Below are 209,649 nucleotides of genomic sequence, written 5' to 3' on the forward strand. Positions count from 1 at the left end.
TTTATGATAACGGAAGATTATTTTTGAATCTTTATAAGATAATTGGGCAAAATGATCATGAAAAATGTATTTATGGTTAATTAGCTTAATCTCCCACTGAAGATAGAAGAGAAACATAGCCTTTAATTTAAGCTAATTTATTCTATGTATAAAAAACTCTTATGATTTTTTTTTTTTACAAATCCATATGTCTGAATTATTGGCACCCCTGCATTTAGTACGTATGTGCAACCCTTTGCCAACATAACTGCCCTGTACAGTGTGTATATTTTGAGTCAGTGCAAAACTTTTTTGATTTCCAAACTTTAGTTTTCCAGCACAAAATTAAATGTTACAGAAACATTTTTATATGTCAGTAAACAAAGCAGCATATTATGTAAGAGAAAACTTTTCAGACAAAAAACATAATGAACGCTGCCTTCATTCGTGTTATTCAAAATAAATGGATGATTTTTCCAGGGGTATAGAAGTACAGTTCATACAGTATTTAATAAAACAACAACATGAAAAAAACCCTTCCAGTTTAAGCCACGCCTACTTTAGATTTAAATCTGAATATAGATACTGATATGGATATTTGAAGCACTAAACAGATACACACTGAAAAAATAATATAGTACACTTCATGTAATTTCAAGTCCGTCTACTTGACTGGTAAATGTTGCACAAATAAAACAATAAATCAAACCTATATTGTTCCTTTCTTTTATGTAAACTTTACAAATTTGGTTACTTACTTATTTGCTTCATGCTAAGCTTAAATACAAATAAAACATAATTAAAATATGTGTCCAGTTTGTGCAGTTTTCTAAAGGGAATTGGTTAGTAGGCTTTACTGAGCATCTTGGAGAATCTGCCACAGTTCTTCTGGAGACTTTAACTGTCACACCTGCTTCTGTCACTAAAACCTGACAACCTTTATTATTGTTTTTTGTCTGAAACGTTGTGTATTATGTAATATATTGCTTTCTTTACTGATATACACACATTTTCCTGTAAAGTTTATTTTTTTTGTTGGAAAAGTAATATTTGTAAATCTAAAATGTTTTTGTGCTGACTCAATAATGCAGAAGTCATAAAATAAACGTCTGTAACACAATTTGTATATAAAAAAAATTGGGTACCTAAGATTTTTGCACAGTAATGTATTATATACACATTGGGTTTTAGCCACATATTTACATGAATTAATTTAGTAGAGAACTTCAAGCATTTAAGTAATTCTAATAATTCTTTGGTGTAAAAATCACACTCTGTTTTTTCATGATTACTGAACCTCTGAATCACTTTTTTCAGAGCCCATGCAGAGAGTGGTGTTACACAACACGTAGCACTGCACAAGCAACGAAAGGGTGACATTAATATTTTTGTAATAGAGCAGGATTTTAAAGCTTTTAATTGAAGTCAGGAAAATAAGCATTTTGACATCATAGTTGTGCTAAGAGGGGTCATGAAATGTGGAAATGATGGCCCAAATTTGTGAACACAATGTGTGTGAAAATGCCACTGAACCAGCAGGAAATACAGATGGATTAAAAAGAGAGTGCAACAAATGAAGTCCATTTGTGGTCGACTATAAAAAAGTGAATGATGTGTTTTTTGTGCTGTGTGTGTGTGTGTGTGTGTATAAAGTACATATATATATATATACAAAAAAAAAACAAAAAAAAAACAGAGACCTGGGCTTAAATGCTTTTTAGAATTTTACTGAGCAGAGATCAGAGATTTTATATGCCTGAGGTAAAGGACTGAAGATGAAGAAGAAGCTTTTGGCAATGAGAAATTATAATGACAATTTCAACAAAAAATTATTATGATAATATGCATTTTGTTGCCAGCTAGTAATAGTTTGTTTTAATCATTACACTATTTACTAACTCTTATTTGCCAATCAGTGGAATTGTATTTATTGACATATTTCGAACTTTGTATTTGCTGAGTCAAATGTGAAGTACAAAAGTCAAAAGAAAAGTACAAATGTGGGAAGGTCAGAGACACAAACTTTGAAAAAAACACGTAAGCAAATTTGCCATTTCACTTTAAGGACAGAAGTGTAAGGAGCTGTAACCAGTATGATAATGGAAGATTAGTTTTTAATCTTTATGATAACGGAAGATTATTTTTGAATCTTTATAAGATAATTGGGCAAAATGTTCATGAAAAATGTATTTATGGTTAATTAGCTTAATCTCCCACTGAAGATAGAAGAGAAACATAGCCTTTAATTTAAGCTAATTTATTCTATGTATAAAAAACTCTTATGATTTTTTTTTTTTACAAATCCATATGTCTGAATTATTGGCACCCCTGCATTTAGTACGTATGTGAAACCCTTTGCCAACATAACTGCCCTGTACAGTGTGTATATTTTGAGTCAGTGCAAAAATTTTTTAGATTTCCAAACTTTAGTTTTCCAGCACAAAATTAAATGTTACAGAAACATTTTTATATGTCAGTAAACAAAGCAGCATATTATGTAAGAGAAAACTTTTCAGACAAAAAACATAATGAAGGCTGCCTTCATTCGTGTTATTCAAAATAAATGGATGATTTTTCCAGGGGTATAGAAGTACAGTTCATACAGTATTTAATAAAACAACAACATGAAAAAAACCCTTCCAGTTTAAGCCATGCCTACTTTAGATTTAAATCTGAATATAGATACTGATATGGATATTTGAAGCACTAAACAGATACACACTGAAAAAATAATATAGTACACTTCATGTAATTTCAAGTCCGTCTACTTGACTGGTAAATGTTGCACAAATAAAACAATAAATCAAACCTATATTGTTCCTTTCTTTTATGTAAACTTTACAAATTTGGTTATTTACTTATTTGCTTCATGCTAAGCTTAAATACAAATAAAACATAATTAAAATATGTGTCCAGTTTGTGCAGTTTTCTAAAGGGAATTGGTTAGTAGGCTTTACTGAGCATCTTGGAGAATCTGCCACAGTTCTTCTGGAGACTTTAACTGTCACACCTGCTTCTGTCACTAAAACCTGACAACCTTTATTATTGTTTTTTGTCTGAAACGTTGTGTATTATGTAATATATTGCTTTCTTTACTGATATACAAACATTTTCCTGTAAAGTTTATTTTTTTTGTTGGAAAAGTAATATTTGTAAATCTAAAATGTTTTTGTGCTGACTCAATAATGCAGAAGTCATAAAATAAACGTCTGTAACACAATTTGTATTTAAAAAAAATTGGGTACCTAAGATTTTTGCACAGTAATGTATTATATACACATTGGGTTTTAGCCACATATTTACATGAATTAATTCAGTAGAGAACTTCAAGCATTTAAGTAATTCTAATAATTCTTTGGTGTAAAAATCACACTCCGTTTTTTCATGATTACGGAACCTCTGAATCACTTTTTTCAGAGCCCATGCAGAGAGTGGTGTTACACAACACGTAGCACTGCACAAGCAACGAAAGGGTGACATTAATATTTTTGTAATAGAGCAGGATTTTAAAGCTTTTAATTGAAGTCAGGAAAATAAGCATTTTGACATCATAGTTGTGCTAAGAGGGGTCATGAAATGTGGAAATGATGGCCCAAATTTGTGAACACAATGTGTGTGAAAATGCCACTGAACCAGCAGGAAATACAGATGGATTAAAAAGAGAGTGCAACAAATGAAGTCCATTTGTGGTCGACTATAAAAAAGTGAATGATGTGTTTTTTGTGCTGTGTGTGTGTGTGTGTGTGTGTATAAAGTACATATATATATATATACAAAAAAAAAAAAAAAAAACCAGAGACCTGGGCTTAAATGCTGTTTAGAATTTTACTGAGCAGAGATCAGAGATTTTATATGCCTGAGGTAAAGGACTGAAGATGAAGAAGAAGCTTTTGGCAATGAGAAATTATAATGACAATTTCAACAAAAAATTATTATGATAATATGCATTTTGTTGCCAGCTAGTAATAGTTTGTTTTAATCATTACACTGTTTGCTAACTCTTATTTGCCAATCAGTGGGGTGTGTATTTATTGACATATTTTGAGCTTTGTATTTGCTGAGTCAAATGTGAAGTACAAAAGCCAAAAGAAAAGTACAAATGTGGGAAGGTCAGAGACACAAACTTTGAAAAAAACACGTAAGCAAATTTGCCATTTCACTTTAAGGACAGAAGTGTAAGGAGCTGTAACCAGTATGATAATGGAAGGTTAGTTTTTAATCTTTATGATAACGGAAGATTATTTTTGAATCTTTATAAGATAATTGGGCAAAATGTTCATGAAAAATGTATTTATGGTTAATTAGCTTAATCTCCCACTGAAGATAGAAGAGAAACATAGCCTTTAATTTAAGCTAATTTATTCTATGTATAAAAAACTCTTATGATTTTTTTTTTTTACAAATCCATATGTCTGAATTATTGGCACCCCTGCATTTAGTACGTATGTGCAACCCTTTGCCAACATAACTGCCCTGTACAGTGTGTATATTTTGAGTCAGTGCAAAAACTTTTTTGATTTCCAAACTTTAGTTTTCCAGCACAAAATTAAATGTTACAGAAACATTTTTATATGTCAGTAAACAAAGCAGCATATTATGTAAGAGAAAACTTTTCAGACAAAAAACATAATGAAGGCTGCCTTCATTCGTGTTATTCAAAATAAATGGATGGTTTTTCCAGGGGTATAGAAGTACAGTTCATACAGTATTTAATAAAACAACAACATGAAAAAAACCCTTCCAGTTTAAGCCACGCCTACTTTAGATTTAAATCTGAATATAGATACCGATATGGATATTTGAAACACTAAACAGATACACACTGAAAAAATAATATAGTACACTTCATGTAATTTCAAGTCTGTCTACTTGACTGGTAAATGTTGCACAAATAAAACAATAAATCAAACCTATATTGTTCCTTTCTTTTATGTAAACTTTACAAATTTGGTTATTTACTTATTTGCTTCATGCTAAGCTTAAATACAAATAAAACATAATTAAAATATGTGTCCAGTTTGTGCAGTTTTCTAAAGGGAATTGGTTAGTAGGCTTTACTGAGCATCTTGGAGAATCTGCCACAGTTCTTCTGGAGACTTTAACTGTCACACCTGCTTCTGTCACTAAAACCTGACAACCTTTATTATTGTTTTTTTGTCTGAAAAGTGGCGTATTATGTAATATATTGCTTTCTTTACTGATATACACACATTTTCCTGTAAAGTTTATTTTTTTTGTTGGAAAAGTAATATTTGGAAATCTAAAATGTTTTTGTGCTGACTCAATAATGCAGAAGTCATAAAATAAACGTCTGTAACACAATTTGTATTTAAAAAAAATTGGGTACCTAAGATTTTTGCACAGTAATGTATTATATACACATTGGGTTTTAGCCACATATTTACATGAATTAATTCAGTAGAGAACTTCAAGCATTTAAGTAATTCTAATAATTCTTTGGTGTAAAAATCACACTCTGTTTTTTCATGATTATGGAACCTCTGAATCGCTTTTTTCAGAGCCCATGCAGAGAGTGGTGTTACACAACACGTAGCACTGCACAAGCAACGAAAGGGTGACATTAATATTTTTGTAATAGAGCAGGATTTTAAAGCTTTTAATTGAAGTCAGGAAAATAAGCATTTTGACATCATAGTTGTGCTAAGAGGGGTCATGAAATGTGGAAATGATGGCCCAAATTTGTGAACACAATGTGTGTGAAAATGCCACTGAACCAGCAGGAAATACAGATGGATTAAAAAGAGAGTGCAACAAATGAAGTCCATTTGTGGTCGACTATAAAAAAGTGAATGATGTGTTTTTTGTGCTGTGTGTGTGTGTGTGTGTATAAAGTACATATATATATATATATATATATATATATATATATATATATATATATATTTATACATAGACAAATAAAACAAAACAAAAAAAAAAAAAAACCAGAGACCTGGGCTTAAATGCTGTTTAGAATTTTACTGAGCAGAGATCAGAGATTTTATATGCCTGAGGTAAAGGACTGAAGATGAAGAAGAAGCTTTTGGCAATGAGAAATTATAATGACAATTTCAACAAAAAATTATTATGATAATATGCATTTTGTTGCCAGCTAGTAATAGTTTGTTTTAATCATTACACTATTTACTAACTCCTATTTGCCAATCAGTGGGGTGTGTATTTATTGACATATTTCGAACTTTGTATTTGCTGAGTCAAATGTGAAGTACAAAAGTCAAAAGAAAAGTACAAATGTGGGAAGGTCAGAGACACAAACTTTGAAAAAAACACGTAAGCAAATTTGCCATTTCACTTTAAGGACAGAAGTGTAAGGAGCTGTAACCAGTATGATAATGGAAGATTATTTTTGAATCTTTATAAGATAATTGGGCAAAATGTTCATGAAAAATGTATTTATGGTTAATTAGCTTAATCTCACACTGAAGATAGAAGAGAAACATAGCCTTTAATTTAAGCTAATTTATTCTAAGTATAAAAAACTCTTATGATTTTTTTTTTTTACAAATCCATATGTCCGAATTATTGGCACCCCTGCATCTAGTACGTATGTGCAACCCTTTGCCAACATAACTGCCCTGTACAGTGTGTATATTTTGAGTCAGTGCAAAAATTTTTTAGATTTCCAAACTTTAGTTTTCCAGCACAAAATTAAATGTTACAGAAACATTTTTATATATCAGTAAAGAAAGTAGCATATTATGTAAGAGAAAACTTTTCAGACAAAAAACAGAATGAAGGCTGCTGGGTTTTGCTGCAAAAATAAGAAGCAAGTGCTACAGCCAAAGTCTCCAGAAAAACTGTGGCTGCTTCTGCAAGATGCTCAGTAACACTTACAGCTCATTTCCTTGTAAAACTGCACAAATTATACCTGAGATGACTATTTTTTTTTTAAGCAAAGGGTCGGCACACCAAATATTGACTTTGTTTCATTTATTACTGTTTACTGCTCTTTATAGTATTTTTAATGTAGAAACATTTAATTTCATTATATTTGAAGGCACATCACTGCTTTTCATATATATATATATATATATATATATATATACACTATATTACCAAAAGTATTCGGTCACCTGCCTTGACTCACATATGAACTTAAGTGCCATCCCATTCCTAACCCATAGGGTTCAATATGATGTCGGTCCACCTTTTGCAGCTATTACAGCTTCAACTCTTCTGGGAAGGCTGTCCACAAGGTTGAGGAGTGTGTTTATAGGAATTTTTGACCATTCTTCCAAAAGCGCATTGGTGAGGTCACACACTGATGTTGGTCGAGAAGGCCTGGCTCTCAGTCTCCGCTCTAATTCATCCCAAAGGTGTTCTATCGGGTTCAGGTCAGGACTCTGTGCAGGCCAGTCACGTTCATCCACACCAGACTCTGTCATCCATGTCTTTATGGACCTTACTTTGTGCACTGGTGCGCAGTCATGTTGGAAGAGGAAGGAGCCCGCTCCAAACTGTTCCCACAAGGTTGGGAGCATGGAATTGTCCAAAATGTTTTGGTATCCTGAAGCATTCAAAGTTCCTTTCACTGGAACTAAGGGGCCAAGCCCAACTCCTGAAAAACAACCCCACACCATAATTCCTCCTCCACCAAATTTCACACTCGGCACAATGCAGTCCGAAATGTACCGTTCTCCTGGCAACCTCCAAACCCAGACTCGTCCATCAGATTGCCAGATGGAAAAGCGTGATTCATCACTCCAGAGAACGCATCTCCACTGCTCTAGAGTCCAGTGGCGGCGTGCTTTACACCACTGCATCCGACGCTTTGCATTGCACTTGGTGATGTGTGGCTTGGATGCAGCTGCTCGGCCATGGAAAACCATTCCATGAAGCTCTCTGCGTACTGTACTTGGGCTAATCTGAAGGTCACATGAAGTTTGGAGCTCTGTAGCAATTGACTGTGAAGAAAGTCGACGACCTCTTTGCACTATGCGCTTCAGCATCCGCTGACCCCTCTCCGTCAGTTTACGTGGCCTACCACTTCGTGGCCGAGTTGCTGTTGTTCCCAAACTCTTCCCTTTTGTTATGATAAAGCTGACAGTTGACTGTGGAATATTTAGGAGCGAGGAAATTTCATGACTGGATTTGTTGCACAGGTGGCATCCTATGACAGTTCCACGCTGGAATTCACTGAGCTCCTGAGAGCGGCCCATTCTTTCACAAATGTTTGTAAAAACAGTCTGCATGCCTAAGTGCTTGATTTTATACACCTGTGGCCAGGCCAAGTGATTAGGACACCTGATTCTGATCATTTGGATGGGTGACCCAATACTTTTGGTAATATAGTGTATATATAGTCTTCAAGTCTCCAAATCCACAAGCAGACCCACTTCAATCCCAACAAACAATATGGAAGGTATTCCTGTGAGAAGCCTGCAACTTTGGAACCAGTTAATGATTATTTTACAGTTCACTGACTTACCATTCAAATGGTGAGTGGTGTATTTATTTTAACGTGACACGTGGGACTTTCTTTAAACTTGAACTTTTGGAACCTGTGATTCCAAAGACCATCCTACCTGTGGCTTATTATATATAAAGCAGATACAGTGAATGTATTTGCAAGAAGGATGAGAATATACTTGTTGATTGTGCTGGGGTCTGTTTTCCCAGATTCCTTCAGTAAAGGTAGTATTATTAATTATATTAAATGACAGTCATTTAATACTGCAAAATACAGAAGTGATTTATTTTGTATATTGCACATTGTTTAGTGCTCTAATGCTTTTACTTTGTGAAGCGGATGGATTAAACTGAGTGTACTTATTTTAACATGATAATTTATCAATTATTATGCAATTACAAATAGATTGTGCAAATATTCCGCATTGTTGGGCTTTCTGCAGGCCAAGAGCTGAAGGTGGATGTGGACTTCCGTGGAGATGATGTTCTGCAGATTTACTCCCCAGATGCCCAGCACTGTCAGCTCGCCTGCACACAGCACCATTCCTGTTTATTCTTCACATTTATCCGAGCTGATTGGAGCAAAGACAACAGGTTAGACAGTAGACATAGTGAAAACTATAGACATTTCAGAGATATTGCTTTAAGTTGTTCTATCTTCAATTTATTCTCTACTGTTTAGGTAGGATTCTGACTTTTGTGTACTATCTACATGACTCTACTTGTTGGATCTAGATTCATGCCACTAGTATTGTTGATTCTGTAGTGTTCTTTGGAAGTGTCTGTTTGTCTATGCTAATTAGTTGTCTCAGGTATCAGTTTCCCTTAAGGTATGAATTACTAAGGGCTTACTAAGATATACTGAAGGCTATCCGAGTGTCTGTAGGGGTCAGAAGCAAATTCTGCAATGGTTAGAAGGTTAAATTTAGTTAGAAAGTGTTTAGTAGTGCTTGTTACCTCTTCTTGTTCAATTAGTGTCACCAGTTCCCTCTCAACTCTACTTAAACTCACTGACCTCACACCTGACTGGGCTGGGGACATGTGCATCATACTCTCTGTATCTGTCTGCATCTCTGTCATCACATCTCACAGACCCAGAAGCTCTTATCCACAAACCAGAGGCTGAACTACCAGTAACCATCTACCTTCCACTGTTGTCTCAATCTCTAACAGCGGTGGTAGGTGGGCTCTGAAACTGCCAGTCTGCTGTAAAGCTGATTTCATCTCAGCTTTAGCTTCCCATTACTCTCTTCACTTTATGACACTAACTGAGACCTGGATCTCTCCACAGAACTCGGGTACACTGGCTGCTCTATCCTCTGCTTATGCTTATGCTTTCTCTCACACTCCACGAGAACCTAGCAGGGGTGGTGGTACAGGTTTGCTGTTGTCTCCGAGATGGTGCTTCACACCCCTCTCCCTGTCTCACCTCAAAATCTCATCCGTCGAATTCCATGCATTTACCTCTCCTATCAACCTTCTCATCACTGTCACCTATGAGACTTACTTGAAGAAATGGACATGCTTCTCAGGCTTTTCCCTACTGACAGCACCCCTCTTACTGTCCTTGGAGACTTCGACCTCCCTTCTTGACAAGCTTCTGTCCTCTTGCCTTCTTCCTCTTCTACATTCCTTCACCCTAACATTCAACAGCTGCCCTCCCACACACAAGGGAGGAAATGTCCTGGATCTGGTCTTCAGTCACCCCTCTCCATCTACAGACATCAATGCTACCTCACTCCACATCTCCGATCATCAGTTGGTATCCTTCACCATCACCCTCCCTATCCTGCCTAAAATCAGCTATCAATATTTCTCTCCCACTTGCCGAAACCTCCACTCTATCTCCCCACAAGGCTCAGTACTTGGTCCTCTTCTGTTCTCCCTCTATACTCAATCTCTTGGTGAGGTCATATCCTCACATGGGTTTTCATACTACTGCTATTCAGATGACATTCAACTCATCCTCTCCTTCCCTCCCTCCCTCCCTCCCTCCCTCCCTCAGACAGTCATGTTTCTGCTCAGATCTCAGCAGGAATTATGAAAATCTTACAACAACAATTTTGTAAAAGTCTGGCACCTTGTATTACTTTTGAAAAAAAAAGTAAACAATTTTTGAAAATAAAATTGATTTACTAAAATGTCATGTGACAGGAAATTATTTTACAATAATCATGGTTGTGTGTCAAGGTCAGTAATTAAAATCATTTGAAAATGTGACACAAAATATTTGTTCATCATAAGAAACAATGACTTTCTTACACCATGCTAATATTTCAGGAAAACAAGTCAACAAACAAAAGTTATTTAAATTGTAATGTAAAATGTTTTTTTTCTATTTCTTTAAATAATAGTACCATATCATCGTGCCAAACTATTTGTTTTAGTAACACTTATTTATGGTCCAATCGAAGTAACACAGAAAAAACCTCTCTAAATGGTCAGATGTTCTTTAAAGATGAGATGGATTCTGTCTTTATATTTAACTTCTAATATTTCAGAAAAACTTGTATAGTTGACTTTAACGTTGATGATATTGGCAGAAGGGACTCGTTTTAAGGTGACCATCTGTGAGCAAGCTGTTTTGTAGCATATATAAGCCAAGAAGTTTATGCTGTATGGTGTTAATGTGTATGGTGTTAATTCTGCATTCATCAGACAATGCAGTAAGTCAACAACACATTAAAACTGCTTACTTTTAAAGGAAATTCTACTGCTACCTGAAGCACACAGCCACCGGATTCCCGTCTCAGGTTGCAGACCTGAAGGGTGTGACCTCAGGCTTCAAACTCAAGCATCAGGACTACAAAACACGTGAGTCCAACATTTTTTTTTTGTCAAAACGTTAAGGTTAAACAATTCTTTAGTTTGTGACTACAACTCCTGGTGTACTATTATAAGACACTAAACTGTTTTGTTTTTGTATTACAGATGTTTTGTGATGCTAAATGTCATATGTGCCTGTACTATAAAGAATTAAAAAATTGCTTTATTTTTCATCTCCTCAGATGCCTGTCTGTCATCTACATATCAAGATGTAGATTTCACAGGATCAGACTATCTCCAGCTGACCTTAAATACTTCTGATGACTGCCAGAAGCAATGCACCCGTGATCCAGACTGCAAATTTTTTTCATTCACAACAGAGACCTTCCCAGATGCAGAAACAAGGTAAAAAGCATCGTTTTAAAATTACTAGACCATATTAACGATATTCAGAAAAACAAGTCCAAACAATATGTCAATATTTATGTGTGGAATGTTATTTACTTTATTTACCTTTATTTATCTTTATTTACCTTAAACCTGAATTTCAGGGTAGAATTTTGTTGTTACAGCAAATAGTCAGATATTGGCACTGGATTTAATATAGCTTGTGTCCTGAGTGATAGTGGCCTGAGATAGTAATGTTATTTTGTTAATAAGAAAGGTAGAGAACAATTTCAGACATATTTAGGCAAAGAAGGGCATTCACTGGTCAAAATATAATAACCTGTTTAAAGAAAAAAAATGACAAGGAGCCACTCAGGCACTGCAAAGAGTCAGCTCTTATTGGTGAATTGAATCAACTTATCTGACTTACTGAAAAGATACAGAATTAGCATCACTGGGCTACTGAGTGAACATCACACAAGAAATTTTGATTTAAGTTCCATGTCAGAATCACAAGTACCTGAAACATGCCAGTACAATCTGTGTGCTTATCTCACAATTTCACTATTAACTCTTTAAAATATGTGCTTAACTGAACACTGAATATGACAAACTGTGTGTATCCTAGTGCATTTTTACAAGTTAAAGTTGCTGATCTCTGTGCAGGAAAAAATGCTTTCTAAAATTCGGCTGGAACGTTCCAATACCATCAGTCCTCATAAAAACACCTGGTCTTGTGTCAGGTTTTTCAGATTCATTGTATAATTCTAAAGAAGGTAAGCCGTTCCTCTCATGACATGTGTTGGTATATAATTCTATAAATGCTATCATTAATATCAGAATTGTAATTTAGTTTTTTCACTTTCTTTTTTTTTCATTACATTCCATCATAGAATGTAAGGAGGAGATCTTTGCCAACACACACTACAGAGGAAATGACTTTGAGAATGTTCCTGCTGCCTCACCTCAACACTGTCAGTTCCTGTGTAGCAGACATCCCCACTGCACCCATTTCACATACACAACTTCAAAATATTCTACTGAGCCCGAGTAAGTGCTACTTCTCCAAAAGTGCTAAATCCAAAAATAACTGCATCCAAACAGGCCAAAATTCTCCATGTCAGATTTTATTTATTTTAACAGTAATTTAAAATATTAATTCGAAGCAAAAATGAACAATGGAAAAACTATGTACTTGTACATCTCCAAACATATTAATTTACATTTTAATCTAATTTAACTCTTGCTGTCAATAGGGCTTTGGTCATGACAATCTTATGAAAACACAATCTCTGCTATGGCATCCAAGGGTGACTCAGTTTTAGAAATGAACTGAGTTGTTAAGGGAGTAGTAGAATGTTTCTACGAAACAGGGCTGAGAATCATATTATCCTATCAATGTTAATGGCAAGGTCTGTGAATTTGTACGCTAATGATTTGGGACCAGTAATGCTTAGGAAAGTTTTAGGAAACTGGTTTTCATCCATAGTTTATGTCCTAAATACATTACATAATGGCTGGTTGAAATGCACGTTCGAAGGTGGATAAGCCCCAAGCCTGCAGAGTTGAACTTATGGATGAGTGCCCCGGCCCTACCTCAGTAAAATGTTTCAGTATGCTGGAGTAAGCAAAGACTCATATAAAATAAGGTGTCTTCTCTGCCTCCCTAGAAGTCATGGACTCCATCTCATTTGAAAAAGCATGTTGAGATAAATTGCACTAACTTTATGAGGCTATATTTAAATAGGTTAGCCTGTTTTCTTTGTTAATGCGAAGTTGGACTAGCATCATTTCCAGTAACTAATATAATATAATATAATATAATATATAGCTAATATAATATTGGCTAGGCAGCAAGGCAAATGCAAGCTAATCATAAATATTGGCTGTTTTCATGATATTTAACTTCTAATTAATTCATGAGCAAGCTACATAGTGTTAGTAATGCCTATGACTAGCAAACACCTTGAGATTGATCTTTGTCTTCAAGAAAAAAGGCATCATTGCTTTAAAACGAAATTCATCTTTTCAACAGTTTTAGATAAGTAATAAAAGTTACTTTTCACATTAAAATATGGCATTATCTTATTTTCCTAAGTTTACTTCTTATATTTTTAATACATTAGTGTAAATTGCACTTTCACTTGCGTACATTTTTGGCTGGATGCTTCTACTTTTATCTAAGTAAAATTTTGTCATGCTATCTATACTTTCATTTAAATATAATTTGTCAGTTTTTTTTTCACCCCTTGTGTCTTTGTTCTGAAAGACAGACTGAAATGCACCACAAAAGAGTGAAAGTCTATGCTTAAATGCCCTGAATATATTAAAACTGATTTTCTCCACAGCATCAATATGCATTGCTTCCTGAAGCATACGCAGAATATAAACCAGCTCGTGTCAGTTACAGAAGAAGAACTTTTTTCTGGATTTCCAACACGAAATTGCAAGCCCTCAAATGGTTTGATTTTTTTTCTACTTGAGCATGCTAAGAGCCTACAGTCTGACTGATCATGCTTTGCCTGGTGTCCACTTAATTCTCATTTTTCTTCCAAAGTTTGGGCAACAACACGCTATGAAGGCCTCGATTTCTTGGGCCATGATTACCGTGATTTTAAAACGGACACATCTGAGATCTGTCGAGAAATGTGCACAAAAGACCCAGATTGCCATTTTTACACTTATGCCCTACCAACTTACCATGATGAGGGCATCAGGTAACTATATAATATAATCTATATTGTAGTCCTTTAAAGTAAGCTCAGTTGAAAACATTAACTTGACAAAGTAGCACAAGATAAAATTAAAATTTTTTATTTAAAAAACCTACTCATTTTAGAACAATGACATATTTATCTATTTGTGAGAGGACATCATGCAAGAAATTTTGATTGAAGTTCCAGGTTGGAATCACAAGTAACTGAAATTCTCAATTCTGTGTGATTATCTCACAATTTCAGTATTAACTCCTCAATATATGCACTTAATTTAACACTGAATATGGCCCACTGTGTGCATTTTTACAAGTTAAAGTTGCTGATCTCTGTGCAGGAAAAAATGCTTTCTAAAATTCCGCTGGACTGTTCCAATACCATCAGTCCTCAAAAAAACACCTGGTCTTGTGTCAGGTTTTTCAGCTTCATTGCAAAAGACTAATGGATTTAAAGAAAGTAAGCAATTTCTCTCATGATATGTGTTGGTGTATAATTCTATAAATGTTATAATTAATATAATAATTTTAACAAACATAATCATTTTTCACTTTCTTTTTCATTACATTCCATCATAGAATGTAAGGAGGAGATCTTTGCCAACATACACTACAGAGGAAATGACTTTGAGAATGTTCCTGCTGCCTCACCTGAACACTGTCAGTTCCTGTGTAGCACACATCCCCGCTGCACCCATTTCACATACACAACTTTCAGTTATTCCAGTGATCCGAAGTAAGTGCTACTTAGAAAAAGGAGTCTAATAAACACATCTGTAAGACTTTTTGGGTAAAATCAAAAATAACTGCATCCAAACAGTTCAAATTTGTCCTTGTCAAATTTTATGGTACAATAATTTAAAATATGTAATTGAAGAAAAATGAACAATGGAAATACTGCCTGTCTTCTACACCTCCAAGTACAGTATATTAATTTACATTTTAATCTACTTTAAGTCTCCCTTTGTTGTCATCAGTTGGTCTTTGGTCATGACGATCTTGTGAAAACACAATCTCTTAGATGCTATGGCATCCAAGGGTGATTGTATTTGTAGAAATTAACTGAGGATTTAAGGGAGCAGTGGAATGTTTCTGCACTACAGCGATAGATACAATTTGAAGATGGATAAGCCATAAGCCTGCAGTGTTGAACTTTAGGATGAGCACCCCAGATCTACCTCAGTAAAATATTTCAATATGCTGGAGTAAGCAAAGACCCATCTAAAATAAGGTGTCTTCTTTGCCTCCCTGGAAGGCATTGACTCCATCTTGAGATAAATTGCTAACTGGCTTAAGTCCTTGCTAATGCCAGGTTAGACTAGCATCGATTGCAGTAAACAACAAATTGGCTAGGCAGCAAGTCAGATTTTAGCTACTTAAAATTATTGGCTATTTACATGATATATATTCTCCAATTAATTAATTAGCAAACTACGTAGTGTTAGTCATGCATATGATGATTAAAAATCATCTTCCAACAACTTTAGATAAGTAATAGAGGTTACTTTTCAAATAAAAACATGACTAACTTATTTTGCTCAATTAAAATTTACTTTTTATATTTTTAATACTTGAGTGTATTTAAAAGTAGTTACTATTCTTAATTTCACTTGAGTACATTTTTGGCTGGATACTTCCACTTTTAACTAAGATTTGTCATGCTATCTATACTTTCACTTAAGTATAATTTCTTAGTATTTTTTCACCCCGGTGTATTTGCTCTGAAGGACAGACTGAAATGCATCACAAAAGAGTGAAAGTCAATATTCAAATGCCCTGAATATTTTAAAACTGATTTTTTTCCCCTACAGCATCAATATGCATTGCTTCCTGAAGCATACGCAGAATGTAAACCAGCTCGTGCCATTTACAGAAGGAGAACTTTTTTCTGGATTTCCAACACGAAATTGCAAGCCCTCAAATGGTTCGTTTTCTACTTGAGCATGCTAAGAGCCTACAGTTTAACCTATCATGCTTTGCGTGGTCTTTGCTTAATTTATTTATGTTTTTCTCCCCAAGTTTGGGCAACAACACGCTATGAAGGCCTTCATTTCTTGGGCCATGATTACCGTGATTTTAAAACGGACACATCTGAGATTTGTCAAGAAATGTGTACAAAAGATCCAGATTGCCATTTTTACACTTATGCCCTACCAACTTACCATGATGAGAGTATCAGGTAAATATATAATATAATCTGTATTGTAGTGCTGTAAAATAAGATCAGTCAAAAACAATAACTTGACAAAGTAGCACAGAATCAAATTAAAAATCTATTTATGAGTGGACATCATGCAAGAAATTTTTATTTAAGTTCAAGGTCAGTATTGAGAATAACTCCACTCTTTGTACTTAAATTCCACTCTTTGTACTTATCTCACAATTTCAGTATTAACCTACTGTGTGTATCCTAGTGTATTTTTACAAGTTAAAGTTGCTGATCTCTGTGCAGGAAAAGATGCTTTCTAAAATTCCGCTGGAACGTTCCAATACCATCAGTCCTCAAAAAAACATCTGGTCTTGTGTCAGGTTTTTCAGATTCATTGTATAAGACTAAAGAAGGTAAGCCGTTCTTCTCACTGTATATGTTGGTATATAATTGTATAAATGTTCAAATTACTATCATAAGTTTAATAAACATAATTGTTTTTCACGTTCTTTTCTTTACATCCATCATAGAATGTAAGGAGGAGATCTTTGCCAACATACACTACAGAGGAAATGACTTTGAGAATGTTCCTGCTGCCTCACCTCAACACTGTCAGTTCCTGTGTAGCAGACATCCCCACTGCACCCATTTCACATACACAACTTCAAAATATTCTACTAAGCCTGAGTAAGTGCTACTTAGAAAAAGGAGTCTAATAAACACATCTGTAAGACATTTTGAATAAATCCAATGTTAACTGGCTAGGTTAAAAAAACTACCTGTCCTCTACACCTTCAAACATATTATTTTACACGTTAATCTTCTTTAAGTCTTACTTTGGGGCCATCAGTAGGGCTTTGGTTATGACAATCTTATGAAAACACAATCTTGTAAATGCTATGGAATCCAAGGGCAATTCACTTTTAGAAATTAACTGAGGTGTTAAAGTGTAACATCTAGCACAGATGTTTCTCCTCCAGATCACCAGAGGGCACCCTCCTTATAATAGGGTTATCCTACTCATTTCCTGTTGGGTTCCATGAAAAGTAAATGGACTCTCAGACACACTGCGAAGACTTACAGTTTGCCCGCCATTCCTGTGAGCTGTGACCTGTGCTTGTTAGATTGCTATCTTGTGTATGACCTTGCCTCATTTTGTTTTTGTCTTTACCTAATCCTTTGGGCCTCTTCAGCTTACTGATTTTTTTGGTATTTTGACCACTTGTTTTCTGACTTTTTGGATTGTGGTTTGAAAAAAAAAAAGATTTCTAATGAAATGTGCCATCATTTGCCAGCACACCATCACAAGTTGTGAGGGATATTGATAAAATTCACCAGGTGGTCACCCCGCTAACTGGAAGGGCATTAACCTGGGCTACTGCAACCTTTGACCCCATGATGACTCTGGGGTGGCTGGTAATTTTATGGATGAGACCATGGCTCAGATGCTTAACATCTTTCTTGTCCCTCTCACAGGCACCTTGATAAAGCTGTTGATGGCATTCCAACTCCTTCTCCGAATGCACACTGGCATATTACATATTGAAACACTCTTGTTTATGGTCACCAAATCACCCCTTAACCCCATTGTTCTAGGCTTCCCCTGGCTGTTTACCCATGATCCACAAATCTCCTGGAAACAAAGTGAGTTCAATGCCTGGAATGAAATGTGCTTTAACAACTGTCATTCTGCATGCATAGAAAGCCCAGAAATCTAGAATGAGGTGAAAATCACAGAACCCTACACTGATCTAGCAGAAGTGTTTAGTTTATGGAACTATACCATAGACCTTCTTGTAGGTAAAATGCCCCCTAGGGGACAAGCTTATCCACTATCTCTTCCAGAAACTAAGGCTATGGAAGGAATGCATCACCGAAGTCCTGGCTCAAGACTACATTCATCCCTCTACCCTACCCGCCACTGCCGGGTTCTTTGTGGAGAAAAAATATGGCATACTCAGACCTTGTATTGATTACTAGGGATTGAATGCCTTCACAGTGAAATACTGCTATCCTCTAACACTAGTTCCTTCCACTATTGAACTGGTGAGAGGAGCAAAGTTTTTCACTAAACTTGACCTGCGAAGTGCATATAATTTGATCTGCATCAGAGAGAGTGACAAGTGGAAGATGCCGTTCATCAATAACGCATGTCACTATGAATAGCTGGTGATGCCATATGGTCTTGTAAATGCTCCATCTGTGTTCCAGGCATTCATTAATGAAGTACTCCAAGACTTCCTGAATTCCCGTGTTGTAATTCACATTGACAATACCTTCATCTACTCCAAGTCGGAAAAGGAATGTGTTCTACAGGTATGAGCTGTCCTGAAAATACTCCTTGAAAACCATCTGTATGTTAAGCTGAAGAAGTGTGAATTTCATGAAACTTCAGTCAAGTTCCTAGGGAACCTCTTGGATGAGAAGAGGGTGGAGATAGATCAAATGAAGGTAGAAGCAGTCATGTCTTGGCTGCAGCCCAAAACGGAAAAGGACCTGCAATGCTTCCTCGGCTTTTCCAAACTTGTACTGGTGTTTCATCTGAGGATTCAGCACAGTGACTGCCCCCTTGACTTCCCTTCTCAAATGGAAACCCAAGAGCCTGAGGTGGAACCCTGATGTTGAACATGCATTCCAATCCCTGAAACAAAGATTCACAACCACTCCCATACTCCGCTACCCTGAGAAACCCTGAGAAACCACATGGATTCTCAGACACATCGCAAAGCCCTACAGTTTGCCTGCCATTCTTGTGAGCCGTGTTGGTTGGACAGCTGTCTTGTGTATGACCTTGCCTATCTCTCTTTTTGTTTTGTCTCTGCTTAAATCTTTGGACCTGTTTGCCTTTCTGATTTTTGGTATTTTGACCCTGCCTTGTTCTCTGACTACGTTTTTGAATTGTGGTTTGGATTTGTTTGCAAAAAATGGATTTTCTGGTATTGACCCTGCTCAGTTTGACTCTGCCCTGTCTCTTGGCTCTTTTTACCAGAGGCTGAAAAATTGAATTTCCCACATGTTTTGAGGGGGTGCCCATGTTGATCATTGAATTTCTTTGTGATGTCACACTCCACAGTAGTGCGACAGTAATGGCTCATATGAAAGTAGACATGCAGGGCTTTAAGAATTTGCAGTTTTTAAATTGCAATTTAATAATTGTGAGTAGTTGAATATTCCTACACTACAGTGGTGAGAATCATATTATCCCATCAATGTTACTAGCAAGGTCTGTGAATTTATACACTAATGATTTGGGACCAGTAATGCTTACTAAAGTTTTAGGAAACTGTTTTTCATCCATAGCTTGTCCTAAATGCATTATATAAGGGCTGGTTGGATCAGTGAAAAGAAAGAATGTAGTGGGATCCAAGTGGGGTATTTGGGAGAGTGGAAGAGGTGATGAGAGTTCAGTTTAGTATCCATCAGTTTCAGTTCAGCATCCAGTTGAGTTATTCAATTATGAAAAAACGATTGTGCTAGTTCATCATCTGCGATTACCTTCTCATGCTACACAATGTAGTTACTGGTACAACTATCCATGCGTGTTCGAAGATGGATAATATTTGAAGTCGCATAAGCCACAAGGCTGCAGTGTTGAACTTGAGGATGAACAACCTGGCCCTACCTTAGGAACATGTTTCAATATGCTAGAGTAAGCAAAGACGCATACATAATGAGGCACAGACTCCATCTAATTAGAAATAGCATGTTGAGATAAATTTCACTAATTTGTTAATGTTAACTGTTAATGTCATTTTTAACTAAGATTTTGTCATAGTATCTACTATGATATACTTTATATAGTATACTTTTTTTTAAGTGTAATTTCTGAGCATTCTTTTCAGCACTGGTGTCTTTGTTCTGAAAGACAGACTGAAATGCACCACAAAAGAGTGACAGTCTCTGTTCAAATGCTGTGAATATTTTAAAACTGATTTTCTCCACAGGATCAATATGCATTGCTTCCTGAAGCATACGCAGAATATAAATCAGCTCGTGTCAGTTACAGAAGAAGAACTTTTTTCTGGATTTCCAACACGAAATTGCAAGCCCTCAAATGGTTTGATTTTTTTTCTACTTGAGCATGCTAAGACGCTACAGATTGACTGATCATGCTTTGCCTGGTCTTCTCTTTAATTTATTGTTTTTTGTCTCCAAGTTTGGGCAACAACACGCTATGAAGGCCTCCACTTCTTGGGCCATGATTACCGTGATTTTAAAACGGACACATCCGAGATCTGTCGAGAAATGTGCACAAAAGACCCAGATTGCCAATTTTACAGTTATGTCCTACCCTCTTACCGTGATGAGGGCATCAGGTAACTATATAATATAATCTCTATTGTAGTGCTGTAAAATAAACTCAGTTGAAAACATTAACTTGATAAAGTAGCACAAGATAAAATTAAAAATCTTTATTTAAAAAACCTACTCATTTTAGAACAATGACATATTTATCTATTTGTGAGAAGACATCATGCAAGAAATTTTGATTTAAATTCAAGGTTGGAATCACAAGTAACTGAAATTCTCAATTCTGTGTGATTATCTCACAATTTCAGTATTAACTCCTCAATATATGCACTTAATTTAACACTGAATATGGCCCACTGTGTGCATTTTTACAAGTTAAAGTTGCTGATCTCTGTGCAGGAAAAAATGCTTTCTAAAATTCCGCTGGAATGTTCCAATACCATCAGTCCTCAAAAAAACACCTGGTCTTGTGTCAGGTTTTCCAGATTCATTGCAAAAGACTAATGGATTTAAAGAAAGTAAGCAATTTCTCTCATGATATGTGTTGATGTATAATTCTATAATTAATTATAATAAGCATAATCATTTTTGACTTTCTTTTTTTTACATTCCGTCATAGAATGTAAGGAGGAGATCTTTGCCAACATACACTACAGAGGAAATGACTTTGAGAATGTTCCTGCTGCCTCACCTGAACACTGTCAGTTCCTGTGTAGCAGACATCCCCACTGCACCCATTTCACATACACAACTTCAAAATATTCTACTAAGCCTGAGTAAGTGCTACTTAGAAAAAGGAGTCTAATAAACACATCTGTAAGACTTTTTGAATAAATCCAAAAATAACTGCATCTAAACAGGCCATATTTGTCCTTGTCAAATATTATGGAAGAGTAATTTAAAATATGTAATTGAAGCAAAAATGAACAATGGAAAAATTACCTGTCTTCTACACCTCCAAGCATATTAATTTACATTTTAATCTACTTCACGTCTTCCTTTAGTGCTGTCAGTAGGGCTTTGGTCATGACAATCTTATGAAAACACAATCTCTTAAATTCTATTGCTTCTGAGGGTGATTCATTTTTTAGAAATCAGAGTTGTTAAGCGAGTATTGGAATATTTCTACACTACAGTGGTGAGAATCATATTATCCTATCAATGTTAATGGCAAGGTCTGTGAATTTATACACTAATGATTTGGGACCAGTAATGCTTAGGAAAGTTTTAGGAAACTGGTTTTCATCCATAGTTTATGTCCTAAATACATTACATAAAGCCTGGTTGGATCAGTGAAAAGAAAGATTGTAAAGTATAGTGGGATCCAAGGATAGCATTTAAATAATAGCAATAAAGTGTCTGTTAGTGGGATAAGATCTGAACCAGGCAAGAGTCTGTAACACCAATGGCTGAAATTTAGGAAATGAATGATTTACAAATGCAACACATTGTAGTTAATGCTATAGCTATCCACATGTGTTCCAAGGTGGATAAGCCCCAAGCCTACAGTGTTGAACCTGAGGATGAGTGCCCCGGCCCTACCTCAGTAAAATGTTTCAATCTGCTGGAGTAAGCAAAGACTCGTATAAAATAAGGTGTCTTCTTTGCCTCCTTAGTAGGCATGGATACCATATAATGTGAAAAAATCATGTTCGTATAAATGTCACTAATTTGATAATGTTAACTGGCTATGTTTAACTACTTTAGTCTATTTTCCCTGCTATGGCCAGATTGGACTAATATCAGCTCCAGTAACTAACTTAATTTAGCTAGGCAACAAGTCAAATTCTAACTAATCATAATTATTGGCTATTTCCATGATATTTATCTTCTGAATAATTCATTTGCAAATTACATAGTGTTAGTCATGTATATGACTAGCAAGCTTAGAGAGATTGAATGATGTTTGCAGGCAAAATGGCACAGATGCTTTAAAATGAAAATAATCTTACACTTTTAGATGAGTAATAAAAGTTACTTTTCACATGAAAGAAAGGCTAACATTTTTCTCAGCTAAAATTTACTCTTTATATTTGAACACTTGAGTGCACTTAAATGTAGCTACTATTTTACTTTCATCTGAGTAATTTTTTTGGATGGATACTTCCACTTTTAACTAAGATTTTGTCATGCTATCTATACTTTCACTTAAGTATAATTTCTTAGTATTTTTTCACCCCGGTGTATTTGCTCTGAAGGACAGACTGAAATGCATCACAAAAGAGTGAAAGTCAATATTCAAATGCCGTGAATATTTTAAAACTGATTTTTTTTCCCTACAGGATCAATATGCATTGCTTCCTGAAGCATACGCAGAATGTAAACCAGCTCGTGCCAGTTACAGAAGAAGAACTTTTTTCTGGATTTCCAACACGAAATTGCAAGCCCTCAAATGGTTTGATTTTTTTTTTTTCTACTTGAGCATGCTAAGAGCCTACAGTTTAACCCCTACTCATATTTTGGCTGGTCTTTGCTTAATTTATTCTTTTTTCTTCCCAAGTTTGGGCAACAACACGCTATGAAGGCCTCGACTTCTTGGGCTATGATTACCGTGATTTTAAAACGGACACATCTGAGATTTGTCGAGAAATGTGTACAAAAGATCCAGATTGCCAATTTTACACTTATGCCCTACCAACTTACCATGATGAGAGTAACAGGTAAATATATAATATAATCTTTATTGTAGTGCTGAAAAAATAAACTCAGTTGAAAACAATAACTTGATAAAGTAGCACAAGATAAAAATTTTTTAAAATCTTAAAATAACCAACTCATTTTAGAGCAATGACATATTTATCTATTTGTGAGAGGACATCATGCAAGAAATTTTAATTTAAGTTCAATGTCAGAATCACAAGTAACTGAAACATGCCACTAGACTCATGCCACTAGTGTGATTATCTCACAATTTCAGTATTAACTCCTCAATATATGCACCTAATTTACCACTGAATATGGCCCACTGTGTGCATTTTTACAAGTTAAAGTTGCTGATCTCTGTGCAGGAAAAGATGCTTTCTAAAATTCCGCTGGAACGTTCCAATACCATCAGTCCTCATAAAAACACCTGGTCTTGTGTCAGGTTTTCCAGATTCATTGTATAAGACTAAAGAAGAAGGTAAGCAGTTTTTCTCATGGTATATGTTGGTATATAATTCTATAAATATTATAATTAATATCAGAATTGTAATTTAACGTAATCATATTCACTTTCTTTTCATTACATTCCATCATAGAATGTAAGGAGGAGATCTTTGCCAACACACACTACAGAGGAAATGACTTTGAGAATGTTCCTGCTGCCTCACCTCAACACTGTCAGTTCCTGTGTAGCAGACATCCCCACTGCACCCATTTCACATACACAACTTTCAGTTATTCCAGTGATCCGAAGTAAGTGCTACTTAGAAAAAGGAGTCTAATAAACACTTTTTGTAAGACTTTTTGAATAAATCCGAAAATAACTGCATCTAAACAGGCCACATTTGCCCTTGTCAAATATTATGGAAAAGTAATTTAAAATATGAACAATGGAAAAACTACCTATCCTCCAAGCTCCAAGCATATTCATTTACATTTTAATCTACTTTAAGTCTTCCTTTTGTGCTGTCTATACCAATCGCTTTCTAAAACACAATCTCCTAAATCCTATGGCTTCTGAAAGAGAATCATCTTTAGAAATGAACTGAGTTGAGCGAATATTGGAATATTTCTACACTACAGTGGTGAGAATCATATCATCCCATCAATGTTAATGGCAAGGTCTGTGAATTTATACACTAATGATTTGGGACCAGTAATGCGTAGGAAAGTTTTAGGAAACTGGTTTTCATCCATAGTTTATTTCCTAAATGCATTACATAAGGGCTGGTTTCTCTGTATTTTATTTATTTATTTATTTAGTTTTACCCCTAGTGACATTGCTCTGAAAGACAGACTGAAATGCATCACAAAAGAATGAAAGTCAATGTTCCAATGCCTTGAATAATTTAAAACTGTTTTTCCCCTCAGGATCAATATGCATTGCTTCCTGAAGTATACTCAAGACGTAAGCCAGCTAGTGCCAGCTAGAGAAGAAGAACTTTTTTCTGGATTTCCAACACGACATTGCAAGCCCTCAAATGGTTTGTTTTCTACTTGAGCATGCTAAGACCCTACAGTTTAACCTATCATGCTTTGCCTGGACTCCTCTTAAATGTCTTAATTGTTTTTCTCCCAAAGTTTGGGCAACAACACCCTACCAGGGCCTCCACTTCTTGGGCTATGATTACCGTGATTTTAAAACGGACACGTCTGAGATCTGCAAAGAAATGTGCACAAAAGACCCAGATTGCCATTTTTACACTTATGTCCTACCAACTTACCATGATGAGAGTATCAGGTAAATATATAATATAATCTGGATTGTAGTGCTGTAAAATAAGCTCACTTGAACACAGTAACTTGATAAAGAAGCACAAACTAAACTTAAAAATATTTCATAACAGTGACATACTTATCTATTTGTGAGTGTGTTTGGCTGTTTTTACAAAGGCATTTAAGTCCATGTTTTTTGTTATTGCAGACATGGATGTTACCTGAAGCAAGTCATGACTCTACCCAGACCTGAAAAGGTGGTGTACAGGCTTGGTGTGCTATCTGGCTTCTCACTGAGGAACTGTAAAACTGGTGGAGATTAATCTGCAGCGCACCGTAGTTTGTTGGTTTAATTGTTGCAAAAAAACTTTCATTTTGACAAGAAATTACACATAATGAAAGGCACTCAGCAATATTTTGTTCCATTTTACAAGTTACAGTACTTACAAGTAATGTTTTTAGACATTTCACCAGTTAAAGAATGGTTTTGTTTATTTCAATTCTCTTGAGTCTGGGCCACGTTGTAAAATAGGACTATGGATTAAAATATGTTGGTCAAAAAAGTTTTTTTCTAGGCTCAGACATTACACACTATGGGCCTGCCTGTGTCTCCAAATCTACTACTTTGGCAACTTTGGTCGTGGGAGAACAAGAGGCTGTGGTCTCTTTGGTTGAAATTATCCTCTCTGTAGGATCAAAAGCCCAGAGAGTGGAGCTGGACCAAACACCAACATTTGGTTCTGGAGTGATACGTTGGTCTATAAAAATTAAGGAACTGTTAATTATAACATAAGTAGAAGCCATACCAGACTTTGTCCTGCTGGTTTCTTACTGTTGTTTGGAACATTCAATCTTGGCTAATAAAAACATTTCACAGCACATTATTATACCCATAAATTGCTGAGTGCTGATTTGTAATTGTCATTTTATGTACTGTAATTGTGATTGTGATTGTGATGTACATCACAACTGTACGTGTAATTGTGATTTTTGGTTTGTTTGTTTGTTTCAGAAAGATAATACCTGATGTGTAAGATGAGAGAAATTAAAACAAAGAGAAAATAAAAACTGTGTATGGAATAAGTGCACTGACTGTGCACCGTATAACAGTGTAACCTGCTAGGATCAAATAAAGGCTGTTGAATCTAATGCCATTCTGCATTTAGTGAGGAACATCTTTTCAGCTGAATATAAATCTGTTACATTCAATCTGATCACTATTAAAATGATGATTATCTGTAATGCTTAACAGTGAACACAAAAATAAATCTTTTAAAGTTCATGTGTTGTAATCAGTTGTGAACCATTTTAAAGGTATTGTGTTTTTTAGATGATTTTTGTATTATATACGGTACAATTTAATGACCTAGAGATTTTAAATCAATATAGTGTTGAGGGGAAAAGTGAAATCACATTTCATACTTCATTACTTTGAAATCCTGCTTGATTTTTTATTATCAGCTCCAAACCACTAGAGGGAGGGATAAGTAAGCCATGTCATTAGGGAAATAGCAAAGAACTACAACTCCCATTAGCCCCAGCAAATCACACGTCTCCCCTGAGCACTGATACCTGTTTTGTGTTTCCCCTTAGTGCCCTATATAAAGTCAGAGTTTTCACCCCTTAGTGGCTTTGTGTCTGTAGTTTTGTTAGAATGTTGCTTTGTGTTCATGCCCTGCTGTGGTTTTGTTCCCAGTTCTTGCGTTGCTAGTTTCTTCGTTCTTGTCTTGACTTTGTTTTGTGCTTATTTTGTTTAATAAGGAAAAGCTGCATTTGCATGTTCCTCTGTTATCTGACGCTAAGCAGCTATACGGCTGTGAATCAATTTTAATCAAACCATCCTCTCACAATTACATTTATTCTAAATATTCTTTAGGTTTACCAATCATATTGCCTCATGTGTCTCTGAGAGAAAATATCATTAGTAAAAATATCATTAGTAAAAATAAATAGTTCTTGAAAGAATGATTTTAGTAAAGGAATGGTAAGTATTTTGTGTATGCTATTCTATTGTTTTTGCACCGTAATTCTGCAGACTGTGTATGCCTTAAAGTATTGTCCTAAGACAAAATTCAAAATCTGTCAGTTTTGTCAAAACTAAGCATTTTGGGGTTTGCAGTGTCATTTTATTTAATGGCTTTAAAAAATCTGCCCTTTAAGCCATAATGTAATCTATGTCATTTTTACCTCAGTAAAGCAGATAAATGAGCAAAATATGAAATACATCATAATACAAAATTATCAACTGTTTCCATCTGCCTTCAAACTGAATCTCAGCTTTATAATTCCTAATCAGACACACACAATCTCCTGAGGTTCAGGATGTCAATCAGTGATTTCCAGATCAGTTGGGAGATCCACTCTCAATGCCCTAATTTAGCAATAATAATTCATACAGAAAATTAAAGGAGAAATGACAAACTGATGGACTTGATTGGAATAGAGGATGAAGAGGAGCCCAAGTACGTAGTGAGAGCTACACAATTGTTTGCCATTTTGTCCTTTTCAATGGACACATCCTCCCGCATCAACACCCAGAACTAGTGGTGTGTGCAGGACTGCTTTTTTATGCCTTATTGTCTAATGAACTTAGTTGGTTCTGTTTCCCAAAATATAAACACATTAGTAATTTAAACCGCAGCAAACCTGACCAGAATAAAGCATTTACTGAAATTAATAAATAAAAGAACAAATGAACATGGTAAATAGGGATGTAGCCTCGTATGAATACATTAGGATAATGTTTTGAGGAATATAGTGTAGGGTTCATATTAAATTGCGCAAACAAAAAGAAAAAAAAAAACCCTTCCATTTTAGGCCATGTCCACTTCACCTCAGCTCTGTATATGAAAACAGGAAGCAGTGTTGCATGCAATCATGATCAATGTCTGCATTGCCATGATGACTTAAATAAACCAGTATATAATAACTAATGTTGTGTTTGTGTTTACTGAAACAACCTGACTGTATGTACACATTCCTCTCCCAGTCAGGTTACCCTTTTCAGTTGTGGTTATGCACATTTTTATTCTAAATCTTGAACTTTTGAACTCAGTGTCATGATTGAATTTATTGAAACAAATTGCTTGTATGTACACATACATGATTCTTCTCTTGTTCAGGTTACGCATTTGAGTTGTGGTTATGCATGTTTCAATTTTCAAAGCTTGAACTATTGAAACACACACACACACACACACACGTATAATGTATATGTATATATAAATTGAGCAGAGATCAGAGATATGGATTTTATATGCCTGAGGTAAAGGACTGAAGGTGAAAAAGATGCTTTTGGCAATGAGAAATTATGATGACAATTACAAAAAAAATCATTATAATTGTTTTTTAATTTTAAATTCAAAGGAAATTATGTGCATTTTGTTTCTAACTAGTGTTTGTTTTAATTATTATTACACAGTTGAGTAGCTCCTATTTTCCAATCAGTGGGTGGTGTATGTATTTGCACAATTTGAGCTTTGTATTGCTGTGTCTGATACAAGATACAAACGTGAAAGTAAATTTGCCACCTCACTTTAGGGACAGAAGAGTAAGGAGCTGCACTGAAAAATGTTGGAGTGAAATTTCCTTAGGAAAAATCTGGTAACGGTTTTCACACAAGAAATCTTAGTAAATATAATGAAACATGTTTTAAATAAATATTGACAACAACCTATCCATAATGCTCAAAATTAAATCATCTGTGAGTATTTATGCAAATCAAGTTCAAAAATCACACACCCACTTTAGTATGAAATCGGTTCAAATAAACATTACTTCTTTTTTTTTCTAGTTTTGTGAGCACTTGCAAAATCATATTAAATTTAACCCAGTAAAGTAAGTAAAATATATACTTTGTATTTTAGCTACATATTTACATGAATTGATTTAGTTGTTGTTCCTCTTTCAGCTGCTCCTGTTAGGGGTCACCACCACAGATCTTTGGTCAGCGTATTTGATTTGGCACAGTTTTTATGTCGGATGCACTTCCTGACCAGTTTTATCTGGGCTTGTGACCGGCACTGAGAGCACACTGTTGCATGCGTTCCCCTGGCCGGGAATCCAGCGCGGACAGTGGTGAGAGTGCTGTGGCCTGACCACTAGTCCTTCAGGGACCCTACATGAATTGATTTAGCACAGAACTTAAAGTATTTAAGTAATTCTAATAATTTGCTTTTTGTGTAAAAAAAAAATCACAGATTTGTTTTTGTCATATTTACTGAAACACTGAATCTTTTTTTTTCAGTGTGTTTTGAGTAACCAGGGATGCTAACATTATTTTTGAATTATCTGTATAGAATGAGTAAAAAAAAGAGTTCATGCAAAATGTCTTTATGGTTAATTAGCTTAATCTCAAACTGAAAATAGAAGAGAAACATAACCTTTAATTAATGTAAATTTATTCCAAGTATAAAAAAAACCCTTATCAAAAATATATACATATTTTTTACAAATCCGACCCCTTGCCAACATAAGAGCACGGAAGCTTCTGCTTTAATGCTCGATGAGATTGGAGAATAAAGAGTAAGGAATCGGAGACCACTCCTTAACATCGAACCTCTCCAGACCTTCCAGGGTCATAGGTCCTCTTTAGTGGAAGTTTCATCTCACCTCACATGTTTGCGATGGTTCTATGGTCATTGAAGAATTTGTGGATTTGTAGGTTTTGGATCATTGTCCTGCTGGAAGATCCAACCACAACTTAGTTCTACCTTCTTGGCAGAGGCAGCCAGATTTTTAATTTCCTGGTACTTCATGGAGTCCACGCTTTGTATCTTAACAAGTTTCTCAGAGCTTTAGGTTCTATTCCACTGAAGCATCTTTTTTATGCCAAAACCCACCTTGAGTGTCAAAAAACTCTATTTTTGTTTCATCTGACCATAGATTTTGGGGTCTTCAAGTCTCCAGATCTACAAGCAGACCCACGTTCCATGCACTCTAACTATTTGGACGGTGTGCCTGAAGGAAGTCTGCAACTTTGATCGTAGTTGGTTTAATTATTATTATATAGTTCACTGACTTCTGTTACCTAACAGTGAGTAGCATATTTATTTTTACATAGGTACTTTGAACTTTGTATACCTTCAATTCCGGACACTGTCTTAACCGTGGCTCATTATGTGTAAAGCAGATGCAGTGAATGTATTTCAAGAGAAGATGAGAGTGTATTTGTTGATTGTGCTGGTGTCTGTTTTCCCAGGTTCTTTCAGTAAAGGTAGGGTTATTAGTAAAGGGTTATTAATTATATTAAAATTAGTCATTTAATACTACAAAATACAGAAGTGATTTATCTTGTATATTGCACATTGTTTAGTGCTCTAATGCTTTTACTTTGTGGAGCTGATGGATTAAACTGGGTTTACTTATTTTAACTATGTATGAATTATTATGCAATTACAAATAGATTGTGCAAATATTCCGCATTGTTGGGCTTTCTGCAGGCCAAGAGCTGAAGGTGGATGTGGACTTCCGTGGAGATGATGTTCTGCAGATTTACTCCCCAGATGCCCAGCACTGTCAGCTCGCCTGCACACAGCACCATTCCTGTTTATTCTTCACATTTATCCAAGCTGATTGGAGCAAAGACAACAGGTTAGACTATTTAATTTGTCTATTTATAGTTTTTATACTGTCGTTACAAGCAAAGCTCCCATTTATCTTGGAAAATATATAAAGTTTACTGACCTTTCTACCATGAAAAATGGAAAAAAGCTGGAGTGAAAACTGATGGTGCATACTTCAGGGAAAATTTGTGTCCATAACTATTTCAAAAGAGTAAAAAAAAAATAGTATAATCAAAATAATAAATTTGTGATTGAAATGGCAATGAAAATGTTGTAAATCATCTGCCACATTGTATTAGAGCTCTCTACATGAAAATATATTTTAAAATCTATTTTAAAATCTCAGTATTATTTCAATAACTATTTTCTGCTGAATTGATTTATTAAAATGTCATCATCATGTAACTGGGTCCTTCTTATTGGTGTTACTGATTAACTAATTTAAACATAACCATTATTTTGAACACAACCATCCACTGAGAACAATGAGTAGGGCTGTATGCTGTACTTCACTTATATTTAACTATTATTTGACTTTAAATATTTGACTTTTAAATCAGCAGGTGGAAGTAACATAATCCATTAAAAATATCCTGCATGGTGTTAATGTGGATTCCAAATTTAAACAGACAGTGCAGTAATTGCCTCATATTTATAGGTAAATGTACTTGATGAGTGTCAAAAGTGAATACTTACCTTTAAAGGAAATTCTACTGCTACCTGAAGCACACAGCCTCCGGACTTCCATCTCAGGTTCTAGACTTGAAGGGTGTGACCTCAGGCTTCTCGCTCAGCTCAGAGTATAAAAAAGGCAAGTTCCAACATGTTTCTTAAAATTTTTCTCAACATTATTTTGGTTTGTGAGTCCTTGTGTGCTATTAAAGCCAGACAGCCAACTGTTTTGTATTTGTATTCCAGATGTTTTGTATTGTAAACCAGAGCTAATAAAGCCCCTATGCTACATGTAAAATGTCATATGTGCCTTTAATACTTATAATTTAAAAATCAATTAATTTTTTAATCTCCTCAGATGCCTGTCTGCCATCTATATATCAGGATGTAGATTTCACAGGATCAGACTATCTCCAGTTGACCTTAAATACTTCTGATGACTGCCAGAAGCAATGCACCAGTGATCCAGACTGCAAGTTTTTTTCATTCACAACAGAGACCTTTCCAGATGCAAAGACAAGGTAAAAGGAAGCACTGTTTTAAAATCACTTGCACTTGCAATTTAAGTGCAAAAGATACCTCTAAATTAAGTGGGGAACATTATCTAAACTTGAATTTCAATATGGAATTTTGTTGTTACAGCAAATAGTCCAATTTTGTCACTGGATTTCATACTGCTTGTGACTTGAGCAGTAATGGCCTGAGATAATAATATTATTTTGTTAATTATAAGAGAAAAATTTTGTGGAACAATTTCAGTCATACTTAGGCAGTGGAAAAAATTGCTGGTCAAAATACTGCAAACTATTTAGAGAAAAAAAAGGGGAGCAGAAAGAGTCAGCTCTTATTACTGAGCCGACTCACTGAAATGAGTTGGACTTCCCATCAATAAGCTACTGAGTGGATATTGTGCAAAAAACTTTGATGAAGGTCAAGGCCAAAATCGCAAGTACTCTTCATTACATGCACGTAACTCTGAATACTGCACACTGTGTGTGTCCTGGTGCATTTTTACTAGTTAAAGTTGCTGTTGTCTGTGCAGGAAACAATGCTTTTTAAAGTACAGTTGGACTGTTCCAATACCACCAGAAATCCATCACACACCTGGTTTTACAACAGGCTTTTCAGATTCATTGTATGCTAAGGCTGAGGGAACTGAAAAAGGTAAATGATATCGCTCATGGTATGTGTTGGTATATAATTCTTAATTGTTGAAATTAATATCAGAATTTTAGTAATCATTATCCTTTCTCCAGAATGTAATGAGGAGTTCCTTGCCAACACAGACTACCTGGGAAATGACTTTGAGGACATCCGTGCTGCTTCACCTCAACACTGTCATTTTCTGTGTAGCACGCATCCCCGCTGCACCCATTTTTCATATACAACTTCAAAACATACTACAAGTAATACCTGGTAAGTGCCAAAACTAACTGCATCCAAATAGGCTAAATTTGTCCTTGTCAAATTTTATGGAACAGTTAATGGTACAGATATTAAACTGAAGCTTAAATTAAGGTGAAAAGAAAATTACTACTAACTGGTTTGGAGTTAATGCATGAACCTGGTTCCCCCTCATCTCTGGCTCTTTTCCTCTTTTCTCCCCATTTTTTTAAATATATATTTAAACATGCCCCTGACCATCACTGATCACTCAGTCAACCTGTCCTCTACACCTCAGAGAATATGAATTTACATATGGATCTACATGTATGCTAATCTCACTTTGGTGCAGTCAAGAGGGCCTTGGTCATCTTATAAAAACACACTGGATACTATGGAACCCAAAGATGATTCATTTTCAGAGATTAAATAAGGAGTTAAGGAAGGAGTCAAATGTTTTCAAACTAAAGGGATGGGTTTTTTATTCCATCAAATTCCATCAATGTTAATGATAAGGTCAATGGATTTATAAACTGACTTTGGACGAAATTTTTTTTTATGTTTATATATTTTGTTATGTTTTAGGAAACTGGTTTCATATGTATATATGTTGAATGTATTGTGTTGTGACTGAAAATTCCTAATATATGTAAATGTATATGATGAATAAAAATGATTCTGATTCTGAAAAGAAAATCTATATTTAGATATCCTAAATATTTTAAAACTGATTTTCCCTACAGGTACAATATGCGTTGCTACCTGAAGTATAAGCAAGATGTAACCCAGCTGGTGCCTGCTAGAGTACAAGATATTTATTCTGGATTTCCAGCACGAAACTGCAAGCTGTCAAATGGTTTGACTTTTTTCTACTTGAGCATGCTAAAGTTGTACAGTTTCATTTATTTTGCTTTGTGTCTTTTCTTACTTTATCCTTTTTTCTCCCCTAGTTTGGGCAACAACACGCTATGAAAGTTTTGACTTCTTTGGCTATGATAACCGTTATGTTCTAACGAACACATCAGAAACCTGTAGAGAAATGTGCACAGCAGACCCATACTGCCAATTTTACACTTATGTCCTATCATCTTTCCATGATAAGAGCATCAGGTAAATATATAATATATGTATTGTAGTGCGTATAAAAAAAGCTCAGTTGAAAACAATAACCTGATTAGGTAGCACAAGATAAAATTGAGAATATTAATATAACCCTATTAATTTCCCTACTAACTTAGGAAAATAACTGATTTATCTATTTGTGAATGTGTTGGTCTGTTTGTACACATGCACTTTAAGTATTTTCATTATTCCAGGCATAGATGCTACATGAAGCAGGTCATGATTTTGCCCAGTCCTAAAAAGGTGGTGTATATGCATGGTGTGGTATCTGGCTTCTCTCTGAGGAACTGTATTACTGGTGAAGATGAATCTACTGCCCACCTTGGTTTGTTGGTTTAAGTGGTACAAAAATGGGCAAAATGATTCATACTAATTTTCTTATATTTTGACAGGAAATTACACAAAACGGAAGTAACTCAGCTGCAAGTTAAATTACAAATAAGTAATGGTTTTAGATATTTGACCACTTGAAAAAATGGATGTATCAACTTTAGATGTAGTGATAGCTCAAAAATTAATGTTTTGTGCAGGTTAACAGAAGAGTGTGGGTTCAGATCTTAGGAATGCCAGGGAGCTGTTTTGCTCAACTATATGGCTGAAATGTATTAAGATGTCAATACCTAAATTAACTATTCCTAAATATGTTTTTTTCTCCTTTACAATATAATTAATGACCAATTCTGGCTGTAGTCCCTTTGCCATTGCACCACACCACTATAGAGACTTCCACACTGCTACAGAGATTTCCATGCCACATTCAGTCCATGAAGGGCTTGTGAATTTGCTAATGAGTAACATAAGGTGTATTAAACAAGGTAAAACATAGTCGAGTCCAGCCATTATGGGGGTGACCAGGGAAGTTTTCTTGGGCCTGGGTCAGGTTGGGGCCCCAGAAGATACAGTGGATATAAAAAGTCTACACACCCCTGTTAAAATGCCAGGTTTCTGGTGATGTAAAAAATGAGACCAAGATAAATCATTTCAGAACTTTTTCCACCTTTAATGTGACCTATAATCTGTACAACTCATCTGAAAAACAAACTGAAATCTTTTAGGTTGGGCGAGTAAAAATAAAAAAACAAAATAATAATATTAATAATAATATTTATAATAATAATAATATTTAATAATATTATTAAACCTATTTCTAGACATTTGTAGTAAATTCATTTTGGAAAACTGACTTCAAATCCCTAAGGATAAGAGGGTCCCTCTAATGGGTTCTAAAGTAAGGCACATGCAAAGAAATGCTGTAGAGCAAAGATGCCTTCAAAAATAATGAAACTAAATGTTTCTACATTTAAAAAATAATATAAAGAGCAGTAAACAGTTATAAATGAAACAAAGTCAATATTTGGTGTGACAATCCTTCGCTTTTAAAAAAAAATAGTAGTCTCAGGTCCAATGTGTGCAGTTTTATAAGGAAATGAGCTGTAAGTGTTACTGAGCATCTTGCAGAAGCAGCCACAGTTCTTCTGGAGACTTTGACTGTCACACTTGCTTCTTATTTTTGCAGCAAAACCCAGCAGCCTTCATAATGTTTATTCTGTCTGAAAAGTGTCTCTTATGTAATATGCTGCTTTCTTCACTGACATACAAACATTTTTCTGTAACATTTAATTTTGTACTGGAAAACTAATGTTTGGAAATCTAAAACGTTTTTGTACTGAATCAATAATGTAGAAGTCATAAAATAAAAATCTATAACAAAGTTTGTACTAAAAAAAATAGGGTGTCTAAGACTTTTGCACAGTACTGTATTTCTTGCAGTTGCAGCATAACACTGGATTTTAAAATAGAAATAAATAAATAAATAAATAAACAAACTCTAAAATACGAACACAGTAAACTAAGTACCACTCTCTGCATACTCAGTAGTAGCCTAAGTAACATTTTATTTTTCTCAGTCTGCATTATTCACCTGCTTATTAAGATGCTTTATATCAACACCACTTAATGCACATAAAACCCATCAATGCATCATTTAGCCATAGTTGTGAGGTGTTTTGTGCATCCACTAATGAGTATTTTGTATATGCAGCATAAATATGTGTAATATATTAGCCATTACAATTTTATAACCTTGTGAACAAAACCTAGCCAAAGCATGTCATTTTTTCCTCCCTCAGCACTTTTGAGGTCAGCTTCTTGTTTGATGCTGAACACTCCCCCTTATATGATGCCACATGAATTAAATCATGTTATTTCTAATCAGTGGTTCCACTGCAAGGACTAAGAATCAAAAGTTTTGGCTTTCACTTTTCAGGCAAGACAATAAACATTGCGAAGTTTAACTATCTCAATTTACTTGATGTCCCAATATGCCTGAATTCACCCTATTTATTTATTTGTTTGTTTTTTACTTATTTGCTTGCTTACTCACTCTCTCACTCACTCACTTTAGAAAGTTTAAATTCATTTAATGAAAAAGTCAAAGACATTTACACAAAATACATGAACTATATACATATTTTGGAATGGGGTACATGTATGTTTTTTTTTAAATTTGATTCCATTTTTTTTATTTGTTTCTTTCTTTCTTTCTTTTTGAAGGAACTGCAGACTGTGGAAAGTCTGGTGATGTGAAGTCTAGGATTTTTGGAGGTTCTGATGCCTCAACAGGTGACTGGCCCTGGCAGGTTAGCCTGCAAAGGGGAAAAAAACACATCTGTGGTGGTTCCATCATTGCCAATAGATGGATTCTGACTGCAGCACACTGTCTATCTCAGTAAGTACTCAGACATTCCTCATTCAACATTCCACACAAAATATACAGTTATTTTACAGATGCCAAATACAAAATGCAAATCTGAAACCACCAAATTCAAAACACTGAATCATAACTATAAACCTGAGAGTCCAACACGTCACCTGATTATTAAAATGTCACCTCACAGAAATGACTGAATGTAATTTACTGTACTATTGGATCTTAAATACTGTATATGACTGTTATAAGCACCTGTGTGTTCAGTTAGGTATAGTCTTTATTTGACTTAGATGCAGCTAAAACTTTGTTTTAACTGATATTGGAAAATTAGACCCTTATTTCAATAATAATAATAATAATAATAATAATAATAATAATAATAATAATAATAATAATAATAATAATAATAACTGTTATGAATTCATTACTATACTACATACAAACATTACATGAATGTACATAAATTGTAATAATTACTATGATTGAATTTTTAAACAATAAAATGTAGGCCATACACACAGTTTTCTGTTCGGGCTGGACTAACTAAGCTATCAGAAGGTGGTACAGAGTATGGTCTGGAAAACTTCATTATACATCCTAACTACAATAAAAACAGTGCACAAAATGATGTTGCCCTGATAAAAATCAAGAAACCAATCACATTCAATAGTAAGTGTATTTAATATATTATCTATAATATAATAATATATTTTAGAAGCATTAAATCATCATTTGGTGTATGATTATGATAATCATTCTAAGATATAGTAATATAAATAATCCTGATTTACCTGCAATTATCAGATATTGTAGGGCCAGTCTGTCTGATGAAAGCAGGAAAGGAAGCCACATTTCTTGGAAAAAAATGCACAGTGACTGGATGGGGAAGGCTTAGTTCAGGTAGCGAACAACTGAAAGCAGTGTACACTTGAGTACAGTGTACTTATGAATCTGCATGGCTCTGTCCTTACTGTCCTGTATGTTGCAGACTCATACCCAGATATACTGCAGAAAGCCCAGGTTCCTCTCATGAGTCCAGAGGTGTGCGCAAAAATGCTGTCCGAAGATGTGACGCCTTATAAAGTTTTTCCCTCTAATTTGTGTGCAGGGTATCCTGAGGGTGTCATAGACACCTGTGAAGTAAGTTCTGTCTTTGGTACACATTATATTTGTGACTTGTTTTTGGGCCTGTATAAAAAGAACTAAATTCTTATCTTGCTTTTGGTTACATTTCTGCATTTGGTAGTCACTTTTTGTCCAAAATACAGTTAAGCTGAGCAGTTGATAGATAAGAGCCTTTCCTTATGACCTTCTTATCAGTAGCCCTCAATCACTGCTGGCCGTATTAATTTAATTTTATAACCTTTTATTGTCTGGATTATTGTCAGGGCTTTAAATGTATAGACTCAAAACCTTGGACTTTTTAATAATTTATCTGCAGTCAACCTACTACCTTGTTTTTGTAGGAGGAAAACTCTGGAGCTCTGAGGTGGCAATGTTACCTACTGCCACCAACCTTGATTTTTTTATTTTATTACAATTTTGCAGTATGGAACCCAAATGCATTAATGTTACAGTTTGTGCAGTAAATTCAAAGCTAAATGTTGCAGATAACCAGTAAATTACCCATAGCTTATTGGACCAATGTCTACTTGAACAAGCTAATGCTAACCAGCAACTATTAGCAACTGCTTAATAGCTTGTTACACCGTTATTAGATTTTATTCACTACTGTGGATAATAGCAATATTTTTCCAACAAATATATTATATTTCCTTGTTGTAACAAAACAGCATGTGGGGGAAAAATAGGAGGTTCAAGTCTTTTTACAGCCACAGTATTTTGTGGTAAGCATAACTGCTGCTTGGCTGTATTCTCTGACTGGCAGGGGGATTCTGGAGGTCCACTGGTGTGTGAAGATGAGAACACCTGGTATCTAACAGGAATAACCAGCTGGGGAGTGAGCTGTGCAAGGCCAAACAAACCTGGAGTGTACACCCGTGTTTCCTACTATATACCCTGGATTAGGAATGTGATAGCAAATGGTAAGGGATGGCTTAATCCAGAAACAATTATATAACAATATATAACCATATCCCTATGCCAGAGGTGCCAACAGTTTAGCCTTATTCTTTATGATTTGTGACTCCTTGCTACGGTGATAAGGGATATACCTGATAAGGATACTTTTCTGCTTTTTCAGCTAAAGTAGTGGTCATATTGTACCTATGGAAAAGCAAATACACTAAAGGGAAAAGGATGTGAGACATGAAAAATGTGAATTTGCTTCTGGTAGTGGTTACTTTCTTTTCACACTGACGTTATCTAGGTGAACTTTGAGCTTTGAAATCACAATCCTTTAGAGCCAATTATTAGTCCTGTGGGTGGGACTGTAGCCACTTTGCCTGGTAACAAATGTATTATTTATTTTGCAAGAGCACAAATGAATGAGACTTCAATGCAAGATAAATTATGATGCATCCAATATGGTTTGATGTTCATTCAGCTTAGGCACTGGGAAGCTCATATAACTGGAAGGTCCTAAACAATTGGAAAATATGGTCCCTTGATGAAGAGGCAGGTCATCCATCTTCACCACGGAACAACAGACTGCTGTCTGGCAAATAGATGCATCGTTACATTTCTAGCCTGACCTTCATCAGAATAAAAATCTGACATGGACACCTTTGACATTGTTGAACTCTGTTATTTTTGAATTATCTGAGATAATAATAATAAAAAAAACCAAGAGGCGAAGGGTAACTCTCAACATGATACTACCATCATCATGCTTCATTGTGGGGATTGTGTTCTGATATATAATCCCAAGTAAATTCAATGCAGCTATTGCATTATATTTTTGATATATACATATATATATACATATATACATATATAGATAGATAGATAGATAGATAGATAATAAAACTCCCTGAACTATTGGTTTATTTGTATTTTGTTAGTTTTTGAATTTAACTTTTGTGTAAACACTGGTGTTTCTACATATAGTTAAAGTTGGTTAGCAACCTTTTCTTCTTTCTTTAAATTATCTGGACAACTCATCTCTATAAACTTTTTTCCCTATGAAATTTACATCTTTCATTTTGGATATGAGAAGAATTGTGAACCTCTGAGGAAGTAGCAAAGGGTAACCTTTCTTGGAAACAGAGTTCTCTGTGTTTGTAGGAGTTTTTCTGACATATGACTGTGAAATAATTCGAATCCTATCCTTTCTTCTATCACACATCCAGACCTGACAGCTCTGCTTGTGAAAGATTTGTGTTAGAGATGTTTCTTAATTCACTATACACTGTAATGCTGCTGTACATGTGGATGACCACATGTGACATGTGAACTGTTAGAATCTTCATTGTTGTGCAGAATCATAGAGGACATAAACGGCTTATTTCACTACCATTATGTGCATCTTAATACGATTAGGTAAAATTTCCTTTTGTTAAGATTTAATATTTATTAGTATATAAGTATGACCTATTGGATATTTAAATATGTTCAGATGCACCAGTCTTTGATTGCTAGATGCTGCGTGGCATCCTTGTGTGTTCTTCTCTGTGATTCACTGCCATGCCATTACTCCATCTGAAGTCTCCAGCCTGCACCCCTCCCCGTGGGAAAGCTGGCCTTGTGTGACCACAGTGGCCCAAGCCAAAAGAGTGTCAAGCCAGAGGATACTCTCATACACACACTCTAACACACACTCATACACCACTCACACGAGAGAGAGTCTAAAATTATGCCACATAAACGCACAGGCACACACTCTCCTGCCCACATCCAGCATGCCACTTGTCCAGCCCTGTGTAATGCCTTGTGGATCCACGCTTCAGCCCTTACAGACACAGAGTCCCGCCACAGCTGAGAACAAACACACACGCACAGACACACACACTGACATCCCGTATACAGTATGTGCAAACATGGTCCTTTTGAAATATAAACTCTTAAAGAAACCATAGTCAAACAAACAATAACCCCAAAACCAAATACATGTATCCTTTCATGCATTCAAAAGGATCACACTTTTTTAGTTGCTTGTTTTGAGGGAATACCATGTAATGACATTGCTTGTTATACAGGACATTTATACATTTAAGGAAAAAATGGCCCACATTATAATGTGTTTGAATAAGTGAGAGAGCACACACAGCTGCCCCACTGCATTTGGTGTTTTAATAAAACTTCTTGTGTGTGGAGGCAAGAAGAAGAAAGAGATAAGGGGATAGAAAAGGAAGAGAGTTTTCACTGTTCCAGGAGATACACTGTTTTGTTAAAGGATCCGGTGGGATTTTACAAACATGTATGAAACAGTATGTGGACACCTGACTAATCACACCTATATGTGTTTGTTGAACATCTCATTCCAGATTTAGTGCACCCTTTGCTGTTATAGTAACCTCCATTCTTCGGGGAAGGCTTACCACTATATTTTTTGGGGACTGTGGGGATTTGTCCATTCAGTCACAACATCATTAACGAGGTCAGGCACTGATGTCAGGTGAGGAGGCCTGGGGTGCAGTCGCCGTTCCAGTTCATCCCAAAGATGTTCAGTGAGGTTGAGGTCGGGGCTCTGTGCAGGCCATTCAAGTTCTTCCACACCAGTCTTGGCAGACCATGTCCTCACTTTATGCACACTAGCATTGTCATACTGGAACATATTTGGGCCCCTTAGTTCCGTTGAAGGGAAATTGTAATGCTATAGCATACAAAGACATTCTAGACAATTATGTGCTTCCAACTTTGTGGCAAAAGTTTGGCGAAGGCAAACATATGGGTGCGATGGTCAGGTGTCCATGAACTTTTGCCCATATATCATATTAACAGTTTCCACTTGCCTTCGAATTGAATCACTGTTTTATATTTCCTGATCAGATGCACTGAAAAAATTATGCTGTATGATACTGTTTTTCATAAGTTTGAAGCAGCCAGGACAAGCCACTGATTAGGTTAAGATGAATCAGTAAATACCAAACATCATTTCCTATTACCATGTAAACACCTCTAACTTAGTGCAACCCCAATATTTATACCCCACTACCTCAGTCAAATTAACTCACATTTTAAAGCCGCTGTCACCATATAACATAAAGAATGTCCATACATCTGCTTAAACTGTATTAGATAATTGCAATAAGGTCATTTACACCACAATGCTGTTAAATTCTCAAATCTGATTAGTCAGAAAGTGTTTTTTCTATAATTTTCTATAATAGTACACTCTGTTTTATTCCTTATGTAATATACACCATTTCTTACAGACAAAAAAAAGACTTACAGTAGAACACATTTCTATACTCATATACTGTAATGCCAGACCATTTACTGACCAGTCGCTCACATAAATGCATGTGGGGTTAAAAGCACACTCAGCAGTGATGCTGAAGTAACTCGTGCAATCAGGTAAGCTGCAGTGGAGCAGAAGGCCTTTCTGAAATAAATTATCATCTGCACTACAGTGACCAGCAGCCTGATGACTAAAGCACTCCCCCTACTGCACTCAGCATGTACATACACCATATCTGAACAAATAAGAGGCACTAGGGTACATACAGATGAGTGAGGCAGCCTTCTGCTATTACTCACCAAAGTTTCAGAACTTATTAACAGGGGTAGAAAATATTTGAGTAATTGTACTTAACTATATTTAAGTTTTTTTGGCATATTTTTACTTTACTTGAATATTATTGAGTTTGAGATATCATACTAACAAGAATCTCACTCGACTGTGTACGGACAGAGAGATGGATGGACCAATAGCAAAAATTGTACATAATCAGTAAATGGGCCTTGAGTTCCTGAATATGAATGTGTAAGTAGCATATCTATATGACAAACAGGGAGAAAGCTACTGAAGAAAAACTACTTCAGATATTTGGCCTTGCTGTGACCTTGATCCTGGGTGTGTAGTTCATCTGCTAGTTACATTGATAATTCCATATAAATCCTACAATATTCAACTTGTAGTTAGTTATGTGTTGAAATATTGTGCTGAGAATCTCTGACGTAATTCCTCCAACACTTAGTGGCATAGGCATAAAGGTAGAGAGACCTCACTGGTCATGTGATTGTGTTGTTTCATGGAGAGCTTGTCTCCATTACCAAAATGGGAATTGGCTGTATGTGAAACTCTTTGGTCTGCATTTCTGCTGTCTTGCATTTCTGTCAGCAGAATGCTATAAAGTTGTGCAGCATCTGGCTGCACCAACCATTGTGAAAAGGGAAACAAAATTTCTTTTCACAGACAGTAAAGTAAATTGTGACACAAACTGTGTTGTAGTAGTCTCACACTTGCCTGGTTACTGTTGTCAGTTTGTGTTGCCTGAATGAAAGTGTTGTCTGACTGACAATGACAGTGACTTTCAATGATATCTGAAACTTGAAAGGTAACCAAGCCATAACAACTAAGTACACATGTAGATTTGATTCTCTAGCTGTTATCAGTGTTAAAGTAACATTAATAACAACAGTCTGTCGCATGGGTGTCACACTGTTTTGAAACATTCACGTCATGACTAATAGCCTAATCTTTACCAGTGTACTCACTAGATAGACCTTAGTCTTTGTATTCATTAATGAATGTATCATTGTACCAATGGCTCAATGTGAATTTATACAGTGAAATTACCATTTAACACTAATATACTTATTGGAAATAAGTAACTACATTCCATTCCAGGGCTCCACTGACCATCAAACAAGGATCACTGAGAGCATTAGACATCCATCTTAGAAGGATTGAAATAGCAGTTTTGTCACATCATTTATCCAACCATGACCTGACCAACGAGGGTGACCACAAGTCCATGTAATACTTAACATATTGAATTTTGTTTTTTATTTTCTAAGTTCTAAAATTGAACATGAACATGTTTTTCTGTTTTCTTTTAACACTAAAATGGAATGACAGGAAAGCTGTTTTCTGATATTCATTTTCTAACTTGTCCTCTCTTTGGTTAGATTCATCCTGATCTGTACGGTTTATTCTGTCATCACTGTGCTCTGTTACGTATATGTAAAAAAACTGTATCACCATGGACATCTTTTCTCAGAGTGCTTTGATAGTGAGAACAAGTCACCGTGAAGACATGAATTAATCTAATCTATTTTATTTCTTGATCAATTATTTGCAATTTCTGTGTCATTACTGTGTCTATAGTTATAGTTATACTATATATAGTGAAGTCATACTACATATAACAAACTTAATGTGTCAGAGATGTAATAATATCTGAATAATAATTAATAAATTGCAGTGAATAATATCTGCGTAATGTTGTTGTAACTGAGATTCATTGTTTTTCTTGGCTATGATGCATATAATGTAAATAGTGCCTCATAAAACTGTACAGCAATGTTTCTGGTAGCGCTCTTAGTGGTGGGTCATGGAATTGTCAGCTGAGTGGATTACCCTCTTACTGGTTCTCTTAGTGGTGAATAGTAAAATTAGTGACTCAACCATTGTGGCACACTGTGCTGTTCTGTTTCACTGCTGACCAGCTGAGTGGATTATCCTCAGATAAAGTTCCTAGTGGTGAGTCATAACATTCTCCAGGAAAAGTCCACCCACTATTCACAGTTTGGCTCCAGAAAGAAAAAGAGAAGTAATAGTGATAATACAGGACCCATGTTTGTATGGGCAATGTCTGAGCCCTCTAGAAGCTAGAGACAGGCATCAGGTCTGTTTCCATTGTCTCAGTGTTGATCATCTCAGAGAGGAAGATGTTGGAAAGCACAGAATGCTCAGGAATGCCAATGCTGTCTCAGCAAGCTCACCAGGAAGGCTGCTAGCTGTGCTACATATGTTGAAAGGAAATTGAATGTTTGTTATGAACATATTGTGAGTAAGAGTCCTGGGATGAGCACAGGAAAGTCTTTATGATTACAGCAGCAGTTCTTAAGAGGTTCACAAGTTCACAGTATATATATTTGTACCATAAAAACCCACATTACTGTCACATTAAGAGTGTATCACATGAACAACCCAGCATAGTGAAACACAATCGTTTATTCCTCAAAGACTTTATAATGTGGGCTATTTTTTCCTCCAACAATTAATGCATGATGCTGGTTTTGACAGTGAGTCCTGTATAACAAACAGTACCGCTACATGGTGTTCCCTCAAGAAGAGCAATTAAAGTGTTTGTCTGAACATCAAAGAGCAACACATTAGAGTGATTTGAAACGATCCTTTTGAATACATGAAAGGATGCATGTTTTTGGTTTTGGGGTTATTGTTTGTTTGACTATGGTTTTTTTTTTTGGAGTTTATATTTCAAAAGGAGCATGCCTGCACATATAAGATGTCAGTGTGTGTGCATGTGCGTGTGTGTTTGTTCTCAGCTGTGGTGGGACTCTGTGTCTGTAAGGGCTGAAGCGTGGATCCACAAGGCAGCACGGGGCTGGATAAGTGGCATGCTGGATGTGGGCAGGAGAGTGTGTGCTTGTGTGTTTATGTTGCAGTATGTTTAGACTCCCTCTTGTGTGTGTGTGTATGTGTGTGTGTATGAGAATCTCCTCTGGCTTGACATTCTTTTGGCAGCAGCAGATTCAGGGCTGCCACCGCAGCTTCCAGCTTGGGCCACCGCAGTCACACAAGGCCAGCTTTCCCACGGGGAGGGGTGCAGGCCGGAGACTTCAGATGGAGTAATGGCATGGCAGTGAATCACAGAGAAGAACACACAAGGATGCCACGCAGCATCTAGCAATCAAAGATTGTTGCATGAGAACATATTTAAATATCCAATAGGTCATACTTATATACTAATAAATATTAAATCTTAACAAAAGGGAATTTTACCCAATGGTTTTAAGATGCACATAATGGTAGTGAAATAAGCCGTTTATGTCCTCTAAATATCTGTACAACAACGAAGATTCTAACAGTTCACATGTCACATGTGGTCATCCACATGTACAGCAGCATTACAGTGTATAGTGAATTAAGAAACATCTCTAACACAAATCTTTCACAAGCAGAGCTGTCAGGTCTGGATGTGTGATAGAAGAAAGGATAGGATTCAAATTAACTCACATGTCCTTTCATTCAGAGAAACATTTGCCTTCTGGATTTAATATAATATGTTTATTTTGAACATATGCTATGGAGAAAATGCATGTTAGAATCATATACAGATCATATACAGCCACAGACAGGAATTTCTGCAGCTCTCTCCTCAATGTCATGCAAATGGATCATTGTAAGTTGCCCTTCCGTAAAGCCAAAATCAGGCTTTCCTTCCTTTCCTCCTACAAGATCTCTGGTGTTTTCTCTTGTAGCCTCGCTACTTTCTCTGAGATTCACAATTCTTCTCATATCCAAAATGAAAGATGGAAATTTCATAGGGAAAAAACTTTCATTGAGATGGTTGTCCACCCTTTTGAAGTCACACATATATGCAGAAACACCAGTGTTTACACCGAGTTAAACACACCCTTATCTTACTCAGTATAACTCAAACAGGAACACAAAGTAAATACAATTAAACCAATAGTTCAGGGGTTTTTGATTATCAAAAAACATATTAATTTCAAAAACAATTCAGTGCAATAGTTGAAAAATGGAGCTGCAGTGAGTTATTGCTTTTGACTTCGAGTAAAAGAAAAAGTATTAACTCAGAATTTACCCCCTTGAACGTCTCCACACTTAGTTTTACAAACTGGAACTGAAATTGACTTAATTGGGATTATATATCAGAACACAATCCCGACAGTGAAGCATGGTGGTGGTAGTATCGTGTTGAGCGTTACCCTTGGCCTCATGGTAGATGGCATGAGTTGGTAAGACAATTGTGTAGGCACAAGGCAGAATAATGTTAACTGCATCACCAAATACTGAATTCTCAAAGTTTTTTTACTGTCTCAAATAATCCAAAAATAACAGAGTTCAACAATGTTAAAGATGTCCTTGTCAGATTTTTATTCTGATGAAGGTCTGGCAATGAATTTACAATGCATCTATCTCTGCAGGAATGCCAGACAACAGTCTGTTGTTCTGTGGTGAAGATGGATGACCTGCCTCCTCATCAAGGGACCATATTTTCCAATTGTTTAGGACCTTCCAGTTATATGAAAAAAGTAGCATTTTCTATAAATATTATATCTAAATACAAATATAGCTTTATTTTAAACTAATTTGCTCAAATTAGAGTTATATTTTAAATGTACTTTTACATTTTAAATGCTTTCCATTATGAAAAGGCATGACTTACTCCCTCTTATCACTCCCTCTTATTCACTTGTTCACACCTGACACAAATAACCTATTATGAGAGAAATAACCTACAGTGTTACATAACCTGTTCTGTTTAGATTGAAATAAGGGTCTAATTTTCCAATATCAGTTAAAACAAAGTTTCAGCTGCATCTAAGTCAAATAAAGACTATACCTAACTGAGCACACAGGTGCTTATAACAGTCATATACAGTATTTAAGATCCAGGAGTAGAGTACAGTCATGAAGTTCAGTCATTTCTGGGAGGTGACATTTTAATAATCAGGTGACGTGTGGAATCTCAGGTTTATAGTTATGATTCAGTTTTCTAAATTTGGAGGTGTCAGATTTGTATTTTGTATTTGGCAACTGTAAAATAACTGTATAGTTTGTGTGGAAAGTAGAATCAGGAGTACTTACTGAGATAGACAGTCTGGATCCACCTGTTGGCAATGATGGAACCAGCACTAATTCTCTCAAATTGGAGTTACATTTAAAATGCCCTTTTATCACAATGTACTTTTTATCACCCCTTAATCACTCCCTCTTATTCACTTATTCCCCTTTGTAGGCTAACCTGCCAGGGCCTCAACAGGTCACTTGTTGAGGCATCAGAACCCCTGAACATCCTAGCCTTCACAGAGTTTCCACAGTCTGCAGTTCCTTGACAAAAAAATAAAAACAAACAAACAAACAAACAAACATACATGTACAGCCATTCCAAAATACTTACATAGTTCAAGTACTTACATGTACTTTCTTTACATGTCTCTAATGGATTTAAACCTTAACAAGTAAGTCAATCAATCAATCAGGGGGGCATGATGGCTTAGTGGTTAGCACTGTTGCCTCGCACCTGATGGGTTGGGGTTTAAATCCCTCCTCCGCCCTGTGTGCATGGAGTTCTCCCTGTGCTTCGGGAGTGTCCTCCGGGTACTCCAATTTCCTCCCCTAGTCTGAAGACATGTATTGTAGGCTGATTGGCATTTCCAAATTGTCCGTAGCATGTGAATGGGTGTGTGAGTGTGTGTGATTGTGCCCTGTGATGGGTTGGCACCCCATCCAGGGTGTTACCTGGTAGGCTCCAGGCTCCCCTGCGACCCTGTGTAGTATCGAAAATTAATTGAAATAAATAAATAAATAAATGAATGAATAGGGTGAGTTCCAGCGTAGTGGAACATCAAGTAAACTGGGACAGTTAAACTTAGCAGCATTAATTGTTTGGCCTGAAAAGTGAATGTCAAAATGTATGTTAGTCCTTTCAGTCGAACTAATTGATAGAAATAACAGGATATAATTCATGTGACATCATATAATTGGGCATGCTCAGCATCAAACAAGAAGCTGACCTCAAAAATGCGGGAGGAAAAATGACATGCTTTTCCTAGATTTTTTTTCATCAGCTTATAAAATCGTCATGGCTAATATATTACACATGTTTATGATGCATATGTACAAAATAAGCAAGATGTTAGTTCAAATAATGAACAGCTGTTTATAATTTAATAGGTTTTTCGAGATGCATGTGTGACATTTAACTCAGATTCTTCTCCTCCAGACCGTCAGAGGGCACCCTCCCCTGAAGTCCGATTCAATTCCTCTGTTGTACTTCCAGGTGAAATGCTATAAAAAGCGTGTGGACGTGAAGTTCCTCACGACGTCTTACAGTTTGTCTGCCAAATCTAGTGAGTTCTGAGCCGTATAGTCTTGGATCGATTCTCTGTGCTCTGTTGCTGTTGTTGTTTGTGTTTTTATTATTATTATTATTATTATTATTATTATTACTATTATTATTATTATTTTAACCCTGCCCTGACACATGACTCTCTTTTTTGGATTCTGTCTTTGATATATTCATTGTTACTGGTCATTTTTCTGGTAAAGTTTCTCCGGCCGTTTTGACTTTTTTGGCACAGTAAACCTCATGCACATGGATCCTTACTCTGTCTCTGATCCTTCTGTTACAGCACAGCTCAGCAAGAATGGCTGCACAAACCACTTCACAACTAGAGTTAAATGATGCATTGATGGGTTTTATGTGCATTCAGTGGTGTTTATATAAAGCATCTTAATAGGGGAGTAACACAATGCCACTTCACTGAAAAAAAGTGATTCAGCAAAAATAAGTCTGAATTTTACGCAAAGTTAATGATTACAATTACTGTTCGGTAAGTTCTGTACTAAATTTGGTCATGTAAGGAGTACTGTTTGTTGATAAAAACCCATAGATACACATTTTACTACACTTACTGGGGTAAAGTTACAATTATTTCAATACAATTAATAAGTGCTCACAAAACAAGAAAAGTAATGTTTACTTGAACTGATTGGATCCTTGTGCATGATAACCAGAAGATGACCATGAGGTTGCTGCAGTGCTGCACACGAATTAATATGTTTTTTCTATTTCCTTCACATATGTTTAGTAACAAATGTAAAATTAATATAGTCATATAATATTGTAGCAGTGCTGTACTAATGGTGGGGTTGTGGCTTTTGAACTTAATTTGCATATGGATCTGATGAACCTTAAACTGATTTAATATTTAATTTAAACTGATTTACTATACTGCACGATGTTGTCCACCTAGTTCCAGCACTGAGGTACAGACTGTTTTGAGATCTGTCTCCTCTTTGATGGTTGTGTCTTGCCAACAATTCTCTCCTGGACACATGGGCCATCGCCACTTTGAGGTTGACTACTATGACCAGTCTAGAACCTTTTAACCCTCCAACTTGCTCCCAGATATTGCTGGTACTTTGAGAGAGACTACTAGTTCTCTTTTTGGCCTTTTGCTCTGGGCATCATGCATCATCATTCCTGTCCACCAACAATATAGTGTACAGCCTTCCTAGGCTGTCTGTCACACTTGGATCATCTCTGACTCCCAACTTGAGCCTAGATCCACTAGGCCATTATGATGCATTCTGTGTGTTCCAATATCTGCATCTCTGGACTAGGGATGTAAACTAACACAAAAATGATTCACATTGAACAGGTAATGCATTCTACAATATGAATACAGTGTTGAATACAAATACAGATCTGAAGAAAGCTCCAGAATATGTGTGTGCATTGAAATCCAGTAGGATGAAAACAAAAAGTATTTTGTGAGAGTGCAAGGTTTTTACTTTAATGGGGAGGTCAGAGAGTGGCAGAACTGCATGGGAAGGGTTGCCAGATTTCAGCATTAATTCACTGATCTCCAATAACCTCTTTATCCTGGTCACAGCAAAGCGTATCTTTTTTTTCTGACTGTGTATGACTACGTTTATAGAAAGCTTTCTGTAATCATTATTGATAAAGTTAGTAATGTGTCATTAGTAGCTTGGGCTCAAGTACTTGGCACTTTTATACTTTGTCTTTGTGCATGCATAAAGTTTGATGTATAATTTTGAGAGACAGCAAAGACTCATCCAAATTACAGTGTAGAGACTCTTGAGCAATAAGCAGAGGATGTGATATGCGATGCAGCACTGACCAGATGACTCGTGGTGTCAGCCAACCGCCACCACGTTTCACTTCCTCCCTCTACCATTCCCATCATCCTCTCTGAGAGGGCTTGGGAAAGCATAAAGTGGCACATTGATTATATTGCACCCCGAAGGATGGTTTCTGGTGTGCAAGTAATCCAACCCAAAGCCACATCAAGCTCGGAGTAATGCTTAATGCCAGAAACACATTGAACTAATGCTGACATACGCAGTAACTCAACTCCTTCTCCAGCATTTGCTGACTACAAGCTGACTGATGTCATGTAGTTCATTTACATGAACTATTACTTTGCTGCCACCTAATGGTTGGGAATTGGTTGACATGCTTACCCAGAGAAAAAATAATGTAACACACTGATTTGAAAAGGCACTTATGTCTTTATGAAATCTCCTCAAGCAATTTCATGTTAAATGGATAACATAGATGAGAATCTGAGTAAAGATATTTAAATGACTGAGGAAACAAATAAGCAAACGAACAGAGAAATACATCAGTAGAGATGATGGGATTTGTGTTTATATTGTTTTGTGTTTATATTGAGAAAAGCACATTTTTTCACCAGTCCCTTCTCACCAGTCATCCAGAAATCCAGAATATGATACTAAATAATGGAGTTAAAACTTGTCTTTTCATTTAAATAATAACTATAATTGCTTTTTAATGTGGCTGTATCACTATTTGCATTGTTCGATTGCTACTATTTGGGTTCTTTAATTTTTAGGTAACAACACAGGGAGTGTTAAGAGGATACATTCTTAACATTTTGTAATGGCTATAACCAAAATGGATATTACTCGTGATATCATAGCTCTCTTGTCCTAACAAGGTATGAGTTGCATATTTGTGAAAAGTCCACTAAATTAGATGAATCAGAAGGCCCCGATCTCTGTTCCCCAAGTGTGCGCTGACTTGCTGACCCTGATCAGTGGGGCTGGAGACCTCAGAGCAACGAAGGGTCTGAAGGAAACCTGATGATGACCAGCTGATGAAGAGGAGGCGGAAGATGAAGAGGAATTAGAGGAAGGAGAGGAGGAGTTATGAGAACGGGGTGGGACAGAATGCAGAGGTGAGGGAACAGTTGACCTATCTGGGGAAGGCTGTGCCAGTCTATGAGGGTGTGATGAAACAGAGGACATCCTATGCACTGGAGATAATGCAGGGCTCAGTAGTGCCCCCTGGTTTCCCAGCGGTGCTACACACAGGGTTGGCGAGGGGTACGCCAGGAGAGTCGCAGCAGCATGAGGGGCCATGTCTCGGCGGTTGGTAGGAGGAAAGGGGGAAGAGGAGGCTGGGCTAGAGGAGGCACTGAGATGAGGGAAGGAGCCCCAAGGCCAAGGAGGAAAGGCCAGGGTGGCTGGGCTCTGATGCAGAGGGTCAAGCTCACTGGCACATTGACTCAGGTGGGACACCAAGCGGGCACCAATAGGATCTGGAGAATCTGCACCCTCCAGAGAGCTGAGGTACCTCACCACCTCGCCAACACACTCACGAAATCCCAACGTTCTGTAGTCTACTGCCAGTGCACGAGCATCAAAATAACCTTCAAGGTAAAATCATCACATTTCAGTACACAGGTATGATAACACGACTATTTTTTTAGCAAAAAATTAAGAAAATACAGAAAAATATGCTTAATCCACTCACCTTTTGAACCCATGGCATGCAACAGTTTGAGATGATCCACTGTCATTTGAAGAATTTCAGCCTTCTCAAGTTTAGACGAACCCTAACAAGGAAAAGTGAATTAAATCTATTTCCATGCTTTTTACTTTCATGCATTGACTTAAAAATTAAAGGTGCATGCTATAATGTTTAAACATGTTTATCTATAATTAATCATACACATATAATTATCAAATGATTACATAACCCCCCCACCCCCAATTTTCAAGTCGAGTCAAGTCAAGTGGCTTTATTGTCATTTCAACCATATACAGCTAGTACAGTACACAGTGAAATGAAACAACGCTCCTCCAGGACCATGGTGCTGCATAAAACAACACAGAACTACAAGAGACTACACATTACTACATCAAATGCACATGCAAACGTGTGCAAACAGCACAAGACAGTACAATAACTACTAAAACAGGACAATAGGCACAGCAAGAGACAGTGCAGCACGACCAGTACATTCTAGTATGAAAGTGTCAGATATAACAGGCAGTGCAAAAGAATAACAATATAATAAATTTCTGTGAATGTAAACATAACAACTATGACATAGTATTCAGCAGATAAGCTTATACTATATGTATATACAATTTTCCCCCCAGTTTGGTGACTTGCCAATTCCCTTACATCAGTCAGCTCTTCTCTATAGTACAACAGCTACTCAATGGGAAAGGTGAAGGCTAACGTGCTTCCTCTGAAACCATCTTTTCCAGCTGCTGCTCATGCTGCATCACAGCGCAGTGTAACACACTCAGATGAAAGAGCTACCCTCTTCCACATACAAATAGATGAGATGCTGTGTCACCATGATTGACAGGGGAGAGAGCGTATGCTGCCCCACCCACCCAGACAGCACAGCCAGTTTTGCTCCTTTGGCTCCCGGCCACAGACGGTTGTGGCACCACTGGGATTCAAACCTGCGATTTCCTAACAATAGGGTGAATGTTTTTCTGTTGTGGCACTCAGGAGCCATTTTTTTGCTTTTCTGACCCAGAAATGAACTCTGCCTCTGTTCTTAAAAAGTCAGCTAATAAGACATAGATAGTTTTAACAGATATGGTGGGGTCAGTTTGGCTAAGGGGGAAGGTTTGCTAATGGTTTTGTTGCAATAGCAATTCACTTAGCAATCACTTAGGCTGTAAAAAATACAAACTCTTGATATATCCAGCATTATTAACGTTTTAGAGTACTACTTATCAAACTCATGAGTGTGTTGCATTAATGACTCTCATACCTGTTTCTCAAAGGCACTGGGCACGAGTCTCCTCAGCTCTGACAGACTATGGTTGATCCTGTCTCTGCGCCGCTTCTCAATTATCTACAGACAGTGTTTGGATAGAAAAATTAAAAAAATAATGCAACATTCTGCATGTCCTAGATATATCATCATTGATGTCTGATAAATGAGAAAAGGAATAAATGAGAAAAGGAGAGGAAGACTAATAAACTCACCCCTCTTCTCTTCTTGCGGGCTAGGATCTGTGAAGTACTGCCGGGAGACATGGACCCAGTGACAGAGCTGAGACAGCAATACACAGAGAAAAGAAAGCAAGAGAGAGACAGAGAGAGCAAAAGAAAGACAGATTAAAGGCTTTGATGTCATTGCATATTGTTGTCATTATTGTGCTTAATACAATGCAGAAACATAGTTGCACATCATCAAACTCAATCTAATTTAATTCAAAGAACAGCGAGACACGGGAGCGCCTGGCTGATATGCTACGCTTCTTGCATCTAAAAAAAAAACATAATTTTTTTTTGAAGCCATGATGATTACATATCTGTAGGGCACGAGAGAATGGTGGGATTTGCATGCACTTTGTCTTCTTCAATCCTCTGAAGGATCTCTCAGTGTGGATCTGGTTTGCTTCGGCCTGCTAACCCTCTTCCAGAATCATTACACTATTTGTTTGCTTGTGTATTCCTGATGACATAAACATATTTACGCTCATCTAAAGACCATAATTGATCAGAGACACGCTCATTATGTTATGACGTTTGATCTCTAAACTAAAACATAATGTGATGCCAAGGCAGATATTTATGACTTCAGACACACATTTCTTACAGAGCACTAAACGTTTCCATGACTGTACATAATTTGCACATGTCGCTTTAAAGCCTTAAAACATGTACTTATGAAACTTCTTTATGGTGCATTTCAAAGGAAAAATTGAGAACAATTCTTAAATCTGCTTCTGATTTGTCTGAAAAGCTGTGACAGATATAAAAAAAAAAAAATCAAAAGATGACATGACAGTGAAAGAATGAAGCCAGTTAAGGATCAGGGGAGAATGGAAGTCTGTTAATGTTCAAATGTTGCTGGAATTAGGGCCCATAAATGTATATTTATAAGAAAATTTAACCAACTTAAGTTTCTTAAGATCTTCTTTCACACTGTTTACTCTTTTTGACTATTTGACCTGTGATCTTGACCTTCATAACTATCTATAGTCTCCAAAGTGCACTCAGAGTTAACACTGACCTTTGACCGTCAGGGTGTCATTTAGAAACTGAATCTGGATTCTTGTTTATTTGTTTGTTTAATCTGTGTGAATGTTCATTCAATTGCCTGTTTGTAAATTAATTTCCAATAACGGCACATTCCAGAGTGTTTTATTCCTCTTTTACCACAGTAATTTACCAACGATTACACAATACAGAATACGGATGGTCCGTGAAACTAGTTAGTTCCTATTATCATGTTCATGATAACTTCTAAAATCAGTTATTTCTTCAATGGCCTCTCTTTTCTTTCTCCCTGAAAGTCAATAAGAAAAAAAATGCAGTGTGGCAGAAAACCTAAAGGAACAGCTTTACCTCTGACTGTTACATAGAGGAGCCTCCTTCCGTAAATGTTAAATAAACCTTTAGAAAAAATAAATAAAATAATACTTTTAAAAAAGGCTTTTATTGAGAGACTTATTGAAATATGCGAGTGGCCAGCGTACAAGTCCCTTTGAAATAGTTGTTACTAAAGAAACTATTCAAACATGCGCGTTAATATAAACCTGGGATTCGTCTTGAAACTGGCTGTACTGTCAGCGCTGCTGTTATAGGAAATTAATCAACACCTTCTGACCAATCAGAACTGAGAATTCAACAGCACTGCGGTATGAAACCATGTAACTGCTTTTCACTCAATATGATAGTTACAGTCTTCTAGTTCTAAGCCCTCTTTGTGTATTTAACAATGCTGTATAAATCTCTACATGTTTTGTTAGCATAATCTTTTATTACATTAAAAATAATGTGATATTTAATCTGGAGATCCCCAGCAATTCCTGTAGTAATCCAGGAGAGTCAGCAACATTTGCTTTCAAATTCAGAACAATGTCACCATGCAATGTGATTACATGATTGTACAATGACAGTTTAGAAAGCAAATTAAATTACATAATATAATCAACAGCAATTTTTTCCAAGAGATTAATGCACAGTGTTATACAATGCTGGCTGTACACAGGCTGATCAGACTGGAAGAGTACTCAATACAGTGTCTTTCTGGAGAGAACCGGATTCACTAAACATTCCCAGTTAGGCCTAATCGATGCCACGATGGGGAATAACAATTATCTAAGTGAAGTCAGGCTTTAGCCACGCACGGTTTTGTGTCTGAGGCAAATACACATGAGCGCCATATCATCCACTTCGGAAATAAAGACTGCATTTAAATAAAAATAATATTGTACTGGTAGGCTAAAATATAAGATAAAACTTCAAACAAGTTATTAACAGTAATATGTTTAAAAAGTCAGAATCCTATTATTGTTATTATTATTATTATTATTATTATTATTATTATTATTATTATTATAGCATGATACAACACGCTTTTGTGATCTGCTACGGTGAGCAAGCAGAAGCATTTTACAAAAACTCAATGCAAGATGTGTCATTTATTTAATTGGTTATAAAGTAAACCCAAACTTGGCTCGCTCTTTAAGGTGTTCAATATGAAGAAACTGTCTTTGGTAGATTAAAGACTAAATTTAAACTTACTCTACAATGATGAACTGTTGCTAATTCCTTGTTCTGATATAGCTTGACAGTTCCAATTGCTGGCCAAAAAAAAAAAAACACCAGGTACCATTTAAACTCAGATTTCTAAATTCCCAGTTAGTTCTTACTGGAGTTTCTCTAATATATAACTCCAGTTTTCAGGAACCACCACAGTAAATCCAGTCCAGTCCAGTCTATGACAACTATATTTAGGAGAGAAAAAAAATTCGAACTATGTCTTGCATGCATGCATATTCCACCTGAGATAAGTGTGCCTGCTCAGTCCCCTCTACTGGGCAGTGCCCTCTGCAGGACTGAGGAGGAAAGGTGAAGCTCCAGGTGTGTACTTTATATGTGTAAGTTTAGTCCTCACCAGTAACTGTCCTCCTGCCCAACGTCGATCAGCTCATCTGCATCTGAATCTGGAGAGCTGTAATCGTGAGGTCTTTTCATGGCTTAGCAGCTCTTCTCTTCGGACCAGGTGAATTGGTGTAGGGATGAAGAACCAGAACAGCACTTGATCCTTTGGAGGAAAATCTTTAGCAGATCTTCTACCCTCCACAAATAACTGAAAGTAAATCAGACAGCCCGGGGTAGCAGCACGCCTCTCTCTCTCTCTCTCTCTCTCTCTCTCTCTCTGTCTTTCTTTCCCCTCTGTCCTTTTCCCTCTCACCACAATAAAACGTCTATGTTTGGGGACTCTTTATTAGTGTTCTCTTGCTATTTCAGCTTGGTCCTCGTTTGTCTTCTTCTTCAATAGACCCCTATGCTCTGGCACTTGCCAAGTCACATTCCCTTGATCCCTTTTGTACAGAGGCACCAGTCTCTCTCTCTCTCTCTCTCTCTCTCTCTCTCTCTCCAGAGGCAAAGTCAGGCAATTTGGCAGAATTGCCAGTTTGGCTCTTCTTCTCTTTTACCCTCCTCACGCTCTCACCCTCCTTCCCAGCCCTGTTCAGCCCTCCCCCCTCTCTGTTTCCCTGTCTCTGTCATTTTTCCTCCTTTTAATTAGCCTCCTCTGTCTTCCGCCTCATCTTCTGTTTCTCACTCTCAGGCCGTCTCTCTCTCACACACAGTCTTTTTAATTAGTTGCACTGCTTCTCTCTCAAAGGATAATAATACAGTTGTGGGAACAGTGACTTCTAACTGGAGTTTCTCTCTCTCACACACACACACAGTGAGTGTGTGAAAACAGTGTCCTCCCATGCCCTGCCAACAGTTTACTTGGAATTTCAGCGTCCTATGAGGTTCCATTAGTGCAGAAACATTTTGATCATGTTGCCCAATACTTTGTTGGTATGGTTGCGTAAAGTATAGATTGAAAAGCAGCCGCTGTCCTCCTTGGCATTCAGTTGATTCTTAGTGCTGTGTTGTATGCACTATAATTTTACTATGCCATTATACCTAGTGTCTGATTTGCTGACTAAATAAAACAAATCTCTATGAACAACTCCTTAATTGATCATAAATGGCATTCTGCCTGCTCAGTGATTTCACAAGCTGGAGATCTGGGTGCAAAAAAAAAAAAGTTAGGTAATAGCGAAGTTGTAGTATGAAAGTCTTGATTTTTATACCACAGCACTGTTGAATTCTTGATACTGACTTGCCAGAAGGTATTGGTTAATTTTCTATAACAGCAGCTCTGACAATAGTGTCAACTGTAATTCAAAGGATTCACAGGATTATATTAATAAACTCATTCCAATACATTATTGTTTCTATAGTAACAATGGGGGGTCTTGTAGATGTTCCACATAAATAGATTTATAAAATGTGTGTCTGCACTATAGTCAGAAATAAAGCTGTTATTTTTAAATAACAGCTGTAATAAAGAAATAAAGCTGTAAGTTTTCCGACATGGGAAAGATGGGTCCAATGCAAGGTGGCCCAAATGCAACAAACTATATATAAGCATTTAAATTTGGGTCTAAAGGTGGTGCAAAATATAAGTTCTAGTCCATATCAGATGTAATGTATGGTATCCACAAGGCTGACTCATGGTTTTGTTGTGGAGCCAGATTCAGATGAGTTAAAGATAACTTGGATCATCCCTCATTTGGTATCTGGGTATGTATTTGAAAGTCTTTGGTATACATCGAGCACATTCACTATGTCAATAGGATGGTATTGATGGAATTAAATCATTCTTCATTCACTTACAGCATTAGAGTGACAGTAAACAAAGACTGCTCTTGTGCTCACACCACATTTCATTCACACTTGCTGCCATATGGGCTTTGGCTCCTCATCTCTTGTCAGTAGTGGGGATTAAAACCTCTGGCAAATTTCATATGAGATGTCAATACAATTCATATAATTAGCAATTGATATTATTTATATATAGGCTCACAATAATTGTGAAATAACAGAAAGCTAGCAGTGTAAGGCAAAGGAATTTTGCCTGAACAGTAATTAAAAAAAAAACAACTTATGATAGAAATTGCAATACTGCTTTTTTTTGTTTGTTTGTTTTTTTGTTTTTTTTTAACAGAGATCACCAAGGTCACTGATTGGATCCTGAGCTCAGGTTGCTTTCTGTGTGGAGTTTATGTGCATGTTCTTTCCATGTCCATGTGGGTTTCCTCCCAAAAACATACTGGTAGGTGGATTGGTGATGCTAAGTTGCCCCTAGGTGTGAATGTATGTGCACACGGTTCCCTACAATGCCTTCCAGAATGTATTCGGTCCTCACACCCAGTGCTCCCAGGCTCAGCCCCGGATCCACGGATCCACCCTGACCAGGATAACGATGAATGAATGAGTTATACAGAATGAGCACATACACTGAATTAAAAGCAACATTCTGTACATTACTACTCTCATGCATCTGTACAGGCGTCTTTGTATGAGGGTACTTGCAAGTGCGTGCCATTAGGAGTGTGTGGGACGACTCTACTCTCCTCCACGGTCATTAGCTGTGTAAAAGCTGATGCTCCCTGAGACTCCAGCAGCCTCTTTAGTGCTGTCAGAAGGAGATGGTGGATGTCATTAGCAATAAAGCGGAAACACAGAGTTTGACCGTCGCCAGAGGCTTATGGTGTGGTATATGAGTCAAGATGAATGTAAAGAGATCCCCCTTTTTCCTTCATCCCCCAGACTCCATCTCCTTTCATTACCAATCCTTATTTTGCTCAAGTCTGGATCTTATTTCTAGCCCTCTGTCTGAAAACAAGAAGAAAGCAGCAGAGAGATCTATGAAGTCAGGCCTTCACAATGTCTCTGCTGTTATTTTTATCACCACTCCACTTCAAAAGAGTGATTTTCTTCTTTTCATTCTGAGTATTTTTCCTTCACAATGTTTCCTTGGCCTCTTTTGCCTTTGACTCTCGTTCCTCCTCCTTTTCCTTCTGACCTTCATCTTTTTGAGGTGTGCTATGGCATACTTCCTCCTCTGATGAGTAGGGAAAAGCAGCCTGGGAAATGCAAAAGCAAAAGGACAGAACAGATTAAAGCCAATAATAATTTATAAATATCAGTTGTCAAAGGAAAATAGAGGACAAGAGAACAAACAGAGTGCTGGCACTGAGTGGGGGGGAATTTCTGGTGCATTTTCTTGGCCACTTCAGTGCTTTCGGTGTGCCCTTGTTTTTTAACCACAACAAGGGAACTTCTGCAGTTGACATTAACAAGCTCATATTTTCATGACTTTCTCACACACAATAAAGCATACACACATGCACAAAAGCAAATCACATTATGTCCTAAAACACCCCCCACCCCCAACACACACACACACACACACACACACACACACACACGCACACACACATCTAATACATTTCTATTCCTCTCCAAGAGCAAATATTACCCTGACTGGTAATTTAGTTGAATCTGATTTTTGATTCAAACACCTGCCACCAGAACCTGAGTTAGTTTTATATTATATATAGAATTATACAACATGACAGGGCATTCTCTTATAGAAAAAAAATCAATAATGGAGTGGTATGATGTTGCCTGACTAAAAGCAAGTTAATGTTTGTTATCACTTAACTTAAAGTTACAGCTTTACTTCTGACTGTCACAAAGTACTGACACTGGAGACTCCTTCCATAAATCCTAAATACACTTTTAAACAAAACTTCACCATTATAAAAATAACAAGTTTTTAAATCTGTTTCTGTGGAGCGTTCACAACAGAAATCCCTGTGTGAGAGCTGCTGTTATTGAAATTTAATCAACATGTTCTGACCAGAAATCGGCACTGATAATTCAACAGTGCTGTTCAGTATCAGACTGAAACCCACTTGATCAATCTAATGCCTATTGGATTTAGATTAAGAAATGTTGCATGAAAAAAATGCAAAATAGATAAAAGACTAAACGTGTGCTGGAATCAATAAAATAAGAAAAGAGATAAGATGAATAATACACAGAGGCTATGAATGAAATGGAGGAGTAATAAAATTGTTTGATCTTTTGAGATTTTAGGAAATAATAATAATTTTATTTTTGTATTTATTTATATTGACTCTTTAGATCACTTTTAAATCAAACTTTTATCATTTTGGGAATTCCATAACTGTAACACCCCATCCAACAAGCAGACCGCATGTTAATTTATGTCCTTGTAGTAGAATTATAGACATTGTATATCCCTTCAGTATTAGGAACTATAGAGTAAATATAAAGCCAATGCTGTAATAAATGACGTCATTTATTTTACATTCTGCAAATGAAATTTTGTTCTTTGCCACACCATATCTACAACCCTGGACATGCCACTGCCTCGGTTCTTTACTTAATGTGGAAATAACTGTGCATACATCTATTTTATACGCTGTAAAGAATTTCTCTAATTTCTACACCAGGTCAAACCAGTATGATACCTCATATGTGTCTTACAGTTTCATATATCATATATTTTCAAAGGCACAAAGGAAGCTTTGTGAGCAGCATTGTCTCTGTTGGGTTTTTGGTGTTGACTTCTTTTATTTTTTAAACCAGCATTCCAGTTATAAGTCAAACTTATTTTTGGACCTCTGTATGCACATGTTCTAATAGATTTCACTTTTTATTCTTAACTGTTATTACTTTTTTAATTACAATTATTAATCAAAAATAAATAAATAAGAAAGTAACTAAAAATCAAGTTATTAAAACCATCTCATAGAATAAGATGAAATTACGTGATTACTTTAATAAACACTTTTAAAATCAGATTTTGTTTTTTTGCTTGGATTTTTTTTTTTTTGACTCTTTCAAATTTATTTAATATGTAACAAATGGGTTAAATGAAAGAGTTAAAACAACAGTAAAACTGCAAAAACTGCAGCAGTGGTTTTTACAGTAATATATCGTATATAGTACTGTTGAAATGAAGTCTTGCACAAAACACAAGACACAAAAAAGTACAGTACATCTTTATACAAGTCTGTATTTCATTTGACACAAAACGTGTGAGCGCATGATGAGGAGAGACTGCACTGGAATTCCACAGGATCTTATCTCTTCTGTTCTGCCGCTGTTAGTGTTAGTCCTCTAAAGTGCTCCTCTGTCACGTCTTGCCACTCTTCAGGATTTGAGCTTGTGCGTGTGTGCATGTGCGTGTGCGTGTGTTTATTTATGGGCGAGCGTTCCCAGTGTGCATGATGTGTGTCCTGCTTATTTTCCTTCTCATCACATGTTCCTTATATTATGAGTGACAGTGGTATCTGTTATGTATCAAAAGATTTCCTTTCACGACATCAAATGTTTGGCATTATTGATCAGAGAGACAGTGAGCATCTTGGACGGCGCTCACAGCGTGTGAGAGTGTGAGAGAAGTCTGGCTCAGAGAGAGAAAGTCAGCTCTGCTGTTTACCCACCGAGCCACGCTCGCCTCATCCAGACTCCCGAATGATAAATAAGGAGGGAAAAGCCAATGAGAAGAAGCAGAAAGGGCCTTTTGTGGCCCCAGGCGAGGTCTCTTTCAAGCACCGTTCCCACAGTACAGAGCCCTGATCGAAGGCCTGACTGCGGTAACTCTCGCTGGTGCCGCGACACAGACAGGCTGCTCAGGCCTCACCAAGCCACAAGCACTCATTGTCTGTCGCCACAGAAACCAGTGTCTTCATGTCAGACATGTTTTCTGTTTGTTTTCTTTTTTATGTCTTTAATGTGGCCAGGGGAATGTTTCCTCCCCTTTGTCCCCCAATTCCATGCACATTTCTTTCCCTTTTTGCCTTCTCCCCCGAAACGCTGTCGTCCTCTCTCTGTCTTTTTTCCTCTGGAAGATTGTCATTTGTAAAGCTCTTTCGTAGCAGACAGGCCCTATCTTTGTCGCGGTGCTGTGGTCTCCCTCCCTCTCTCTTTTTTTTTTTATCTCAGTTTATGAGGTTTTGGCAAAGATAGTGCTTTTCGCATGGCTTTGAAAAAAGAAACATGCAAACTAAAACAACAAAACCCATCCTTAAAGACTTGTGTCGTTCCCACACTAAGCCAATTTTCGTCTCAAGATTAAACAAGCTCCAACAACAGAAGGGAAGGAAAGGGAGAAAGTGGAAAAAGGGATCTGGTTATGATTCAAGTCTCATAAACCAAGAGAGGATGCCCCACAGACATCCAATGAGAAAAACAAATCCGAAGAAGAGAGAACCGGTTTCTATTTTTAAGACCCGAAAGAATGTCTGTGCCATGACTCACAGGATTGGCAGTTCTACGGTAATCAGTTAATTCTGACTGAAGCTCCTGACCACATCACACACGACTTCATCTTTTATGATTTGGAGAAGAAGAGCATAAAATTCAAGAGCAAAGAGCAAAAATGAATAATGCATTTTGTCTCATTTTGTCCCTCTGGCCAATGTAATGGCACACTTTTGGCATGACGACTCTAAATGTTACACAATATTTACAATTACTAGGCTATATTTTGTTTGCAAGAGATGTTATCTGGGTTATCTTTTTGAGTTATAGATGGTGATGGTTGCTTGAAGTTCCAAATGTTTTCAGGCATTTCTTGGTTTCTTGGTCTTTCAGCAACTCGATATGTGAAATGACAGATCTTATATATACATATACATATGCACATATTTACTCCAGGCTGTAATGGGATATAACATATATTGTAAGTTACATTTCCAATTCAGCTGCAGGCTTAATAATTGGATTCTTAGAACAGCTAATGCAGCTAAATAGCCAAAAATAGCAAATGAATAATAATATTTATGTACAATACTTGTATAGTACATAGTAAGGAATAATCCATGACGGGATATGCTGCTTTAGGAAAATAATCAATGATGGGATGGTGTGATGTGGCCCGACGTGAAGCAGAGTTACTATTACCATACTGAATTTGACTGTTTTCCTATAACAGCACATCTCAAAGTGTTTTTATTCCTCTTATACCACAGCTATTTGACAATGATTAAAAGGTTTTTTAATTAATTCGTTCCTATATATATATATATATTTTTTTTTTTAAATCTGTTTATTATTAGATTTTTCAGGTCATCCACCATACAAGTCTCTGTGAATTGGTGTCTGTGAATTGTTACTACAGAAACAAAAACATATTAGAACTAATGAATTAATATAAACCTGTGACTTGAATTACAGCCGGCGTTACTATCACTCAGCTTTAGTCACTGGGACACCAGTCCATTGCAGTGGCAGAGCTGAAGTTATAGAAAATTAATCAGCACCCTTTGACACTCTGAATTGAGAATTCCACAGCTCAGGCTGATCATGCCGTACATACATTGCTCAGTACATTTGAGTTTGGCATAATTTTATTCTTGAACTACTTCAATAACCATGGCATGTGAGCTCTTCCAAGTTCAAAACATATCAGTGACATATTATCTAAGACAGATTGTTCTAACACTTCCTTCTGGGGGCGGTAGAAATAAGCTTCAATGCTTTATAAAAAAAGGTGTCAGAGCATTTTAAAGAGAGGTTAATCTTCAAGCTCCCAGAACAGGATTATGCAGGGTGTGCAGGAGGAGTGGAAGTGACGAGCTGAGGATCTGATGACGGAAGGTTCTGCTGCTTGATCTGTTATTTGATACAAGGCAAAATTTGTTGTCATCTTGGTATGTGATTGTGACTTGCAATAGAAAAACAAAGAGGCCCGGTGATATGAGATAAAGCTCGTGGAGGTAGATACTGGGCATGGCTGCGTGGTGTAAACTCAGACAGAGAGGTGAGAGGCAATCTCAGGCTTGTTTCACTGTTTTGGCGAGTCTTTCAGAGCTGTCACTCTGTGGTCAGAGTGTATTATAGTGAGGGTTGCAGGCCTCCAGCTCCAGCTGCCACGGTGCTAAGTTTGAACTTAATTACATCCAGTCAGCCCTGTCATTACAGCCAAGCATAGAGCACCGGCAGCCGGAGCGTAGGTAGCAGCAGCAGGAAGCCAAACAGCAGTGTACCACAGTCACACGCTCACTCACTCAGCCACTAAAAGCTCACACTATTTGGCACGGACACAGCCCTGTCCAAACCACATACAAAAAAACACAACAACGCATGCACGCAGTCCTAAACACAATCTCATCCTTTTAGCACTGGAGCACGTCTTGTATACATCAGAGGACATACACAGGTTATTTACTGTCTCTGCTGGATGCTGGAAATGATCCTGTGTAACTGACAGTGACAGTGAGATGTGGATGACCATCTGATAAAAGCAGACTACTCTTACAGAAAAATCATATACATTTCACGTGATCAAGTTTGCCACAAGTGATTACGTGAGTAATATGTGATCAACTGTGAAAAATCCTTGCAAGTGCACTTCAACATGTTATGCCCTGAATATGTGAATATGATGTCATATGTGAAAATGTGAACGTGATCGCATGTTACGAAAAATACAAACAAGCATTACAAACTAAATTAATCATGTAAAAAATAATATGAAAAATAATAAACACATGCACTACATGTGAAAATAAATGAATCATGAGTAAAGAAATATATGTGTAAATAGATTAATCACATGTAAAAATTATATATGCATTAAAAAAGACAAATCACTTGTGAAAAATAAGAACACAAGCAGTACATGTGAAAAATGTATGAAATGTATGAAAATAAATGAATCGATAAATGTGAAAAAAATGGCCATGTGAATTTAAAAAGCACGTGTAAATTTCACATGTGAATCATGCAATTATTCAGTCACTCATATTCGTCTGACTTTTCTGTACTACTCCAGCAACTACTCCATCAATTCTAGACAGCAAAGCATGATCACAGCTCATCCAGACTTGTGCAATTAATTATTGTTCTTTCCTTCTATATACAGAATGTATGTGATAATTAAAAAGTTTTCTTATTTTCCTCAGAAAGGCATGAATTGTAAAGAAAAAGAAAGACCCAAAAGGCACAATTGCATTAAGTGGTAATTACAGTGAGAGGAGATTTCCCCTTCGTGCCCACGACCACAGAGGACAGCGGCGTCTTCAGGCCAAAGAGGGGCGTCTGTCCTATTAAACCCAAAGAGATGGGATCATATCATGTAACCCTCCCCCGTAATCATTGTTCAATCTTCTAAACTCTTTGCTGTGGATTTTGTAGACGCACGCATGCACGCACACATGCACACACGCATACACAGATGCACACAACAAAGACAGTCGAGTGAGCCTCTGAGCCTCTCGAATCTTATGATCAATGAGAGCCGGTTTGTGCTGGTGCCACAAAACAAATTCCAGAGATTCTGGGCTAATTCAAAAAGTTTCACGGCACATTCTTAAACCCATAAGGGGCAGGGTGCTGGAAATCAAGGCCACCATTCCGTAGCAATCACTTCCTATTGTCTTCCTCTTTAATCAGTGTTTCTCGGTGGCTTTAAATATGTCTGTGGTGTGTGTGTGTGTGTGTGTGTGTGTGTGTGCGCATCTGGGAAAACACAGCTCTTCTCCATGCACTGGCACATCAGAACACCACACAGGCTGTTTGTCTATACGCAGGAGAGCAACTATCACAGAAAACAGCAGTCACTTGTCTTAAATGGCCAGAATGTTATAGGAAAATAATCTGGATTAATCAATACCCGGCCGGTGTGATGTGTGCTGACATAAAGCAGTTACATTTACCACACCAAAGTCCTCTTATAACACAGCAATTACTCTTTTAAATTTATTAAGGAATGACACATCATGCTTTTTAACCGTTTATAGTTACATTTTATTGTTCTGGAACATACACGATACAAGTTAGTTCCTGTTATCACTAACATTCCAGAAGCTATAAACTGTTGTTCCCTCACCAGCCTCTCTTTTGTACTCTCGTGAAAATAATATAACAAAAACACTGCTTGACGTGTTAGAGAGAAAATGGAAAGAGCAAAGCCCTCTGTACTGAAGACTTTCCCATGGAGGAAAGCTCACTGGCCTTCACAAAGCCCTAACACTGGAGACTCCTTCCATAAATGTTCAATAATCCTTTCCTTACAGAAAACTTCACCAGATAGATATATATAGATAGATTTATCATTTTTGTGTCTATTTCCCAACTGTTCACTACCACTGCTTCTTTTTCTCTGCATTCTTCTATCATGGTATTTTGTAAATTCAGAAATATTTAGTTTGTGATGCCTTGACCAAAGACAACTTCTTCAATAATAAATATGTTATAATCCATTTTTTATTCTGCTAAAACTCTATTATATTAATATTATATTCTGAGTGTCTTCAGAAAATCTTCCTTCTTCATGTTACACGCTTTAATATGCAAATGATCATGATGGTTCAATCAATATGCAAATTAATTTATGACATCATCTGGCTACTTCTAGCTATTTTTCGAGCATGCAATAGCTAGGTATAAACTAACTACTCTCAGCTTACGGTTTAGTACCCACTCTACACCCTGACTTATGGAACTTATATTCAAGTGGTCAAGCTCTCTCAATCCTCCCACAGGAATGCAGAGGAGCGGTTGTGTGAGAATAGGGAATACCTTGAGAAAACCTGATGTGTCAAACATGAAATTCAAAGCTTTTCTTTTATTCCCACTGGGTTATTGTGTGACCATGAGCCACATCAGAGTCAGGCTTTGACATGTGCAGCCCTGACTTTACAGACTAGGGGACACCGCTCTGGTTTATTCTGGTTTACATACAGAGATTATGAGCATGAATAAGCTTTATGAGGTGTCATAAATTACATTTTCAAAAGAGGTTGTAGGGCAGCCTCTGTCCGCCTGCCTGCTCTGTGGTTTTGAAAGGCCACCATGAAGCCTTTTGTGCTCTGTGGCTTCACCATGGGAAAATTCTTTAAACAAATGTCACCCTGCGACCCCTCCGTGTAAAAACACTTCTAAGAGCTGTGGATTGTACTGCACGGGCGTGCTGCGGTCCGCAGGAACGTTGTGTTTTCTTTATCTCAGTCCACATGTTAAGAAAAAGCTATTTTCAGTCTGGAAGGAAGCAAACAAACGTTTGTTTCATACAAACAATCTTCTCAGAGCAGACAAGGTGGAGTGAGTGAGTGGATCGACACTGTGGCTGGACCGCAGTGTGGGTAAGTAAAGAATAGAACCATTTTGTGTTTACACACAAAAAATATTTATCTTTCTTTTGAACACAATTCAACGGATACTTCATGACACTGTCATTTGAATATTTGCATCTCCGTTGAATAGGATACAGAACTTTATAGGACCAGTGTTTCAGGGATTTTGCACCCCCTTCTGGTGATACACTGCAGTGTTGTAGGTAATAATAATAATAATAATAATAATAATAATGTAAATACAAAAGATTGAGAATTCAATCAAGCATTATAAAGTCAAATCAAACTGAAAACCAAAATAATCATTAATGCTACAAGATATTTTAAAGACTACAAACTTTTGCAAACACTTTTCCAAAACAGTCCCAAACAGTCAGTTTGATAATCACTGTGACAATAGCAAGTTGACATAACAATTTATAGACCTAGGGCTAGGTCAATATGTATACACACTCACTGTCCACTGTATTAGGAACACCTGTACGCCTCACATCCATTCAGTTATCTAATCAGCCGATTATGTGGCAGCAGCACAATGCAAAAAAAAATCACGAAGATACAGGTCAAGAGTTTCAGTTAATGTCCACATGAAATATAAGAATGAAGAAAAAAGTGTGATCTCTGTGAGTTTGATGTTGGATGTTGGTACCAGAATGGCTGATTTGTGTATTTCATAAACTAAGGCTGTCATGGGCACAGACTCATCGAAACTGGACTATGAAAAAAAATCACCTGGTCTCTTTCCAGTCTTCAGCTGTTCAGTCTGGGTGAGCATGTGTCCATGATAGCCTCAGATTCCTGTACTTGGCTGACAGAATGGAACCCGATGTGGTCTTCTGCTGTTGTAGCTCATCCAATGCTTTTTTTTTTTTTTTAGGTTTTTTTGCACCCTTCTGTGTAAACTCTAGAAACTGTTGTGTGTTAAAATCCCAGGAGATCAGCAGTTTCTGAAATACTCAAACCAGCCCATCTGGTACCAACATCCATGCCATGATCAAAGTCACAGAGATTACACTATTTCTTCATTCTGTTTCTGTTTCTTCTATGTTTGATGTGAACATTAACTGAAGCTCTTGGCCTGTATCTGCATGGCTTTTGCATTGCTCTACTGCCACATGATTGACTGATTGGATAACTAGATAAGATATAGGAGTGTATACATATATATATATATATATATATATATATATATATATATATATATATATATATATATATATATATATATATATATATATTAAGAAAAAAAATCATGTTTCTTTCTTCATTTTAAGAGAGGCAGAGAAATGACATTAGGTCTGACGTGTAATATTTTACATCAACATAAATATTTTATCATTAGCAGAAAGAGAATCTGCACAAAGGGACTTTTGAGAAACATGAACAATCTCTGATCCCGCCCCAAACAACATTCCGCCTTTTCATTGGCCTACGCGTATGTCGTCATTTCTCCCGTGAGGCTGCTTAGATACCGGAAGTGGCTAGATTTTAGCAATGAAAACAGCATCGGAACTTTTTGGGAATAAATAGCCAACCCGCTGGAATTATAGAGACTCTGGTTTGTGGAGGTAAGTAGTTTACAAAATCCGTGTTCCAGGTCAACCAGTTAGATTTTTTGTCAGTGGAAACAATAGAATAAACATCTTGCTAGCTAGCGTGCTAGCATGCATAGCGTAGAGTCCTTGTTTAAAAAGAAAGGTGTGAATTAGCTGGGGAACTGCTACATAGCTACCAAGCTAATAGAGTTATCCCAGTGTCTGGCTAGGGTTACGTTTAATATGGTCTTAGAAACGATTACATGTGGTGTAACGAATTATTATATACTTTAGAGTTGCTGGAAGAAAGCCTAATGCCGTCTAAAGATAAAAGGGTCTTCTTTATGCGACACTAATGTAAAATGAGCAGAAATTTGTAGTAAAGCTGGGTGAGGAGGAATACACTGTCCACAGTCCTCCTAATAAATAATCAGAAATTAATCAGAAATATTGAATAATGCCCGTGGGAATAGAAAAGAAATCTATTTTAATAGTCATAATTGTTATTTACCTATATTACGTCAATATACACTCATTTTCCAAGTTATTAAGAACCACAATCATATATTCATTCATCTTCAGTAACTGCTTCTTCTTGGTCAGGGTCTTGGTGAATCCAGAGCCTGTCCCAGGAACACTGGGCGTGATGTGGGAATACACCCTGAATGGAATGCCAATTCAACGCAGGGCACCACGCACACACATTCGTTCACACCTACGGGCAGTTTAGAGTCACCAGTCCACCTATTGGCATGTTTTTGGGAGGTAGGTAGAAACTAGCGGAAAACCAACATGGCAACAGGGAGAACGTGCGAAACTGCACACAGACAGTAACCGGAGCTCAGAATCGAACTGGGAACCCTGTAGCTGCACCACCGTTCTGCCCCTATCATATACCTGCACAAGTGTGTCACTCTTCTCTACCTCAATGGACTACCACCATAGGACTACCACTGACAGAAATCCAGATGTAGGTTTAGCCAGAAACCACATGGCAATGAAAAACTCCCTGAGGCAACATGAGGAAGAAGCCTGTAGAGGAACCAGACTCAAAAGGGAACCGATCCTCTTCTGAGTGTCGCCCAATAGTGGGATTGTAAATCAACAGTCAACTCAAATAGTGCTTATTTGGATGGTGGAGCATTCTCTGAGGGGCACTGACATGACAGTGGCACATTTACACTTACAGATGCTCTGCCAAATAAGAGAGCAATTTACAGAAGTGATTTGTAGTTTCAATATTAAAAAAAAAAAAAAAAAAAAAAAAAAACATCCTCACGCTTGTGCAAATAGGCCATGGTCTAAGAAATCCAGTGAGCTAAATGTGAGTGTTACAGGTATGAAATTTTTTTTAGATTGTTTAATGGCATGTTAACTTGTCTTTCACTGATAAGGGTACATTGCAAGCCAAGCTGTTTTGCTTGGATTTATAAATTCTCACTGCTGTCTATAAAGTGCATCTGTATGGTAGGTGTACCTGATAAAATGGCAAATGAGAGTTACAGTGTATGTGTAATCAACTCAGTGTACCTATACTGTAATTCTGGGGTGGTGTCAGTAAATCTGCTTCATTTTGGGCCACATCACACTACCTCATCTGCAGAACTTGCCCCTGTATTTCTTTTTATTTTCCTAGTCTTCTTGGTTCACGTTTCTCTTTTTTGACTATGCCTGTGACATTTTCCATGTGTCATGGCTTTTCACACTACTTGTTTCCCTCTGTTTGGCACAGAAACACAGCTCCAGCCTGTATGTACAGGGACAAAATGGAGGTTCCCTCTTATCACTCCAAGCTTTTATTTGAGCTGAACGAACAGCGTAAGAGGGACTTCTTCTGCGACTGCAGCATCATCGTGGAGGGCCGCGTGTTCAAGGCGCACAGAAACATCCTCTTTGCGAGCAGCGGCTATTTCCGAGCTCTGCTGGTGCATTATTTGCAGGATAGTGGCCACAGGCATAGCACAGCTTCTCTGGACATTGTCACAGCAGATGCCTTTTCACTCATTCTGGACTTTCTGTACTCCGGTCGTCTAGACCTGCGCACTGATAATGTGATTGAGATCATGTCCGCTGCCAGCTACTTGCAGATGACGGACGTAGTGAACTTTTGCAAAGGCTACATCAAATCATCATTGGAGATCTGTAACAGGGAGAAGGAGAGCCAGAGAGAAATGGGCAAAGAGAGAGAAGGACCTGCTGACAGTGGTACGTCAGCTTCAGTCTCCAGTGTTCCTGCAGCGTCCACTTCCCAACCGGACAGGGGAACCCCACAGAGTATGGAAATGCCCAATTCCGTTGAGGCGTCCTCTGATATTCCCTCCACACCAGCTGCTACCAGTAGCAAAGACTCAGAGAGTGAGAACTCGCAGGGAGGGTTCTCCAACCAGCCTCCCACCAATGCGGCTGTTAAGAGCAACCCAGCGCAAGACGTAATCAACCCATCATCTTCAGGGATGCTTGTTGTGCCAGTGCACACCAAGATTAAATTTGACCCTGATGAGGAAGGTGAATGTTCACTTGAAGCTAAGGACATGGACCTGTATGAAAACCCAAGCAATGGTGAAGACAGAACTCTCAGCTCAAGTCCTGCACCTAGCAGTGAGCCAACATCCCTGCCTCCGTACCCCAACTATCAGATGAAGCAGTATGTAGATGTACTGCTACGTGGAGGTGCCAACTCCCACCGCGAGGAGCTCATGCCTCATTTTGGCCACAGTTTGGGAAGCAGTAATATGATGGGTCGAGTAGATGAAGGACTAGGTCCTGGAGGCTCCTGCAGTATGGAGATCCAAAGCGACTGGTATGTGGAGGATGCAGGTGAGAAATTGGCTTTTGCTTTTGCTTGTTTCTTTTGTTCCTCTCTCTCTTTATTTTTTTAATTTCTATTTATTTTTGTTTGGAAACCTTGTTTAACACAAAGGCTTAATCATAAAATTACAGTTTTCTACTCAGGGAGGCTGCATAAGTGTCCGTTCTGCCCATACACAACCAAACAGAAGGGCATTCTGAAGAGGCACATCCGTTGTCACACAGGGGAGAGGCCATACCCGTGTGAGATCTGTGGAAAGCGTTTCACTCGACAGGAGCATCTACGCACACACGCTGTCACCGTAAGTCCATGAGCTTTGTCAAGAGCTGTGTTCAGACAGGCAGATCAAAATTAATTTTTCTGGCATATTCAATATGAGTGGTTTTCCCACAGTCTGAAAACATTTCTAGTCATGTGATTTCAGGACCTGCCGTTTTTTTTTTTTTTTGTTTTTTTTTAAAAACACATCCCACAGCCTGTTTTTGTATCATGCTCTTGTTATTGTTGAGGGGCTTGTGTATTTTGGTGAACCTCAGGGCTATGTCATGAGGGATTTAATGTTCCCTCAAGGGCCACCCTTGGTGAATAGATCTAAGGGCAGTGTAGGGTAAACCCTGGTGATCGAGTCCTGAGATTCACCAAAATACACAAACCAGGATTAGGGTGGTGCCCGCAGACGAGCATTTGGTGACCGGGCTGCCCAAGTAACCCAGTCAGGCTCAGCCCAAATTGGTAACGTAGCGCCATCTAGTGGGCTCACTACTTATAAAATGAAGGGTGGGGGTCAGGTGCCATACCTATCAGGCAACAGGCATGTGATGGAGACTCTGAGAAGGACTAGTCCATTGCAATGGAAACTGGCTTTTGGAATGTGGCCCTGAGGCAGACGCAGGACTCACTGGAGAGATTATATGTCACAGTTGGCTTGGGAATGTCTGAGGCTCCCCCAGGAGGAGCTGGAATCTATGGCTGGGGTTAGAGAAGTCTGGAGGGACTTTCTCAGCCTGTTGCCACCACAACGCCAACTAGGAAAAGCAAAGTAAAAATGAATTGATGAATACACAGTACTGTGCAAAAGTCTTAGGCACCCTTTTTTTTTTTTAGTACAAACTTTGTTATAGATTTTTATTTTATGACTTCTACATTATTGATTCAGTACAAAAAAATTTAGATTTACAAACATTAGTTTTCCAGAACAAAATTAAATGTTACAGAAAAATGTTTGTTTGTCAGTAAAGAAAGCAGCATATTACATAAGAGACACTTTTCAGACTAAAAAACAGAATGAAGGCTGCTGGGTTTTGCTGCAAAAATAAGAAGCAAGTGTGACAGTCAAAGTCTCCAGAAGAACTGTGGCTGCTTCTGCAAGATGCTCAGTAACACTTACAGCTCATTTCCTTATAAAACTGCACACATTGGACCTGAGACTACTATTTTTTTTTAAAGCTAAGGATCGTCACAACAGATATTGACTTTGTTTCATTTATAACTGTTTACTGCTCTTTATAGTATTTTTTTAATGTAGAAACATTTAGTTTCATTATTTTTGAAGGCATCTTTACTCTACAGCATTTCTTTGCATGTGCCTAAGACTTTTGCACAGTGTGTGTGTGTGTATATATATGTGTGTGTGTGTGTGTGTGTGTGTATGTATATATATATGTATATATATATATGTATATATATATATATATATATATATATATATATATATATATATATATATATAATATAACATAGCTACATGCTCAGTGAAAACTTTTGTTTTGTGAAAGTCAATAAGGAGTATATCTGTCAGCATAAAAAACTAATTACCTTGACCTTAATCTTGTGTATGTGTGCCCTTGTTCTGACAGGTCCATCGTGCGACCTGGCCCATCGTGTGTAAGGGCTGCAGGCGTGTCTTCTCTGGAGCCGTGTCTCAGGGTCTGAAGCGCTTTGGCCTCTGTGATAGTTGTACTTGTGTCACTACAACTAACGAGGACTCTCCTTCCATGAACTTGAGCAGCCAGTCTGTGAGTGTGGAACAGGGCACGACGGACTCGGATTGGCCTGTCTTCATGGTGGACGGGGATGAGGAGCCCAGTGCTGGCGCTGGGGAAGTGGACGATAAGAAGGACCTCCAGAGGCAGCTTGCAGAGGGGGGAAGTCTTTTATAGGCATCGAGAAACATACTGGTGTTTCTAATGGCTTCTCCCTCATTCACCTTATTAAAAGTTTAGTAAACAGACCAAGCTGTCAAAGCTTGAAGGACAGATGTTAGGGAGAACCTTCTGATATACACTACAGCAAGATGGAGACTAAATATATAGACAGATCTTGATATTCATTGTTCTGGGAAAAATAATCTTGTTTGGCCTGATGCCAATTAGTATGAGTACTTAATGTAAGTACTGAACTGTAATCATGTTTACGGGTATGCAGTCTTTAAGAACCAAATTTCCACAGCTCTGCTGGAATCGATTGACTGAATTTCGTATTAAAATGGTTAATACAATTTAGTAATTATGAAATGACAACTTTGCTTTGAAGGTACAGCAATCAGTATTTGGATTTTGATAATGCCAATAACAGGTCATCCTAAAGCTGCACATATCTAGTGAGTGTCAAGATGGAAAATTTGAGCAGGTGTAAAAGAATTACCATACACATCAATCCTAAGAGAATTTGAATTACTGTAACACTAGACAAGTTATTACAGTGCTATAGCTATTATATACATGTAGGTTATCTTCTAGACTGAAATATTGTCTGTCTAGAGATGTGCTGCATCAAAGTCATTTCATATAGATTCGTGGTTCTCAAAGCTTGGTCTGGGGGCCCCAGGGGTCCTTAAAGCATAGCTAGGGGGTCCACAACTTTATTTTATTACAGTGGTGTACAGTCCACTGTGGTCAAAGTTACTGTGCCTATAAATAATGTTGAATGAATTCTAATGACAACTGTAATAAAAATGGGTTCTATGGGTGGAAAGGTGAGAAATTAAAAAAGACTCAATAAATAGTCAAAACATTACTGTACACATTTTCACAATGGGACAGATTTTTTTTTTTTTTGTAAAATAAATCTGTACTGAGGTGATTTTTTTTTTAAACAGTTAAAGGTATCCTTGACTGTAAAATGTTTTGAGAACCTATCATATAGAGCGTAACAAACTCAAAACAAATGGAAATGTGGTATTTGGAAATTAGGACTAAATCACGAGAGGCTAATGTTCATTATATTTCTAATTTAAATTGTTTATCTCGCTTATAGGGCTGAAATAATCATGAAAATTTTGCTCAATTTTTAATCACAATTATTTATCATAATTATTTAGACAATTTAAGTATAAAATTTTGCACTTTATCATTTTAAATAAACAGAAAACAGGCTTTTTTGTGTTGCTTTAAATCTTTCTGTCGTTTGTATAAATCTTTGAATAAACATAACATATATCTTTTCAGTTTTTTCATTTAAATACAGCTAAATTCAAATTTAACAAGTCACCATAGTATGTAATCATGGCTGTCACAGATCTGCCCTACTTTGTCTAGTGATCTTCAGTTTTGCGCGTGTAGTGGAATGAAATCGACGTGTTTGAGAGGAAGATTGCAAAATTGTCTGAATGTGGTATGATTGTCTGACAGTTAAAGCACATACACCACAGTCTTACTCGATTACAATATAATTAATTGTGCAGCCCTATTCTACTGAATGTTTCTACAGTGTAAATCGTGATACTTTTAAAAGTATTTCAAGAGTTTTGTGCAGCATTTACAGCAGCCTTGAATGACATTGTGAAAGTTTCTGTAAAATTGGGATCTGAACTGTTACTGCTTCAATCATAAAACCCACAAGTCTCACTGAAAAGAGAACTGGTATTTATGGGTCAGTGCAGTTATAGTGGGGAAGTGATGTATGACCAAAGTGCAACTTTTTTCTAACTTTAATTTTTATTTTATTATATGTAACTTTTACTGTATGCTCAACTTTTGCTGTATGCCATGAAAGGCTGCAGTCTTACTATAAAATAACATGTATTCAAAATAAATACTGACCTGTAATACTGAGCTTTAATGTATTCATGTGTATTCAGATAGCTTAATGCGGTGTACATATGGGACACACATATTCTGTTCATTTCAGCAAATATAATTTTTATGTCAATCATTTTTATGTCAAATCTTTACTTTTAAATGAATTATGCTGTATATACTAGTATTTGCTTTAGATCAATCAGCATAAAGACATTTGCTTGTTAAATCTATAACACTGACTTTAGTTTGCTGTTCTGAAAATGCATCACTCCTTACTCTTACCTGAGAAGATTATTGCTAACAAAAGATGAACATGTAGGTGTGCATTTCTTTCCCCATTTTGTAGCTCGAACACATGGAGATAAAAATGGCGTAATTCTGCATTCTGACTTCCCACTTCCAAGTTAAGTCGAATGCGATATAAGGATAAAGCAGTAAGGATAAAGCATTTAGCTCCTGTTACATAATCCTTTTTCAAAATCTAAGAATCTAAGAAAACATGGATTGAGCCATTCAAAAAATGTGTTAAGCCATCTCCTAATGTTCTGCCTCCCATGATCTTCAGGAAATTCAAACAATGCCACTTCTTTATGAACATGTGGCTTGAGGAATATTCTAAATATTTTATAGGGATGAAAAGTGTTCAATCAACAGGGCTGAATGAATGTTGTGGTACAAATCTAAAATGTACATTTTTAATAATGGGTAACATGGAAATGAATTCTTCAAGGAGTATATATTAAATCGATTCACACAATAATGCAAAAATAAGAATTTTGAAGTATTTTAATAATTATATTTGAAGATAAATTGTAGTTATATTGTGCTGGGACAGGCAAAAATGCTGTTTTCTAAGCACTGTAGATAGGTTTTATTAATGTTAGTCTGTTAATGTTTACCTGAAACATGCACAAAGGTTGCTGTGAAAGCCACTTTACATACATATTTGTAGCTGTAATATCAGGTGGACACAAATGACACCCCAATCATTGAATCACCCTATTAGCAGAGCTCAGGACCTAACCAGAGAGTGGTTAAAATACAGCCTTATATTGCAGCTTGCAGTTTTACTGCTTTAGGCAGAGTGTCTGTCACACAGTAGGCAACTGCAGTAATGCCGTTTTTATAGTGGGTAGCTGATACAAAATTAGAATTTCTCTCTCATTTTTGAGGAAGCATATCAACATTTATCAAAATGATAACTGATAAGAGTTGATAATGATAAGAGTTGCTGTCTGTGTGGAGTTTCACATGTTCTTCCAGTGTCTGGGGTTCATCTGAGGTCTCCGCTTTCCTCCCACCTCGCAAAACCATGCCAGGCGAATTGGTTAAATTGGCTAAACTGCTAAGTGTGAATGTGTGTGTCCATGGTGCCCTTCAATGGACTCGTGTCTTTTTCTTTATTCCTATTTTTGGTCTGGATGGCATAATACTGAGAGGCCGTAGTCACTGTAACAGCTGATTTTTATACAGCAGTGGTCCAGGAATCTGTGATGTTTTTATTTTGCTACAGAGATAGAAATCGCAATACACCATTATCAAAATTATTATAAATATTATTGCATTATTATAGCCACTTGAATGAAATGAGTTAATTTGGACCTGGTGTGTTCTATCAGGGGATAGTACAGGGAAGAAAAAAAAAGATCTATGACTCTTTTATGGCTAAATAGCCAGTATTTTATTGTACACAATTGAATAATGTCTGATATTTGAATATTTCATAAAAATAAATGTGCTGGGCTCAGTGGATTTTGATTTTGTTGTCAAGGGGTCCCTGACTGCAAAGTGTAAATCTGATGTCTTTTCTATATTTTCCCAGTAAAATATATCACAATTACATAAATATATTAAAATTATATATACAAGCAGAAGTCATAAAGGGATTCCCATCCTCCCAATTCACTAAAATGTCACTAAAATTAAAATTGAATTTTAATAAATGTATAATCAACGTACGTCAGTGAAATAACAAAAATCATCCTAATTCATTGCCTGTTTGCCGAATGCGTAAAAGCGGCGCAGTAATGACGCACCAAACGCTCCTAGAAAATCATGTGATGAACGCGGAAAGACAGTCATATGACTGATTCACAACCCACAGAGAAAGTGCAAAACCTATCAAGCTTATACTAAAATCATGTGATTGAGGATGTTTATTGTTCTTAGAGGGTGTTTTCATACGGATGTTCACTTGCACATGCTGCTGAATTTCCTGTTCCATCGAATAATCACAGGTTGCAGTACAATCGCTCTGCTCCTCACCTGGTGCTGAATCGGGTTAAACGATGCGCTTAAGGCTGCTGTTGTGCGCAGTGTGCTGCGGGCTGGTCAGTGCAGAGCGCTACAAGCCTGACTGGAAGAGCCTGGACGCCAGACCTCTGCCCAAGTGGTACGACGAGGCTAAGTTCGGGCTGTTCGTCCACTGGGGGGTGTTTTCGGTGCCGGCTTTCGGCAGTGAGTGGTTCTGGTGGAACTGGCAGGGTGCGCTGGAGCCCGCATACATCGCTTTCATGCTGAAGAATTATCCTCCGGGATTCACATACGCCGAGTTCGCACCGCAGTTTAACGCGCAGTTCTTCCAGCCTGACGCCTGGGCGGAAGTGTTCGAGGCTTCCGGAGCCAAGTGAGTAATCCATGAGTCTCAGGTAGACGTGCTTTCATATAAAAGATCATTAGAGTTCCATGTTTTCCATCGCCTCTCAGAAACTAAAGGTACAAGACTGGACCACTCACCATCAAGGTGCTGTCTTATAGCTTTAGTGTTCATGCTGCACCACAGAAGAATCAATAGTTTTTGTATTGAACTTATTTTCCCCCCAAAAATTGACACTGGTCTAATAAAATATGCCTATATTTGCATCCTTAATAAAACAAAAAAAAGTTTAGTCTTTTCATGTTGTTAGAATTAAAATATTTATTTCAAGAAAAATAATTTTGTTGGAATATCATGTATTTATTATTTAATCAAGAAAATGTCAGGCACTGTGGTTTATATATACACACCCCTGGGCGAAAAAAAAAAAATGGATCAAGCCCAAAATAGCAAAATATTAAGCTTTTAATGGTCTTAACAACAAATCATTGGTCATAAAATTGGCAAGAACTAAACAAATAGATAAAGGAAGTTAGTATGGGAGCTTTTCCCTTTTGAGTTCTTTAATTGTTTAAGCCTTGTGCCCCTTGATGATTTGCATCAGGTGTGGCAGATAACCAAATAATGAGAAAAATTAAGGAGAAAAAAAAAATCCCAGAAGATATTTTTGGAAAATTTTGTACACCGAGACATGTGTTAGTTTGAATTTTTCATCAAACGTTTGAATCCTTATCATGATTTTTACCTTTGCGTACAAGAAGAGTATATAAGGGAATTTCCCTGTTTCTAGCTTTTCCCCAAACAGTTCACTGCAGCAAAAGGAAACCAGCAAATGGTGGCGCAGGAGCTCTCAGGAGTTCATGTGTTTAATTCTTGCTAATTTTCTGACCAATTATTCGTTGTTAAGACCATTAAAAGCTTAATGTTTTGCCATTTTGGGCTTGATCCATTTTTTTTGCCCAGGAGTGTATGAGTGCCATTTTCCAGTATGATCTTTAAAGTAAATCCAACATCCAACTACAGAGTGTCCCAAAAGCCTCCATACACAGGGGACTACGTATGCCAGCACCACGTCAGCTGTGCCTTCGTCAGTGGATGTTCATGGACGTTCACTTCTCAGTTCTCGGGTTGGACACTTCCAGTCTTTTTGAATTTGTTAATAAGTTTGGCAGCAGTGCTTCCTGTTAAAGTCCATCACAACCTTGCGACAGCTTCCCGATCCAGCCATGAGAATGATTTGAATACGTTCTTCTTTTGTTAAAGGCATTCTTCAAGGCTATCTGAAAAAAAATATGTAATATAAACTAAGTATGAAAAATTTTGGAATTTCCCCTATGTTTAATCAGCATCGGTTGGCACCTTTCCCATTTCAAACCAGGAGCAGGAAGCATTTGAAATAAGCTTCCAACAACACTGAACTCAGAACAACGAGATGTCTGTTAGTCTTATGGCATTTGGCAGACTTACAATTATCTCATTTATACAACTGAGCAGTTGAGGGTTAAGGGCCCAGCAGTGGCAGCTTGATGGTGCTGGGATTCGAACTCTCAACCTACCAATCAGAAGTCTAACATCTTAACCACTGAGCTGCCACTTCCCTACTCTTACCACTTCCCTAGTCTTATGTGTGCAGAATTAACTCATCATGTCTTGCTTATGTTACACAAGAAGTTGGAGATATAGTTGAGTATTAGGAATGATAGGGCAACTATAAAGCCAAAGCATTAATACCAGTATGTGGCCTTTAATGTTTGCACCACAGAACAAGTCCAGTATACAGTGTAATCACACTCTGGCTCTAACACACCCAATTCCACTAGGGAACACCCACTGATGTGTTGGTTCAGGTGTATTAGAGCAATGAAAAACGGCTAAATATGCAAGCAAGTTTTTCAGGACCAGTTCAGGTTACTATAGTAACCCTGTCCTAGCAGTTTTGTTTCTGAATTTGTGTCATGGCACACAGGTACGTTGTTTTCACTACGAAACACCATGAAGGTTTCACTAACTGGGGATCGCCAACTTCATGGAACTGGAACTCCGTTGATAACGGGCCTCACAGGGACCTTGTTGGAGAGCTGGGGACTGCCATTCGGAATAGGTGTGTACAGTCTCCTATCTTTGTGCTTTCTTGTGTATGTATACACAAATTTATACCATGGTGCTGTTGAATTCTCAACTCTGACTGGCCAGTGGATCAGCAGTTCTTAAAATAGTTGCAACTGCAAAGTTTAAATGAATGTGATTTTTCTAATGTTATCAGTTCTGAGTAACAACTCAATCACAGGGACTTGTGTGACGGAGACTCTACAGAAACAGATTAAAAATGTGTGCAGTTGTTGATGTGGTAATTTTTTTTTTTTTTACTTTTTTTTTTTATTTTTTAGAGAAGCTGTGTAACAGTCAAAGGTAAAGCTGTAACTTTTAGTTTTCTGACACAGGAAAGTCTTCAGGACAGAGGACTTTGCAGTTTGTGATTTCTTTGTAACATGACAATCTGCATTGTCACTTCAGTATGCTGTTATTGCAAAATAGTCAACATCAGGGTGGTAACAGTAATTCTTCTTCATCTTAGGGCACATCAGTCCACCCCAAAATTGATTCATTTCCTATAACCACATGCCCTGTCATGTTTAATTCCTTACATATTGGGTATACTGACATACTGAATATTTCCTGTAGGTCTCTGCACTATGGCTTGTACCACTCCTTGTATGAATGGTTCAATCCCCTGTATCTAAAAGACAAGGCGTCAGGCTTTAAGACCCAGGAATTTGTTTATAGAAAAACCTTGCCAGAGCTCATGGATCTTGTCAAAAGGTAAGCTGGAGCAGTCACGCACTCTCGTCACATGTCTTTCAAAAGGGTGTCATGTAATTAAACACACCTTTAACAGATAAGATATACGATTATGCATGCTTTTGTTGCATGTTCTTCACTTATGCTAGTTATTGGCCATGTCATGTCATTTTAGCCTTTGTACCAGCCAGTGTTTATTAGCTGATGACACCTCTTGTATTTTCAGGTACAAGCCAGACCTGATATGGTCAGACGGGGATTGGGAAGCTCCTGATACTTACTGGAACTCCACTGAATTTTTAGCCTGGCTTTACAACGACAGTCCAGTGAAGGTGGGAAGTGTAGCCTGTGTAGGATATACAGTAATTTGGACATGATAATCTGTATAACTATCTTACATTTTAATTTGATTTAAACTGGATCTTTATGTTGTAACTCTGTCTCTGCAGGATGTAATTGTGGTGAATGACAGATGGGGGAACGGAACATACTGTAAACATGGCGGTTACTACAACTGTGCTGATAAGTACACTCCATCCACAATGCCCAAGCACAAATGGGAGAAATGTAATTCAATAGACAGAATCTCCTGGGGTTATCGTAGGAACATGAAGCTCAGTGATTTGATGGATGTGCCCACCATTATAAAGGTGAAATATGTTGCCATTTAATAATAAATGGATTAAATGTAATAATCTAAACATAAATGGATTAAGAATGTGTTGGGTTTTTTTTCTAACAAAGAAAACATAATCAGTAAAATGTTACATTTCTGTAAGGAGACATTTACGGAAGGAGCGCTTTGTATTTCTGCTTTCTTGGTAACATCACAAGCTGTGATTTTTCTGCCTTATTAATTTCAAGAGCAAGAAAACAAAGAGAGACTGGTGAGGGAACGTTTGTTTATAGCTGTTGTAACGAAACCGATAACAGGAGCTAACTTGCCTCGTGGACATTCCACAACATTAAATGTAACTATAAGCTAAATAAAAAAAAAAAGTATGACTTGTCATTCACTGATAATTAAAAAAGTGTTATCATTGCAAAATGCTGTGGTATAAAAGCAATAAAACACTTCAGAACATGCTGTTAGAGGAAAATAATCTACCTCAGGGTCTGGCCACGTTACATCAGCCTGTCATTGACTCTTTTGACATAACAGCATGCCACTGAGTGTTTCATTCCTTATTAAAGGCTGTGTGGTAGCGCATTTTCTCATCGCACTTTTCTCCACTACAGGATCTCGTCTTCACTGTGGCCTATGGAGGAAACTACCTGCTGAATATCGGACCTACGTCAGATGGCATGATCCCGACCATTTTTGAGGAGCATCTCCGAGGTGTTGGCGCCTGGTTGAAGGTTAATGGTGAGGCCATCTACGCCACCACACCGTGGAGAGTCCCGACCGAGAATGCTACTGTGCCAGTCTGGTGAGGATTTTTTATTGATTATATTTTATAATTTTCTAGTGAATATGTTTGTTTATTTTTTATTATTATTCTGAATACTCTTGCTTGCACACTTTACTTTTTGGATTGTTGCTGTAATCATACACACTCTCCTACATGGTTGCTGGACCAAAATGAACAGAAAATCTTGCATAAAAACACACTAGGTCACAGCAAGAGCAAAACAAACATGGAGGTCGCACTATGTGCTAATTGCGAGAAAGTGTGTGTAATATAATCCCAAGTGGACTTATTTAACAGTAGGGAATATTCTCTTTGCTAAGTCACTCATTAAAGGCTTGTACTTGAAGAGCATGCAGAGGCACACTACATGTATTATATAAAGCCACAGATACATATATTAGAGACCTAGATAATGACAGTATGTACGTCTAAAGCCACCACCCACTTCAGTGCATCGTTTTTAGAGAACTTTTTCTTTAGGAAAAGTGACGATCAAATTTATTTTCTTCAGAGAACATCAGAATTATTTTTGTTCAAAATGAAATTAATCATCTGAATCTATAATATAATTTATATTAAACGTAATAGATGAGATGTAACCATAAGATTGAGTTGTTTTATATAACGAGTAGCCTTATTTGCTTAACTCAAGTACATGACAAGCTAACACAATTGGCTAGCTACCTTAATGATTTTTTGAGTAATGCTACATTATGTCAGTTTCTCTTGCAAATCCTAAAGCAATGTGATAAAATTTTACTTGGATACTTGCCCAAGACTTGTCCCGGTACTAAACCTGGGTATGCTTACCGGAAAATGCCCCATTGTTCAGCATTATCAACACCTACATTGTCTGAGAACTTGTTTACATTACATTCATACATGCTCTAATATCACATGCTATTCTTCACCATTCTGATAAATGGTGAAACGTTATCATTTCTGTAGTAACAACTTGCCCAGGACTAGTATGGCGGATGGTCCTCCTAATCTAAGGCTAATAATAAAGGGATTAAAAACATATTATTTAACAAAGAAAAACATATAGTCGTTGATATGGTGAAGTTTTCAGAGTGCTTTCTGGTTTCTCTCTCTTTTTTTTTTTTTTTTTTTTTTTTTTTTATTGACTCCAAACAAGAAAAAAAGGGTAGTGATGGAACAACTGTTTATAGCTGCCATAATATAAATGATAACAGGAAGTAGCTTCACTGATGTTCCACAACATTATAACTTGTTAAAAAGTATGACATGCTGTTCATTACATAATATACATGAATAAAAAATTGTAATGGATGCCAAGTTGCTGCCGTATAAGAGGAATAAAACACTTTTTGCTTCTCTTCAGGTTGGTTATTGTAACTCCACTTCACATCAGACCACATCACACCACTCTGACATTGATTATTTTTCTACAACAGCATGCTGTCTTGGTTTATTCCCTGCATAATGTATCTCTCAATAACCCAAAAGATGACTCAGTCAGAAAACAGTTGTCTGCAATGTGTTTTGCATCTCTCAAATCAAGAAAACATGCTTTAGGATTATATGAGGATCTTTTTGTTGGTTTTATTGCAGTATTTCTAAATACAAGTGTGCTGTTTCCCCATTCACAGGTACACTTCCAAAGGCTCTACTGTGTATGCCATCTTTCACACCAAACCGACGCAGTACTCCTTCGTGCTCTCCTCTCCTGTAACCTCAGACACCACCGTAGTACGTATTACTGAAGACTTTGCAAAGTTTTTTTTTTTTTTTTAAACAATATTGTTTAATATGACTACATGACATGGCTACATACTGGCTAAAGTGATTCACACATATTTCTGCTTAATATTATATTTTTCAATTATTTATTAGTTATTTATCCAATTTAGTTACAGATGTCTATTTTGCCAACAGAAAAAAGGCTTTTCATTCACATTCTGTAAAAGAAGCCTATATTTCTTTAAATATATCAATTAGAAAATCAAAGTCAGGCTGCTCTGTATGCACATAATGTTAGCCTTTACAAGATACAGGAAATAAAAGTGACCTGGCTATAAATATATAAATAAATAAATAAGCCAAGACTGTATGCAGTTATAAGTTCAGCCTAACTTGTCTAGTCATCTTTAGTGAAGCCTTATAAAATAGATTTGGGCTGCATTCTTGATGTGTTTTGGAGCATTGTCAGAGGTCAGACATTGGTAGTATAGGAGTAGAGAACTGTAAAGTTAGTGAGTAGAGTCAGTGAAAATCAATAACCGGAACTTAACTTTAAAAATTTATACAATCCTAACCAAAATGTGAGAAATGATCGATTTCACAGATTGTTTTATTCCTGGGTCTCCCTTCAGTCATCAAACACCCACACTACAAGATTTTCCCAGGAAAAAAAAAAACACCATACACTTTCAAATTAAGCTCACAAATCATGTACATACATTTACATGCACTTCATACAAAGCAACATACAACTGAACTGAGCAAATTTGCCTCAAGTTTGTAGCATTTACATAAAAAAGTAAAGGATCTGCTGCAGTCCAAAGATCCAGTGGGATTTTCAGAATTTCTCATGAACATAAGTGCTTTAGATTAAAAATCGTGGTGGAAAGTCTTCAGGTAGCATTTTCACACCACATTCCACCTACAGGATGTGGAGTCATATATGTTAAACATGCTTAATAGTTACGATTTTAAATTTGGTAGATTGTAGGTGATACGATTGGATTTTAAACACCCCACACCACAGGATAATATGGATGGGATGATGATCATTTAAGACCAGCCTAAAATCACTTTTCTAGATCACTGCTAGAGGAAAATCAGCATCAAAATCTCCTGAATTATTCTATGTTCTGGTTCAGGCATACTCCTCAGTAATTTATTAAGGAAGCTGGAAATCATAATGAAACTACAATTAATTATGCAGTGCTAGTTTATAATATATAAACGTACAATCCAGACAAATTGGGATAAGTGTTATGTTGCTTAATTTGTTTAGGTGACTCTGCTGGGAAGCACTGAGCCTTTAAAGTGGGCTCCTCTGCATTCATCAGGACTGATCATGCTGCTGCCTGAGCTGCCATTCAGTACTGCTGGGGCATGGGCCATCAAACTGACTGGAGTGGCTTAAGCTGTGTAATGTGGTTCATAGGAGACAAGTTTCTAGGTGATTTTTACACAAATGTGGCTCTTGCCTTATTGTTTTGCCTTAACTTTTTTATTGATCATTAAAGATTTTTCAATGTTTTTATTAGATTTCATGCACTGTACACAAATCACTGAATTACAATTTGTGCTGAATAAATAATTTCTTTTCAATTGTAAAACTGACTGCATTTTATGTATCTACTGTATATGTATAGAATTGTTCACTGCCTTATTATAATCACCTATGCTTTTTTTTTCTTCCAAAATATTAAGAAATCAACCACACAGTCCGAAATATCTCAACTGTCAAAAATCCAAAAATGAATAGTTTACATTTACATTACATTAAACATTACCTAAACATTTCATTTTCATGCTTTTTGAAAAGATAATAAGCAAGTGAGACTGGATGAGATTAGACGCTTTCATCCTCATCCCTTCTTTGTTCATCCTCTTCTGTTTCATTTCCCCCTTTTCCCATCCCCCGTATTCCCCAGGGGGCGGTCTGAAAGGCTAGCTCGAGTTCTGCTTCTGCCTGTGTGCCGTTGCGTATACTGCAGTGCAGAGCTGAGCCGCAGAGTGTGTTAGAGTGTGTGTGTGTGTGTGTGTGTGTGTGTACACGAATGCGTGTTTATGTGTGTCAGCTGGCCAGACGGGAAATGCGCCTGCCTCAGCGGCTGCTACTCCACACTGTAAGAGCAGAGAGCAGGGACGAAGCAGGGAGCGAGGAAACGAGTGGTAGAGTATGGCCCTCGCCAAATAAAGCCATGGGGGCCTGGGGTGGGATGGCCCTTACTACACTATAAATACGCTGGGCTTCTGCCGATTCGGGTTTGGTGCCTGGAGCTGTGTAGCAGCAAGTGCACCGGCCCAGCTCAGGAGAATCTCATCCACACTCAGGCCTTCAGCCATGCCACGAGTGGACGCCGACCTCAAACTGGACTTTAAAGATGTCCTGTTGAGACCAAAGAGGAGCAGCCTAAAGAGCAGGTCTGAGGTAAGATCAGTAGGCTGTGTGAGAAGTATATCTGTCAAAGTGGAATTTACAGCTTGGGAGAATGGGAGTGCTGTCCTTGCTGAGGTCAAACTAACTTGGCAAGACTTTATTTAGGCCCATATTTAGTTTTCTCTAGGAGCCTGCTTTTGATCAGGGCTGATCTGTAGCTGGTCGATGCGTGTCTACTGAGTGTTTTCATCTACTTCAGTATGTTGTGTTGATGCAACCTGAATCCGGCCCAGATACATAACCCCGAGGGAGAGGTGACTTACGGTGACAACTGATCACGCTAAGGTAGAGCAACACGAGCCGAGCTATGTGCTGAAAATGTTTAAAAATAGGCCTGTGTTCTTAATGCCTCTGAAAATAGATTCCACTCTGGTGCAGCTACTCTTCAACACTGTCTGCTTTAAGTGAATGTGTGAGCAATACCCACAATGCAGTGCGCTGTAACGCACTATATGAGTCCAAATGCCATTGCTTTCCTGGAAGTCTCCTGGCCAGGCAATCGAGATAGTCTTACATGGCAACGATCTTCTAAATATATCTTTCCACTCAATATGTTTCCTCTGCGTTTGCGTAATAACACACAAAAGGTATAACTTTTATGCAATAGCATCTGATTTACAGTCTATTAAGTCTTACTGATGTGTCCATAAATTCCAAAAACTCCAGTTTCTCCACTTTAGACACCATTTGGGATCATGCTGCTGTTTGAGAGTATAAAAAGATGAAGGTTTAGTAACTTAAAAGAGGCAATACTGCAAATTCTGATTCAGATCCAGATTCTGCCTCTTAATCCGTGAGTCCACCTCAGCCATTGATCTTGTGCGTTAGAGAAGCTTTGCATTCCCTGCAGAATGACGTCACAAGCCGGCAGATCATCTTATAGCTTTCCTGATTTGATTGTCTAATGGCAGGCATTCCAAGACATCGATTATTTATGGGGCTATTTATATATAAGAGAGCTGCAGTTGAGGCTTTGTACCTTGCAAGGACTGCAGCACAGAAACCTGTCTCTTTTTTAACGGCAGCCTATTTTTCATTACATTACATTATTTTTCATTAAATTGCATACATTTAGTAGTTATTAGTGCCCAGGTAACCAAGTAACCTGGTTAACCTGGTTTAGCATTATTTAGTGTTAAACTGTATTTTCCTAGACTGGTGAGAAGCATGCAGAAAGCAGAAAAGAGGATATAAAATCATTCCAACCATATTACAACTACTAGCAAAACCTATACAATTGAGAAATGAATAATTACGAGTACAATGTTACATTCAGAAATTATTTGCAATACATTTGTTTGTCACTAGAAGAAAACTAGACGAAAGGTTCATATCTGAAATAATGTGATTTTGATACAGTGCTCAGCTCACTATAATGCCACACAGCATTCATCTGAAAATCAACTGATCACCATTTGCACATTCAGTTTGACTTAAAGATTGGTGATTAGTAGGCCTACATATCAGATGTCCCACTTTTTTTTTTTATTCTTCTGTTTCAATCAAGTTTATATGGAAAGTTATACCATTGGTGCTACTTGAAAGGGAACAGCTGCAATACAGAGTATGAGATGAGTAGACCTGAAAGCAATAGAGAGAGAGAGAGTGTGCGTGTGTGTGTGTATGTGCGTGCATGGCTATAACTAGCTATAAGGAAACTGAGGTCTGGAAAGTCTCTGTAATTTTTTTTTTTTTTTTTGAAATTCAACAAGATGCTACATTTTTGCAATGCACATATTACAGGCTAAGAGCTGACATAGCTATCATATAAATGTTGAGTTATGTGAGAACATGCAATATAAATGAAAGTGTTTCTGAAGATAAGTGGAGGTTTGTAAAATGCAAACCTAATAAAAAAAAAAAGTAAAAAAGTATTATATACACTAGTACTAATGTAGCTAGCCAATCAGTTTGCCAGTTGCAGGCCCTTTAGCTGATCAGGTTTGGCTATAAGCCCCTTAGTTGGCTATAAATAAACACTAAATGCTGGTTCAATTTTAAGTTTTATTGTGTAAAATTACTCAATAACAAAATTACTTAATAACACACAAAATTCATTATTAATTATTGTATTGACAGCATAGATCAGGTTTGGCTATAAGCCCCTTAGTTGGCTATAAATAAACACTAAATGCTGGTTCAATTTTAAGTTTTATTGTGTAAAATTACTCAATAACAAAATTACTTAATAACACACAAAATTCATTATTAATTATTGTATTGACAGCATAGTATCATGTAACATAATTCAGAAATCCACAGCTAACCTGCGCTGTCTTGTAAACTGAAATATTTAACTCATTAAACTAAAACAATCTGGAGTTAGAGCAATTTATGGAAGTTTGGAAGGATAGCATAATGGAGAGTAGAAATGAGCAGTTGTACACATTCAGCATTCATATATAGTGATAGTGATAGTGAAGTGACTTGTGGCCAAGTATGGTGACCCATACTAGGAATTTGTGCTCTGCATTTAACCCATCCAAGTGCACACACACAGTAGTGAACACACACACACCGTGAACACACACCCGGAGCAGTGGGCAACCTTTTTTGCTGCAGCGCCCGGGGAGCAGTTGGGGGTTCGGTGCCTTGCTCAAGGGTCTCACCTCAGTCGTGGTATTGAGGGTGGGAGAGAGAGCGCTAGTCATTCACTCCCCCCACCTACAATCCCTGCCAGACCTGAGACTTCGAACCCACAACCTTCAGGTTCACCTTCGGGTTGCGAGTCCGAGTCTCTAACCATTAGGCCACGACTGCCCCCAATATTCAATATTCAATATTCAATATGAAACATTTCTGCAATGTGGACCTCACTAAAAATTAGATCCTGGATATGGTGTGTGAGTGTAAGATATAAAAAGAGAAAGCAAGATGCATCAAGTTACAAGGCACAGACTAGTTCAGTCAGCTCAACTGCTCCTGTAAATGATTCAGCACAAACTGCATTCAAATGACTGGCAAAACAGTGCGACTATTTCCATTTAAAACCAGTCAAAAGGAACAAAAGACTTTCTAAATTTCACATTTAGGACATTTTCCTAAAACATCATGTTTTACATACAATGCATTCTACATTTCCACAGGCAGTTTCAGATACACGTAAAGAATTTACTGAAATGACACAAGAGCTCATTCCAAAGCTCAGCACTAAAGTGAACACATAATATTAATATTAGTCTATTAATCCATTATGCAGTATGGGATGGAGGGAGTGAGATGATTCTTGGGGTTATAGAAAATAACTACGTTTATTACACTACACATTTTTGACGTCTAACATCTCTGACAAAAGGAAGACGCTGTACCTTTCTTTTTAAACACGTATCAAATGTTACTGTTCTGACATAATGAAAATGGTACTTAAAATGCAAAGAAATTACTAAGGGAACATGGCTTCCAATAAAATATGTTTATATTAGGGCTGCATAATATATCGAAATTATTGAAATATTGCAAATGTAAATAGCGCGATATATGTATCGCAAAAGTTTGCAATAATGATTTTAATACTTCAAAAAGTTACAAAAAGTCAAAGTTTTAGGGTGATAGCAGAGAATGCTTTCTTTTTCTCTAAAGAACATGAAATATGTATTTTGGCTATGTCATTTTCCATTTTTAAATATATAAATATACTTTAAATTGATTTTACACACTTATAGCATTATCGTACCACATATCGCATATTACATTATTTAACAAGTTATTGCATATCGCATTTTTCTTGAATATCGTGCAGCCCTAGTTTGTATTTAGTATATGGAGTCATTCTTTTGACAATAGACAGTAGTTTATATTCAATAAAGTATAAGAGAATTTCTTTTATTTCTAGGTTGTGGTTTTAAAGTAAAGTAGCTTATGCATGCTGAAGAGGTCAATAGAAGTCACCAGATGATGTCATAGAATAGTCTTTTACTAACACATTTTCATATGCAAATTATATCGATTAAAAAAATATGCAAATGAATCTATGACATCATCTGTGAAGATGTATATCAGTGTTTATAAAGGTGAGTGTGATAGATTACGTGTTGCTCGGTCGTTGTTATAGTATATTAAGCAACGTTAAGCTTTTTTCACATGAAACACTTTTCAGAATGCCTCAATGTGTTCAGCTGCATCCTTCTCCATCAGAGTAGAAATAGGCCTACACATTAGTGATGTGTCATTCAGGGACATTCAGGTCTTTTAGGTGAATGCTGATGTTCTTTTTATAGCTGTAGACAATGCCATCACTTTTGCACAGTAAATGAATCATAATGCTTCCAATGGAAACTTTTTTTTTGACATCTGAGCTGTCCGTTAGTCTGAATGGTGAGACCTGTGCATGACTCTCAGTTGTGTGTATGAAACAACAGGTTCTGTAGTATGTTTTTACTCTTTTGACTGAAAGTGTGTATATATATATATTTTATATATATATATAAAGAAAAACTTTCTTTAGAAGGATTTTACCTAGTTATCTGTACTACAGAGGCCTGATCTGAATGGTGATTACATATACTGTGACAATAATCCAGAAATGGAAAAAAAAAACTAAATCCCTAAAATAATGGACAAATAAACCAACATCTAAAATAAAGGAAATGTCTAAGGAAATACCAGATATTTGGCCAACCTACTCAGACTTACTTTAAAGTTAATAAGTTATTAGTGTGTGTGTGTGTGTGTGTGTGTGTGTATCCTAATATAGTTGCCCTTGTTTCTCTACTACGCAGGTGGACCTGCAGAGGACTTTCACATTCCGCAACTCAAAGCAAACATACAATGGCATCCCGATCATCGCTGCTAACATGGACACCACAGGTACTTTTGAGATGGCCCAGGTAATGAGCAAGGTGAGCATCTTCTTTGCTACAGACAATACCGTAAGTGTTGAAACATTGCCACAATACCTGCAGTCTGTTGCAGCACTTGTTACATTTGAGTGCTAAGTTTGTATACCCTTAGGAATAAAATCAGTAAGTAAAATCAAATTTTAGCACAAAAAACAAAAATAGTTAAATAGTGTATTGTAAAATATTGACAGTTCCACTTCTGAATGTGATTGTCTAATACCTTGTACATTCTTCCTGATATGTCTGTCAGTTTTTTCCCAATTCTTCGTAATGTAGTATCTGTTAGAACTCTGCCAGGCATGGTGAGAGAGCCAAGTATATTCTAGCCAAGTATATTGAAGCATGTGTTCAGATGACACTCCAATGGATTTGATCTAAAATGGGTCATAAGGTTTCGCACACTGTCATTAAAGCAAAAAGGGAACATACCAAATACTTAGAAACTCTGAAATTCATGTAAATATTTTCATTAGTGCTCCATATATTCATATCTGTATTCAGATTTCAACCCAATGTGGGTGTGGCCTAAACCAGAAGGACTTATTTATTTTCTTTCTTTCTTTATATACATATATAAAACCTGCCACATAAAACCCAACAGAGGTAGAAATGGCTGTGTGAGTTCTGGCTCTGACAGTTCCTCAACCTCAGTTATATAACTCCAGCTCATAATTTGTCTCAACTAGAGACGTGTGTTTTTTGTTTTTTTTTAGCCCCCTCATGCAGTTATTATTTTTGCTTGTAAACAAACAAATAAACAAAAAAAAAACAAATAATGTGCATTTTATTCAAATCTGTATTTGTATATATTCAGAACACATTATCTTTTCATTCTGAATAATGTATTTACATTCAGTTGCATGCCTACTGTGCGCACAGCTTTGTTTCTGAACTTTTCTTCTATTTTTTTTTCTCAGCATACACTCTTCACCACCATCCACAAGCATTACACTCTGGAAGAATGGAAGACATTTGCATCCAATCACCCAGAGTGCCTAGAGGTAACATTACAAAATAGCATGTGCCAAGTGACAGTGTGACTTTTGCAATCTTTAGTCACAGCCAGGAAATGCATTATAAGAGGAAAACACAGCAGTGCTGTTTTAGTGATTGTAGTGATTCAAGCACAGTAGGAATGGTTCTGTCTTCTGGATTGCCTCATGATGACTGAATATGCAACATCTTTTCTCTCATCCTCAGCATGTGGCTGCGAGCTCAGGCAGTGGGCAGGCAGATCTGGAGAAACTGTGCAGCATTCTGGAAGCCATTCCACTCATTAAGTACATCTGCCTGGATGTGGCCAATGGATATTCCGAGCACTTTGTGGAGTTCGTCAAAACAGTCCGGGGGAAGTTCCCTAACCACACTATTCTTGTAAGAGAGCCAAGTCAATGCTTTCCCAAGCATAAAATAGCAATCACCTGTTGCTCTGTTTTAAAAAGCCCATGATTCACATCTTTCTGGTCCCAACAGGCTGGAAATGTGGTGACGGGAGAGATGGTGGAGGAGCTCATTCTGTCTGGAGCCGACATCATCAAAGTGGGCATCGGACCGGGTGCGTGCCATGTCTCATTTTCCTTTTTTTAAACTAAAGACAACAACCAATATATCTGTTTAGCTGGTCCTACACAAGACTACATTGTAAATAGAGATGTAATCACTAGGTGAAAAAAGATCTGCATAAATACCTCACAAAATCATTGTGAATGCTTAAAGTGTAGTGAGTTTAGCAGAACTGAACTAAAACACTGTGTATGCAGGTTCTGTATGCACCACCCGCATCAAGACTGGAGTGGGCTACCCTCAGTTAAGTGCTGTTATTGAGTGTGCAGACTCTGCTCATGGACTGAAAGGGCACATCATCTCTGTGAGCACAATTACACTTTTCATGCAGACAATGGATAGCTTTTAATATAAAAGTCACACTTACCTTATTTTATCATAAGAGGGCAGCATCTAGCTTTCTGTGCTTCATGAAGAGAAACATTCCATTTGATAAGAAGTTAAAGGAAACTCCACCCTGAACAACTTATAAAGCTCTATCAATAATATTTGTTGATTTGAAAAATATAAGTTGATTTATTTAGTTTAAACTTTTTCATCAACATGTTGGTCTCTTTTCACTTTGGTTAACATTACCCACAATGCTGTGTGACTATCACTGATAGTGGTGCCAATGGGATTTAGCCCTTGCTTCATCTCTACCTAAAGAGAGTGATTCAGCAGCGCTTTAGTCCTTTAGTCCAACCCTGTGGTTGCTGTATCCACTAATGCTACACTGGGTTTCTCATTAATATGTCAGTGAACGTTGTTGGAAATTGGTGAGTGGGAAAAGAAGCTCTTGCTCCTTTGTTTTTTGGAGTTAACTGTGAGTTTCAGTGGTAATACTGTTACCACTGAAAGTTTTTCACTTATTAAATGGCATTGTAACTGCGCTAGCAATTTGCTCATGTGATGTCAGAGGCACACAACTGCAAACTTCTTGTGGGAATAACACAAATACAGCATCATCCAACAAATTAGCACCAGAATCAGGAAGCATGTCACAAATATTTTAGGATAAAAATATTTAATGTGATTCAGGGTGGATTTTTTCTTTAAGAACAGAGGATTGGAGTCCTAACTGTAAAATATTAAACATAACAATAGGCATTGTTGTTTTTGTTAATATAGTTGATATTAATTAATTAAGGCTTAAATTATTAAGGCTTTTAGAAAGAACTTTATATTTCAAATTACAATAAGCCTATTTTTATTTCTAGTTTCTGGAAGTAGTATATCAAGTTGTTCTTCCCTCTCCAGGATGGAGGCTGCAGTTGCCCAGGAGATGTTGCCAAGGCCTTTGGTAAATTTTGCTCTCCGGTCATTTTCATAATAAAACATACCGTCATAGGAGAGACTGTTCTGATTTCCTGTCTCCTTGGTGATCTTGTAGGCGCAGGGGCAGATTTCGTCATGCTAGGAGGAATGCTAGCAGGGCATGACCAATGTGCCGGTGAAGTCATCGAAAAGGATGGAAAGAAGTTTAAGCTGTTCTATGGCATGAGCTCAGATACAGCCATGAAGAAATATGTTGGTGGTGTGGCAGAATACAGGTGAAGACACATGTAGACTCTGGAAGTAGACACTGAATTTAACTGAATTTATTTTTTGAGAGATTTTTTGTACTTTTCTGGCCACAAGCTTCAGCTAATGATAGTTGCGATATTTTTTGCACATGTACTGCTTTTTTATGGGAAAACAAACAATGACACAATGAGTTTTTGGAGCAAGATATAACTACTAGATTGGAAAAGGTTCACAGCATCAGATCTTAGAGTTATTAGAGTTTTGTTTGAAATAGGTAGAAGTGAGTGAACATAGCTGGTCGGTTGTAAATACTAATCAAGCTGCCCTTTCCCGTGTAAGTTGGTGTTTCTTGGGGATGTTTAATGATGAAGAATACCAGATTGTCTAACCGCAGCCAGAAGTTTGGCTCACAAGACTAGGCGATGTATAACCGGTGATTGTCAGTGTCAATGTGCATGTCTGAAACCACACTCTAACTACTACATAGTGCACTATTTTGGGAATTCTACCACTTTGTAAGCATGTGATATCCAGGGCATTTATGAAATCCCACAATGTACTGTCAGAGGATAGTATCCAAACTATAGAGGATAAAGAATAACCTGAATGAACTTTTGTCACAATTATTTGTCAAATTTTGACATTATTTTGTCATATTGTCTTGGGAAATATAAAGTTGTATCAGACATTTTTTTTTTTAATAAAAATGTGTTAAAGTTATAAACATTATTTACATGTTACTGAATATATTTGAGAAATGTTTACACCAAATTATTGCTTATTTCTTAGTTCTATCTGCATTCATCTTGGAAGCCAGACTAGTAGTATTCGCTAGAGAGTCTGGGCTGTTTCAGAACCACCTACTGTACTTTCATGGAAAGAAGCAGTTTGAGTTACATGACAAATGAGCAACCACAGACATTGTTCTCTAGCCTGTTCACAAATACATGAGATTCTCATTAAAAAAGTTTAGTATTTTTTTTTTTAACTTAAAAAAAAAAGTAAAGTTTTTTCAGTCCAGTGACTATCTTTCTTCAAAAAGCTCAATGCGCTCACAGTGTTCAAAAGTTGTTTTCCTGCTGGAAATCAGCAAATGGAAGTGAGTATACACAGAAATTTGGAAAGCCAACTAGATTGCAGCTTTAGAGATTCTGAAGCTTGTGGCCAGAAAAGTACAATAAGTGCAATAAGTATTAGATGCACTGTAGCCTAAAGATGGAGCGTCTGAGGCTGAGACTATATCTACTTTGACCTTATTGAAGGCCAGAACATTATGGCTAACATGGAACCTTGCAAATCCATGGTCTCAATTTGTAGGGAATATTTTTTGACACAACTAATGATTTTAATCATTTATGCATTTAATTACCCATTTACAATTGAGCTGAGTATTTGAGGGTCGAAATAATTGGATGAAGGCCAGGGTTAAGGGCCCAAGAGTGGCAGCTTGTCAGTTGCCGAGATTTGAAATCACAAACTTTTGACCAGTAGGCCAGCCGCTTGAACACTCATGCACACTGCAGGTATAGGTCTCAGTTTTACTTTTCATTGAAGCTGTACCGCATCCTTTATTAATGTCCTGATCCTGATTTTTGTCTCTGTAGGGCGTCTGAGGGCCGGACCGTGCAAGTGCCGTATAAAGGTGACGTGGAGGACACCATCAGAGACATCTTGGGCGGGCTGCGCTCCACCTGCACATACGTAGGAGCAGCCAAACTCAAAGAGCTGAGCCGCAGGACCACGTTCATCAGAGTTACACAGCAGTCGAGCCAAATGTTCACCTAAAGCCATGAAGTACATTCAGACACTCACAAACGAAACAAATGTAGCACTCAGAGCAGTAGAGCAAAGCACTCTGAGACATATTTATACATGCAAAAGTACCTCATTGGGTCAGATTCATGCGTGTACCTTGGGTACAAGTGGTTGCTGACTTCATACATGTGTATTTCATACAGTCACACAAACTCGAAACAATGCCAGAGATTTTTTTTATTTCGCTCAGGAGCCATGCTGTAGTGCTTGTGAAAACAGCTCATTTACAGCACAAGCATGATTCAGCCTGTTGTTAATATAAGCCTTTAAGCTCTCCAAATATAGAGGGTGCAATGATGATGAGGTTCCAAGTATGAAGGAGGTTGAATAGGGCCTCAACAAATTAGCATTTGGGAAAAGAGATTTGTGAATTTATTCAATAAAACTATGCAACTATGTTACCACTGAAAGGATTTGAGCCAGCATGAGGCGTAAGATGAATAAATAAAAGGACAACACGTTCTCCTCATACAGTAACAATACTATGTTGCCCATGTGAAAGATTGTTTGCAAATGTGCTAATATTGGTGTATGGTGTAACGTTGACTTGATTGGAACAGAGACTTGTGCACAGCATACTGTACTATTTCTGTTAGCCTGCCTGCTTCTTGAATGTACACTGGTTTTTGGCAGGATGTAGCTTCAGACCAGAGGAATGTGAAAGGCCTCGGTGCCTAACGTCCTGTTCATTTAGTGTCACACTGTAACTCAGAGTAATAAAGGGATCTAAATGAACTATTTGAGTACATCTGGACTCTTTTGTGAGATCTGAGGTTTCTCCTAATAGAACAAAAATTAAGTCTTCAAATTATAATCTGACCACCATTTCACAGACGAGCTGCTAAACGTTTTAGCACACGCAAAATGTCTTATTCCCAATAAGTCACTTTGTTCAGTCATTCAGAACAGAAATTATGATGAGGGCATTGTAATTGCTGCTGAAAGATTTAATAAATGTGGTCAAGATGGAGACAGTTGTCGTTGTTGGAGAAGGATGCCGGAGAAGCAGGGAGCTAGCGAACACACACAGTCAAGCACATTAATGTTAGCTATTAGACTATACTTACTTATACTTACTTGAGTAAATACATAAAGAAAAAAATTTACATTTACCCAGTTTCATTCTGATTTGTTTTTTCCACCACATTTTTTCCCTGGCTGTTCTCATAGGGCGCTCCGCACAACGCCATTGAGTAAAGTTGGCTCGGTGTTTGATAATCAACAGAAATTCAGCAATAAATATCAGCTTGTTAAAATTATTTTAAAATGTACACTCTAGAAAGAAAAATCACAAAACCTCTACATTCTGTCGAGTAATTCCCAGACAATAATTTTCAGTGTTGACAGCATTAGAAGATGATAATGTAATATGTAAAGATATTATATGTTTCACCCTATGTTAAAAGCATAAATTATGAAAAGAAAGACATTTCAAAAACTTTTTTAAAAATGTAACATTTCTACATTATAAAGAAGAGTTTTAGGCCTAATAAAGGTAGCATTTTTACAAATGCTAAAATATTTATAAAATAAAATAAAAATATTTATTCATTAAACAGTTTCTGTACTTTGAAACACTTTAAGAGACTCATCACAATTGCATACCTCAGTCTTAATTCAGCCTACTGCATCTCTCAGCGTCATCACAATATCCAACAACGTTAAAGCTACGGTCATTTTTTTTTTTCTTAAAAATGAAATAAATAAATGAATAAATAAATAAATGATTGTTGAGTCAGATGTTCCTGAGCTTCTGGGGGTCACTCTGACAATCCTGTAATAGAAATTCACAGACAACACAGGTGGCAGTTGGAATTATCTATAAATGTGTACTATATGTGATGCACCAGCTCAAATAGATTAAACATTAACATTTTTTATAACCCCAATTTTAGGCATGAAAAAAGTCAGATAACTTGGTGACAGACAGGAGCCACATCCAATCAAGGGAGTGAGAGAGTAAACAAATGGGAGTGAGACAGTGAAAGAGTATTGTACTACACTATAAGAGAAAAAAGAAGTGAGTACTGATGGAGGTTTAACTTTTTTCTTAGTAAACAGGTAAAGCATTTATTAGTTTTCTAATTTGGTGGGAAACTAGTGAATGATATTCAGGTGATTTATTCTTGTTGTGGAGTTTGTATCAGAGCTTTTGTGTTTCAAACTCAGTTATACTGGGTGAAAAGTGAGTGATTCGAATCCCCTGCTTGCTTAATCCATGTCATTTTAACCTCTGGTGAGAAATGTAGCTACTGCGCTAACACTGTCTGCTTCATATAAACTTTACTGACAGACTGGAGAACAAATACTCAGGTTAGAGGGCGTGCTGCACCTAACAGCCTGAGATGTGCAACAGCATTAGCTAGCTAGCTACAGGTATGTGAGGAGTTCATTCAGTATAATATGGGCTGTTTATGATAGCACAGAATGAGCTGCTTGATCATTGATTGCTTTTATAGTTCATAACACTTCTGTATTAGTAAGCAATCACGAGTCATGTCCCAAAATGCATACCACTCTACTAAATTGTATGTCACTACACCATTGGTGTCTTTACTCTTTAGGTATACTACTTAGTGCACATTATGAGGTTTGGGCCATGCCGTGAATTCTATCTGAATGTGTATTAACTTTGCTCTAACAGCCATGAGATTAATTTGCAAGGTGGAGAAGAGCACAGTATAATCAAGTTTCAAAAAGTAGCTCACGATCAAGCATTTTTCCACCAGAGCGGGCAAGATTCCCAAATCTTGTAGTTTTAACACATCAGATTTTTATACCACAATAAAAATGTAATTAATCGCCAATAATTATATGATCCAGAACTACTGCTGCCATTTATTTCCCTCTTAAATGGTTTGAGTTTCACTGGTTAGCGTTCAGCGATGTGATGAGGTATGCAGGTGCTGAGCAAGTCTGTGCTAATTGCGTTAGACCTGCTCTGCACGCAGTGGTGTGGGTTTCAGTGTCTGATTAGATCTGATTATATCTTTCGCTGACACTTATTTAAATGAATGAGCCAGCTACTAATGCAAGTTGATACTCAAGACAGCCACCTCATCTCACACCCACACTCCATTACCGCCTCCGTCAGGAACTGCCAAAATAGTGCCATGGCTTCCTCTGCACTAACACTGTGGTTTTTCCCAATAGAGGGCATGAAAATTCACTTATTTCCAGAATTTGCTTGGTGCGATTGCCTAGCAACAGGTGCCTGATCTTGAAGAACCAAGAAAGGGCTAGAAATCAATGGCAGCAATTATTTTTGATCATGTGCCATAGACACTTGAAGCAAGAAGTTGGGTGTTCATATAAGGCTGTTTGAATTAGGGATGCATCGATAGTGATACTGGTTTCTGGTATCAGTCTGATACCATGCTCATTTACTCGTACTCTTACTTGTAAAAAAAAAAAAAAAAAAAAAAAAAAAAAAAAAAAAGGCTCCTATACCAACATCCAATACAACATGATACTCTGTGACGTAAGCCTAGTGTACTCATTAAAGGACAACCTGAAATGACAGCGATCTGGACGTATTTCACAATTAATGATGGAAATCAAGGCAAAGTAGACTCTGCTATGTGAAAATGTCAAGAGGAGCTACTATAGCGTCTGCCTATAATACAAGAAACCTGATCAAACATGGCGTTTAAACAGTATTTTTATTGGAGGGTGCAAGTAATACGCAAAGTGAGCATGCAGAGAAATTGTCGCATATGAGAGCACTTCAATTCTGCGAGCACTGTGCACTAAGTCATATGCTCTTCCGTTCCCCTCACTCTGTATCGGTACTGGAATTTACAATTACAGTACGAAAAATTGTACTCAATCTGGAAAAAAATAGTATCAATGCATCCCTAGTTTCTACATTATATTTCACACAAGTTCATGTGCAGTTTACAGCATGTTTTACAGCATGAAGTGGAGTGCCGGTACCAGCCCGAAGTGAATTATCTTCCTAGAAAAACATGGTTTGGAGTGTATTATTCCACTTATACCACAGAGATTTGCCAAAAGTTACAATATTTAACTTTTTAATTTATTTATGAATGATGTCTCATATTTTTAATGGTTTATAGGTAGATTTAATGTTGTGGAACATCCACAAGATAAGTTAGTTTCTGTAATCACTTGTTATAGCAACTCTACACAGTCATTCCCTCACCAGCATCTCCTTCTCTCTCTCTCTCTCTCTCTCTCTCTCTCTCAGAAAAAAAATTTACAGAGAAACTAGAAAGCATAAAATCCTCAATCCTGAAGATTTTCCAGTGCTGGGAAACTTTGCAAAGCACTGTGACTATTACAAAACACTAATACATCTGAGGCTCCTTCCATAAATGTAGAATAAATGTCTCCTAACAAAAAAACTTCACCACAACTGATTATACATTTTTCTTTGTTAACAATAAGTTTTTTTTTTTTAAATCAGTTTATTATTAGTCTTATATTATATGGAGCATCCGCCATACAAGTCCCTGTGAATTGTTACTTTAGAAATAATAAAGTATTAGAACGAACACATTAAGATAAGCCTATTGTTCATGTTACAGCCAGAACACAAAACTGCAATTATACAAAACTAACGTACACCTTCTGACCAGATTTGAGAATTCGCACTGTGGTATAAGCAGTGTGTAATTAAACACAATGAACATGACAGTGCTCATACACAAACTCCAAAAAAAATCCACAATTTGCTATTGGCACTGTAATTTTATTAGTACGTGTATACTGAAACAATAAACTTGTACTGGTATACAGACGATTTGTTTTTTTGTTTGGTTTTTTTTTTTTTGTATTTGTATTTTTTTTTTCTTAACAAATTTGTTCACAACCTGAATCAAATATTGTTTTGTTATTCTGAATAATGAAATTCTAACTAGAAAACTGGCAAGCACCATCAAAGAAAGGGACCATAAAATCCAAGAAAACGGACGTGAGTGTATCCTACAAATAGACACACCACAATTAGAAAATAGAATTTCAATTCTTGATTTTTTTTATATTAGTTTCCATTAAAAAAAAAAAAAAGCTAGTGCAAGTACAATATTTTACACAATGTACAGAGTATGCACGCATATGGAAACAAACAAAAAAGAAGAAATAAAAATAATCTCCTTTCACAAAATAAGTTTCTACTCAGGCCTTTATGCTTTTATATATATATACAATTTCTTCTTGTACTAAGTAAGGTGCAAAACATTCCTCCTTCTCCCAGGACTGCTTCTTGCTACTGGCCTGACTTCTCTGCTTCAATACCAAGAACACTGAGTCTTGGGATTGGATGTGACATTCAACGGTTTTCATTTAACAGTCTTATATACAATTAGACCAGTAACTCCAAAGCTCTGAAACCATATCATCTTGTATAATTCTGTCCACCTACAACCCTAAAGGGGGGGTCCTTTTGAGTGGTTCTGCCATCATGATCCTTTCCATCGAATGGAAATAAAAGGAAAAAAAGAAACTAGACACAGCCTTTATTTCCCTTCCAGTGGAAGACAAGAAATCTCCTTATGATCTGTAACACCAAGCAGCCTATAGTTACACTGCTACTGTTACGGAGATCACGCTTTCCTGTTTAAGGACCAGCCACTTCCTGTGTCCGACTATACTCATCTCTAATGCAAAACCAGACTAATAAAATCAAGCAAAATGGGGATACCATGAAAGCATGACAGAAGAAATATTCAGCTAATCGCTCAATAATGAGTAAATGGTGTCCTTTTGCTAGCATAAGCATGTGGATTTTTTGGAGCTTTCTGAGTTGTTTCCTCTAAAAGTCTGAGCTATCATCTGTACATCCTCCAGTCATCAATTTTCTTTTATTATATATAAAGTTTTCTTACTGACTTCTGTCAAATACAGATTTACAGAGATGTCTCATTGAACAATCATTGGCAACATATTCAGTGGTTCATTTTCATTTCTTGAAAGTGGAGTAAAACAAACTGTGAAGCATAAATACATGCACCAGCTGAGAGGATACATGACGATGACATTGGGTGTGTGAGAACAGCTTTATACACAAGTTGGATGTTGCGGCCGTTCGGAGGCTGCAATCGTCTGAGTCCTTGGTTTCAGTTCTCATTAGTGGAAACCAAGGCTGAGATGGACCTGAAATTGACAAGTAGTCAATTTTAGTGTTCCAAAAAAAGTGTTTCAGAAGTCTGCAAGGTGTTTCTTGTTTCCTCCGTGGTCTGGCCAGACATGAGACAGCTGTGAAAGAGAACACAGAACAGAGCGGCCCCTCTCTCTGAGTGCATTTGTCAGTTTACCAGCTCAGCATGATTAAGTGTAACAAAGACCGGGCATCGCACTGCAACAAGACATGTGCCTCCAGTCACACAGAGTGCACAGCGTTTACTATCCAGCATTGACACGGCTGAATCATAGAGAAATAACAAGTGATAATAAACAATCTACCCATATTACGAAACACACACACACTTTACAGGATGAGATTAGAATGATATCTCAGCCTGAGATTATTAATCCAGAGGTTTTGGACATCTACATGACGTCAAACAACAGTCAGGTTGAACAGAGGACTCCTGGTTGGTTTTGATTCAGTTCAAACATAAAAAAAGGTGTCAAACTTGATTTTGCGATGAATCAAAAAAAAAAAAAAAAACATGCTTTTTTTTTTTTTTTAAAAGAAAGTTTCAAATGCTAAGATTTGCACCAATATTGTTTTCTTGTCATTTGTGCCAGTAAAACAAGTAAAACAAGGACATAGTGGTGCTCCTCAAGCAAGCTGACAGTCATACTCAAAATTCTCAAATAAAACTTTTCACTAAACACGCATCTCACGTCCTCAACCACAAGATCAGAGTGCTACACAGAAGACCCAAGCAGAATTCCAGGTCCTAATACATGCGTTCGACAAACACGGTCAAGAAAGCAAATAAAACCTATGTGTTTTACATAAGTAAGCTTTTTCAGGTTGCTAGAGGACCACGCAAACTTAAAACAGACTCTCTGGCCTCAACATCTCAACTCGTTGGACCCAGGAACGAGTGGAGAGCGAGACGGCCTCGCACCAAGAGAAACGCAACCATCACAGCAGGTAGGATTTCTTACTCTCACACTCTCACTCTGCTTCACTCCCTGACGCTCTCTATTGAATGAATGTTACACCGTCGAAAACACTTGGCACTGTGATGGCACCAAGTCTTTCTCAGGTTACAAAGTGCTGAAACAGTATTATAAAATCTACTCTAAAAATGACAAAAAAAAATGTGCATTTTTTAGATTTTCTCCTAATTTTTTTGTTTGTTTGTTTGTTTTTCTTATTTTTATTTTTTTTACATTTTTTGTTTTTTATTTTTTACAAAAGTGGTCCCTATGTTTAATGAGGTTTTGGATGCGTTTCTCAGTCTGGATCACTCGAAGAGGTGAGGATCGGGGTTTGTGATGCCACAGACAATGAGAAGCAACACTTCCAAATACACACACACACACACACACACACACACACAATATATATAATCTATAGTCTTTGATACAGACAGCTAAGGCAGATACACAGACAGAAACTCAGGAAGTCCTCACACAGACAAGGACCTGTGAGAGAAACCTATTCGAAGGGCCAATGAAATGACTGCTTCTGGTATTTCAGCAGTTTAACATACACACACATATATGCACACACACAGTACGCTATACCCAGTACACACTTCACCTACACATTACATAGGTCTGCTTCAACGTACGCTCATTCAGACACACTTCTCATCCCTGAGTAAGCCTGAGGAAAAGTTTGTGATGTTAAACAAACACACACATCGCATAAATCAAGCCAAACTGCAAAGCCACTCCTAGGCCAAAGACGGTCAAACATACTGAGAAATAAGAAATAAAAGGATATGTGTTAGGTGCAAAAAGACAGTGAATGGGTTAACATGGCTAAAAAATGAAAATGAAGTGTAAACCATTTGCAACAGTACATGGTAACATGGTAACAATTACATAATGCTACATCTATTCTGCATTTATGTTTAACTGCATGATGTTTAAAGAAAATGACGGTTTTGATTTTCATGCACTGATCTTATGAGACATTAGCTGGAAAGCATACGCTATACTTAAACTTTGAATGGGAACGTTCACATTTGTATTCAAAGAATTTCTTCGTACGTATTGGATATGAGCATAGTGTCATTTTATTTACAAATGCTCTTTATTGTTCACGTATCAGAATCTAATAGGAATCAACAGTGATCCTTCACTGCCAAGTCGAATACTAAAAGGTTCTTTTATCAGTAAATTATGTTCTAATAAGCAGGGATCAGAGTGCTTATGAGGCAGTACATAGTAACTTTTGAAAAGATGAGATTGCAGAAAAGAAATGCTACATATTGCACATTTATCAAAGAAACAGGAAAAAAAAACCTAGAAGAGTTGCACTTGTTTGAAAATTATAACATTATAGGAGAGTACATGAAGAATTGTTTCATTTTAGTTGTACCATTTACAAGCAGTACACTCCTGGGGCCTCATTTGTCAACATTAAATTTTTTTTTTTTTTTACACATCAAACTTAACTTGTATACACAATAAAATTGGGATTCATTAAATATGTATTCACAGGTCATACCTACAAGTAATATTTATCAACTGTTCGTAGACAGTGTGCATGTGCATGTTACTGCAATTTAAATACAGACACACCCACAATTAACTACATACGGTATTTAGGATTCACTTCAAAGGATACCTGAACAAAGGACTTTGACTCATGTTAGTGATATTGGGAAATATCATGCAAACAAAAGACGTTTTTAGTTTTGATAAGTAAAATGGGGAGGTATTAAGCTGTACTGTTTAATACTTTTGTGTGTCTCTGTCATTTCTGATGTCTGATGTTGAACATCAACAAATGCACAACAAATGCTGTATGGAATCCCTTTGGGATTAATGGGATTAATAAGATGGTGCTTTAAAGGTGCATTATGTACAATTAGTCAATTTTTTTTCAGGATTAGCACTCTAATGGTTAAGTAGGTGGGTTAGACATTTGTATGATTTTTTTTTTTAACTCTCTGAGCATAATCCCCCCCAACAGATCACAAAGCTCTGCCACCAGGATCTACGGTGGCCTGTAGAGTGTTTATAATGACTAACGGAGGCCCATCCAAACACAAACAAACATTCTGGACTAGAAATCAGTTTTACAAATGGATTTTTCAGCCACGTAATACTTTAGTCCTGAAATTATGGCTTAAACCATTATTTTTTTAATCATGTTCTACATATTTTGCAGGTTGTTTGTACAAGTAAGAAATTGAAAAAGTCGACGAATACACCTTTAACTGCGACAAGAATGCAGTCCAGCTGCTACCATCAGGAGAACCACTGACCATGGACGTCCTGTTTCACAGCTGTCTGCTGTGCATCTGTCGTGAAGGGGAACTGGATGGGTTGGGCCAAGAGAAATTATGACCTCCATCTACACTCCTACTCAATGATGGTTGGGAACTATCTTTCTGAAATGTGTCTGTGGTTTTGCACTTAGACTTGTACAGGCTTTGCTGATAACTGGTAGCAAAAATTTATTAGTAATTATTAGCTTGCAGCTAAAAAAAATCAGTCCAGGCCCTAAAAACAAGCTGTTTCCAAATGTCAAGACCTGCAACATCCTCCAACACAACAAGATAAGTTACATTCAAGCAAGATAACACACCAAATCTGTCCAACTAAGTGTAAAACACAAAAGTGTATTTAACAGTAATAACATTTTTAGCAAATTATTAGCAGTCCAGATCTGTAATTAAACAAACAAGCGGACTTGAGGAAATGCATGTGACTCGCAACTTTTTTTTTTTTGACCTGGGTGCTTTACTTACTCATTACCCAAGCTGTGCGTAAGTATACACACAAATCTAAGCAAAATGTAGGCTGAAAAATTCAAAGTTACTTAAACAGAATTTATGCACAAATCTACGCTAAATGTGGGCCCAGGTTTGCGAGGCGTGTCTAACATCACAGCACAATCACAACACAACCCTCACACAGAGAACACATGCAAAAAGTTTCCGTTACTATGATCTTTTCTGTTCTGCTGGTGATAGCAACCTTCTTAGCCAATAAAGAAGTGGGGAGTGACAGGATGGGTCATTTATAGAGCATGCATTATTGTAAAAACACGTTTTTGAGCCATCCATGTCTTCTGCATTCACTCTTAAAACGCACAGACAGATTTAGATATTACACCCAGACAAAGGGAAGAGAAACAAATACTGATGGGGTTCTATGGCTCTAAATGAAAGTGAAAGAATAAGAGAGAGAGAGAGAGAGAGAGAGAGAGAGAGAGTGAGAGAGAGAGAGTGCGAGCAGGCAGTTGCACATAAAGGCCAAGCTGTAAAAAGGTAGCTGGCGGTAAACCGGTGCGAGGCGTACTGGCTTTGCATGGGTACCTGAACACGCTCTGGAGGTCGCTAGCACAAAAAGGAGCTGGGTTAGAAAGACACATATATCACTGCATATATGTTTCCATTTCTCCCTGAAGAAGATACTGCGGGCTGGCTGTGCAATTCATGACAACTCAAAGCCAGACTATTAGGCTAAATAGTTGACTGACGACTGAGTTCCTGTGGTAAATGTTAGGTTTTCTATTTGGTTTGAATACTGCAGACTCAAGTTATTGCTATATGTCATTATTTGGAATGCTTCTGATGTATACCTGTAGCAAAACTATGCAACCAGAAGGAGAGATGCTGCTAAATGGAGCACACTAAAGTGCTGAAAGAATCGAGGTTAAACGCAGGCAATGCCAATACACACAAATGGTTAAAGAAAACGAAAAAAAAAGCAACTCTGCATTTTGGCCCAAACATAACGTCATAAAGTCACGCCTGGTTATGTGAAGCCGTTTCATTTGCGGTCTTAAAACACCCTACTGTTTACATGAACACGTGAAAACACAGACACACGTCACACATACACACTCTTCAAAGGGGGTGCTAAAATGTAAATAAAAAAATGCACGGTTGTGATGTTGATCTGAGAAACCCTGTTTTATTATAAAAAAATAAAGCATTTTTAAATATGGGGTGTGTTCACCCACCCACCACCATCCAACAGGCCATCTGATCACACATCCATCTCTTTAACTATTCACCCATCTGTCTATGCATCCATCCATCTCACTCAAACACCTGAACAAAGCCAACAATCAGAGAGTTCAACAAGTATGCAGGCTTCAGGCTGTGTGGCTCCTTCCTCCCCTCATTGTATGCATGTTAAAGTGTGTATCAGAACATCTTCTTAAGGGTCTGAAAAGGGTGCCTGTGGGTTAAATAAGTGAAGGCATGAAGGGAAGCCACAGCGGACCAGTAAGCCAAGTGAACTTGTCAAGTAACTGCTACATTTCAGTAAATTGAGCTTTCAGCCCTCGCAGGTGAGAACTGGCTGAAAACTAAATCATAAAGGTCGTGTTACTACCTCTCCAGATGTGCAAACTGCAAAATTCTCTTTAAGTTGAACTTTAAACAGAAACACTGGACGAATACCTAAATATATATAATATATGTCGTGTGTGTGTATATATATATATATATATATATATATATATATATATATATATATATATATATATATATATATATGTATATATATGTATATATATATATATATATATATACACACATACAGAACAGTCATACAAATATATGACACAGACAGTCACACACACAGTATGCACACATACCCACACACACACTATGTGCTTGCACTAAGGCAAGATACAGTATATGCAGTTCTATACATGTTAATGTACAAAAAGACATATAACACATTAATATAAGTGAAAAGTGAATGTGTGTTTGTGTGTGTGCACACTAATGCATACAAATCCATACATGCATACACTTCCACAAACATATGTATAGGACACCCTTGAACCCCAACGAAGATTTCTGCATCCAGAGTCACTCACATGCGCTTTCTCTCTCCTCATGGCATAATTTGGACAATCTCATGACTTCTGAAACCTTTCTGAAATCACACTCAAGCATCTCACTTTTAATCACTAAAATGGCAGTTGTTTCACCAGCTCTGCCTACGCTACAATTAAAAGAGCGGCTGTTGCTGTCTAGGCCTTTAGCTTGCCGTTTACTGAGGAGGCAGAGCTGTAAAGACCTAAACAGAAAAGTGCTTCCTGGGAACAAATGTTATCTCCTGTATCTCTGCTTACTGTTCCACCTCATGTCACCTCTCACATTCATTCTTTCTTTTCACAGATCAAGGTCCCCGGATCGGGGTGAACTGACTTTTCCACAGAGCGCTACATTCCACCATCACTCACATACAACATACTGTACAGTACTGTGTTCATTTTGAGACGTATAATAATAATAATAACAATAATAATAACAATAATAATAATAATAATAATAATAATAATAATAATAATAATAATAAATTTATTAAACTATCTATCAGCTGGTGAGTGTGACAGGTGCGTTAAGTGCTTTGATCACCTGTCCCTCCCTTCTCAGGCGACTTTCTTTCACTTTCTCTCAAATAATAAGCTCTTATTAAAATAAAAATATTAAGCAAATGTCTTTTTTGCTCAACATATAGCTCAAAAGTCAACCATCCTCAAACGTATACATAAACAAAAACCCATTCGGTGTCTACATGACTGAAAGTGACCCCTGATTGCAATGTATACACATTCATCGCAAATTTAAAAAAAAAAGACAGAAAAAAAAAGCAAAACTACAAAACAAAACAAACAACAAAAAAAGGTTCAATAGGTGAGTATATAAAAGCAAACTCCTCTATCTCTGGGTCTATTAGTATAGTTTTCTCATTCCTAAGGAGCAACTGGCACTGCTTGATGACATTTCTTGATCTCTCTCTCTCAATTGGCATGTACCTTAGCATTTTGTTGCTCTTCTTTTCCTCAGAAAAGATAATACAATCTGTGATGAACCACCAGGACTTAAACCCTCAATATTTGTGATGGAGATTGTCTGTCGTCTATGTCTAAACATCAGATGAGACTGCTTGAGCAGGATGGCTGACACTATGTAAACTCCTGCAGCCAGTGGAGGAGTGATTTCCGTCCTGCCTCCCTGAGCAATGTCATCCATGCCGACCTTCTTTTTTAAGCTCACACATGGATGGAGCTGGGACTAATGCACCACAAGCATCTAGTGCTGCTTCAGTAGGCATCATTTAAAGTCACCCAAAACTTGCTTTGAAGAACCCTCGTCAAAATATCCAGATTCTGTGAATATGCAAATTGGAGATACTATAACCATACAGATATCCATCCACTTCCCCTGGTAAACAAGTGTGGCATGGGCTTCATTTGCATATTAGAACATGATTGGCTCTTATATTTCATGATCCAAGCAAACTAGCCTGCCACCTCAGGTTTACCCTTGTTTTCAAAAAAGGCAGCAAAACCACCAGTCTGTGTACTGAAACTGTTTTTTAAATTATTAAATTTTTTAAAGTTTAGGGTGACTTTAAATCACCTTATATGTCATAATAGGACGTAAAGATGTAAGGCTGAGAATATCAGATATTTTGCACCCCTCTGGGCTCAGAAGTCCTACATAAACCCACCTTCAACAACTTCACTGTCCCAAATTTACCCAACCAAAATAAATTGCACTAATCGGTTGTATATATTCAATGCACCTATTCAAATATTATCACTACTCATAAGGTGATACGTATATGTTGAGTTAATTTAGCCTACAGTACAGTAATCTGGATAGAAAAATTTAGAGAAATCAATTTTGAAATGATATAAAAAGCAATATTCTGGAAAAAAGAACATTGTGAGGGTCATTTTTTCATTCAATTCAAAAACGACAAACAAGTCCAAAATGGCTTTCATTTGCCAATATTCGATCTGCCTTCAATGCTGATTTTAACCTCCTGAGGGATGAATGAAGGCCTGGGAAGAGTTGAAGGTGGTTCCTCTTCAGGCTTCTCGACTTTGCGACCTTCTGGGGCCGACCATCTCCGCTTTCGGCCTGTAGGTTTAGTGATAGATTCCGACTCTGAGGATACTGGAATTCTATAGGCTCCTTTCTCCCCAAAACCTAGTTCTCCGTTTTCTTTGCTTGCCTGGGAGCTCATTCCTCCCTGCCTGCCACATTGTGCCAGTCCATTCTCCTGCTCCATGTGCCGTGCTGCCCTGCGTGTCCCTCCTAAAGGTGCTTTAAAAGGTGGTTTAAGAGGTGGCCCAAGACTGGTAGCATCTGAAATCTGCCCCTGACTCTTTTTCAAAGAGCCATTTTTCAGGTTCTTGAGAGTGAGGGAAATGCAGACATCGCCCACAGCTAGCCTGGCACAAGGAAGTTCCAGCAGCTGAGTGGTCCGGTCTGGACAGCAAGACGACCAGCCCTGACCAAACACAAAGAAAGGGTACTCCACCAGCACCTCCACATTCACCTGAGAGAGAGGAAAATAGAACACAGAAACCACAGATGTCGTTTACACAGTGCAACATGTCATGAATTAATTGATTTGGTAGATTGTGTTCAGCCTCATTGTTGAGCCGGCAGACTTTCTGTTTGAGTGGGAGACCAGAATCATAATTCACAGACAAATGAAACAGATTTTTCTCACAGCCCCCTCACTGCAGAACAGAAGGGAGATGAACTAAGGGATGACTCAATTCTGCCTTAGGATCCCACACAAACAGCACAAAACAAGGGACCATGCGGAAACAGGCAGCAGAATGACTGTGGCTAAATAACTAACACAGCAAACATGTAGAACAATTCATTCCTGGGTAACAAGAACAAACAGTTAGGTCCAGAAGTATTTGGACAATGATGGAGTTTTTGTGATTTTGCCTTAATACACCACCACAATGGATTTGAAATAAAACAATCAAGATGTGATCAAAGTGTAGACTTTCAGTTTTATTTTAAGAGGTTCCACAAAAATATGGCATTTACCATTTAGGAATTACAGCCATAGAGTATAGCCTTATACACCTCAGAATTCATCTTGGTACTTCTGTCAGCAGTCACATCATCAATAAACACCAGTGAGCCCGTTCCATTGGCAGCCATACATGCCCATGCCATAACACTTCCTCCACCATGTTTGGCACATGATATGGTGTACTTTGGATCATGAGCTGTTCCTTTCTTTCGCCATACTTTTCTCTTCCCATCATTCTGGTACAAATTAATCTTGGTTTCACCAGTCCAAAGAATCTTATTCCAGAACATGGGAGGCTTTTTTGGATGTTTTCTGGCAAAGTCTAATCTGGCTTTCCTGTTCTTGAATGTTACCAGTAGTTTGCACCTTGTTGTAAACCCTCTGTATTTACATTCATGAAGGCATCTCTTGATTGTAGATTTTGACAATGATACACCTACCTTCTCCAGAGTATTCTTGACTTCTGTTGATGTTGTGAAGGGGTTTTTCTTCACCAAGGAAAGGATTCTGAGATCCACCATTTTAGTTGTCTTCCGTGGTCTTATAGGCCTTTCTATGTTATTGAGCTCACCAGTGCTTTCTTTCTTTTTAAGAATGTACCCAATTGTTGATTTGGCCACACCTAAAGTTTTTGCTATCTCTCTTATAGATTTATGTTGTTTTTTCAGCCTAATGATGGCCTCCTTCACTTGCATTGAGATCTCCTTGGACTTCATATTGGTAGCTCCAGTTGAACAGCTGCCAAATGCCAACTCAATACCTGATATCAACTCCAGACCTTTTATCTGCTTCATTTGTCTTGAAGTAACGAGGGAATGGACTTCTTGTCAGTCAATTGTCCAAATACCTTTGAGCTTGAAAATGAAAGTACTTTGCTTAAAATGGCTAAATGGTAAATGCCATATTTTTTGTTTGTTTGTGGACACCTCACCATCACACCCAGATGTACTTGTTGAAGTGAAGTGAAGTGACTTGTGGCCAAGTATGGTGACCCATACTTGGAATTTGTGCTCTGCATTTAACCCATCCAAGTGCGTACACACAGTAGTGAACACACACCCGGAGCAGTGGGCAGCCTTTTTTGCTGCGGCGCCCGGGGAGCAGTTGGGGGTTCGGTGCCTTGCTCAAGGGTCTCACCGCAGTCGTGGTATTGAGGGTGGAGGAGAGTGCTGGTCATTCACTCCCCCCACCTACAATCCCTGTTGGACCTGAGACCTTTGGGTTGCAAGTCCAACTCTCTATCCATTAGGCCATGACTGCCCCCCACAGGTTTCTGTGGAACCTCTTAAAATAAATCTGAAAGTCTACACTTCGATCACATCTTGATTATTTTATTTCAAATCCACTGTGGTGGTGTATAAAGGCAAAATCACAAAAACGCTGTCATTGTCCTCCGGACCTCCGGACCTCACTGTATAAATTAGTTGCAGAAAATGTTCAAATCTTCAACACATGATAATTACAATGAGCACCAAGTTGACCAAATTTTGAACGTGAAAATATAGTAATCATAGGACTCAATGGAAAAAGATGGCAACAAGCATTTTTTTATTTTAAATGTGGAAAAGATCAAACTAAAGTCCTTAAGTTCTTACAAAGTCCAATATACAAGCTGTCTGCAATGCAAGGTAAAACAGTCATCCAGGTTTACAAATAGAGCAAGCCTACCTGTGAACGATGCTCTCCCACCGCAAACTGGATAATAGCAGAGTTAGGTGTATGGCTGCTGTCAATGCGCTCCACAGTACTAGAGTCAATCTTCAATTCACTGCTGATTTCTGCACTCTGAATGAAGTCCTCTGTCTTTAGGTCCTCCACACGCTTCAGCTCCCCATCAGCTAGTTGAATGATGGAACCCTTGGTGAAGTAGGGTGGTAAAGAGGGTGTGGAAGGTATAGGTGGAGTAGCTGGCAGGCTAGCAGAGGCTGGCAGGATAGGCAAGTGCAGTTGGGCCTGAACCACAGCACCTGTCGGGTGGGGGTAGGAGGCTGGTGTCTCAAAGGACTCGCCTTTGGGGGCTGCTGAGGTCACAAATGCATGGGGCAGTGCTGCAGCGAAAGTTGGTGTTGTAGATGTGGCAGTAGCTTCTGCTCCACTTACAGGGATAATAACAGGCTGAGTTCCTGGGATGAGCAGGTGTGGAGGCAGGCTGGTGTGGTAACTGAGAGACTGTGGCTGCCCTGCACCTGCAATGTATCCAATAATGGGCTGATGAGCGGGGTAGAAGTTGGTGGACGTGAGGCCAAGAGACAGTGGCTCGGCTGCACCATGTGTGGTATGGATAACTGCGTGGGGTGATAGTGTGGTAACTGCTGCCTTTAAACCATCCACAGGTAAAGGGGGAGGTGGAAAGGGAACAGAGGTGCTGGAGGGAGTGCGGGAAACTGGCTTGCCTGAGCAGATGCCTCCTTTTTCAGCCGGGGCCAGAGGGGGAGGCAGCTTGTCTAGATTTCCTCCTGGATCAACACTGCTGGAGTTGTGACTGTTGGGAACTAGAATTAACGAGTTCCTCAAATTGGTGTTTTCCTGTGCATACTCCGGTGGAAGTGTCATGTGCCGGGTCTCGTAGTGGTCTCGCTGGTGGATGTGGTGATGCTGGGTGGATAAAGACCCTTTGGCTATGCTGCTGACCTTGGATTCTGAGGGCTGGTTGAAGCGACGGCCCCTTTCCGGCTCACCGTTTAGCATCTCTCTAGGTCTGCCATCTTCCTTTTTGGGCATGGGTCCATCTGAGTACTGAAGCAGGAGCTGAGAGGGCCCACTAAGTGCGAGTGTTTGTTGTAGGTGAAGGGGAAGATGGCTTTGGGGTGAGGATGCAGTACAAGGCACTACACTGAGTTGGGAGCTGGAAATTTGGACATACTGGGTGGAATGGGTTTGAGGTATGCTGTCTGAAGTGGAAATTACTGGATCGGGTTTGGATGCTGGAGAATTGGTAGTGCCAGAGTAGGCTTCAGTGTGTCGCTGGGAGGACGTGGTGATGGTGGCTGCAGGGGGCACAAGGGGAGAAATATAGCTAGCATAGGGTGCTGCATGTGAGGGGTTGATAAAGTGCAGGTTAGGTGGCATCGGTGAGTACTGTATAGTGCCCGCCTGTTGAGAAAGTGGTGAAGTATACACAGCGGGGATGGAAGATGTTGCAGTTAGCGCACGAGTGGACGCGACAGTGGACACTGTTGGTTTGAACTGAGGACCTTCAGCTTCTGCTGAGCTGCTGGTGTGCTGCTTGTTGCTCTCATGCCCGCTGGCCATGCTGGCAAGCCAAGCAAGGTTCCCTCCACGCTGGCTCTCACTGGCAGGCGCCATTACCATGGGCCTATCCTCTGAGGGAAGAGTACTTGCTGGAATTTCACGTTTCTTTGGGGGCAAACACTCATTGCTTCGTTCTTGGTTGGACTTCATGATGACAGTATCTGCTGTACCTCTTTTTAAGGTGGTTTCTCCCTGTTATATCTTTCTTTAACTCTCTATCCCTCTGCACTCCTCTCTTATTCTCTGCTTGTGCCACCTGCTGATTGGCTGGTGCTGTGGGGGTAGTGGGGGTGGAGAGAAGACCGGGAGCTTTTTCCTGTGCTTAAGGCTGGATGGACGCTGATCTCAATTGAAAACAACACAACACATGCCTGCTGTGAGAGAGTACTTGCCACAATTCATGCGGAATCATTTCTCTCTGAAAGCAAGCCTCCAAGACTGCAGCAGAAACCTGCAGAACATATAGAAAGACATATGTACACACTTTAGGTACTCATAGGATAAAAAGGTCTCCATAATTTTAGAAAGCCTAATAAATAACCAAAGTAAGGAAATCCCATAATGGTATTTCCTAATTTCCACTGTATGGTTTAGCAATGTAATTAAACAGATATTGTGTTTTGATTCAGTTGCAAAGGGATGGGAAAGATATCGCTACCATATACATACACTCTTACTCTACATGTCAGAGAGCATCCCCTGCAGGGACAGTTGGAGCACTCAAGTGTCAGTATCATAACTCGCCCCTCCAACTGTCTATCTCTCTCAACAACCATACACAGTCATACACATATGCAGTACAAATATGCAGTACTGAATCCTATCCATAATTCATAAATGCTAATGAAAACAAACTGGTTCACAATGACCTTCACAAGGTGAACACAGTAAGCTGTGTTGCTAATTTGATGGCAGAACAGCCTGCTCATGTTAGTTCCCATCCAATGAACTATAGAACATGCAGATCAACCACATAATCAGACTTTGATCTTTTAGAGGTATTGCTCGTTTAGAATTCCTCCCTGTGCTTCATTGATTGCTCCCACTCCGGTTCTATTCGCTTTGTCCAGCACTAGTTGGAGAGCTGTTCTGCATTTCAAACAGGGAATGATGATTTAAGAAGTGTCACAGTGCAACTAGAGACTCTGAGCACTGTCTGAGACTGAATCATTGTATGCATGCAATCCCAGACCTATCCTATACACACCTTCTTCCAGCAGACACAGCTGCATCAAAAAAAATGTACACTGTAAAATATTGTGTTTGTTAACCAAGAATGGCTGGTTTTTTACCCACAACAGATATTCATCTCATCTAATTTTCTAACTGATAAAAAAATCACCCAAAGTCAAATTCGGCATTGTGAACCCCTAATGGTTTGTGGTGGCACTGAAAGGGGTTCATAAATCTGTTATAAAAATGTCAGTGTTACATAAAAAAAAAAAATCGAAAAATAAAAAATAGAAAGCACCTTCACAAACTGAAAAGTAAGCAACAAGTTTTGCCATTTATTGTAAAAGTTTCAATTAATGTTAATGAATTTTTATACAGAAAAACTGAAATGTTGAAATTCTGTCAATAAGAGAATTCAAGGCTAATACAAGCATATACAGTGAGGGCAAAAAACAGTCAGACACAATTGTTTTTGTTATTTAATATACTTCTAGTGCATACACTATGTGGCCAAAAATATCTGAACACCCATATGAGGGTCTGCCCCAAACTGTTGCCACAAAGGTGGAAGCACACAATTGTCTGGAATGACTTTGCATTCTGTAGCAATATGATTTCCCTTCAATGGAAATGACTCAAATGTGTTCCAGCATGACAATGCCCTTGTGCACAAAGTGAGGTCTGTAAAGACATGGTTTGCCAAGGTTGGTGTGGAAGAACTTGAGTAGGCTGCACAGAAGACTGATCTCAACCCTGCTGAACACCTTTGGGATGAACTGGAATGCCAAAGTTTAAAAATGCTGGAAAAAAGATCATTGTGCAAATTGCACCTGTTGTCATTATAAAATGATGTTGCCATTGGCTGGGAAGATTTCACAAAACAAGTAGCAATCATGGCGAAGGTGAAGGAGCTTCAGTTCTCTGGGACCACGTTATAAAACAACACGCGTGGAAACAGCTTAATAGCTATAGCAAAGATCTTAAACATCCCTGTTAGTACCATTGGTTTGATAATATGCAGGTGGATAGTTCATGAAACCACAACTAATCGTCCCTAGATAGGTGTGCCATGCATGGTTTCACAACATGCTCTCAGACTAATGATAAGGAAGGTAAGAGAAAAACCAGCAGTCACTCAAAAATAGTTGCAGAATGATAAGCAATGAACTGCACCACAATCATCTCCGTTTGTACAACCTGCATAAAACTCCTCGGCTAAAAAGAACCACAGAGACACGTTTAAAAGCATTTAGACAAATGAGAACTCTTTCGGAAAAACATACTCCAGTGAGAGGAAACAAAAATAAAAAAAATTTAAAATTCAGCTCTTCATGTTTGGAGACGTCCTGATTTTAATTCCATTGGGAGGATTTTGAAATTTTAAGTCCATCAGAGGGACCTACATAAGCTAGGGGAATTGAAGATGATTTGTCAAGAGGAATGGGCTACAATAGAACCACAATGCTGCAACAAGCAAGTTGTTACTTACTGTACATGTCTCAAAGCTGTAATTGCCAACATCAGCAATAGCAATTCCAAAAAGAAAAAGTAAAAATTCAATTCAATTCAATTTTATTTATTTAAAAAGCATTGCATTGGTGTAGTAGGCAACAGTAATCTCTCTACAACGCTTAATAGCAGAAATATGTTTAAAATAAAGTTTTTAAAATAAAAAGAATTACTAAATTTTTTAGATGAAGATTGTGAGAGAAACTCTGCAAAACTGAAAAACTTGACACATACCAAGCTGGCATATACACATGAGTAGGCACCTTGCTGCATTTAGGGTCACTTGCATAATAAAACCAAAACACTGTTAAAGTATGATTTTTTCCCCCTTTTATTTTTCCTTGCTGTCCAGATTACTCTTTCTTCAGGCTATTTTCATCAGTGATATTTATAGCAGACAAGGGCATTCAAGCATGCTAATGAATAATTTGCCATCATTGAGATGGTGCAACTCTTTTATATTACAGTATTCCTTTGTTGGTAGAGTAGCATTATTGCAATGGCAAATGTAATCATTTGAACTGGGATTAGGAATGTAAAATACAGTCGTTATTCAGGAGCTAGCAATTAAGAACTACTTCTGGAAAGTATGAAAAAAATAACGATTTAAATGTACTGCTCTGCCAAATCCCTTTAGGTTGTGTATCACATAATCACATGAGTAGTTCTTCATTTTAAACCCTGTGACCCACTCCACTGTGTGGTACTGAGTCTCCCACACATCAGATTTAGCTCTCGGATAGATGCTAATTAGCTGATGAGTTCATCAGCACATCACGTGTGTTAGAGCAGGGAAAACACTACTACACAACTGTTCTGTGGTGTGCAATGTGCACCCATGAGAGAAGAGCTGAGAACCATTCCTTTACACCAGCAAATACTTTCCTTGTGACTTCAGTGAAAGATAATAATAACACTAAAAAAGGAATGAGAAGGAGTAAAGGCGAGAAGAAGACAGATTTGGAAAGAAAGGGAAAGGGAAGCACATTCTGGCAAAGAAAAAAAGAAAGTTATTTTTGCAACCAATTAATCTTTAGTTCATCACAGTTCTTTAACATTCTTTAAACCAAATTTTGATTACCAACATTGGTGGAATGAGTTATGGCAGTGTCACATGGGTAGTAAAAACATCCTAAGTAACTACTGCAAAGCTCAAAGGCCTTCAAACATACCCGGTAAATAAAAGAGACAGAGATCTGCAGTTTCTCTGTCCTCCCCACCTGGATTTTCCTGGTTCTCCAATCACTGCTTTATTAGCATGTTAGCATATGCACCAGTGTTCCCTATATTTTGGTCATATTTTGAATTAATGCTATATGGTAAAACTATATGCCTGAGAGATGCATAAAAGTATCTATTTCCAAATGTGTGGCTGTTAGAACTCACCATCAGTTGACATCCTAATCAAAAAGACATCTGTCTGCTTCAAAGTGAGTCACTTCATCTGCTGTTGGTTAGTTATACTGTATGAGCTGAGTTTGAGTTTGAGTTTAAGTTAGCTGGAATGCTAAAAATGGGTTCACTTGAAATGGGTTTTAATGTAAAGCCAGGGTTATGAGAATTGTTCAGCTAAGACTTTACAAAGTCGATCAAGTAAGCTACCTAGGCCAGTTCAAGCAGATAGCATTTGGCTTCACTTTATTTTACCATCACCTGTTTTAAGCCCTTGCTACTTCATGAAACAATAATGCTTTACATTGAGGTACACTTAACTGACATTAATTAACATGACTACATCATGAACTTCAAAATTAATACACCACAACATGTGCATTACCTGCATTTTTAATAATAAAACAAATATGCCAAATAATCAACTCCTACATAAAACAATGTTCATACCATCAACGGCACCTCAATGAACCTGACTGTGGTTGTTAACTGGTAACATTCCAAAGTGAGGCCAAAAAGCAATTTTAATATTAATAATATTGAATATGAGATGACGCTTAAGAAAATTATCAATGTTTAGGAACATGCTGTAGTTTAATTCACTTCTTTAGTTTTAGACTTATTTTGAGCCATGGATGAATACACATTAGCCAACACAGGTATATTTCATTATGATGTTGTAATACATCATCGTTTCTATAGTAACAGCTCATTCATAGGGATTTGTATGGCAGACGTTCCACATAATCTAAGGCTAATAATAAACAGATTAAAAAAAACACTGTGTTGTGGTTTAACAAAGAAAAATATATAATTGTTGATGTGGTGACACATTTCTGTTAGGAGACAATTATTTAACATTTATGGAAGGAGTCTCATGTGTCAGTACTTTGTAACAGTCAGTAAGTTTCCAGACACGGGAGAGTCTGCAGGACAGAGGAGTTTGCACTTTCCAGTTTCTCAGTAACATGAGAAACTGCATTTATTTGTCTCATTAACTTCAAGAGAGAGAATACAGGAGAGGTTAGTAAGGCAATGACTGTTTATAACTGTTATATCATAAGTGATATAACTCGTCCTGTGGACATTCCATAACATTACATGTAGCAGTTAATAAACAGTTAAAAAGCATGAGGTGTCATCCATTTATAAATTAAAAATCAGTTTTAATTGTTTTTAAAATTGTTGGCAAATCACTGTGGTATTTGCAGAATAACACACTGTGGGCTGTGCTGTTATATGAAAATAATCAACTTCAGGTTGGTAACAGTAGCTCCAATTTGCGTTAGGCTATATCACACCACCCTAGCATGGATTATTTTAGTATAACAGCATGGTCTGTTGTGTTATTCCTTACTTGTTACTTTATTAACATAACTGATGGTTTATTAACGCTGATGTTCACAGTTTGTTAATGTTAGCTAACGTGGTAAATAATGTTACTTAAGGGAATCTTAATGTAAGGTGCTACCCATGACAACTTTCTTGATTCCCCAAAATACTGCCTTGTGGCAGCAAATTTACTCAATCTTTGTAGTCTTCATTTTTCAGAAATTTGACCTACATAGTAACAGTAACCGAGTGTGGGTGGAACTTGGGCTTGGTAAATCACATTCTGAATGAAGACATTTCTGTGAATTGTAATAGGAAGAGATGAAATTTTGTTTGATTCAAGTCTAGAGCACTGTGTAGCACAGCAGCTCAAAAACAGCCCTACGAAAAAACTGACAGTCGAAGCTGAAGTGCTCAAATTCTCCCCTGGACCACTTTTTCTTTTGGATCGCAGACACAAGGGGAGCAACTGGACTGTTTTTATGGGAAGTCTGATGCTGTCAGTCTGGCAGTAAGGATTACTAAAGCAGCTACTTATAACTAGAATCGCAAATGTGGTTCGGTGCAATCCCTAAGCCAAACGGCATGCCGAGGAAAGCCTAATCTTCCACTGTGGCAGCCTCCCTGCTTTATCCCTCTGGAATACAAGAGAGAGAACAGAATCACGGCTCAGTCTGCTCTCCTACTATAGAGACAGCACAGCGTGCACACTGCACCCGAGCTGGGAGGGAGGGAGAGGAGTGGAGCAGCCTCTACTGACCTACATTAGAAGGAACACTACTCAGCACACACAGATTAACACAAAGACACACACACACACACACACACACACACGGAGTGAAAGACGAGTAGTAAAGAGGTTTGTATTGTGCAAGCACATACTTGTTAAGCACACACACACACACACACACAAACACACACATACAGCTACTGTAAAAGAAGAACACAGTGAGAGAGACGACCGTCAGTTGGATCTTGCTCAGCACACAGGCTCCACAGAGCATAGTGAGTATCAGATGACTTGAAATCTAAACTTATTGTCCTCGACCAGGGCTATGAGTTACAACTCAAGGTCCCTGAGCTACAGAGAGCAGCAAAGTGGAATCAGTGCCATTTATCACACATTTACTCACAACCAGCATATATAACCATACATACACCTTGTCACAAAATATATACTACTGTCATTAGGGAAGAGAAAACAAATGATTCTTAGAAGCACTGATATGCTTTAAATATTGCATGAAAGATTGGGTTTTTCATTAAAAAACATTTTATGAAATCACCTATGGAAGTCAGCAATCAAGAATAAGCATCAAGAACTATTATCTAATCACATCTAAGCCTGCAACAGAGCCCGAGTGAATTGTGAGGTGACGAGGTATCCCACCCTAACAGCCATGAAGAACTCATCATTCATTCCTCTTCAGTAACTTCTTTATCCTGGTCAGGGTGCTGTGGATGTGGAGCCTATCCACAGCCTACACCATGGAAGGGATCCCAGTCCATCCTAAGTCACCATGCTGACACACATTTACAAATGTGTCCAATCCAGCTACCAGCATGTGCACTGTATGACCAAAAGTATATGACCAAAAGTATGTGGACACCTGACCATCACATATGTGGGTGTTCCCCAAAACTGTTGCACAAAGCTGAAAGCACACAGTTGTCTTTGTTGTCTTGATGTTTTTGTATGCTGTAGCTTTAAGATTTCCCTTCACTGGAATTAAGGGCCTTAGCCCAAACCTGTTCCAGGATGACAATGTCCATATGCACAAAGCGAGCTCCATAAAGTCATGGTTCGCCAAGGCTGATGTGGATCAACTCAAGTGACCTCAACCCCACTGAACACCTTTGGGATGAACTGGAACGCCAACTGCACCCTAGGCCGTCTCGCCTGACATCAGTGCCTGACCTCACTAATGCTCTTGTGGCTGAATGGGCAGAAATTCCCACAACCACTTTCAAAATCTTGTGAATGTTGTTCACATCCTGTTGACCAAATGGTGTATTTGGGAGTTAGGAGGAAGGTGGTAAACCCAAAGGAAACCCACACAGACACAGGGAGAAAATGTGAAACTCCACACAGACTGTAACCCAAGCTTTAACCCGGGAACCCAGGAAGGATGCAAAGCTACCCGCTTCACCAACATACCACACCCCAGTGCAATAAATTCATATTACCCAGTCAAAACACATTACCAATGCTTCACAGACCTCTACAATGCTACAGGACATATACCACTAAGGCTGTGAATGAGTAATCAAATACTCTGTCAAACCAGTACCTGTTTAGACTGTCTGATGGTACATAATGTCAATTATGAAAAGTCACATCTGGCAATATTTTGGGAGCAAAACACTGTTGTAGTGTGCAGGTTATGCAGCATTAAAAGTGCTACAGTTCAACCAGGTCAATGCTGACTCATTTAAGATTGAAAGATCCTGCACGATTGTTTCATGCATAGTCAGAGCAACAAGGTCAAGGCAAATGTCAACAACTGTACTCGCTTGCCCAGCTTAAAAATGAGATTCTAACTGATTAGAAAACATAGCCAAAATTTCCACTAGGGAAACTCTGCATAATTCAACTGAAGCAAAGTGATAAAATATAAGGTTTATACACCATTTCTTTCAGTTAAACCAGCACGCTTGACGGCTGCTGCACAAACCCTACTTTCATATGGCACATGGCCAATGTCCATGGCAGTAACCTAAACAAACTACCACAACTAACCACAACACTGGTGGAAAGTTTGGAAAAGAAGCTAACAGAGCTTTTCATGTTTTGTGACATCTCAATGCCTCTCCACTTGGACTAATATCCATCTCAGAGTAGGTAGTGTGAACATTTACAGGTCAACATGGAAACCTGCCAGCTAGAGATGTCTCAGCTGTAACCTGCCCTCTACTGGATATTGCTACAAATCCTTGAAATGTATAAATGGTATGCAGGCAGGTATTTGAACAATGTTGCTCACATAGCAGCTGTGTGTGCATATACACACGCAGTTATGCATACCGTAACACAGGGCTAAGGCTACGGGACAACAATTCAGCGAAACACTCATTTTGTTGAATAAATAAAAAGCTGTGTTTACCATATTTGTGTATTATGAGCAAAATCTACACTGGAAAAAAGGCTGTGTTGACATTCATTAAAGCATTTATCTGTATATTTAATATTTCAATTAATTATTTCTCTGTATTTCATTACAGTTGCTTCATGACGGCGCAGCGGGTAGCATTGCCGCTTTACAGCCCCTGGTTCAATCCTGAGCTCGAGTTACTGTCTGTGCAGAGTTTCATATGTTATCCTCATGTCCATGTGGATTTCCTCTGGGTTCTCTGGTTTCTTCCCATCTCCCAAAAACATGCCAGATTGGCTATGATAAACTGCTCATAGTGTGTGAATTTGTCTGTGCATTGTGCCCTGCAGTGGACTGGCGTCCCATCCAGGGTGCATTCCCACCTCACGCCCCGTACTCCAGAGGTAGGCTACACCATGACCCATGAACGTTACAGAATCCAACTCAAGGAAAGTTTAATTGCAACTGAATTTTTGAAATTTTGGGGTTTTTTTGGTAGTTTTTCCCCCTCATCACTTACACTAATTAGTTAGAATGCATATCCACATATCCTGCATGCTAATGACATATTGTACATAGACATTTGGCTAATTGCTTTCCTAATGCATAATCCCTTTGAGCGACACGCTGCAGTGCTGCACTGCTGCTACTAAAACAAGGCTCTACCCCTTTAAGAGGTGGGCACACACTTGGCGCACAAACGTGGTTCTCCCTGGCTTCCCAGTCATTCTGAGCCTAGGCGCCAGGTCCTCACAAAATCCACCACCGAAAGCAGGCAAGGGGAACGACCTGAACAGAAAGGGAGCACTCTTTAGAGACGTCGGGGTTTCAGAGCGGCTGCATGACTTGCACTTTCGCGTCTGTGCTGGGAAGGAAAGTCCCGGGGCTAGTTAAGAAAAGACAGCTACTCTTAAAGGAAGAGAGCGCAGGAGGAGAACTGTGGATAAATGCACACTTTGTGCTGTAGTGAGCAACAGGAGACAGTGAGCATACACCATGAGCATGAACATGGAAGAGCTAGAAAACAGGTCAAGTCTTACCTTAGGACTCCTGTTCCACCTTTCTCAAAATGTCTATAAAGGCAAACAATTCTTTCTGTAACTCTTCTGCCCTAGGCTGCCTACTTCTTCCCTCGTTCTCCTCTCCCCGTGTGTGTGTGTTCAGTTCTACAGACGGGCTATGCTCAGCCATCCAGGCCCTGAGTGTCACACACAGGCAGCCCTGAGCAGGCTCCCTGCTGCCCGCCTGCATGTAGCACACCAGTGTGTGTTATGCAAGGGCCTAACTCCCCTCTCTCTCTCTCTCTCTCTCTCTCTCTCTCTCTCTTTCTGTCTCCTTCTCTCTCTCTCACACACACACACACACACACACACAAACACATATACTCACGCTCTCTAACTCACTCACTCAATCAGCTCCTCCCATGCCTCGCCTCACTGCCCTCCACCGACTCCATCAGGTATTCATTCAAAAAAAAAAAAAAAAAAAACACGCCAGCTGGCACCAAGCCCAGACTCCACTCACGAGAAGCAGGAAGGAGGAGAGAGGGAGGAGAAATCACAGATAGACAATTTAAGGCTGAGAAAGTAAAGGATATTGGTGATACAGACAGGGATGAGAACAAGAGAATGATAATAGGAGATATTCAAGCACAAACACATGCCTAGGAGAAAATGTACCTCTATCTCAGTGCAGTCAATTCACCAGAAGGCAAGGTGTGGCAAGGTCAGCTAATATATAAATCACCCAAATGTTCATCTCTACCTCTGCAGCAGCCACTCAGTTGTATTTTAAGCTAATCTTACAGGCAGTTGAATCGTTACTGGTTTCCTTATGAATCAATTCACCCAGTGGCCACTTCATCTGGCAAACCTGATATATAGGTCACCTTGTGTATGTAAAATTACATTCTGTAGCCAGTTAATTTGTCATCTCCCTCTCTACCCCGTCCATTAATGGAATGAGATCACAGCACTAGCATCAGATATCTTTTGTACACTTTTCTGAATGCATCACCCAGCCATCGTCCTATGGTGGTCCCTTTACACTGATGATCGAGGTAGAGGGCTACAAACAGTAACTGTATACCTACAAACTACCCATATATATCACACTGTAACTGCTAAAAGGGCCAATGAGAGTATCACACCAAGCTGAGATGCCTGGATGAAGTGAAAGAATGAATCTTGAATCACAACTGCAATAAACATCAGTAGGAGACAAATGTCTTGACAGTAAAGCCATTAGCAGCACTAAGAGCCCTGACGCATGTCTAATTACAGTAGCAACCAGAACTCCCACAGTTATGGAACATGGCAAAATAGCTAAAGGCTACCTGTTGAAATTAAAGCATAAACTGATCAACGGGCAGTGGTAAGAAAAAAATTCTAAACAGGCTTTTCATTGGTACAGACTGATGCCAACATACTTCTCAATGTACACGGCCACACACAGTTCTTTATGCTGGCTGTCTTTTACTGCCTGGCAAAGGTTTACTCTTCGAAAAAAGAAGTACTAAACTCCACCTTTTTTTGTCACTGTGATTGTTCCCTCAAGGGTACATCTTTTGTATCTTTAGTGAGTATCTTTTACATGGTAATGTGAATGCAGTGTACCTTTAAAAATGTTTTAAAGTACATAATTGGGCCTTAAGGACCACTCTTGTACTTTAATTAGCTTTTAGAATAACTACATGACCCTTCCACTTAAAACATAGGCACTAAAGGTATAAAAGGTGTACACCTGAAGATACCACTCTAGTGACAAGGAAATACAACATGTAAGACAACTGTAAGACAGTGCTGTTTCCCACAACATGGAAGAAATGCTGTTGTCAGTTCCACAGCCTACAATCTATAGCTTAGTCAGCGACCCTCATTAGCGACGCACTCATAATTAACACATGTTCCACGCTCCAGCACCAGTGTGTACTATAGATATACACAGTAGAGACAAGTGTCACTGACAGAGTGTGCACTACTGAAACCTCCACTCCAGCAACAAACACTCCCCAGAGCTAAGTGCTCTCCAAAGGTCTTTCTCTTTAAAAGAGCAGTTTGTAATTTGTGGATCCCTCTGCTGCCTGTTAGGTGAATTGCAATGACAGTGAAAAATATTCACAAGCCATATCCTTCTGTCTAACGACCCCACCCCTCAGAGCTACGCCTTGTGGATTACTTTTTAGAGAAAAGGGGCAGGGCTAAGAAGCTCTGTTCAGCTAGGGCGGAGCTAATATCCAGGCTGGAAAAGTTAAAACAGCCACTTGAAACAGAGGAGGTAGCTCTCTAAGACAACAAACAAACAAACAGCTTAAGCAATGTACAATAAATAGCTAACAATCATAGCTATTTTTTATTGTTTTTTTATGCTTTTTGAAAAAGAATCATTTTCAAACCGACTCCAACACATATTTTTATTGTGTGCCCTGAAATCTCCAGCTCAGACTGAATGAACCTGAACAAGACTCAGTGGACTCACTGACTCAACTTACTCCTGAAGAAGAGAGGAGTGAATCTCCACCATGGCTGAAAGATTCGCTGATTCAAACATCAAATTATAAAGAAGCAAGTCTTGGTCGAAAGCTTTGCTGATTGAAAGGGTGTGAATCGAGTTCACCACACATGCAATTGCAAATACTTACAATAACAATTTAATTGTATCCCAATTCAAATTACATGGATTTTCAGGGATTTTTAAAAACAATTTATTTTAAAGCACAGAAAGAGATAATGTGGCATCCAAGCAGCTCTACAGAATGACATCAACTATCTATGTCTCTAATATGTATATGTATGGTGTGAACAGAAGCATCATCCTTTTATATATACAGTACACACAATGTAAGACAGAAGTGTATTGAGTTTCCAGACACCGTACAGTAGTGCCCTAGCTCTAGTGTATACTTCCAGAACAGTGAAAGAATCATAGAGCGAGCTTCTTCTCCATCAGCGAGCCCAGGACCAGCCTGTTATTATAAAGCTAATAAAAGCATCAATGCTTACATTAGTGTAATTATAGTTTCATGTGACGGAGCAGCCCAAAGAAGGTTTGCATGATGAAACCAGGCATGCATCAGTCAGAGAAATCCCCCAAGCACTTTTCACTTCTGCATGGGAAGTCTGTGAGGCTCTGTGTATGTGTGTGTGTGTAGGGAATGAAACGTACGGAGGAGGAGCATGTTCCGTTTACACAAGTGCGACAAAACGACAAAAACAAGCAGCAAGGGAAAGCTCGTCTGTTGCCATGGCAGCCAATTAGCCATGGTCGCTTTTTCTGGACCTTTAGGATAATTTATTTAGTTTCCATGTGTTTGGATTGAAAAGAGAGATGAAGGGAGATGAAAGAAGAGGACAAACGAAGCAAGAAAAATGAAAGCTGAGTGTTGAAAGTAACAAGGCTAAAAGAATGACAGGAACATCAGAAATCAATGAGGATTACAATCTCTTTCTCTCAACCACCAACAGCACAATAATCAGACACAATCCTTTAAATCACTCTCCCAAGAATTGTGGGTAACAATTTAACAAGACAACAATCTTGAGCCCTAACTATTAGAAGTAGATTTTGTTTGTCAGAAAAGCTGGAATCTTTCCACCCATACAAGATCTCAGAGTAGCTCTGACTCCCTCAGTACACAGCTCCAATCTCCCAGACCACCTGCTGAAGCTCTTCAGGCTTCCCACACACACACACACACACACACACACACACACACACACACTCTTCAGAAGTGCTGCCTACAACACTTTAGCTGTATGTTTTTCCCCTCACACTCACTTTTTTTCTGCTTAACTTCTCTTCTCTCTCTCCATATCTCCTTCTCCACTTCCTATTCCTTCCAAACCCATGCCCTTATATAATATACTGCGGAACTGTGCATTAAAACAGGTGGTGATTTTTACAGAGTCTACAGAAATTAAAGCTTAGATAGTGGACCTACACTCAATCATAATTTCCTTTCAAATACAAAGTTAGAACAATAAGAATTCATCACTGTCCAATTACATACAAACTCCACTATGACTGTCAGAAAAAAATTTACTGCTAGAACATTAGAATTTCACTTTTTGGTTAAATCACCCTTGTGTTGCTTTGGGAATAAACACTACATCAGATATAGTATATTTTTCTCCACATATTTTTAATTTGGACTCACCAGTGCTCATTCATGCAATCATCCATTCATATATCAGCAGTGCAATGCATAAAATCATGCAGATACAGATCAAGATATTCAGTTAATGTTCAAGTCAAACATCATAATAGGCAAAAAAATGTGATCTGAGTGACTTTGACCGTGGCATGGTTGTTGGTGCCAGGTGGGCTGGTTTGAGTATTTCAGAAACTGCTGATCTCCTGGGATTCTCACGGACAACAGTCTCTATAGTTAACACATAATGGTGCAAAAAGCAAAAAAACATCCAGTAAGCAACAAGGAAAACACCTTGTTGTTGAAAGAGGTCAGAGGAGAATGGCCAGACTGATTCGAGCCGACAGAAAGGCTACGGTAACTCAAATAACCACTCTTTACACCCATGGTGTGCAGAAAAGCATCTCAGAACGCACAACATGCTAAAACTTGAGGCGTATAGGCTCTGACAGCAGACCACATTGGGTTCCACTTCTGTCAGCCAAATCTTTTTTTACTGTACCATCTGATGTAAGCATACAGTATAAACCCTCCAGTAAATGAGTGCAAATAAAAACCTTGGATAAAAGTCAATTAAATGTGCATGACTTCACGGAAATGCATGCATGAAAAGTCATAGTGGAATTATGTGTAATTATGCGCAATTATGTTTCACTGATGTTTATTTAGTGTGTAATCACTCCACGCTGCATATACACTGCAATGGCCAGTTCAGTCACCTGACCGCAACCCAGCATGTTTTTCACTTACTGAAAACAAAAACTGAAGACAGAAAGACCCACAAACAAGCAGCACAAACTGAAGGCAGCTGCAGTAAAGGCCTGGCAAAGCATCTCAAGGGAGGAAACTCATCATTAGGTGATGTTCATGGACTTCAGACAGTCACTGACTGCAAAGGATTTGCATCCAAGTGTTAAAAATAATCCTTATATTGTTAGTTTGTCTAATTATTTTTGAGCCTGTGAAAATGAAGATACTATGTAAAAAATGGGTGTAATTCCTAAATGGTTAATGCAATATTTTTGTTAAACCCCTTGAATTTAAGCTGTAAGTCTACACTTCAATCACATCTTAATTCCTTCATTTCAAATCCATTGTGGTGGCGTACACAGACAAAATTACGAAAATTGTGTCACTGTACAAATACATATGGATCCGACTGTATCTGTCGCCCCATTCAAATACATAGGAGTCTGGTGTTGGAAGAGTTTCATATATAGGTTCAAAGACATGCCCATGTTCCTGTCTATAATATGTAAGGAACGGTCACTCAGAGGTGCTCTCAATTCCATAAAAGGACTCAAAGACACGCCCATGTTCCTATCTATATTATAAAGGACATGATACACCCACTCAGAGCTGCTCTCAATTCCATATATGGATTCAAAGACACGCCCATGTTCATATCTATAGTATAAAGGGCATAACAGGGCCACTGTGAGATGCTCTCAACTCCATACATGGATTCAAAAACACACCCTTGTTCCCTTCTATGGTATGAAAGTACAGACTCATTGAGATTAAAAGCATTTAAATAAATATTTGTAATTTGACAGCCTTAGATTGTACATGCATTGTACATCCATGGAGATAACATACACATATATAAATCATTGCCCACACTGGATCCCTTTAAACCCTATCACTATCATACAATAGTAAGCACACAACACCCACACACTTCTACTATCATCATACATGCTACTCAGTTATCAAATCCATAACATTAGGCATGATGGGAAATGAGGGTGGCTCCCCCTCTATGCATCATACGTGTGGCTCTGATAGAAGCAGAATGGCTCATTAGTTGTGTGAGCAGACAAACCGGCATGCACCTAACAGTGGCCCAGCAGTACACAGAATGCCTGAAGGCTTTAATGCCCACAGTAATGACCACACACTGAGGCATGCTGGGAGATGAATGGCTGCAGATTAACTTTATGCATGTTATAATGTGCTGCCCTGGGAAACAGCACATTATGACATGAGGGAGAGTGCCTGAGCACTTCATTGCTTTATTATAAGAAAGGTTGTGTGAGACTTTATTGCATTTCTGTGTGGGTGAGAAAAAGTGTGTGTGTGTGTGAGATGTACATTCTTGAGTAATGCGTGTGTGCTCTGCCTCTCCCAGCTGAATACTGTGAGGGAAGGAGTGAGAGCTGAAGCAACCCCAACCTAACAGCACCTCAGAGCTGTCACACTTTCTTCATCTCTCTCTCTCTCTCTCTCTCTCACTCTCTCTCTCTCTCTCTCTCTCTCTCCACACACACACACACTCGCTTGGTTCCTCTCTCTCTCTGGCTCTCTCTAAGCCAAGTCTGAGGGTGTAACTATAAATGAGTATGAGGGAGGTCCCTGATTTCAGCCAACTCATAAACACATGCATGTGTGTTTGTCTTACTATCCTTGTGAAAATCTTCCATTAACATAATTATTAATGTAACTAATTAATGCTATGCATACACCTAATAATCCTAAATAAAAACTGCAGTTTTTAAAAAAATATACGTTTTACTTGTGGGAACCAGCTAAATGTCTCCACAAGGTCAAAACTGTCAAATAATGTCCATCCTTGTGAGGACATTTGGTCCTAACCAAGATATAAAAACATGTCCACATACACACAAATGGGTGGGGAATTAAAAGTGACAAAAACCACTCTGCACTTTGTACAGCTACATGGTGCATATCTGTCCCTGTGTAACAGGAGCAGCTACATGGTGAGCTTATTCTACCCCATAGTTTTGTAAACTTCTCATTAATAGCGCTATGATGCCACTTATAGATAGCATTCGCAATGTGGATGACCCATACCTTCTTCACTATTGCTTCCCCTAACAGGTTTACCTACACCTCCTCCACTCATGCTCTTCAAAAAGCATCACCTACACCTTCTTTAATCCTGCTCCACCAAACGGAGTAACCCATACCTTCTTCTGCCATATAGCACGGCCCATAGATTCTTGACCCTGGCTTCCTCAAACATTGTAGCCCACTCCACTCCTGCTTCCTCCATCATCACCAGAGCACAAAGGGACAGAACCACCAGAGCGCTGGCACTGAATGCAGAAGTCAGAGAAATGGCTGGTTTAACCCTATATTCACACTAGCGAGGGACAAGTTGCTTGTGTTGCTTTTAGTTTGTTTCTTGTGGGTTTATAGTGACGGCTACTGCTTGTTTAGGTCAGATAAGAAACGGTAGTGACCAAAATGTATAGTCTACCACCTACTTTTGTTTAAAATGTATTCAAGTTTGATTTACACGCTACATGCAAGGTTTCGTAATAGCTTCGCTAGCAGATTAGCAAAGCAAGCTAACTGTATTATCCACTCACCAGAGTCACCAAAGTCTGCTACTTCATTCAAAACGATATTTTTCTTTGTAATGTCTCTATAGACATTAAACGAGAAGACAAGATAAACCATGGTTATAAGTTTTTATTCCAGTTTTGCACATGGAAACAAAAAGGAAATGGGAACTAACTGCAGGTAGGAACTAAATTTGTGAAATGTCGGACCACGTGTTTGATAGGACTGGTCTGAGGGATCATTTGGACTTGTCACTGTACCACATCACATCTAATTTGCATAAAATTAAGAAAAACATCAACTTAAATATCACTTTTCACATGAAATTGTTGCTGTTGATGAAATTGCAGATCCGTGTTAAATGTGCACAAAATTTATGGTTGGCTGTGCTTTGTTGCTTGCTAGTATGAATGTAAGGTAAGAAAGCATATACATAAACATCCGCTCAGAAACATATTGAGCAATATTCTACGCTGCTGCACAGCATGGAATATTGCTCAAACCTAGATACCTGCTGCGGGGTTCTTAATGTTTACAAAAGTGCAGGACCAAAATGTAGCATAGCTTTGTGAGCACTCGCTCACCTCATTGTGGGTGGATGGGTGAACACGCAACTGCACTCCATGTGGCCTTGCTTGCCTCCATTGTGGCTCTCCTGGGCTGTAGCAGGCCAGACAAAGCAGCGGGCAGACTGCGGGAACTGCTTCAAGGACACTGCTGCGCTCCACAATAGCCCACTTTGAAATCCCACAAGGCTGACTAATGCATACACTGCCTGCTCAATCAAATACACTATATATTTTCTAGAAATATTCTCTAGATTTTTTTTTAATATTCCACCGTTCACAATCCTACTGACGCAAATCATTTGCAGACACATTTAGTTGGATTTGCAAATCTATCAGAAAACCTCTTTTGTTGTAGTATCATTTCAGTACGAAACCATTTCAAGACAAATGATTGTACAGACAAAGTAACAAAATAACCTCAGTGTATTGTAAAGACTTAAAATAAGGCATCTTCACAAACCACCATGATATGACAAGATAAACTAATGGTGAGAACTATTTGGTATCTTGGGAGCCTTTTATGTGATCACTCATTCGTGGCAAATCAAACATTTAGATAACACTGAGCTAATAAACACTGGAGAATAGCAGGCCACCCTTTCCAACCCCCCACCAGCCATCTTCTCTATAAACAGGATGAAATCTGATAGCATGAGAACCATACGACCTGGCGCACAAAGAAAGAAAGACAGAGAGAGACCGAAGGGTGAAAGATGACTGCTCTGGACTGGGTCATGCTCAAAGCTGCAGCTCACAGGCTGTGCTTTAGGTTGATCTAAGTGCTAGAGTAATAAATAAGAAGTCTTTGTTCTTGTACATGACAAATCACTCATATGTTTTGGTTGAATGATTAGTTAGCCAATAAGACATTATGCAATATAAGACCTCATTCATGCAATGATCCAGTCAGCCAATCATGTGGCAGCAGTGCAATGCATACAATCATGCAGATACAGATGAAGAGCTTCAGTTAATGTTCACTTCAAACAGAATGTGATCTCAGTGATGCTGACCGTGGCATGGGTTGCTGTTGCCATATGGGCTGGTTTGAATATTTAAAGAAAAAACTGCTGATCTCCTGGGATTTTCACACGCAACAGTCTTGAGAGTTTACAAGAATGGTGTGAAAAACAAAAAAAATCCAGTGAGCCGCAGTTCTGTGGCGGAAATGCCTTATCACTGACAGAAGCAAGAGCCACCAAGAATGGTCAGACTGGGTCGAGCAGACAGGAAGTCTATAGTAACACAAATAACCACTCTTTACAATCATGGTGAGCAGAAAAGCATATCAGAATGCACAACATGTTAAACCTTGATGTGGACGTGCTCCAACAGCAGAAGACCACATCAGATTTGACATGTCTCGATTGTGGATGCAGTATTTTCTGTTTATGTGGGATCGTGTTTCTGATGATGGCAATTGATGGTGAAGTACATCATTCTTTGTGAAGTTTTGATCTACTTTATGTTCTACTAGTTAGTATGCTCCTTAAACTAACTTCTCTCAACAAACATTTCAGGATCAACTTTACACCCTGACTTACGATCAAACTTATGTTCCTGTGGTGCAGCTAACCCCTGGGATTTCTCACAACTTCTAGTCCTCAGCTCAAAATTTTAACTGCTGAACCACCTTGTCATACTACTGTTAAGTTATTTGTTGACTGTATACAGCTGATGACATCCTTCATCCAAAGTCATTTTGTCAATTCTCTTGTCAGGACAGTCTGATATGTAATGTCATCACAGAAAGAAGCAAACCTTAGGTAGAATTTAATCAGCATGAGCCATGTTTGTACCTAAGAGATAAAGTTTTGAGTTTACATCAGAGCTAGTACAAGGTACAAGAGTAAGTGGAAAACCTGGTTTATTTTATATATAAAAAGGTATTTATTATTCTCTCTGTAAAATGTTTCCTAACCTTGTCACAGGTAAATACTGTATGTTCCACTGAATTCACTTGTAAGGTGTGAAACGAAAGTGAGGTACACTACTACATTACAAGTCGTACCCCTCTCTTTTCTTTTCTCTTTCTTGTACCATTTCTTAAATGTTTGCCATACCAATCTGGATCAATTTTGCAGGTTAATTTTACTTCCTTTCTCTCAATTCTCAAAGGTACTGCAAGACCTGAAAGCCCAGGAGAAAAGCCCATACTCAATAATGAATGTACAGGTTTTGTGCAGGTTACATTAGTAAGTAATGTGAGAAATGGAGTGTGTGTGTGTGTGTGTGTGTGTTTCTTTCTCAGCAGGTCGCGGCTGTCCCTCTGACAGCCCTGCTACACCTACTGAAGGTCACCGTGTCACCTTCCACAAGGCAGGCATGCGACTCCTCACCCGCAGCGAATGTTTGCAGGGATAATATAGCGCTTAATGGGTTTTCTAAGAACAAGGGTATGAAATTATAAGCGCATAAGCACTTACAATGGCAGTGAAAAATCTGATATTTCACAGGAATAGTACTACTGAACCATTGAAAATGTTGGAGAGCTTGCACACATGGCCCAAGGATATAGCATGCAGTAAATGGAAATGTTGTCTCTCTGCTGTATTCTCTGTATTTGTATTAAAATGGGCATTCCCCATTCCAAAAATTTTGTAGCCTGTTACTAGACACAATATAAGTAAAGGTAAATTCTCTTAAGAAAATATATATGTAACAGATTTAGGTACTTCATTTATGTTAATGAATCTGAGATTTACAAGCACACACCCACTATACAAGGAATAAAACATAACGGGTATTGCTGTTAAAGGAAAATAATCGACAACAAGATGGTGTGATAGTGGTCGTTACTACCGTGATGCTCTGAAGCCCTGAAGTGTTTACTCCTCTTATACCCAAGTAATTTGTCAGTGATTATACTCTGTTTATAGTTACATTTAATAATCCGTAACAAGTCACTTATGTTATAACTGCTATGAACAGTCGTCCCCTCAGCCTCATTTTTTTTTATCTTAGCTTGTGAGATGTTCTGTCCTGAAGACTTTCCCATAGTGGAAAACTTACTGTCTGTTACAAAGCACTGACACTGGAGACTCCTTCCACAAATATTAAATAAACATCTCCTTATACAGAAAGCTTCACTACATCAATGATCATGCATGTTCTTTGTTAAAAAACAGCTTTGCCAAATCTGTTTTTTATTATTACATTTAGATTATGTGGAGCGTCTGCCAATAAATGTCCCTGTGCAAGTTGTTACCATAGAAACAACAATGTATTAGGAAGACTGCATTAATATAAACCTGTGATTTGCCTCGCATCTGGCACTACTGTCAGCGACAACACCATCTAACCAAACAGATATGAAAATACAACAGTGCTGTGATATAAATACTCACTCACTCAATTTCAGTAACCACTATATCCTGGTCCAGAGCTTATCCTGGGAACACTGGGCATGAGGGGGGAATATACTCTGAATGGGATGCCAGTGCATCATAGGGAACCATACATACACACAAACACACACACACACACACACACACACACTTTCCCCACACATATTCACACCTAGGTGCAATTTGTCTTAGCCAAGCCACCTACTGGCATGTTTTGTGGAGGTAGGAGGAAACTGGAGAACCTGGAGGAACCCCACACAGACAGTAACGTGAGCTCAGGATCGAATGAGGGACTCGGTATAAATCTAATAATTGAAAAGCAATGAAAGGAAAGCAATGAAGGAAGAAAGATGATATGTATGCACTTTTAATTAACATAAACATACTTGCTCCATTAGCATAATACCCAAATGCATAATATGCTTAATAAGGGGCTGAAAAGTTTTTTAGCAGATTTTTAGCAGTTTTTTGTGTCTTCCTATGGCTAAGGTATAAAATATTAGTAAAGTCTCCTCACTGTAATCTCACCACAGCTAAGAGTCTCACCGCTTCATGTCTAACAGCAACCTGGAAAACATTAAGTCACTTTCCATTAACTGACTAATATTTTTTCAGTATGGCCAGATGGGAGGTGGATCAAGGTGCAATGCCACATCACTCGGACAGCTAGAGGTCTGCCACAGACTTCAGAGGAAATTCCGATTCACTGATGTGCTCTGGGTGGTCCGTTCAGAGCAGGAAGCGCAGATCTCAAGCTGAAAACCACAGGACAGTTCAGAGTTCCTGCCTTTCTGAACACGAGGAAAATCAGCATATTAACCTCATATCTAAAATCAACCACTTTTAAGACAAAATTCTTGTTCTGATGTCATTTTCGATCAAAATTCAGTGACACTCGCCTGTCTCTAATTTTCTTCTCAGTATTAGAATAAGGGTAAATAGTATCATGTCGTGTCTCACCTGCTTCTACTTCCCCAAACCTCCAGCTATCATCATCTGGCTCTAGTACAACCAATCAAATCCGAATGGATAAACTTAGCTGTACATCATTTCTCATCCACATGTTCATTTTCATTCAGAAGTACTCCAACTTATTACTGTTTTCAGCCTTGTAACGGTTCACAAATAACGTTCATGCAATGTTCAAAAAAACAGCTGCAATATTGGAGGGGAAAACATGTTGATCCAATCCTGTAACAAATGGAAAGATTGGAATTGTGTTTGGAAAGGAATTTTTTTGGAACTGTAAATGTTTACACATAAAGACACTTGGGGTTTTTTTTTGTTAGGAATGATTTTTAAAATTATATTTATACTTTATTTACTATGTGTTTTTCCTTATTATTATTATTAGTATTATTATTTAAAAATGTAAAACGTTCTCAGAACAACTGACAGATTTATTTAGAAGCAAATAAACATTCTGCTAACCTAAAGTTGTTAGTTAGGTTGTCACAGTACGGGTAGAAAAAAGTAATGACTTCCAGTTTATGTTGTCGTTAAAGGTGTCAGAATAAAGCCAGTTACTGAATAATGCTACAATATTATCAGGATTATATGCAAGAATTATTTTAAGAAATCTTAGAATAAAGCTTGATAACTCAATTAATAAAAGACAGATGAGCTAATATGTGTGGTAGCCTGGGAAAACCCTTTGCATGGTGAAATTCTGACATTTTCTATTATATTTAGCTCCAAACAGAAAAATGTTTCTCCTTGGACATTTTGACAGCCAACATCTGATTACAACCTGAGTTGATTAGGCTTATGTTAATTTCGCTAGGGAATGTTAATATCCAACTTGATGAAAGCCTGACATTCAGTGTGTGTGAGGAAATCACACATAGCTAGCAAGGCTTTGGACATCTTTAGGCAGACGTACCCCACCTGAACATGTCGTTCTGATGAAATATATTTATGGTTTCTTAAAGAAGAGGTATCAAAGTATGTAATAGGCAGAAAACCCTCTCTCTCTCTTTCTCTCTCTCTGTAAGAGAGTAGCATGCTACACATACTACTCCTGAGATGCCAGTGATCCTGACCCCTTCTGCTCTCCGGACCTGGCTGATCCATCCTGATGTCCTACTTCTGGTTGGATTTCTCATCAATTGAAATCCACTCGCTGCTGCTGAGGACGGCCCCACACGGACAACCTAAAGTTACCACTTAGAAATCATCAAGATGGCTTTGGACTTCAGTTGATATGAACAGTTTTTCTACAATGGCTTATGACTACAATTGCTTTGATAGTTTTAGGACTGCAATTCCCATGAACATCTTTGCACTCAAGTCTCCATCAGTGAACAGTTGATAACTTCAACAAAATAGACTTCATTTGTAAACTATTATGAACTTTCATGGTTACACAATTGTACTTTTTGACCATGTAGTATACAGTTTAGAAGGGAACTGTTTATAATTCACTATCCGGTGTCACCCAGATGAGGATGGGCTCCCTTTTGAGTCTGGGTCCTTTGAAGGTTCCTTCCTCATATTGTCTCAGGGAGCTTTTCCTTGCCACTATTGCCTCTGGCTTGTTCATTAGGAATAAATTCATAAATTTAAAATTTATAACCTGAATCTATATATTTCTGTAAGGCTGCTTTCTGACAATGTCCATTGATAAAAGCGCTATACAAATAAAATTAAATTGAATTGAAAAACCCATATTCTGGCCAAAACCCAGCCATTCTGTTTTCGAGAATTCAGCCACAGCAACATCCGATGAGTGTTTCCAGACTACAACACACTCATGCTCAAAGATTCAACACTGACATCATCACATGTGTGCTTTCTCTGAAGTCACCCTAGACAGTGGTCCAGAACCTATTGCTAACAAACACTTCCCATGAACAGAAGCGACGTGCAATGAAAAGTGTTCATGGCGGCGGTGTAACCCCAGGGAGATCTGGAACTCTGAGCTCTTATTCCAGGAGAACACAAGAACACCAATGACTGGCCTGGGGATACAAAACAGGTGTCTGTTTTACTGCCTGAGAAAGTATGATGTGTAAATGTGTGTGACTAAAGGTTCCCAAGTTAAAGAGAAGACAGCGGCACAACAGCATTCTCTCTCTCCAGCGCTTCACTCAGAGCCATGAGCGTCCGTATCACTTTAAGTGGAGAAAGAGAAAGAGTGAGCCACAATGGAATGCCACTGCTCCGCTTGCCAAGAACACTTTTCCCATGCATCGGAGAGCCAAGACTTCCCTCGGCTAGCCAAGAATAGCACCGCTGTCCTAACACACTCACTGAGGCCTACACATGCACACACATCCCTCATGTCTGGAGTAACAGTGCTCTTAAAGGCCCACCGGGTGCTTTCCATAAACTATAAATGAGATCTCGAACTTAAAAGGGCAGGTGGACAGAGCAGAAAAAGACACAGCACTCCAAAAGAGTTGTGAGTTATGAGTTAATAGATGGCTTGCTGAAAGTTAAAATAAGCACAGTGCACGTCAAAGTCCTAGTCATAAATTTCCCCATGATTCGTTCCGAGTTGCCAAATAGAGATCGTGGTAAACACATTTTTATTGCATGATGTACTGTTATGGTACTACAGGAGATTAGAGATTACAAATGCAGAGGAGGGAAGTATCAAAGTACAATTTCTTTGTTACTGTACTTAATTCTCATTTTTGCATATCTGTACTCGGGTTTTTCTTTCACCTAATACAAGGGTGAACAAATCATAAAGTTAATCACTTGCCCAATTGGGCAAAGAAAAGTTCCACCTGTGCTACCCAGTCCTGTTTTTTATATTGCCCAATGAAATTCATTGCCCAATGCAGAAACCCAATCAACAAGGATAAAAAGTGGTAGCTAAGATAACTAGCTAAGTAGCTTAACAGTAAGTGCATTAATACAAACTAAGAGTAGAGAAGTATTATCCTCTTCTAACAAAGTTTTTAATGTAAAGTGTTTTGCAAACTCGACACAAAGTCAGATCACTGAGCCGTAATGCTCTGTCCTCGCATCGTACATAAATGTTATTAACCGAATCTGGCTATTTTGCTTGGTTTCATCGATATTTCCACATACCACATGTTGCTAATTCTAAAAAGACAGTCTGTCATCTGTGCACACTAATTAATACAACTAGTAAAAATCGTTCTACTGTCAACCAGATCGCACCTTGGCTGATGTGTGTAGTGCAGCAGGCGGTGGGATTCTGAAGGTTTGTATTGTCAGAGTTCTTGTGATATTAGGAATACAGCTGTTATTAGTTAGCCTTTGGCAATGTTTTCCCATGTTCCCAGTTTCTTTGGTGAAAAAGGCATTAATTTACCGTCAGTAATTAAAATGAGTCTGTGATCTGAGGCAGACATCTCCCTCTTTTGGGATTCTTGAGATTCTAATTTATTTACTTTCCAACTTTATATAAAAGTTCATCACATGTTTCTACTTTAATTTGAGTGTAGAATTTGAAGTTGTACTTCAGAGGAGTAGTTGCACTTTTACCTGAGTAAAGATTTTTACCACTTCCGTACAAACGCTAATTCTACTTGTGGTTTGAAATCTAATTTGGAACATGCACTGCACCGACGAGGGACACAACAGATGACCAAATGCAACAATAAACAAGAAAATGAAACATTTAAAAAATAAAAAAATCATCTGGCTGTCCCGCCCAGTGTAGGAAATAAGAAAAAAAAACACTGAGTTTCATACCTCAGAGAAAACCTCTAGAGAGCAAGAAGAGAAGCTACAGCAGTGTGATTAATTGCTATGCTTCACCACACACCTTCAGAGGCCAGTGCCCTTTCACTGAAGAAGAGACTGTACTTAAGCCCCTCTGGCAGAGTGGAGCTCTACAAAACCAGAGAGAGAGAGAGAGAGAGAGAGAGAGAGAGAGAGAGAGAGAGAGAGAGAGAGAGAAAGACAAACTGAGAGACAGAGAGAGAATCACTGAAATCATCTACACATATGTTTGTACACCTCCTGATCATCAAAAGTGTCAGACTACACACATCCAGTCTGCACAACATTACACAACATTTCTGCCATTTCCACTGGCCAAAGTGCATCTTGACAATACACACACACACACACACACACACAGCAGGGGGCAGCCTTGGCATTCACTCACCCCGACCAATCAACACCCAGCCGGAGGAGAGGAGGAAACGCTACAACTACACATAATTAATCACACAGCTCGCAAAGATTAATGACCAAGACACAGAATTTGCCAAACACACTAAACGATAATATTCAGTAATAACCATCTCAGCATGTCTATTTCTCCTCATAAAGTTAAACCATCTCAGCTACTCAAGCTTATAAAATAATAAATCTCACCATGCTATCAGAATAACCTGATGAGTGATCCAATGGATAACATGTCACCATTACAGGCAGCTGCTTTAACAATATGATATTATTACCGCAATAATTTATATCACAATACACTTTTCTGAAAGAATCGTGAACATCATTTCTGTACTTCTACAACATTTTCATTACCACCCCGTTGTGCAATTTCATCAGTCTTTTACGATAATCACTTGTCACATCGTATGAACTGATCCAAATAAAAACTTGGCTGGATTCTACAACAGGCTGTGCAATAACATGTTCTCTATGTCACTAAATATGATGAAGATCCTCTAATGATAGACGTTCGGTTAAAGAAAATGACTACATTCTGCATAAGTTGACAATCTTAATTTTTTTTTTTTGTAATATTGCTGAATAAAAAACATTACACACATTGTGGTACATATTTTAGGTATTCCAAGTTCATCCTTAGTTAAACTACATAGCATGATACATATTTTGTGCCGTTTCTGTTGTATGGTTAGTTATGGTTAGAGCTCTAGATTTAAAAAAAGAAAAAGAAAAAGAAAAGAAAAAAAAACAGAAGAAGGAAAATTCCAAGTTATAAATTAAATGTTGGTATATCCTGCAAAACATAAGACAATATAATCAAACAAAACAAGCTTCAGCATGGCCATTTGCAATAAAGGTATCTGATAATTCCTTTATTTATATAATTATTATGTAAGATATGAGAACATTAAGCCTACTAATAGACATGTTTATTAATTTCAAGTTTAATATTCATTTCAGTTTCAGAAACAAATACTTGGAATAAGCAAAGTTATCTGCCAACAGAATAAAACAATTTCTAGCTTTAAATAAGTATAAAATATCTAGAAATAAGCTTAGCATTTATATTTATATCTTATATATATATATATATATATATATATATATATATATATATATATATATATGTATATATACATATATATATATATATATTTATATCTCTAATTTTCTCTAATAAAGAGAAATATTTGTTGTATTTGCCCATATTCATGATATTTTACTTGTTAACATATCTTTTTTTTTTTTTTTGCAGTGTTAGTTTACCTTTTCCTATTGCTGTATTTCTGACTAATGAATGAACGGGTTTTGCAAGTATATTTTCAGCCCTACACATTTCTCATCCACTGTTTTCCTTTTTGGTTTGTTTAATTTTGTGCAATGTGAAACCGAACCAAAAACAGCAACCAAACCAAAAGTATGAATTTCAATAAATGGACAAAAAGTAATGGACTAAATATCTTCCTGGTATAAATTACATTTTTTATCTTAAGAGTATGCATGTTTTTGAGACTAATACTTTTGCACTAGCCCCTTCATTTCATTTTCACTAGCTTATGTAAAAAGAAATGAATGAAATTAATGTGTACAGAGAGAATAACTGTTTTGTGCATATATACTGTACGTCTCTCACAAATGAACACATTACAGGAAAACAGGCTATTGATAGTGGACTTGCCTGGAGCGTTTAACAACCACACTGTGTTATGTTTGGTGTGTGTGTGTGTGTATGTGTGTCAGAGTGTGTGCTCAGTCTGTTTTCCTCTACACACTACGCATGAATCATAAAAGGCACATTTTTCCTCGCCACAGGAAGAGAGCGGCTGGATTTTCCTGGAGGTGTTTTGCAAAAGTGCAGCTCTGTACTCATGAGTGCGTAGCGTTGTTTGGTAAACACTCGCTCTGTTGCCAGGCAGACCTGCACCTCGGCTGCACCAATCACAGCTCAGGATGATAGGCCAACAAGGTTAGTGCTCTAACGAGCACACTCTTTACACTAACTCAGAGACGGAGTGCCATGCTGCCATGGTGTGCTCGTTAAACCCCAATCACGCCGCGCCTCACCGTAATTGGAGCAGATGCATACATAATAAACAGGAACGCACTTTATTAGCAGAACTGCACTTAGCAGGTCAGATTACTCATTAAACTGTGTGATGTGTGTTCAAATATTTTAACGTACAATCGTTTGAGTTATGGGGAAAACAGAGACACCGGGAAGGATTACAGATCTCAAAGACCAACAGGCCAAAGATTTGTGTGTGGGCAAGTTTTTATATCTTGGTGGGGACAAAATGTACCCACAGGTTTATGAATATCTAACAGTTTTTACCTTGTGGGGACATTTGGCTGGTCCCCATGAGGAAATCTGCAGTTTTTATTTGAAAAACTAAGCATCAAAAGTTTCCTTTTTGGTTACTGAGGTTAATGTAAAGGTTAGATTTAAGTGTCACATATAATCTGCATTAATAATTATTAATTAGGAGATGGTCCTCTAAAGGATAGTAATACAAGATCGTGTAAGAGTGTGTGTGTGTGTGTGTGTGTGTGTGTGTGTGTGTGTTGTAAATCCCAGCACACCTCATTCAGTTTCAGCTCCTGTGTTCTCCCTCCAGTGTGTCAGCGTGTGAAATGGCCCATGGGGGTTCTTACAATCCCAGCACAGCACGTGTTCTCAGGCTTTCGAGCTCGGTCTGCAAACACACACACACACACACACACACACACACACATTATACTTAATTTGTGTGACAAATCCGCTTATTTGAATTTCTATAAATATAAATGACCTCACACACAAACATATGATCAACTTGAGCTGAGATAAAATAGGCTTCACTACAAGGGCATTCCAGGACACACAGATACACACCAGTGATTTTGGCTCACACACTCACACACACTCAGAAATGATCTGTAACACTTAAAAGTTAAATGTAGGTGCTTATAAGTTTGCATTTACATTTACATATATCTGTTGCTATTAGTCAGCTTCTATCAACTCCATCAGTCTTTACAACACAACCACCATTTTGTGTGTGTTTGTGTTGTGCAGGTACATGTTTAAAAGTTGTAGCAGGGTTGCTGTGATTTTTAACCAATGTCATTGCTGGGTTGAGAAACAGTTCACCAACCAAAAATATCCAGCCAACCGCAGTGCTGTGGTCGGAAATGCACACTGATGGCTGATGAACACAAACTGTGCATGGAAATATTTAGTTCTAGTCTCTAATTGCACACATAGACTGCCAGTTAAAAATCTTTGAACATGTGGAGTGTTTTACTACAGGTTTTATTACAGTTTATCCATCATTGGCATCATTGATTTATCCATGAAAAATTAAACCACCAAATCTTTGTAGTTATGTAGGACTAGTTTAGTGTCCACTCTAAAGACAATGTCACAAAGCAGCTTTACAGAAAGCCTAATGTAGATTTAAATCCCTAATGAACAAGTGGCAAGGAAAAGCTCCCTGAGACGACAACTTTCCATTTGCTCTGGCTTGAGAGTTTAACATTGTGACAGTTCATGTTTAAGTTAAGTAATAATTTGTCATTTCAAAGCTTCACAATCAGTAATTCTGCAACACTGTATTCAAAGCTTAAGAGCATTACCGCCATTAAATTCAATTAAAAAAAAAAAAAAGCAATCATTAGTAGGCTCAATTATGCCGCTTTGAGAAGATGGAAAGTAATTACATTGATTTCAATTATTTAAAAAGTTCACTTTTTAAAATTCAGGATGTTAATTATTGTTTTTATTTTATTTTATTTATAAAATACAGTTCAGATGAAATATATAGATTTTTCTTAACTACAGTAATACTCTCAATGGCTATAATCTCCTGCATGCAGAGCACATTTCATACGAGTCATCACCACGCTGTCGCATACCTTCGAGCCCGAAGGCACTTTGGTAATTGTCAGTTTGAATATAGACATGTCATGCAGTCATGTTAAGCCTTGCAGGAAGTGGGAAAATAATAGCAGTCTTACAGTTGGCTAGAAAAATATATTACAGAAGTACTTTTCAACTCCTGAACTTTTCTTGTATATATTCTTGGATAAGCACTTGGATAAAGTTTTTTTTTTTCCTGATATGCTAACAGGCCACTACATGCATTCGCAGGAGTTCCCGTGCTTTCTGCTCATTCTCCTCTTGTGTGGAGGTCTCATGGCAGCTTGCTTGCTGCTCCCTCAGCTGTGGTCCAGTGTCTGACAGATGGCCCATGCAGAAAAATGCCTAACTCTTGGTTACTGTTTTTTTTTTTTTTTCCAAGCATTCAGCAACTCACCAAGCCGCAGTAACATACCTCAGAAATGTCTACTGTACCCCAAGAGTCTGGCTCTGCTTCTCATTCCCCACAGTCTACCACAGTCCGGGTGCACACGTTTACAATTCAGAGTGACAGGTTTTTACATTAACAGTCTCGAGACTGGAGTAACATCTTATACGGCAGAGATTTGGCTCAAATATATGAGCAGACCTGGGGCTTGGGGTGTAATTGAAAATGGAAGTGACATTGAAAAATACTGGATATAAAGTGAGAGCATTTTCCACTCATCCACTCCGCTTTTTATCTCAAGTGCTTTATCGGAGAAATGAAATGGAATGGAGCAGGACCACACCACATCGCCACATCACTCAAATCCAAATCGCTCCGATGAAATCAACTGTGAAGAAAACAAGATACTGAAAAAACTCCACACAAGCATATACACGCTTCAACTAGAACCCAGACAAGGTGAATGAGGCAGAAAAACACACACACACACACACACACACACATTTCTGAATAGAGGCTTTCAATCTTCCTCTTAAGCAGAGTAAATAAGTAAGCACACCTGCATGTGTGGGTGACAAACTAAGTGCAGACCTGACGTCTGTCTACTGTACGTACTAGATCCATCACATTCCTTTCATAATTGTATGGGAATTATAATTACTTTCAAAGATTCAGTAGTCAAATGTGTTTGAATAATAATTAGCCTATGATTCTAGACTGTAACAGACAGCAAATATATGCAGTGCCACTACAATATGTGTTTATATATCTATTTTTTTCTAATGAAAAGACAATCACAGAGGCAGTTTTGCCTTTTTATTTATTTCAGGCACTCCAATGCCCAGTTTGATCTCGCTATTCACTATATACGCTCACTACATAGGGTATAACATATGGCTGTTGTAAATACTATGCAATGCACTAAAAGCACAATAACACTTGAGATTCAGGCATAGAAAAGAGTTACTCAAAAAAATTCATTCATTCATTTTCAGTAACCTCTTCATCCTGACGAGGGTTGCAGTGAATACGGAGCACAGCTCAGGATCAGGAGTGGTGAGGTGACAACACTATCCTAGGAATATCCTATTAACACTATCTTACAAAAATATTCTTTTTTTTTTTTAAATGTGTACGATAATATATGGTACCTGGACCCCACATTGTGAAAACTCTCTCTCTCTGTTTCTCTACTACACACACAAAACTCCGACTGCTGTGCTACAGGCCTCACTACATACATTAATGTGCAGTCACACTTATTGTATCTTTTCCACATATTGCCTGAAATGCAACAAGAGCTCTTTATTTTAAATACATTAGAAAGCCCAGAAGGGATTGTGTACTCGTCACACGAAGCAGCACTCCTTTTTAGCTCAAATTAGTCACTACTAGGAAATTGCTTCAAAAGAATTTGAAAAGGGTGTAATGCGCACTAGTCAGTGAAAGAATATCACTGCGCGAAAATAGATTCACTTCCTTAATGCTTACCTGCAACAAGAAAAGTAAGTGCACTGATATCACCAACACACTTCTTATTTCACAAATCAGTTCATGGTAATAGAGAGTTAATGTACATGATGTGTTATAGCTGTCAGAATGAATTTCACTGTTTAAATATTATTTAAACATATTTAAATGATTACATTTAGAATTTCATGTTCTACTTATAGTAGGTAATATCTGACTAATCTATTGAAATATACAGGTATTTCCTGCATTTATTTTTGGCTAAATAACATTTGTGCTGCTTGAAATAGGAAAAGGACTCTCAATAAATATCATTAACAGCATACTTTATTTTCACATGGTTTTCAATTATTTAGCTATTTTCTTACTGTAAATATGTTTGGTACAGAAGTGATGTTACATGTGAGCAGTTCATTTCTCACTACTGGAGTCTTTCCTCTTATGTGGCTGAATCTCAAATGAAGTTATACTGGGCATTTAGTGTACTATGTAAATATTATAATGATATATTGTTTACTCTTCCACTGTGGCCATGGGAGAGATATAGGGGAAAAAAAGAAGGATAAAGGAGGCTGACTGGGGCAGCAATGACTAACAGGCTAAGGAGCGTGACGGTCTCACAGCTGAGCACTCCTAATCAGCTTATAATTTGATATTAAACATTCTTCCATTTCTCTTCGTCACTCCATGTTGGCCTGCTGCCCTCTACGCTGGCCCAGATACAGCTCCTCTCACGCTCTCTTTCAGTCTCTCTCTCTCTCTCTCTCTCTTTTTGTGCGTGTTTGTGAGTGATTGTCCAAGACAGAGCAAGGGTCGACATCCAAAACCACATACTACTAAACTAAATACTATACCCATTGGCGACAAACTGCTTTGACATGTTATTCAGTACATTACTTTGTGGTTTTGGTCATAGTCAGCGATAGAGATAGGTGCTCTTCCAGGAATCACTCTGAGAGAATCATTCATTTCCAGCATTTCATTTTCAGCAGCCTGACCAAAATCATGACCATAATTTTTGGTGAGGCAGGCCAAGAAACTAATAGCCTCAAACAAAACTAAGTCACGAGGCTATCATGCTTGACTTATGCTATAGGCTACTATCTAGTGAATTTTTAGAATAACTCAATAATAGGCAGTTGAGAGTTGACAACACACTATCATTCAGCTTACAGTTTAGTTTAGTCTTAAGCAGAGGTAATATCATTAACCATGGTTTACAGGTTTCAGCAAAATTTTCAGCCCAACTACATTTCAAAAACCACACGAAATACCTGAAACTAGCCCAAAGGTTTGGGCACTGGAAAAACGGAGACATGTTTTTTCGTTTTCTCAGCCTCTCCATGTGAAACAAGTATTTCACACGTATTTCTGATTGCACCAACATTATCCACTCCATAATCCCCCTTTCCCTCTCCCAATCTCTGCAATATACTGCATCTTACAATAGAAATACTTCTGTACATCACAGACACAATGTATGTACTTTGCCATTCTGAGGAACTTTATTATATTTAATTCAGATAATTTACTATAAAACAAGATCTTGGTGTTATTATTTATAAACTAGCTCAATTTGGCTCCCTTGTCATTAACTGCCCTGATCACTCCTCCTCCACTTAAAATATTCACAGAGTGAGCATGGGGCAGAGTGATTCCTGCTCCATGGATCTCTATTAGCACTTGTTGCAGGTCTCATTTTGACTAGGTGCAATAATAACTCTATGAAAGCTAAGTGAGGCAGTGAGCATGCTGCCCCACGACTGTGCAACATCTAGAAACATGAGCAAATCAATGGGAAATTGGCTTATATCTGTCAAATAATATATATTTTTTAAAAAATCACTGGTCATTCCAAAGAGGTAATTAGCATTTAAGCAGAATTTAAAATATATGGAGTTGTGAAAGAGGACTTTATGAAGATTAGTATTTGTTGAAAAGACAAAATAAAGATTAAAGCTGCCACCGTTCTTTTCTGCAATCAAAAAGCTCAAGCAGAAATCCGTACTGCTCCACCACAACCCATCCCAGTTCTAGCCAAGTAGAAAAGAGAAGAACTTAGAGATTTCTAATGAGAAAATAAAATAAGTAAATATGTTTTTTCCCTTAAATATATGTAATTAAGTAACAGCACAGGTATTCAGCTTCAATAACACTCATGTAAAGTATAAATATCTCAAAATAATATGTAAGTTATAGCATAGCAACAAAGTACAATTAAGCCTGGGTATACTAGGAAAACATAATTGGATCTGCTGTTAAAGGCTTTATGAGGAACAGATCGATTGTCTTTTCGTCATTAACTGGATAGCTAAAAATTGCTGGCTGAAAGATACAGTTGATGAATGAGTGAGTGTTAGGAATTGCAATGACACTGATGTGCTTAATTCGGAGTATTAAAGGAAGCAGCCATGTCACCATATAGAAATGCTAAGGAAATACCTGATTAAGCCAGCTGGTACGACGGATTTTCTCCACAACAACCAACAGTGTGCAGTTATAAAAATGTTTCTAGTAGAAAAACACTGGAACAGGTTATCATTTATCTTCATATCAGTAATGGCTACTTTACTTCTCTCTTTTAAACACGAAATGTTTTCGTGTGTGTGTGTGTGTGTGTGTGTGTGTGTGGTCCTGCATTCATGTCCAGTATACATCTTCCCATCTCTCTCCAGTTACACACACACCCACACCCATACACACGTTTTGCTATATTTGTGAGGACTTCCATTGACACATTTATTACTGTAGTTAATTAACGCCTGAACACCTAACTCTAACCTTAACTTCAGTCCCCAACAGGAAACCTTTAGGCTCTTTTAGTATTACAGATAAAAGCTGCATTTAAAAAAACATTACTTATTTTGTGAGGACAGTGTGATTGCAAGGACATCTGGCACTACCCTTTAATTCTGATGACATTAATTCCTTTGCGTTTAGCCCTCACAAAGAGCTAAATACATGCCCAAACACACACACACACACACACACACACACACTTACTTCCCACTCAAGGTCAGACTGTAAGTGTGTCGGTGAGGGAGTGGTTAGAGATGACATCATTACTATAACAGCTCTGAAGACAAGATCAATAGACGAGTCGTTCTGGGCTGAGGTGTGAGCTCATTTTCTCAGCCAAGACCTGATGACTACAACCTTCCAGTGTGTGTCAGACAGCAAGGGAAAATCCATTATACAGCACACACAAGCAAATCCAACTAGCAGGCTGCTATCTGAGATGTGAATCCACCATGATTTTAATAATGACAAATGACTGTACACAACCATTCACGAGCTAAAAGGTGCTCCCCAGCTTCTCAGCAGCATTAACCCTCCTTTACTCCCTCTCACACAACCCACTGGCAAAAGAATAAGGCTTTATTTATGTTTAGATCAAGCTTCAATGGTACAGTGCCCTCCGCTGGATATGTGGTATTTATAATTGCTTATGTCCTACATGCTGTTCCTATTACAACAAATAAATCACAGCAAGGTCAAACTCATAACTGGCAATCTCAAATCTCAGTTAGCATTCAACCCCACTTCTCTGTTCCTCAGCGATGTTAAGGTGAAACAACACTTACAGTAGAGAAAATCACACATGTACATTCCCTGTCTATAGGCTAAATGAGTATAGAAAGTGCTTCCATCTGCTAAGACCAGGTGAATTGAAGAAGCTTTATTCAGCCCTGCACTGTGCTGTGCTCTCCTCTCCTCTCCCCTCCTCTCCCCTCATTGTCTCTGTGGCATCAGTCTGATGCAGAGATAGTCACGTCTCCGGCCTGTGCTAACGTAACAATCAGGACAAAAGCGGCAGTAAACAGATAGCACCGTGTCTCTCAAGTTACGACGCTGTACTGGAACAACCTCTAAGTCTGGGTTGACCAACACCATTGTCCAGCAATCATACAAAGCCATTCAGATCATAGGTGTACATTACGGTCAGCCATTGTTGTAACACGCTTCAATCAAGCAGGTCGAGGATCAGTTTTCTGGACCCTACTTAAAGCTGTTAAGGCAGGTTTGCTAAAATTCTGAGCTTAAACTTTGGGAGGTGGAGCCAAAGGTGGCTTTTCCAAGATGTATCCAAGATGGCTGCCCTAGTACATTACTGCATTCTGCTCCACTCTCATATTTTGCTCAACTTTATCAACTGCAGCCACACTGTAGCCTAAACTACATCAGAAAGTTATTTATATAGATATTTATATATAGATAGACATCCATTACCTATATTCCCATTCCAGACACCAAATATGGCACGGCTATTCAACATTTGGGTTCAGTAGAAAAACTGTGTAAATTTGACTTTTTTTGCTGTACTGCTGCTTTAAGTCAGTGAGAACAGGCACATACATGTAGACAGAACAGAAACCGATAAAGGTGAAGAAGTCAGTGTATGCAAACAGGAAAGCAGGCACAGAGAGAGAGAGAGAGAGAGAGAGATAGGAGTCCAAGAGTCTGCCAAACATTGTCAATCAGCTGTCAAACTGTGCACATGCTTCTTACATACTGCAGTCAGTTTATAGCCAGGCAGGAGGCGCTGTTCTGTAACCCACACTGGCATCCTAAAAAACAAGTAAATCCAGAATGCATTACTCTAGCTCATGCAGTGAGTGTAATTCTGATCTCAGATGAGTTTGTTAGGCCTCTCTGAGCATCAACACAGACTAAACAGTGCTTCCAGATCCATACACTTTTATAGTAGGTTTGTATCACTCCAAACAAATGCACTACTGGCAAACAATAAATTACAGACAAAAATCAGTCATCTATATTACTACACAGCAACACATATGTATACTGTAATCCATTATTAAACACACACTGATCCGAGATATGGACTGGCTGAACAGAGCCTGAGAAAGTAACCAAAGTGATATGAAGGAAGGAAGGAAGGAAGGAAGGAAGGAAAAAAGGAAGTAATAGTGATAGTAATAGTGAAGTGACTTGTGGCCAAGTATGGTGACCCATACTAGGGGTTTGTGCTCTGCATTTAACCCATCCAAGTGCACACACACAGTAGTGAACACAAACACACACACCGTGAACACACACCCGGAGCAGCGGGCAGCCTTTTTTTTTTTTTTTGCTGCAGCGCCCGGGGAGCAGTTGGGGGTTCGGTGCCTTGCTCAAGGGTCTCACCTCAGTCGTGGTATTGAGGGTGGGAGAGAGCGCTGGTTATTCACTCCCCCCACCTACAATCCCTGCCGGACCCGAGACTCGAACCCACAACCTTCAAGTTCACCTTCGGGTTGCAAGTCCGAGTCTCTAACCATTAGACTGCCCCCTATAATGAAGCAGTGGTGGACTTTCCATAGGTATAGGTGGGGTGGAGCCCTATCAATATACATATATATCAATATATTAACTGATACTATACCATATATTCAACAAGTGTTGTTCTTCACAGAGTCCTCAGTCACAACCTCATACATTTTAAATTCTGTTGAAATACTAATTATCTCTTTTGAGTGAACAGTCATGTTGCCATCATGGGGCAGCGTGCTCACTGCCCCATTTAGCTCCATAGAGTTCTTATTGCACGTAACAGTCAAAAATGGGAACTGCAACAAATGCCAGCAGAAGCCCACTGGGGCAGGAATCAAACTGCCCTGTGCTGTTGCTCTCATTTTGTTTATGAGTGGGGGAGGGGCAGCTGACATGACACTCAGCAATATTACCTCTTCTGTGTTTGTCTTGCACACTGTGAAAATGGTTTCTTCACTGCATTTCTTTTTAAACACAGCTGAACACAAGTTATCAAAATGAACACTCTAGTCCATAGTTTTCAGTCTTTTCCCTGAATAGAAAGAATGAAATTAGTGAGTTTAATCTACACTGTTATCTAGCTGGGATGTTAATATTTTTTTTGGAGCGCAATCATCAGCAAATAGAAGCAATCAAAGTTGCACCAGTTGCTTATAAAGTCTGATTTCAATAAAGCTATGATCGAAACATTTGCACATCTGAAAGATCAATGAGATAAATTTCTTTACGAACAAGACAAATTAGCCAGCGAGGTTGTACTATTATGCCAGTTTGATTAACTAAGGGAATTGTATTGTTTGACTTTTTGTAAGGCTATTCGTCTGTGCCAGGGCACTAACTTTTATACCAGATTACATCTTTCTGTTGTCTCCTTTGGTTTACAAAGTTAGTTTGCTCACTTTCATTCACGTCTTGTCAACTCTGAACTGCCTCTTATGGGATTATTCTAAAAATTCACTAGATAGTGGCCTATAGCATAAGTCAAGTGTGATAGACTAGACTATCGACTTAATTTTGGTTAAGCAAAGAAAGAAAAAAGATTAAAAGCCATCTGATATAAAGTTTAGACAGCTAAATATTGAATATTAAGTAATTCCACATGTGCACTGAGTAGCAGGACAGCCAGTGAACAAAGCCAGTGCTACAGTGTTAGCTCACTGCTGGGACACTAAGTTGCCTGGTAACTCAGTCACATAAAGATCTGGTTGCATGGTTACAGAGCACAAGCTCGCTTTGCTGTGGTCTGTTGCAAGCAGACACAAACATGATTAAGAAGTCAAAGCCAAAACAAGCTACTTACCTCACTGCACAAACACACATGCTACACAAATATGCTGAGGCGGTTACAATAAGTGCTACGAGGTTGCACACCTCAATGAATGCCTTTATGCTTCAAAGACAGTGTAATCAAAAAACAATTACTGTAATTGTTGGTAAGGCGTTAGTAATGGAAAACTACAGACACATATATTAGATACCTAGCCAGCTGCTTGACTATCATATTGGTAGTGTGTACAATCTAGAAATGATCAAAATATTTATCATAAATATTTAGAAAAAGTATATTCCTAAAAAATGTAGATATAATAGAAATACATATGTTTTTCTTTTAATTACATTTTTGTGAAAATAATTTTATGTGTAAGTATAAATGTAAAAAGTTTATTTCATTGCTTTTATTGCTACACGAAGGTAATGTTAGCTTCCGCATGTATTGTCTTGCAAAAAGTGAAAAAAAAAATTTATTACCATTAAACTTCACACAGAAATAATAGACTTAAATGAATAGATTTGCAAAAAAAAATAAATCAACAACATTTCCTTCAAAACCTTAATTTTTCCTCAGTATTATTCAGAGGATAAATAGCTATGTTAGCTTTCCATGTTATTAGCTGGGTACGTTAGCTTGTCAGATTATTCATTTGAGAGCATTTAGTTTCCTTCCATTAAGGCAGGTTCAGGAAAAACAACAACAACAACAAAAGCCCACAAAGTCTGGCATTTTTCCTAGTTTTCTGTACTTTTCTATATTTTACTCAAAAGATTATTAGCTAGCTTGCTAAGTTAGCCAAATTTCTGTGCAGACATTAGCTAGCCGTTACCTTACCCGACTATTCGTTTGACAACGTGTTATGCCCTTCCATTAAAATAGGTTTTCTATAAAATGCCTTTCAAATAAAAAGGGGAACGGTTAGGGCAGGTGATAACACTGCAGTAGAAAAAACACCAGTGAAAATCAAGGACTTAACAAAGTAGCTCAGTATATCAATCTAATTTACACAGTGTTCTTAGTTTTCTTTTCTCTATATACTATATACTCTATATTAATAAATGCTTGGTGAAAAAAAAGGTTTTTACAAAGTTTTTAGATTGCTAGCTTACAGATTATTAGCTAGCTAGCTAAGCTAGCCAATTTAGCCAATTTTTTCTGCAAATATGCTAGTTATTTTAGCTTTCTAGATTAGATGATTCATTTAAGCAAGTAAAGATATAGTTATACCAGGGGAAAAAGTTGTAAACAGGCTTAATTTACAAGTATATTAGAAACTACAGGTTACAGTATGGACTCAGATGGTACAACTGTTTTCAACTGGAAAAATACATTATATCAGAAACAAGCAATGTTTGCTGCAGAAAAAAAATCACCTTTGATTCTGCTATGTATCTTAAAGAAAAAAGACTGAAAATGAATGTGATTCTATGGGGAAAGCATACTTCTAGGGAATATGCGCTGCTGTCTGTGATACAGGTCTCTGTGTATATCCATGGGGAAAACCCAGCACACACAACACAAAATGGAAAAAGATCTTTGATAGGCTGACATCTCACTCTGAGCCAGACACTAAGAAATGACATTTGTTACAAATTGTATTGGGGGCGTCCCGTGGCCCAGCGCTGTTAACAGAACAGACGCTGAGGCATAAAACACAGCTTTCATTAGAGTGCATGGATGCCTGACAAAGTCGCACTCATTATTTGAGACATTTCCTTGGTAACGATGTAATCTCATGCTTTATTACGCCCGTCTGCAAAACTTTCTTTCTGTCGTTAACCAAAACCGAGTGTGAGTGTGAAACTACATAAATGTGACATATCAGAGATCAGACACCCTGAATCCACCCTGAATGATGTGTATATCATTATTTATAATCAGTGTGATCTATGGATTTACTTTATAATAAAACTGATCTGAGCTGGTTTAAACCTCCTTCACTGATAAGTTGGTCTGTGGAATTTAGCCCTCATTCATCTCTAACTATAGAGAGTGATGCGGCAGGGCTTTAGCCTTTTAGACTGTCCAACTCTCTCAGCTCCTCATCTGTACATTCTGCTCAAACAGATTAGCTTCCAAAGCTTCAACTTTCACACTCATACTGCCATAGTACTCGCCATCTCATAGATCGAGTCTTTGCTGTAACGCAGAGTAACTGCACTGTATAGCCGTGGTGCATTCTGGGCTAACAGTGAAGCGTAAGCTGTAACTGTGACTATGTACAGGTGGTGAATATTTGAAAAGCGGCTTTATTGCCTGTCTGTACTTCAAAACACATTTTTTTAGAGAACGTTCCTGTATTTATAGCTGCTTCTGGGTTTGGGGGCGTTGACAGTAAAAGGTCGCCGCCCACTGTTATGCAATAGATTCAGCCTGTAGAGGGAGCCGGAGTTACGATTTGACTCTTAAAATGTTTATTAACACTAGGCCTTTTTTTTAACTGAACTAATGACTTGTATTAACTTAATACAGGAATAATCTTTTATATGAATATCTTTGCAGTTCTAAAAATTACATTTAGACTTTAAGAGACTTTAAGAGTTAAGTGTAGTTTACTGAGTTAGTCATACAGTGAGCGAATATTTATAACCTCCATGGCTGAGGTCTCCATAACATTTGCATAAGAGCCGTGTGCTCACACCCCACTCATTTACATACACAGGACAATTCACACAAAGCCTATCTGTGTGTGTGTGTGTGTGTGTGTGTGTGTGTGTGACATTAACAGCGTACATGCATGAATGTCTGGTGAGTGTCACCACGCTCCCTCCCTTGTTATCAAAGCAGCAAAGCGGTGTGTGTGTGTGCGTGTGTGTGTGTGCGTGCGTGCACGCGTGCGTGCGTGTGTGTAGAAGCTGTTAAGCAGGATTGTGTGTACTCTAGCAAAGCGAGGCTTGCCGTATGTGTGTGATGAGTCACAGCCTGACACAGCAGGAGGATTAATTACACTCCCTGAGTCTGTGTGTGTCTGTGTGAGCGTTTGTGTGCGTGAATGTCTGTGTGTGTGTGTGTGTAGCATGCAAGTCTGAGCATGTGCACGCATACATTAGTGTTATCCTGAGTATCGGCGGCCATGTTTAAGTAAAAGAGTTCAGTTCCACAGGATTACGGCATGCATCGGATACAGCTCATTGCTCTTGCCCCAGGACACTCACGTCATCAAATACAACTCGACACAACATCAGCACAGTTCACACAGACTGGCTACACAGGGGAAGGCAGCTAATGCATGCTCAAAAATTCACTAGAAGTCGCCAGACGATGTCAAACTAATTTGTATATTCATTGAACTGAATATATTCATGATCATTTGCATATCAGAATGTATAAAGAGGGAAGATTTTCTGAAGACATTCAGAATGGAACAGAATAGATTATGATAGATTATATCATATGTATTTCTTACAGAAAGAAATACTATTTATGGTTTACAAAATACAAAAAAACCTACAAACATTTCTATCAAGAAATGAAAATCTAGCCAAGTAAAATGATTAAACAATAGAGCAAGAGAGTAAAGAAGAGAGTTTAAAATGAAGACTAAAAGTGAGTATTTAAGACCAATAATGGTGATTAGTGTTTGTTTGCTGGGAACAACGGTGATCAGTGATTGGTCACAGAGACCAATCGTGATCAGTGATTGGTCACAGAGACCAATGGTGATCAGTGATTGGTCATAGAGGACAGTGGTGATCAGTGATTGGTCATTTGAAACAATGGTGATCAGTGATTGGTTGTTGGGAACAATGGTGATCTGAAACTAGTTGTTGGGAACATCAGCTTGTGCAAGAGCAACTCAGTCAGACTTTACACACAGGTGGTAAACTAAACCTGCTCTCTCAACTCGTGATGTGAGCTTAAGCATCAGATTGAGTGCAGGACAGTCGCTAGGTGCTTTTTTTTTTTTTAATAAAGTCAACAGATCTAGCAAAAAAGATGCTTAGTCAGCAACACTGAGCAGGACTGCACAAAATTTTCCCTGGGCTCTCTCACTGTGCAATCCCCAAACCTCAGCTGACCATTATCATGACTCAGGCTGAAAAATGGTATATCAGCAGCTTATTTGTATAACACTCAAGTCATAATCCCTACTCACTTTTTAATTTCGGCTGTGTATGATAAAGGCTGAGTCCAGCATGGCCAAAAATAGCAACACTATAAACACAACACTTTAACACAGTCATATCCTATCAAATTCTACAGATATCAGGATATTTAGAAATATTCAATTGTAATGGCTAGCAGCTTTTCTGTTTCACAGTGACATTTTCAAAATTTGCTGTAGTTATTATTAATATCAACTGTTAGTCTAAAGTGATCTCATTTTTAAATAAAGGTTTTTGCCACAGCCAGCCCTGGAGTCCAAGACAGCATAACTGGCTTTCTGAGTGGAAAAGTTGGAATTACGGCCTCCCGTGTCAATCAGAGCAGCACTAACCAATCGTGGGCTCAGGTATGTGGAAGAGGGTAGATAGCACTTTCCTCTGAGTGTATTCAGTTGTGCTGTGATGTAGCATGAAGAGCAGTTTGAAAAGATGTGGTGGCTTCACTTGTCTTGTAGGAAGCACGTGCTAGCATTCACCACTGCCAACTGTTGTGTGACAGGTGAGAACTAGCTAGTGGGTGGGAACTGGCAAATGACCAGATTGGGAGAAACTGTGCAAATAAATAAATAAACAAATACATAAATAAATACATAAATATGGTCTGGAAATTAGCTCCAAATGCAAAGCTTTTCAGCTCTGTCTTTTTTTCTTAAAAAGCAAATTATTAAGTACACATTATGCATTGGAGAAGTGGAAGCTTGTTAATGTTTAATTGCTGTTGCAATTTCCTTTACAGGCAGCAGAGGGCTCTAAAGATGACAGCTCCATGTTGCATGATATTTCTCGGACACCCTGTATAATACATAAAACGCACAAAACTGAGATTTTAGCTTGGTCTTTACTTCACTAAACTCTGTCAGAAGCCAGTTTAAGTAACAAGGTCACTGAGCATCAGCGGGCATTTATATGACCCAGTGCTTCCGCTCAAAACTATCTGTAATCTAATCAGTCATGACCAGCTTTCCAAACCTTGAGCTCTTCCTCACAGTAGCCTGTCTGCACTAAAATCGTCTGCTTTATAGCCACCAGTGGGCCTTTTCATATATATCTTCTGTAGCAGTTTTACAAGATTGGTGTGAGGCTTAAGAGGAAAAACTTTTAAACAGGAGGTATCAAATGATCCAGTCCAAAGCCGTGAGTCATACACACCTGTGCCTCATGCACATTTTCCCCTACATTCCACACACACACACACACACATACACACACACACACACACCCTTTACATACACTCCTATTCTGTAACCTCAAACTTCACAGCCGTCATCTGACTATGTTAAGAGCGTTAAGATCTGGGCTGTGTCTACGTGCCTGGGTCAACTCTCATCTGCAAACAATTTGGAAGCGGTCAGTGGTTTTCCCAAAGCAATGCAGGAAATGTTCGTGCATCTCCATGCAATTTTGGTTAACAGTCATCTGATACGTCTCTGTTGCAGCACTAAAGCCTCAGAGAGAGTTTGAGTCAATGACTAGAACTAGAAGCATGCCTGAGATTATGGAGAGGCATAATCAGTTCGTTCTGCATGTATTTCTGATAGATTAGGCCTGTCCTGAGTTTGAGTAATAGCCCAGCACACAATGCACCAACCGGAGCACTTAATCCACTTTGGGCAGGAGCGGGACGGGCCCGGGGGCTGGAGGAAATGACACGCGTCACTGTTAATGAGCCAGAGCCTGGGACGATACATCAGCATTAAGACATTTCACATTCACACAGCTGAAACTGTGAACTATTCACTCTCAGTCAGTGTGAGCTGCTCCACCTCCTCACACACACACACACACACACACACACACACAGAATTGGGAGAACAAGAATCACAAATCCAGCAGTCTTATGCAAATCAAATACGCGCACACAAAACAGGCACTCATGCACAGACACGCTCTCACACACCCCCTGTGTTCAGCTTGACACGGTGCTGGATGCTCAGCGCTGCAGAAAGTCCAAGGCAGCAATAAAACTGCCAGACTCCCACGCTCTCTACTCCAAACCTCCCCACTACAGCGGGACGTGCAGCTCAGGCATGGGGAGTCAGCTGTGTGTTTGCATGTGTGCATGTATGCGTGTGAGTGCGTGCATGTATGCGTGTATATACACACACATATATATATATATATATACACACACACATTGGAGGGTTGGAGGGGAGACCAAATGCCCCCAAAAGGATAGTAACACCTGACACTTGTGAAGGAAAAAAACTTGTGGGAGGTCCTTACAAGGATAGTAAAACGTGTGTGTGTGTCCTACGACAAGGCCAGGCCTTCATCAGTGCCCCAGTGAGACCCAAATAGGCAAAAACCCACTGTCTGAGCTACAATTCCTGCTAAAAAAAAATTCAAATTTTAATTGCTTAAAAGATTTAGTACTCAAATGCATACTGTCCAGACTGCATAACTTTTACTATGAGGTAAATATCATAGTATTATAAATATTTTCTCAGCTACATGTCTCACGTTACCTAGCGTCCATGTAAAAATCAGCCATTTTAAACTCATCTTCATGCAGGAATAAATTTTTCATATCCAAGTCCCTCCATGTCACAGCTAGACTGAACCTCTGAGTGGCTTTCTTTTCACTGCATATGCTCAATACATAGGGTATAACATAACAGTCATGAAACCTACACGGTGCACTATATGGCCAGCAGGACGGCAGTTGGAAATGAACTACTTACATGTAATATCTCTTTTACAAGGATAATTAACAAAATGTAAAAGTGAAATATGCCACAAATGATATATTTACTCGTATTCCTTTTCCTACATAAAGCAACAACAGTCATTTTTGCAAAAAATGTTGTAGAAATGTGTGTTTTTTTTAACAGATTTACAATAGGTGACTAAAGGTAGACGGTTTGTAACTACAGCTAGAACATAAGATGTTGATTTTCTGCCTTTGGATATGTAAATACTATGCAACTGTGTATAGTGTCTGAATTCAGCCAGCTACTTGACACCTAGGTGCCCTCTCTGTCTCAATACACTCCTACACAGACGTCTATAAACCCAGCAGAGAAACAGTGAAGGAGACGTGTTAGCTGCATGCAGGAAGGAGTTACACAACTTTGCTTTCTGCATGGTGTTCCTGTTTGTGCAGTCATATGATACCGAATTACTGAATAGAGTCTCGCCGTCCAGCAGACAGACAGACAGACAGACTGACAGACAGACAGACAGAAGAGAAGAGCGAGTTCCGACTCCAAGACCTGCGGTGAATTGTACACACACACTTGTCACTCCAGTTGTGGCTTTGGCAGCCTCTTTGCTTCCCCTCTACCTTTGGCTAATGCTGCTGCCAGTCACACCATCTGGAAACTTCCGTGCCAGCTGCTATCCAAACCCCCATCCGTATTCATTAAACTCAATGTATCTCCAGTTTATGTGAAAGAAAAATACATCTATATATATATATATATATATATATATATATATATATATATATATATATTTTTGTAATCATAATTTTTTTTATAATAATTATAGCCAGGGTATTATCATTTCTTTATGTTTACTACTTACTATAGAGTTTATTTTTTTGCCATATTAAAGGAGCTGTCATTTTTAGAGCCATCTGCTGCCTGTGCAGTGTATGCAAGCCTCTTAGTTTATTAAACCAATGCTAAAACTAATGCTAATTTTTGTCATTGTGGATTATACAAAGTGTTCCAAGAGAACTTTTCTACTTTTAGATTTAAAAAAGCAGTTTGAATTTTTAGAGCCATCTGCGGTTTGTGAAGCAAAACCGCTCCAAGCCTCCGCTTTACTTCCACCAAACACACCTCATGTCAAAACTGTATGCCTAATGTGTTTGGCTTTTTTAAGGAAAAAAGTCAGAGCTGTACAGTTCTATTCAACTGGGGGGTGGAGCTTTTTCTGGGCCATAAAAAATACAGAGACAGAAGCCTGAATACAGTCAGATCCATTGTATGCAATATTGCAAATCAAGATTTTTTTCTAAGGAACCGTTGAAACCATATGATTATTACGGATCTACAAACACTTTTAAATACTTACAAGTGTATCCAAAAACCTTTTGTTTTCTATTCATGTTATACTTGCAATTTTATCCTTTTTCATGTTTATTTTAAAACTTTTCCCTATTGCCATGCTTTGTTTTATGGTTCCACATGAACTGTGGAAAACCTGGCAGCATGCTGAGAAGCTCGCACTCTGATGTGTCATCACTGTCCAGTACCAAGTCTCGAGTCAGAGTTATAAAAGCTGCTGTGATGTGTCAATATCTGAATGTGCTGGAGGCTGAGACAGAAGGAAGGGCCTGCTCACACTGGAGCTGTTAATATCAATAATCAAAGCCTTAAATGGGAGAAATGTGTGCACCGGCCAGAAACAAAGGTTTCACAAACAAAGCACAGAAAGTCAGAGGAACTTCATCTCCTTGACTAGTGCCACAGACTCGAAACAGATGAGATGCTTTGAATTTGATGCAAAAAGAATAAACACACACGTCTCTGTCCAATCTTTTTTAAACATTCTGTTTGTGTCGTCAAACAACCCATGTTGTAAATTGGCTACTCATACCAGAGAGGGTAAATTCAATGAAAAATCTATGAAAGTCTGTGAAGACTCTTCCATTTCTGAGTGAATGTCTCTAGCCCTGTAGCTAGTCTCTGGTCCAATGAGCTGCCTTAAGCTAAATAATTTACATAAATGCATGTGACTGGATAAACACCAAGCTGCGCTGCTTCTTGTTTATAAAATTATCGTCACTGAAGTATGGACAGTTTTTTTAAATATGTTTATCAGGTTTTGTTACAGTATTTTTTCATGTACCTTTCTGACTGTATGTAGTATAGTATGCTGAAATACTTTTCCGCATATGGACTGTGGTCCATCACTCCACAACCTCTTCAAGCTTTCAAGGTCAAAATGAAGGTCAGACGTCTTGCAGTTGTGGCATTATGTAACCCTGCGGATAACCACGACTGTGCATGGAATGATAACTCAAAATGCCTAAAGCTGTTTGCCATGTACATCCCAGCTCTCACCTCAGCCTGAAGTGCAATGCAAATGCTTTAGATTTGTTCTGACTGATACAATCAAACCGGTTTGGGTGATCACGCCACATGTCACACTAATAGTGTCATCATAAATTACAATCAACAGTACATACAGTACATGGAGGAAAAGAATGAATGAAAATAGACGCAGCCCAGCTCATAATGCTGCTGCTGTTCCAGAGTCTCCCATCCATAACCGATATATCCTTCACATGGAAATGTCTCATTGATACAGAAAAAGAAATAAGAAAAGTTGCTGTATATGAGACACACCCATTACAGACAATGACAGGCAGGATTTCTCTGTTGTACTGCCCAGTCAGAGACCCTGTCACGTATGTGTGCCGCTTACATGTTACAGGAGAAAGAGAAAAAGAGAGAACCAAGAATGGAAGGAATTGTGAAAAATGAGGGGGAAAAATGGAGGAATGGGGAGACACTAGTAGGCGATTTCTCACAATTACGCAATTCCCATTGTATAACAGTGTGGGCGTCACCCACATTCTGCACAACAGCAACCCATATACTCGCTCTGATGTATATTTAGAGCCGCGCACCGACTTCGCACACAAACACACACACACACACACATCTCTTTTCTGCTGCTGCTTCAGTGCCACACGGAGCCTCCCTACTCAATGGAGTAACCTCCTAGTCAACTCACTTACAAGTACAAGTCAAATCCAAAGTCCTTAAACTGCTAGTCAACCCAAATCCAAGTCCTTAAGGGATTCCTAGGGAAGAGGAAGAATATTCTAGATACCTGCAGGTATTGCAGCAGGCTGGGCTTTGTTCTGAATACCATCATTTGATACTAAAGAAACAATTATTCACGTAACCTATTTCCTCATGCCAAAGCATGCAAAGTTTAGTATAGTCCCAGCTAATTATTCAATTACTAAATTTAGAGCATATTATTCAGTAACTCCAGTTAAACTAATAGGAAAGGTATGCAGTTACAATAGCGAGCATTATGAAAGTTGAACCCGACAATGGACCAATGAGTTTAAAGGGTTAAAAGAGTACTCCAATGTTTTTTATAATCTAATCTCTAGACACCACATCAGCAGCATACTGTAGGTGTGATTACCGCAAATATGTATTTCGACACAGTTCCCTGTTCTGAGATACACATGTAAAACCTGTTTACTTGAAACTCATTTACAAAGGAAGTCTATGGGGAGTTGTATACATCAGCAGATGCGCAAAATATTTGTCTACATAATGCAAATACAAAACTACTGTTCCACACTAGAAATCAAGGTCTCAGGATGAGACAAACAGAAGAGAACATCTTACCAAAGTAGTTCTTATGTAAGGAAGAAAAAAATCGTGTTGTTATACGAACGATCAGCCATAGAGTGGTGTGACACAGCCCAATGTGAAGCGGAGTTGCTGTCACCACAGTGAGGTTGATTATTTTCATATAAAGGAACATCCGGAAGTGTTTAATTCTTCGTAAACCACAACAATTTGCCAACTCTAACATTTCTTTTATTTATTAAAGAATGACATGTACTCTGTAGCCATTTATTGTTATGTTTTATGTTGCGGAACGTCCATGAAACAAGTTACTTCCTGTTATCACTTACATTATAGCAGAGCCTTTCACCAGACACATTCTCTTCTCTCTCTTGAGGCTAATAAGACAAAAAAAGCAGGTAGTCATGTTACAGAGAAACTGTGAATCGCTTGTGTGATGTGAAACTTTATCTCTGTTCTGAATGTTACAAATCACTGACACTGGAGACTCCTTCCAAAAACTCTAAATGTCTTCACAGAAAATTTCACCATATCAATAATTACAGTTTATGTTGTTAGTACAGAAACGATAACTGATTGATTATTAAAATTGATTATCAGATTTTTTTCTTCTTCTTCTGTCTTTGCTTTTATAATATTATAATCAAGTAGTATGACAAACAACCTCCTGTGACATGTGACCTAGCACACATGTTTTAAAAAAAAAAAACTAACCCAAACGTGACACGTTTCCCATCCTGACACTCAGCAGGTACACAGGTCACACACAGCACCAACTCATCCAGTATGCTGTGGTTTTTTTTTTTTTTCCTGTAACCCTTCGGGCTGGTGAGGAACTTCTCCAACGTGATCAGCATCTATGCTGTGATCTCGCCTCATATTTTTAGCAACAAAGTAGCACCTCTCGGAGCTCACAGCTCTCACACTTGGTGTGGAGGAGAGATTCCCGTTGCACACGCAGTGGAAACACTACACAGCGAATGTGTGCTGCAGGAGGAAGCGACAAGCATTTACTGATTACTGTGTACTCAGCACCTGCTGTGCTCCACACTTTTTTTTTTTTTTTACCATGAGTGCAGGTGTTTTGATTTGGTGATTAATTACATCAGCAATGGGGAGCATCAAAAAGGTCGCAGTGCACCAAGGGACCAACGGGTCTATTCAGTTTCTGAAAGTGATCCAAAGGTATCGCACAACACAAAGTCAGGATATTGAAGTGCACTCATTTTCAAGACAAAGAATTACACAACAGCATGGTCCAAGACTCATTGGTTATCCAGCTCTGCTTGCTAAACCCTGTGTTTTTAAGTGTCGTCTGGATAGCGATTAGCAGCAGGAGGTCTAGAGGAGTCCAGAACAAGGCTGAGCCTACAATTTTCCCTCATCCCTGCAGATCTGTGCGTGTGTGTGTGTGTGTGTGTGTTCTCTGGCATTATAGCTCAGTCTCCCGTCTATGAATCTAAATTCCCACTTACACCTAATAAAAAACTCCACCCTGAAACACGTTATATATGTTTATGTTGAAATATTTGAGATGCTGGTTGGTAGCTGAATTTGCTGGTTGGTGCTGAATTTTCATTATTCTCATGAGAAGTTAGCGGGTGTTTGGCATCACATGACGATACTGCTGGTGCAGGTCCAATGCGTTTAATAGGAGAAAAAAAATTCTGTGATTGAAACACGAGGGTTTATATAAATTATAGTATAAACTCTGAATCCAAAAAGCTGACATGTTATGTAAATTTTGTGAGTCAAATAATGAATATTAATAACCATTGGGGTCTGCTTATGAATATTAATCAATAGTAGGAGGTCTGAGCGAAGAGTTGAAAGGGGATGAAAGTAAGCAGTCTATTTATTAAAAATAGATAGGCAGGGTTTTCAGAATACAAATCGCTGGAGATGTGTTTCACAGACACACAAAGATGGCAGAATATAATAAGACAGCACCTATAAAACCAAACCGAATAAACAGCATCCCACTTAAACTAATTATAAAGACAGCAAGAGAAAACCTGAGCAAATAAGCCAATGACAGATTACATTAATATATGAAACTGGGGGCGAGAGAGAGAGAGAGAGTATGTGAGGGGGATTGATGTTTGCTGCCTTGGTCATGAAGCGCTGTGTATCCTTTCATGCATCTTAATAATTTTATTACAGACGTGTTCCTTGCACCACCTCAGTTAAGCCATGAAATACTGAGCTTTCCCATCTGATACCCCCCAAAAGTGCAATCACGGAAATAAACACTTCTCTCCTGTCTCTTTCTGTATAAATGAGCCTCCACTAAGCTTTTTCTGGACATAAGGGTGGTTATATCAGGGCCATTCCAGGGTTAAACAAGCCATCCGGGATTCTTCTCCATCTAGAACCAAGAGATGGTGCCATTTATAAATGTACCTACAAGTGTAGGTTGGAAGTGGTCCATTTGTCACCTGCCTTCTTAGTGACAGTGACAACAGCTTGTCCCACACGTTCGCCAAGGCTGTTACGATGGAAACGTGCAGAAAACGACTAAAGAAAAAAAACAGGAGTAGAAATGTATAGTCTACGGCATCTCCTCTAGGTCCGAAGTGTGAGCCTCGCCGTTATTCCACTCTGGCAGGTGATGAAATGTGTGCTTTGAATAGTAAACCACACACAGCTGTGCCAGTAAAGCTCAGACAGGGCCAGGGGCCAGCGGGGGATCGAGCGATACTGAGATGGTTAGATAAAGTGTGCGATGGAGGACGGCAGTGAGTGACTTATGTATGGCTTGTGAGGAAAGATTAAAAATGTGAATATTGCACATGGGCATGTATTTTCATGTCTGCATCCTCTCATTTTCCTTCCTTCCTGAAATAAGGTCTCTTCATACTTCCCACTAATTTGTCATTACTTCTCCACTGACATGTCCTCCTCTCCAAAGCCCTCATTTATGGACATACTATCATATAACAGACAGGGAACAAATGCAAGAAAAAAAAACACAGTGGTACTGTTATGTTTCAGGCATTTCGCTGGCATGGTTTCGGCTCCACAACCACAGAGTTGCGGTGGGTGGGGGGGGGGTGTTAATATTTGAGTATGCTGGTGTACTCAGTAATACTCAAAAATGTGAAAAAAAAAAAAATATATATATATATATATATATATATATATATATATATATATATATATATATATATATATATAAACAGTCTTTTTATTCCCAATAATAACAGCAGCTTAGCCAATCAATGTATGAATTTGGAATGATTGACAGTCTCCAATATGAACTGACACTCTCTGGGAGCCCCGCCTCCTTCCCCACAAAGTGGACACATTCTCCAAAAACTGCACAGTGGGCCTCATGGGGAAAAAGTGTCAATAAGTGTGCCTTAGAGGGGAAAGTCACTTCAAATACAAAGTCATTCTGACTGTTCACCTTTATCCTGATGGGAGTGGTCTCCTCCAGGATGACCCCGCCCCCAACCACAGGGCATCAGGGCTCAATGAATGGTTTGATGAGGATGAAACTTAGGTAAATCATATGTTTTGGCCTTCACAGTCACTAAGAACTAGGTATATCAAGAAATGATTGTTATTAAATGTTTAATGAATCGAGGAATGTTATTGGAAATAGCTATATTTAATCTAATCTAATCTATAACTAATCTGATTATGGGTACAATCTTGATCTACTCAAACAGACTACAAATAAAACAAAGTTCCACAAGGATTTACATTTCCTTATTTACTTATTTAGGTTTTCTATTCTGTATCATTCTTTTGATGTGTGGCAATAATAGGGGCTAAACTGTATTTAGGCATTTAGAGTTTACATGCAAGGCAAGAGAGGCAAATTTCGCTTTAAATATTTCAACAGTGTATAAAAATACTGCACTGCTGAAGTGTCTAATCACTGCAGCACAATGAGCTTGAAATACCAATACTGAGTGCAGAAAGGTTTGTGTATATCTTGGCAAAATGCCCCCAGTCTGACCATCGACATAGCAAAAAACCACTTCAAACAGAGTGCAAAAATCTACTGTTGGGCAATAGTGCAGAACTACTCACAATCCATTGTATCATTTGTATTATGTTTTAATGCTAATAAAACTACTAAAAATGACCTAGGAACATCTCTACACCTTCAGCTTCATTAAGAATGCATTGCTCCAGGCTCTGGAGTGGCACAACAGAAGAGTGTTCGCCCTCTTGTTGGAAGATCATGAGTTCGAACCCTGACAGGATTTTCCAAGCATTCAAGAGAGTTTGTCTTTATTTTAAGTACATTCACACCATGCTGAAAGTGTTAGTAAAGGAAGCATAACAGGACCAGAGATCACCAGCCGGAACCATTCACTCCAAACAGCTACAAAGCCCATCTCTGCCCCTGTGATTAGCTTCCCAGTGAACCGGTTCTCTCTTCCTACATCCTGGCACTCAGGAGAACCAACTCGAGCAAGAAGAGAAAACTGTGACGGCATTTTAATAATTCAAACTCAGCACTCAATTACACAGGCGCGAACCCTGGGACAAAGGGCCATGACATATGAGTCACAGAAAGGATTTAGTATAGTCTGAAACTCCATCCAGACTAATTAAAAGCTGTTACAGTGACCAGCCTGATACAGCATGTACATGGCGTATACGAGGAATGTGGCAAAAACATTGGAGTGATGTGGCAAAAAATATCAGGATTTTCAAAGGCATATACGTGTATAGTCTACGATATACATATTATATATCACAACATATAGGGTTGGGAAATTTCCAAGCAAGGCAGTAGTGTTGCATAAAACAAAACTGTTACATACTTAATTACATGCATTATTTGCATAAATTATTTTATTTTTTATATTTCATTTTTTAAATTATTTATAAAATGACAAAAATATTTAACACTGAAAATTCTAACATTCTTCCAGTCAGATATCCATGATATCTCAGAAAAGGGTATTGTGACATAATATCAATATTGATATAAATTATATCATCGTATCACCAAGCCCTAATGGAGCGCAAAGCACATTTTAGTTTGTACTTCACTCAGGAGCTCCACTGCAACTACAACTGCCTGTTCATATTTTTTCTTTATCAACATCCTGCATGTACTGTCTTCAGTATCCGTTTGAGTAAGACGAAGCATGGAGAAGACGAAGCATGTCTGTAAGTGGCACTGGACAAGGCAGTCTCCAAATGTAGTAAATTTAAATATAGTTTTCTCTGAGCCACCCGCTAACTCTGACTATCTGCTAACACTGAATCTGTTGAATAGGACCAACAGCACGGGCTCAGCCTGATTGTTAATGGAGTCTGTAGTAGGAGTAAATGTTGTATAATAAAACCCACCCTGAGTTTAGCAAGGCGATGTATTTTGAAGAAAGAGTGTGTTGATTAAGGCATACGGTTTGCACAATGCTAAACTGGTGGCTATAATATTCTCAGTAGGCACCAACACGTGTTGGCTGATTGGCTGTATTGGGTGAGAGGAACATGGTGGACATTTCATTTCTAGCTGAACTGTACCTTTAAAGAGGTGTGGAAGTTGGCTGAGGTAGTGTTTATGACTTCTGTATTTCTAACATGACAAGATGCCGTGAACACGCACTGACTCACTCTGCATGCTGTGATGTCACATTTTTTGCTTTGATCACAATCTGGGTTTGTATGTAGTACACACAGTGCGAGCACGCACGCATACACACACACCCAACTTTTACTGCCAACGCATTCTAAAAATACCCGTCTCAAGAGCCCTCACTAGTTTGTGTGTGGGGGTGTGCATGTGTAGTGTAGTGTAGTATAGTGTGTGTGTGTGTGTGTGTGTGTGAGAGAATGTACAAGGCTGAATCACTCGATCACAGAGAGACACTCTGCTGATCTCTGTATTTTATGTCATGTCTGCAGTGGGTCAGAGAGACTGACAGAGAGATATTAAAGATAAAGAGAGTGAAAGCTAGTGCAAACCAAGTGCACAGCTATAAAAAAGAAAAGTTTAAAAAGTATTTTGAATATACAGATATACATTTTGTAAGGGAGACATGAGACCGGTTGTACCACTTCAGTTGCTAATGTTAGCATTCTGGAGGATGATAGCTAACATTGTACCAAGGGCTATATTTAGAGTAGGCAAATTAAGTCCGAAAGTTACTTCAATAATTACGCTGGGAAAGTTTCTCGTATTCAGACTTAGGTTACTCATGTGCTTAAGCTGATTTTCTGGAATTGCCATTTAGGTTATACAAATCACCTGCACCTGTCCTCCAAGGTTGCCAAATTTTAACTAAGTAGAAGCGTCTGACATGGAGGGTTTTCATTAGAGTCTAGACCACTGCCTTTAAACACCAACACTTGCCTTAAAAAACATCAGTAATAGGAAATGCAGAATGAAGAAGGTAATAGTGTTTTTTTTCTTTGCTGATAAATGTAATAGAATGTAACATAAAAACAAAAGACAATTTTAAATAGGTGGTAAATTAATAAAACAATGTGGATCTTTTCAGGTAATTCAGTGTGCTCTTCTGTAAAGAAAATGTGCCCACAGTTTGAAGGATAAGCTGACCAAACACTCATCTGCTACTCTTTAAGCTCACTTTAAGTGTTGTTCATAATATTATCCAAAAAAATTCAGTCCTTGAGAGTTTTGGTGAAAGAGTAACATAGCTAGTAGAATTGCTAGCTAGCAAAAGGTATAAATAATAAAAGACAATACTGACCAAGTCAGATCTTTTAAAAATTTATTAAGCACATGTCATAAAATGTTTTTTGCAACATGCTGAATGGAAACATATCAATCCATGCACTGTCTCCATTTCCTCCCTGTCTTTAATGTCTTTGGTTCTTTGGTTCTCCCAGAGAATTTCTATCCATTCGACTGCTAGACTCAAAACTACCACCTGGTGAAACAGTATAAAATCCATTAAATGGCCTTATGTTCTTGCCAAATCTCTCTAATTCATAGTTAGCATGATTTGTTTGTTCCAAGTCCCATTTGGTCTTTATGGGTATTTTTGTGGCACAAAGAGCATAAAGCAGTTTCCTTTTCTCCGTCTCATGGCTTTTATATCAAGGTTCATGCACTACCTTGGTGCCAAACTGTACTATTAATGCATTGTATTTCTAGTGTGTTTCCAGCGTCTGCAATTTGGGTTACTGGCTGAAATTATGTTCTTTATAAAACAAAGATGACAACTCACTCCCTTCTAAACTTCCTTGTGGAGGTCAGTGAGCAAACCCCAATGAAATGAATAGGGGTTATTGTTAATACATCTGTTCTAATAATACCTTCATGACAGCACTTCTAGTGCATGTGTCGGTTCTTTAATTGACAGAAATCACTTGAGCATTTTACATTCCTTTTTTTTAAATTTTGATACAAATTACATCATCAGTAACCATTTTATCCTGGTCAGGGTCTTGGTGGAGCCACCGATTCCAGAAACAGTAGCTGTGAGGGGGGATACATATGCGTACAGGCAATTTAGAGTCACCAATCCACCTACCGGCATGTTCTAGGAAGGTGGGAGGAAACTGAAGCGCCCAGAGGAAAATAGCATTTTGTACCACAATTCCATATATTAAGAATCCTGTCCATTCCTGATGATGCAGACAGACAGCAGATGACATGAACAGAAGAAACCACAAACTGTGTAATAGGCCGGGAGGGGGAGGGGTGAGTGACAGAGAGAGAGCAGCTAAGCTTTCTTCCACTCCACGGAAGGCACTAAAGTCAGAAGTAACTGTCAATCAGCAAGCCCCATCAGTCAGGGAAGCCTTGAGCGATTGGCAGCATGTCGGGAAGACAGTGGGCGAGAAAGTCATTCACACAGTCCCACGCTGGCCACGTTCACACCGCCTTTTCCTTCCCTCAACAGCATACGGCGTCTGGAGCACGTTTTTCTTTCTCACTCCGTTTTGTGCAAAAAAAAAAAAAAAAAAAAAAAAACAAGCCAGCTCTCCTCTTGCCAGAGCCTTGTTGAATTCTTTCCTTCACTCACTAACACAAGGAATCTCCCTGACTCCAGCTTTTATTCCATCCTCTCTGCAGCTATTTCCTGCTAGATCTTACATAACCACTCACTGGTCCATGTCAAAGGCCCAGTCAAAACAGTCAAGCGAAACAGCCTGGAATCATTAGTGTGTATATATTCTCAACATTAACTTGACAAAGTCCAGGTACAGGAATGGTATGATGGTATGTCCTACAGCAAATACCAAAAGTTTTACGCACATGGAGCCATTTGAGACCTGCTAAAGGGTGTGTTATATTCCATAATGGATATTGAAGGAGCATCTGATGGATACTGGATAACTCATTTTGATGACAGGTAACCCAATTATGGGACAGCACTTTACATTTTTTCCTAGTGTGAGCATCAGATTCTCTCCTTATGAACAGTCTGATGTATATACTGGACACTTAGTTGGCCAAAAATAACAGAATCTTCAGGTTATAATCTCATTAGTTGACTGCACTTTCAACACAAGATTCTTAGAACTATGACAGGACTTTTGGACATCATACAAACGAAGAGATTTTCAGAGTAAGATACAGTAGTTACTTGTGGAAAAGGTTTGTGAGGTTCACGTTTTCGGTGTAGGGGTCTAATGCAATGACTGTATCTGTATCATGCCTCAAATATACATATCTCTATTTGTATTCTGATTTAAACCTTGATTTCCAAAAGAAATCCATAAATTAGGACATATACTGTAAGACTAGATATCCTTTTATAACAAAAGAAATGGTGCTCTATAAAAGGAGTTAGAGTGTACATATGGTATGCAAGGCAATGGCTGAGCTGCAATGATGGAAGATTTAGTGCATGGTACATTTAGTAGGCATGCTTTCTCTGTTTAGTCATTTTATCGTGAGTTCAAATTCCAGCACAGCCAATCTGCCACTGCCGGGCCCTTGAGCAAGGCCCTTAACCCTCAACTACTCAGTTGTATAAATGAGATAAATGTAAATCGCTCTGGATAAGGGCATCTGCCAAATGCTATAAATGTAAATTTTGTCATTTTAGGTCTGTGAGCTATGAGTTTAGCTCCGGCAGTAGCTAAATGTTTTCTTTCCAGTTTCCTTTCAAATACAGGTCATTCATTCTCTGCGTCATAATATGTAGTCAGGCAGTTATGGCTACATTAGTAATCTCTAATCAGAAGCCTGGGCTAAAGTAATGGGCCATTGCCTCCTCCAGTGTTGATATCTGTATCTAGTTAAGAAACAAGTGAGGGTGTAAGAGCCCTTGCGGATTCATAGAGGCACATAAATCAGCACCACAAGAGCCACGATTACTTTCTCTTCAGCATATGTATGTATCTCCTCAGCAGTGGATATAGACTAGAAACAAAGGGAAAAAATATTAGATCAACAAGAGACGAATGTTAAAGGAGACACCTTATGTGCTAGGTCAAAGTTCACTACAGTGAAGAAAAAGAGTAGGATGTCTAAATGAGAGGCATCAACATAAAACTCTGCAGTAAAAGTCCTCTGCTAAGATGAAGGCTCCTGCTTGTATGTTCTGCATATTCATGGATTTAAAAATGGTTTATGCACAAAATTATAGGTCAACTGTGATCTTCCAACTTCAGATAATTATTTTTCATTTATTCATCTTCAGGAACAGCTTCATCCCAGTTGTCACAAATCTCTCCTCTCAGTGCATGGTGTGGTTCCGAGTGCAACAAGCACTGTTCTCAAGTAATTTTGTTTTGAGTTTACAGCATGTGCTTGTATTTACATTGCCATGTGCATTTGTTTTGGTTTCTGTCTTGTCTCCACCCCTGACCTGTCATTTGTGTTACCTGATTGTGCATGTGTTGTGCGTTGTGTGTTAAGCCCTTACTTAGTTTGCCTATGCCTTTTTGTCATCTTGCAGTCTTATCGTGCCCCTGTGGCATTAGGTCCAAGCCTTGTTTCCCAGTGTCCTATTTCCTAGTTCTGCGACTTCCTGGTTTTAACCTTTGCTTGGTTTCCTGTTTTCTGGATTATCCTAATTTAGTGCTGTCTGCCTGTGTTTTGACCTACACTATGGACTTTGACTATGACATTTGGATTTGCCCTAATAAAAAAAAAAGTTTACGCGCTTGAGTCCTGCCTTCAATCACCACACATTACACTAGTGGATCCCAGGAACACTAGGCGCGAGGCAGGAATACAACCTGGATGGGACACCAGTTCATCACAGGGCACTATGCACACATACATCCACACACTCATCATACTTAGCCAATACACAGACATTTGGGAAACCATAAAGGAAACCCACACTGACACATGGGAGAACACGCAAAACTTCACACAGACAGTAACCCAGTAACCTGAGCTCAGTATTGAACCAGGGACCTGCAGATGTGAGAAAGCAAAGCTACCCGCTGCATCACCGTGCCACGCCTTCAATCTAATCATTAACTTTTCTATAATACTATCATATAGCATGTGCATCAAATTAGTGCCTTCTTCAGTGCTGGATCCACCTACATCAAGTCTGGTAATTATTTAAGTAAGTATTATAATCGTAGATTCTTAGTTAATACTGTAGCAAAATCACCTAGGAATAAGATCACCACAGAAACATGCACACCATCAACATGCAACAGCAGCAATGACTTCAAAAAATTTTTGGACAAAATTGAAAATATCAGGCAAAAAATTCAGACTATAAATTTAAAATCAGACAATTTGATAACCAACTCTGTATATAATAATGTAACCATAACAGATCAGCGATTAGAATGTTTCACTCCCCACCGAACTAATTTCACTAATTTCCTCATCAAAATCATCAACTTGTATACTAGATCCCTTACCTACATGTTTCTTCAAATAGATAATTCCAGAAGCAATCAAACCTCTTCTAAAAATAATCAATTCTTCCCTTAGTTTGGCTATGTACCTAAATCTTTTAAACAAGCAGTTATCAAACCCCTGATTTAAAAATCCTGACCTCGACCCCTGTCAGTTGTCCAACTATAGGCCAATATCAAACCTCCCCTTTATCTCCAAGATCCTAGAAAAGGATCAGCAGAAAAGCACAGCAGCTATGCTCATACCTACATAGGAATAACATTTATGAAATGTATCAGTCAGGATTTAGGTCTCATCATATCACAGAGACAGCGCTGGTTAGAGTAGTAAATGACCTACTACTGGCCTCTGATCAGGGTTGTGTCTCCTTGCTTGTGTTGCTTGACCTTAGTGCAGCTTTTGGTCATTGATCATACTATTCTCCTTTATAGACTAGAAAATGTTGTTGGCGTTAAGGGAACGGCCCTCTCCTGGCTCAGGTCTTATTTAACTAACTTATTTAATCAGTTTGTAGATGCAAATGGTGACTTCACTACGCATACTAAGGTAAAGTCTGACTTGGTTCCGCAAGGTTCTGTTTTAGGCCCACTGCTTTTTTCTTTATACATGCTACTTCTGGGTAAAGGTATTCGTAAACATGGTATTAGCTTCCACAGTTATGCTGATGACCCAGAGTTGTATGTTTCAGCGAAGCCAGTCGAGAGACACCAGCTTAATAAAGTTGAGGAATGTGTAAAGGACTTTAAAACACTGGATGCTTATTAACTTCCTTCTACTTAATTCTGACAAGACAGAAATACTTGTCCTAGGACCACATGCAGCTAGAAGTGAGCTTTCTGATTGCATAGTATCTCTGGATGGCTTTTCTGTTTCATCATGTGCAGCAGTAAAAGACCCTGGTGTGATTATTGACTCCAGTCGTTCATTTGAAGCTCATGTAGATAATATTACTAGCCTTCTTTCATCTCAGAAATATAGCTAAGATGAGAAATATAATTTTACTACATGATGCAAAAAAAGCTCATGCTTTTGTTACCTATAGATTGGATTATTGTAATGCCTTACTGTCTGGATGTTTCAGTAGGTGCATAAACAAGCTCCAGTTAGTCCATAACGCAGCAGCAAGAGTTCTTACTAGAACCAGAAGATATGACCACATCACCCCTGTCTTATCCACACTGCATTAGCTCCCAATCAAATTTTGCATTACTCGCAAATACTTCTATTGACCTAAGCACTGAATTGTCTCGACCGCAGTATCTGAGGAAACTTTTGGTCTTTGATGATCCGCCACACCTGCTTCGATCGAAAGGTGCAGGCTATTTGCTGGTACCTTGAATAGTGAAGGCTACAGCAGGGGCAGAGCGTTCTCTTACAAAGCCCCACAGTTATGGAACACCCTTCTAATTAGTGTTCGAGACTCAGACACAGTCTCAGTGTTTAACTCTAGGCTGAAAACATATTTGTTTAGTCAAGCCTTTAATGAATATTTTTTTTCTTAGGTAAAGGAGCAGAACTGGATGGTTCACAGGCATAGAGTGTTGTGATGAACTGGGATGTTTGGATGCTGTCACTCCCTCCCCCATTATAATTGTCATTAGTATAACAATTAGTAATTGTTATATTAATGACAATTAGTATACCTAACAATCTCTCGACCTCCCTCCCTCCCTCTCAAGCTACACATGCTATTCCTGAGATGCCAGTGATCCTGACCCCTCCTGCTCTCCGGACCTGACTGATCCATCCAGACGCCATACTTCTTGTTGGATTTCTCATCATTTGGAAACCACTCGCTGCTGCTGAGGACGGCCCCACACGGACAACCTAAAGTGACAGGAGATTACTGTGGATGGTACCACTTAGAAACCATGAAGATGGCGTTGGAACTGTTCAACTGATATAAACAATTTTGCTATGATGGCTTATGACTACTATTGCTTTGACAGCTTTAGGACTGCAATTCCCACTAACAGTTCTGCACTCAAGTCTCCATTAGTGAACAGTTGATAACTTCAACAAAACAGACTTCATGTGTAAACTATAATGATCTTTCTTGGTTACACAATTGCACTTTTTGACTATACAGTATACAGTTTAGAAGGGAATTTAATTATTTATAATCGCACTATCCGGTGTCACCCAGATGAGGATGGGTTCCCTTCTGAGTCTGGTTCCTCTCAAGGTTTCTTCCTCATATCGTCTCAGGGAGTTTTTCCTTACCCCTGTTGCCTCTGGCTTGCTCATTAGGGATAAATTCATAAATTTAAAATTTATATCCTGAATTTATATATTTCTGTAAAGCTGCTTCGTGACAATGTTCAATGTTAAAAGTGCTATAGAAATAAAACTGAAGTGAATTATTATACTAAATAGGTTTGTTTTCATAAAGATGAAACACTCATAAGCTAATTTTCTCAAGGGCAAATTGTGGAGTTTCCCACCACTTATATGCACTGATATAATGCTGCAGCTGCAGATGGAGGATTACATAAGCAGGAGATATTAAAGATCATCACTCAGTGTTGTATGTCTCATAACTAATGGCTAATGGAGACACAGCGTGCAATGTCTGGGCGTCCCTAAAATCTACTCCTGACCTTCTGTGAGCTTCCACAGATATGAGAGTGGACTGCTAACTGGGTTGTACTGACTTTCATTGCAGTGAGGCAGGAGTCATGCACAAAGGAGCTCTTTCACAGACCAACTGGAAACGAGTCAATCGATTGAAATCCTGAGTGTACAGATATCCAGCACACTACACTCTGCACATATCTGCCTGGTTTTCTGCCTTTTAATAAAATCACACACGCAAAGAAGAGATATTTTCCTTTTCAGTGACTCCAAACAGCTATCACTAAGCTGAGACAGCTGAGGTTGCTACTCTAAATAAGATTGGTTTCAAATTCAAACACTCAAAATGCTTTTTGATGATCTGTGATTGAACAGCAAATGAAAGCAAAATTCATCTAGTCAAAACAGGACAGAGAGTCATGAGTGCACCTGAATGGCATGGCACACGCATACAGAACTGACCTTGTTCCTCAACAAGTATTTTAATGGATAGAGGGACACTTGCTCCTTTACTAAAGATGTGAACAGCCCCTTTGTGAGAAGAAAACCTTCTCGCTCAGCACTCCGCAAGGCTTTGGTAATTACACACCAAATGAATAAATTCATAAGCCTTGGCGCAGGTAATTAACTCATTGTTTAACGATTAGAGGCAGACAGAGAAAGGAAGAAGAGAGATAGAAAGAGTAGGAGCAAGAGATGTAAAAAAAAAAAAAAAAAACACACACGTGATCATAAGTATGGAAAACTGAATGAGTATGCCGAGACTGAGAAATGGAAAAAGTGTTGAGGTGAAAGCCTGTGATTAAAATATCTTTCGATGTCAGTGCTATATTAGTTTTAGTAAGGGTGTGTATTTGGCTGAGTGGTTTCTTTGGGATTGGGGGAATAACGGGACAGATATGGTCACTAGGGTCATTAGGGTCACTGGCCCTGTCTAAGTACCCAGTCAGTTTGCTTTAAAGCTTACTGTAAGCTCTGGCCTGAGGGACAAATCTTCAAGAAAACACATCAGGAATACTGCACACAGACATTTTTTCTCAATAATGTTGATATTCCAGATGTTTTTGTCTTGTTTCCACTGCCTCTATACTTTCAACTCATCTGTAAGAACTTAACAGCCAGCTGTTATCTAGCTAAATCATTAGCTTTCCTCACTGTCCATATTTTCCAGATGCCTAGCAACACTGTTATTACAGGGTAATTTTAACTGCATGAAGTCTTCTCCCAATAATTTACAATGACTTCTGAGGGAAATGTTCATATTACTGAAGATTTTGTCTTGTTTCCACTTTCCATTAAAGAACTAATTTTATAGCGTCGGCTGTTAGCTAGCTTGTACTCAGTGTCCACATTTCTCAACTGATTCTCAATTGATTAAGTTGTTAAAACACTGTCATTTTAGTTATGGAGATTTTTTTTTCTTAATTTACTGTCTTTCTGAAGGAAATGTTTATATTCCTGATTTTTTTGTCTTGTATTCAATGTATCTATGCCTTTACATGATTAGTGGGGAAAAAACATAACCACAAGATGCTAGCTAGCTAATCAGCCTCAGCCTTAACTAGCTTATGCTAGTTACCAAGCAAAAGTCTTGTCAAAGTCTTTAAAGGTCTTCTCAAAGTCTTTAAAAGTCTTTAACAATTTGAACAGTGAAAGTACTCATTTTGCCTTTCCATGTCAATGGAACAAATTCCATTTGAACTTACAACAGCAACAACGGTTATAGACGTTAACATTTACAGAACACCCAGGAAATCTGACAGATTGAATGTTTTAGGAAATAAAGCTTAGTTTCGAAAACATTCAAGAACTGTAAGATTTATAATGAACCAAACAATCTACTAACCTAAAACTCTCATTGTTTATATCCTTACATTTCATGTGACATCACATGTATAAGTGCTGCCATTTTGAGACCGAATAGGGGATTGACTGCATTGAAGTTACCGTGTCTGTGCTTTATTAAGAAAATTAATTTTCATTTATACTGACAATCGACTGCCCTACCAAGTCCTCCCTGTCATACTGCCTCCTAGCTATGTTAGCTAGCTAGCTATGTTATGGGACTACTAGGAATTTTATCTCAGCAGGAAGCATCACTAATATTAGACAAAGTTAGTTAGTTACTTAATATCAAGTTACACTCCCTATAATTTTTCTCTTCTGATGAAACACCCTGGGATCCTTTACTCACTCAGATGTAAATGCTTTAATGCACTCTACACTCTGCAGTTTTCTGCTAAGTAAAATGAAATCAGCAGTTCAGAGTAAAGAAGATAAGGATCACTTATTACTTGTGAATTTCTTGTGAGTGAGTAATTTTAGCCATCTTTCATCTCTTGTTACATTCACGCTGTGCAGAAAAGCCAGAATCTCGGCCCCAAATATGGTGACCACAATACAAAAGTCATGCAACTTCAACTGTGATCCTCAACCTGTCTGACACCTGGGCATGAGTGATCTGTTAAATAATGAAAAAAAGAAACCAGGAGGTTCTCTCCCCAAAAAAAAAGCATGTGCAAGAGCATTCCAGAAGATGAACGTTTTTTCCTGGCAGTGATCGCTGCTGGAGACGAATAAAACAGGATGGCAGATAAGACAAAGGGGCTGGGCATGAGGGAAAAAATGAGGCTGAACTGATTTCCATTCAGCTAGAATAAAGAAAAAGAAAGAGATAGAGAAATCAGAGAAAGTGATTGGGGTGGAGGGGGGGGGGGGGAGGGAGAGAAGGACAGAGAAAGCAGGAGAGATCACTGTCAGAAGTAAAAGTAAAAGTAGTTCTATCACTCTGACAGATTTATCTTTGCACTGCTGCCCACAACCACAGCTGCATCCACAACCAGTATGCAGTGTAGTCCCTGTGCAACACACACACACGCACACACACACACAGCACACCACACACCCAGAAGACCTTCATCCACGAGTTATCAGATTTATATGCAGTTCACATTTAGAATGTCCACCCACACACAGCAGAGCACCGAGTGGACAACTTTTTCCTCTAAAGCCCTTTTCACACGCGCACACACACGTACACAACTTTTATAATTCAGTAAGGTGTTATGTGTGAACACAAGTCAGATGAAGAGTGAGAGCCAATACATTACTGGGAGTTTGACATCTTGATGCCTATTCATCCAATAAAGTCTGTATGCAGTCGCAGACCAGAGGCATGTCTTTGTCCATATATGGAAATGTGGGCATGGCCTACAGAGCAGCTCTAGGACTTTAAGACCATAGAAAAGAATATGGATGTGTCTTTGAATCCTTATATAAAAAGCCACTGGAAGAATGTATACTTATATGTCAATATACAGTATAATATTTCAGAGAACCTCAATCAAACATTTGAAATGCCAATTTTTAGGCAGCTGATTTCAAAACATTAGCCATCACAAGAAGAACACCTATTAAGAAACAAAAGCAGAACTGTCTGGAAAATGGAGCAATTCAGAAATGAGGGAGCTTTTGCTTGTTCTTGTCGAGTACAACGTTCTTTGTCAGATGAATGGTAAGTCCAAGGTACTCTATTTCAGAATGATTTCGCAGCAGACTTTGAGAAAGTAGCATAAGTAAAGAGAAGGCAGAAGCAGAAAACTTAAATTCCACAAAATCCATTACATATGGGATTTCCATCCATTCTCTGTACTGCTTATCCTACACAGGGTCACAGGGAGCCTGGAGCCTATCCCAGGGGACTCAGGGCACAATGCAGGGGACACCCTGAACAGGGTGCCAACCCATCACAGGACACAACTGCACACACACTACGGACAATTTTGGAAATGCCAATCAGCCTACAACGCATGTCTTCGGATTGGGGAGGAAACCGGAGTACCCGGAGGAAACCCCCAAAGCATGGGAAGAACATGTAAACTCCACGCAAGCTGGGCAGAGGCAGGATTCGAACCCCCCAGCCCTAGAGGTGTGAGGCAAAACGTGCTAACCACTCAGTCACCATGCCCCTCTGCATATGGGACATTAAACCTGAAAAGTTACATCAACTCTCAAGGGACTTTCATGGCTAGCGTGAAGGTGTGCAAATGAGTAAAATGTGAAACTGGGGCCATTCAATACAGATGTACAGCCTGTTTACCTGGTCACATGATTCATGAAATTAATCATTAAAAAAACTATTAGGCTGCAAATAATGTCAATGACTCTAATGACATTTTTAATAACCAAGTGTTCTGTGAGTGGAAAAAGTTCAGAAAAGTTAGACTATGTTTAATAGTGAAATTCACTATGTTTGATAGTGAAGGCCAGAACAAATTCAGAGAGAGAGCAGGTGGACAAGGTGAAAAGACAGGGCAGTTTCAGCCCTCAGCAAGCAAGACGGAATGAGAAAGAGGTGGAAGATGAAGGGAAATATAGCTACACTAAACATTTCGGCACAGAAGGTAGAAGGGATTGACCTCTGGCCACCCGGCTTAACACACAACTACTACTGAGGGAGGAGCAGAAAAAACACGATACACAGCCACAGAGTCAGTCAGGGTCACTCCATCCATCAGCACAGCATTTCACAGCTATTAGATCTGACTGAACTCCTACAGACCAGATGACTAAACCCTTCATCTAGCAAATAGTGACAAACTGAGAAGAATGTGGACAAGGTCGCCGTGTTGTACACATTCTCCAGGCTTGACTGTATGAGATTCAGCATTGAATCAGCTAAGTTGCGGTATCATTCGTGCTTTTAGGATTTGAATTGCAGTAGTAATTTTGTAGTAAAAATGAGTAATCAATAACTAGTAATCAATAAGTTCACAGTGTGTAGGAAGTACAACTGAGGGTTTTGAATGTATCTCTATAGAGTTTACTTTTCAATTACACACACAAGGGAAAAAAACAGAGACAATGGTATTCATAATTTCCCAGTTACCTAGCAGTATATAATATAATACAGAACTTCTGTCATAGCCAACACACTGGCATTCAGAATTCACATAGCAGGCAAATGGTAGACTCTTGTAGCACAAACTATTTCTCTATTGGTTGTAAGATTAAAGTATTGGCACCCTTGCCTTCATTCATTGCCACTATTACACATTCTCATATGTACTTAATGAGTTAGACAAGCAACAATCCAATTCCATGGATTCATATTTTAATGTAAAATAAGCTACAGACCTTTCATAGACCTTGCATATTCCGAGTAGTATTTTAGCAGCTAATTAAAGGATTACATAAACAATACCCAAGTCTGCTACTCGTTATAGCGATATGGAAGGGTTAGGGGTAAGGCACGAAGATAAAGAACACAACAGAAATCACATCAGGGCATACAATTAATGGCCATCATAGTCCTTAATTAAAGGAGCTTATGATTGGACACCCTGGAGGACAAAATTGTCCACAACCAGCTTCCAGGTCCAAATACAACTATGACAGCATAGCAGAGAAAAACTTTGCTGCCATACCCAAACAGAGGAGACGAGTAGGCTGTGTCCAGGTACCACGTAGCTGTTTAGGGAAGCTCAGGGTCCAGCTGTTAGCACGTCTGTATGAATCTCTCGCACTGGATTGTGAGGGGACTGTCTGCAAGTGCCACTCTGTCTGTCCACATCTGTGTCTGCTTGGCTCCAGCTGTTCTCACCATTCCCTGCCAAACACAGACAGAGCAACACAAACTTCAGGAAATTCTTCCTATGTACACAAAGAATGCATGAACATGCAAATGGGCAGTGATCACAGCTAGTGATTTTCCATTTTAGAGCAACAAGTGGGATCCATGTAAATGGTGTATTGTGATCATATAGGATGTGATGGAGGTCTTCTGGGTTTACCGAACACGATAGCCCACATCTCAGAGCATCAATGAACTATATACTACACACTATGTACCTTTTAATGTCGTAACCTGACATTTTGGACTAAACGGAAAAGATTAATCACCGCATGGAACCTCACGTCATTGAATGTTCCCACACCAACCCACACTGGAATAACCGCCAGTTTAAGGTGTCATTTAAGGGTGCTTCTAGACATGCTATAATCATATAATTTCAAAGAAAACAATACAATCGGGAGGACTGTTTATCTCTTGTATTGTTTTTTCTCTTTTTGTATTTTTTCTTCTTTTCATTTTTTTCTCTGATGTGTTCGTTCCTGTTCTGCTCTCAAACTGTGTTTTGTTTTGGATTTGTTAATGTATGCATGCACACTTGCATCATAATTTTCTATTTTTTCTCCTTCTTTAGTTGTTCTTTAAAAATATTTTTTGCTGTCTATTCAGTTTGTTTCATTTTTTCCATCCCTGTCTTAGGAGTGGCTTTACTAGTCCAATCAAAATGGAACTATAGTCCTTATTGTCCTCTGAAGAAGGAGTACAATAAATAAATAAATCAGAAAAATTGTGATTTGTAATACTGCAACGCAGTGGATCTTTCATTTCTTCATCATTTCTTTCTTGAATAATGTCTTATTACATTTTTCTGGCCCAGAAATCAGCCTCACCCTCACAGCTGTTCTCTTTATCCTAAAAAGACCACATACGAGGCATACACAGTTTTAACAGAAGGCACCTGTAGATTAAGGCAGGCAGGCGACAGTTTGTAATTGTTGTCATTTCTTTTGGCCAGCAGAGGGCTTTAAAAATTATAAAGTGCTACTTTAAAACCAAAAAATTGTACCATTAACTTTTTTGCCCACTTGTCGTGGTCCACATCCATTTAGCAAACATTCAAGCCACATTTCCTCTTTAAACCAGGCTGTGACCACTCTTGTAAATAATCTAGTTGAACGTACTATTTGGCCCATCGATGATACATTGCTTAAAGGTCATGGAGTATGTCAGTTTTGGGATGACATGTCAGTGCTTAGCCACCTAGCCCTGCTTCTGGAGAGCTACTTCCTGTAGTGTTGAATTGCCGCTCTAATCTGAAGTTAACTTAATCGAAGTTAACTTCCAGTGACGTGAATATTAGAGTCAAAATCTACAGCATGCTAAATGTCAAGGAAGCAGCTAAGACACAAGCTAACATGAATTTGTTAATTATTCACTAAGCAGAGGAAAACCTCTTCTCTGTATGTGTGAATACGTGCATACGATGACCATTTAATCTCACTCCACCCATCCGCACGCATTCCTAAACTGCTCAGAGGAAAGGCTTGTTAACCAGAATCTCGGCGAGGGCCGTTCGAGTCTCTGATGCTCACTGGGGGACAGCAGAGCGCTCGCAAAACAAACGCTGCATGCTATTTATAGATGCCTGTCGGCATGGCAACCACGCTTTGTTTGTTTGAGTCACAAACTATTTCTGCTCTTTGCCTGAAAACCTGGGCGGTTTCACTTCTTTCATGACTGGTGCTTCCCCTTCTAGGCAGCCATCATGACTGACGCTGCATATTATTCATATATTTCTAAAGACACACTGTACTACCTGCGAGCATGGCTGCACGTTCCTTTGCTTATTGTTTTGCAGGCGATTACGTCAAACGTGTTCTGAGAAAACCACAATTATTATATTATTACATTACTATGTACTGAAACTGTCCCTCATGGCACTGGAAGGAGGACGTGCAGGATTTGAGCAGCTGCAGTTGCCAGGAGTGTCCTGGAGACAGAAAGCAGCACACTGATAATTATTCATCATGAGTTGTAAGGGCAGGGAAAGCAATAAAGTGTGCATTACGATGGTTTATGAAGACTGGTGTGACGTATACCTGCACCACTGTTTGCTAACTGATCTTAATTCTGTAGTTTCTACTATAATAAGTAAAAGTTAAGAGAGGAGCAAAGAGTAAAAACAGAGAAACCCAGAGCATACAGCTGAGGGAATTAACTGGGCACAAACCCCATCACCTGTGTACTATTTATACATCATCTCTTATTTCTTAGTTAACCATATTCATAGATATGTTCCTCAGGAATGTCACTATGCACTGTCATACAGGAAGGGTGCAATATGCACTGGACTCATAACACTCAGGGAATGTTACATATGGACAATTACTTCTGTGCTGCTAGCTGATAAGGACATCATTCATCACACACCATTCCCATCACTGTGATGCTGTTTACTGTATGTACTGTTTTGTACATTTATTGGGTTGTACTTATTGTGCTCGTGTATTTTGTTGTCTATTTGAACTGTAACATTCCCTAATTTATACTACATGCTCTCTGGTGATTATCTTGTCACTTTCTCTACCACACTGCACAAAGGCTATTGAGAACGTATCGTTTGTTGTACTGTATACTTGTGACATGGCTAGAATCATAATAAATCTCTCTACTACTTTATACTAGTACTCTAAGTATCTATAGCAAATAAATAAAGAGCATACAGTATATAGCAAATGAAAAGGTTAATATGCTGTCCTTCTAGATATATCATCACCTGTGTTATATTAAACATGTTAATAAATGGGGCAACAGGGGGCGAGTATTAATCAGCCTTGGTTTTGGCCCGAGTTCTTAGAGTTCTGTGAAGAGAATCAATGAGAAAGTTAACCACAGTTCCAAAGAGTTAGTTACAAAGTTTACTTCTGCAACATTGCAGAGGGAGGGACCGGAGCCTGTGCAATAGATAAGACAAGCACATGCAGAAACACAAGCGCACACACACACACACGCACACATACACTTACACATTCGTCTATATTTGTGAGTGAGGACCTTGCACTGGCACCTAAATCTAACCCTAACCTTAACTAGTAATCAAAAGGAAACATTGTGACTTTTTTTTAATTAAAAAAGCTGCAGTTTATGTAAAGAAAAAAAAAAGCAAACAAACATCCAAATGTCCTTACAAGGTGAAAACTGTTGTCAGATATTCTTATCCTTGTGGGAACATTTGTTCCCCACCAAGATATAAAAACATGTCCAAACACACACACACACACACACAGGCAGTGTTTCTCCTGACTCAGCAGTTGTGGGTGGCAGTTTCATTTCTCACTTAACCTGACTAGAGTAATGAGAGCAGACCAGACAGACGGTATGTACCTCCTACTTCCCCATGGCCTAATACCCCTGTACAAGTGTATTACACCAAAAAACTCCTCCCACTTCACACTTTTTATGACTGTTTGACTGAACATGTGAAGCCATTAATAATGAAATGTGTTTGTTTACAGCAGGATGCTGCAGTCCAGGAGGATCACAGCACCACACAGTTTAACATTCTGCCTCATTTAATACTAAATAAACTCAAGTAATTAACCAGGCCCTCCTGGATGATGCCATTTGATGATATATTTACATATATGAGCATAAAAAAAAGGACAAAGACATTTTTAACAAGATAAAGAGGCCTTCACAACAATCTATATGCATGTTTCAGATAAGTGACTTGTCATTAATAATACCTTTACAGTACATACAAAACAGCACTCTTATCTATCCTAGTGCACTATAACTACACTTGACCTTGAAATATAATCGTTCAAATACAAAAAAAATCTTATGTTTGTGTTAATGTGTGAATCCATTCAACATCTCATGTCTGAATCATCCTTTCCATGAGTCATCTGTTAAAATATGTACATTTTAGTGCTCCACACATCATTTTAAAATGCACTAATGTTTAAGCCCTAACTTGCATTACATTTCATGTAATGTAATATAAATTATATAAATTATATTTGTTTATGAATTAGGTGCAATATGACATGACAGTGTTACAAATTTTGCCACACCTCCATCTATTTGAACTGCTGGTCATGCTGCATCACTGAACAGCATAACACACTCAGTCAAAAGTGCTATCTGCCCTCTTCCTCATACTTAAGCTAAGGGAGACCCACGATTAGCTAGCATCACTGTGACTGACAAGGGAGAGAGTATGCCACCCCTCCCTTGGCTCCTGAACACTGAATGACTTTTTTGTACTAAATGTTTTCATTTTCACTTTCTTTTATGTTAGTTTTTTTAGCATTGGTCACTATTATGAACTGGATGTTTTGTGGTTGGTTGGTTTGCACTACAGTATAGACTAGGTTGCAAGCTGTTTCATCCCATACAAACCTGCTGCGTGTTGTTTACATTTATATTTACATGCAGTCATTTGGCAGATCAACTTACAAAAATTACAAAAAGATGATATCAAACTGATACTACAAAATAAAGCACCAAGAGATTCTGTAATGAGTAATAGTCTGAAAGATTACAGATTAACGCTGGCTTGTACAAGTGTGGAGAGGTATGGTTGCTATCTAAAAATGAATCCAAAATGTAACCAAGTACATAATCAAAAAATGGCAGCACAAACAACTACAAGGAACTGCTATCCTAGATACTGTCTGAAGAGACGGACCTTTAGACTTTTGTGGAAGGAATGGACACACCAGGTTGCTCAGTCTACAGGAGGAAGCTCAATCAACCACTGAGGAGCTTGGACACTGAAGCAGAAAGAACATGCTCAGATCTCAGAGATGTTGAAGACATGGGTGTGTAGTTATAAACCAAGGTGCACAGATAATGTGGTGCAAGGACAAGTGTTTTAAATATAAGTCAGTGAAGTGACCTCGGTAGATGAGTCACATGAGACACTTCAGGAGGTCATGAACCAGGTGAGGAACAGTATTCTCAATGACATCTTTTAGCAACAAATGTTCTGCTGCTCAATGATAATTTCTCCACTGGGATACTATAGAAAATGCATGAACCCCATTAGATTCTGATTCAGAACATTTTTAAACATGCTCTTAGTGTTAACTGAGTAAAACCAGAAGAATGTATCCAGGGGGGGAGATGGGATGCTCGATATATGCATGTAATAGAACATCAGGACATTGTACAAATATTTCACTGAAATATCTCATTTAAAGTGAGTTTTAAAAACTCAACAAACACTATAGACAAACCTTGACCCAAGTGTCTCCCTCTCTCCCGGTTGCTATGCCATCTGCCTGTCTGTTGCTAGGACAGTTTAGGGCAATCGATGACAGCTCACAAGAGACGCAGTAGCCAAGGCAACTCTGCAGAAAGAAACTCGCTGTAAGTCACTGTAGTTCCTTCAAAGATTTTTGCTCTTGTTCCATTTCTTTTCTTATGTCTCCGTGTTGCAGGCAACTTTACATGCAGATTTTAGGTCTATTTTTAGCCGGAGACCAGACGCCACCTCAGACTGCTAGGCTTTCAGAAAGGAGAGGGTCTTCTCCCATTTCTTCGCATAGACCTAAAAAGCAATTCCTCTTCTTATATCAGGGCACAGCAGCTGTGTAGAAACCACTGGATAGGTAAGAAGTCCGAGAAGAGTGAAGTAACAGTCAAATTGTTTTCATATGTTTAAAAAAAATTGTAGTACTAATGGTATGTCATCTAATTTATCAAGAATACATTCTAGAAATCTATATCCTTGGCTACAATGTAACTACAGTCTCGCCAGACACTTTATTAGGAACACCTGTACACCTGCTTATTTATACAATTATCCAATCAACCAATCATGTGGCAGCAACACAATGCATAAACATCATACTAATACAGGTCAAGAGGACGAATACAGGACAAAAAACATCCAGTTGTGGCAGTTTTATGGGTAGAAATGCCTTGTCGATAAGACTGTAGAGAATGTTCAGTCTGGTTCAAGCTGACAGGAAAGCTACTGTATGGTAACTCAAATAACCACTCTTTACAACCATGGTAAGCAGAAAAGCATCTCAGAACGCACAACATGCCAAACCTTCAAGCTTATCGGCTACAAAAGGAGTGGGCCACATCGGTTCCACTCTTATCAGCCAAGAACAGTAATCTGAGGCTACACTGAGCACAGACTCACCGAAACTGAACAACTGAAGATTGGAAAAACATCACCTGATCTGATGAATCTTGATTCCTGCTGCAAAATGACAAAAGTCAGAATTTGATGTCAACAGCATGACTCCAACCTGCCTTCTGTCAACAGTTCAGTATTTCCAGTATTAGTATTGTGTTTCTAATAAAGTGGCAGGTGAATGTAGTTAAAAACTATAACCCTGTGCTCATGATAGCAAGTGACAAGTGCATTTTCTATGCAAGTGCACAAAATGTACTTGTGATTCCAGCAACAGCAGCAAGCCAGAGCTGTGTCAGAGCAACATTTTCTCAACTCTATGCAATTTAGGTGGAATGCAGTAAAGCAACAAATCCGAATGACTGCCTCCAAAAAATGATTCCATCCAATCGTAAAGCACAGGTTGTTACCTGTATACAAGTGTAGTTTCTACATGTGTTAAGTCCCCATTCAACCACATCTGGCACTCAAAAAAGGAAGAAAAACCCAAGCTGAAGTATATGGAGTTAGCAGGAAAGGAACTTACATCGATTTCTGACGTGAGCACATTCCTAATTCTGATTTGTACATGTGGTTAGATGGCGTCATCTACTTCCAATAAATTCCTGCTGAACTTAAAGCAGTCAAGAAAAAAATGAAATACAAAACAAGTAGAACTCAATGTCAACGGCATCGACAGGGATGCCTCTGCTGCAACAAGTCTAGTCTCCTTAATATCCTTAAAATGTACTTCAAACAGAAAGGAAGCTTTTGAAGAAAAAACATTTTCAGACATTTCAACTTGTTTGGATCAATTCCAAATTTTAAATAATATATAATCTTGGAAGGACACACAGACGGACACATGGACGAACAACCCGAAAACATACAATTAAAATCTCTCAACTGGACCAAACTGTCAGGGCTCTTTGCACAGTCTATGGCTCCAGCTTCATTAAGGGGTTCTATTGTTGGGCCACTGCTGTAGGGTTTTTACCTAGCCAGACAAACCTAAGAATGTTAAATGGAAAGAAAGAGTACAGATAGCTTTTAATAATGTATCTTCAGTAACCAATTTATCCTGGGAACACTGGGCATGAGGTGGGAATACACCTTGGATGGGACACCAATCCATCACAGGGCACCATGAGTACACACATTCACACGCTCATTCACACCTAGAGGCAAATTAGAGTAGTCAGTCCACTTACTGGCAAGTTTTGGGAGATGGGAAATAGCCAAAATACCCAGAGAAAACCAATGAGCAGATAGGGAGGTCATGTGAATGTCCGCACACACAAATTACACCAAGGTCAAGGTCAAACCAGGGACCCTGGAGTTGTGAGACAGCAGAGCTACCCACTGCAGGATAGTGGTGTCCTCAGGAATGCAAAAAAAAAAAAAAGACTCTTTCCCAAAGTGGATAAGTGGCTAATTATAGGTTAGTGGCATTTATTATGACACTCAAAAATGAAGAAGAAGTCAAGAAGTCAGTACACTGAATAGCTGAAGTTCCCAAAATAGGTGAAGTTTAGGAACAACAACTACATTCCACACTTATCTGGTGTACAAGAATATAATCCTGAAGAAAGAAAACAGGAGAGAAACTTCACTCCTCTGTAAACACAAGAACTCCCAACAACCCCTGTTCTGACAAGTGTGTGTGTGTGTGTGTGTGTGTGTGTGTTGGTCCTAATGGTTTTTGTTCAATTCTCAGTAAAGTGAAGTTTATCTCCCCTGCACAAAAGCAGCTGTGTTTATATTACAGAATGATAGGCCATGAGATCTTTGCTTTTAACTCTGTCTCTCTTACACACACACACACACACACACACACACACACTTTAATAGTCTTTCTCCATCTGACACACCTTTTGTCTTTTTCTTGCTTGGGCTCTGTCTCTCACGCTGTCTTAACTTTCTCTCAGGTTAATCCTACAATCCCTGTCTGTCTGTCTTCCCATCAAATCTGTCTTCTCTGTCAGAATCCTCATGTCTTTGTCCATCACCACCCCTCTAAGGCTACCCGTTTCGTTTTTGTGCATCGCACTCTCTCTCTTTCTCTCTCTCTCTCTCTCTCACTCACACACACGCTTGCTTTCTCTCTCTGTCTCACACTCTCTAAGTTCAGAAGTTGAATCTCACAGGACTTTACAGTAACAATGGCTTATTAAAAGCATGTGAAAGAATCAAATCAATTACAATTAGACAGAGACAGACCGATAGATAAATAGATCTGCAATTGTAGCCTATTTGCCTCAAGCTTTGCCACAGTGTGCATACTGAGATGCTTTTCTGATCACCTTCGTTGTAAAGAGTGATTATTTGACTTACCCTAGACTTCCTGTCATCTCGAACCACTCTGGCCATTCTCCTCTGACCTCTCATCAACAAGGCTTTCTGCCGATAGAACCACTGCTCGCTGGATGTTTTTTGTTTTTTTGCACCATTCTGGGTATACTCTAGACACTGCAGTGTGTGAAAATCCCAGGAGATCAGCAATTTCAAACCAGCCCATCTGGCTGGATGGGTGTGTGGATGGACGGGCAATGGATGTGTTGGTAGTTGGACCCAGGAAAGATTTTTGCAGATAACTGAGTGCAAAAGAACCTCACGTTTGGACCTCAACTGGGCCTTTGATACGTGCGAGCTGAGAGCCTGTTGATTGATGGCTCAGTTTTGGCCTTGTAGTTTGCAGTTACCAAGCAAGCAAGCCAAAGTCCAGGAGCTGAGAGCACTGAGCTCTGACTACGTTTCATAACTGTAAGCACATGCCCCATTGGCCAGCTCGAAGTCCACTGACTGTACCTGTACCTGAACATCCTGCCTGTGGCACCAAACACACCTGGCAAGCATGTTCACGCTTCTGCAAAATGCAACCACACCATGCACACAAATCCAGACCTACTGTTTAACACACAACAAGAGGCAAATCTTAAAAGCAAGCTGAACAAATGAGAAAATGCACTGTCAATGAGAAAACCTTAACTAATATGTATTTATATGTTTTTAAGTTTATTCCAATGAGAACAATATCTCAAAAAACAGCATGCACTAAAACATGGTAATGTGTGAAACGAGAACTCCATTTGACAGTATGTACTCTGGTGTGACACTGCATTCACACACACCGGAGTTAGCAATATGGCAAAAAATATCACATCACAATACTTGATATGTATGTATTTATTGACAAAGTGCCATCAAAATCAGCCACATTTAAGGCCAGTTGAAAATGGTCAATCCTTGTATACATTTCATACTCTCCTCAATATGTAAAAGTGGACAATTGATAAATATATTTTATTTTTAGGCTTTTATCTCAAGTACATTAATTTCACATTAATGCACTTTTCACTGATATTTTGTTTGATGTAAAGACATTTTCCTATATCTCAAAATGATTCATGGTTATTAAGCTGAGCATTAAGCTTATCACTATTTCTTCAAAATGACTGAAAAATGTGCCAAGTCATTTCACACACTGCTTCAGACATATTAAAGCCAGACTTTGACATAGGGGATTCTTTTAATATCCTCAAGTTTTAACACTTATCATACATGTGAATGCTAATGGTGTTGTTTTTTCTAATAGTTCCTTGATATAATATTTTGATAATCTGTTATGAGAAGGTCTGAACAATGGGTCATTTATTACACTAAAACAAAAATAGTTCCTTTAATTTTACTCCATTTTTTGAAAAACAGAGTTCTGAGATGCAAATTAGTTAAATATTAAATTAGGTAATGATCTATTACATTATTTGAATGCATTTTCTTACCTTAAAGAAACATTAAAAATGACAAAGGCCACAAGTTTAATTGCAGATTGAGAAAAAAAATCACTAATAATATAATATAATATAACATAATATAATATAATATAATCTCTAGAGAATATTAATTATTAGGTGGGTACAAAAATACAGTTAGTAACCATGAAGCTGGTCAGCATTATAAAAGTACTAACAATACCTGTGATATTCAGTGTATCTTTACATAATTTACTGTAATATTGATATATCAGATCGCCGAATACAGTCAAATACTGCGGACACTCAAATACAGTGGAGAGACAAACAGACTGACAGATGGACAGACTGACAGACAGACCTTGTCCACCATTCAGGAAGCTTTATTTAACATGCCCAGTGCCAGTTCCCCAGCCAGCCACACAGAGCAGAGTAATCCCACACCCAAATCCACAGCAGGTATAATACTGGATTAAGGCTTTCACCCAGGCATTAGGACTACTGCAAAAAATGTGCTTTCACACTCCTGTGCCTTCACCCTCTTTCTCCATCAAACAACCAGACAAAAGAGTTGCTCTATACATTCCATCTGATTCATGTTACGTACCTACTGCCCTTCCTTTCTTTAACTGAAAGCATTTTTCTCTTTTCTGACCTTGCCTCTTTCTCAGTTAGAATTAGGCTATTTTCAGTTCCTGTATGTATGGATGGCACAAGAGTGAAAAAGAACCTCTTTTGAAGAAAATACATGCATTTCTGGATCATGCTCGCTATTTCTGTCACAGAAAATGGTCTAAATCATTAATTCAATTAGGCAAGTAGCTAAGTATTTAGGATTAAAACACTGGACTTGCACAGTACACACCCTCACACACACACACACACACACACACACACAGAGGAAAAGGGAAGTGACCTGCCAAAATATCACAACTAATTCAGGCACCAGACAGCACAGTGACATCTACAGATGCGAAGCATATACAGCATGAAGATTTTTTTTTAGGGTAGCAAGTGTTTTGCTGTGTGCGAAGTGCTGCATGTGACATATCTTGTGATCCTTCATCAGGAGTAAAACTTGTTTATTAACATTTATTATTGCACTTCATTCTTCTTTACCTCCCTCTGTAGTATAATCAGTGATTCAGTGGGAGTCGCAGGAAAATCATGCTGAAATGGACAATTATAGAGTGCATGTGTCCTTGAATGTCCTATCCACCTGTGTGTGTGTGTGTGTGTGTGTGTGTGTGTGTGTGTGGCTGTATATGAGACATGTCAAAAGCCTTCACGCGCTCCTCCCCAGAGGCCTGTATATGGCCACCCTGCTTATGTAATGAAGGTTGAGGTGACAGCAGGAGCGCGCACACACACACACACACACACACACACACACACACACACACACACACACACACACAGGCATTACACAAAATGCCATTACTTAGTGCACACCCAGGCTAACAATATCTGCTGAGATGTGAGGTCTGCTGGATTTTGGCCAAAACGTCAAGACCTAAAAACATACTAGGGAAATCTGTGTCCCTACAATCAATGACAGCCACTGCGTAAACCTGCTGCATGTATAAAGCTGATTTTAGTTTAAAGCTGTGATTTCAGCTTTTAAGATTATTACTTGTCATACTGTACAAGATGCACTGCAAAAAAGATCTAAGCAAGTCAAAATATCTTGACTATGGGCAAGTTTATCTTCTATTTCTTATGAGATTATTATGAATCAAATGTAAGACTATTCAGACTGTTTTAGAAGCTTTAATACATTTCAAGCTTTAAATTTTCTCATCTACTGGCAGATAATTTTGCTTCTTTCTAGAAATCATGCTTAGAATGAGAAAAATCTACCAACAGAATAAGTTTGAATTTAGCAAAAATGTCTAAAACTGGGTTTAATAATCATATTAGCCTATCGTAATCTTATAATAGGCTACTACTCAAATTGGACATATTCAAGATATTTTCTCTTTTCTTCTGTGATCTGATTATAAAATGAATTGATTAATATCCACTTAAGCACACTTAGCTAGCAACATGACCTTAGTCATCAGCGGCTCATGGCCATAGATTTTGGTGGGTACAGCATTAATAACATAGACTCTAAGAAAAAAGTCAAGAGGCTATCATATTTGACTTTTAATCATTGTTAGAGTAACCTCATAATAGCCAAATTGAAAGTCGACAACATCCAGACATCCAGCATACAGTCTGGCAACTTGTTTTGAGCGGTTTTAGATGTACCTTTCTTTAACTGTATACGATACAGCAGTTGTGTTTCCCATCGCCAGCAAGGCACACACAGAAAAGCTGATATCATTAACCAAGGGTTCCAGGTTTTCACAAAATTTTCAGCTCGACTACATGTCAAAAAAACACACAAAAGATTCTGGGCATTGGAAAAAAAGGACACACATTTAGACAGACTGTACGCACTTACACTTTGTTCGTGGAAATGTAATAGATTTTTGTCTGATTATTTGTTATAAAACACAATCTTGGAGGCTGCAGAGTATTTTTCATGGTAAACTACTTCAATCTGGCAACCCTGTCATTAACAGCTTACTGTCATGTCCACTGATCCTGGAGCAGCGTGATTCCTGCCCCAACAGACCTCTGATAGTTCTAGTTGCACATCCCATTTTTGAACAATAGGTGCAATAATAACTCAGTGTGCACACTGCCTTATTGTTTCATCACTCAAAAGATTTTAACATTGTGAATGAGGACTTTATGAAGATTAGTTGATATACTGTATACGGTGGTACTCTGCCTGACCTGCCCTTATGAAGCAGCAGCCACTGCAGATAGCCAAAGCAATGTGAGAAAGGAGCTTAAATAAAAACATTATTAGAACTTTAATTGCATTCTTTGTACTTATTACTACAGTGTTGATTGCATACTGCGGATGACTCTCAGATGAGCAGCGTGTCCTCATACACTCTCTGTCAAACCATTTTGAGGATAAAAGGCTTAAAAGTGGGACAGAGGAGGATTTTAAAAAAAGAAAAAAGAAAAAAGAAAAAAAAAGAAAAATCCTGCAGTTGTAAAAACGGAGCGGGACTCCCTCCAACCCCCAGCGCCGCCTCCTTCTCAGCTCGATTCTGTTATTAAAAGCTACAGAGAGAGAAAGGTCGTTTCACAGAGGGAGAGACCAGGCAGGCCTGTGGAGCTGCACAGAGCTGCACCGGAGCAGAGGGGTAATTGATACATAATTGAGAAAAAGATCTGAAGCCCTTTAATTAACTACTAGAGAATTGCAGTGTGCGTTTAGCAAATGTGTCTACAGCTACTAGAGTTTCTTCACAAGCGATGCAAAAGTCAAACACCAAGCATCTGCATCTTTTTCTAAACACCCCAGTCATTAAACAAATGACCAGTTAGTTCTATTAGCAAGAGGAGGACCTATTAAAAGAAGATACCAGTAAACGAGACCTTTTAGAAAGAGAAACCTTTTAAATCAGACCTTTGCTAAAGCAGCTGTGATTATAGTGCTCTGTGAGAGGTGAGCAAATTTAATAATAAAAGCCATTAAATTGTGTTGTGTGAGAAAAGCATTCATCATGCTTCGCGTGCATGGCAGCATGGTATCATTTCATCACCTCTTGGAAAACCAGAGGCATTAGCCAACGGCAAAAGCTGCTGGAAAATGTCCCCTTGTTTCTGAATAATTCACAGAAGAGAAGGGAGGGGAAAAAAGGAGTGTAACTTGGACACAGTGCTTGTGGACAGTCAATAAAACAAACTGTGAGGTCAGGCAACCTTTTACCATGAAAAGAGCAAACAGCGACCATTCAAATAAAAGAATGCTCTTGTCTAGTTCAGAATGACTAAAGCAGGAGATTAGGATGACATCGGGTTAAATGAATAAAAAAAATTATAAAAAAAAATTTAGAAGATGAAAAAAACAAAAACAAGAAATGCATAATTTCCCTAGAAGCAGCAGGCAAGCTGAAGAAATACCAGTGTTAATGGAGAGGTCATGTGCTACACTTGGCAAAGTGTTTTAAAACCCAGAGCACATTTTGCAGTTCAATGCAAATCGCTAATCCAACAGCTTTCAGTAGTAAGAGTGAGATCTGGAACATATCATTTGGTTGGGTTTAAAAAAAAAAAAAAAAAAAAAAAAAAAAAAAAAAAAGACTCTCATTTGGAAGCTTCTGCTCTCGTTTTGTGTGAACTCTCTGATTCAGCAGGGGGAAAACCAAAGTGAGAATTTATTCTGGGTTTTTTTTGGGGGGGGGGGGGGGTTCTCAAAATGGTGCAAAAAGCACTTCAGGGAATTATCCCAACACTCTGCGCTCAGCAGCACACTGTAGCCCATTATCTATTTATCACTAACTGTGTGCAAGACGCCAAAGCTGTGCTCACACAGGGACTAAAGCTAGCCAGTCCTGTGCAATGCGTAAATAAGTTTATGGGAATATAAGCATGCAAATCAAATCATTTTCCCCAGAGGAAAAAGAGGATCCTCCAGCCCCTCTCTGGCATGCACGTTCTGATGTAATCTGCCGAGCAACGGGAACAGCAGACCTCCCACTGTACCCAAACCATCTGTGACCCCTGGACCACAACGCTGCACAGAAGCATGCTCCCTGGAGTGCGCACTTCTGCAAGCAGACACTGTCCTCTCCAGCTCGGCTCTGGGTCACTCTGATCTGTTTCTTTGAAAAGAAAGTACAGCCAGACTAACACATACTGTGAACATTTCTAACAGAATGTTATAAAATATGGAAAAAGGACTATACTGACGTTCTATTTAATAGAGCCAGTATGGGTGCTAAAACTGTAGGCTTGCCAGGTTTAGCACAAACCTGTGACATGTATGAATATTATCATGCTCATGCATGCCTGCTTGCCCACACACTATCCCCATACAATTCAGTCATTAATGAGGGCCAGCTCATCTCACTTCCCTGACGGAAAAGCACCCACTATAAATGCCTGTGTGTGTGTGTTTTGTGTTAACCCAAGCTCTTTTCAAATTACACAGTGTGTAACATCAGCAAACGGTACTAACTACAGACAGACAAACATCTAATTTCTCACCCAGAATTGACACAGTTGTCGTTAATAATAATGGATGTTACTTCATAACTTCATTCATGTCACTGACTAGACCTATGTAAAATGACAAAATGTTCATGAAATCATGATAATTTATGTGATGATACATGTTCCAAAAGTATTGCAGGTATCATCAGTACATCTATCACTTGCCTTTTGAGTAGATGAATAGATGAGCTGTCTATTATGATATGATATTTCTACCATATTGCCCACTCCTATCACAAACTAGGTTCAGCTAGGTCTAAAATATCCCAAGTAGCATACATCACTTCTAGCTTCTATTCTATTCTAACTTCTCTTTTTGCATGTTGGATAAAAAATTACCACTAAAATGTCATTATCAAATGCCATCCATTATGCATTTTGTGTAGTTGCTCTGTATTTTATCACTGGGGAATGCAGCTACAAGTTATCACTCAAAAAATACTCCGAAAAGGTCAATGAGGTAATGAACATGAATCTGGAATGACTGACAGTTGCGCAGGAGTTTTTTGTACTCTCTGATATTAACTGACACCTCCAGGAAGCCCCGCCCCCTTCCCCATCTCACATTAGTAACCGCTCGTCTCGACTCAATTTTCTCGCTTGAAACAGGCGGCCTCTGTCTCTGCCAAGGTAGACAGAAAATGCTATGAGTTTATTAAAGTGAAATAAAATCTATACATGTATGTTTGTATTATTTAACATTAGACAAGTACAGTGAGGCGAAATAAGTATTCAGACACTATTGTTTTTGTTATTTAATACCTCCAGTGCATATATCATATATAAGACATTATGTACACTGTGGCAGTGTAGATAACATCAGCTAACTTATTACTGATACTACTGAAAAAGTTCAGCTCTTTTCTCACTGCAGTGAAGAGGCACTTTTTTTTGGCAGAAAAAGAAAAAAGACCAAAATAATATTGACTTTCAAAAATAGGCATACGACAGCATGTAAAATCCAACACCTTAAATCATTTTAATGGTAATTACAATTAGAACATGATTAAAAACATTGTTTTGCACTCCAGCATGGTTAAGCCTGCTGTGGTATAAACTGGAGTGTGTGTGTATACATGTTTTACGGTAATATCAGGTGCTTGGGGGAAAAAAGGCTGCTAATGGTTTGTCAAGATGGAGACACAAGAACAGTTTACGTGCACCTTTTCTTATTTGTTGCTGTGCCAAAAAATAGGAAGGAAGAACTTTTCTAGCATCTTAGCTAAAGCAGAAGAGCAACTCTTATATTTTCAATCTATAATTATAATGCAGGCTAGATGCTAGCTAGTCTGCAAGCTGCCTAGCTAACCATTAGCTAACAAGTCTGCTTTACTGATAGCTAACTAGCATCGGCCAGACCGGGATAACAGATATAACATGAACACAGATTGCTTATATTCATCATGGCTAATCTTGTTGTTCTCTCCAAATTAGAAAAAACAGATGGCCGAAATCAGAGGACATGATATGAAAAGAATACGAAAAGCTGAAGTGATCACTTTCATAGTTTTTCCTCTTGCTAGCACGCTAATATCACCATGAAAGCCAGCACCAAATCAGCACCATTTCTTCTTCTGGCCCATCAAATGTCCGTATACAATACTTCAGCACAATCACTGCCCTCTCCAGTTTAACTAGCAAGTGCTAAAATAATCTAGTGTGGAGCTCTTATGATGGCCAGAGAGCAGTGATTTTATTTTACTACACTCAATATGGATTTCCATGATGCACAGAGTAAAACAGAAAGAGTCAGTGGTTCCCTATGCCAACACAGCAGTCGGTTTATCACACATCTGTTTTCCTTAGGCTTACAGTACACACATCTTTACTGGGTGTGTGTGTGTGAGTGTGTGTGTGTGTGTGTGTGTGTGTGTGTGTTTGCGCTCTCTGCATTTCTGTGACTGCTTCAGTCAGACAGGCTCAGAAAAAGAGACTCTCCACACCTTTCTGTCTAGCCCTGTCAAGGTCAGGTGTGAATAAATGTGAGCAGTCTTTGTGCAGGGTATGAGACCTTCATGCTGTGAACTTTTATAGAAGTAGATTTTCAGACAAAATCTAATCTCTCAATCTATTATTTAGACACAGGGAAAATGAGTTCATGTTATTGAGAGATTTATGATATCAAAGTAGTAAGGGTGTATTTTTAGTATTTAAGACGTAATCAATTACGTAGAAAGGTAATTGGTAAATTGAAAGATTTACATAGTTATGTAGAAGCGAACATCTTTAAAATTGCAATAAACTGTGAGAAAATATTGTTTCTTGTATATTGTGTGCATAATTATCATAATTAATATCAACTGTGTAATACTTTTAATGGGTAATTCTTCATTGTGATTAACTGCGATGTTTAGTTTTAGGTGGTAACTTATCAAAATGAAAAGAATCAAACATTTCATCCATCCATCCCACTCCCTTTCACTGAACTGAGGATTAGTAGTATAGTGCTTTTAGATTTAGATCCCTTAGAGCCTTTCCTTTATCCATATATCTATCCATCCATCCACTCCATCTTCATTCCTATCCTCCATCCATCCACCCTATCTCCATTCCTATCTCCATCCATCCACCATACAGTATATATCCATTCACTTGCACCATCCATTTATTCTACTTTCCTTCATCATCCTCAAATTCTAACCTCATGACATCTACTCATCCTTCCAACCCACCCTCCTACCTTTTTCATCTTGTTTTATTCAGACTTCCTTTTGCTCCACCCATAATTCCCTAATTTCTATCTATTCATCCCTTCCCCTTCCTGATTTTGATACATACATCCATACATACATTCTTACATATAACCAGCCTTCCTTTCTTCCTTTATTTTTACCTATTCATTCATCCTGTTTCCCTCCCTCTGTCCATCTATCCAACCTTCCATCCATCAAGCCTTTCCTCCCTTACTCCCATCTATTCATCCACCTTACCCTCCTTCCATCTATCCATTCACCCACCGTCCCTTCTTTTTATCCATGTGTCTATCCACCCGTCCATCCATCCTTCCTTCCATCCATTCATCTTTCCCCCCATCTACCAATTTACTCCCATTCCATCCATCCATCTTCCTTCCATCTATCCACATACTCATATGACCGTTTAATGGCAGTTTGATTATCATAATTCAATTTTGTGATACAAATCAGCATACTGGTTATGTACAGTAGCTCCCCCCCTCCCCTTCTCTCCATGCCTAGAATAGAGCATCACGGTGTGGTCCAAAGATTAGCCTCATTTATCTATGTCAGGCCTCATCAGTCCACTTCCTGCTGCTCATTCAACCTGCCTCTCCATCTGAGTGCTGCTTCTACACACTCACCACTGCGGACTCTCTGCATGCTATTTACCAACAAATAATGTTTATCACTGCCAGAATCAGAGCTTCAACTCTCTCAAACATGTAAAAAATATACATATTTTTGAAGCAGTTCCAGAGTTAAGAAACATCTTAAATGATACAAGAAATAACCATTAATTAAGCAGATGCCTAACCAAAGTAAGTGGTATATCATGCCTGAGATCACAGAGAACTTCAGAAATGTGCGAATGTTGATTTTTCAGGTACCTCCGGCTAGGCAGCACACCCTTGTTTGGAAAGGCTGATGGAAAAAGGAAGAAACTCCCCAGAGATGTGGAAGGCAGGAATGCTGCTCTGGCTGCCTCCCCTACACGCTCTCAGGGAAGACTTCAGAGAGATGACACGTGGAGAACAGCAGAGGTGGAGACAGAGTCTCTCTTTCTAAACACACACTCTCTTACTACCCACATGACTTGACCCAGGAGGGGAAATGGAACAGAAATGGGCAGTGCTGTAGCTCCAGTCTTATCTCTGCATGCAGTACGTCAGCCTGTCATCTCTTTACTACTTCTCCCAACGTCCCAAGTTCAACTCCAGGAAATTACTTTGCAGCAGTGTATTTGTGAGTAGAAAAGCCTGTAGTAAAGTTTGCAACATGCTCCGATTATTGAAAAAGAGTCCAAACACCTTGGGGTGAATTAGTTGCTAGCCAGTGCATGTCATAGGACTAAGAAAGCATGCATAATAAGGAATGGTTATAGCAAGCCAAAAATAACAGTTGTAAGGGTGGGTTTCGCTATTCCACAGATTGTTTCTATCAGTGCTGCTTTCCTGTTATTGAATTCCTTTCTTGATGCATATCCTCCTTCACACTGGACGCACTCACTGCTCATGTCACCAGTGAAGTTTAAGCCGCATGGCACTGGCTTTCTGTGCCACCCTTGCCCATCATGCCTGTTCTCCGCCAGGGGCTTCACATCTTCTCCTCCCTGTCCTCCCTCCTCTGCAATGAGACACTGTTTAGCCCTGTCATTCAGCGGTTACTAAAGCTTGTAATCCAACCCTGACTGTGCATCACAGGTAATCCATAATGTTGGGAGGACTTGAAAATAGATGGTCAGGACTCTTCATGGATGGAGTTTTTGAAGCAAAGGAGAACCTTTGCCTTATATTTGTGGATACTTGTGTTTAATGGTGCATATTAGCTCCTAAATATATCAGCAAGGTGGGAACACTAATTGCCTTTACCCGCTTGCTACTGTAGGACTCTTCAATGCCGTCCAAACTAACTTGGGCAAAATTAGTATATTGTTTAACTCCATACTCAGTCCAAATCCAACTCATTCATTCCTCCATTCATCTTCAATAACTGCTTTCTCCTGGTCAGGGTCGCTGTGGATCCGGAGCCTGTCCTGGGAACACTGCGCGCAAGGTGGGGGAATTCACCTCGGATGGGCCACCAGTCCATCGCAAGGCGCCATACACACACATTCACACACATTCACACCTAGGGGCAATTTAGCACATGATTTTGCATGTGAAACATGTGAAACTCCATACAGGCTGAGATTCGAAGGACAAGTGCAGAGGACAAGTGACTAGCCTGTGCGCATGGGACACCTAGTAACAGTATTTTACTCACCATTGCCATTAATATCATTCAATGTGGATACATATTTCTTGGTGCATTGATGCTACAAATGCAGCTTGCTACATGTTCCCAAATCCCACCACCTGCTGCACCCAGACATCAACCAACTCTGTTCTGTATTATTGTACAGTATTGTGCTTTATGGTGTGGTACTTCCCTTCAATTAATGAGAAAGTATTTCATACTTTCATCACACCATAATCTATTAACCCCTGATTAATACCATTCGAAATTAACACACTTTACTAGCTAACAAGTGCAAAGTTTGGGATTAAATTTTGCTAGTGAATACTTTTCAGCCTAAATAATTCTTCTTCCGGGCTATAATTAAATTGGAATGTGCAAGCATTCTCTTGTAGGCTGGTCAGTACATTTATGTCCACCCCTTCATGTAGTGTGCACTATATTGTGCACAACTCTGGCTTGTGGTTAAGGAAGGAACAGAGGTAGTGACAAGGGAGTAATTTGGTCATACTACAAGAATTGTTCGAATGAGCAAGTGAAACACGAGACTGATGGTAAGACAGCTAAGAATAGAAGGCTGTTTTCAGTCATGTTTTTCTGCTAAGTTCCTCATTACACACAGACTCCAGGGTTGCTGGGAGACTTCCTCTGTTCCATCACACTATAGAGAGAACTGTATTGAATGTGAATCTAGACCAACAGCGAGGATTAAAAGCAGGGTGATATGGTTTAACATGAGCAACAGTTCTAAGAAAACGCACTCAGGCCTAGTTTTACATACAGCTGCAATTCTTTTAACTTGAAGGGAACAGAGCTGCTTTATGAATAAACCCATCAAGAAGAATTACAAAGCAATATGGGAGTCATCCACAGCTCACAGTAATGCATGCCTTAGGGCGTTTACACACTTGGCCCAAATACTTGAGTCCGTACCTAGGACCGATTCTGGGCTCGTTTGGGGGAGGGGCTCATAATCACAGGTTTGCTTTCACATTACTAACGAACCATGGATCAATTGCGCAATTCCATACATCATTTTTGTGCATGCAGGTTTGCAAAATGGTAGGCTCTAGGTTCCTGCATTTGCTTTTTTTCCTGTGGTACCCACATTCAAGCACTTTTGTTTTTAATTCAACATGACATGACATTTAACATTAACATAAGTGATGCAGACTGGACCTTGGTTGAGCTCATGACCACCGTTTTCAAGAGGACCAGGGATGGGTTCTCTGGACTCCTCTCATGGGCCCGAAAACAGCTTTAACAAACTATCAGGGCAAATGGCCAAGAGTAAAAAAAGCATGAGTGAAAATGACCATTCAGGACATAAACCATTGATTTCCTGTATTGCATACACTGAGTCATCAGCACTACTCACTACTGTATGACATTTTATAGCTCATTAAGGTGACTCCTGACTGTCCAGAAATATACCTATAGTACAACACATCTGTGTCCCATCCAGTGTGTATTTCACCTCGTGTCCAGCATTCCCACAAAAGGCTCCATATCCAGCATAACCCTGACTTAAAGTAGTTACTGAAGATAAATGAAAGAATTACACATTGTTGATTCACGTGTGCACAATTTATTTGAGAACTTCCTCTGAATTGCAGTATGCAGTACTAACATTGCTCCCGTGATCTTAATATGTGCAGCTTAGCTCCATGAACTACAATTTCCACTTTTGCACATTGTTACATTCCAAATTGAAAGCACAGATGGAATCCGTGCACTAAGTCACCGCTGGGAGTTGCAAGGAAGAAGAATGGCCTGCATGCCGACATCCACTCACTGGAGAAAGGAATGTTTTTCATCTTGACATCAAAAACCTCTCGTCAGTGCTATAGTACAAAAGTGGCTTTCGTCCGTGTACTTCACCCATGAAGGGGAGTAGATGAATAAAGCTAGGATGAAAGATGGCTGGCTGGGAAGGGTTGGAACCAGAACATTTTACTCCAACTCCATCCGGGTAGTTTTCTTTTGTCTGCTTATACTTTGTCACTGTGACGAGTTCCCTGGATCTTTTAATGTGAAAAGTGAGGTATATCAACGAGCAAAGTACAACTGACTCATTTGGCAGACATCTTTATGCAACGTGACTTACAACTGAGATGAGATTAGGGATTAAATTAGGGATCTTGCTCAAGGATTCAGCAGTGGTTCTCTGAACTCACAAGCTTCCAAATTACTAAATTACTAGGCCAGGACCTGCACACATTACTGCCCATTACTGGGGGGTTGGGGGGTGCAGCGGACACTCCCAGACTGGGTGGGGGCCCAGATCCACTGACATGTTTAAAGGGACCTATTTTGTCAAAATATGTTGGTAGATACAACAGCGCCTGGCACCGGTTTCTCTCTAATTTGGTCTTGGCCAATTGTCACCAGCCAGCTCTCCCGTATCATATGACAGCTACAACCAGGAAAGGTGAGGGCTAGCGCATGCTTCCTCCATGACATTTGAAGCCAGCTACCACATCTTTTTGAACTGCTGCTCGTGCTGCGTCACAGGACAAAGTAACACACTCAGAAGACAGCACTATCCATCGTCTACTGCATACATGAGCTCACAGATGGCTAGTGTTGCTGCGATTGACAGGAAAGAGATAAAGAGTATTTTACTCTTTTGGACTTCCAGCCACTGATGGCTATGGCATCGTCAGTATTCAAACTTGCATTCTCTGGACAACAGGTTGAAGCTAGCTAGGTATTTTATGTGAAGAATAAAATAACTTACACTCTGTTACAGAAAAATATTCAAAGATGTGGTGGAATGATGCCATCTTGGAGTCCTGAAGACGTTCCAGTGATGAAAAATTTATAGGAACAGCCTAACCAAAGTGTTGACGCTGGAGTTTAACAGTACTAGAATTGCCTTTAAGAAAGGTACATGTGATACAATTTTCAAAGGTGGCCAAAATACAGTAAGAAGTTTGCTACTTTTCTCCTAAATGAAAAGAACTTTATACTGCAAGTGTGCATGTGCATGCTTTGCTCAAATAATTCTATCTGTACAGAAGGCACACAGGGACAGTGGTGATATTGTAAGGTATCCATTATGGCAATATAATGCTTGCTGAGTACTAAGGTATATCACATAACCAATTATTGGTGCATTTGTAAAGTTGAGTGTCCTGATAAAACAGCCATTAAACAGAGTGATCTGTGTCTTTAGTGACAAACAGCATGGCTTGGCTTGTCTGCTTTTGCACGCAAACCTGTGAGGGAGTGTGTGCTGAGAGCTTGTCTGGATAGGCCTCATTTTACAGTGTGTTCTCGGGAACAAGGTGAAGCCAGGTTGCTGTTCGTCCCTCCCCTCTGGTGTGTAAACAAATTTCTGGTTCAGCTGGCTCGCTTTAGCCATTGGCTGATCCTGTCCCCGTCAATCACTGCGGCCTTATGTAAGCACTATCTGCAGGTGGAGGTGTGTCCCTCCATATTTCACTGGCACTCGAGCGTGAAAGGTTAGCCTTGCCTGCACCTGTCACTCCCTCTGCATGGTTCAGCAACCAAGCCCGTTAGAACACTTTCAGTGCCCTTAAAAGTGCAGATGCAGTTAAAAAGAAACACTGACAAGAATGATCACTAAGGAATCAGTAGCTACGTTTGTATGTGTGTCTGTGTGTTGTAACTCAAGACAAATAAGCTGCCACACAAGAGCACTCTTGATTAGACCACACACTGTGTCTTCATTACAACTCATTAACAATTAAACGTAAGCAGTGCCGAGGACATTTGTGCTCCCGGATCACCGTAACATAAAACACACAAATGTTTTAAGCAACTAAAAAACTCATAAAATTCTACAGGAATACTCACATCAGAATAACACACAACAAAGCAGCTTTGCAAGGAGAAAATACAACAATATGCCCTTAGCGGCATCATGATCTTGTTTGCACAACGGTGTATTTTTATAGTAGGGCTACACAATTGCATGACTATATATTAAAATTGTAAATACTCTGCAACATTTAGAACCTGGCAAACATTTGATGTGACATGGATAAAAAATTAAGCAGCATTACTGTGACCAAAATTATTTGGGTTTTTTTGATCACATGAATGCACTCGTGCATTGTAGGAAAAATGCAATACCATTATCAGACCTCTGAGAATCAGCAGATAACCAATACTGATTCAACAGTATCGTTCAAGCTACGTCAGTACGCAAGTCTTTCATCAGAATGCCATGCCTCTCTTTGGCACATCTTTTGATTTTTGACTGTCACCATGGACACACAGGCAGGAAACAATAATATCATGTGATTGATATTACAGTCTAATATCAATTAGTAAAACTAAAGTAGAATGTTATTTCATGCCTAAATATCACGCTTCACCCTAAAATCATGTTGCAGTTTTTTTTTTATTTCTGTTTCACGCTGTTTAAGAAGAAGAATCCTAAGTAACTTAGCTAACTGACTTTTGTATTAAAAAATCTAAACAGGTCAGCCGTGTTCACAGCATGCATAAAATAAATACGTGGATTGGACTGCAAAATCTGATCCGATACCAGTTCAACGTACTTATCTAATCAGTGCATCCTACTCCTCTATACAATTGGTTCTTGCAGTTAACAAGTTTCGCTTTTTAAAAAGGTTCATAATTAGAACATTTTCTGAAAGAGAAGCCAACAAAGCAACAGAGGGCCATTCATTTTCTATCTACATCTGCAATTTCAGCAATAATGGCAAGCAACAAACGACATGTGAATTGAGATTTTCTCCATTCTATGCAAAGTAGGTATGATGTGACAAAGCAACAGAATCCAAACTATTAGGTTGAATGATCCTGGACCAATCCTATGGCGTGTGTTGTCCGCCGTTTCTTCAGTTTCCCACTCACAATTTTAGTTGCTAACTGCAATTAGTTCCCATCTACCATTTAACATGCAAAATGTAACAAAACCTTTCATCCTATCCCGTCATGTACGGTATAACGTTTCATTAACTGTGTATAGAGACACTGGTAAGAAAAATCAAGATTGGAAGGAAGTAGCAGAGATCGCCGGTGCTACTAGTTAGTGTATGTATCTAGTACAGTTAGCTTGCTTTGCTAATCTGCCAATAAAGCTCAGTCACACTGATTCGGTCACTAAATGCCCAAAGAAGACAAAGACATTGTTCCCAATGACAAATCACTAATCACTATTGGTCCCAACAGCCAGTCACTCATCACCCATCCATCTTTATTCTTCATTTCAAACTCTCTTCTTATTTATAATTAAGTAAATCTGTTTTCCTTCATGTCCATTTGTCAACTACTTACTACAGCTTATTCTTTTTTGTCTTCATTTTCGAGAGAATAGTTGGTTTGACTACTTTCTAAATATGTAATTCGTTAGTTTGTGGTGCCATGACCAACTTCTTTCTATAAAAAATGACTAAAAATCTATCATTTTCTATTCTAATAAAACTCTTCTTCTATTCTAAGTGTCTTCAGCAGCTTCCTCTTTCATGTAGCATGTTTTGATATGCAAATAATCATGTAATCAATTCAACAACATGCAAACCAGTCGATGACGTCATCTGGAAAGTTCCAGCACCTTTTTGAGCATGCACTAACTACTTTCCCCTGTAAAGATGTAGCAGCACTCAAAGCAGCACCAGGGACTTGTCACCTGCCTGTGGGGACTTAAGGTAAGGGTTTCTCCAAAAGGACAGCCTGGGGAACTCTAGAGTAGAATATAATTAAAAAACAATTATTGATTGGTCACGTGAGTCATTTGCATATTGCAACTTTGTTTTCTTACATAGAAAGACATAGATAGATAGATAGACAGATAGATAGATAGATAGATAGACTGGTAGAGAAAGCTGATATGGGGGTGATTTACAAACTGGTGCATTATATATGGTGTCTGCATTAGCAACAGTTCCTGCTGGTTGCTACAGATGCTCCAACGCCTCCGCGAGAGTCTCTGGAGATTTTTTTCTGCTCTAGTTGGCAAAACTTATGTGCAGCAAATGGTTGCACGTCATAACGCACATATGAACTGTCTGGACAAAATGCATTATATTTTATATCTGCAACAACCTTTCTAATGCACTCATTTATCTAATGCACATGGTACGAGTTATATAAATGTAAACAATGGGAGGGGGGGAAGCCTGTCAGCGCTATCAGGGATCCCAGCAGCCCGTTATATAACTGGACCCGATGTGCACCACGGGAACAAACCTCAATGAAGCTGCGCGACACACACACACACACACACGAATTTCACCGAGTGCACACAAACACGTCTTAGCGCGTGCGTAACTGTTGGAAATGTGACTGAATGTTCCCAGTGATCGCGGTGCTCCGTGTGTGTGTGTGTGTGTGTGTGTGTGTGTAGGTTGCTCCTGCGAGAGATCAGCGCCGCTTACAACTTCCGCGATTGTGTTTTCACGCACAGACAGAAAGTGCAAAAAAAAAAAAAAAAAGCCACGTCGAAGCACTGACGTTGTAAAAGTAGGTTACAGTACAGGAGTGTAGCGTAGCGTAGTGTGTGTGCGTGCGTGCGTGTGTGTGCGCGCGCGCGTGCGTGCGTGCGTGCAGCTGATGAGTGGCGCAGTTCTCCAGCGCTCTCGCTTTAAACTCAGAGCCGGCGCGAGCGCTCCCTGCCCGGCTTCCCTCTGCGAACCTGCCGCGCGCGCGCTCTATCTGTCTATAACACTTTTTCCCACAGCAGTCCAGCTGTGACTCAACTGCCAAACGCTGGTGTAGTTCAAATCGAGCTGTTTTAATCAAATGACAAAGTAGTACAAGCGCTTTTTAAGTGTTTTTTTAATGTTGTAAATGAATGTCAGTCTGTGATCCGATGTGCCCTTTTCGTTCCGGCCAAATTCCCCCCGCATCCCGCGGCTAAGCCTCGCTCTGTGTTGGGCAGAAAGCGGACTTACTGTGCGCCGGATGGGCAGCGGAAGTGAGCGGCTGTCCGCGCTGCTGCTGCCGGGCTCCCTGCTCCCTGCGCCCGCTTCACCTCCACTAGCACGACGGCGTCTGCTGCAGCCGAGCTACTAGCTCTCTCTCTCTCTCTCACACTGTGTATGTGTGTGTTCCCACCTCCCGTCTGTGTGTGTGTGCGTGTGTGTGTGTGTGTGTGTGTGTGTAAAGGCGTGCGTACGTGCGTGTATGTGTGTGAATGTGTAACCCAGATATGGAGCACTTGGCCAGCCCCGTTAGCTTAGCTTAGGCTAGGCTGTTTCAGTCCAATTTAAAAAAGAAGAACAGAGGACCGCTTTATGATTTTGACACCTTTTGAGACCATGAAAAAAAAAACATTTAAGTGAAGACCTTACCAGAAATGTGTTATAGGATATAACAGACTAATCCACAGTCTTTAAATAGAGTTATTCTTCTCTGTGCTGCTGCTGTTGCTCTGAGGTGGAGTACAGCACAGCCATGTACTGAGTGCTGCTTCTATCAGAGTACTTAGATTTACAGCTTTTATAGGCCCTTGTTCTTGGTGTTCTTGGTGATTAGTCACTCCTACTCAGTCCAGTCCAAGGTTTTGGACATGGGATGGCAAAGGGAGGGCAAGAGCTCACTAATGTGTGGCACCACCTAATTATCGAGAGGACAAATGTGCATTTACAGAATAGCTCATTTCTTTCTTTCTCAAATAATGACATTACTACACTGGCTTCATTCATATGCTACAATTAATATT

At 38.4% G+C, this 209,649-nt stretch overlaps 6 protein-coding genes across 13 annotated transcripts; 4 read left to right on the forward strand and 2 right to left on the reverse strand.

The window, feature by feature from the left end:
* Nucleotides 1-8,475: 8,475 nt before the first annotated feature.
* LOC113536074 (uncharacterized) lies at nt 8,476-39,173 on the forward strand. Its single transcript, XM_053228689.1, has 42 exons — nt 8,476-8,634; nt 8,853-9,003; nt 11,114-11,223; nt 11,418-11,580; nt 12,229-12,338; nt 12,456-12,612; nt 13,911-14,023; nt 14,120-14,279; nt 14,614-14,732; nt 14,852-15,008; nt 16,084-16,196; nt 16,292-16,451; nt 16,725-16,834; nt 16,952-17,108; nt 20,366-20,478; nt 20,578-20,737; nt 21,072-21,190; nt 21,292-21,448; nt 22,955-23,067; nt 23,173-23,332; nt 23,681-23,793; nt 23,912-24,068; nt 24,687-24,799; nt 24,897-25,056; nt 25,240-25,304; nt 25,724-25,783; nt 29,916-29,984; nt 30,232-30,246; nt 30,473-30,623; nt 31,300-31,406; nt 31,626-31,788; nt 32,310-32,431; nt 32,524-32,683; nt 33,394-33,506; nt 33,601-33,760; nt 33,967-34,097; nt 36,326-36,500; nt 36,991-37,151; nt 37,287-37,382; nt 37,471-37,622; nt 38,371-38,527; nt 38,989-39,173. Exons 1-42 carry the CDS (start codon nt 8,577-8,579, stop codon nt 38,991-38,993), a joined length of 5,265 nt encoding a protein of 1,754 aa, XP_053084664.1. The 5' UTR covers nt 8,476-8,576; the 3' UTR covers nt 38,994-39,173.
* A 9,650-nt stretch (nt 39,174-48,823) lies between these two features.
* heyl (hes related family bHLH transcription factor with YRPW motif like) lies at nt 48,824-56,753 on the reverse strand. The gene is made up of 5 exons (XM_026930032.3): nt 56,256-56,753; nt 53,333-53,399; nt 53,115-53,198; nt 51,851-51,932; nt 48,824-51,746 (listed from the first exon to the last, which is right to left on the reverse strand). Exons 1-5 carry the CDS (start codon nt 56,333-56,335, stop codon nt 51,076-51,078), a joined length of 984 nt encoding a protein of 327 aa, XP_026785833.1. The 5' UTR covers nt 56,336-56,753; the 3' UTR covers nt 48,824-51,075.
* Nucleotides 56,754-68,782: 12,029 nt separating this feature from the next.
* Nucleotides 68,783-75,719, forward strand: zbtb8b (zinc finger and BTB domain containing 8B). 3 transcript variants are annotated; one of them, XM_053228380.1, is made up of 5 exons: nt 68,783-68,891; nt 69,462-69,623; nt 70,591-71,675; nt 71,799-71,968; nt 73,524-75,719. In XM_053228380.1, the coding sequence occupies exons 3-5, from the start codon at nt 70,610-70,612 to the stop codon at nt 73,824-73,826; spliced, it is 1,539 nt and encodes a 512-aa protein (XP_053084355.1). In that variant the 5' UTR covers nt 68,783-68,891; nt 69,462-69,623; nt 70,591-70,609; the 3' UTR covers nt 73,827-75,719. The 3 variants fall into 3 exon arrangements, with proteins under 3 accessions (XP_053084355.1, XP_026786005.1, XP_026786007.1); XM_026930204.3 differs by lacking the exon at nt 69,462-69,623; XM_026930206.3 differs by lacking the exon at nt 69,462-69,623 and having other exon boundaries at nt 71,811-71,968.
* Nucleotides 75,720-77,739: 2,020 nt separating this feature from the next.
* fuca1.2 (alpha-L-fucosidase 1, tandem duplicate 2) lies at nt 77,740-85,804 on the forward strand. The gene is made up of 8 exons (XM_026930169.3): nt 77,740-78,312; nt 80,249-80,383; nt 80,965-81,102; nt 81,308-81,413; nt 81,531-81,731; nt 82,321-82,511; nt 84,107-84,206; nt 85,477-85,804. Exons 1-8 carry the CDS (start codon nt 77,975-77,977, stop codon nt 85,606-85,608), a joined length of 1,341 nt encoding a protein of 446 aa, XP_026785970.3. The 5' UTR covers nt 77,740-77,974; the 3' UTR covers nt 85,609-85,804.
* A 402-nt stretch (nt 85,805-86,206) lies between these two features.
* On the forward strand, nt 86,207-97,088 carry gmpr (guanosine monophosphate reductase). Its single transcript, XM_026929402.3, has 9 exons — nt 86,207-86,622; nt 91,350-91,469; nt 92,387-92,470; nt 92,670-92,843; nt 92,943-93,024; nt 93,230-93,336; nt 94,272-94,314; nt 94,405-94,564; nt 96,143-97,088. The coding sequence occupies exons 1-9, from the start codon at nt 86,536-86,538 to the stop codon at nt 96,321-96,323; spliced, it is 1,038 nt and encodes a 345-aa protein (XP_026785203.1). The 5' UTR covers nt 86,207-86,535; the 3' UTR covers nt 96,324-97,088.
* A 10,256-nt stretch (nt 97,089-107,344) lies between these two features.
* Nucleotides 107,345-209,396, reverse strand: atxn1a (ataxin 1a). 6 transcript variants are annotated; one of them, XM_053228378.1, is made up of 6 exons: nt 208,880-209,101; nt 187,371-187,484; nt 181,982-182,163; nt 143,089-143,201; nt 112,941-114,975; nt 107,345-110,771 (listed from the first exon to the last, which is right to left on the reverse strand). In XM_053228378.1, the coding sequence occupies exons 5-6, from the start codon at nt 114,672-114,674 to the stop codon at nt 110,208-110,210; spliced, it is 2,298 nt and encodes a 765-aa protein (XP_053084353.1). In that variant the 5' UTR covers nt 114,675-114,975; nt 143,089-143,201; nt 181,982-182,163; nt 187,371-187,484; nt 208,880-209,101; the 3' UTR covers nt 107,345-110,207. The 6 variants fall into 6 exon arrangements, 5 of the variants coding, with proteins under 5 accessions (XP_053084353.1, XP_053084354.1, XP_026785491.1 ...); XM_053228379.1 differs by lacking the exons at nt 187,371-187,484; nt 208,880-209,101 and adding an exon at nt 209,279-209,396; XM_026929690.3 differs by lacking the exon at nt 187,371-187,484 and having other exon boundaries at nt 208,880-209,098.
* Between the last annotated feature and the right edge of the window lie 253 nt (nt 209,397-209,649).

Source organism: Pangasianodon hypophthalmus, chromosome 23 (assembly GCF_027358585.1).
Source record: "Pangasianodon hypophthalmus isolate fPanHyp1 chromosome 23, fPanHyp1.pri, whole genome shotgun sequence".
Classification (NCBI taxonomy): domain Eukaryota; kingdom Metazoa; phylum Chordata; class Actinopteri; order Siluriformes; family Pangasiidae; genus Pangasianodon; species Pangasianodon hypophthalmus.

Coding starts and splice junctions, on each gene's coding strand:
- atxn1a (XM_053228379.1), bottom strand. CDS start 114,674: ATGAAGTCCAACCAAGAACGAAGCAATGAGTGTTTGCCCCCAAAGAAA. Junction 110,772..112,940: donor TGGGAGAGCATCGTTCACAG/GTAGGCTTGCTC, acceptor CCTCTCTCTCAG/GTGAATGTGGAGGTGCTGGT.
- gmpr (XM_026929402.3), top strand. CDS start 86,536: ATGCCACGAGTGGACGCCGACCTCAAACTGGACTTTAAAGATGTCCTG. Junction 86,623..91,349: donor GCCTAAAGAGCAGGTCTGAG/GTAAGATCAGTA, acceptor TCTACTACGCAG/GTGGACCTGCAGAGGACTTT. Junction 94,565..96,142: donor GGTGGTGTGGCAGAATACAG/GTGAAGACACAT, acceptor TTGTCTCTGTAG/GGCGTCTGAGGGCCGGACCG.
- LOC113536074 (XM_053228689.1), top strand. CDS start 8,577: ATGAGAATATACTTGTTGATTGTGCTGGGGTCTGTTTTCCCAGATTCC. Junction 23,794..23,911: donor GTATAAGACTAAAGAAGAAG/GTAAGCAGTTTT, acceptor ATTCCATCATAG/AATGTAAGGAGGAGATCTTT. Junction 37,152..37,286: donor GAAACCAATCACATTCAATA/GTAAGTGTATTT, acceptor TGCAATTATCAG/ATATTGTAGGGCCAGTCTGT.
- fuca1.2 (XM_026930169.3), top strand. CDS start 77,975: ATGCGCTTAAGGCTGCTGTTGTGCGCAGTGTGCTGCGGGCTGGTCAGT. Junction 81,103..81,307: donor CTCATGGATCTTGTCAAAAG/GTAAGCTGGAGC, acceptor TTGTATTTTCAG/GTACAAGCCAGACCTGATAT. Junction 81,414..81,530: donor ACAACGACAGTCCAGTGAAG/GTGGGAAGTGTA, acceptor CTGTCTCTGCAG/GATGTAATTGTGGTGAATGA.
- zbtb8b (XM_053228380.1), top strand. CDS start 70,610: ATGTACAGGGACAAAATGGAGGTTCCCTCTTATCACTCCAAGCTTTTA. Junction 71,676..71,798: donor CTGGTATGTGGAGGATGCAG/GTGAGAAATTGG, acceptor ATAAAATTACAG/TTTTCTACTCAGGGAGGCTG. Junction 71,969..73,523: donor TACGCACACACGCTGTCACC/GTAAGTCCATGA, acceptor TTGTTCTGACAG/GTCCATCGTGCGACCTGGCC.
- heyl (XM_026930032.3), bottom strand. CDS start 56,335: ATGAAAAGACCTCACGATTACAGCTCTCCAGATTCAGATGCAGATGAG. Junction 53,400..56,255: donor GGGCAGGAGGACAGTTACTG/GTGAGGACTAAA, acceptor TTGCTGTCTCAG/CTCTGTCACTGGGTCCATGT. Junction 53,199..53,332: donor CCCGCAAGAAGAGAAGAGGG/GTGAGTTTATTA, acceptor CACTGTCTGTAG/ATAATTGAGAAGCGGCGCAG.